At 42.8% G+C, this 288358-nt stretch overlaps 1 protein-coding gene and 2 long non-coding RNA genes across 8 annotated transcripts; 2 read left to right on the top strand and 1 right to left on the bottom strand.

Annotated features, from left to right (window-relative positions):
* Nucleotides 1-57967: 57967 nt before the first annotated feature.
* Nucleotides 57968-62455, top strand: LOC136285952 (uncharacterized). The gene is made up of 3 exons (XR_010719611.1): nt 57968-58088; nt 58577-58638; nt 62026-62455. It is a non-coding gene; the product is annotated as an uncharacterized lncRNA (long non-coding RNA).
* Nucleotides 62456-71403: 8948 nt separating this feature from the next.
* Nucleotides 71404-80626, top strand: LOC136285261 (uncharacterized). Its single transcript, XR_010719407.1, has 3 exons — nt 71404-71524; nt 75286-75417; nt 77673-80626. It is a non-coding gene; the product is annotated as an uncharacterized lncRNA (long non-coding RNA).
* An 8486-nt stretch (nt 80627-89112) lies between these two features.
* Nucleotides 89113-181560, bottom strand: TSC22D1 (TSC22 domain family member 1). 6 transcript variants are annotated; one of them, XM_066176204.1, is made up of 4 exons: nt 181026-181552; nt 177544-180404; nt 91515-91566; nt 89113-90524 (listed from the first exon to the last, which is right to left on the bottom strand). In XM_066176204.1, the coding sequence occupies exons 2-4, from the start codon at nt 180369-180371 to the stop codon at nt 90267-90269; spliced, it is 3138 nt and encodes a 1045-aa protein (XP_066032301.1). In that variant the 5' UTR covers nt 180372-180404; nt 181026-181552; the 3' UTR covers nt 89113-90266. The 6 variants fall into 6 exon arrangements, 4 of the variants coding, with proteins under 4 accessions (XP_066032301.1, XP_066032303.1, XP_066032304.1 ...); XR_010719405.1 differs by lacking the exons at nt 89113-90524; nt 91515-91566 and adding exons at nt 139584-141709; nt 142674-142931 and having other exon boundaries at nt 181026-181560; XR_010719406.1 differs by lacking the exons at nt 89113-90524; nt 91515-91566 and adding exons at nt 139584-141709; nt 142674-142863 and having other exon boundaries at nt 181026-181560.
* Between the last annotated feature and the right edge of the window lie 106798 nt (nt 181561-288358).

The following is a 288358-nucleotide window of genomic DNA, read 5'->3' as shown; positions in this document are numbered from 1 at the left end:
GAGCTAGTTAGAGCTATGCATAATTAGAATAAAAAAGCTTTATTCCAAAACAAATCAAAACCCCTCTTTGAAAGAATACTAATAAGCTTGGCAGAAGAGGCACACAAATGTTAGAAAACACTTATTCAAAATTATCTTTGACACCTTAATGCATCTCCCAAACATACAAGAATTATGCAGATATGGTTTGGATTGTCTGATCAGGCAGTGTTTTCCCACACAGCTCCTTTCTTCAGTGCACAAATTAGACCCACTTTGTGGCTGTGGCATCATCTCTGCCTCATGTTATTCGAAAAGCTGGAAGGGAATAAGGAACAGGACTGTGGGACACAGAAAGTACAAAGTTACATCCTTGGATATAATCCCTTGTTCCAGAGAGCTGGGAAATACTGTTCATCCAGCCTTCTCCTGGATGGGTTCTAATTGTGTCCTTTTAATTTCTAGGTGCCTGACTTCCAAGCCCAGTGGTTTGATGTGCAGAAATGCTGAGCTCCCAGTCTTAGCTGAGACAGGCAGAGAGATGCTTCAGTGATTCACACCCTCGTGTCATACAGCAAGTGCTCTGAGAAATCAAGTCCCGGTGGGTTCAGGCTTGGCAGCCGCTGTGCTGACTTAGATGCCCATTTGCCAAATGGCAGTATCATGATATCTCATCACAGAAAAGTTCTCCTAAAATGAACCAGCTAATGTCTGGGGAGCTCTTGTTCTGCAGTGGCAAGCACTACAGAAAATCCCATGAAGAAAACATTTCAGGATTCAAAGAGCATGGTATAGATCAGGAATATACTGGAAAACAACAGATTGAAATAGGTGCTTGCCAGCTGAGACATGTTTTTCTAGTGCACAGTTTGAGGCTGAAGGACTTTGAATACATGAAGAAACCCCAAGTACATGTGTGCAATTAAAGATAAAATTAAAGGGAGTTAAGTACTGTTGCATGACATCCACATGACTTATCAGCAGGGTAAACACCATGATGTTGAGATTTGCCAAGGCGGCTAAAAGACCACACCTGTGGGGTGAGAGCTGGCTCTTACAGCATGTGGGAGATAAAACATGCTGTCATCAGTTTCACACTGATGGCAGTGGACTGGTGAAATGCAGGAACCAGCCCAGTCCAGGCTATGGACCAGTGCCTTCTCTTGGTTGCAAAACTTTAAATGGTCACCCTGGTACCTTCTGCCTCATGCCCTAGGGCTTTCCCACTACAAACTTTCCCCAGTCTCAACAATTCAGTCCAGTTCTGTAAAGTCTGGTGTTTGTTTGGCCCATTCTCCTGGTTTTAATCATGATATACTATCTGTGTCAGTCCACCTCACCCAGACCCTCCATCCCTCTTCCACAGTAACCATCAATTTGAGTTGTGCCCATGGAGTCCAATTCCTTGTCTGCTCTGCTTTCCTTTCTCTCATACAATTATCTTTTCATTCACAGAGCACTGGAGAGTTTCAAAGGGTAAGCCATATCATTTTTTTACAAACCAATCTTTTCCCTCAATCTAAGTCTTGGCCATGAGGAACAACTACACTAAGTTTTCTTCTCCACCCTATCTGAAGTAATTCTGCCTCAGGCAAACACCTGGACTGGAAAACTTTACTCCCAGTGGTCAAATTTTGGCAACAATGTAAATGACTGGTAAATGAGAAATCTTAATAAAATGCAAAACTGTCAGAGTCACCTGTAAAAACCTTCAACTCTAGACAGAACTGAACTACTTTAGTGTCCCCAGCCTCAGATGTCTGTCCGGGCCACGTGTTGTGTATTTTCAGCTCAGAGCTGGGTATGCACCAGCCACCCATTTAGCTCTGTCACCCTTGTTTCCATCAAAAGGAAAGCTACAGTGTGACCTGGATGACTGTAGGGTCAGGATCTCCTCAGTTCTGTTCTCTGAGTTGGGTAGATATGAACCCCAAGAGACGCTTCTGAACCCTTGAGAGACCTACTGATGTGTCCCAGTGAAGACAGTGGTGGCGCCATGGACTCCTCGTCCCCAGAAGGAGGCAGGAGATGGTACCTCAAGCCCCAGGGACCTGCTACCCTGACAGGTCCCCAGGGGTACATGGTGGTGACCAACATGCTCAGCAGGGTCGTGCTGTAGGACGTGAAACCAGTGCCCATCCATTTCTGACAATGTGAACACCCAGTAGTGTCCTGCCTTCAGCACACCATGTTACATGCTAATGTAATATTAAACATTAACTGGAAATAAGTTAAGGTCTCCAGCTCTTTCTTCTTACTGTGGATCTACTCTTTGGCCTTGAGCAGAATGTTAAATTTTTCTGGGAACCAATTTCCTCAGTTAATAAAGTCTGTGGTCGCATGCAATGAAGATCAATTTATTAATGTTTGTGTAGCAAGGGAACGTCCTTGAGGGGAACACTCAGGGGAGAACAGCATTGTTACTCTTATCTCCTCCAAGTTAGTATCTAACACATCTGCTCAGGGTGATTCAGTCCCACATCTAGCCTTTTGCTTACTAGAAAGTATAGCAGAGTTTCTATAGCACAATGAAGCATTGGAAATAAACCGAGACAGGGATTTATAGCTGCGCTTTCTTGCAGTGTGTTATAATAGCCAGCATTATTTAATCACAGAAACATGATCTGGCCACAGCTAACTAGCTTTGCTCAGGTGCGCTTGTAAATTTAATTTGAGTTCTTCTACCTTGTGCAGAAGTTGAATGCAGGCTAATGTGTGTGCTGAAAAAATAACAAATTGTATTATGGTATAGAACAGGAAACCTTTCAGTTTCACAATAAAATAATACAACTCAATGCATGCAGTATTTATATAGCACTATTCAGAAACATATTTAAAATCTTTATACAAACCACTTGCATGCTATGCCACAGCCAACATGTCAAATCCTATTAAAGAGAAAAAAGCCATTGTAAAAATAAGTCCTCAATATACATTTAAACAAAGCATTCATTGGAAGAGGAGCCCACCAACAACTGGACCTATATAGCTATTATTAATACAGGTCCTGATACGAAACTGAATCCATGGCATAAAATATTTATCCATTATGTTCTCCACATAAACACTGGTATAATGTGTTCTATTTTAAAAACAGTGTCCTGAAGGACAGAATGGATGGGTCTGGATGTTCTTTTCCACTTGCATTATCCCAGGAAATGAAAAATAAAAAAAAAAGGAGGGAAAAGAAGGTGGAACAGAGACAAAATGTGTGACAAACACAAATCCTCTATCCTGGTCTACCGCCTGTGTTTTCTCCATGGTATCTGTCCAGTGCCTGCAATGCTTGGCGCTTGCTCCATTTTGTTCCCTCAACCACCTCCTGACACATTTCCACTGATCGCCCTCAAAGGTTTAAGCATTTCTACCCTCCCTGCACTGAAAGCTTTTTCAAGGCAGCTGAGGTACCAACCATGGTAATAGGTCATGTGGCAGGAGGAAGCAGGTTTTGGGCCATGCACTTTCCTCTGCATCAGCTCTGGGGTCTGAAAGACCCCTCACAGCCCACTAGGGTGGCAGAGGTCCCTGCTCCTGGATCAGAGGGGTGAATGCTCTTATGGGGCTCTGGCTTAGAGAGGCACAGGCTACTTGGCTGCTGCATAGTGTAGCTTCTACACTTCTGCCTTGGCAATGCACCTGTGTTAGGAAACATGGGAGAAAGGCCAGAAAGAAACCACTATACTGGGAATGTGCTGTTTGGTAGTACAAACAGCTGTGAGGAGAAGAGAGGACAAAAAACTGCCCTTGAAGTCTCATCCTGACTTGGTTGTAGGCAGTCTTGCTGCTGCCTTCAGAAATACTTTTACAGTCCAAAAGGACCAGAGAGTATCCGCGTCAGATTTATCAAAAAATCAAAACAGCATGTGCCAAAATAGTACGTCTAGCCCTGGAAACAGAAACAACCTAGTTTTTCATCAACTAAGAAGCTGAAGAATAGTACACAAATATTAAGTATTACTGACTTCTTTTCAGATGTGCCTTATGAATAAAACTGGATGCTGGTTCACTTGGGTTCCTGGAAAACCTTATCTCTAAATTGTAATGTCAAATTAATACAGTAAATGAATTTATAACTTGTGTTTCTCAGAGGTTGTTTAACAGCTTGATAGCGTGCCAGCAATGCTTTGTCATTCACAACTTCCCACTGGCATTATCTTAAAACTAATACCAACAGCCAGTTGTTCCAGAGAGCTTAACTGAAATGTGCAATACTGGGAGACACAGCCAACACACCAGTTCCCACTTCATGTGCATTTGTAATTGCACAAGAAGTGGTGCTTATTGTACAGTCAGCTCTGGTGCTCTCTGAGGTGATTCACCTTCTCTCACTCTGCTACGCCATGCTAACTTTTACATTTATCGTCTGTCAGCATGGATATCCAGACTCATCCTCTCTGAGCTTTTTAGTTGGGATCCCTTAATTACAGCCTGTCTTTGCTCTAGGCTCTTCCTATAGCCAGAGCAGGAAAACATGAGCCTCATGGAGGCGGTTCTGCTCCTTGGTGGGCTGAATCATTGCCGGAAGGCTGCACCCCCTCCCCGTTGCTCCATTGACTGGGGAAGGAGCCCCAGGCAGGGCTGGCAAGCGTGCTGTGTTCCTGCCCCAACCAGCCCTCCCTGCTGCTGCCGGTGGGCTGAGAGGAGACCTTGGAAGGTGTGAAAGCCTTACTGACGCTTGTCGGGGGTGACTCAACTGCTGGCTTGGGCAATTCAGTTAAATAAATAAATTTACACAACCAAGCCCAAGATGACTTAGGTGGCAGCCCCGCTCTGAGTTGGAGAGGTGCCCCACCAAGCCCCAGAAGCTGCAGTCAGGCTTTCCCACCCTGCAGTGGCTGAACTTGCACAGTCAGTGCAAGTCACACAGCCCCTGACCCCATACAGGGCTCTCCCCAGGCTGTTTCCAGAGCTAGTCCTCATTTCACCTCTCCTTCCATCACAGCACTTTGCCTTTGCTTGTTTCCAGGGTTCATTCCCAAGTGCTTACCACCTCCCTGCTGCCTGTTTCCTCAGCTGCTGCCTCACACATGCTTCCTCCAGTGTTCTCTGGGTACACACTCTCCCTCGAGCATTTCTCTCTTGCATTGCTGCTGCTCTTTCCCACCAAGCACAATTTCACCCCTGAGTTTCAGACAGCACTCCAGACTTTCACCAGACTCCAATTCTTTGGGGTCATGTCCTGGAGAAAGCATCCACTGTCTCCAGGGACCTTAAGTCCCTTCCTCAGTCATGGGGAAGATGAGAATAAATCATAGAGCTGCAGCAGTGGCTTTTGGCTCCAGCCACAAACATGTCTATGGTAGGAGAAAGAGACTAGAGCAGCCCAAGGATGTTACAGATATTTTCAAGAGTAATGGCTCCCCAGTACTTTGACACATGGAGTTACCTTGTCTAAGCCTGCTAAACATCTGATCTGCACTGTTCCCCTAACCTGTGTCTTTTGGGTGTGAGGTAGAAATCATTTTCCATAACTTTAAATGTCTCTAAAATGAAATAACTTGTAGGCTGGAAGTCTCTGCTTGTTACTGTAAAGTTACAGACAGGGACTAAGGGGTTTCCTGTGTAGGTGTGCATGCTTAGGCTTAGGATCGTATGCTTAAAGCATATGATTGTATGCTAAAATGACAGCCGGTTTGTGCAGCGACATGGTAAGTGTGCTTTCACACAGGGTGTAGGATACACTAGGCATGTGGCAGTCCAGTCCCCTCAGCCTGGGATGCAACAGGTCCTTTCCACAGCAACAATAAACCAAACTATGTACTTTCCACCTCAATCTTTACTCCTCGTGTCTGCCATCAAGCCTAGAACAACTCAGATACTCCATAGGCAATCTCCTGTCTACATTAGGGTTAAGTTTATGGTTCCAGAACTATTTTCCCCTTCTGGTCTGGGCAAAAAATGAAGAGCAGGATTTCTGCCTCTAGTCTGAAGAGACTAGAGCCAGACTTTTCATCCTTCCTGAAGAGTCCAGTACTGTAACTATACACCACAAGGGGGTTATTGAATTTACAGAGAAGGAACTCAAGGCTCAGTGTTTGAGGAGCATTGCTCTTAGAACTACAAAGAGCTCTGCAGGGCCTAATAATAGATTTGGTCATGGCCCAGTGCAGCTGTACGCCCACTGAGCAGGACAGCATGTTCTAATGGTGTTTAGTTGGCTCATTAAAACATCAACTCTTTTTTTTTACCTCCATGTTACTACTTCATTTCCCTCCCGCTGTTTCATGTTGCTGATTGATCCAGAGCTGTGGGTAGAGGAAAGAAATGTATTTATATTACAGCACAACTAGTCTATACTGCCAAGTTAAAGGTGTGTAATCGAGCAGGGCTGCAAACAGAGGGCAGGTGTATTTCGCAGCAGCTTAATCTCTGTTGTTTTGCTCTGATGAGGAGCAAAGCAGTGTTTGTGGGTGGGTTGGGGAGTGGGAAGGAGCAGGTCAAAGCACTGTCTGTGTGACATACCAATGACAGCCAGTCGACTCTTGCACCTGCATGTCAGCCTCGGGCTGTCAGAAGCACCATAGCCTGGAAAAAAAAAAAAAAAAAAAACCAAAAAAAGGTAACAATTTCTGCTCTAGTAGGGCATGCATGTGCAAACACCAGCAACACCTCAGCAGAGAAAAAGTTCCTCTCTGATCATAGATGAAACTGGACCGGTGTGGTTACTAGTCCAAAATACAGTCCAACATAGAAGATCCTCATTATCCTGATTTGTCAGAAATATATATGCTGTCCTCCCTCACCTCCAAACCAGCTTTCCAGGCTTGGAAGGTCTCTCTATGCCTGCAAAGATCAGCCTTTCCCAGCCCCTGCAGAGTTGAAAACCCCAGTGTCACCAGGCTGAGGCTGTGGAGATCAGGCTGAGGTGGCTTGGTTGTTGGTGATAAAAACAGAGGGTAAATCCAGTCTTGTGAGCAGTGTTGGGCACACAATTCACTGGCAAGGTAGGCCACTGTAGGCCAACGGTTTGTGCTTTTTTGGGTCCACTTCCTGCATGGGCAGGGAGCCAAGAAATCAAAATCACAGAATCACAGAATAGCCTGAGTTGGAAGGGACCCAAAAGGATCATTGAGTCAAACTCTTAAGGGAATGGTGCATACAGAGATCTAATACCCTGAACTGAGAATATGTCCCAGTTCAGAGGAGTACCCAGGGTCACAGAGAGTGATGCTCTGTGAGCTGTGTCTGGCTCATGTTTGGCGGTGCAGGCTCTGTGACTTTCTTTGGTGCGTCAGAACCCTTTTGCAAGAACCTCTGACTCAGCTATGAACCTTACTGTCAAAATCCTTGCACGGCACGTTATCCTTAGGAAAACAGAGGTTTAGTTTGGTCCCAAAATGGATATGTTTGAATCCATACACCTGGAGTCTTCTGACAGCAGCACCCATAGTGCAAAAAGCTGCAGAGCTGCAAGATCCAGTAGTTACCTTCTTAACAACATCTTACATGCATTGAATAGCATCACAGCATCAGGTTAAGGTGACATTTTGAGGAACAGCTCCAAGGTCCTTTTGCCTTTTCAGAGCTGAAGGAGTAGTTAGAGCAAGAGAGTCACGGAAGGCACAGCAGCAGCAGGAATGGCTGGTGCTGCTGAGGTCCTGCAGCAGCAGAAGCACCAAGTGTCACAGCAAGCATCTGGCCCTGGCATGCCACCATTAACAAAGCAAGAAGGCACAGAGTAGAGCTCTGTGGCAAGTTCCTGGCTGGGGAGCCAGGATGTGGCAACACCGTGAGTTAGCCCTGCTCTGATAACTCCAGAGATGCATGTTCCTCTAAGATAAACGTAAGTTTGTCAGTGCACATGGGATAAGCTGCCTCACATTTTCCATGGAGTAAGATTTCAGAGACCAGGCAATCATGCTGGGAGCTGCTGCTGTTCTAGAAGGTCACACCCAAGTTTGCCACAAGGTCACTTTTTCACATTGCCAAGCCTACACAGGGGAGAGTAGCCAACCCAAATCAACAGAAGAATGCAAACAGAGTGTCTCAGCCTGGGCGCCCTCGTAGTCACCTCAGCACAACCCCGTGGGTGAAGAGTGGATGAGAAATGAAAAGAGAAAGGCAGAGAGAGAGAAAGTTCTGTGAAGTAGAAAGGGGAAGACTTTTGGGCTTTTTTCAGTTGTTGCATGGGGCATTCTTTTTAAGATAATTATTTTTAAAATACTGCTCTGCAGCATGAGATAAATGTCCTGTTGTTCCTGTGGGATATTTAAAAGTGACTCATTAAATATTTCAACAGCAATGTATTGTTCCAGAGATGGAAGGCTTGACAGTGAAAGAGAGACTTCACTAAAATTCAGAAGCAGGGGCAGTGTGTCTGAAAATTCTGCTCTACAGCCCAGTAGGCATCTTGAAATTTAGCTGTATATCTGTTTTTAAAAGTTTGGCTTTATATACTGGTATAAGTTGGCAGTGGCCTCTTGATTTCCACTGAAGTAGACTGGTTGATACTGGAAGAAAGAATGAATTTCATTATGTGTTAAAAAGAAAAAAAAAAAAAAAAAAAAAAAAAAAAAAAAAAAAAAGAAAAAAAAAAAAAAAAGAAAGAAAGAAAAAAAAACCCTGGAGGTTTTGATGTGGAAAATGTCTTCTCCCTGATGTTAAGAAATACTGTAACACTGCCCCTCCCTGTAATTCCTGTACCAAGACCACACTTTGTATTTCAGGTATAGCATGATGTCTGGAGAGATGAAGTTCAGAGACTTCAAGAAGTGACGAATTCGTCATACTCCCTCAGGACTTATTTCAATGCTTAATTAATTGCTGTTAAGATGTGCACCTTATTGCTAGCTGAAACGTAGCTATCTTCAGCCTCCAGCCATGGGATCTTGTTATGTGTTGCCTGGTAGATTAAAGAGTCTCTGCAATAAAAATCTATGCAAAAAAATCACTTGTTACAGAATGAAAATTGGGTGAGGCATATCAAATTGCATGTTTATAGGTCACAGGAAGGTTTTTGGATAATTTTGTTCTCATTGCTTGTAACAAATGCTGACACCACATTTAGAAAAGAATGATAGCTCTTCTCAGTAATTAGGGAAGCCTGAAGGACCTGAATATGAGTACAGTTTCAGATGGACTGGAAGCCTTAAAATTGGAGGATAGTTTCCAACTATATTTTTCTTGAATGGTTCTTCTGGGTTTCTTATCTTCTTTGCCAGGTGAGTCACTTCCAGTGAAAAGTACAATTGTTACAAAGAGCTCAAGAAGGATAAACAAAAGACATGGGATTGTTCTCCTCTCCCTAAAGTCAGCTAAAATCTGACTTCGCCTGGTCAGGGTTCAGACACATTTGGAACATATTCACTCCTCACGCTCTGCATTCTTCTCGCAAATAATACATAATTACGGAGACATAGCCCCAAGTGGAAAAGGCTGTTTACACAGGCACACACAGCATACAGAAAATAATACTTTTTACATACCTGCTTCAGAGATATTTAACAAGCTAATTTCTTTTTATTTCACTTGAGGTCTGTCCTAGCATGCTAGTAGCTGGGCTCTAAATTGCTGCCTTACAGGGATTTCCAAGAACATTGTACTCCTTATTATTGTTTTCTGAATCTCCTCCAGTTTACTGATGTCTTTTTTGTACTGAGGCACCCCTTTGTCAAACTGCCATGTAAGGAAAATCAGTAACGAGGTAGTTTCTGTGCAGCATAACAGTTTTCAATTCCTGATGCAGGAAAAAGGAAAACCAAAGAATAGGATGTGTGACACTGAGAACTGTGAAGCCTCAGAAAACATCGTACAATAATAGAATGGTTTGGATTGGAAGGGACCTTAAAGACCATCTGGCTCCAATCCCCCTGCCATGAGCAGGGACATCTTCCACTGGACCAGGTTGCTCAGGCCCCCTTTCAGCCTGGCCTGGAACACTTCCCGGGATGAGGCATCCACAACTTTTCTGTGCAGCCTATTTCAATGTCTCACCATGCTCACAGTAAAGAATTGCTTCCTAATATATAATGTAAACCAGCCCTCTTTTCGGTTTAAGGCCCTTCCCCCTTGTCCTATCAGTACAAACCATGGTAAAAAGCCCTTTTCCTGGAGCCCCCTTTAGGTACTGGAAGGTGCCATAAGGTGTCCTGGTGCCTTCACTTCTTCTGGTTGAACAACCCTGATCATCTCAGCCTATCTTCACAGGGGAAGTCCTCCAGCCCACTGATCATATTCACAGCCCTCCTCTGGACTCACTCCACCAGATCGACAGCCAGTTAGGCCCCCCAGAGCTGGATGCAGCACTCCAGGTGGCATTTCACAAGAACAGAGCAGAGGGGCAGACTCCCATCCCTCACACTGCTTTGGATGCAGCCCAGGACACTGTTGGCCTTCCGGGCTGCAAATGCACACTGCCAGGTCATGCCCAGACTTTCAGCCCCCAAGACTTTCTCCTTGAGGTTGCTCTCAAAGAAGAGGTACCTCATAGCAAACCTGTCTCCTTCAAACAGGGCATGCAATGAGCTCTGCCCCCCATGTGGAAGAAACTGGGTGCTGGTCCCCCATCATCTCAGGAGCATCTCCACAGTCTTCAGCACAATCCTAAGCACCACAGTCTGAATTTGGGGCTGATGTCTTTCTGACATGCTCACTGAGCTCCATGCAAAAAGGCAAGGCTCACAGAACTGCCAAGAGAGACAGCAGACAAGCCAGGAAGTGACAGTGCCATAGGAGGGGAGTCCCTGCCCTGGGAAAAGAGGAGTGCCTGGGCCGACTCATACATGTTGCATCATTAGGTAAAACAAATAAATGGTGTTTAAAGTAAGGAGGGGAGTTAGTTGGACTCAAGCACTGGCACGCTGCCTCAGGTTTTGTGGATACACTGCAGGGCATTTTTGAACCTGAGTCCGTTCTTACCCTTAAAATGGGGACAAGGTACTTTTCTTATATGTAGCGAAACAAGGCTCAAGTGGGAATACTTCCACTAAGTGCATGTGGCCCCGGAAGTGCCTACAAGACATTCCCAGTGGCAAGAAATCAAACAAAAGGGGGAGGAGACCTGAATGGATGAACAAGGAACTGCTGTCAAAACCCAGACATATGAAGGAGATATGTGAGGTGGAAGCAGGGACCACTCACCTGGGATGATGATCAGGATGTTGTTAAGAGTATGCAGAAATGGAAGTAGGAAGCCCAAGGCTCATTTGGAATTGAATCTTCCTAAGCATGCCAGGATAAGAAGGTCTTCTTCAAATACATAAATAACAAGAGGAATTCTAAGGAAAATGTGTGTTGTCTGCTGAAAGGAACAGGGACCCTTGAAACATAGGTTGCAGAGAAGGCTGAGATATGGCAGGTCTTTTTTCTTCAGTCTTCACTGCCAAGGCGACCCCTCAGGAATCTCTGACCCAGTGGACCAGAGAGAAAGTCTGGTCCCTTCCATCCTTTTCTTTTCCATGAGTCTGCTGAACTTCTGGCATTTGCTCAGGCAGGATGAGCTATTCTGCCCAGAAAAATCATTCCAGGTGACCACTATAAGATGTGCTCTATAACTGGCGAATGACCAGGCGACATTTCTGGTAGTCATATCCTCAGATACCTTATAGGTGATGTACTCTTGAAAAGAAAATTTAATTAAATGTTAAAACCACCTGTTGGGTCTTTTGGCCTAGCAAAATTATCTCTTTGCTGCATAGTGATTTTCTGCTGGAAGACAGAAGAGCAAGGAAAAGAGAAGGCAATCCTGTGAGGGTCAGCGTGAGAAGAAGTTGATGGATGGACTAACCTGACATGACTAACTTTGAGAAAACACTGTAATTTACATAGAATATATTTTTCAAGCTGCTCTCAATACTATGGACACCATCTGTAACATTTAAGGTCCACATCACACACAACAAGACTCTGAAGACTACACTGCTGTTATCTTTTCTCTATATTTTATTTTCTCAGAATTCATGTGTTAGCACACGTTCAGATTTCCATGACTGTACTCCTCAACACAGAGGAAAGAGGACATGGTAACATACAATTTAAACTGAGTGCCGTTGTTAATGAGATTTTTGAAATCTGCATTGGGTTATGAAGGAACATCGAGTTCCCTCTGATGGGGTCACTGCTTACTCAGAGTTGTTCAGGTTCATCCTCACCTGTCTTTAAACCCGGTTCAGGAGCTCTGAATCTCCTGAGTTTGTGAAGCCAAGGCTGCAAATCCCAGGAGAATGGTCATTGCTAGTTTCCAAGCCATCAGAGACTGCACAGGAATTGCAGCTTCTTGTGGTGCAGGTTAAACATACATTCATCAGGGGCTTTGAGATCACCCATTGATAATGTCATGCAAGGTGACAGAAACCTGCAACCCCTCTCTTCCTCCCTTCCTCTTCCCATTCAATGTGCATGTCTTTATTTGAAACTGAAAACACAGCAGATACATGAGAAGGAGAATTCTTCTTTTCTGAACATCGCCACAGGTATGACACTTGCCAGCCTCTTATATGAAAAAAAAATCTTGGCCAGGATGGGAAACCCTCCTCATGCATGCCATTTTTAATGAAGACACAGGGATTGGTACTCCATACCTTTGCAGGAAAAAAAAAAAAAAAAAAAAAAAAAAAGGGAAAAAAAAAACCCACCAGAAAATATGTTATTATCTGAGCCCTTTGCAGCCAGCCAGATTTGGGAAGAAGAATGTATCAGCAGAGTGGGGACTCTGAAATAGTGCCATGCCTATTCTGTTGCATGGTCCATAATGTGCACACCTAACCAGGCAGTGTTAGCGTTTGGGCAGTGGACATACAAGGGAGGTGATGTTAACCCTTTCAGTCTCTCCCATATGCACAGATGCTTATTAGCTCTGCCTCTGTTTCAAAAAAGAAGGCTCAATAAATGCAGAAATAGACAAATTGCTGCTGAAGAAAAACATGGAGAGACACCAGCAAGGGGCACGTAAAACATCTGAAGAATTACTCCCTCGGGAGAAGAAAACTTGTAATGACGCACTACTCAAGACTCCAGTCCAGGCTGTTTTTTAAGGCTTTTGAATTCCTTGCTCCCTTCCTGACCTTTTATGAACAGATGAGGGCCTTCTTTGCAAGTGCCATGGGAGGATGCTGTGTCCTCCTTGGCTTTCTGCTTGCAACTTTTAACAGCAAGCTTCTCACACTTGTGCTAAGTAGGATTTAATGATATGTCAACAAGTGTGCCCGATTAAAGGAGAAGATAACCCATTAAGTGGTGTTGTTTCAGAACAGATAACCTGCAATTTGGAAGCAATATGCCGTTTTAAAAACAGGGTAGTTTGTTTACAAGTCATGTAAGGCAAACAAGGTTCTTGTCTCCTAGAAGACCAGGACATCCACAACAAACCTTACCTGGCTTTTCTAATTTCTTTGCTATTGTGTTTGTGTAATTAGGCAGAGAAACAATCATGCTACAGGAAGGCATCCTGACTCATCTAACATCACATATTCCCTTTTTTTTTTTTTAACCCTGAGAGTCTGTAGGATTTTGAAAGGCACAGCAGAGCTTGAATTGAATCACTGTCATTCGTTTTCAGTGCTCAGGTCAGTTCACGATCTCCGTCAAAAACTCCTAATGGATGGGATTGCCTGCTCTGTGTTTGGTTTTCAGAGAAAAGGGGCAAGATGGGATTATGACACACCACTTCTCACGTGTAAGAGAGAGAGCTCATTTTTTTCCCAGCAGTGAATAAGGGGCCACCAGTATATTTTCAGAGGAAATGTGCACTCCTGTTTGTTCCCTGCTTGTACAGAGTTGATCATCCTATACTATGTCCTGCCAGTTGAGAGAGGTGTAACCTGAAGGGAATGCTGATGGCATCCCTCTAGGTATGTGATAACCCAGGGTTATTAGCAAGCTTAAGATAACTGGAGCTCGCTGAAGCACTAAGGAAAGCTTACTCATGACTCAATATGGAAAGTGGAAGCATAAGCTCTCCCTTAACAGTCACACGATCAGAGCCACTGTCAGCAGAATGAAAACTAATTGTTTAGGGCAACATACTACACCAAAAGAGGGGGACAAATGCGGTGCAGGCAGAGACTGAACCACCCCGACATTCTTCTCCCCTTCTTATTCATCTGGGCGTGTGCTCACGTAGCCACAGGGCGGTGCGGGTGTGGCCGCGGCGGGGAAAGTTGACACGCTGTTTATGGGATGGTGATCCTAGGTCCACAACGTAAATGCTGCTCTGCTCCCTGTGACGTTTCCACTGACCCAGACGTCGCTGCTTCCACCACGTCCCCTGGGAGCTGCCCTTGCAGCCTGCTAGCATTACAAAGGCTATTCAGTTTATGTTTTGCTTTGTTCAATTTAATCTAATTGCCCTTAGCCATGAAAGTCCTTTAACCACACTAAACAATTCCTCTTCCTCACTGGAGTTTACACCCATCAAATACTTGTAGATAGTTATCGTGCTTCCTTTAGTCATTGTTTAGCCAAGAAATACAAGTCTAATCCAACTTCTGCTGGTGTAACGCTGAACATGGGAGGAATAAAGCCTGCCTAATGGAGAACATAAGGCAGGCTGCTTCAGCAGAAAGCTTTTTAAGAACTTCCCTCTGGCAGATAATTCACAGCTGGCCTCAAAAGAGGCATTACTAGCCAGGAGGAGGGCAAGTCAAGAGGAGCTAAAAGATGATCTGATTTAGGGCTTTGTCAGTCAAGTTTTAGTGGCTGGGATGATACAGGACAGATTCAAGTATTTCTCAAAGCTGAGTCCTCTCTAGCCCAGACCAGTGTTGGGAGTGGTTAACCATCTGCACACCATGGTGATGCATTGCCTGGAAGAATGTAAGCTGGACTGTGTCCACAATTGAATGGACACCGTATGAATTAATGGAATACACTGTCCAGGCTCATGCCCTGACATTTTGACTTTACCAGTACACACACAGTCTCTGCCTGGTGTAAGCCCTGCCTGAGTGGAGGGCTCATAGAAGACCTGTGGTGGACACCATATTCAGTCCCTGCTCTTGGGCACACTTGCCCCTGCAGGCTCTGGGGACTGGAGTCTTTTTCTCACCTCACCTCACCTCATCTCTCTCTCTCTCTTTTTTTTTTTTTGTGTGTGTGTGTGTGTGTGTGTGTGTATGTGGTTATTTCCAGCTTCTGCATTGCTCCTAATGCATTTTAAATGATCACTTTATGAATATTCAGGATTAATTTTTGCAATACTAGGAACAGCACAAAACTGCAGAAACAGGAGAGACACTATTAACTGCTTCCAGCACTGTCTGGATCAATGTAGAAGAATCTGTTTCACCAGTCTACAGCAACCCTTTGGCCATGTGCATCAATGCTCTGGCATTTCTTGCTAGGAAAAATTAAGTCTAACTGGAATGGTCATATTTGAACTTCCCCACCCACTGAGGTACATGGTCATTGGGACACTCAAAGTAAACACCTGCTCCCTTCCTACACAGCATACCTTTCTTCCTCTGCCAGGCTACAGTGGGGACCAGCGTGGTCCTGTTTTGCATAACACACTCTCTGGATGGGTGCAGCAGTCAGCCCTGCACCAGTCCTGGGCCATCTGTTCTGCCAGCAGCAAACAGATTTCTCCTCTGGTCTTCTGGACAGCACCATGAAAAGCAATGCTTCCAGCAGCAAACTAGATTGTGAATATGCCAAATTACTTCCTTGCAGTCTTCCTTGGCCACAGCTGAGATGCCTTATGGACATAATGTCACATTTCAAGATGCACAGAGTGCTGGTTTAGTGCTGGAGGGCTTAGCCAGGCTTGGTTGCTCATCTTAGTGCCTACTAGGAGCAAAGCCCGGAGTGAACTATGCTCATAGCGAAGTTTATTTCAAAGGAAACAAACTTGCTTTTCAAAGACGACCCCAGCTGAACTGTTAGTAGTGCAAAGTGAATGACTGGACAGACCCTGAGCAAGAGTGGTACTGAAGACACAGCTTTCCCCAAACAAGTACATGTTTCCCTTGAGAAGCACCTGAAAACAAGAAAGTTTTCACACACTGAGATCTGTGGCATGCTACTGTGCTTCTTATCCCCTTTTCAGATTGTACTTCAATATTCAAGCTAAACATAGTGAGTTTCTCCAAGTAAAAAGACATTCGTAGTGCCCAAGGTAGCCATTCCTGTAGGTTCCAGCTTTTATTTCTCCTGGAGAGGTCAGTCTTCCATGTACATACATGTTGTGGTGAGTCTGGAGAGCTGCTGCTTGGACTCTTGCACAAAGAGACCTTAACCTCAACCAAGCTCATCAAAGATGGATCCCCTGATCACACAGAAGTCCTCTCTCATATGCCTCTTGTACAGCCAGAGAGGAAGATAGTCGGACAGAGATGAAGTGAAATGACCAATTCTCCTCTATACCCCACTCCTCTCCAGCTACTGGCTTAAGCCACTGGTATCAGGTAGGCTTGGAAAGGCACAGGTGTGGCTCTAGATTTGTCCTGAGTGGTCTTTGTGTCTCTCTCTGTGGGCCTGGCCTCTTCTATCCACCACATTCCTTCCTTGGCTTGCTAGGGCAGCTCAGCCTCAAAAAGCCATCACTTGCATTTGGCTTGCTTTAGTCCCTATAAATTCAAGCTGTTTATTACACATGACTTCATGTTTGTCTCAAATGGCTCCATATTTGTCTGGATATGCTTTTCCCTTCGTGCTCCTTAATAGCTTCCCCAAACATTTTCCTGACTTGTATTTTTTTGGGGCATGGCTGTGTTATGAATAGGAAGAAAAAGGAGTAGTTTGTTCTGACTACAGATGTACTGGCTTATCCAGAACTAATTTTGGTAGGAGTCTGCCAACACAAGGTGTTTGAGCCAGCACTTTTCATGGTGTCTGCTGATTTTTCTCCAGAGAGTCATTTTTCTAGGCAGTGTGCTGGAAGTGTTTCCCCTACCCAGAGGGCAGACACAGGTTTGCAGTATAAAGGGGAGACAGAAGGTGCCTACACTGCACCAATCCTCTTCCTGCAGAGCCAAGCCACTTTTTTCTTGCTTTTATTCAGACAAATGTTCCTGGAAACTTCGGAGGCATTTGTCTTGGTCATAAACACATTGTACACACTGGAGAGCTCCTAATAATGTAAATCCATTAGGCTTAAATGATAAAAGCAGAAAAAAACATTGTAAGACAGAAATGAAAAAGAGATTGGCTATTATGGGTTAGATCTATATTTAGCGCCTTGGACTCAAAAGCACTGTAGAATCATGGAAATTAAAAACAGACCAGAGCATCCACGCCATGCAAATGCAAGAGGTATGGGAGAAGGCAGAACAAACTGTTCTTGCTTTCTCCAGAATCTCTCAAACACAAAGGTAACCAGGGGTGGGGGCAAAGGGAATGGTAAGCAGTAAGTCCAAACTGAAGAGAGATCTTGGGAGGCAAAGAGAGATCAAAGATGATCCACTCAGTTGTGAGTGCAGGGAGGGACACCTAGGACATAGCAGCCCTGCTCACTGCTCTGTCTCCTAGGCATATGGTGAGTAAACAACATGTTATTAATAACTCACAATAACCAGTCTGTTATCATCTATTCGTATCAAACAATGCTGAGGAAGGAACTGTACAAATTAAAAGCACAATATTCTTTAATTACAATAATAATAATAATGTGAGGCCACTCTGCCTCCCTTACATAATATAACAGCCAAGGTAATACAAGGAACTCAGCCTGGTCAGTCCTTTGCATGTCATAACCTCCAGATGCCTGTACATTAAAGGTTATATGTCAGAAACCTGCCTCCTCTTGCAGCATGGTAACACCTACAGCACCCCAGTCATGCCCTCAGAACAGACCCAGGGGTTCTGACAAGCCATCTCTGAAGCAGCAGGAGCAGGCTCTTTGTGGTGTAGGTGGGGCTTCAGGGACACACTGTCATTCTTGCCCACAAAGACAAGCTTTCCCTCTGTACCTGCTCAGCAACTGGTGAGCTGGAGAAATTGGATTCCAACAGGGACTAGGAGGTTTCTCACTGCATGAGTCCTCGATGCATGTCCAGGTTTCCCTCTCCACTCTGCTCAAAGGGCAACAGCTGGAGGCTCTTGCACAGGATGCTGTTCTCACCTTGCCACAAGTGTCTTAGCTCTCCACTGACCAGAAGCAATGAGGTGATATCTTTGTAGAGGAATTATGTCCAGGATAATCAGAGAAGACAAAACTATTTTAAATGAATATTTTTAAAGGGTTTGAAATCACGAGAGTCATGAATGACTAAATGAGACTTGGACAAAATGCAGAGAAGAGTCCAAGGCTGAGATAAAGCCCGAAGCTGTATTTTTGCTAGATTCTCTAAGTAGGATAAGTTCCTCCAATTAATTGGTAGCCTTCTATTTCTCTGTCTGACTTTAATGATGCTCCCTTTGCTTAAGACAAGCAAAACCCGCTCCCTCCTCACTCTCCTTCTAGAAGTTATCCCAACAACTACCATCACAGCGCAATGAAGCTATGCCTACAGAAAGGTAAACATCTGAACTTCAACAAGAAATCTTAGTTACCAGAAGTTCTTAAAGCCTGCACAAATGGAGAAAGAAAGGAAAAACAAAAGAAATCTTGTGGGTGGCAGTGCTGGATTCCCACAGTCCCATGCTTAAACTCAAGGGTCATCATTCAGTTTGGCTGTGCATTGTACTTTGCAAAGTTCTTCCACTGTTTCCCACTGGTTAATTAGAAAATTTTAAGTCTCAAGCAATTTGGGCTGCTCTATATTTAAGTCCAAAAATGACAAGGAAGTAAATATGCTTCTGGGATGACCTATTACTATTTAAAACAGGGGTGGGGATGGAAAGTGAAGTTTACACACCCTTGGGATACAGACAAACACTGAGGGCAATAACAATGGCATCTGCTGATGGTTTGGGGTCATGGGCTGTAAACTGCTTATCTGTACAGAGAGAATTCTAAGGGGAAAGGATTCATGTGCAGCTCAGGGTAGATTTCTTGGCAGAGAACTTGTGAAAAGGGTGGTTGTGGCCTCATTTGGCGTGCCCTGTATTAATACATACATATATACATAAAATTATGTACCCAAGCAACTCCCCATCAGCTGATGCACCTGTGACTCTGCCTGACAGCACAACAGAACCTGCATTGGTCACCCTTCTCTGAATGGCTTGCACTTTCTTCATCACACAGATGCATCCTCTAAAAAGGTGGGTGTTTAGATGGTTCCCACTGGTTTTCTCTTTTAAAATACTGTTTCTTCCAACACTTCCTTCATTCTTTCCTGAGCACTCACCACATTCTCCTTACCACTGCCTGACATCCCCCCAGTAGTCATGGCCTGACAGAGATTCTCCTGAGATCAATTCTGCTGAAGCAGAGACTCCATAAAGTTTGGGGTGACCTCTCCCAGTGTGGTGTCTGACAGCAGGCAGCTCATGGGACAGAGACCACAGCAACAGGATGAGATGAAGATTTTTCTTACTCTCTCACCTTTTCACCCCTCATCCTCCAGGGTTTTTTTTCCCTGTCAGCTTTAACACAAGCCCTAACACCAGAACCAGACTGGAGAATTGATACAGATTAAAAAACAGGATGAGGGGGAAGGGTTTTGGCAGATGTTCCTTAAGCCAGATCAGTTCCTCAGTTCAATTCAGTGTTGTGCAAAGTGTGCTAGGGAGCTGGGGGTCTGCAGTGCCACACATGGGGACAGGGGCGAGGACAGGTATTATGTGTCAGGAACACCTTGGGTCAGCAGGGATACTGGAGACTTTATCTCATGAAGTGGCATTATGTATTTAAGCACCAGGAAGGAGAAGTGACAGTGATTGCTTAGACATGCCTTTGGCTCCCATAAATTAGATTTAAACAATGTGGTTTGAAACAGGTAATTTAAAGCCATCTTGAAGAAAAACTAAAAGTCCTGGAAGAGATTTGAGAAATACCAGCTGCATTGCAGGTATGCTGAGGTAGCAGGCTGCAGTTGCTTTCTCCAGCCTTGTTTCTTTAAGGGCAAAAGTTTTCCAACAGTACTTCTAGGAAAATAACCTATAGAAAGGTCTGTGTTGGTTTTGGATGGGATGGAGTTAGTTTTCTTCTAGTAGCTGCTGTGAGGCTGTGGTTTGGATTTGTGACCAAAACAATATTGATAACACTGAGATGTTTCTGTTACAGGTGAGCAGTGCTGACATTGAGTCAGGGTTTTGCTACCTCCCACCCCACCACACAAACAAGAGGGCTGGGAGTGCACAGGAAGCTGTGAGAGGGCACAGAGAGGGCAGCTGACCCCAACTGACCAAAGGAATATCCTAGACCATATGGCATCATGCTCAGCATATATAGCGGGGGAAGTAGAGAGGGAGGGACATTTGGACTAATGGTGTTTGTCTTCCCAAGTCACCATTACACATGGTGGAACCCTGCTTTCCTGGGAATTGCTGAACACCTGCCTGATTATGAGAAGTGGTGAATAGATTCCTTGTTCCTCTTTGCTTGTGTGTGGCTTTTGCTTTGCCTGTTAAACTGTCTTTATTTCAACACTCAACCTTCCTCACTTTGGCTTTTCTGATTCCCTTCCCTATCCCACTGGGGAGAGAGTGAATGACTGGCTGTGTGGGGGCTCAGTTTCCAACTAGAGTTAAACCACAATGAGATCCTAGCAAGTACTGAGTGAGAAAAAGTAAATATAAGAAAGTTTTGCTTTGTCCTATCAACTATCTTTGATGGCACTTTTAGCTTTTTTTTTCTACCTGAAATGTAGTTTAAGCTGTGTCCTCAGCTGGCCTGCTTGTGTACCAATAATAAGGCACAATTCCAGTCATCCAATGCCATGGCTCCAACTCAAATGAATTTTCATATCCATTCATCATCCTGAAGAACATCTCAAGCCATGAGGTTTCTGGTTTTCATTATGTAGGCCATATTTTTTTTCGTATTGTGCAACGAAGAAGGCAAAATTCAAAATCTGTAGGCAAGAAAAGGTCACATTTTCATGGAAAAGGAAGGAGGATGATGTATGTATTTTATACAGTTTATTAACACCAGAGATCCAAAGAAACTGTTGAGCATAAAAATATTCCATGTCTATGAATAAACAATAGAAATGATTTAGAAATTCTCCCATCGCAGTCTTCATGTCCCACTACTGCCCAAGGCACCATTCATGCCCAGGACTTTGCTTGTGTGGGGGAGATCCCAGCTGGGTCAGCTTTTCCAGGAGCCTGATGAACAGCTTTCTGCACAAAGCTGAATCACAGCTTTCCGTATTAAACCTGAAAGCAAAGGATAAAATCTCATCCAGTTTTTGAGGCAGCCGTTTGATAACAGAATGGGCTCTGCCCTGATGCAGACAGAGCTCAGCAGCTCCACCGAAGGCACTGGCCAACAGTGCTGTCCCTCATTAAGTCTTGCTAATTATATTAGCAGCCTCTCAGCTGTTGCGTGGGCAGTAGCCAGAAAAGGGATAGTGACAGAAGCAATTCCTGAGGAGGACTCTCTAAATGCACTGACACATGTTAATCCTGCCTTGCCAAGGGGAACGAACCAAGTGGCCTTTGGGGTCCTTTTCTCACATTTTGCAGCCCTGGCCAGACTCCCTGAGCCACCTAATGGACATTGCAGCAGAAGTTGCTGCCAATTCCAGACGGCAAAAGCCACCTTGCTGAGCTGTCAGCAGCCGACAGCAGGAGCCTGCCTGTGCTGAGCCAGAGCCACGCTGCCCTGGGAGCACTTGGTACAGATATCCCCAGAGGTACCCAGAGCATCCTTCTGCTTAGTGCCATTGTAAGCCACAGCTGTCTTTGCATTTGACCTGCTGGGGTTTGCTGGCAAGGCTGAGTCTGGGCAGAGCAATGTGTGATTATTCTGAAGCTGGCCTGCTGACACAGGATGCACTACACAGCAACAGAGGCCAGGTGACCAGGGCTTCCTCTGGGCCAGCAGAAACCCCAACCCTCCAGGGAACCCATGTGTGCCGGCTCAGTCACCCTGGCAGGCAACCAGCCAGAGCCATGGTGTGATTCCTTGTACGAGTGCTTGGCATCAGGCTGCAGTGTCCCTGCCTCTCCCCATGCCTGCAGAAAATGAAGCAGCTAATGGCAGGAGAGAGAAAAAAAGCCCCACGTCAAAGACATCCTGGTAACAGAGGACCTGACACCCTCTCCCAGGATGTGGTACCAAGTTCCTGCCATCACTGAGCCAGAGAAGGTCCTCCGCATCCCAGGAGGAGCCCCCTAAAAAGGAGGTGAGACACGAGTTGACCAGTCTGAGAAGAACTATGGTCTGGGCTCAGGCTTAGCAGCAGAGGCTGCTGCTTGAGCAGCAATGGGTGTCCAGACCTTTTCTCTGTCTGCTTGGAAGAGTCAGCAAAATGCCCCCAAGAGAGCATGACCACTGGAGTCTCAGCTCGACATTATGGCAGGGAGAAATTTATTGGTGCACAAAGAGGGACTAACTACTACACTAATTGATAATGACTTTAGGAGAATAAAGGTCAGCAGAGCATAATCTATTCTGCAGTTTGGCCAGAATACACTGTTGGTACCTTGGCCACAAACGCTGCCAGGAGAGGTTCATGGATTGTGCATAGGTAAAATAGAAGATTGTGTTGCATGCTGAAAACACAGGAGCAGTGCTAGCAGCCAGAGTTAATAGTCAGAGCCAGATGCTCACCCACCTCCCACTCCTCCCCAGAAGACAGGATGCTTTTCTTGTCTGCTACTCGCTGTTCCCAGCACCAGCTGATGAGGCATCTCCCTCTCCCCCGGCTGGTACAAAATAGGCATCCATCTTCCAGGAAAGGCACAAATCTTCTTTGACAAGCGGTGATATTAACAGGGATTAGGGAGTGCAAGAGCCACTGCCAGAACTGAACAAAGGATGCAGCCCAGGCTGCCTGGCCCTGGAAGCTTTTTAATCAAGATTAAAGGTTACATTGAACATGGGGCTGTATTTTCAACCCACTGTGAAACTATCCATTCACCCATTCAGAGCAAGGATTTCTGAGCAACTGGCAGCCTGTGATATGGGGGGCTCACACCAGCGTGGATCCTAATCTCAGGAATGGGGTGCAGTGATGGAAAGGGAGCATTGTGGCTGACAAGGCAGCTAGTGAAGGCATCACCCCTGCTGGCATGTATTGCTTCCCAAGTTTAGATGGCATCACAGCACAAGGTATTCTCCTATCAGAGCTCCCTTGGTGTGTGGATGACAGGAAACCTTGCCCTCAAACCCCACGGAACTCTCTTTGTCAGGCAAAGGTTTTCCATTCTCTCATAAGCAGTGGGTTTGGTAACTTGCAAATAACATCCATCCCTACCCCTCATCTCCACTCATGTCCTCTTGCAGCAAGTCCCCACTGTACCCAAAGCAAGGTCTGGACCTGCACAGGCAGTAAACAAAAGCACCTGCAAATAATAAAATCCCATGTTAGTGGAATTTGTGGTTTCCAGTGTTTTACCAATATTATTTTCTAGACGAGTTCCATTTTCTTTTCTTATATCTGATCTCTTTTACTTTTAAAAGACCCTCAGGAACATTTGCCATTTGTTTGTGGATTGAGAAGTGATAGATTGAACTCTTTAGCCACAGCTGCTGTCTGAGTACCATGATCACACGTGGGGCTTGGACATACATTTGTGACACTTGATACTGAAATTTCAATGTCTTGAAGTCATGTGTGCATTAACATAGTCACAAGATGATATTCAAAGATTTGGAAAAAGCAAATTCTTTAGTTTTTGCAAGGAGTAGAACAATCGCTCTGACTGACACCTAGCTCAGACAAACTCTTTAAAATAGCCAGTTTCCATACCCATTTCACCTGTGGCAAAGTGGGTCTCGGCACAGGGAGCTGAGAGAACATTCAGGCTGAGCTTTCTTCACCACAGCAGGGCTGCTGCTGGCACCACAGCCAAACTGGGTGCAGTGTAAAGTATGTGTACACCGAGGGGTGTGCATGTGTGTGCACACATTACTGCATGTGTGGCAGCAATCCTCTGTGTGTTTTAAAATGCCACCCCATCCATGTGATATGCTGAACGGTGAAAACAGTAACACATGAAGTTACATGCTGATTCTTGTCCGGATTTGAAGCTGGTTACACCCAGCCTTTGGTTTCATGCGGTTTTAAATGAAGGTTTTCTTCCTCATCCTTAGAAGCGCCTCTATAGTCAAACAGGAAAGAGGAGAGGGAAAGAAAACAGACGAAGCCAGGGATGATTCAAGGCACCCACCAAACACAGCTGTCTCTGGTTACAAGGTGTCTGTTATCCTGTATCAGTCATATGTGGACAGCCATTAAATACATGTGTAAATAATCACAACTGCTGAGCCCCTTATGGGTTTTAGCAAGAAAAATTGCCTTTGTGAAATTGCCACAGGATGTGCCTTATTCTCTGGTCTGTATTCATTATTCTCTTGTATAAAAATTTCATTTACGTAGTCAGAAACAATGCCATGCGATCTAGGCCAGCAACCGCACACCCTAACTAACCAGGAAGTAAAGCCAAAGCAAATATTCCCGGGCTCTGCAATACACAGTACACACTGGATAATTACCCACCCAAAATATTCCGAGGATAACAAATACAGTATTAAAAAGAAATAATGTCAGGACTGGTCCATGAGCCAGTCAGCGGCCAAATGCTGCAGTAACAAATTACAATTTTGAATCAGTCGCTGATGGGGGTCTGCTCAGTGCCGTGGGGCTGAGGGTCCTCCCCCACTGCTGGTGCCACAGGGCTGGGGGGTGCCAGAGCAGAACGCCCTGCCAGCTCTGAATAACCACCCTGCCCATTTCAGCACAGCCTGCAAGGCAAAGAGTTCTCAAAAGCCAGCGCTGAGGACAGCAGCTGCCTTGAGAACCCCAAGCTGTCACCCTGCACAACAGCACCTGGGCTTGTGCCAGCCACGTAGTGCTGGATCCACTCCCATATGTGTGTGGACTGACTTCCTTCAATGCAGTACATTTGGTCCCTCGTCAGGATGCTGAAATAAATAAGGTCACTTGCACAAACACACCCTGTTTATCTTCCTTGCTGCCACCAGCTCTCACCCTCTTCAAATGGTTGCTGTGTCCCCACTCACGTACCCTGCTCTGACACCCCTACTCTCCTCTTCCTCCTGGCTGAACAATGCTGGTTTTGCATTGCAATCAAAATGAATCTCAAGAAGTGGTCCTGCAGTTGGTAAGAAATGAAATGTTATGATGACTTAAAGGCTTAGGAGAGGGCAAGGGTCAAGTGGATTATCCTCCTCATATAGCTCACAGGTTTTCTATTAGGAAAATCCCTCTCCAGTTGTCAAGAAGGCAAATTACAGAGATCACTAATGCAGTTTCTTCTCAAGACAGCACCTTCCACCTCCTCCCTCTGTCCCCATCTCCCACTGACCTCCACCAGTTAAAACCTTTGGGTGGTTTACTTCAAAGCAGGTTGCAATTTCTAACTCCACTGCTCTTCCACAGACATAACCATGGGTACTGGTTATGGTCTGAATGAAGAAATCATGTAAGCAACAGAGTTATTGCTGGATTACTTTTGAGAAAAGAGAGGTGCAAAGGTATTTCCCCAAGATAAACACTAAAGTGAATGGAAAAGACAGGATCTAGACTACAAACAAAGCTACAAACAAACAAAATCCAGCAAACACAAACAAACAACCCCCCCACCCCAAACCCAAATCATAGATCTTATTCCTCCAATGCATCTCAGCACTGATATCGCAGCAACCCAATACAAAATTTTCACCGCCTGTCCTTCCATTTTCAAATCATATTTCCTCCAACTTTGTGGCAAAATTTTCCTGAATTCTGCCATGAAATCATGGATAGCTGTGCCAAAGCCACTGCCATTGAATGGAAGTTGCCAGTGGATAGATGTGAGCTTATTTTTTGGTCTCTGAAACACGTGATCAGACCAATGTAGAGAAGCGTATCCAATAGAGCACTGTGATGATTTGTATTTAACACTCCAGAATAGCCCATCAGGCAACCTATGGGCACCAGGCAAAGAGAAAGGAGAATAAAAACAGACATGACAACAAAAGATAATTTTTCTCCTGACGCAGGCATGAATCTAATATTGTACATCAATCAGGGGCTACTAGCTGGCCAGATCTGCACTCAGAATGTTTGCACTGATATAACTGAAGAAGTCTTCCAGCTCAGCTTACTCTTATAATAGACCTGGCATGTGCAGCTTTTGTTTACCTACAAACTTTCTGGTGAGAAATATGTTGGGAAGAGGCTTTGTTGGCTGTGGTTTGCTTTTGCAGTGCTCTGCTGGTATCTGTTTTGCTAGTATACAGAGGAAAACTTCCTTGCAATCTGGCATGGACCCATTTCTCAGTTTTCCTCTTCCAGCAGAAATTTTGAACTCAGCCAGTTCATGGTTTTTACTGATTTTCCCAGCTTACCATGTTATTGCTCAGGGCTGCAGCTTGGCCCTAGTCTCTGAGAGAAACTCGTGCCTTGAAATAGGAATGTGGGCTAGGATTCATCTATCTCCACCAAGGATGATCTCTGGAGGAAAAAAAGCAGGGTTAAGTTATAAGACTTCATCAAGAACCACCTTACTGAGACAGTTTCACTGCAGGTGAAATACCTCTGAAATGGGTGGAATTGCACGTTCAAAACTGGAATAATACACCTGGCTACCAATCTCCCAGTAACACAGCTGAGGGCTGTCCATGCACACTCACCTTTGGATACCCACACAGGGGATGACAGATCACAGTGCTGCAACTTGCATCAATAGGAGAAAACAACAGATCAAAGGTGGCTTCTTAATCTGTTTTGATCTGTGCTCCCCCATCTCAGTTCATGAGGCAGTACTTTGTGTGCATGGCTGGAGGGGACCATCCAGCATTTGTGCTTTTATTGTCTAGGAGTCTTACTCTCCAGACTGAGTGAAGTCCAGCACACATTTTACCATCTGCTCTATTTCCTATGTGCGTATGAGATCATTTTTCTACACGTGAAATTATAACATGAAGATTCACATATGCTTACACAGCTTATATCTATTATTATTTGTTAAACACTGAGAAGTTCCTTGGCACAATACAGGGCCCAGCATGAAGACATATCATGCCCTGAAGCCATACTTCATGCAAAGTACACCCAAAATGGCTATTCTGGCTGAAACAGCAGTGTTAGGAATTTCAAACCACTTCCCTTCCTTGGAGTTCTGAGCAGATTCATGACATTTCTGGCAATGCAGCTTTAAGAACAATTCACAGAAATTTGTGCTGCAGTCATCACAAAAGCTTTCTTTTTTTCCACTCATGCAAAATCTGTTTTTCAGTGCAAAATATACATTTCAGCAAGTTTAAGATAGCCCATAAAGATTTTGGAATGCAATTTTAGATCAAAATTATAATAATAAAATGTCACTGTTCCTTTTTCAGTTGATCATTATAATAATGTTGGCTGTTCGTGAAGAAGCTCCCATCTTAGTAAAACTTGTAACACACATTTTCCTATTTCTAATTCATTGTGTTATTCTCCTCAGCCTACATCTCTCATATTCCTTGCAGGAGCATTTAATGAGAGCTGAAACAACATGGCTGAAATGAAGCTCTCCATTCCTTTTCCTCTCTGTTCCTTTTTTGGTTTCCATCCTCTCTCATTCTGGTTCCTACTGAAGACAAGGGCAGAGGGTGACTGGATGCTGTCCCAGATTCACAGGGTGCCATGTGGCCATCCATGTCCTCTCTCACAGTCCCACTCCATGTGCAAAGGAGGATTTGTCTCACCTCCCCTGACGTGTCTAAAATACAGATGTCTGTATCTAGGCTATGTGCCTGAAGCTCTCTCAGTTTCTTCTTTCAGGAAGAAATAGGCATGAATAAAGTGAAATTTATCTCATCCTAGGTAGGGTAGTGCCCAAAATAGGTCAGATGAATCATGGCTTCAAAGTGCCATGCTCTGCTGACCACAAAGAGAGCCTAGATGACTAAATATTTAGTGTTAGCTGAGACAAAGCCTGTCCTCAAGCATCTTTCGTTTATGTTATTAGTCTGGCTATTCCCCTGTTGCTCCCAGCAAGTTACCCTCCTGAACTGTCCATCTGGCTTTCCCTCTTGTGAGTGGCAATGTCCAAAGAAATAGTAACTTTCCTCCAGCTGCTGGTCTGAAGCAATTTCCCAGCCTGGGCTTTCTCAGAAATCTCAATGATGTAGTATTTCATGGAGTGCCTTGCAAAAATCATTTGCAAAAGCTCCTAGCTTATATTTCACATCTCATTTCAGAACTCACCTCTACCACGATGTACACGCTAGAGATTGCCTATTACTAGCAGCTTAGTAGGTGGTCTGTTGGGAATCATTAACATTCTTCCTCTTGTGCATTAACCTCTCCAAAAAAATCTTTTAAGAGTGAAACCTGCTATTATCCTATCACAAATATTCTAGGGCTGGCAGAGCCATGGTCTCAAGCCCCTCAAGTCTGCAGGGTGAGTTTATACAAGGGTTTACAATAGCTTTCTGACACTGTGTGAATGGCAGCATAAGTTACAATGCAGAAATAGATTAACAAGATGAAGTGGTTTTACTTCTTCTTCAAATAGCCCTCACAGGCACCAGAGTTCCTCTACAGATTTAAAGGAGTCTTTTCTTCTTACTCCTCCACCTTCCTCATTTTAAGCAGGTAGCCATGAATGGAGTACGCATTTTGAAATGTCACTGCCTCTTCATCAGGTTACAGCACTAGAGAAAAAAAAAGAAAATCCAAATGAAAATCACTTCTCTTTCCAGTCTCACTCTACCTCAGGGGTCCCCCTAATAGCTGAAAGGGATTAAGATCTTAAATAACTTGTTGACAAAACCACTGTACAATAGAACCAATTGGTAACATTGGGAGGAGATGTTCAGCTTTGTTTTTCTTCATGCTCATAGAGGGTCTGACTAAAATCAACTATTCTTCTAGCCCATAAATAAATGCAAAGCCTGATCCAGTTGCAGGAACTCCCAGCACAGGGTTGAGGCTTCTAAGAGAATGATTTCTGGAAGCAGTTCTTCCCATGTGGGCACAGTGGGTGCCAGCAAATATCTGCCTTGGCAGGAACAGAGCTTGTTAATCTGAAGTGTCAAATGCCCACACTTCTCACGGAAATCCATGAGATCCCAAATTTCAAGAAAATGGGAGATGGGAAAGATCTTTGCCTTTGGGACTAAGCCCATTAACAGCATGCTCCTGAAGAGGCTGAGAGCTCACAGAGAAGTCGCTTTCATCTTCTGCAAAATGTAAAAAAAAAATGTCCAGTACTATGAGCGTCATCCTATCGCTGCAGCACCTACACATCCCAGCTGGCATTAGGACATGGTTGTAGCAGCTGGCAGGGATCCCAGATCAGAGTGAGCATGCAGGCGCAAGCATGAAGCTGAAATAGTGCTGAAACTAATAGCGAAGGAGGCAGGACAGCAAAAGCACAGAGATCTGTACTGCTGCCCTTGTATTCTAACGTTGTGCAGACTCAAACAGAAGCAAGCCAACTCAATTCTGTATACAACAGAGGAAGCAAGTAGGAGAGGGATTAAGCATCTGCCTACCAGTCTTCAAGAGTAAAAAATACCTGTACAAGGCACCCAGAATATCCCTTAACATCAGCAGTTTTTACTTAGCACAACCTGGTGTAAAGTAATAATGAAAAATCACTGAGTTGCTGCCAGTTGCATTTCTGCTACAGTTTGGAAAGCCAAGACCAGCTCCATGGCAGGATCAACAGAACAAGCCAAGGACCAGCATCCATTGCTCCTATTTGTAGCTCAGATTGATGGTCTCCTTTGTACATGGGTGGTAGGAACCATCTGGTCCCACTTAGACATTTATAAGAAACATGTCCAGGTCAGAGCAAGTCGTTTTCAGGATATTTTTCTAATTGAGAAGGGGAAAGAGGTAGCCCCATAGAGAAAGCCAGCACATCCTAAGGTAAGCTCAGCTAAATGAACCTTGCTTTCCACAGATGGTAAGGAGAACCCCAGACTCATTGGATTGCCAGTGAGTGGCACAATGAATCCTACACATTGTACCTAAGCCTTCCACACCTTTGCAACACCACTGCTGAGCCTTTTAACTGCAATTGTGGTTTGGAAACTACAACCCAAATAGACAAGATTCCCAACATCAGCATCTTCCACGTATTACCAGCTTCACACGACTATGCTCAGGTCTATTTCATTACAAAATCCTTATTTCTGCCTCAGCTTTGGAGGTCTGACTCCTCTGTATGGCTATCCTGGTGCATGTGTTGTCCTAGATAAAGAGGCCCAACCCTGGCATTGAAGAGGAATGGTGTCCACACGAGTGTTGCCTTCAGCCTGTACCTTCCTATCCTTTCCTCTCCACTCTGACAGTCTGGTGGCTCCTATAGAGACAGCAATCCTAAGGATCACTTTTCAGGTTCCACCTGGCACAGTTGGTGTGTGCCTTCAACCCTCACCTAGAGCTCAAGATATGGCCTTCAAAATGCATTTCAAACACACATCATCTGAGACTTCAGGCTGTTCTGGCTTGTGCCTCATTAAGCTGCACAGTGATAACAGCCAGTGATAAAAACTGTGAAGTCCATGTCTGAAGCCAATTAGTTCTTGTGAGATGTACTTTTGCCACTGGCCTTATGCTGCCTGCAAAGAAACACTAGGTTAGAACAAACAGAAGAAAGCATCATTACCAGGCAGGCACTGAGCAGAGAGTGCCTTTTCCCTGCGGTAATTTACTCTATAGTTTTCAGATTTGCTAGTGTGTTTCGGGTCATGTTGTTTCAATGTCTTTCCCCCAAGAATAAATACAGCATGAAAAGTTTCCTAATGGACCCCTGTAGACAGACTCTAACTCCAGGTCATAGAAGCAGCTGGCAAACATACTCACAAGCTATAATATCCACATGACAAACCTCAATATTCACTCATGCCCCATTAGCTCCACCATCAGCATGAGCCCTGTGCTTCCAACAGCATGGGTGAGGGACTCTGGGGAGCCAGGTGGAGATGTCCCAGCTGTGTGCCTGGGTACACCCAGCAGTGGGGACCAGGACTGGGCAGCAACATTCAAATGATGGTACTTCCCAGCTCTGTACAGAGGCTAAATCCAGCAATGGATATTTAGAGTCATAGAATCATTTAGGTTGGAAAGTACCATCAAGCTCAACCATTAACCTAACACTCTCAAGGCCACCAATAACCATGTCCCTAAGTGCCACATCCTACATACCCTTTAAATACATCCAGGGATGGGGACTCTACCACTTCCTTGCACAGCTTTTCGAACATTTGATAATCCTTTCATTGAATCCTTTTTCCTAATATCCAATCTAAATCTTGCCTGACACATCTGTTACTTGAAGGAAGAGACCAAATCCCTCATTTTCTACAACTTCAGATAGTCATAGAGAGTGATAAGGTCCCTATAACCATCCTTTTCTCCAAGCTAAACAATCCAGCTCCCTCAACTGATGCCTTAAGCCTTCTAGGCAACACCACTACTTCTCATAAGACATGCTCCAACCCTTCTCTGGATTCACGCCAGCACCTCAGTGTCTTTCTTGTAGTGAAGGGCCCAGAACTGCACAGAGTATTTGAGATGTGGCCTCACCAGTTCCAGCTACTGGGGGCAATCAGTGCCCTGGTCCTGCTGGCCACACTACTGCTGATCCAGGCCAGGATGCCATTGGTCCTCTTGGCCCCCTGGGCACAGCTGGCTCATGTTCAGCTGCTGTTGACCAGCACCCCCAGGTCCTTTTCCACAGGCCAGGTTTACAGCCACTCTGCCCCAGCCTGTAGCGCTGCCTGGGGTTGTTGTGACGCAAGGGCAGGACCCAGCACTTGGCCTTGCTGTATTTCATACAACTAGCCTTGGCACATACTTCCAGCTCACCCAGATTCTCTGCAGAGCCTTCCTACTCTCCAGCAGATAAACACACTCACACAACTTGGTGTCCTGAGCAAATTAACTGAGGGTGCACTCAATCCTCTCACCCAGATTGTTGATAAAGAAATTAAACAGGACTGGCTCTAAAACTGAGCCCTGGGCACACCACTTGTGACCAGCCACCTGCTGGATTTAACTCTATCCACCACTCTCTGAGTCCAGTCATCCAATCAGTTTTTACCCAACAAACAGTGTACCCATCCAAGCTATGAGCCATCCTTCATGAGGATGGAGATTCTCCTTAGCCCTCCTTGTGTTGCTGATGAATTGATAGAAACATTTTTACTGTTTTTGTCAGTAGCCTGATTAAGTTCTAGCTTGGCTTTAGCCCTTTTAATTTTCTCCCTGCATAACCTCACAACAGCCTTGTACTCCTTCTGAGCTGCCTGCCCCTTCTTCCAAAGGTCATAACCTCCCTATTTTTTCCTCAGTTTCAGCCAAAGCTCTCTGTTCATCCACACTTCTTCTTCTCCACTGACTCATCTTTCAGCATACGCGGACAACCTGCTCCTGCACTTGTAACATTTCCTTCTTGACGAATGTCCAGCCTTCTGGGACCCCTTTTCCCTTCAGGACTGCCTCCCAAGGGACTCTCTCAACCAGTGTCCTAAACAGGCCAAACTCAGCCCTCCAGAAGTCCAGGGTTGCAGTTCTGCTTACCACCTTCCTTACTTTCCTTACAAGAACCAAAACCTATGTCATTTCATGGTCACTGTTTCCAAGGCTGCCTCACAGTGACCATCACATCACCTGCCAGCCCTTCTCTGTTCACAATGAGCAGGTTCAGTGGGACACCTCTCCTTGCTGGCTCCCTCACCAGTTCTGTCACCAAGTTATCTTCTATATACTCCAGGAACCTCCTGGACTGTTTTCTGTCTGCTGTGTTGTATTTCTAGCAGATGTCTGATAAGCTGAAGTCCTCCACAAGAACAAAGGCCAGAGATTGTGAGACTTCTCCCCCCTGCTTACAGAATATTTCACCTGCCTCTTCACCCTTGTCAGGTGAAGAGACTGTAAGAGACTCCTACCAGGACACCTGTCTTGTTGGCATTCTCCCCTGATTCTTACTCATGGGCACTCAACTCTCTCATCACCATCTTTAGACAGAGACAGAAGACAGGCAGATCCTGGGACTGATGCTGGTACAGTAAACTGCAGGAATAGGTCAAGCTGTCAGCTGTTATTAACCTTAGCAAAACCCATGTCTTCTAGTTCAGCCTCAATTAATTCATAGAGTGTTTGAGAGCCTTCCTGTTACACTGTGAAATTACTGGCCCTATCCCCAGCCTAGCTAACCTGCCTGTCTCTCCTACTGCACTATTTAAATGTCAGTTGTATTTTTCTGGTTGAGTGGTTAGTGAAAGGATGAATGAATAAGTGTTTGTGCTAACTGATCTATACGAAGATGCCTCATTAAGCAGAAATAGACATGGTTTGATATGATTTTGATGTGGTCTTGGCTTACTTTCAGAAATTTCTTTTCTGCTAGAGAAGTATTGAGAAACATGAGATGTTAAATTTGATCCTGTTTTCCTCCTTTTGAGCACCTTGCTCAAAGTATATCAAAAAATGAAGCATTTCTAGAAGTCAGTTATGGTACATTCAAAACAAAAACAATGGTCTGATTTCCTTTACTTAAGGTGATCAGCATGGTGCAAGCAAGTTGTTCCATCTCATTACTAAATGGCATCATATTCCTGATATAAAATCTATCCTCCTACTTTTTCAAGGGAAAGAGGACCCCAGAATGCAGACGGGTGTAGAATTAACTAGCATAGTACCAAGGTGAGACACCAAGAAACAAGCTCCCATGTCCATTCTAGCACTGCAATCCCCTGCTCTTCCTCATCCCGCTGCTGCCTAGAGAATTCTCAGTCTTCAGAGCAGAAAACAGGCGACCCCCATACAAGGTCTGAGGGGACCTGAGCATGCCAGGTACATTCCTTGCCCTTCCATGGACTAGGAAAGAGCAGAATCTCATGGAGAAGGTCCTGGAATCCAGCAATACTCAGCTCCTAGCTCTGCTTCAGTCACTTCAACCAATTCTCTCCAAACCAAAACTACTATCCTGGGGAACAGCACTGAACAATAGGGCTCCAAGCCAGCCTGTCACCTGGGAGGCCAGGTTCAAGTCCTGACTGAGAAACATAGAGACAGTCATCAATGCAGCTGGTTGGACTGAAACCACAAGGCTAGACCAAGAAAAGATCTTCCTTTGCTTGGGACCCTGCAAAGAGTGTGGGAGAAGTCCAGGCTCAAACTTTTGAGTTGAGTCAGAGCAGAGGCTTGACATGTCTCTGAAGTCTCCATTGGTCATTACAGAGCTGTGTGCTGTAATGTGGTTGGGGAGAATGGCTCCAAATCTCTCATTTTGAAGTTGTTTGATTTTACATATATGATTAAATAGTCATTGAACCAAAGAGGAAGATTGATCAACTGATCAAATATTAAGGAAACATTAATGAGAGATGGGGCTGGTTTGCACTGGTGAAATATGAATCAAGATGTGCATTTAGACCCTAACCCCATCCTAAACAGGAAAAATTTCTAGCAGTAACCTGTCCTTTTCCCTGCCAATCTTAAAAGGAAAACCTGGGTCTTCAGGCCAGAGAGCTGTCACTGCAGACTTGGGCCAGAGTTCTCTTGATGACAAATGGATTATCAGAATTTGGATGGATAATCGTTTAGATCCACAAGTCAGCATAGGAATTTCAGAAACAACTGTCTCAGTAGCAGTCCAGTGCCAACAGGCACTGAGAGGACTCCTTTCTCTTCTCTCATTGTTTTGAGGTGTATGTCTCACATACCCTCTGAAAACAGGCCCAAACAGATGACTTTTGCAGCCCACACAAGTGACCATATTTCAGTTCTTTCAGGCCATGAAACTAAGAAAGTTTGCAGGGTTTGGAACTTCCCTTCAAAAGGAAAATAAGATATCTCCAATACTTCTGAAAAAAAAAAAAATACCCACTTCCATCCAGGCAAAGCACATGTTAACTTGCATGAGAAGGAATGAGAATAGCCTTCAGGAAATAGCTAACAGTTTCCAAGTCTTTCATTTTCACAGACTCTGGCTTTCTTTAGGGGAAAAAGTGTCCTTTTTAAATGTGCCTGACCTTGGGCTCTGTTCCTATAAACATTGATTCAAGGAGGTACTTTGTTGTTATTTATTCTCAGCTAATGACTGAACTGGCACAGTTCTGAAGAAAGGGTATATCAAAAGCCCAGTGTCCGCAGGCTTGTTCCTGTTCCGTGCCTGAATTCTTCCTTCCCTTGGCTAATGCTGAATTGCCACATACCTCCATTTTGGCTTAGCTGGGGCAAAAGCAGCCCCAACATCTCTTCTTTCCATGTACTCCGAGGCAGCATGTACAAGTTTGCTCCCTTCATACACCAACTGGAACCCACACAGATTTGTAAGGCATTACCTCGCTGTGTATTCCTGGGAAGCATGGCTGCTCATGTTTATATATATATACATGGAGCCCTTTCTTCATCTGAGTGCACCTACCACTTCCTAGAACACTGGACATGCCTGTGCACGTTGTCTGACACCAAAGCCATCCTGCACAGAAGGGCCTGTAGCACCTTCCTAAAGGCTCGCATGTCTCGGCACTGTTGGGGAGGGCAGTAATTCATGCAGCCTCCACCACTCCCTGGACCAGTCCAAGAGTTTTGCAAAATAGACAGTCACGCTCCAAGGTTCAAAACAGTCCCAGGCTTTGTTTCATCTGCCAGTCTAAGGACAGCCTGCAAGATCCAAGTCACAACTGACTCCTAACTGAATTCAATCCAAAGCTCAACATAGCTGAAGGAGCCAAGGAAACTTTTCTCAAGAGACTGATGCCATTTGCTAGAGTGGGAAATGTGGATCCTCAGCTTTTTTGGATGATTGGGCTCAGTGCAGCCTGCAGCAGAGCCTTATAGTTTTCATACTTGCAGCTCAACATGTGGTTGCCCATGTTTGTGGCTAAAAATGTGCTTTCTCCATAATGAAACTGGAATCAATAACCAATCAAGGCAGTATGTGCTTCTGTGGAACAGCTTAAAATAGGCTTGCTTGCTTACTTGCTTAGCAACTGCTCGCAGTGAGCCCAACCGTTCATTTCTTCCACAGAGCCGAAAAGAGCTCTGCAATCACATCATCGCAGCACAAGGCAGTCACAAATATTCCACATCTTTGAAAGCCAGAGAAGCACAGGGAACTGAAAGGCAGCAAAACACTCTATACAATAGAAAAAAACCCCACTCTCGTGGCCATAGAGCAGAAGCAGAATTATCAAGTTGAGCACTCCAGAAGAAAGGCATGTGTAAATTAAGGCTGCTGGTGTAATATCACTTCACTCCCCCACCTCCCTCTCTACATTTGCATCCTGAAACAGCCTTTAATTGTAAGAATTGCCTGCTAGGTTTTACTGCTGTACCTCTCTCACTCTGTTCCCAGCACTTGATTAATGGGCAGCTATTCAATATCTTGTTTTCTTCTCCAACACATGGTCTCGTGCTTCATCTTTACTGCTCAACCCCTGCTCTGGAGTCAGAAGTCTCCATGAATCATGTAGGGGTGGATTTTTTTAATAGATATTTATTGCTTGGCCAAATTTGGGTAGCTTATGCAAAGAAGGGGAAGAGGTCAGGCGTATGACACAAGCTCTCTGAATCCAGTTCCCTGTTCCAGATTGTAATGGCACGAGCACTCCTCAGGAAAAGACAGCAGTGGTTTTCCCTGAGGACAACACAACTTACTTTCCTTTTAAGATGTGTGTGAGATCATCCCAAGGGAGTCTTCTGGGAGGACCTGACCCTGATGGGTCAGGTAGAAATGCTGGATCTGAAATGGAACCCTGGGGTTTGCTCCCTGCTCTGGCTGAACGTGCCATCAGCTGGTAAGATCACATCTAACTCCCACTGGGAAATGTGGTACAGGTGTGCTCACGACTGTTCTTCTTGGAAAACTGCCACACAGTCCTGCCTGCAGATGCAGGTTATAACACTCTCAATAGAGGAGGCAGTGACATTTAAAAGAGAAAGAAAAATATGTATTGAAATACAAATATGTTTAACAGCACTGGCTATTTTTAAAACTACCAAAAAAAATTGCTTTCATTCCACTCAGGATGAAGGGCCTGTTTAGAACTAGTTCCCTTCATTAAACCTTTGCTTTATAATATATGACTGTGTCAAATACCAACATTCAATAACATTTTTTGTGAAAAGGGAGAAAAAAAAAACAGTTATACTGATTGGATGGACCATCAAATACCCACTTGATGGATGAAAAGGAGAAATGGAAATGCCATCTGCATTTCCAGGACTCCCCAACTGATCAGCCCACTGGGAAATAACAAGGGAGGAGGATTCAACATTCTCTATGTGTCTGCAAATCACTATTACACACCAAATTTTGCAGGAGATCAATACCCCTTTAACAATTCTGCCACAGATGCCAGAACTCATTAGTAGGATGTGAATAACTATGGAGGTTGAAAATCCTATTTTACTTGTCTGTCTGAAGGATTTTTGTTTCTTACTAGCTTAGCTGGGGATTTTATTACCAGATTTTACACTCTATGTTGAGCTCTTACTCAGGTAAAATTTCCTTATCTAAAAGTGGAGTTTTGCCTCAGCTGACTCAGTGGAGCCTCAGAGTCTGTTCTTCATTAGTTATTACCATTCCACTTGAATGCAATGCACAGGAGAGCACATGAACCTGACCAGAGCTACTGGTGGTACCATTCTGATCTGAGAACTGCTGCTTTCAATCATCCAGGATTTCTCATTATTCTTCAAAGGCCTATTCTCCTTAAAAAAAAAAAGAAAAAAAGGAAAAAAAAAAAAAAAAAAAAATACAAAACATAGTCACTTAAAAAAAATTAAAATTAAGGAGTGAAACCAAATTCTACTTCTGCATTCTTGCCTTGTTGAACATTGAAAAAACAATGTTTTTTTCTTTTTTTGATTATACACATTTCCCCGTTCTGCCTCTTGCAAATGCAGATTTCACAGAAATCATGTCATCCTGACTTGCATCCTTGATTCAGCTTTCAAGACAAAATATGTTTCAGAAGCAATTATGGTCCCAGAAGAGCTATGAATAGGATTTTTCTCAAATCTGATAGTAAAATATGATACTTCCCCTTTCATTACAGGGCTCATCTGTCCTTTAGCTCTGGGTTTTGAAAGAGCTTTGAGAGGAATGCACAGGACACTCCATTTGATTAGACCAATGAGTCAGTGCTGGTCAGCTCACTGCATCCAGGCTGCTCAGACAGGATCCTGCAGGAAGCTGAGCTTCCTGCAGCATTTCTCAAGCCAGACAGGGACACGGGACTTCAACAAAACTACCCAGGTCCCCAGATCTTCCTTGGTGCTGAAATGCTGTGCCCGGGGAGCAAAGCCAGGCTGGCAAGAGCTGCTGTGGAGCCATGGTGCACAAAGGGCCGGAACATCAACCCAGCTGAGGGACCTGCATAGGGCTGCAGCCATGCCATGGTTAATCCATTCCAGAGTATTGTTTAATCCCATTGCAGTGTTCCCAGTGCAACAGCTTGCAACAGGGGTGACTGGAGGATATTACTGACATGTACCCTCATTTTGCAATGCCTGGGAGCATTCACTCTTGCTGCCTGTGTTGCTCCCAGAGGAAGGGCCTTTCCCCATCACTGATTTTTGGAGCCTTTATGCATTTACAGGAGTTTTGCACAATGGAGTGGGGCTTCATTTTCCATGTCTGCAATGTTTTTCTGTCCCTGTAAATAACTGGTCTTTCCAGGCTCGTCCCTGGAAAACAGAGCACTCGGGATTTTGAAATGATGGGAAAATTGCCTACTGTTAGTTTCTCCAGAAATTCACAACGTGCATGCATTTCTGGTCTGCAAACACACTTAACATGAATGGAAAGCATTTCCATGCAAAAATGGGTGGGAAGGGAAGGGAAGGGAAGGGAAGGGAAGGGAAGGGAAGGGAAGGGAAGGGAAGGGAAGGGAAGGGAAGGGAAGGGAAGGGAAGGGAAGGGAAGGGAAGGGAAGGGAAGGGAAGGGAAGGGAAGGGAAGGGAAGGGAAGGGAAGGGAAGGGAAGGGAAGGGAAGGGAAGGGAAGGGAAGGGAAGGGAAGGGAAGGGAAGGGAAGGGAAGGGAAGGGAAGGGAAGGGAAGGGAAGGGAAGGGAAGGGAAGGGAAGGGAAGGGAAGGGAAGGGAAGGGAAGGGAAGGGAAGGGAAGGGAAGGGAAGGGAAGGGAAGGGAAGGGAAGGGAAGGGAAGGGAAGGGATTGAGAGACCTTTGATAAATTCATCCATACACATAACCAGAATGATCCAAAACATATATTTTAGACAGTAAGCTATGCAAAACCTTCACTCAAACATAAATATTTGCTTTATGTGAATGGGATGTTTTAATCATGGAGGCCAGCAGACAATCTGAAATTACATGGTTTTTTGCTGTTTGTATTAAAGGGAATGAGAAGGCAGGTATTGTAGGGTAGATTTTCAAAGATATATTGGCATTATTTGTGTAATTACTTTGAAATTTTCATCTAGATGCCTTTTAAAATACTTCTGAATCCTGGCACAGACTCTGCAAGTCCTGTGACTTAAACTTTCTTCAGAATCCAAATTTCACTTTCCCAGTTTCATAAATTTAATCTTTTTAATTTGGCCAGGGAGTTTTCAAATGCTTCTGGAGGATCTAAGAGCACAAGTTCTAAGGAAAATCAAGAGGCTGTGTTAACCTAAAAATCTTACATTTTTAAACCTTTCCCAGGTAATCTATTGCACATGCCTAGAGGGTTTTGCCCACACCAGTATGAATCTGCTCTTCTTGGAGCTCAAAACCCTCAGGAGAATTTTATTTTATAATAGACTTCTGAAATTTGGTATAAACTTGTCTAAAGTCCTGAAGAAGCGTGCTTTTACAAGTCCTGCGAGTGAAGAAGTGTTTTGGCAGAAGTACTCCTGTCTCTGAGGCTGGGATTAATTTAATTTAATGAAGTTAGTTAGGTTGGCAGTCTCAGCTAATCACCAGGGCTCCCTTGTCTGGCTTCACTGGTTAGAAACAGGCACCTACTGCAGACATAGGATCAATTCCTTTCAGATATTCCTACCTGCCTCTTTTTCTTACTTTATTAACAGGAAGAGTCCAACTGACTAACTTAACTGGATGCTCAGCTTTCAAGCAGCCAATGTTAAGGCAGATCATCCCAGCATATGTTGTTATTTGTAAGGCATTAAGCACTATGCTGTGACTGGGCATCACTGAGATTTTTGAATAGGTCAGAAGTCCCCAGAAGTGCTCCCATGAACAAAACTTTAGGTCAACGCCCACCATTTGAATTTGTTGTCCACTCTGCAAAAAAGAGTATCAACACCATCTTTTCAAGAACACTGTGCCTATAGCTCCCAACTCATAAGGAGTATTTTGTTCTCCATATAAGCTGTTTCAGGAAGAAAATTGTCTGAACCAAAATCTAGGCTCCACACAACATCTGCAGAAACGTGAAGCTTAGTCTGGAGCAAATTCTCGCTCCATCAGCAAGTGTGCTCATCTGAACACCAAATGTGTATTTGAAAATCTGAGAAACAGGCAAGTTCTGCAATGACAGGTGTGTATTTGAGAGTCTAATACATTTAGTCAGATTCATCCAGGAGTAAATTTTTCATTGTTGGGGCAGGACCAAACTGACTAGGAGTTTTATCATATGTTCACCACATCTTTTATTTTCATCAGCTGCAATTCGGCTTGCCACAAGTTAATGTGCTTATGCATTAGGTCAGGTTTCTTCTATTCAGACTGTTTTAGCACCATCCAAAAAACCGAGGGTAAAAATAATTTTGGGAAGGAGAAAATCAATATAAAACCTGTATTTATATTTGCGCTGGTGCAGTACATTCGAATCTCTCAGAAAAATCTTCAACTGCCAAAACTGCGAAGAAAGATGCGTGACCTTCTGTTACATTTCCCATGTTTTTTGTCTTAATTAAACTTGTCATGAGTCATGTTTACAACACCCAACTTACTGCAGTCCTAAACAAACAAAGGCATTCAGCCTCTGATGTGCGTGTCCAAACTCACCAGGGATTACTGCTGCGTTTTCATCACTTCCTGTACGTGGAAAATGCAAAGGCCAAATTTAGAAACGGATCACAAGTCTCTGGACAGGTTGTTTCCAAGAAGGCCGATGAAATCTGCTTTCTTATTTAGCTTAAACCTGTCTCCTCAAGTATTATCTTCCTAGAGACTTTCAGACATGTTTCCATCCCCTAAGCTGTTAACTCCTGCAGTATTAGGACAAAAAGAAAAAACTAACCTTTCTGAAGGGCCAAAAGACAGATGGGGGATCAGAGCTGCCATTTTTTAGCTCAAAACCTATGGGTGTGAAACCCAAGAGGGCTTCCTTTGTGTACTTAAATCTAGGAAAATTACATAAAGCAAGATATGCTTATTATCATAATAATATTGAGTTTGAAAGACACATCATGCTTTAATTTGTCCATCTTCCGTACTTAGTATCTTCAAACTTAAAATCATTAATATGACTATTTTGGGTCAAAGAGTTGGGTTGGTTTTTTTTTTTTAAGACTGTAATTTTTTCTATTTGGTCAAAAGACCATGCAGCTTCATTTGAGTTATCCAACAGTCAATCCACACACATTTCAGATTACAAGGGCAGCTACTTTTTAAAGACAGGCTTAACACCACTCTATGTGAAGCAAACAAATGGGATGAAGTGCAAAAGGAGCAGTCAAAAAATTTCAGCTATTATAGAGGAGCAAGAACTGTCATTAGCTTGGGTATTAGCAGAGCCTGGAGATGCTCTCTAAGTGCACAAGACAGAAGGTAAAACCAGCCGCTATCATGAAGAACATCATTCTCTGCATGAAGAAAAGAAGGAATAAAAAATTTGGGGAGATTAATTCTTATTACTTTATTTGTGGTGTTAAATCCTACTTTTAAGTCTTATTAGCTTATTGTAACGGTTATTTTATATTTATATTTATATATATATATATATATATAATTTTTTTTAAATTAATGTGTCTCCATCTTATTTTTAACTCCAGCTGTTGCTATCTTCTGGAAGAGGGTTTGGTGTTCAGGCATTGTCATGCCCAACCAAGCCGAGATACCTGGTGGGCCCAAACCAGGACAGGGGGAGGGAGCACCCCATCCTGGCAGCCAGTCCCCCAGAGGACCTTGTTATGGTTTTGCGTCACCAGCTGCATCTCGCAGGGATGCGTGTAAGCTGCAGGGCTTGGAGCCAGGCAGAGCCATACCCCGAGAATCCCCCGGGCATCTCCAGACCACGTCCACAGCCAACATAGGAAATTCCGGCGAGATCGGACCCTCCCTCACTTCCTCTGGGGGCCTGGCGCCGGTCAGCAGCAAATCCTCTCACTTCTCAGGATCTTTATGTCAGGCTGCAGCTCCTATTTTTGGACTGACGTTCCCCGGGTTTAATCCACTTAGCCTGTGACCACCTTCATCAGCTTCCCGCAGGCACAGCACAAGGCGAGGCTGCGGGATCCTGCCTGCCGCCCTCGCCGTCCTCCCCTGCTGCCCACCGCCCCCCTCGGGAACGTGTATTTATAAAGAGGTGGATTAGGAACATTACCAGGCAGGTCACAGGGTGTCAAGCTGCTCTTTCAGGGCTTAAAATCGGAGGCTCACTCAAGAGGGAGCGCTTGGTTCCTGTGGAAGCGGCAGGGATGATTGCTGCGATGTCCTTGCAATTTACTCTATTAGCAGCCCCGGTGCTTCAGCCTGGAGCATTTAGAGACACAGTTCATGTAAACAAAGCAATCAGGATGTGCAAAAATGCTTTGCTTTAATTTTTCTTTTTCTTTTTTTTTTTTTTTTTTTTTTTTTTTTTTTTCTTTTTTTCACGTGGGGAAAATAAAAGGAGTCTTTTTAAGTGCAATGAATGAAATTCCTCACTGGTGCAAATCCACCTTGCAGTCAATGAGCACTGAGTGATTTGTACCTGCCAAGGAACCTGGACTGTCATCCCCTGGGAGTCGGGCACCCCGAGAGCAATTATGTCAGTTCTCACCGGGCTGGGGCAGAGAAGAGAGCTGCCCACAGAGCTGCCACCTGGCAGGTCACAGGGGAAAGCAGAGCCCAATACCCACCGGCTCCACAACGACATCCCAACGCCTGAGACCCCGCACAACATGTTAGACACCGTCAAAAAACATGTCAGGCCAAGCTGTGCCTACAGACTGTGGAGAAAACACTGCACCTCAGTGCAACGTTCTTGCAAATCAGAAGCAGCCGTTTCCCTGTGGTGTGCTGCAGGCATCTGCACGAAGGCGAATCCCAAGTGCTTCGTCATTCTGCTGAGCTCTAATCCCATCAGCATCTCTGGCCACTCCGTCAATCGGCTTAGAGTGAGGCTGAAAGTCATCACACGGCCGGGCCCCCGTGGGCAGGTGCAGCCAGGGCCGCTCAGCCAGGCCAGCGCCCGAGGCCTGCACCAGCGCGGAGATTTGGGGTGGCCAGGGCTGCAGACAGCGCAGCCCATGGTCAGCACCACCACAGAGGGGTAGGGGCTGTGTCTCCAGCCCCCTCCTGCCCCTCCAGAGCCTCCGTGCTGTGAATGGATGGAGTAACTGTAGCACGGCTGTCAGAGCCTTTCGTGTTCTTGCCGACAGTTAGCCAGAAATGTTCCGGCAGAAAATATTTTCCATGAGAAAATGCTGCTTTAACAGAATCTAACCCTCCTGGTGGAAACCTGTCAACTGCTGTGTCCTGTGGTAGAAACCAGATGGGTGTGTAAATAAGGATCCTGCCTTCATCCTGGGACCACTTGCAGCAAAAATAAAGATCCATTCAAGGTCTCTCTCTTACTTTCTCTGCTTTTTCTCAACTACAAAATTTTTTTTTTTTTTTAATTTTTCTGTCCCATTTTGGCAAGTTTTAATTCCTTCTGCCACCCTAAGAAAAGCACAGCATATGTGGGAACTGGGTTCTGCTTCCAGCAGCTCATTTCATGGTCCAGATGGGCACATCCTTTTCATCTCAGAGAGGAACAAGGTATATGACCTCATACCAGCTTCACCAGCATGGCTCAGATGAGGACTGATGGGCTGGATTTGGCCCTAAAGCCAGTTCCAAGTGGCCAACTGCTTTTGCCTGGCTTGGGAACATTTACCTCATCATATCCAAACACATAAAACAGCAGGTCCCCAGGGCTGCCACATTGTATGATGCACAAAGAAAGGCTTGATACCAGACTCAAGCCCCATCATCTCAGCACGAACACCACCATGAGCACCTCTACTTTAACTTTTCCTGAGGGTTTGGAACATCATCAGGGGTCAAAACTGATCTCCCATCCATGAATACAAAAACTGAGACCACCCCTATTTTATCTGCTCCCAAGGGACACCACATGGAAACCTGTCAGCTCTCAGAAGCTCCAAGGATCCCCACAGCAAGATCCTGTCTGCCTTAAAAAGTTATCTTGAGACTTCATCTTTTCTGAGGGCACTTAGTGACAAGCAGGGTTGATCTTCATGGTGTTCACGGGGAACAGTCCTTGCTTTTGCACAAAAGCACATAAAGACAAGATTAGACAAACTACCACCTCTTAACGGCTTACAGAAACCCTTACTCTTTCTATTTATAAAATCACACTGTCTTGGCAATAGGAAAGAAAGAGTTGGCATCATTTTTATATTTTCTAGATCTGTCTAAATTCAGCCTTACTGTTTTTTCCACTGTACTTTTCTCCAGAAATCAGCCCACACTTCCCACTCACCTATAGATTTTTCTTTCATTAATTTTCCCAGTAGGCAATTGCTCACAGAAGCTATAGGAAATAAAATGTCATGTGAGCCATAGCTTTCTCCAAAAATGCCCAGACTCTACCAACCTGCATTCACTCATCACCTCCATACAAAGATAACAGGACTCTAGTGCCTTGAGGACTGGGCTGTCTGCGCGGTATGTAGGTGACACCCTGGGCAGTTTGGGAAAATCAGATACATCCTTCTTTTCCTACTTTTTAAAATGGCAATATAGAGAATTAGAGGGTGTAACTGAAATTAGAGTTTTCCATAAACCTGTGAAAAAGCCTGCATAATTCACTTGCAGGGACATAAATTCTACATGAATTTATTCCACTAGGTTTATTCAAAAGTTATATTAAAGAGATGATCAAAGTTATGAAATCTATCCAGATTCCAGATATCATATTCTTCATTATCTCTAATATGTCTGGAGTTTCCCCACCACTTCCTCTCTCATTTAAGAGACCTTTTGCTGTGTAAAACACTCCTTTCCAGCTCTGCCCTGTAGGTAGAGGCGGTGATCCCCAATGCAGAGCGACAGGCCTTGCAGCTGACCTGGCAAGCTCCCTGCCTAAGGTCTGACACTCTACCCCCCTATGCAGCAGCCACCCAGTGTCTTGTATATCGGGGAGAACCAGCACAAATGTGTTTGATTTGTAACTTTACAAGGACTTTCACACTGAGGTTTAAGTTTCTTTTATTAGTAGACCTAAAAGAAGGGTACCATTAACACATAACAAAGGAAGCAGAACTAAACTATTACCATTACAGTAGTGTTTTAAAAACCCCACTACTTAGAGGTTTATAAGGTTCCTTGGAAAGGTTATTGCAGGAGCCACAAAATGGAAACAGAGGAGAGAGTTTCTCAGCTGCATCGTGCCTTCCCACTGCTTTTAGCCCTACACAGAGGGACTTGCCTGGTTAAAACACAACTGAAGCTTCTCTTAAGCAACTTGCTCATCTTGGGGCCACCCAGGAGTTTTCCCTGCACCAGGAGGATCCCCTGTCAAGATTTAAGACCCCACTCTTCCATTACTCCAGGAGAGCCTTAGCAGAAAAACTGAAGGGATAATGTAGCAGCTGAGACAACCAGTGATCCTTTCCCAACAACCTTCTATCAAACAAGACCCTCTGCTCAACCCTTTTTTTTCTGCTATACTTTTCAAGTTTTACTTTCTAGGTATTTTGAATGAAGGGTATCCAGGCCCTGAAAATTCACCAAACAAAACATCACAGTGTTTCAGCATCTCTAAATGAAATGATCTTATCTTTTCTAACACTTTCATATTTGTTTAATACCCTCCATCAGAAAAAGTGTTCCCAACACTGTTTATCCAGTTGAAGGTCAACACACTCTTAGGCTGTCATAAAATAAAGACATCAACAAAAGCTGTATTATTTCAAGACATTTCCTTTTAAAGCAATGACACTGTGTATTAGCAGCCTTTATTCTCTGCAAATCCCTGTCTCAGCTGCAGAGGAAGGAAAGGGCTGGCTGATCCGGGAGAAGGGACCTGGCTGAGCCTCTGCTAGCTCGTGCCAAAGCACATCCCCATGCCTGCACAGCCAGCACAGTGCCATCCTCACTGGGGCTTTACTCCCTCTCCTCCACTGGCCAGACAAATCTGGCACTGCCCTTGGGGCACTGAGCCAGAGTCCCCTCCCTGGCTGGCCCAGCTGGTGCTGGAGATCATGGGGGGGACAGGAATTGGAGGTTGGAAAGGATGAGTAACCATCAAGCAGGCAGCAGCTGCCTTTCTTCTTCCCAGGAAGAGTCATTGCTCTGAGGTGGCATCCCTGCAGGCAAGCCAGATTTCCAGTCTATTAAACTGACTACTTCCTTCATCACCTGTATTTTCCCTAAGTTTTTTTAAGAGTTGCCTTAGCCTTTGTGCAGCATGACTTAATCCACCACTTCTGATGATCTAATAGATTCCAATCCTCAGACCTCTCTCTGTGATTTCACTGCTCTGCTGTCTCCTCTTTGCCTGATCTCCATCTGATCCAGAAAACATCCCTTTCTCAGCCCTTCCTCACCCTTGCCTTGTCTCCTGACCACCCCATGTCCCCAGACCTGTTCGACAGAAATCCCACCACGCGCTCCTTGCATATGTGGAGCCTTACCCCTCCTGGCCCCCCAGAACAGGGGAGGACCACAGGACCACAGCCTACACCTTCTGGCTGGCGAGGAGGCTGTCTGGAACGTGAGCTCATGTTTTCCTAAAATAAGCAGGAGCCGTGCACTTAAACTCAACACCTGGGGCGAGGCGGGAGTGGCTGTTAGCGCTGTGCAGCATCCAAAGCGTTCCTCGCACGTGGCGTGGCGTGGCACGGCGCGAGCCAGAGGCACGCAGCAGCCAGCAGCCTTCCAAGGGTGACTAATGCCTTGCTGCTAAAAACAGCTTCCAGGGGTTTTCCATGAGCAAATCCCACTACAGGTTGAGTTTGGCTTTTCACCTGCTAAAATACAAGAACTTCACTGTAATGTCCACACTGATGGATTTTATTTTTTTTTTAACCGGTGCATAGTACAACTGGCAAAGGAAACGCAGCTCTTTCCTAAGTGATGGCAGCATTTGATCCTTGTTAACACTGCTCTTAAAAGCCAAAAATACCACCCTTTAAATAGATTGTGTGAGAGTGTAGAAACAAGGATGTGTGGTAGACATGCAAGAGAAGACTGGAACATAAAGTATATTGCACGCATGGACGCAAGTGTACAAGGGCCAAAGAGAAGGTATGGAAAATAACATCCTGATATGCCTTCCCAGAGGAGCACAGTGTTACATCAAATAGGTCACCTTGTCAAAAACACACTTAGCTACTTCACAAAGAGATCAAGCAAAATTCTTCAGAGCCCTGTTTCAGAAAGAAACTGACAAGAACTGTCATCAGTCCTTTGGACTTACCACGGTCTGTGTCCCTTCTGACCTGCAGGGCTTTGCTGCTCCTCTCTCAGGCTGCTGGGTTATTTCAGTGCTTCTGTATGAATCAAAGCCACATCTCCAAGAAAAACTGAATGAACACATGGCTCTGCTCACTGTGGGGACAGATATATATACAGTGTGAATTTCTGGACTTATTCAATTAATGTCTTGCCTAAACAGGCTCCAGAGCTGTGTTTTCCTGCATATTTGAGGGTTTTAGTCAAGCAGCTGAATCGTGTAATCCACCATCTCAGACATGACATATTACTTGCCAGTTCTCACTGTCTCTGACAAGTCAGTTCATCTTATAAATCATTTGGGGCTTCCAAATGAAATATAGATTGATTTTATTTTGCTTACTTCATTTTAGAAGCAAGCGGCCCAGAGGTGGGTGTGTCAGAGTTCCTTCGCAATACTGCTCCTAGGAACAATAAAGCCCTCGCGCAAACATGAGTGGAAAGTAAAAGGCGAGTAGTGCAATTGCAATTGAAATCAGACTGCCTTGAGAAGTTTTCAAAGTATCTGTGAATACGTCACCCCCATTAGCAATGTTATACCAGCTGCTGAATTTTGTGGGAAACACATATACCTATCTCCTTCCAGTTTGGAGGACCCATTTTCCCATCTTAGAACTTCCTATTGTGACTTTTGTTCAATGTTAAACACCACCAGGGCCAATGTGAGCGTGATGGCAAGGACCACAGATCTTCTCCTAGGAGGCTTAATTTAGCTCATGCTGATGTTAAGGTGATGAAGAAGAGGTACAAGAAGTGGTATTTGACAGTGCAAGGGGCACTGCAAGATTAGCATGGGGCAGCTCACTGTGGCCCAGGTCTTTGAGAAGATGACCAAGCTTTGAAGACACTTTGTCTTCATCCTGGGGACTCCACAGATTTCCAGTGTGAAAGGGATCAATGTCATGGAGGGGCCTTGTCCTGGTCTGAGTAGAGAGAGAACATAAATTTTCTAGCAGGGTTTTGACTCCACAGACGGGTCAACCAGCCCAGGGTGGCAGAGACAAGGTTTCAACACCTTGAAGCAATTAATTGTAGCATTCCCAAGGGGACAGAAGACTGCCATCAACTTACTTCTAATTAATTTACAAATTAGACTGCTGGCCCATAAAGAGCATCATGCACTAATTAAGCCCAGCTGCTTTATGGGAAGAGCTACAAGGAAATCTGTAGATTTCAGGTACCTAAAGGAAATATCGTATCTGCCGTTTATTCACCTAGCACTCGTTGCTCCTGGAGGTTGTAAAAGCTGAGAACACGTTCAGACACAAAGAGTTAAACATTTATATTAAATCCTGGGGATATCCACAGGTATAATCAAAGGAGAAAAAGATAGCACCATTAGTGCCAGTGGCTGCCTAGGATTTGCATATCATGTTGATGGAGAGCCATGATTGAAGCTTTTCCCACAGACAGAACATTTATAAGATGCTCTCCTGTGTGCTTTTTCCGGTTTCTAATGAGGTGTAAGCTCACCTTGAGCTGGCATGATTACCTGTCTCTGCTCACTAGGGAGCAGCTTATATTCATGAAACCTGTAGGAAATTAACTGTTTGTGAGACCTGCTCCTCTCTACTCCATGTGGCAGAATTCGGACGTGTGCAGAGGTTGCTAGAGACAGGGGAGTAGACAGAGAGGGAGGGAGACAGAGATTTGCACAGCCAGGCAGCACACTGGTTGCATAAGCCCTGTGTCTGTGGGAAATCAGACTAAAACCTTTTCAGAAGCAATACAAACATGTAGCCTTTTAGGACTAAAGTCATTTATGCAGAAATTTCCCCTATGGTCAGACTATTTCATAATTATTCACACTGGGATGTCTTGCATTTTGCTTTGAAGCATCTGGTTCTCGGCATGTCACCCTTAGTTTGATCTAGCAGTTCCTATCCTTATATAATAGCAAACCACTTCATGGCTATTTCACACAAAATGTCTCTTTTTGCCCACTAAATGACCTGGAACTAGAGCACAAGCATTCTGTTTGCACAGTTTTACATAACATTCACCAGAGTTTTCACACAACACTATTAAAGACTAATTTGTTTCTGTTCCCAGGCTGATGGAAAGCAGTTCTTTTGGTAGCTTGATTGCGTCAGTGTTCTTTGAAAATGTAAATAAAGATACTGAGATAAGACCTGTCCAGCTGCAGAGCTCTTTTTCTCTTTATGTTTACCAGATACTTCAAGCTAAATAAAATTACTCTTTGCACTTATTCTGCCTAAAAACATCCTCAACAACTAGGTAATCAAATTTTCTTGGCTCTCACAAGCCCAACGTAATTGTGGTCACAAGCAGCATCTAAGAGGATCTACAATGACACATTTCAAAAAGGCATTCTGAGAAATGGATTGGGGTCCCAAATACACCATTTTGAGAAGCAACTTGACTCCCAAGGAATGAGATTTTCAGGGAGATTTAGATTCTTGAGCACTTCATGGCCAGCTTAGAAAGAGGAGCTTCTGCTTCACAGCATGTGTAAAGTGTCACCTTGCCAACTCCTATTGATCTTGACAGAAATGCACTACTGGTTGGCATCTGACAATGTCACTGAGCCCCCACCCTCATTTCCATTGGTACAAAACACCCCTGCAAAGTGACTGAAAGATGCTTTTCTAACTATCTTCAAATACTATTTGCTGGGCAAAGGGCAGAAATATTTTCTCTGCCTGGTTTCTTTAGGTGTAGTGACTTGGAGATCCATTTCCTTGGCAAGACTTTGTGAACTGCCTGAATTGTCAATATAGACACATGATTTTGGAACAATATCTTACAAAACTGACCTCAGTCTATTTAAAAAATATGTCGATCTGTCCCACCCACAATGTGAACCCCTCTCTAGAGATGCCCAATTTTGAAAGACATGGAAAATCAATCAGTTGCATGTTTACTTCTAATGCTCCAAGTACAGGATAAATGCAGCCCTAGACCTCAGACATGTAACCTCAAAATATGAAAATAAGCCTAACAGGACAGATTCATCAAATCAGCTCATCATATGTTGGGATCATGAAGCAGGTGTGCTAAAAGGAAAAAGATACTGGCTTTCTGTGTCTTCATCTGTGTCCCTGCCTTCTTTGCCAGCTTCATCCCTCCTGGACTTTATTTCACCAGATGCTCTACATGGATATTCTGGTCTCAGAAGCAGGGAAATCACCTCCTATTAGAATAACGAGATGATTTGACATTCATTTTACCAGAGTTAATTGTAAACAACTGCTACAGGTTAAAGTCTTTTATGTAACATCCCCAAGAAAAAGCAATGCCAAGAATATCTTAGGGCAAAATTAAGTGAGAAGAAAAATAAAAAATTCAGGAGGCAGAAAACTATTCAGATCACATTTTAATTTTTTTTAATAATGGCTGAACAGAAGGCATGAACCAGACAGTTGCAGGAGAGAATTAGAAGGGTTCAGGTGCCCTTCAGAAGGGCACATGAGCTATCTGCTCTTTATGGTATGATATAAAACTGCAAGCCCACATTGCAAAGGGAATATTATATAGAGCAATAGAACTTTACTTGCCCAGTCAGTCCTTCTTCTGACATTTCTTGGGATTATTTTTGCCTGTGTATTTTGATAAGTCAAAAGAAATGTTGTCTATTTGCAATTGCTACCTTACATCACACCCCAAGAATTATTATTTTTTAAAAAGGTCAGTCAGAAAAGAAAGATTATTAGTCACTGATATTAGTCATTGATAGAGGAACAAGGTCATTTTAAAGGTCAGAATATTTCAGTACCTACAGGAATTCTGCCTAAACTATTCAGCATCCCATCCAACCGTGCATGACAAGAGGTTCTGGAGGCAGAATGGCCCAAAGAAGCATTTTGCTGCCACCAGGTTTATGATGCTTGAAGCAACACAGAGCTTGATGCTATTCCATGGCATCAGCTGTTGATGGAAATGTGTTTAGAGGAGCTGAGAGCCCACCAAAGCTTTCCCAGAGTACCACCACTTCAGTATGCAAAAAACCCCCAAGCTCTTAAAAACATTTTGATGCAAAACTGCCTCTGAAATCAGTGGCCTTTATGAAGAGCTCAACATTGCCCAAGGCACGCAAAGAGCTGCTCTGCCCTCCTCCTGCTTGGGAGAGGGAAAACCCACATGTCCCGTAGAGGCATGGATAGCTCAAGGAGGCAACAAAGGCTGTTCCTTTTCCACCTGTTTCCCTCCTGGAGCAGCCTGGAAATTGCACCAAAGATCCAGAAGCAGAAGTTCTGTCGTTCTGTCGTGCCTTAGAAATCCTCACAACTTTTCCTCTTCTTTTCCTGCAAAGCAGCAGGAGGGAGCTGAGCCAGGATATTTCCACCACCCTCTGGGTCTCAGGCACCTTTTCCTGAGCACTTCTGCAGGCATCATTCCTCTTGCTGGGAAGGAAAGCAGAGCACCAGGGTCTGAAGCCTCTCCTGCTGGCACAGTGCCCCAGGCAGGCTGCATCGGCAAGCGACAGTCCCCACCACAGCCAGCTCAGCTTTATCTCCATACTGAATAAACAACCAAACATCTGCTTTAGGATATCAGCTGGAACAAAAGCACTGGACATTTTGAATGCAATTTAACAATGTCTGTGACCTCAGACAATTTGTTGTTTCTTTAGCGTGTGCGGAGCCTGACCCCATTCACATCCTCTAAACCCTTTTGCTGTCTTCTTCTTTTCCTGCCCTCAAAAAGGCCACAGGATGAAAACAAAGGAAAAAACCCACGGGGAACTAGTATTAAATTTTAAGTAGCAACAACCAAGCACTTCTTCAGCGTGAACATGGTATATATAAATCTTTATCACCAACAATTTTTTTTTATATCTGGAATCCACTATTCTGCAAATTAGTCCCATTTGTCCACTCAGTGCTAATGCCATTAAAATCGACCTCATTTGTCAAAGCAAATGAATCCAGAAATCCGTAGACTTGTTAATTTCTCAGTTTGAAAACGTAATCTTGATTCATAAACTAAATTTTATGGAGACAAATCTCGTTGCATTTGGAAACTACACCCTTGTCACTCCAAGGAGGATGAAGCACAGACCACCCTTTGTTTGGGTTGGCACTGGAGGACTCTTTAACACCTGTGTTTTTTCTTATAGCCCAAGAGCAGCTCCTCATTCCTTTCCAATCCAACCCAGTATTTTTTACCTCTGTCTCTAGCTGTGGCCACCACAGAAATTTCAGAATGTTTGAGGTGAGGTGACAACAATATATGTGATTTATCGCAGCTTCCCAGAGACTATTCTGAAAAAATGGGATCCTTTTCTTTTTCACAGAAGGGTATCTTTGGGTGTGGGCAAAGTATTTTGAAAACTTACCAATACTTGGGCAAAAAAACAAAAACACAAAAAAACCCCCACAAAAAAACCACCACCACAACAACCAAGTGTTTTTGTGAAGCTCATTGTTTTTATTACTTATTATTTTCATTCCGTATTTCCTTACTAATTCCACCTCCTCTTAATGCAACTGGTTCTTTCACAATGAAATCTAACTTCTAGTTTCATTTTCCCTTTCTGAAGTAACTCATCAAAATTGGTCTTAGCTGATTATAACTGCTAAAATGTTCAGCTCTTCACCAATGGGCTGCTACAGGAAGAGATGAATATGAATCATGAAGAGATAATGTGAGTGGGTATCGGTGGTAGTGCATAAGTGTGGGTGTATATTTGTGAAACAATGAAACCAAAATAGAGAATCATAGACTCATTCACTTTGGAAAATGTCTCCAAGATCATCGAGTCCAACAATTAACCCGGCATTGCCAGTTCCACCACTAAACCATGTCCCTAACCACATCCTTCAGCTTTACACACTGGAACTAAAGGAAAGACAAGACAAGGATAAAACAAACCAAAATAATGCACCAATTTCACATCTACTCTGCACCCTGTTTGGTGAAGAAAACTCTGCAGTGTCATGCAAGAAGCCTTCAAATGGGTACTGATGACAGGTGCAGTATAGCCAAAAGACAGAGCTTTGATAACAAAGTATTTCACAGCCCACTGTTGCATTTAAAGAGGGTGTGCAGCCCTCACAGTTTGCTGAGGATGCAGCCAGGTGGGTGAGATGCATACAGTGCATGAGAACAGGCACAGATAGTGCAGGCAAGAAAACAACTCTTGACAAACAAGCTCTTTTTCCTAGGGGCTTTGGCAAGAACCAGGAAAAAGGGTTAAGGCCCCACTGACCTCGGTCGGTAAGCCCGTATTTTCTTCCCTCTTTTGGGCATCTCTTAAAAAGTGACTTAGGTTTATGCAGTCACCAGCACTGTCCTGAAGTAGGTTCATACTGTAAACAGCACTGTCCTCCTACAGCTTCAAGCTAAATGCCTGCAAAAATATTTGGCATCCCACTGAAGTGCTATTTGTCTTGATCAGAAATAAATTTTGACTTGCTGCTCAGAGACGACCAGGTGCTGTGGAAGACGGGAGGAAGACCCCAAGGACCATAGCTCACAGCCACGGCTCCAGAAATCTGCCCTCCAGTGCTGCATAGGTGGCACATCACCCGTCTCCACTGCAGGCAGCTCCCCATCCCACCAAAACCTGAGCCTCAGCATCGCTCCCATTCCGCCTCCCACCCACAGTGCCTTTGTGGGCAGCACAGCATGGAGAGCAGCTGGCAGACAGACAGGGCAGGAGGCTTCAAAGGGGCTGCCAGCCACTTCCTGGGTACAGCAGCACAGCCACAGCCCACCACAAGTGTCAAAAAATGATGGCTTTCCTGACCTCATCAGCACGTCCTCCTCCAGGTCCACTTCTCTTCCTGCTCCCCACCAGGGCAAATAGGAAGAAGAGCCCCCACCAGGGCTCATTCTTCTGGGCAGTGTCATGCAAAATACAGGACAGCAGAAGAACCAGCTGGCCCCAGACTGGGGCATGGTGGTGGGATGCAGAAGGAAGGCATCCTCCTATGTGCAATCGCTCTTTGATGCACACAGACTGGGGAGCATGGAAATGAGGGCAGGACTGTGGGGATGTGAAGAGGAGAGAGCCATGTCCCACGTGAAAGCAGTCTGTTGGAACTGGAGAGATGTCCTTACTTATGTCCAAGCAAGATGGAGGAGAGTTGCCCATCTGGGGAGCAAAACATGATGGATGGATGAAGGCTCAGCATGATCCCATCCCCCTGTTGTGATCCAGGAGCTGTGATTCAAGGCAGCCTGAACCAGGCATCATTGCTGCTTCTCCCCATAAAAACCCCGGTCCATGTACTGCTCAGCCCACCCACAAGCAGCTCCCATGCTGCTGAGCCCCTGCCAACCAGGTCAGCAGGGCTGAGAGTCTCTGGGACAGCCTTCACCTGGCTGCTGCACTCAGCCCCTGTGTCTGCTGCCCCGAAGCCGCCTGCTTCACATCACATTTCCCTGCTGTGCTCCAAGGGCCATGTCTTTGGGAAGTATTTTTGCAGCAATAAAGCAGCATTTTCACTGGGCAAAGCTGCATTTTAATAGTAAGAGGAGAGGACTGTTAAAGGCTGCAGCAGGCCCCGTTTGGCGCCAGTCACTGCTTTTTTTTCTCTCCTCCATATGTACCCCATATGCAAGTACAGCTGAGAAGCTGACATGGAAATTTTTTAAAAAGGAGAGAAATATCTGAAACTACCCTGAGAAGGAGGTTCAGAGCTTCTTAGCTCTGCTTTTCCAAGAGCTGTGAAGGCCCCAGAGATCTCTTACTTCTGTATTTTTTAATTCCCTCCTTGCAGGTAATTATTAACACCGGTGACTGTGATGTGGGTGTAGGGGTGAGAAGTTTCTACTCTTTGTCCTCTCCACAGGCAGCCGCTATTCAATGTTTTGGTCCTGTGCCGTGAGAACTCATCTACAGCTGACAGGGCACAGGCAGGGGCTGTCTTAGTAATAATAACCCACTACTTTGTCCACGTTTGGATGGCTGTGATGGGTCTCAGATAGCAGAGGTAGGTCTGTGATGGGTGTCCTACCTCAGCCTCTCCTACAGGCTCTCCTACATTGTCACGAGTCTAGGGTATCCAGCACTGCCTAATGCATCAATCTGCTTTTGCCTCAAGAGTTCCTCCTGGCGTAGACACCCAGGTCAACCAGAACCAAACCCCTCTCCAGACTGTGTTTTCTGCTGCAGAAGAAGCATGGCAGTACCCTGCTGTCAACAAGGAATACATGCTCACAAGCGCCTTCTTAGTTTCAGCTGAGAAATTCACTGCCCATAGATTTATGTGGATGGGTTTGTCTGTGTCCTTTTCTCCCGGTGTGAGAGACAACTGTTAAGGGATAATGACTCAAAATATTCCCCCTTTTGTGGAGATGCCTGGGGTGCTTTGTTGGAAGAGGAGGTGAGTTTTGGGTGTGTAATGGCCAACCTCTGCTCTGGTATTTCAAAGGGTGATTGATGGGCCGTGAGTGAAACGGGAAGCAGATCCTGTGGAGAGGTCGTGGTGCCTCTCCTCACGTTGAGTTGCCCTCCCTCGCACAAACCTCGGGGTAGTGGGGCTTCCCCTCCTCCACTGGGAACATACCATGGCCTGAAGGTTGGGTTTTAATCTCTGCTGATGGGCCATAATGGGACATAATGGACTCAACTGCTGGTGTGATGAGCAGCTGTCTTGATTTAGAAGGTGTCAAGAACCCCCGAAATGTCCCATGATCCACAACAGTACATCATCATTGTGTGAATGCCTGAAGCTCCCACCCCAGGGGAGGTATGTGGGCCTTCCCACCTGAACCTGAGTGAATGGAAACCAAATAGATGTGGTGTTCTATGGGTTTTCCGAAGGCTTTCCCCCCACCACTCTTCTGGATATCCCCCAGCACCTGGTGGATCAGGTCTGCGACCACCACTTCAATCAAGTCTGGGCGGCAACCCAGTCTCATCACAGGGTGGTGAGATCTTCACACTCTTATCCTTTCTCTTCAGTCCTGCATGTCCTTGGGTGATGTTGTTGCACATTCACGTGGCAATGATTTCATGGTTTTATATTGCTATAGACAATAATAACCAAGATGGCTACATACCTGTTCTCTTTTGCAACCAAAGTGTTCTGTAATAACCCCCACATGTGTGTATTTACTAACACTGATCATCCAGTGTTGTTTCACTCTAATCCACCCCAAGGAATCTATTAACAAGAACCTGGTTACCCTTGTCTTCTGCAGTGTGTCGTAACACCCTACTGCTCACTGCAACACTAAGTAGCTGCCCTTTTTCACATATACATGTGAAACATATATTGAAATTTTTAAAAAATGACATAATCTCTCCACTAAAACAAACATTCCTTGGACTTCTTCCTTTCAGACTTTGAAGCACTCCTAGGATTCACTTTGGTTTCTGGACAAAAATATGATCTTTAATCAGGTAGCATGAGAAATACATAGATCTGGGGGGGAATAAAACCTACATCATTACATTTCTTTGTTGTGCTTTTCTCATCATCCTGGAGAACTCTTTGGCATTAGGTGAGAGTCCCTGCAAGTATCCAGAATTCTACTTTGGAAACATCTGGCTTGTTCATAGCATCTCCAAATCTGACTCAGCCTAAAACATCCTCATACTTGCTGTGAAAGGGGTTCCTCTCTTCATGCCTCCTCTCTCATCATTTCCTAAATTTCATTGTGCATCCTCCACTGAGCAGACACATCATCGTCATGTGCTGGCTTGCCATGGACTCAAGGACCTTTTGCTCCCCAAAGGCTGCCCTGTGTTGAGGCTTCTGATCCTGGAGAGGAGATTGGTTCTTGCATGCATTTGAAGAAATGGAGATTACATTCCCAAAACTAAATATACAAGCTTGCCAGGAGCATTTAACATGTGGACAAATTCTATGATGCCATCAAATTTTTTTTAAAGTATTTGTCAAATGTATGTTAGCATAGAGGTCTGCAACTAAGGCAGTCACAGACTTTCCCTGCCCCATGCCCTAGACCCAGATTCCCACCCTTGTTTGCTGCATTCTTGAGCTTCTACAACTCCTCTGGGAAGTTATTTGGTACTGCTTGTGTTTTAGTTATTATGTTCAGCGCTATCATCGTGCCAGACACTGTCAAACTAGACAAATCAGATAAAGCAAGGGCCGATATAAAATCTACCTCCCATTTATTCCTAGGTCAAGAGAAATTATGGGGAGATCTTAGCACGCCACTTAAAAGGACCCAAACTGCAGCATGAAAAGTTCTTTGTATGCGGCTCAGGCTCCTGGGTGGCCGCAGTGCCAGTGTTTCGCCCAGCAAACATTTGCTTTTTTGAAGTTTTGGTCCTTGTTCCCCCATGGACCACAGGGTTTGCGGCCCTTTCAACACCATGCACATCAAGAAGCAGGCATCCCCAGACTCCCTGCCACCCCTCTCAGCTGGTCCCTAAGCAGAAAGGATGCCTGCTACCCCAGTCTCCCATCTCCCAGTGCTCTGTGTCAGCAGCAGCCTGCTCCCAGCAACATCCTTGATGGGGCCACCTGTAAAAGGGTTGCTTCACCTTCCCTTCCTCACAAAAGCCATGCAGAACAACAAACACCTGCTGCCTCCTCTCTTCGGCAGTGTATTTTAAAACATCCCTTTTCATGGCCCGTCAGGTCCCCTAAATCCCTCCCTGCTTTTTAAACTGTACCAGGAGGATGGAGATGAAGATGTGAGTTCTCTTGGCTTGTTTCTCAGCTAAGAGAAATGGGGCAGCCTGTGCTCCTCTGCCCATGGGAAGAGGAGAAGGCCTACCAGGGACAGACAAGAAGACCTTTTCTAGGACCAGCTCCCTGAGTAGCATCACCCTCTCTATGCAGTAAGATGGCAAGGAGAAGCAGACAAGAAAGGAATATGCATGGCAGGGAGTCAAGCTGGCTAGTGGCAGACTTGGGAAGTGGACTGTGGCAGGGAAAGGTACTTATTACAGGTTTCAGTATTACCTCCTGCAATATTGCCTACTGAAAAAGATCATTTTGATCCTACTTTAGCTAGGTTTTGCACTTTAGTAGAGCAGACAATGGTGCAGTATATGATTTTCTTCTGAAGACTGAGTTTTCTGCACTGTAATAAACACTACATAGATCATACCCGGGTCACTTTTCTATGGGGAAAATCAGGAAAAATATTCAAAAACCTATGACGGTATCTTTTCTGTAGCTTTGGGGACTCGGCCTCGAACAGAGACACAATTCGCTGGAATATCCTATAGAGTAGAAAAGGTAAGAATTGTTATTTTCCATTAAAATCTTTAGGGTATTCTCTGTAATAACTCTATAAAGCTATTAGTCTTTGGGAGATATGAATGACTCTGAGTTTTGTTCTACCACTTGAAGTGTTGTTTTAGAACTACTTCAGCCCTTTAAATGTGTGTCCGCCAGACAATACAGCTGAGAAGAATTTGCCATTAATTGGAGAGTGGGGCATGTACCAGCCTAAGGGATTTACTTTCAAAGTGCTGTTATTATGGTTGTAGACTGCATTTGGTTGCTTAGAAACCACCCTTATCGATGATTCAGGTTCTCTCCTGATAGTGTGGTGAACAGATAGCACCTTTCTTTTTCCCTCAGCAGTCATCAGGAGGAACTATTTTGTAAAACCTTCTGCCAAAGGCAGTATCCCTCTATGGACCAGCAGTACCATAGCTGGCATGTTGGTTTTGGCCAATTTGATCCTTATTCCAGAGGATCAAATAAGATTTTTGAAAACAGCATTTGGCAACAAAAAGCTTAGAGACCAATTGTTCAGGTGGGGGAAGAGGGAGAAAAAAACTTGCTCATCAAGATTTATCTGACAAACAGCATATCTAACCAGCAAAAGATACTGAGATAAAGGTCTTTGTAATGTTTCATTAAAACCACAGACACATTACCAATGTGGACTTTTAAGCTGGAACTCATTAGTAAATTAATTCTATCTGAGACAGCCTTGTCAAACCCAAGCTTTACTGATTACATTTGGCTTTCAGGCAGTAATCCCCAGGGAAAATTATTTATTTCAGCACTTGATGGGTTACTTCATCGAAGGCAGTGATAATGACATTATCTTGACTTAGGTTAGCATTTATAGGCCTCTTGGAAGGACTGAGTGTTCAAGGGGGATTTGAATGAAGACAGGTGGGAAGTCAAGCATGAAGGTGCACGGTTAGAAATGTTTGGAAAGTGCAGCCCATCTGTAATAGCAGAGGGGTTCACCAAACTGGGCTGAAGCAGGGAATGCTAAGAGGAAATGACCCCCAGATTAGGCAGCAAGGCCACACTGGTGAAGGACTTCAGGCTGCCTGCCTCCCTCATGCTGCTCAGTGCCCTGCTCGTGTACATGGGCTGAGCAATGCTGGCTTTGACTCCTGTCATCTCACAGCAAAATCTGGAGCTGCAGTAGGGAATGGAACCCCTCTGACAGCAAAGGCTTCCCAGGTGTAATGAGAAAATGAAGCTGAATGGGTGATGACCAGAGGGGAATGATGTGCAAAATCAGAGAGCTGACAGACACAGGCAGAGCTGAGTTGGGGGGCCATGAGGAAAAGAAACAGGCTGTTAATGGATCAGGCCAATATCAAAGTGCTTTCTTAGCAGTCAAAGAAGAGAGAAAGAGAAGAGGGATAGATCAGAGCAGCAGCATCTCTGACTCCTCTTTAGACAATCCTTTTTCCCTTCCACTGTTCTTGGGTTAACAGAGACACATTGGGATCCTTAAGATCAAGGGAATACCTCCTTGAACTCCAGGCATTAATGCTACCAAAGGAACTAAGTTTTACCTTTGCACATGTGCCGTGGCAATTCATACAATACAGATCTAATGGCCCAAAATACCTGTCTTAACTGGCCAGACATGGAACAGGAGCTCCAGGAGAAATCCGAGCTACCTTTGAGATATGTCTGATACAGGTGCCACAGGTGAGATTGCACCACAAGATCCCAGACTTTGCCAGTTTGAGCTATGAAGATTTTTTTCTGAAATGCAGGGACAAAACCTGAGCCCAGGAACCAAAGCTGTCCCAGCAACAGCTGTTTGGAAACCCCTTACTTTGGAAATTTTTTTTCAGTTTAGAGGAAATCAAACAGGGATCTGCAGAGGCTTGACAGCCCTTTAGCATATTCAAACGGTGCCTATTAAGGTTTCTGTTGTCATCCAGGTGGCCTAGTAAGACTCCTTCTCTATGAGGAAATGCATAGCAAACCACCCTGGGTGTGCCAGGGACATGAAATCAAAGTAGTAACACATTTGAGAACTGATGAAATCATAACCCCTATGAGAACATCACATCACCATTCTCCTGATGTGTTTGTAAGGAAACTTAATTCTGTGGCAGGAGCATCTGCAGGGCTTGTGCAAATTCAGGAGAAGATTTTATGTCTGCTGAAATTGTTCTGTCAATTTTCACTGGAGAATGTGTCTCTCAAAGTGCAATGAGCATGTACCAAGTCATACTGATCCAGTATCACCCCAGCTGTAACAATGAAAGAAAGAGCAGCTTATCTTTCCCAGTAATTAACTCTACTCTGAGAAGACATAGGTGAGTAATTGCAAGAATAAACGCTATTACATCTCCAAGAAATGAAATTTGATCTGCTTTTTATTTCAGCTTCAGCTGGACCACAAAGTTGCTTCTGTTGCAAATCAGACGTGTGATATGATTAAACATCAAATCTACTACTACTGCTTTTAAGGCAGTACTAACTTTTGATATCCTAAGCAAGTAAGCTTGAGATAGAAGCTGCAAAATTCAATTACAATTTCTGGAACAGAGTCTAAGCCATAGGGAGCAAATGGCTTGACTTTAGGAAAACTTACTTTCTTATTTAGGAGAAAAGGGGCTGGCTGTTAGGCTAGTACATAGTCCTGGGATACTGCTTCAAACCAAAAAATCTGCGTATTTAGTCTTTCACTCAGTATCATACATATTGTCAAAGGAAAGGAGTGGACTTCAATTTGCTAAATGACCATGGTTATTGTAAATTGCAATGAAGCCTTCTCTAAGGGACTTTGTCAGTAGAGGGATTCTGTAGAGACTGCAGGAGGAGAAGAAAAAGTGAAGAGATGTTTCCTCCAGCACACCTGGTTCTAACTGGTATTGAGGGCACTCTGTGAGCAAAACCCTGAGGGGCACCACCTCCTAAATTCCCAGGAACACAGTCTAGAGAACAGCTGAGCTTATAAAGCATTTGGAAGTGCTGTGTACATTTTAAAATAAAAACTATAAGGCTAAATGAAGTGAATTGTTTAGCCATAAGCCTAATTAACAAATAATGTAGAGGATAATACTTTTCACCATGTAGCCATATTAATTTCTATACACAACAGTGTATTTTGAAAGCAACATGGTTCAGAGCCACCAACAATACGTGGCTGCTGTGCTATTTCAAATGGCCTGTCTGTGCTGAGGACAATGCAAAATATGATTTTATTAATCTTTCATTCTAATTTCATGGCACTCAGCAGTGTTTGTGCACAATGGCAGGCACCAATCCAGAGCCTGTACTGGCACAGGCTGGGTTTGTTCCATTGACCCCAGCAGCGCCATGCTGATGTACACCAGCTGAAATCTGGCCCATGATTTCTGCCTCGGAAGGATTAAACTTAATTAGTTCTTTATGTTTGACCCACAGCGTGGGGATATCCCACCATCACAGACCCGAGGCTGTCCATCTCTGCCCTCAGCTGCAGCAAACGTCCCCATTCCAGCCAACCCCATGACAGCTGCCTGGCAAGAAGCAGAAACTCTGCTGGGACACCAGGGCCCACTGACTGGTGGGGATGCCCATGAGGGGTCACACAACAGGTTTTTTGGAGGTGGGAGGGCTCCGTGGGGGTCCCAATTCCTGCTCTGACAGAGGCAGCTTTCAAGTACAGCCCTACAGGACAGCAGTCCCTGAAAACCGGCTCCTCAGACCTTCTCCACAAGGAAGAGGGGTTTGACCCTTCCAAGGGATCCTCCTCATGCTTGGTCTGGATGTGCTCTTGGTCTGGTGGTGCTGGAGAAAGGCAAGTGTGGGGTCTTTGTCTGCCTCACACTGCGGCACATGTGTTCTGTCACTCCATCACATCACCCTCCCGCTGGCTGACTCTGCCTCCTTGTTTTTCTACTGCTAAATTACCCTTCTTGAAAGCTAACAAGGAGTGGGCAGACTCACACAACTGCTAGCTTTGCAGAATGCTCTGAAAGTTTCCAAATCTCTGACCAAAAGGGAAGCAGAGAACACTTTGCAGGGGACAATTTAACACCCAGGTCCTGCCACCCAGACAGTGCCCCTGCTGCTTTGACCAAGACACTCAACACAGACCTTCTGAGGATATCAGAAGCCAAATAATGTGGGATTTTAGAAGTTAAAACACAAGCACCTTAGCTTGCCTTGCTGTGCCAGAGCCCAGCAGCAGTCTGCCTGGTTGCCAGCATGATCCATCTCCCGTGGGAACCACTGCTGAATGAGGACACATTGCCACACTGTCCTGTGCTCACTGCAGTTTGACAAATGCTTATAAGGAGCAACTTACATAGAACCCATTGTAATGGTCATGCCTTGGGGCTGTGTCCTTTCTTTCCAAGCAGAAGGAGCTGAAAGCATGCATGGAAACTATTTCTCACTGGGCACACTGGTGCAGAGAAATCCAAAGGCCTTTTTTCCCTGTGCTTCTCAGCCTGTACACCCTCACTCACACTCCTCTCAGCCTTCTGTTTTATGAATCACAGAATCATTAAGGCTGGAGAAGATGTCTGAGGTCATCAAATCCAACCATTAACCAGCACCACTGTGCTCAATATGCAACTATTATCCATAAGACATCTTAGGGCACCTGCTGCTGAGCAATTTGCAATTGAGGGATTATTTTCTGGTCTTCGGGTCTTCGGTTGAACAGGCTCCTTGGTGGTGGGGCTACAAAGTGAACAGGAAGATAACTGCAAAACTCGTGGCATTCACCCCGTGCAACCCAAGATGAGGCAGCACACGAGGGAAATCCTAACTTTGACAAAGTCAATGGTCACCTGCTCCTACTGCATTAGGATTTTGCCTTTTTTTTTTTTTTTTCTCCCCTGCATGGAACTGAGCAATCTGTTATGCGAGGAATGGTGGCTGGGTTTGTTTTACAAAACACAGATAGGAAATTCACAATACCTGCCTTCCATGTAGGCACAAAGGGCTTCAGTAGAATCATGTAAAAGTCTCCTGCTGCTAAGCTGTACCTATATGGAGTTGATTTCACTTGAAGACTTGCTGAAATGCAGCTGTTAACCCTAAGGTATATCTCCTTACAGAGCTGAAGAGTATACACTGCTTCAGTAATTTTGTCATTTCATCTGGGAAAGATCAAGTCTGGAAACATTTTTATTTTTTTTCCTCTGTTCTCTTTAACTTGGTAATTACACTGTCTGTGAGAAAACAGAGCAGAAAGGAAATTGCATCTAAAGGACATGGTAATAAACGTGTCACGTATATCACTTAGCTGGGTTGTGTTTATTATTAACTGAGAATGGAAGAAGACTTGAGCCGCGGGAGCATGATGGACTGGTTCTCCCGAGAGCGCAATTCCAGACTGCAGTGATTATCCCACATTTGCACCAAGGGGACCCAGCCCATGCCGTGCACCTCATTAGCTGAGCAGGGGACCTGGGAATCCTGTTTCTGCATTCATTTCTCCACAGTTCAGCAGCAGAGAATTCCCTAACATTTCCCTCTTTGATAATTTCCACTGACTGAGGATACGGCTCATTTTAATTAAACCAACATGTACTGAGGATAACTCCTCTGACTTCACACTAATGCCAGCCAACAGAGATGAAATTCTTCTGTGGGGATTGTGGGGAGTTGTGGGGACTCCTCCTTGGGAGTTGTCAGCTTGATGAACTTCAGCTGTGAGGTTCAGCCATAGAGATGAACCTAAAGATGTTGGCTTGATGGTGAATCTCAGACAGGACTCACAGAGTAGTGAATGCAAACGCTCATAAATTTCACTGTAACCAGGACTGCCCCTTTATGTCTTAAAAATGTATGTATTCAGGATAGGTATGCTATGCTACTGCTTTAGATCAATCCCAAACTGTAAAATAGAGATAAATGTGTTAACACATTTATTATTATTAGTTAGCTACTTTACTTGTGTTTCCCGCTACTTTGCATAAATGAAATGGCAAAAAGCAGCTTGGATGTGTAGTTGAATCTGGCCAAAGGTTGCCCAGAATTTTCTGTTGGAATATATATGTTCCTATATAGACAGACCGTGGATGGGCAACAAAGTAGCTGGACTTTTGGCTAACACTGGAGCTAGAGAATTATATTGTGGATATCCTTAGTTTTTAGCAACATGTGAAGTAATCCTGCTCAGAGGTGTGAAAGTCAGGCAACTGCACCAGGGCGTGCAGAGCAGATATTCCTGGGCTCTGAAAATGGGGGAACCATCCCAAGACACTGAAATATCACTCAGATTTAGGAAGGACTTTGAGGTCAGCTGGGTTTGGGTCACTTCAGGGGGTGAGTGCAGGACAAATGCCAGGGGAGGAAACATGCTGTGACAGAGGCTGGGTCACAGTGACAGTCAGATCAAACAGGGCCAGTTTAGTCTCTGTGGCCAGTGATGGGGCACATACTAGACACCACCAAAAAAAGAAAAACAGACACATATACCTATAACTCCTCCCTGGTCACATGAAGCACATCTCTCAGGGCACATATTTTGAAAGCTGTATATTGGTCTTTTTCCCCCCCCCCCCCCCCCCAGGAAATTACAAAGGTGGCATCCATTCACAAAATCTCTTTCTGCCTGATTTAAGTTAATAAGCTCCACCAAGACAACAATTATCGTTGCTGTTTGGCTGCTGCCTGTATCCATTATGTGTGTGTATATTATTGTTATTTATCAGCAATCTCCTTGGAGCTGTACAGAGACACAGGATTATGACATTCGCTGCTCCCAGAGCTTGCTACGCCAATTACAAACAAATGATCAGCAACAACTAGAACTACAGAGCCTCTGATACAAGCCAGCCAGCTTCTGAGCTGTGACTGGGGATTCAAAGAATCAAACTGTGGCTTGTCAGATTATCAGGGCCTTGAGTTTTTATATGATGCATCAGAAAAAGCCAGTATTTTGGCTAGAGCACATTTGATGCACATTCCTTTGAGGATGGCAGGACTTGTTCCTTGTTTGGTTGGGTGTTTTTCCCCACACATGGCACTGGTTTTAAAGCATTTATGTGGTGATTATCCCTTATTTTCCTACTTTACTGGCAGCAGTGAATTGTGGGGATAAACAAAATATATGTAATGGTTAAAAAAAAATAAAAGCACATTTCTGAGCTAAGAAAATGAACTGTGGAGCAAAGACCACAGCGCAATTACACAAGCTTATTCACTGATAGAAGTAAGTGCTGTGGCAGGCAATTATTTCCAGATTCTACCATGCAAGAAAGGCAAACTGTTTGCTGGAGAGCATTCATGAGGGTCAGATGATGGAGGGAAAGGCCAAGAAGACAAGAAGGAAAGCTTTCACATCCCTTTTTCAAGCTGTCACATGAAAGAAATGCCTGTAGTAACATTCAGTGAATGTGAACAGGGGGCTGTTTGCAAACTGCCAAAACATCCCTCAGTGGGGCAGAGAAAGAAGGGAGAAAAAAATTATCATGAAATGAAGCAATAGGAGAATTGTCACCATTTTGTGTTATTTTTGTCATCCAGAGCTGTGGGAAGAGAAACAATCTGTGCCTACAGCTACTGCACAGATTCCTCAGGTGCTGCTGGTGAAGGACATCCCAATGTGACTGCTGGTAATAAACCCTGAGTGCTTGATGGCAACAAGGAGAAATGGAGAGAGCAGAGTTAACAAAGGTCTTAGACCTGACTCACCACCACAGGAGATAAACAAGAGTGTTAAAAACATGTGCCCGGAGCCCCGTCCCAGCTGCAAAATCACCTGGGCTTGTTCAGAAACCACACTGGTCCTGGTAGCACGTGTGCAGACACCAAATTAGCTACATGTTCTTACAGACCTCTGCTGAGCTGAGACTGTTGCTATTTGCTGTTCAGCCCTGAGTTAGTGGCTGCAGGGCCTCCAGATGATGGCATCTGCCCTGGATGATGGGCAGAGACCAGCCCCTTGGAGGGTCTGGAGTTGTTGCCCTGCACTGACTGTAGGGGGGACCCAAAACACATACTTTTCTACCAAAGACGCTGGGGTGGTGGGGTGGCTCTGGACCTGCTGGCACAGATACCACCATCCCAAGGCTCAGGCAAGCTGGGACCACTGCACCACTCCTGTGGGCACAACAGCTCCATTAGCCCAGGAAGCTGCTTGGGATTAAATGAGGCTGCAGAGAAAGCTCCTCAGGAAATGCAGCCACTCAGGCATAAGAAAGCGGGCCCTGCTATCTACAAATAATGGGCTGAAAAACAGGAAGCGGAGGTCAGGAGAAGACATCCAGTTCTCATATGGCAGCATGATAGCAGTGACCTTCCATCGGGGTCTGGGTCTGTGCAGTGACCTCGGCTGCTCAGCCCTTCGTAAATGGCCTGGAAAAGGGGTGAGGAGGGAGGGGAGAGGGTTGGCCACTGATAAGGAGCTGTCTGAGGACAAGGAGAGGCTGTGAGAACTGCAGACGGAGAGGGGTCAAAGGGCAGATAAATTCAACGCATGCAAACTGCAAAACTAGATATTTTGAGGGGGATAAAAGAGTCCTGGGCTCCCATGGGCCCAGCACAGACCACTGCTGGTCCAGAGCTGGGTCCTATGTTTAGTGTTCACCAAAGCATGCGGTCAGCCCTCGGCAGCAGTCAAGAAAGCAGGTCAAGCACTAGGAATCTGCAGGAAGTGAACAAAGGTCTCAGACCCTGGCAGGGGAAGCATTACAAACCCTATTCTCCCTCCTCCCAAAAGAGTTGGCCACATCTGGAGAGGGATGCTGGGCTGGATGTGAAACCAGTCTAACCCACACAACCTGGCCTTCTCCATCAGCCACGCTGTCACCTCAGTGTGCAGCCAGGGTGGGAGGTCTCTGCACCACACAGTGTCACAGACACAGCCTTTCTCTCTCCACACCCAGTGAAATGAGAAGGCATGCAAATAATATGAAAAGGAGGCCCTTACACCTTTATACAAAGATAGCTCTGTCCCAATCAAAACCTGATTTTTTTTCCCAGCCCTTAACAATGGGATATGAAATGTCAATAACCAAAGCAAACACCAGAATACCAGCCTTGGGATGGTCCATCACATTCCTTGTTTGCCAGCCAAAAGTTGGCTTAAAAAGCATGTAGCAATAGGTTTATTTCTTTTTGGTTGTCAATAACAATCTCCATTAGTTACAGTAGAAGTCACCTGGTCATGGAGCCATGCCATGGGGCACCCTCTCTCTCCTGCCATCTTTAGTCATACATTCACAATACAGATCTTGTTGCAGGGCTACTGCAAGCAGCTGGACAGTTTGCCATGTGTTTTCTCGCTACAGCTTGAAATAATTCCTGGGGACGTGTTATATCCTGAAAGCTGAGACAGTCCCAGACCAAAGCAGCCAGTGAGCCGGCTGCACTCTCATTTCAGGAACCAGTTTGTGTGTCACAAGCAGGCAATTTACACCAAAACACTCAAGATTGTGCTCACATGGGCTTGAAATAAGTATGACTTGCCACAAGAGGAAAGGGGGGGTTTTGCTTTCATCTTAGATGGAACCTTGCCCCTTCTCCCAAAATCAGAAAGTGACACCTCAGGGTTTGATAGCACATTGTACCAAGCTGTCAGCAGACTCTACTGCCCAGGGACCGTAAGGAATGGGGCAGCTGGGAGAGCTGGTGGGGAGCACACAAGGAGGGTGCAAGGGACAGGCATGCATCCATAGTGGGACAAGCACTGGGGACCGCTGGGGGCATGCAGGGGGTTTGGTGGGATGTGTGAAGGGTGTGGGAAACATGCGTGACACACAGAGACAAGAAGGTGCAAAGGGACAGGTGGGATACAGGGGAGGTGCATGTGGGGGTACAGGAGACCCATGGGCATGTGGTGGGGCACATGGGAGCATGGCAGGACATGTAGGAAAACATGGAAGGACAGGTGCGGGAGGACAGCAGGACACACATGGAGAAGTAATGAGAGATGGGGGCACAGGGGAGAGCATGTGGAAACAAGAGGGAGATGCAGGGGTTTGGGGGCCAGGCATGACACAGCTGGTAGGAGGACTGGGGGTCACAGAGTGGGAACACACTGGGGATGGAGGAGACTCACAAGGCTTCTCTAGGCAAGTGTCCTCACCTCCCATGGGGCCCCCCATGTGTCCCACTGCCACAGCCTGTGGTGGGCAAGGGGACTCAGGGGGATGTGCACACTTTGAGGGCCAGAGGAACAAGCACCAGCAGCCCCTTCTGCACCAGCCCTCCATAGAAAAGGTGAGTGTGATAGAATTATACCCAAAAACATAGATAACACATATTTATGTAATTATTTGTGTATAATACTTACAATTAAATAATATACATGAAATAAGAAAGCAATGATGGCCAAACAGTGGATCTGGAAGGCAAGTGCAAAGCACAGGGAACCCCCCCCCCACCCACCAGAGAGGAAAGATAGCCCAGCCCTGGTGGTGCTGAGATGGTGTGGGGGGTGGTGGGGGCATTAGGGAGGCTCTCCGAGGGTCACTCAAGTATGCTCCCCTGCAGCCTGGAGAAGGCAGGGCTTCTTTTTCCCAGACATCCTCTTCAAAAGGGAGGAAAGCCTCCTGCCTGTTCATTGCAAAGTGTATCTCTGACCCAGTGAAACCAGTAAAGGAAGCATCAAACCACACCCTGCAAAAAAAACAAACCCCTGTGAACGTGTGCATCTGTATCTATAGACAGATGGCTCAGGGGAATGGAGGCTTTGTGGCTGAAGAGATCCAAAATCTCCCCTGTGGCTGTGGTGGTTGTGCCCAGGCCCAGGCTCTGGCCCTGCTCCCTGGGCTGAGAGCCTACCCAGGCACAAAGGCCCCCCAGCTCACCAGCACTTGGGCTGTCAAAGCTGGCAATAGCCAAAAACTGGCTTATGAAGGAGGGCTTTTAATTCCAGCCTAGTGTGCCTTGACTCAGAACTCACAGTTCTTCTTTGGTCCAAATCCACCAAGGAGACAGGTGGAAAGTGGATGGATGTACTCCTTTTCCTTCCCTCCATCCCAGCAGTGAAGTTTTCCCCAGGAAGGGAGGAAAGGAGATTTTCTGGTGTCCCAAGGGGGTGGAGGGAGACCCACAGCCAGAATTTTTGTGTGGCCAGGCAGAATGACCCACTACACCATAGAAAGTGTGACTCTTCCTCAGATGTGTTTGGCCACAATCCAGCTTTACTGTTGGATCATCCTCACATCTCTGAAGATAAACTGTAAAAGAAGTATATTGCAGCTCTCGGCATTTTCCAGTCCTTAGGAAAAACTTGTTGATTTGCTTTACTTACCACAAAAAAAAAAAAAAAAAAAAAAAAAAAAAAAAAAAAAAAAGCGAAAAAGCAACTCAAAATCATCTGTTACAAGCTAATTTAACCCACAGCATTCCTACAGCCTGGTACCTTTCTGATAAAACGGCGTGAGGGTTAGGGTGGATTTGTTTTTCTCATGTTTACTTTAAATCAAGTCAGTCTGTTTTTCTCTTTCGCTTCTGCTGCCTGTTGATGTGTGAGGCAGCGTTTTTGCTCGAAGTGCCCATGACTCACAGCAGGAGCTACCACTTACAGCATAAACAACCTGGGATTGTCCACTGCTGCCCCCACATCTCCTCTGCCCACAGCCCCTGGCAGCTCCGGGTCTCACCCCTTGGGGTTAAGGTGATTTTCCTGCTGAGTTGCCTTGTCCTGGTTAGTGGGACTTTGCACTCCCTGCACCAAAATTGTGTTTGAAGCTCAATTCCCATGCTTGGCATCAAGCAGACACATTGTCCTCGGTGGGAGGGGGACCAAAGTGGGTGACACCTCTCAGGCTGATTGCTCTGAACCTCCTTCCCTGCTCAGCAGCTGCCTTGGGGAGTGGGTGGTTTTGGCAGCTGCCAGCAGGGACCTGCCCCCGTGGAGTGGGTACCCATGGCAGGGGGAGAGGAAACAGAGGCTCTTCGAAGGCACCAATGAGGCTGAAATTAAAAATGGCAAGGAAAAGGAAGAAGAAACTGAAGCCGAAATAGAAATTCAGATACTTTCTGTAGCTGGGGTAAGGAGTCAGTCTGTTACTCAGCCTTTACTCTGCTGCTGTTAAGCTCTGCCCACTGAACGAGTCCAATTAGTAATTATCAGTATATGCCAGCTGTTATTTCAGTCCTGGCAACATCTGCATTTAGAGAACATCTGTTTTTTCTGTGAAGCTGCAAGTGCTATAGTTAACATATTGGTATTTAATGTTTTTGGTTTGTTGGTTGGTTGGTTTTTTTTTTAATCTTCAACCTGTTCTGTAGTGCCATGCTAGCGGTACACATGAAAATGAAGCTTAGCAGTTCAAAGTTACTATAAATTATTGAACTTTCTCCTTTCCACGTTTTTCCCCAGCCTCAGAGCCCTGCCTTATGCTGCTTCATTGTACTCACTCAAAATAAACCCAATAGAAGTTGCAACATCTTAGCACATTTCACATTAGGCTATTCCAGGCACATGCTGAAAAGCATCTATTTTAATGGGACTTGAGGGGGGGTGAGTAAACCATTTAGCTGGTTGCTGGGAGGAGGTTCCTGTATCAGTAGCAACTGAAGCATCTCTGCAAGAGAAAAAAAAAGAGGAAACCTCCTGAGAGAGAGATGCTCTTGAGTTTTTGAGGCTTTCAGATCTCAGGGCACCTTCTATTTTATTTATAGCACCTCTGTGACTAAATATTAGTTTTCAATTACTATATTATGATTTTTTCAGTTGAGCTTCTTATCCTTTCTTCGAAGCAATGTGACCACATAGTAAACTGTTTTTGAGGAGTGTTTGCTGTTTGAGGTTATAAGATGAAACCACAGAGTTCCTTATCTTGTCTTTCTGCATCTGTTTTTACATGACCTAGCAGAGCAAAAGAGCAAAGCAGTAACAACCGAAAACTCCTGTTTCCCCTCTCCCCACCCATATTTTTGAAGCCACGAGAGAAGTTCCCTGTCGGATCTAGCTGCTGGCTCTCTTTGGTTTTTTTGTCTGCAGACCAAGGTATGAACATGCTTCCAAAGGGTGGGCAGCGAGGGAAAGCAGGAAGGTGGAAAGCAGTCACCAGCTGGCATGGTTTCCCCTGAAACTTGAGTTTGTGCCTTAGGAAACAGCTCTGGAAATAGCAATAAAAGTTTGTTTTGCTACCTTTCCTCCCCAAACTTTCAGCGTTCAGTATTTAATGGCAACTAAGTCTTGACAGAAAACATGTCCAGACATGAAAGGTAGTGGGAGTTTTGCCCAGTACTTGGGATCCTGGGCAGCAGTGCAGGGGTTTGGTGGGCTGTTCTCCTGCAGGTTGTTATCTGGTGTGGGGAGGGCAGCCACTGTCACTGCTGCAATCTGGAATAGCTTTAATCACTCTCAAGGGAAGACTTTTGCGTGAGCCCCGGTGACAAAATCTGCTCCTGTATTTATAGTTTTAGGTTACAAGCTCCTTAGAGACTTCTAACAGGGATGAACTGGGCCACCTTTTCAGGCAGGAATGTGGGGTTCAGGTGTCTGGAGCATCTGGTCCCTGGGCTGTGCTGTAGTCTGCTGGTACCTAAAGGCCTTTCCAATCCACTCAAGCTTCCACAAACCTTGATTTGCTTTCAAAGGCATGTTTTACACGTTCCAGTGATCACACTGGATGTATCCCAACACAACATTCCTAAGAAGTGTGCTGGTACTGTGTAAGGCTATGTCCTTGCAAGGGTTCAGCAAAGTCTGACCAAGCTGGGATTGGTGCTTAGTCCTGAGCTTTAAGAACAGCCATACTTGGACTGCTGTGGCTTTTTTTGATCCTGTGATGTGTAACTAAGAGGGAAACTATTTTAAAAAACCATGATAAACAGCTTCTTAGACATGTCCTAAGTTATCATTATCTCCGGACTATTTCTCCGTGTCACAATGAGGTGCCCAGCCACTTCAAGGATCCTTCGGCAGACAGCACAAAGCAGCCTCCTGTGCTCTCTCCCTGCATGTTCATCACACTGAACAGCCCTGTAGGAAAACAAAGTCTGCCCCAGAGCACCTGGAGCGCTGGGATGCCAAGAAGGAGGAGGAGGCAGTGGAGGAAGCAGTGAGCACAGGAGCTCAAGAGTGTTCTGACTGAGACCAAATCAACAGTGCACATCTGACTAGGTAACCTCCTCTCCTAAGCTCATGGCTGGATTTGGGAGACAACACAATTTTTCGAGCAGTAAATGACCTCCTCAATCAACAGATTGATTTCTGAGCAAAAACATTTGTAGTATCGAACTCTGAGGGACATTCATTATTTGTGCACAGCCTCCAGCAAAGCACAGGGAAATTTTGCTTGACAAACAGAATTAGTGTCATTATCTAGAGACCCATCTTGAAAACACAGCACTGATAATGACATAGGTTTAGCACTGTCTCTTGGAAACTCCAGCTTTCTTCTTGAATAAGATGGCTGGGGGAGCTGGGTTTAGACAAACATTTCCTGCTGGCAGAAGCCATTTCTGAATCACTTGTCAAGCTCCATGTGAGTCCAGGAGGCTTCACCCCAGTGGGTGACTTCTCACTTATAAGCAACTTACTTGGCGCGTATCTCAAAGTCAAACCTTAGCCCTGCTCTTCCTTCAGCTTCAAGCCATTGCTCCTAACCTGCCACCTTCAAGAGTAGAGCAGCAGCTTGCTTTTGTTTCTGTTGGTATATGTCACTGAAAGCTATTTCCCATCCTCTTCCTATTCACTTCTTCCCAGGGAGGACCCTAAGTGATCCCAGAGGTTATCTGCACAGGCCTGTATCTTTTATGTATTAGAGCGGGTTCTTACAGGCCTTTTCTAAATACCAAAGGTGAAAACCACACACTGCATCTCAGGTTGACTGCTAGAGATTCATGAACTTTATGGCTTTTACCCATAAACCCTTTTTCATAGAATGATAGCATGGTTTGTATTGTAAGGGGCTTTTAAAGATCACCTCATTCCAACCTCCCTGCCATGGGCAGGGACACTTTTCACTAGATCAGGCTGTTCAGAGCCCCATCCAACCTGGCCTTGAACACTTCCAGGGATGGGGTATCCACAGTTTCTCTGAGCACTCTGTGCCAGTGCCACATCACCCTCATTTAAAATAATTTCTTCCTAATACCTAAAATAAATGCACCCTCTTTCAGGTTAAAGCCTTCACCCCTTGTCCTATCACTACGTATCCTTCTAAAAAAATCCTCTCTAACATTCTTGTAGCTTTCTTTTCCTATAGGACTAGCCATCAGTTCTCTTCCCAGTGCTTTTTCCACACCACCATAGCATTTCACCTAACATCGTCTTCGCTGGCAACTGGTCCCCATCCCATCCCCCTGGAGCTGGGTTCTCAGCCCCAGGGTCCCATCAGGCAGGGGTTTGTTACACCCAGCCCCAAAAGGTGAGGGTAACCCACATTTTTGTTCTCTTAGGGTGGATTAGAGTGAAAGGACATTGGATCTTGATCCACTGATCAGATCAACAGTCTTGATCTGTTGGTGGTGGGGGAAAAAGCCCGTAAACCACAAAGTCCAATGGGTTCAAATACACTCAGACTCGGTGGGAACGCCCAGGTACCTCCCCTGGTGGAGAGCTTTCAGTCCTCTGGGGGAAGGCCTCAGAAATGAGTCTGAGGGCACTTTGGGGATCTTTGATGGTTGTGACATCTTCTAAGACATGACAGCTGCCTCTCACATTAGCACAGTTGAGCCAGGAATGCCCCATCAGGTGGGATGAAAACCCTCAGGACCTTTCCAAGGAGAAGGTGTGTGGGGAGTTTTACCATTGAGTGACTTATGTAAGGGAGGGCAATTGGCATGATGAAAAGCACCATCCCACCTCACAGGATCTGCCTCTTATCGGCCTCAAGGCCCGGCTTGTAGCCTCTGTTTTATGCAGACTAGAGGTTTGCCATTAACACACTCAAAACCTCCCCTCCTTCCCCTCGGGGGGTGCAAAGCACCCTGCCGCCTCCACAAATGGGCCATTGTTCTGAGTCATTAACCATGAACATTTCAGTCTCTGAAGGGCTGGGTGATGGCAGGACCTGATGGAATTGCCTTCCCACCAGACATGAGTGGTAACCTTCCCCCGTGGACACTCCTGACGCACCCTGTCACACCTGAAAGGCATCTTCTTCATAACTACTTCACCTCCTACACTGAGTGGCTTCTCTCTTTACATTTGTGTGTGTGTGTTCCTCCTGATTCACCTGTTGTGTGAAGAGAGGGATTGACAGGTCTTGCAGGGGGCAGACCAAGCTCACTCTTCTCCCTGCTTCACCCTGAGTGCTTGGGGGCAGAGCTGAGAGAATTGCTTTTGCCAGTCCCAGGGGACGTCTCCCCACCTGGCCCCATCCACATCCCTGCTGTACCTCTCCAAGGGCACCCCAAATCCGGTGCTGGTCAAAGGCCCACGTGCAGAGGTGAGCTCAGTGCTCTGGCCTTGCCAGAGGTAGAAAGCATCCCTCCACCCTCCACGTGTCCTTTTTGCCTTGACCCATTTCACTCCTTTTCTCTACTTTACTTCCTGTGACAAATTTGCTGTGCCGTGTCTGTGGAAAGCAGCTGGAAGAGTTTCATGCCAGCACTGTTTTTCTCCTTTATACCACTCAGCAGGCTTGGATCCATTCAAATCTCCCTTTCTTTACTTTTTTTTTTTTTTCATCTTTTCAGTGCAGCTTCCTACAATTTCAGCTTTTTGGCTGACTCAAGGCTTGAAATCTGTCTTTCCTCTTCCCTGTGCTTCCTCCTGCAGTAACCTTTCATGTGCTGTGGCCTTGCTTTCCACAGGCATGTGGAGATCTGGTGTGAATACCAGAGTGGAAAGCTGCTGACACCCAACAGAGCCACATAAAAGCAATCTCACGGTGGAAAGTTTTCAGGACACATGGCAAGGCTTTGCTGGCTCCATCCTGCAGACAGGTAAGGCAGGTAGATGCCCAGCACCTTAGCACACAGGAGGACTGCAGGCTCAGGCAGGCCCTCGGGGACAGTCAGGAAGCAGAACCATTCCATGTCACAGCTGCCTCTCCTGACACCAGGGCTGTCCCTCGGGCTTGGATGCGCCCAGTTTTTCATGGCACAAATGCAAACACATTTCTGGCCATCTCGTGTCTTCTGAGGACTTGCCACAGTCTGATGCAGGAAGGCCAGCAGTCAGCTGCTCTTCCATTTGGCAGATGCCTGTGCAGCTGGAAGCCTGTGGTAGGACACCAGTGGGATGTCCCACCAGCAGCCAGCCATGCTGCTGGCAGCTGCAAGCGCAGCTGTTGCTCTACAGTCGGACTAGATGATCTTATCCAACCTAAACGATCCTACGACAAGCAGTGATGTTCACATTACTGGATAACAGTTAAAGCAGGGCAAGATGAGTTATCAGAGGGGAATGGGAACCCTCACTGGACTTCTACCAACCTCCCTAACCAAGGACCTGCAACACAAAAGGACATTTTTGTTTTCTACTGATTTTAATCATATTGATAAGCCAGCCTGAAGCTGATATGATTTTACTCTGTCTTGCCAGGGAGCATTTGTGTGATGACTGTGTGTGTTTATTTCTGTATGCTGTTCACTGTGTGCACACTATCATATGATTCTGTTTGATGCTGGAGGAATAAGAATAATAAATAACAACATCAACAACTACAACAACAACAATAATAATATTAATAATAGTGGATATTGTTATATGCTTACATGTATGGTGTGATTCTGGCACCCAGTTCCCAAAGAACTGGAGTCAGATGTGGAGCTCAGCACACTGTTTCCTGGAACAGATTCCCAAGTACCACAGACAACTGTCTCAAGTTTATGATCCAGATCAGGCAGCTCCTTTGGGTTTTATTTTTGTTTAAGAAACACATTTGCCAAGAATAGGCATATTTGCTGATCTGGATTTTTTTCTTGTACATTAAAGAAGCCAATGGCAACAATGCAGCAGCCATCCTTGTCACATGGGTCAACCTCATCTCACTTTTTAAACAAGTGAGGCATCTCCAGCCTCACAGCCCTGCCAGCTTCATTCCCCCATCCCAGCAGCAGAGTGCAGGGCAGACTCAGTGCCTGGCAAACTCAGCCTAGTCAAAAGCAAATGACAAAGGAAAATACCTTTACCAAAAAAAAAGGTCACTTTCTCTTAAGAAATGCTCTTTCCTGCTTTTTATCTGTGGTTAAGATTTTTTTTTTCAGATGATTTTGTGGCATTTCATTTGTCCTGCATATTGTATAGGCAAACCTTATTATTTTTTTTTATTCTGTTTCATTTTAAAACTATTAAAACCATCTGCCACTTAGTAAACACTAACATACTTTCTTTTCTAGATCAAAGTGTCTCCTGTCTGTGTTGTAATGGAAGTTTGACATTATTTTTTTTTACAAGAGAGGCAGGAGAGACTTTGATCAGGTGCCAAACTGTTTCACTACAACAAACAGGCAACACTCTGAGCTAGAAATGATAAGATGTTATTATGCGCCATGATGATTTCATGACATGTCAGCCATGATGTTAAAAATCGCTACAGAACATATAACTTTTAAAAATATCACTGTGAAATTCCAGTTTTTTTCAAAATGAACAACTTATGAATTGAAAACATTCCTGTCACATTTTTCTTCTACAGATTTATGACCATTTTGTAGCATTTTTGGTGCTTTTTTTGTAATTATTTTGATTTTGATCAGTATCTTCTGTCAAAAACACTTCATTGAAAAAATTCTGATGGATTCAACTTAAAAAAGCTTTTTTATAGAAAGATATTATTGTCCCTGTCAGAGAACAAAGGAATCACCTGCCAGCTCTTTCATCATTCCTAAATAAATTAATTGCTTGAGGATTATTTTATCCTGTTCTCAAATGCACTGATCCAACCAGCCCCCCCATACATGTTTGCCTTTTATCCTGGGATAGAGGATGATTCCACAGAGAGCCCATGGCATTCCAATAACATAAATACTGCAGCTACACACTGTGGAAAAACTAACAAACAAAACACATTGTAATTTCTGCCTTTATTTGCATTCTGAAATGAAGATGAGCTCTTCCATAGTCACCTATGCCAAGCACATGGACACCACAGACAAGTTGGGTCCCTGAACACAGGAGCTGCAGGTGGAGCAGGTAAAGTCAACCAGCCTCTCTTTTCCTCTTCCTAACGGCAGGTTTTTTTCTGCTTTGTCAGGAGAGGCTATTCCAGCTTTCCATGTGGACAGTCAGAGCTGAGGAAGGGCTGGTTATCTCTGATGGACACGGCAGCTGGAGGAGGTGTCTGCAACCCAGGATAACTGGTAATAGAAGGGAAGCAGTATGCACAAGGTCTCACCGGTGGGACAAGATGGGCACTCCTCCTCATCTGCAACTTGAAATTATTTCACCCCAAATGAGGTGAGAAACTTCATGGGCCAAGACAAAAGTTTCATCAGAGAAAAGTCTGATTGGGTATTAGGAAAAAAAACCCAAACAACATTGGAAGAGTGTCCCAAGAAGGGCTGTGGGTTTTTTGCCCTTGGAGATTTCCAAAACTCAAGTGGACACAGTCCTGAGTGATCCAGCCCTCATGCTGAAATTAGCCCTGCTTTGAGTGAGAAGTTGGAGCACCTGGCCTTCCCAGGTCTCTTAAAGGTTCACTTATTCTACATCTATGCTACTATGTCCCTGCAATCATGTGATGAATCCCAGGCCAGGAGATAACAAGTCTCAGGTTTGCCCAAGTGTGATCTTGTATCCTTACCTACAGCAGCAATGGCATTTGCTGTGCTGGTGGTGCAGGTCATCATCTCCCATTCCAGGCATGTGCCATCAGAGGCACAGCACTCAACCCTTCTAGAAGGTCCTTGGCTTCCCAAATAACTGCACTTCAAGCCTGCATTTGAACCAGTCTGGGGTTGAAGGACTCATATCACACCACCCAAGGTCAGGCAGAGACCCAAGGCAGCACCAGTCTGGGGGCATTTTGGCACAGCAAGTTGTTTGTCCAACACAACCACATGCTGGTGCGGCGTCAACACACAGAGCATGTCTGAGCACAGTCCAGGCACCGCAGACAGGGGTTCTGTGTCAGTATGTGCAGCACAAACAGACACCGAGCACAGGTCACTTCATGTTTGGGTCTGCTTTCATCCCCTGATGCTTCAGGTCAGCAGGTGTCACAGCCTGGGAAATGACTTTCCAGCATCAGTGGAACAAGGGCTGCTCAAGAAACAATTAAGCCTAAGATCAGCCTCTCATCTTTTAAAAGCAATTTGTTTTAAGCCAAAAGCCATAGGATTGTGTACATTTGTCATTTCAACCCAGCAGTAAATGTTTTAATGTGCAATAAATCATTTTTCACATAAATCACAGAATATGCTGAGTTGGAAGGCACCCCCAAGGATCACTGAGTCCAACTCCTGGCCCTGCACAGCACCATCCCCAAAAATCACACCATGTGCCTGAGAGCATTGTCCAAAAATGAGCATGCCTAAAGCTTCTTGAGCTCTGTCAGGCTGGTGCTGTGACCACTTCCCTGGGGAGGCTGTTCCAGTGCCCAACCACCCTCTGGGTGAACAACCTTTTCCTTATATCCAACCTGAACCTTCCCTGACAGAGCTTCAGGCCGTTCCCTGGGGTCCTGTCACTGGGCACCACAGAGAAGAGATCAGTGCCTGCTCCTCCTCTTCCCCTCATGAGGAACTTGAAGACTGCATGGTCACCCCACAGTCTCCTCCAGGTAGAACAGACCAAGTGACTTCAGCTGCTCCTCATAGGGCTTCTTCCCCAGGCCCTTAAATCCAGAGCCTGGGAGGCTAGAGGTTTTCAGTCTCGTAGACTTAGCCAGCAGTTTCTGGAAAAAGAAAAGTCAGTGCTTTCTCTTGACCCTTCAAAACACCACCTAAGCTTTAGGAAACCTGTTGTTGGAGAGTTCTGGATCCACAAACCTGCCCCCACTGTTTGGGCCACTAAGAAAGCACCGCTGGCTGTAGGGTGGCCGTGCCCCTGGGCACTGAAGGGCATTAGCCCTGCCAGAGATCCAGGGGGACAATCTTCGACAAAGCAGTTGGTGCCAAACACTGCCCAGGTTGTAGAGCTATGATAAAAGCCCTTCAGATTCTTTTGGGGTGAGTGAATGAACACCACTGTCTCTGAACTAAATGCTACTTTGAAAAGGCTCAGTAGAGCTGTAGCATTCTATAACCCCAATCTGAACACAGTTTCTCCTCACCCATCTGCACAGCTCAAAGAGAGTGGCCCCTAGGCTTCCCTGTTTTTGTAAACAAGGCTGCAACCTTTATTCCTGCCTTGAGGAACAGACTGAATTGCTTTTGATGATCCAGAACAATGTCATCCTTTATTCCCTCTTCAAAAGCAATTAGTATTTCAGCTTGATTATTTGCAGATAATATGAGTCACCAGATAAAACACACTGAATACAAAATGCTCCTTGGGAGGGAAAGAGATAAATGGTATTTAAGGTTAAAAATCCAGCATATGCTTAAATATCATGAAACTGTCACACATCAAAGAAAAAAAAGTCAGTGCCGCTATGTGAAGCAAAGATTGATCCTGTGTTTGTTTAACCCCAAACCGTTTCTTAATTAATTTGTTGCAGGATCAGGGTACCATGACACCAAAGGCAGATTGTGTCACTGTCACAGCACAAGAACAAGTTTGGTCCAACACGATTTCAGAGTTGTTAAACTATCCAAAATTTCAGGCCAAAAATGTCATTTAATCTTAAAAAACAATTTTGGATTTTTTTTTTCTCTTATTTCTTTTCTGATTTCTAGTTTGGTGTATTGCAGCTCGTTGATATTTTCAGCCCTTTTACCCAGAAACCCAAGGCTAGAAGCTGACTCATTCTTAATAGAAGGTACAAGCCTCACAGGAGCAGAATTATTTCAGGAACTCACATTTAATGGGAACATCAAATCTATTTGGCATTACGATAAGGTCATCAGAAATTAGCAATACTGAAGGTTTATGCTGGGTTAGCTTCTAACATAGATGATAGGTGATATATCCTTTCTGTGTACTGATGTTTGCCAAGTTAGCTTCACTGGCAAACTTTGAAGTATACATAGAAATGGAGTTTTGTGAAAATTTAGACAAAAATAAAGTTTGCTTTTCTTTTCTCTTTTTCTGAAACCAAAATTAAAGTCTGAGAGTTTTCATATACAACATCTCAAAAGGGTGTAAGTGTTTTCATTTCAACCTTTCCCTAGATTGGTTGGTCTTCCAGGAGCTGGAACAGCCATGAACTGCCAGGCTTTTCTGGAAGGATTCTTTCTTTCCCCTGGGATGTACATCCCTGTCTGTAGAACTGCTGTAGCCTTCTACAGAGTGTTTTATATTTACTAGTTTTATATTTATTAGTTTTTTAGCATTGATGCAAGATTTTTTTCCTCTCTAAATTACTAACTCATACCTGTAACTTTCACATCCCCAAAAGGAAACTTTTTTAAATCAAGTGGTGCTTGCCACTGAAGCAGTGTGGTGAAATGCAAAGAGAATTGTGGTACAAGTTAATTTTACCTCTAGATTGCCTATGAGCAACCACGCTGAGATGAAATTAGAAAATCCATGGAAAGTGGAAGTGTTTTCCCCTGGGCTACAGGGTGCAGAGCCTCACCAATGGCTGGGGGCATAACCCTCAGGAGGAGCTCCTTGAGGGAAGGGTGGGTGGGCACTGGCCAGCTGAAAGCTCCTATGTCACCTGTCTTATAGGCCTTCCACCTCCTGATCCAACAGGCTTAGCATGGATGGCCTGGGGGGGTCTAGGCATGTGCATGTGTTCTGCCAAAATCCAGATTGTCCAGGAGCAAGTTAAAACACCGCAGGCTTTGAGGATGCTCCAGTAGAAAAGCAGCCCCAAACCTCCTCACTGTCAACTCTTTAAAACAGAAAGGGACCCCTGCTTGACTAATTCCTTCGCGTGTAAGATTTCACTTGATTTATCAAAAATAAACTAAGCGCAATATTGTAAAAGGCAGTTGGAGAAAGCCCATGGCTGCAGGTTTCTCACCAAGACTTTGCTAAACCCTATACTCAGGGGGACAGACAGGTACAGCACTCTGATCAATCTGCTACCCTCAGCTGCATTGTTCTGTTCCTCATTCAGTTTTCTCCCATCCCAGTTAAATATTCAGTTTTCCCCTCTATCAAATGGGGGCCACTTCCCCCTGAAGGCAGGGGAGCTTGCAGTGAGCTGCAAACCAAATCCACTCTTCATGCTCACCTTCACTTTTCATTTCTCCTCAAATCTCTGGTTTTCATCAACTATATCTTTTCTACAAAGAAGCCCTCCTGGCTTTTTTCACTTGTGATTTTACAAGTCTTTGTAATCAGTTCTTACAAATGCTTCAAGCAAGACCACTGAAGCACTCTGTAACATCCTTCTGGAGCATTTATAAACAAGGCTGTGGTTCGTGTCAGGGACTAGCCTGACATCACTTAGAGACCAACATCTACCTCTAGGGTCATGGAAGTATTTCCAAAGAGCTGTTCCTTGCAGGAGTTCAGATGTCTGGCCTGCCCAGATGTTTGGTTTTCACCTCAGTCACCTCATAGGGTCACTGCAAGCAGGAATGGTGGCCCTGGAGCAGCTGGCACCAGGGAAACATGCCACTTACAGCACCAGAGACTGAATTAAGTCGGTGAAAAAGTCCAACTTCTTTTGGTACGGACATTCCTATTAAATTCATGACGCTTTCACGTCTATGCAAAAGATGCAGTAAGCTACCTCTGGAGCATCTTTGTAACTCCTTAATATCCTATCTGGCATGGCAGAAAGAGTCTACTGTGCAGCAACCACCTTCGCTACATTATAAAGCAGGTTTCATAGCTCCTCAGTGGTGCCAAGTTCCCAGCCTCTCTCCGGCTTTGCAAGGAAGAGGAAATTAGGACCTACAAGCCTCCTGTGGGGAATGAGTCCTCATTTCAAGCACCCGTAAGGGGGGCCAGCAGGGCAGGAGGGGGATGAAGTGCAAAGCACCGCAGGCTGCAGCCCCAGTGAGCCCATGGAGGGCACTCTGTTCTAGCAGCAGCTGGTTTCACAGAGATCATGAGTTTAAGCACAGATCTAATTGAATTGCAGATGTCTTTTCTGATGGCTATCTGCTAGCAAATCTTCAATTAAAGCAGGAGCAAAGAGGCAGAACGGTGAAGTTCTCAGCAATAAAACTAATGGAAGGAAGAGTGGCCATTTACAGCAGCCTCCACAGAGAGCATAATACAGGTAGATTCTTTTAACAAGATTTTTTTGGGGGGTATGGGGGGAGAGATCTGAAACCTCAACACAGACACCCAGCTTCCAAATCCTAGAGATCCTGAGTGTATGTTGGATTTACTAGCCGCTAACAGTAATTTAAATAATACACAAATAAGCTCATCTCTATTGCTTCCAGTACTCCCTGATGAACAACTTCATCTGCTTTCCATTCTGAAGGCCATTGAGGTTTGTTCTTCTTCACTTTGGTTTTAAAGGCTGCTAAGTTTTATCCACTGCTGTTTTGTTACTTCCAAGATTAAGGTGGATTTGTCCTGAGCTTGCACTTGCCAGATCAAAACCTGTCATCATTTTACAGTGCCTTTAGAGATCCAAAGAGGGAGAACTTTAACAGAGCTCTCAGTAAACACAAACTACAAGACTATCAATTGGAGTGTTATGACCTTTATTTTTATTTTTGCCTGTAGCTACTTTCTCATGATGACTTGAACCACATTCAGTGTGTATTACCACATACACATTGCTGAAAACCCACCCCCACCCAACACAGCTGAAGAATCGAAATTAAGCTTCAAGATGGCCTGAGAATCTGGTTTAAGCTCAGGAAAAAGGTTTTTGAGAACTGTTTTCCCTTTCCTCAGCCGATTGTTACGCTGTACCCAAATTCCTGTTGTGCAACCGTTTGGAGGCCTCTTGGCCATGTCCTACCCAAACCCTCTTGCTTCTTGGCGCAGCACAACTCTCCTGGGGGCATCTCAATGGACAATCACCCCCTGGGATTCAGGTTCAAGGAAAATAATCAGGGTTTTGCTCATTTTCCCTTTTGAACTGCTGCCCTTTTCCGATATATTTACAATGTAAGGAAGTCAGTTTATTCATGGTTTGGCTTTTAACTTCGTTGTTGAGCTTGGCTTTGCTCCTGTTGGAAACTGGACTCCATTTGAGGAGGGCAGTTGCCAGTGTCTGCTGGAAACTCCTTGCCTAGGATTTTCAAGCAGGCCCTTTGTTGACCTAGCTCAGCACATACTAAATAAATGCAGTCAGAAGAGTCTGCTTACTCATCGCAGGAAAAGGACTGGCCCAGGGTAGGAGATTTTCAGAATATCCCCAAACATTTCAAATGCATAAGTTCACTCCAGACTTCTCAGGAGGTCCCTCCAGCAACCATCCTCCATTTAATTTTATACATCTGAAGTAACACTGAACAGCAAAGGTTGGAATTGGGCTGATTTCCTTGAATTTCTAACTTCTTTCAGGTTTACTCCAGCAGAAAATTTACAAGGAAGTTAAAAAACATAATCCTAAAGAGAGAGGAGAAAAGTGAGAAATAGTGCATCATCTGTAAGATGTGACCTGTTACAAACGTGCTCAGGATGCTTAATGAGAGGTTTTGCAAATGGCACATATTAAATAAACAAGCACTCAGCCAGCAAGCTGCTATTTCTCCCTGCAAGGAAAAAGTAATAATTAAAATTCTTTGTATTGAGATTTGTAGCTACAAAAAATCATGAGTGGTAATTCCCAAATAGTCTTGTGGGGCTCTTTCTGCAGCTGAACCACAGGAAACTGCCTCCCAGGCATCGACTTATTCCATAAGAATTAGGGAGAGGCATCTTGAAGGCACTGCATTTACTCCCCTGCTGCTGGGAGGTTTTGTCTGGGTGCTCTCTAGACGGTTTCCAGGCATGTTATTGAAGAGTATTTCTCTTTCTTTCCACAACAGTCACTTGCTCACTCCCCCCCACTGGGATGGGGTGGAGATTTGGAGAAGGGAAAAGACTTACAGTTGTTATCAAGACAGTTTAACAGGTGAAGCAAATGGTGTGCCCACAAGCAAAGCACAACAGGGAATCCATTCATCACTTCGCATGGGCAGGCAGGTGTTCAGCCATCCCCACGAAAGCAGGGCTCCATCACATGTAATGGTGACTTGGGAAGATGAATTCCATACTTCTGAACATCCCTTCCTTCTTCTTCCCCCAACTTTATATGCTGAGTATGATGCCAAATGGTCTCGGATATCCCTTTGGGGTCAGCTGTTCCAGCTGTGTCCCCTCCCAGCTCCTTACGCACTCCCAGCCCTCTCATTGTTGGGGTGGGGTGAGAGGCAGAAAAGGCCCTGCTCAGCGTGTCAGCCCTGCTCAGCTGTAGCACAAACACATCCCTGTGTTACCAACACTGTTCTCCGCACAAAACCAAACTATAGCCCCACACTAGCTCCTATGATGAATCCTAGCTCTATCCCAGCCCAAACCAGGATATTCTCTATTCCTGATTCCATACCATTTACATCATGCTCGGGTCCCACACTATGCAGTACATCCTCATTATCCACCCCCATTGTCACCATCCTTTGATACATACACAGGTATCATTTCCTCAGTGTATGGATCACCCCTGTGAAATGTCTGTCAAGCATCCACAAACATCCACAAAATGTCCTCTGAGTTCATTTAGTCCATGACTTTGGTCAGGACAGGAGACCTGGTGTGCTGTGATCAGTTACTGGGCACCAAAGGCAGGTCAGGTCAGGCCACTGCTGCACTTGCACTGCTTCCTATAAGGCTTGTCCTCCACTGGTTTGGGTCATTCCTGCTGTAGTAATTCCTGTAACACACAACTCAAATTCCACCTAACCATTTCAAGATGTTTCCATTACAATCTCCACCTCTGGTTCATTTGGAGCAGACCATGGGGTTTAAAATTGCAGTTAACTCTTCTGCTTGCCCTGCTCTGACTTGGACCTTTCCAGACCGCAGCCCCTTAGGAGTGTACCTGCTCCAAGTGAAGCCTTATCTACAAACCACAGACCCTTCAGGGGTCTACCTGCTGTGGCATGGACTTACCCACAGCCACAGGTGCTTTAAGGAAGACCAATTTCAGCATGGGCTTTTCCATGGGCCACAATGCCTTCAGAGATGTTCCTGCTCCAGCACGGCCTCACCCACAGCCAGTCCCTTTAAAAGTAAACCTGCTCCAGCATGGCTTTACCCATGACTGCAGTTCCTCCAGGGGTGTATTTGCTCTCTCCTGGGCTTATCAACAGCCACACGCTTTGGGGTACTCTTGCATGACCTCAAGCACAGCCACTGGTGTTTCAAGGTGTGCCTTCTCCAGCATGGACTTACCCTTGGGCCACAATCCCTTCAGAGGTCCAGCTGCTGTGGCACGGACATAACCACAGGCACAGATGCTGTGAGATGTACCTGCTCTGGCATGGCCTTATCCAGGGCCACAGATGCCTTAGGGTGTCCAGCTCCCACATGGACTCACCCACAGATCACAGAGCCTTCCACTCGAGTTCACGCTGGAGTTCCAGCCTGCCCAGAACAGCAGCACAGGAGCAGCAGCAGCTCTGGCCATCTGCCAGCCCGACACATTGCCATGGCTGTTATCAAAATGTTCCCAGGCACCACAGAGTAAGGTGATAAGCAGCACAGCAGTGCAGTGAGCAGCCGCTAATGAGCGCTAGACTCAGGCAAGCAAGCCCTGTGGCAAACAGGAGCTTGTCAATTAATAGCAAAACAGCAATAATAGCTATAAAATCGATCGAGCACATTCCAATCACATCTGGTGGTACTTCGAGCCCCACAGCAGACGACAAAAAGGACTGTTGTTGTTTAACCAGGCAGCTGCTAAGTGCCACAATAGCCACTTGCTCTTACTTCTCTTTCCTTCCACAACAGTCACTTCCTTACACCCTCACAGTGGGATAGGGGAGAGAACCAGAAAAGTGAGAAAACTCGTGTGTTGAGATAAAGACAGTTTAACAGAGAAGCAAAACAAGGAATCCATTAACCACTCCCCGTGGGCAGACAAGTGTTCAGCCATCTCCAGGAAAGCAGGGCTCCACCACATGTAGCAGTGACTGGGGAAGACAAACACCATCATTCTGAACTTCCTCCCCTTCCTACCCCAGCTCTATACACTGAGCACAACACCGTATACTATAGGATACCCCTAGGGTCAGTTGGGGTCAGCTGTCCAGGCTGTGTCCCCTCCCAGCTCCTTGTGCACTCCCAGCCCTCTCTGGTGGAGCGGGGTGAGAGGAAGAAAGGGCCCTGACTCAGTGTCAGCCCTGCTCAGCTGTAACAAACACATCCCTGTGTTACCAACACTGTTTTGGTCACAAATTCAACCCACGACCAGCTACTCTAAGGAAAATTAGTTCTACCCCAGTTACAGCCAGCACTCTCAAGCTTAGAGAGACCTCAGAATCTGAACTGCCTAGACTTGCCTCAGAATTATATGTCAAAAAAGAATTGGAAAAAAAAAAAAAAAAAAGAAAAAAGAAAAAAAAAATTAAAAAAAGCTGTAAGAAGAAAAAAGACCAGCAACCTGGTCTTGGTGATAATCTGCTTTGATCAGTTTATCATATTGCTGTTAAAATGAAAGCCAGTATGCAGCTAATTGATAACAAGAAATTAAATTACAAACGGCTTGAATATAGCCTGAAGAATTACTGTATTTGAGATATGCAGAAAATAAAAAACTTGACATATAAAAGATAGGTTACATTTAATATGACTTTCAGTGTGGATGAAAACATGAGCATCTCAGACTTTGTAAAAAGAAAAGTTTTGGTGGAAAGAGACAACACTCTTGACCACCGATAATACTTGATTAAAGTTCTCTGAAAAATTATTTGTTCTAGAACGAAAGCAAAAATCAAAACAATTCATTCCAGAAGTATTACAACATAACTGACAACCATCTATTCTTTGTCTGGATTTCATGCACAATTTTAATCAAATTGAATCTGTTTCATGAAAAGGCTGCAGCTTTGACAGAGCTATTGCTAAAATCATCTCAGCAACAAAACATTGCTTGGCCTCATTTTAGCAATTAATAAACAGCTCCAAGAACCAGCTCCACAGTTTAGAACTAATCAGTACATAAACGATCAGATTTGCCAGCATTGATTTACCACTGTTTAGTACAGTGTACTAAAATTATTAATGCATTACCTAACCAAAATCCTGAAGCCTTTGAAATCCTTTATTAAAGAACAGTCTAAAAAGCCCCAAATTTGAATTTCGAATATGTTGATGCTGTTCTTCAAAGAAATAAACCCAGAGGTCCATTTCATTTTTAAACAAAAAAATCCCCCCAAATTCTTCGCTAATTTTGATAACCATAGTGGATGAAAAAGCTGACCTGTGTAAGTAAATAAAAAAGTCAATTTTCTCAATGTTATGGCCTGGAAGTGCTAGAGACAGTCAGAATATAAATGCAACTGGAGACAATTAAGCCCTTTAAAAAGCACCAAAATTAGCATTCCTTTTGTCGGATCCAAATAATTCAAGTGTTGTTCTGCCACAAAGGGCATCAACAATCTCTAATTTTAGCGTAACCCATTAAAAAGAAAACCCCTGCATTTTCCTCTGGTGTTTCCTTATTAAGAACATTCCTAAACTGTACACTGAAATCTCAAGACCACCAGCTATGAATTCAAGCTCACACTCCCATGAAGACACTCACGCAAGCACTTCAATATGGCAATCACAATAAAGGCAATTCAACTACCTGTGATGCAGCTAAGCAGTGCCTGAACTGCTACATGGTAAGTATCCACCAAAAGCAAAAATTTAGCTATGAATTACACAAGAGTGACCCGTCCTACCTTTGAACCCTCAGCTTTCTAGCTTCCTCTGCTACACTTGATTACTCTCAGTAACAAGAAGCTCCACAAAAATAGTATCTCCCGATTTTCATTACACGGAGTAAACAGTCATATGACCCTATAAAAAACCCATGTATTTAAAGTCAAATTTCCTGTATTCACATTTTAAGTCACTGCTGTAAAACAGCAAATTCCTTTGCTCCCCTGGTTGCAGTGTATCAATCACACCTTCACTACTCATTCCCCTAGAAATTCATAAGCTTAAACTCAGTTTTAAGCAGTATCACTAAAGAAGCATTTTTTCCAAACTTACACACACAAAAGTGGAAATTATTCTCAACATTTTTCAGAAGGCAGAATTAATACTGTAATACAGGCTGACCTGGTGGGATGGCTGAAGTGCTTACTGCCTTTGTCACCCTGTCTTAAGGGTGGGAACTGTGCCAGCATGGGATGACCAGTGCACAGGTAAGGGTACAGTTTGCCACTACAAACAACTTACATATTCACATACAACAGATATCCGTGGCCTTATAGTCCTGACCATATAGGACTGGACTAAACGCAGTATTTTGTATAGTCAGGCACCCTACTCCCTTCTTTAACTTCAGTATCTGCCTGTTTTAAAGAGCTGTGGAAAGCAGGAGCTGCATTTTTAGCTGAAACTAAAGATCTAAAGCCAACAGGCAACATCTTGCACCAAGACTTAGGCTTCCTGACCTCACCACCCATGTAGAACTGCACTGCAACATCCTAAAAGTGACTGTGGTTAACACCAGTACAATATACAAACAGTGATTTATCAACATTGTATGCTTTATTGAAAGTTGACAAGTGCAACAGTTAAATACATTGACGTGTTACAACTGTAGAGAACATGCACAAAAACATATGCATACTACTATACAGATCATATGCAAAAAATCCATACTGGGAAATCCATTTTTTTTTTCTTTAATTCTTTGCTAGCAGGGCTTGATAATTTTTGGAGTGGTTTTTCCCATCTTGAACCAAACTACAATGAACAATGATTTACTTCAAGATAATCAGCAGCCAGGGAACTTCAGAAGTTACACAAACAGCATTAATTTGCCAAATTCTGAACAGTTGCGTAGGTGCATTCTTATTTATGTAGCATAAAAAAAAACTTCTCAAACTTCTTCAGATCAGCCAATGAAACAACTAAACTTCAATCTGTACAACCTAAATAGTTACAGTTTTCTATTTTACAAAGTAATTACACTAAATACACAAATATACAGTAGGCAAATAACCTTCATTGTAATTATCCTATGAGCCAACAACTGCATTGTCACCTACCTGTTTTCTATATATAATACAGCTTTATGCACCTGTCCACTGCTTCAGAAAACGGTGCAAATATTTGCACTTAAGGTTTCAGGTGACAATTAAGTGTTAAACACTGAGATTACCTTTCTCCCTCTTCCTCTTAGATCCTATGCACCAGTCCACACTTTGGAACCCCAATGCACTACAGGGGGTTGAGCCATCACTTTTTACTCCCGTCTATTTCTTCACATTTCCAAGCTTGAAAAGCACTTGTATCAGCTGTAGCACTGGATGAGTGGAAGATCTAAAAACAAACCAAAAAAATTCAGGCACGCAGCTTCGATCCTCAGCCATTTGCAGAAGCTGCTCAAGTCCCCAGTGTACTTGTGCTAATGCTCTGGAAGAAGTTTATTTTATTCAACCAGCCTAAGAACATAGACTCCTTCAAGCCAAAAGGGTAAGGGAGGTAAGAGAGAGACAGATGAGTGTGTAATACAAGGGGGAAAAGACTCTCCTGATGTGTGCAAGGCATGGAGTCCTCAGTCTGGGTTGCAGTGTGCACTGAAATGGATGAAGGGTGGCTGTGGCGGATTTCCGCTAGTCCTCCTCACTCTGGGCAGTCCAGAAGCCAGCAATCACGATGGCAATGACATCTTGAGCTATGCTGAAGGCCCTGAGCCCTGTGATGCCGGCTGAGCAGGCTGCTGTGTTGTCCCTTGTGACTGGGAAGAGGAAGGCGGAGAACCAGTCTGCAGCTGTGCTTGGAATTGGGCAAGCTGCTCTGGGCTGGCAAGTGTTTTAAGCAGAGTGTTTTCTTGCTCCAGCTGCGAGTTCTTCTCTATCAGCTCTTTGATTTGCTCTTTGAGGACCTCCACTTCCTCCCTTACTGCATACATCAAGTGACTCTTTACCAGATCCTGAAAGGCAGAAGAGAGTGCGCGCGTTAGGGAAGCAGCGCAGCGCCCGGCGGGGGCTGCCAGGCTCTCCCCGGCTCCGCAGAGCCCCGGTGCGGCCCCGGCCAGCGCAGTCCCGGGTGCGCCCGGCCGCGCCGGGCTGGGCTGTCACGGCCGCCGCTCACGTGCGGACCGGGCTGCCCGCGGCCCCGCCCCTCGCCAGGCCCCGCCCCCGCGCGCGCCGGCTGCAGCCAGTTCTGGGCGCAGGTTGCCGCATTTCCCTCCCTCCCGCCGTCCGCGCGCGGCCGCGGGTGACGTCAGAGCGCGGCGCGGCCAATGGGCGGCCGAGTTATTTATAGCCGTGAGTTAAAGGCTCGGAGTTTGCCTAGCAACAGCCGGAGAGGCTCCCGGGAGAGCGGCTCCAGGCACCGCTCCAGTAACAAAGGGCGGCCGGGCCCCCGGCTCCGCGCCGGGCCAGCGGCCGCGGCGGCCCCCGAGGTGAAGCCGCCGGCTCCGGGCACCGCGGCGCCCGCAGGGAGAAAGGGCGCAGCGGCGAGACATGCCCCGGCTGCAGCCCGCGGGGGATGCGCTCTCTAGGCTTGCGCTCGCCTGCGCTTGGTGGAGAGTTAAAAAAATCAAATGCAAAGTACCCCCAAAACGCCCCCTCTATGGGACTGTAAAACCCCACAAACACGCTCCGCTTTCTGCCCAGCAGCGCCCCTCCGCCGCCGCATGGAGCCGGGATCAATCGTTTGGGGAGGCAGGAGCCAAGAGCAATGCCGTCATTCCCTCCCCGGCATCAATACACAAACGTGCGCATTCCTCCCCGCGGGAAGCCTTTGATCAATTAAAAATAAATAAAAAAAGCTCCCGAAACCGACCCCCGTGCCTCCCCTTCCGTCCCCGGCTCCGCTAGCGAAACGCGTCCCCGCACGGGTTAACCATCGCCGCCGCATCCCCATATTGTTTACTGCTTCAAACACGAACAAGGATTTATGCCCCATCGGTACGTACCATCGCTTGCTCGATTTTGTTGTCGATAGCTACTACGCTTGCACCAGAGGAGCTGCGAGAGGAAAAGAAAGAGAAGAAAAAAACATACATTAGCGGCGGCTGAATTATTTAAGAGACAAGAAACGCGAGCATTGGTAGCCAGTTGGCTGAGAAAGTCATCCTCACGCTGCCCTGCCGCCGCCTCACCAGGATGCTCTAATGCAGCAAAGCAACCTGTAAAGCCGCACCGAGCCCCCCGCCCGCAGCCTGACTAAATATCCCCACATTTTGCCCCCCGACGGACCACAAAGATGGAGCTCAATCGTAGGCTGCGGCAGAAGCCCTGGGCGCCGGGGAGGGCAGCACCTCCGGGGGGAGAGGCGGGCGCCGGTGCCGCCGCTGCGGCTCCCCCGGACAAAGGAGCCAGCCCGGCGCTCACCTGCCCCGCTACCGCCGCGCCAGCAGAGCCGCTCGGACACAACACTTATTTACCTACTGTCGAGCCTCAGAGACGAGTTGTCGGTGCCCAGCAAGGACGATAAGAACGAAATCGAGAAGTGTCTTAGTTGATAAACTCCTAGATCCATTGCCACCGGTCTACAACATTGGGCATTCATGCAACCGCGGCCAGAAACGCTCCCCGGAAAAAAAATAAAAATCAGGTCTCGCTCCTCCCGGAGGCGTGCGTGCGTGCGGGGCCGCTCCGCCGGGCGAGGCGGGGCCGGGACCCTGCGGGACCCTACGGGGCTGCGCTCGGCCGGCTCCGAGCGGGGAGAGCGCTCCGCCGCGCAGCACAAAACCCGGGCATCCCGGCCCCCCCCATCATTTATGCGCCGGCGCCGCCTCCCATTGGCTGCACTGCCCGGGCCCCGCCCCGCGGCGCGCATCTCATTAGCGCGCTCCCCCCCCGCCGCCGCGCGCGGCCGGGGCCGGCGGCGCCCACGCGGGACGGTCCCGCACGCGCGGGGAAGGGGGGGAGGCTCGGTCCCGCCGCGCCCGCGAGCCCCGGCACGCGCGGTGCCGCAGCGCCACTCGCGCTGCCGGCCCGCACCCCCGAGAACGGAGGGCGATTAAAAAGAAAAAGAAAAAAAAAAAGAGAGAGAGAGAGAGAGAAAATAAAAATAATAATTAGCGGGCCCGAGGAGCGGCGGGGAAACCCCGCACGGCCCGGCGGGAGCGCGGGACGCGCCGAGGGGCTGCCCGTGGCCGCGCCGACACCGCCACCTATCGGCGCGCGGCAGCGGGAAAGTCCCGGAGCCGGCTCCCACGGCTTCTCCAGCGAGCCTCACCCTCCGTCTCGGCCCAAAATCCGCACATTTCAGCCCCGCAGAGCGCAGCCCGTACCCGGCAGCTCTGCTCGCTTCGCCCCTGCCAAGCAGGAAAAGTAGGATACCCACAGACTGCAGATTAAACTCTTTCAGACACCTACGATCCCCCTTTATCTCTTACACACACCTTTACAAGCCTATAAAGCCATTTATGAAAAAAATATTCAGCCACCGATCGCCTACAAAAGCACATATGGCACAAACCTGTGGATTTCTAGCAACCCAGCTGATACTATTCTACAGTGACAGGGAAAATGCCTATTCACTTCTTTTTAGGTTGTTCCATAAGGCACTTAGTCTTAAAAGTTGCAGCACATGCATTAATAATTTAGGAAAAGATCCTTCTCCCGCCTAACTGTGGTGTTTTTCTAAGCAAATGTTATGTGTCATGGAACACAGCAACTACATTCAGTGCCCGTCCAAGTGATCTTCTTTACCAGTAACAGCTTTGAAAGAGAGCCGAGGCTGAACTAGACCACCACGAGAGAGTCACAAGAAACAGCCAGCCTCTACAACCACTCTTCTCTAGATCTGCACTTTCGGCAGGCATTACATTACTTAAAGGTGCAAAAAATAAAGTCAAAAACCTCTTCCATCATCTATAGAAAGCTTCTCCAAGAGCTACAAGTCACATACATCACAGGTGCTCCTCCCAGAGAAACAGGAAAGCCAGCAGGCACTGAATAATCATCTTAAAGCTAAATTTAGCATTTGCGTATCTGCATCATCCTTCTTAGTTTATTTATATTGTCCTAGACTACTATTCTTTCATTCAATAATGCCAGCAGAGTAGTACAAACTAATCCTGTTCACAGGGAGGTCACATTTGAGAATAAGAATTCCTCACAGCCACTTTCCCGTTACCAGAGAGGGTTCACATCCCACAACGGCACAGCTCGCATCCCACCCTTTGGATATGTGGGGAATTTCCACGGGATATCACCTAACAGGCTGAAAATTAAAGGAAGTGTGTTAGAAAAACCCTTTCCTGTACTTGCAAACTTGTGACAGCAAGTAAACTGAAGCAACGCACTGAGGCTGCCGCTTCCCCTCTCCTGGGGGACAAGCCCCGGGAACCACGTGCTGTCCGTACACTTCCCACTGCGCTCTCTCTGCAGAGGTTACTCCCTGCACACGCTGCTGCTCATCGCCTTCAGTGATCAAGTGAGCCCTCTAATAGACAGTGCCAGCAGCACATCAGCTCTACTGGCATCTGTATCAACTCCCGTCCTTGACTTAATTAATGTTTTATGACAGGTTGGGCTTCAAATCTGTAATGTCTCAAATGACTTCTCCCCATGGCAGTTACTCAGCACAATTAACAAAACTGCAGTTGAACAAAAGCTCTGGGACAAACTCTGTCCCTTGTAGTCCTGTATCAGAAAAAGGGCGGAGCAGGAGTAAAAACAGGTAAATCCTATCACTGCTAATCAGGCTCGTGTAAAAGAACTTGAAGATAGCAAACTCGCTGGCCTGGACAGACATATCCCCACAACTCCTGCTTTGCTGTTGCAGGACAGACAGCAGACAACTGTATATAGTTTCATTCATACACGCAGAAATAAAGTAATGGATAAATTCCAAGATGGTTATTGGTTCTGCAGTAACGACTGATAATTATTAAATGCCATTATTCCATTTACAACAGAAAAATGATACCATTCTCAAACTAAATTAACAACACTGCCATCTTTAATCTATATTAATCTTCACAAAGAAGAGAACACATATGATCCTAAATCAAATTCCCACTAAACTCATTAACCATCTTCCATTAACTTCAGTGGGCTTTTAACAAAATCTATCATTTATTTTTAGATGCTTACAAGCAGAGTTGTGATTCAACAGAAAGCTGTCAGCTGCGTAAGTAGGACTGCATATTAACATGCATGTTCTGCTTTGCCCACTCTATAAAAAAAGCAAACATAAGTGTCCCTTTATGGCTGAGAAAGCGAATCACTTAGGAAATAAAAAATATATATATATATATCTAAATTACTTTAATCTCCAAAATTGGGGTGAATTTTTTTGGGAGGTGAGGACAGCACCGTATCTCCGATGTTCTCATTTCAACACCCCATCATCTGCCTGACGAGGATAGACAGTGAGCTCTAAGGACTGGGGTTTTGCTGTTGCTTTTAACAAATATCTCATTTATGAAATAATAATTTAAAAAAAAAGTACATGGAAGATTTAAGGAAGATAGTTCTCCAAACTCAGTTTTCCTCTACTACTCAAAACCTTATAACCACCTATTTTAACACCTCATGAACAGATAAAACAAGAAATTTGGCTCCTGAAAAAGCTTACATTCCTGGGAGTAGAGGTGAGAAGGGCTGCAGAATTCCCCAGTTTGGTTAAGGCACTCTAGATCTGCACTCTAGGTTGGACAAATTCATCATGCCCCTGTTAGCACACGCTTTGGAAGCCTGGGTATCTACAGAGTACCTCAGGCGTTCACAAACTGCATAAAGTAAGTGAAAAAGACTCGAGATATGTTCCTGAGAAATCTGCAGGGCGGAGTACAATACAGCAAACAAGTAGCTCACCAGCATCTTTGATCCTCCAATAAACTGACTTCTTAAATTGAACATATATAACAGTAGTCAAAGACTTTTTAGCACGTGTCACCTTTTGTAATATTTCAGCTTTAAAACACTGTTCCTCCCACTAAATTATTTCCTCTTGTCTCAATTTATTCATGCTAAGCACTTGAAGAAAGTGCTTTTCATCTTAAGCACATAATGAGGTAAACTACAGCACAGAGTAATTTTGTCTCTATGCAAGTCTGGTTCGGCATATTTCTCCATGTGTGCTAAAAACTTAACTTAAAACATTTACCTTTTAAATACCTTGTCAGTGTATCTCCCTTCAGATGTCAACATTAAAAGCTCTCTATAAGCACCTTCTGAACATAAAATAAATCTTATCTTTTGATGGTATTACAAAGATACCACATCAGAAAAAAACACATTAGAAAAACAGCAATTACTGTCACAGCACACTTTCATCTTACACTCAGACAGGCTCAGATCTTGTGAACTTCAACTACGGTTTTGAACTGCAGAATGCAAGTACTGAAGAGGTTAAAAAAAAATCTGCTATTTACTGAAGAAAAGGCTACAGTAATTAGATTCTACCTGACATCTGACTGTGCATTCCACTTGGCATCTAAAAATGGTGAATAAATGGCAGAGTACTATTCTGACTTAAAATTCATAGATTGAAAATCCTTTGTGTACTGACAGCAACCCCCCCAGCATCCAACTCCTGCAAAATTTCACCAAGCTAATACCTGAGAGAGAAAACTCTGGCTGTAGTTGACATCAAGGACTAAAGGTTTATTTATTTCAATGGGCCATGATTTTTTTTCTTCATCTCAGTAAAGGTACATAACTGGAGAAGCTGTCCAATGAACTTTCTTTCCCACAGTAAATCAAATATTTTTAGCAGGCTAAGGACCAAAAAACCAAACAAAATAAACCCACCCACACAAGCCCCATCTTCAGATAGCCTAAATAAAGATCTCAAAATCTCAGCCAACTTCCTTTTCCAGCTCCAAACCTTTAGCTAAGATCTTGGTTTAAAGAAACCAAGCCACTACGAACTTACTGCTCAGCTCCAAAAGACATATATTTTATTTCTAGATTGAATTCTGCTATTTCAATCTATGTACTTCTGCTAAATTGAAAAAGCTCTTTCTACAAGACAGTATTCTCTCAGTTTTCCTAAATGTGAGCTTCTCCTCCACCACAGTAATGTTATGTGCATTTATAATTTAGTTTATTAGTTTGCTAGAAATTGGGGGTTGGTCCATGAAAAACAGATAAAAGGGAAAGCTATGCAATATGCTACTGAAATGAAGTGCTGTATTTGTATTTTTTTTTTTTTCCAGATGTGCAAGCATAACTAAATAAATATTTAGTGGAAAGAATATGCACACCCCACTGGGGCTCTGAAAATAACCAGCATCTCTGATCACAGTGCATACACAGAAATATCATGCTGTGAGCTCTGCACAAGAGACAGAAGGCTGCATTTAAAGCAAGAAGATAACCATTAAGATCAAAAAGAAAAACAAGGAGAGGTTCTCACTGGTTCCTCTGAGGATATCCTCTTTCTCTTTGACAGCAACTAATTGCCAAGTCAACCTCAGTTATTTTAATGAGAACTATAATGATTTTACCAATTTTAATGCTGACAAAACAAAATATACTGTCTATAATCAAGTACCTGCATATATCCAAACAGAGAGATGACCCACTTGTTACCCATCAGAGAAAACTCTGCAGGAAAATATGAGCCATCTTAAAGCAATTCTGATGCTTGGAGAGGGATGTATGGCATCCCCTTTCCCGAGATCATCCATAGATAACCACCTAGCAATGCAGTTGAGATGAAGGTCTGTGTTCTGTACATATCCAATGAGTTTCAAAGTCCCCTCACAGAGCCAACTGAGTTCCATCAGCTCAAAACCTGAAATTACATCCAGATGCTTCTCCACTTTAAAGAAGTTACACACTTGCAGTAAATGCAGCTTGGGAAACACAGGCTCTCCTGATTTCTGAAACCTTTAAAGGAGTAGTTGTGAAATATTTAACTTTACTACAGGTGAAAGCCCTCCTCCTCAGCATCCCATAAAGTGCCCTTCACCAAGGACTGCAAAGGAAAGAATCCACAAACATGTTAGCATCCTGAAAGTTTTAAGTGAGACATCTGAGCCAGGAATTGATTTCCTTTCCTCCAGAAAGCTTCACAGAACATCACACTGCATACTGACACTGTCCCCAGGATGGATGTGGGAAAGAAGTTTAGTGTCCTAAAGCAGCATATATAGAAGAGTGATAAAATGTTACGACTCAAGTTTCACTACTCAAATTTATTTTTCCTTTATGTGAAATTTGGCTTAAATGATTTTAGATTTAATGCATAGAAAGAGTGTTCAATTCTCTGGTCTTCTGTGTACTTTTCTCAAAGGCAAGAACACCCTGAAGTAAAAAAACACACAAATATTTAATCCCACTTACTCTAACTGTACAACAGATTTTTCAACCACATACTCCAAAATTAAATGAAGAGGGAAAGAAAGAGTCACTGCAGCATTTTAAGTTACACTTAATATAACAAACATGGCAAGTGTAGGGAGTGTTTTGGCACACTGATGTGACAAGCATTTGGAAAGATGAAATTCTCTGTATTAAAAGGCATCTCTGACCCAGGGGACAAAGAGCTCAGGAGGGACAATGGCTGACACCCACTCGCCCCAGGTTACCTTCAATAGTACACAGTGGGTTTAGTAATCAAATTAAAAACCAGCCAAATTAACCTGTAACTAAGAAGGGTCATCCTCTATTATTTTTCAACTTGTACTATTTTCTGTTTCCTTAAGGCTGCAGTAAAGCCACAGCAGGTCTCATGAAATGGGAAAACTGTATCTTACTGAGTACTACTAATTGTGTATGGGGAAGATGGAAGATCTTAAGGCCCTTCACTTCCCGTCCTCAGCCCCTTGTAAAATTTACACCCATTATGCCTTTTTTTAAAACTTCTTAATCCATTCCTTCCTCTTTTCCCTTCCTTTTCCCCACCTTCTCCCTTGTTCCTAATTGTTACCCTTGAAACTATATTGAAAATCTTGGATCAGCCAATAATTTAGTCATGCTTATTAAAAAAAGTATTTATAGAGCATTAGCAGCTGGTCTACACTTCCCACTGAATATCATATGTCCTTTGATGGCCATTTTTTGGTGCAACACTTGAAATTAAGCCTGTATTTCCCACAGAAGTCTATCACAGTAGAACCCAACTCAGGGTTGCTAGGAACAAAGCCAAAGCCAAATTAACCAGAGTTGTGCTGTGGTCATCAGGAAGCTGGGAATGAAGTTCCCTACCCCAGCTTTTTCAGAAATTATTAAGAACAGCTGATGAAAAGTACAGAAACAAAATGCAAAATCCTCAGTGTGTGAAAGGAGCACCCGGGATGCGGAATCCGATCTGGTGTGAATGAGGATGAAAATCGGCCACTTCTCAGCTTTTGTGGCGGCAGATCCCTCGTTACCACCCTGCTGTGCAGAACCACCTTAAGGTCATTCTGTTAAATAATAATAAACTCCCAACACTGCAACTTGTTTACACGTATAGGAGAAGAAAGACAATAAAGCTCAGAGCTCAATGCCACTTTTCCTCCTCAGCAAGTATGTTAAGACAACAGACCTCTATCCGGCTGCCCATTTACACTCCCAGTTTCGGTCTGCAATCACTAACAAATAGCTTCCCATGTATCAGCAGTATCAATGGACAATTAGGTAAATGACTTTCAGATTAACTCCCCTGGCTCCAATGCACGCATATTACACAGATTTGAAATACCATATTCCCTTAGCTCTGAGTGGTCAAAATACTCTACTCCAGTAATGCCACAATCCACAGTTTATCATAATTTGGTGACTTCCTAAGAAAATATAGGGAAAATTAAAGACCTTCTGTACCATGCAAGAAGAATTGTACCTTAACAGGCTGAATTTGCTGTAGCCTATTTAAAGGTATTTTTCTACCTGAATGGAGACTTTCATTTATAGAAATCAAACCCCATGTACCTTCAACCAGTCAGGAAGCATAGGGAGAATTTCCACAAACAAGTAAGAATGTGACCTGATTTACTGCACAATGCAGTGTACCCCCAAATCTTACTTTCCATTAACAGCCACTGAGTTGGGCATTTGTGGGATAATTTCCTGCCTAACCTGTATCTCTCCCCCGTGACCTTGCCCCCATCTGTGAAAACAAGCACATGAGAGGAATCTGATGAATGCCCCTGCCTCAACTCAGTACAGCATTGACAAACAGGTACAGCTCAACTCTGGAGTGGGAAAGCACTCCCAGGCTTCTTAGTCCAGGCACAGCTTCAGTGACTTAAGAGACACAAATCCTGCTGACTCACAATCGCAGAAATCCCAACGGAGTATCTCCATTTACATCCTCCTTGCTGAAGGAATAAATTGTAAAGCAATACTGATTTGAAACAAGATACCCGGGAAAGTATGTAAGACTATGAAATGAGGTGTGCTTCAAAATTTAAAAATTACCTAAAGAACAGATTGATTGAAATTTTAATTTGACCTGACTGCCTTGTGGCTTTAGGGATGTATTACCTACTTTAGCACAACACTTCGTTCTTGAAACCCTGCCACACTGCAAACCAAAGAGAACAGAACACAGATGTGCTGGCTCAGCATATTTTGGGCATGTCCCGGGAGCATCTTCTGTGTCAGAGACTGCAAACAGCTGGCATGGGTCCAGGTCATCTACAAAAGGCTGTATATCCTGAAGTCCTGGTTCTCCTTCACATGGGATCCAGCCTTCCTCAGTACCCTACTGATCCTGTAAAGGAACCTCAGGCAGTAAGAAGCTCTAATTTTCCACAGGACAGCATCTTCTAGATTAAAAGCAGCAAGCACCTCGAGACTGTTAGATCCGTGGTACCGTGCAGGACACACCGCACTGACATTTAGCTGCCCTTGAGCCAGACATTCTGCAAACAGCAGAAGACGTTCTCTTTATCTTTTAATACACAATTTGCAAAGGAAAGATTACAGCATATCATTTCATACCTTATCAGTATCTGGGTAATCGTCTTTATGCAGTGATGGCTACATTTACAAGTGAAACCCTGTTTATGAAGCATTCCTGTCCTCTCCCTAAAACTGCTGATGCATGTTTTTTGGTAGATACCCACTTAAACCATTTAATTAGATGTCCAAGGGTCTTCTGTATATACAAGGTCCAAGGCTCGTGTATATACTATGTCAGGCACCTAACACATCTGAAAAACAATTACTTCATCCTCCAGAAACCACTATCATTATAATGACACCCTGAACCTCTGTGGCTTAAAACAATTCAAAACAAAACCCAATCCCCACAAAAACAAAACTGAGCAACGGCAGTATCAGAAGTCTGAGTAACCCGCTTAGTAATGCACAGGAGTCCAAAACAGCTCCCAGCAATGCTTCCTCATTCTTACACGGGGTGTTAGCCCAGAAGGTAGGCACTCTTCTACAGCATCAACACAATGAGCGGCCACACTGCTCTCAATATACAGGAGGGAGAGAAAATCCCTACTGCAACACAGAATTTAAATCCCCTCTTCCACCTCCATTGACAGAGCCAGGGAGCAACTGCTGTCCACCAAGCACAGAGGACGGAAGAATCTCTTCTAAATCTCACACTAGGCAACCTCCCATCCAGGGAGGCATGTCTCCTCCCACGCAAGTTACAGAACAGGGGAATTCCTCTCTGACTCTTCCCAGCTACTACTAATTGATAGAGGTCCCCACCAGGTGGACAGTAACATCAATCCGCAGCTCAGGTACAAGCAATCATGACAGCTATAAACAAAAATATTTGTAAGTGAATGTTTGAGTCACTGGGTAGCACTGCTGCTGCTCAGATAGGCTCCTGACTTGAATTAGTTTGACCAAACCTGTTTTTCAGCCCCATTTCTGAAGAACTCTGCATTTTAAAACAAACTGTCAATCAACTGAAGCAGGTAGAAGAAAAACATTAAACTGATTCCGAGGCTGGGGGAATTTACTTATACTGATTTACTGAAAAATGTCAAGGTACTTGAAAGGATCCTTTAAATCCTTGGGAGGAGTTAGAAGTCACTTGAGTGAAAATTTACCCTTAAATAGAGAAAATACTAGGTTTAACAGGCTATCAGACTTTCGTTTTATTTCCTTATATTAGAGGACAACTGCCTAATATTTGCATAATGATGAATTAAAGCCTCTTTTTAAAAAGAATAAGAACATTAGCTCATAAATACAGTGCGTTTTCTATTCCTTGATATCACACATTCACAGGATCATTTAGACTGGAAAAGACCTTTAAGATCATTGAGTCCAACTGTAAAACCTAACACTGCCAAGTCCACCTGTCAGAGACTAGATGCCCATCACTTAGGTATGCTTTAAATAAATTTAAATTACTGATGTTCTGATAAGGATGACCTACATATAACAGCAAGACAGATGTTTTCATGCCTGCCTTCAATATTCATGTATTTTAACCAACTACAGCCCACTTTACCCATCCGAAGAGCTAGCAGGTGTACCCAGTGCTCCCTCCTTCCAGTTTATGCCATAACCAAAGGCTGAAGTATCTTCTGACCTGTGTTTATTTACCCCCCACCCTCCCCACTCACATCTTCTGCACTTCCAACCAAGTTTCAGAAAGAAATTTGGAGGATGCCACACTGCCATTTATTGGGTATGAATATGGAAAGTTGGTGGTGTACATCCAAAGTGGACACAGTCACCTGTCTGCAGTCTGCACTACACAAGAGGCTGGAGCTCCTACACACCCATACAATCACCATTTCCAGCTGTCTAGTGCCAGACAGCTCCCCAACAGCATATAGACATTAGGGATTGTTTTTCCAAGACAACTTGGTGGAGCTCCAGAGCACAAACTCCAAATCATGGACTTCATTCTGGCAGCCAAACTTAAAATTAAAAATATGCATGAAGTATTTAATTTTATTAGGAGTACAAGTCCTTCTCAGTATGCAGAAAACTGCCCTTGAGCAAAGACTGTATCTAGGAAGGTTCACCAACTGCATCCATATCCTCTAAGTTTTAAATGAGATGCCTGACCCCAGAATTGCTTCTCTTCCCTCCAGAAAGCCACATGCAACTGCACTCACTCTCAAATTCTGCATCTACATCAGAAAAACCCAAATGCTTCTTTGTATTTGACCCACGTATCCAGCAGGGTCAGTTTTGGGGGGGGAAAAAAAAAAAAAAAAAACAAAAAAAACAAACCCACAAAAACACCACAAAAAAAAAAAAAAAAAAAAAAAAAAAACATTGTTTAACATGCAATATTAGCCAAAAAGGCTGCTATTTGCAATCACCTTTTACCATTTGCTATTTATGGTGACATGACAACCCGCCAACCTGAATTCACAGAACAACAACCAGGAGAAAACCAGCATCTCTGCAAGAGAAACTAGAGGAAATAGAGGCAAATTAAAATTAAATAGAAAGTAGCTTGAAGAGTAAGACTACAGGAGAAACTGTCCATGTTTTCTGTATAATGTTAACAGATGCAGACTGGTTTATGACTAGGGGTGCTCCTGTGTGTATCAGTAAAAGTCAGTCACAACAAAACCTTCTGTATTTGTAGATGGAGAAAGGTTAAAGAAAATTACATGTCTACTCCACCACACCTTTTTCATTACATATTCTGTGGAATGACTTGGTTGATGGAAGGAAACAACCTCCTCAAATACTACCACCCTTATTCAGTAATGTATGATACCAGTCACTGCTTTATACATGTGCTGCTCAGGCATAACATACCTATTGCCATTATATATCAATTGCTATTATAGAATATTTCCATTATACTTATCCTTAGGCAGTCAGATTAATTTACTACAATTTTACTGTTCATTTGAAAGTTCAACATGTTTTCAGAAACTGTCAATTATTGAAAAAAAAATTGAGCTTTTAAAAGAAAGTTTTCCCATGTATAATTTTATATTCTTTAAAGTGACACCATTCACAGAGGAAAGCTGTTCTCCACAGGCCATACCACAAACATAACACGACAAAAATCTGAAGTTAAATGTACTAGTTGATATATGTAAACATTTATATAAGATCAAGGGGTTTAGATTTTAAGGGTGTGGCATAACAAAAGCACCAGTTCAGAGATCAGAAGTTAGGAACAAATTCCATGCTCCCTCCCACAGATGAGTATTTTCCTTCTGCACACAGAAAAACAACTCTGCAACATGAAGAGTCAGGGCATTTTCCCTGTCATTTATTTTGAACTCAGTAAAATAATTCTTCCGCTTCACTAACTTACTTGGTATTTATTTTAGACACTAGAAAGAACCGCATCAAAAACATGCAGTTCATATTTCACTGTTAATATGGAAAAGGAGGTTGCAGAAGACTAAGCTGTATTTCAATGCTCTCCAAACATTTAAAAAGACTGATTAACTAAACTTTTCTTTAATCATGTGACAGTACAGAAGAAAGTGCGCATTATGTATGAAAAGTATTTTAATGAATACAAATTAATTTGATAATGAGTTTCAAATCCTGTTTTTTTACATTCTCTTTTTTGGTTAAATATTACATTACTTAAGATTTGTAATAACTGGAATAAAAATTTTTGAAAAGAAGAAATAAAAGCACTATAAGAGCAAAAGTTTTATAATACGGATTATTTAAAATACTGCAGTAAAGATATTTCAAGGCGTGTAGATTTTCACTGAATAAGTAATCAACTCTGCATGACAGTACTCTCAACCAGCTTGAAATAGTTTTAACAAGTGCCAAGCACCTTGATTTAGAAGTACTAAGTACTTGCTCAAACAAAATAAAGAAACCTCCCCCAAAAAGTAAAATAAATAAATCAAGCATCTACATATTAAAAAATCTACAAATACCTCTTCAGATGCTGTTCCAGTTCCAAGTATAACACTTTCATGATTATTTGGTCAGGCACTTGTTTCTGGAGAAGTGCCACTTTCATTGATGTATCTATACCTGCTGATTAGTTTCCCCCAGTTGGAGGGTCGGAAGAAATACCTCTCAGTCCTTGGTGGCTGTAAGATTAGCATTAGTATTCCAGTATCAACTACGGGTCCTGAATTCTTCAGCACTTTAAAGAATCACCAAGCCTTGCCCGTTAAAGATTATCTACTTGCTTCAATTCAAAGTTTGCTGAGTTTAATACTGGTTGGTCACGATCAAGAAAAACAAGAAGGGCGAACAGTGACACCACAGATCCTCAGGTCACATGGTGTTCTGTTACATAAAGCATCAAAAGAGATTAAAATCTTCATGATTACATTTTCAAATCTCAAACAAATGCATCTTCTCTCAGCAGTGCCAAATGTGCCAACTCTGAAGCTGATTCAGCCTGCTCCCACTTTTTGTGAAGCACGTGTTAATCACTACAGGTAGCTAATTCTGCTTAGAGAAAGGCAGTTCAAGTTGTACTGTTTCTCAAATCAAAGTTCTAAGGCTTAACAGCAATTCTAATTAGACACAAAAGTGATGACAGTAGCATGTTTGCCAGAAGATATTTTACACAGACAAATCCTGTCCGTCACTGCTACTTTAAAAAGAACCAGTGATGAGAGTTGGAGACATGTATCTAGTTAGTCAGATAAAGATAGCAATTCATCATGTATCAAGCCAAAATTCAATCAATCAAATACTGCATATTCTTCCTCACAGAACCACAGATTGCCATAAGGAGGTTCTGGTGCACTGTAGTAACTCTCTGCCATGTAACTATGACCCTATATGCATAGATACCATTATGCAACACTGCTTCAGCATAAGCAAAGTGTTCCTTCCTTGACCCTGCTGAATGCTTTTCAGTGGGAAGAGAAGATGACTGCCCACAGTACACTGCAGACAAGCAAAGAAGATTAATTTCCTTCCTCCACAGGCAAGCTGCAGAGTGAGAGAGAACCTCTGACCATGGAAACACCCAGCCACTTGCAGTATGTGTGCAGGAACTCCCACCACACCAGAAAGCATGGCCATTGATTACAACTGTTACAGCCTTCCATCAGAACAACACCACACAAATGCAGAGACAAAACCAGAAACCCAACCTAGCAAATGTTACTTGGGCTTACTGCTGACTGCTAACGTGATGTCAGATGTGTCTCCTAGATTTGCTTTGCAAGAATACATTGGAAAGAAACCAAATGGAAGGGTTGAACAAGTTCTTATAATCACGGAATGGTTTGGGTTGGAAGAGACTTTAAAGATCATCTGGTTCCAGTCCTCTGCCATGGGCAGGGGCACCTTCCACTAGACCAGGTTGCTCAAAGCCCCATCCAACCTGGCCTTGAACACTGCCAGGGATGGGGCATCCACAGCTTCTCTACACCTTCTGTGCCAGTGTCTCACCATTCTCACAGTAAAGAATTTCCTCCTGTTATTTAATCTAAACCTGCCCTCTGTCAGCTGGCTCAGAGCATGGCCATATATTATTTACCTGCACTTCTGTTGTGCCTTGCAAAGGAGGTGAAAAGGTGATTGATGGTAAGAGAAGTAGGTATTACACAATAAAAAAAGAAAGGGGTCTGGCTTAGGTGAGGAAGGGAGAGTTCAACCAACTCTACTTAGAACCAAGGACTCTACCATAACACACAAGGAAATTTTTCTTTAGGAGGTAGTGAGGAAGTGAAGAAAAGAAAAAATGCAAATTGTTTTCCCTTGGAAATGAGGGGTGCAGTGGAATTAGCTGCCCATTCCCAAAGCCTAGAGGGAATTCAGATAATTTAAATGGAGCTTCAGATGTACTGTGAAGGAGGACAGAATATTTCTAAACAGTCTTCCCATATCCTTCTACGCCTGTCTTACAAGGACAGAGCATAATGTTCCTTTTAAGGCACACCAAGGAGTTGAAGCTGACAAGTTACACTTTACAATAAATGTTTCTCTTGTTACATCAAGTGTCCATCTCTCTCAGCACAGCATGGGAATGGGTGAGAGTCAAGGCTGATTTCAGCACCCTACTGTCACTCCCACTGAAAAGGCACAGAGGTTGGACCACTCAGATGGTGGAGCAGTTGTATTCCTGGATCGTGGTCCTTGGAGAAGAGGCAGACTGATATAACAGCCCTAAAAAGAGGGATGTTTACTTGGAAAGCAGAGCTACTCTTGAAAGCTTCAAGTGGATACAACCACTTGTAAGAGGGAGGTGAATCAAAGTCAATAGATTTCAATGGAAAATAAACAAGGAACAACGGAAACAGCAATCACACCAATAAACAACTACTGAGAAAGTCTGACCCAGTATTATTGAGTAATTTCTGTATTCAAAATGAAATACTACTTATAGCATGGAATCTTTCTTACTTTAAAGTGCTGAAGCATCAAGCTGACTAGAAGAATGCTCAAAATCAATTCCAAAAAGTGATCCAAACCAGAAATTTGACTTTGTCATCTTTATATATCCTTCCAGAGTTGGAGACTTGGTACAGCAATAACTCCTAATGAATCCTGCTGGTTACACGATCTCATATATCAGGTAAGCTTCAACCTCAGCTGGACATTCTGCACAGCTAAGCCGTGGCAGTCAGGCTCAGGTAAGTCTGTGTCCCACAGAACTGCACCAAGAGAGCTGATAGATTTTAAGCTGCCATTCCCCTAACGATGTTTAACATACTTCTTGCCATCGCTGTTGCTTGTAAAGCTGCACAGTCAGTACCAGGTAGGAGAACAATCTTTCTCCATACCTACTGTGCATACAGTACCATGCACCGGTCCCAGGTGTTTTCCAGGATGCCTGAAACTGTGAATACACACTGACATTTGCTGGAGTGGGAAAAGGATGAAAGCAGTAACATTAACCTTTCCAGTCTTTACTTCCTCCTTTCCTATCCTGAACAGGAGCCAAATCACACTAGCAGCTGTGTCATGAGAGTTAAAAACAGGGTCCAGTAAGTTGTGCACATCTGACTAACACACTGCTCAGCTCCAAAGCTGTTCTGACTCAAATCTGGGTTTCCCATACAGCCAGAAAGATCACTAAATGTTGGATTACATGGGGGAAAAGTAATTTCTTAAGAGACACAAGTTTAAGCACTGAATAAAATTTATGAAAAATTAAAAACTGTACTAATCAACTCACATCCACTCACAAAGATACTGCAAATAGTTATCTTTGCAGCATCCTTCTCATGAATTTCTGCTAAAATTCTTGTAATTTGCTCTGCTTATTAGAAGCAGCCACATCAGAGTCAGTTTGAAAGTGAAAAGCAAATATATACACACCCAAGCATGTATGATGCGGGACTACATATATGCAGCTGCCTCATTCTGCAAAGCAGCAAGTTCACTGCTGGGCCCACAGAGAAAAGCCACAGGTAGCTCCATCTCTGGTAACACCCATCACCTTTCCTCACACTTCAGCCCCAGTTCTGCTGATGACTTTACAGTAAGACAACACCACAGACTTCATTTGATGCTACTTCTTTAGCTCCATCAAGGAAAATGGTTTCTACGCCACTGAATATAAAAACACCTGATCCAAATGAATCAACTTTTTATTTGGGGGGTGGTTGTGCCCTAGAGGATTCTTTATCAAGTCCACTTCTCACCTTCATGAAAGACAGCAAAGGATATGCTTTGTCAGTTACCAGACTGAAAACAAATTAAAGTGAAAACACAACTGCTTCAGAGGCAGGTGTTTTGACAACTACATCTTTTTCTCATAAGCATTTCCTATAAATTTGACAAAGTTGGCTCCAGTGCATTCACGTAATTAAAAACATTACTCAGATGTGCATAAGTCAACAACTTACAGGTAATAGAAACCACAAAGAAATTGTAAACCAACTAGATTAACTAAGAGATTAAATATTTTTATTGCTTCGAAAAATAGCCTCTAGCTGCAACTGAAAAATGCCTCAAGTGCCAGGATCTTCACTCTTCTCCTGTCACATTCAAGAATTCAGCATCAAGCTATGCTTTCCTTCCTTTGTCCTGAACTATCCTGGCTCTTATATAAAGTGACAGATTGTGCACAGATGAATTATCACTCTGGGTACACGAGAATGTCAGATACAGACAAATTTTAACATTCAATGAAACAAACAAAAAAAGATTTAATGCATGAGAGCATCAGGGTACCTAGGTTCTCTCCCACCCATGGCTCTTATGTCCAAAGGGGAGGAGGGAGTCTATTTCAAGATTCTAGATTTGTGATACTCCTAGGCAGTTTTGCTTTAAAAAAAAAAAGAAATTAAAAAATACATCAGCCCAAGTTTAAATCTAACCTGTAAGTGAGTGAATCTGGCATTCATGCAGCAGAATTTACTGTTAATGTCAATCTGAATGAAGTATAGCACTTCAGCCCAAACTCCTCAGCATGTCACACCTTGAGCTGCCATACCTTCATGGGGTAAACATTTTGTAGGTTCACTTTCCACATTCTATAGAGGACTTCGGACACTGTTTGAATAATGCAGACTTCACCATAAGACGAAGCAGAAGATAAAGCTGGCCTTTAGACTGCAGACATGAAGTGTCCTACAGTAACAAGCACCAATTTTGATGTGATGCAACAAACTAAAAATAAATATAAAATTCAGATGTGCCTATGAGTGCTTGATAAAGCACAAAATATACCAGGCATTCAAGCTCTTCTGGTAACTTTAAAGTTACAAACATGCAATCCTTAAGATATTTAGGGGTTAAAAAATACTTTACAAATACAGCAAAGAAACCTTTATATGAAGTTACAGCGCTTACTGTTACAGAAGGTATCCCATATACCATTTGCATCCTAATCTACAGGATTTTTTATGCCCTGTTACCTAGCACCTTCCTATTTTAAATCAATCTTTATGGAGTGCTTTGGCGCAGGGTTTTGCAAGGCTGCTAGTCAGCAACAGCAGCACACAAAAACTAAAACTGACTTCAGAAAATATTAGAACCCATCAGTAAAGCAACGCATGCCAGATTATCAAAGGAAATAGTTCTGATGACAAGCAAAGGTCAAAAAAACCCCAAAAAACAACCCTCTAAAAAGACACCTGCACTGTAGTGAAAACTAAAGCACTGAAGTGAAAGACAAGAACACAGACAACAAACTGGGAAGTATCTCATTCCCAAATGCTAGCAGCAAAAATCACTGCTGTACTTTTGCTATCTTCATATTTTGAATGACTATAATGAAGTGCAGTTAGATAAGATAGCTTTCAGTCCACCATTAAGCAATTAAAAAAACATCTTTAGCTATTAACATCCTAATTGAACATCTGAGGAATTTTCTTATGCATCCCTCATAGTCATCACCAAGCAATACCAAAGGTATGGCTTTCAGTTACACAGAGATAAGCAATACAATTGCCTGTTAGTTTACACTTAATTTTTATTTTCTTCTTGCTACCCCTACATATACTGCTGAAAAGCAAATCCTCCCTGAACAAGAAACACATAAGGGGAAGATCTCACTGGACTGAAACATCCATTTAGCCTGGGAGACACTTCCAGGCATGGCCAGAGGCAGGTATTTAGGTAAGAACCCAAAAAGGCAAGCAGACAAATGCAACTTTCCTACAGTATCCTCCAACCTGCCAGCAACCAGCAGCTTGAGCAGTTCCTGCACAAGAAGAAATAACTTAGTGTTTAATGATGCAAGAGAATTTTTCCAAGAACTGATCCATTTCTTTTCCTTTCAATAAATTACTAACATCACATAGTTCTGAAGTTATCATAAAATTCTGGCTGGTTAATTTGGAGTTAATTACCCAGGGAAGAGATATTTTTGAAATATCAAATATGAAGCATCAATCACCCTGGCTTCTAAAGAGATATGATTTTGAATCTCAAGAGCAGTCCTGATTTAAGAACACACATTAGAAACACCTGGAAGCCTGCACAAGCTTGAAGGAGGAACTGCAGCAGTCAGTCTTCTCCAAGAACCACAGTGAGCCATCTGCAAGTGAGGGCTTTACATTCCACTAACTGAAAGTTACTGAACTCCTGTCATTTAATCACACAGAAGAGCAAATGTCATCAAAGCATATTCAAATTGTGGAACTGTTAGCATTGATACTGAACACACACTGCCAGTTAGAATAGTTACTGGTTACTGCTTTTTGCCCTGTGGAGATGAATAAAATCAGATTAAGCCTACACTGGACAAGCCCAGTATCTCTTCCACTTGTACAAGTAAGACATCTCTCTACCCTGGCCATGTTTTGTTATCCTAGTCTAAAGTGAATGCTCCTTTCCTTTGCTGAATCTCTGATTAAAAAGAAGCCTGATGAATATGAACTGGCACAGCACCTAACAGCAGCTCAGCATTTTTTGCTGCAAGGGATTGACAATTTATTTTGCATGTTACATCAGTTGAATACAGTATTAAAAATTAAGGATTTGCAGACATTCAGCCAGACTGGAGGGGAAGGAACCCTGCCCCCCAAAACATGTCGGCATTCAACTTAAGCATACAAGAGAACTTGAGAATACTAGGAAGCTGTAGTTGCCAGTCGTACAAACCATGACATTGAGCCTCACAGTTTCAACAGACAAATGCACCATGAAGAAAGACTCAGAACTTCCTACTGAGAAGGGCAATCCAAAACCTTCACAGGAAAATAGCAGACTAAATCTCTGTCCTGCCCAAACCACCAAACTGAGACTCATTACTAGATGTGAGTTAACAGGAACCAGTTAAAGCTATGCTTATGATATTTTTCCTCAGTAATACTGGAGCTTTATGAAACTAAATTATAGCAGCCATTCCTTGAGCATTTGGTGACATGCATATTAAAGGAGTAAATTAAAGATTTAGAATAACGAAGTCCTAACCATTATCAAGATAGGAAAATCTGGGGGAAGACAGTTGTAGAGTTAAAGTCTTCCTTTATTTCAGATTTCAGAGAGCAGCCTGTACTCAAGCAGCAGTTCAGTCCCAATAAGCTTTGGGAGTCTTAAGGCTACCACCATCTTATTTTTAACAAGTCAGCCTGTTTAAAAAAGGAGGAGAGTAGAACATCACCTCTGAGACACTACAAGAGCACCAATTCATACAGAAGTAACCAAGCCCCTTTGGTATCATGAGCACAGCAGTTTCAACATGACCCTCACTGCTCTAAGCAAGCTGCAGAGACCAGACGGACTGGGGTTCTCTCTGCCATGCCAAGTATTTTCCCACTGAAGGAACAACGCTTAGTTATCCTGCCTCTCTTCTTCAATTAGGCCAGAAATTCTGCAAGGCAAGATCCAGCTAAAAAGTGATTCGCTGATGTTTAAACCAGAATAAAGCCCTCCATTAACACACTGCCTCCCAAGAGAAGGCCACTCCATCAGGCCCAAACATTTGGCTCATGGACCACCCCAGGACCTCTCCTGAGCAGCACAAGGCAAGTGCTGTGCATACAGAAGAAAGAAGGGTGTAGCTTGCTGCTGAAACTGAAACTTCAGGGTCTGACAAGTGTTCTGTGTGTTACCTGTTCTTGTGCAAAATACTTCCATCATGCTGTGAAACCTACTGAAATGCTGAAAGAGATTTGACAGGAAAACAGCATCAACGAAGGAACACCACAGGTGGCAAACTAAATACCTTGCCATTTTGAGACACTGAAACCACAGAGTTTCTTTTCCTGCAATGAATCCCATCAGTGGCCACCAGGAATGATTCAGCTACATTAGTTCAAGTGTCAACAACACCCTAATAATAAGCATTAGCTCCTTTAGCAGGCATTGGAAGACAGCACTAGTTCTATACTTCATTATTTTTACTGTGAACATTTAACTCTTAGCCTGTGTCTGTTTCAGTAAACTTCTAAACTGACTGCCTTTGCCAATTGCTTTTTTCAGAAAAGACTGAAAGTCATCACCTTCAATTTTCTTATCTGGCTATGTAACAACACCCAGCAATTCTGAAATTAGCTGCTTCTGACAAAGCATTTTCTTCAGAGACCTGACAATATTTTAATTTCTTCCCTTATCAGTCAGAAGCACAGTACGTAACAACAGTTCAAATGCGCTGAAATGCCCCTCAAGCCAGAAACTGGGACTTCAGATCCATAGCCAGTAATTATCAGTGATTTTCTTGAACTAAATTGCTGCAATCAGGTGAGCAAAAAGCTAGGAAGGTTATTTGGGAGGCCAAAATAAGCACTTGGAAGAGTATCACTGCATCTCAGAGGAAGAGAGATAATTTTTATACACACTACAATTGAGACTGAAAAATGTATTTATAATGAAATTAAATATTAAATAACAGAACCACAGGAAAACCATCGAACTACAGATTTGGAAACTAGAAAAATATGTCAGTGAACTAAAGAGAGATGTAACAGTAAGAAGCCAAGATTAGAAATAAAAAGGCAAGTGGAAGCAGGGAAGAAAGAGGGAGAAAAAGTAATCAGGGCAAGCCAAACAGGAGACCAAAGCATTAAAGAGAGAAGGGTGAGGAACTGCATGAGGGAGTGAAGAGGATAAAGGAATTATTGGCTAAAAACATCCAAAAGAAAGGTAACAGCAGATGTTATTTTTTTTTTTTGGTACATTTAATACAACATCTGAAAAATAGAAAGAGCATTTCTGGAAATGCCGTATTTTTCAAGGAAATAAAGAAAGAAATATAGGAAGAGAAGAATCAATAAACTAAACCTACAACAAGCAGCTGCCAAAGCCCTGCAGTTTCTCTTGGCACTTCTACTGATAAACCAATGCCATGGGATCACTGTCTTATGATGACAACTTTTAGAACAGAAGAAGAAAAAGGGAAAAAAAATTTAGAAGTTTCAGACACTCAAGCTCCCTTTTCCACGTACATGCGCAAAAACATCCAGACTGTAATGACTCTCTCCTTAGTTCATGCTCCAAATATAGTGTACTAGAGAAATACTTTAACCTAAAGTACCAGAAATAAACTAGTTACATTAGCCAAGACCCCTACATGGCTCACCTTACCCCTCTGGAAAGGGCTGAGGTGACAATGCTAGAGTAGCTCCTTCCAAAATTATGGATCCAGTCCTGATGATCCTGATGCTGCCTCCAGCACGCAGGATATCCTGCCAGGGGCACTGCAGCTCAGCCATGAACCAGCAGCCCCTAGTGTAGCCAGCACAGCAGCTGCCCTTCAGTGCACAGTGGTTAAACACCATTCAAAGCAAAAACCCAGCCTGCATCCATCTTTCCACAATCACAACTAATTTGGTCACCGCATGTATGCGGATTTATTTTAGGAGAGCAGCATTCCCATATGAGCTCTGAACAATATGCTATTTTCACTCTTCTTTGGAGCACACCCATTTTGAGTGGAAAGGACTGATGGATGGATGCAACACCAGTTTATTGACGTATGTGCATTTCAGCTGTAGTTAATAATGGCTAACACTTCATATTGTTTACTGTAAAATGCACCAGAAGTGGCAAGGATGATGGATTCTAAATGTATTCCAAAAACTCGCTGTACTTCTGGCTTCTAAATATCAATTTATCAAGTTAAAACAAGCACGAGGTTTTGTTTCCAAGGCAGCTGGGGGGAGGAAAAAAACCAAACCAATCGAAGTTTATTACTTCCCCCTTTGGTGAACAGTTCAATATCGCATTAAACCTTTGCAGTGATCCTTATCAGTACATCCATACTGAGCTAAGCCCAAAGATGTAAGTAACCTGCCCAGCATTCATGGCAACAGGCTTTCAATGGACAAAGGCTGAACTTCACGTGTTTTAACAAAAGGCACAAATGCAGCTAACAAGACAAGTTGAATAACATTCCTTTACTCTCACTCCATTACACATATTCCACTATTGTATTTCACAATGGGCTCCAGCTAACTGCCATGAAAGGTTCGCCTACTTCATCCTGCCCACATGTTTTTGCCTTCTCCTTTTCATTGGATTCGAAGGAAAACCAAAAATTACCACCTGCTACTCCATGTAAACAATATAAAAGTGAAGGCAGAAATGAGTGACTGGCAGAGTGGGAAGAGTGAGACTGTATAAACATTCTTTTTTCTAGGCTGCTTTCCCCCTCCTTACACACACGGCAACTCCATTTACGAGCATAAGGTCTCCCAGGAAACACCAGGCAGGATATACTACCACCAAAAAGCAAATATGGAATTTTGTTATTGTCTACCTGGATATTTTACTGTTGTTAAAGGTGGGGGGAGGAATAAGAAAGAGCAGATAAGGAAACAAATACTCCTGGCTAATTATCTTTTCTAGAGATGCACATTATGGCAGCATTTCCCTTTCCCAGTCTACAGCTGTGTGGCATGTCTGATTCAAGATTCATTGCACACTGCCAAGCAAACAGCATGCTCAGTAAATACAAACAGACTGGTATTTACCTGTGTCAGAAGTTTATCAGAACAATTGAAGAACCACATTCCAATGAAGATAAGCAGGCAGACAGAAATGACAGCAGAAAAGAGAGGAAAAAAAATATCTCAGTTACAATCCAAGTTATCATATTAACAGACACACAGGTACAATTAACATTGAAGCTGTTATTTCAGGGTCATTTAAGAAGTGACAATCACTTTTGCCTAGGAAGAGAGAGGTATTGACACAGATACAACATTATCCAATTATTTCATTCAAAAGTATTATTAGAGTCATGGATTTGTCACGTGTGACTCTGTGTGGACCATTCAAAGGCACCCTGCAAGATAATTGCACGGTTAAAAAAAGGTCTGCTCACAAGCTCAGTAAAAGTAATCACATATTGGATATCAAGTGGTATTTCTAAAGCTCACTTTAGCATAGACAAGGTTAGATGATTAGAGGATAGCACCCAGAGTCACTGCCTTTTCTCCACTAATTACAGAATCAGCAGAATGAATATCTTGAACTAAGGTAAGCATTTCTAAATATCCTTCCCTCCTATAAAGCAGACTTTTCAGTGGCCAGCACAAGCCAAAAGGAAAACTCATTAAAAAAAACAACAAAGCACAAGCACACAAAACCCCCAAAATCATAGAAGAACTCTGGTAGCTAAAATCTACTATGCACAGCAACTACTGGTACTATGACTTTACAAGGCTATTCAAACTGAGACCCTTACTGGAAAGGATTTTAAGAGCACCTTTTGTGTTCCTGTGCTTTGTGCTGGCTTCTGAGCCCATCCCTTTCTCCCTTCCCACCTCTCCTGTATTCTTTTCTCTATCCTTCCAGGTACTTTTCCCTTTGGTTTACCAAACTGGCACACAGTAAACCTTCCAGATGTTCTCCTTTCCCCTATTCCCAAAAGACGCAGTTGCCAATGAAGTTCCAAGCATGAGGAAAGAGAAAGAAGATGGGTAGAAGGTGAAGGCAATGGATACCAAGCATACATAATTAATCTGAGCTGCAGATGTCTCAGCAGAGAATGCAGAAAAAGTCTTGTAGCACCCCATACTGTAAGGAAAGCTGTGATCTACAGCACACACAAAAAGGTCAATCTGGCACCTTTAAGAAAGGCAGAGATAACAAGATTAGGAAAAAACAAAACAAAACACACCAAAGAAAAATCATTATATATTATCCTAAACTGCATAGACTAACCTTAAAATAATTGTAGCTTCAGGTATTTGTACATTTATATCAACAACTCAAAAAGAGTGATCAATATCTAGCAACTCCCATTGAAGTTGAAAAAAATTATGGTTTTTTTTAAGATTTGAACCTTTGCTCAATTACACAGCAAAAGGAACATTAAGAAACTGGAACTTATTGCTGGTTTAGCATTTATCCCAATTGTTTTCTTGCCACCCTGAATTAAGAGAAAATTAGACAATTTTCAGTCTCAAACTTCCACTTGTGCATAAAAGAAAGTTTTTACTAGTATTAAAAGGTATTCCAGATTCTGTTTTTAAAGCAAGTGGTTACCCAGGCTGATTTGAAACTCCCGTCACCAGTTAGGTGCCTACTTTGTTCTTCAAAGCCCCCACTGTGTAATAACTCAACTGCTTATTAAAACACTCATTTCCATACAACAAGTATAAAAGACAATCAATTTTTACAACAAACACTCCTGTTTTATTTTACTTTTGCACCAACTGAGAGCAAGATGAAACTGCCACTAATATCAGCATTGCAAATAGGTATCTAAAATACAAATGCAGATTCAGAAAAAAAAGGCAAAACAAAAAAAAACACCAAAAAACCAAACAAAAAACCCCAAAACAAACAAAAAAATCATAGAAAACCCAAACTAAATCCCCCAAAACGAGAAGCCATCTCGTGACCATGTGCATAATGTAACACTTAGAGAAAAGCAAAGAAGTCACATAGATTCTTAAACTTCCCATACAGCACACTGTGCCCAAAAAGAGGAATTAAAAGTGCATAATGCTTCCTTGCATAACCAGAATTTCCTCACTCACAGTGCAGAAAGGCTCAGTGTTATCACCACCAACCTTGTCCCCAGAGCGCTCCTTTTATGTGGAATTATCTGTAACAGTCATGCCAAGACAGAAAAGCCTCCCTTGTTTATTACTGGGAGCTCAAACAAGAAAGACAAAGTGTAAATACAGGTCTAGATGATTTACTATTTTTCTCACAAGCTTCATCCAATTTGGGAGTTATTCAACCACTGCAATAATTAAGGATACCTTGAGAACACCATACCTGAGCAAAATTTACTCAAATATACCACACTGCTGACACTGGAGACTCAGCTGAACACCACTCCACCCCAACTTTAAAGCTTTTTCTGTCTTTCCTTCCCTCGATGCTTCCCTCCCTTTGGGGTCCAGAAGCTTGTCTGGTCAGACACACAGTTAACTTGCAGAGGTCAGGCAAGCCCCTACTGACAACTTTGCCCCAGAAATCTAGCTCTAAACATCTTTTAAGTTAAAAGCTGAATCGAGGTGAAATTTAAATAGGAAATACCAGACCAGGTCTCTGCAGAATCAATCTGTAAGGAAGTAGAATAATCACCACGATACATAAATGCGAAAAGCAACTACTTCTGTCAACCCCGTCCTCCCAAGAAACCCATATATAAGATCAGTGGAAAGCTCTGCCTAGCTTACTGAGTGCCTTTCACAACTGTCACGTACAAACAGAATCTGCATTCTTGTGGGGCATCACTGCCCCTTAGCCGACCCACTCCCCACTAATCTTAACTACCGTCAGTTTGGCCAGGTGTGCATTTAGCTTCACTTCCGACTCGCAGACACGAGTCCTTTCCCCTGTGCACATTAACTGGACACAGCCTGGAGCAGCAGAGCCCGCTCCCCGCAGCTGCCCGCGCCGCTGGGACCGGTCATTCCAGGACACGGCTGCGGGCGCTGGGCAGGCATGGAGAGGAGGAGGCGGTGGCTCAGCCGCGCCACCTGCCGGCCGCGCCCGCGCCGCCGCTGCGAGCGGGACACGCCGCCGTACCCGCGCTGTCGCCGCCTATCTCCGCCGTGCCCTGCGGGCGGCCCTCCCGCTCGCTCCGCACAGGGACGGGGCCGGGGAGGGAAACATCCCATCCCTCCCGGAGCCGCGGGCAGAGCCCGCACGGCCGCCGGGAAGGCGGCACCGCCCCGCCGCGGCCGCCAGGGAGCGCTGCGGGCCCGGGCGCCGCCGCCGCCGCAGGGCCCCGGCCCAGGGCCCCTCCCCGTGCGGGCCCAGCCGGGCTCGGCGCCGCCCCGCACCTGCTGCGGATAAATTACCACGCACATAAACCGTGAGACGCACACAGAACGGCATGCAGCGGTCCAGGCTCCCCCTCCTTCCTCCCTACAGAAAACGGCTTTATCTCCCTGAAAACAGCCTGAGAACGGAGGCACAATGATTCAGCTATCTGGCCTTCACCCACAGCGATAACGGCTAAGCGCGCTGGCACAGCAGTATCTCGGGTTTACACAGAGACTGGGTATATAAATAAGAGCATCAGAGCAGACAAAACTCGACTGACAGTGAAAGGCGGTTGTGTGGATGCAGTGCAGCACAGCCGGATATGGGAAACTACGGCCTGCTGGGCACATCTGTCCCCAGCTACTGTGCATCACCCTAGGCCTGGGCTACACTCCTCCTCCCACCGGTTTATACGTCCCCACCCAGCAGCCTTCTGTTACTACAGTGCCACCGCTTACACAGACTGCTAAGGGAAAGCTCACAGGGACAGAGTCCTAGCAACATTCTGAGAAAGGGAACCTTTACCCTGGGACATGTTCCCACCAGCAACTCATTTCACTGACTGCCCTGAAAAAGGAGATGCCTCCAGGATGCCATACCTATCCCACTACCACTTTCAGCTTCTTTCCCCAGGGCATCCACCAGTCGCTCACTACACTTTGAGGTCTAAAAGTACCTTGGGGCCAAAACCTCTGTTGGTTTTTCCCTCTAACCAAATATTCAAGGCTGTGTGTATGAAGGAGAAGCCCAGAAAAATCTCCCTGGTGCTGTACATACAGGAAGCCAGCACAGCTTTGATTGCTGGAGCCTGCTAGTGAATGGAGAAAGGGACAGTGATCTGAATCAGACTGAGCACACCATGTTTTCCTTGGGAGAGTAACCCGCAGAACGCCACAGCAGACAGGCTGCAGTGCACCACGCTTGCCAATTCAAGTCAAGCTAAAGCAACGCACTCCCCTCCCCTCAGTCCTCATCAGCAAAAAAGCCACAGGCAAGGGTAGCAAGATACTGATGTCACACCAGAAAATCCACTCTTCAAGAGAAAGGGGAAAAAAGATACTTTCAATTTATGAAAGCATAATGTGTAAGGTACCTATTTTTTTTAAATTTCCTTTCCAAACACTGAATTGACAATACATTTAAGAAACCTTTTCCCCCACTGTAAAGCCATTGTCATTTCTCAGATTGAAGCAATCCTTCAATCAATTGGATTACCAGATTCCCTCTTACATTTTCCTTAAAACTCCCCTAAATGTAGTCCTTTCTATAGCTAGGAGGTCATTAGCCAGTCTACAACACATGCATGCCCACATTACAGCTTTACTGAGAGAGGATTCTTATCCTTTGGGCCAGCCTCACAGCATATGACAGGAATTAAAAACAACCCGAAGAGTTGTTTTAGCAGCAGCTGCCAAAGGCTCATCGCACTCTCACCTCCAACCCAGTCCAGCTTTGGTAGCTTTGATGGTTACCTGTGAGCAAATACTAAATCAGTGAGATGCTGTGCACTTAAATCCTGCCACTGTTCCCAGGGATACCACAAGAAACAAGCCCTTGCTGAACCTAGCTTCAGAAAATACACACAAGTGTGGGTAGGTACACAGCGCACACAAGTGAGGTTTTATATCAGAATACAGAGTTTAGAGTCTTACTGCTAGAATACACTTTTAAAAATTGGGGTTTATGTGTTTTTTTAGCACTTCTTTATGAGAACTGTGAAGCTTAAAGAGAGTGTACTCCCCTGTGCAACCATTTTCAGTGCTGGTGAACATGCGGCTTAGTGTTTTTCCTTTTTATGAATACACAAACACTTGAAGGTATTGTTGTTTGGTTTTTTCCTTCCTTGTTTTTTTTATGTTTGTTTGTTTTAACAGAGCATCAGCCAACATGGCACAGACTTGTTCTTCAACTGCCAAAAGCATCACTAGAATAAAAGTGATGTCAGCACTGTTTTGTTAGTAACACTGGCCTTCCCTCTGAACAGGCAGAACATACACATTGCCAGGTCAAGCATTAATGGAAACTATTGTTAAGTTTTCTTAGCCCAGCAGTGTGAAAGCTTGTAAGACAAAACATCATCAAAAAAGATCTAGATTCACCTCAATCACTCCAACTCACATGAAGATCCATATGTTCAGGAACTCAAGTGACTGAAGAAACAGCAAAGGTAATCACAAAAAAAATAAACGGGGATCAAGCCTTAAGGCTTTTGCCCTCCTTCACCTCACCTTCCCCCCTCACTGACTTACCTACATCTGGACCGGAACATAGTATTTTGCAGAAAAAGATGTGCCTGCAGGATTGTGAACTCAATGAAAAACAGGTACTTTATGCAACCTACTCTTCCAAATTTAGTATTGAATCAACTGTCATAACAGGATTTAATACAAGAGTCTGAATCCTTTGTTACTGTGCCAACCTGGAGTTTTGTCTACTATGGTAGTTTCAATACAGCACATAGACTCCACAAGTTATCTGATCAAATCCAAATGTATACTTTTAAATTATCAAAGCAATGCTTTATTCAATTATTTTCACTGAATCATCTTAGCTTTCCTGAAGTAGTCAAGTTCTTTCTACTCTCTACTTCACAAAAAAGTGAAGCAGGCAGTGCATTTCCTTCATGAGAAAAATCTCTGAGAATGGACCTTTGCCAGGATGCACAAGGAAGAATACCGATGGGCAATTCTTAATTGACCAAATGTCTCTTGCTATAGGTTTTACAAGTTAGAGAACTGAAAGTGTCTGTCTTCAACATATGGGAACAAATAACAACAGAGCAAGTCCAATAAAAGAGAAAAGGAATGAAAAGAAGTAGGTAAAATATATGACTTCAAAACCACTTAGTTAAGTATAATACAGGTGTTACAAAATAACAGAAAAAATTAGACTGGAAAGGTCCTTTGGCTTCCATCTAGTCCAGTCTCCTGCTGAAATGAAGGTGAGCTTAAAAATTATATGAGGCTGCCTTCTGAAGCAGTGGTACAAGATTAGACAGAGCCCAGACCTCATGAGCACTACTACCATGACAGACCACAACAAGTTGAAAGGTGCCATCCAAAAGACTCAGCTTTAGGAATGCTGAAGAGCAGTGAACAAAGACGGTGCAAACTTCATATGGACCTTGCGAAAGCCACACATCTGTGATCCCCCACCCTTAACTAAAACAGCACAAGTTGTTTTCTGGAACAGCAGAAAGGAAAACAGAATAGAGTATCCAAAGAACCAGCAATCAATTCCCTAAATATTACATCTCTGAGATATGACAACCAGGAAAAACTGTACGGCTCATCAAAAGTACAGTTCCAAAAGTACAGCAGGCAACTCATCAGAACATACCTTATATTAAGCTGTGTTTGAAAAATTACTTCAGCTATTTGGTTTCTGCACTCCTGGTTGGAGAGCAAACCAGAATCTCAGCTCTCCACAAGCAGTAGCCTTTAGTATGTCATATTCATTTTCCTGTGACAGTTTAAGGTAAGAGACCACGCTAGGCTGTAAAATAAAAAGTATTACTCTCCTCCCTCATGGATATTTTTAATAAGGAGGAAGGTCTCATGCCCTCAGATTTCTACTGGCAAAGGTGATCAAGGCAACAGCCAAAGACAGCAAGAAACTCAGTGCATGAAACCTTTTCATAAATGCCCAAATTGCATTTGAACTAGGGCAGGAGTGTTATCAAATGGAGAAATAACAGTGAAAACACCACTAAATACATCAGTCACACAGAAGGCAACAGGTTTTGTAGCACTCCCAGATGAAACCCTGCTCTCTTGCCTTGCAAATGTAAATAGGACTAGGTCCTAGCTCCGAAGCACCCTAAAACCTCAAGAATTCAACACAGTAACTGTATCAGGAGATTGTGCCAATTAGATCCAATTACATATTTAAAAACAACGGTCACAAACAATTACATTATAACTAGGTATGATATCACGATCTAAGGTGCAGACAGCATTGAAAGAAGGCCATACCCAAACTGACGAAGGATGCTATCTAAAAAAGAACACCAGACACTGATCCAAAACATTCATGCAAAGTAGAACACATTTTAAAAATGCAACATCTGTAATACATACATATACATAATATCACAAAAAAAACCTTAAAATGCAGGCAAGAATTAGATACTTTGGTCTTAAGTTAAAAACACACCTATGAATCTGCATAAGTTTTATATCCTTTGGTGCTATTCTGTAGTACTCAAATGACCACTTTCACAAAGCTCATCACCTGTGTAGCTTGGGACTGCTTTCTAATTTATCACTCTGAACCACTGTTTCAGTCCAAGTGTTTAGATGAATGCTGTCTGAATTAAACCACTATTAGCAGTTTCTTAAAGTTTAAAGATATTTAATTAGTAACTCAGTGGGCATAGCTCTGTACAGTCAAAAGTCAAAACCAAAATACAGCAGAAAAGGAGAAGAGAAACATTAGAGATGTAGAAATCAACATTGTTATTACTATAAGAGAAAAAAAAGCAAGCAGGTTACATGAAGACTGTAAGTGAACTGGAGATGTATCTTAACTTTACATCATCCCATTTAACATTATTCTCAAAACATCTGTTATTATGTAAGTACAATATTAAGTGTTCTGGAAGTCTATTAAGATCAGTTACTTTTTTCTGCACTCGCTGCCAATACTAAACACACCTTTCTATACCATAGCTTCTAACAGTTAAACACTGATATTTCTAATGTTCCAAAAACTTGATGGTCACAAAGTTATGATGGAATTTTCCTTTTTATTTTATTTTTTTTTTCAAGTTGTACTCTAGACTGAGCTCTAACAGCAAGGTTAGACATGCGGGAAATGTTTGCAATACATGTTTGCTGAGGTTAAGAATAGCCCAAAGATAAGCAGTTGCCTAAACTTGGCAGTTATGAACTGGGACTCTACACAGGCACAAAACATTCTTCTGATGCTCAGACTCATTTGTTCTCAAACAGTGACTGTCCTGGCTCCAAAGCCATACAAAAGTTTAATGAGGTGACAATCCCCTGCTGTCACAAAGTTTTGAGAGATTCAGGTCACAGAAAAAAAAAAAAAAAAAAAAGTACCATGGGTAATTTGACACAACAGGAACTCACTGAACAGAATTAGATAATAGGTGCTGGGACTTGGGTTTTTCCCATCATCAAGATAAAAATCTTATTTTCTTCCCAGCGCTAAATGAGAAGCTCACACTTGGTATCAGAAAATGTGTGTATATTTGATCTCAGAATCTTGGGTAGAATCTAAAGAAAACCTCTGATAAAACACATTCTTTTCAGGGGAGTCAGAGTCATTTCTTTCCCAAAGCTTTCAGAAACATCTTAAGGTAGACTTACATTTATATGCATCCATGTAAAACCAAACTTGAAGGAGTAGGCTAGTGCAGAAAGGAGAGTTTTAGCAAAGCATGTAATCTTACCCATGGCAATTACATCTCCCTTTCATCAGCAATCCTGCCATATTAAATCTGCCTTCATTAATAGCATAGAATTTCCTATATATGTCAGGAATTTTTGCAAATTTAGCATTATTTGATCTCACATGCATTCTGTACCATTTCTCCTGAAGCTGCTGTCTTACACTGAAAAAATAAAGTCATAGCAGCAATAATTCTCCCAGCCCCTAAAACACATCCATCTTGTCATCTTGTCTACAGTGAAACATGTTTTTTAGTTTTGGGGGGTTTTTTGTTGTTGTTGTTGTTCTAACATTCCACTTTTGAAAATAAAGAATACTGAATGCCTTGTTTTATACCAGTAGAGCCCATCAGACTGATTATTTCTATTTAAAATTTGATGAAATAACACTCACACACACCCTTAATTCAGACATCCTAACAGTAACCTAAGTAAGAGCAATTGTACCTGCCTGCTCTGGATTAATTTTATTTAACACCAGTTAGCATAACATGCAAGGGTCCACTAAGTTCAAATGATTCCCTATTAGGAAGCTGCACTGAATCATTTTTCAGCCAATTTTAACTGAACAAAACTTTTCCCTAGAACTGGTGATCAGCTTCTGAAAGCAGATAAGGCACAATTATAGACATTCTTCATCTAAATTAGTCAGACATTAAAATATTTCATATTCTTTCTTTTCATCATAGATTCTTACTAGGAAGTACCCAGGTTTCCATCCATTTTAAAAGCAAAACCAGAAACAATGGTATTTTGGTCTCTGAAAATGTAAGAGACTTCTACATTCAGTAAAACAGCACTGCTTCACAACAACATGCAGGACCATTGCAATGTCATTACATTTCACAATCATGAAGAAAGTGGAATTTCCAGATTAAAAGAAGGGCAGGGACAACAATCTGGATATTTCCTCATCACATGTAATGGACAAAAATTATACGATAACAATTTAGACTCAAACTTTACGTCAAAAACTGTCCCCTTGCCTGTGCACAGAAGACAGCTTCTCATTCTTTTCTAAAATAGCTTTGTCCCAGAATTAGCTTCCAATGGAATGTTCCCCTATCTATTAAAGGATACTACCGCTATAAATTATTACTGGAAATAAAGTGTTAAATAAATTGTAAAGGCTTAATGAAAGACTTGTTTTCTTCCTCGGATCGACTCTCAAACTAGCCATAATCAACAGTATGATCCTCAAATATTAGCTAATAAAAATGCTAACAGAAGCCATGAGAATTAAGAAAAAAACTTACTAATCAGAAAGGCAGAATAAATATTCAAAATATGCTAAAACACAGGAAAGCATCATAAACACAAAATAATCAAAATTTTATATATCGCTTGAAAGAATCTCAAAATATTTTTATTTCTTTCTTACCCTAAAGGACATGTAAAAAGAGAACTTCAGCTTCTCTCCCCTCCATAACATGGGAAAGAAGTTTTATGTTTTTATCTTCATAATTACTGCTTTTATCTTTTGTGAACTACAGTCACCTATTTCCAGCTGAAACCAATGCATTTATTATTAACTTAAGCAAGGAGGATTTGGACTTCAAGTCATTAAGGATTTCAGAAATATAGGTTGGATGATCTATAATTAGCATTCCTGATGATTTAAACATGGTTTGATGATTACTAAATTCATCATCTTTAAATAAACACTTCTGACTCAGCATCAGCAAAATAGAGACATTTTCATCAACTAATTTAGCCTAAGACTTTTTGGCAAACAAGAATAGGAAAGAACCAATGGCTTTATAAGATCAGTGAAGGCAGGAATAGACATGCAACTATGTTAACAAGTAGAAGGGAAAATATTATCATGAAACTGAATCCAGAATCACTGCAGACATTTGTTCCCATACCCCAGTGTTTTGCATTTTAAAGTGACTAATCAGAAAGCAGACACTACATAGACAAGAAAAAAGTCCTTATCTAAGTATTCAGGTGACCTACCCTTTTTTAATTATGATTAAATACTAACACACGTTAGAAGTCAAGCTGTATCTTGTAGAAGCTCACAGAATATAAAATGGAAAACATTTATTTCAGTACTTAGTGGTCAAAGAGGATGAAGCTAATGACTTCTGAATCAAAGTTTTAATCCTATAACGGAGGCATAGTATTCAGTTGCCAGTGATGAGCAGGAGACTTCTCAGGAAGTCACCTGCTAAGTGAGCCAGGAAACGAAACAAATTAAAAGCACCGTGTACCAATAGTGGAAGAATGCACAAAGGCTGAAAGAACATGTGCCCATTATGATCCTCAGCAAACAAACAGAAACCAAAATCAGGCACCACAATTATTGCATCAGTTCACTGTTGTCCAGAACTCAGACCCTCCCACAGCTCTCAAAGATCTGACCCATACTTAACAGCCAGAGCCAAAACATTACAGGTCATCTGAACTTCAAAACCTTGTTTCCAATACACTGGTATCACACGAGGCTGACTGTCAGTCTTTCTAGAACTCTCACGCAAGGATCTGTTCAAGGATAAATATAATCCTTTACATTAGATAACTGATAACACACGCACCACCAATAATTAATTGCATTAGAACATGAATCATTTTGCATATCAGGTCTTAAAACTTTGTTTTGCCTACAGACTCCTTAGAAACTTGGTTTGCATAACATGTTCTTTCCAGAGAATTCCTCTGCTGAAATTAGTATCTGTTTGTTTGGCTTTTTAACTTAAATATAAGTCACTTCTAGTTTTCAAAAACTCATCTAAATTCTTTTATTTTAAGTTCAGCAGAGGACCCTTCCTTCCATCTTCATGATGCAGGCATTCCAATCTACATACTTTGAATGAACACATTCTTTCCAGATTCAGTAACCCCCTGAGCTTTTACATATTGCACTAACTTATTCCACATTAAGATATCAGAGACCTTTAACTCTCTTTTCTACTGCGTTACATCAGTCTTCAGCCACTGGGCTACATATTGTTCCCCAAACAGCACAAGCCATTCTGATTTTTTATCAGTATGTACTTTGAACAAAGCAGACCACTCCTCATTTTCCCCCTACATCAGTTGCTTTAAAATAGATGAGACATTAGAATAATGCCAAATGTCTAATATGAGCTGCTTCAGAGGTCTGACCTCATTTTAAAAACAAAATAAATAAAAAAGGGGCCAGGTGTATCCATACTGGGTACAAGAATATGGCTGAATATACTAGTAACCTATTTACACAGTGCCTGTGACATTTTGAAACAGCCTTGCAGCACAGTATCTGAAGCTTCACAGAGCACAACAGCATCAAACATTTATTCACGATTGCTTCAAGTAGCTTTTCACTTTTCCTGGTTTTCTGTATTGACGTTGCTGAGATTTTTTTTTTGACTGATAGCTATTTCCTCCAGCCAAATAGGTGGCTGAGAGAATTCACCAAATATGTTTTAAAAAGTTGTCAACTTATGTAAGTTTAGACAATATTACAAAGTAACAGTTTAAGTATCTAGCAGGTCTTATGACTGATGGCTTTTCTTCAGATGAAGTTTCTTACATCATTCCAGAGAAACTTATTACAGACTTAATACGATTTGCAGCCTCTGCTAAATCAAAATAGAGAACTATCCCAGAAAATGGAGACACACTTAAATATATGCTGCTTGTATGGATTTTGCTTTAGGGTACACATGCATGAAAAAAAGGTTTTAAGGTCAGATCTAAGATCCTAAATTTGCCAAAGTTGCCTCAAAACGAAGTGCAAAAGTAATAAATGAATGACAATGTACTACCAAAAATACTTCACTAACAGTCTGAAAATGGACTTAGTAGAGGTCTAGCAGGGGAACAATGCTGTCCAACACCATATGCCGTACTTTAAAACTGTATTTTAAACCAGATTTTGTATTCTAAATTGTATATATGTTCTAAATTTGTTATAAATGGTGCATACTCAGACTTCTGACTTTCTTTAAGCCCCAGCATCTCTAAGTCTTTACACTGAAATTATTTCCCATTATACTACAATTTCTCTTACGTGTTTCCTCAGCGCAGTACATCTGAAAATGGAATCAGTATCTCCTGAAGTAAATTATCTCAGACGATCATTTTGAGTTTTGATAAGGAGAGATTTTTCCAAGAGCCTTGGCACCTTTTCTCAGACCCACAGCCCTTCAGCAGTAGCTGCTGAATCCAGCAGCCCAACAGAGGCGCCACAGCCCCAGCTCCCCACACCAAGGTCTGGCCTGGTAGCAAAGCCGAGCACAGTTCCCCAGAGGCACACACAAAACACGTGCACAGCACACACACATCTGGCAGTACAGGTCACTGCAAACTCAGCACTTCGGTAAATACAGCCGGCACCGACATCCTCTTCCCGCTCCTCGCTGCTCAGGGTGAAAGTCCATTAGGAGAGAAGGTACATATGCGCACAGGCGCTCACACCGAGCACAACTGGCCCTCTAAGTGCCCTTGGGCTTGCCCACGGTTTGCCCAGAGCTGGGGTCTGCCCAGCCAGCAGCACAGGGCACACCAGCCCCCGTGGCCCCACTCCAGGTGTTGGTACTCAGACCCCCTCACAAACATGCAACCATTACAGAACCCTCTGGGATGTGGCCTTGGACCCTCTACCCAGCAGCTGGTCTCCAGAGCCTCCCGTTACTCCATGCACAAATCTGCACACTAACAGGGGTCTCAGCCAGTCCCCAGAGTCTCTGCACACTTGGCCTGGACTCCCAGCTCCTCCAGCTGTATCATACAGATGCACACAGGTTTTTTTCTGGACTTCACGGCCACTCCCAAGTCTCTTTTCCTACTCCCTCTCCCGCTTCCCTGTCCTCAGTCATCACACTCCACGCACACCCCCTCACCTGACCCCGCCACGTGGGCCCATGTGACCCATGGTCAGACTTAACCTGGTGGCACTGAGACCCCTATAGGCACACACAGTATGGAGCCTCTTACACAATAAAACAATGAGAGTTTAATGAGACTGCACTGATGAGGCCAGGACATGGCTTTACATACTGATCATAATGGCTCACACACAAGCAGCTCCCCTTGCTCCTCTATTTTACCCATGATTCATTCCCCAGTGTCACCGATCCCTCCTTTCCCCAACATCCCATTCTGAGCTGTGTACAATTCCAAAATGTTCTTACCTGCATCTGCCCCCTTCCCAGTCTGCAAGCTGACCTCTGTTAACTCAAGTGTCTGTCACCCAGGTCCCCAAGGGCTGATAATCTCCAGTGACAGCCCTGGCAGGAGCCAGGTCATGGGGCTCATTCCTCTGACGAGGTTACTGGGTTCCCCTGCCTGCTGCTGTGCCTCAGGGCTTTGCTGTGAGCATGGAGACAAGCCTTTTAATCACATAACCTATCACCCTCAATATTTCCAGGCTGAACATCCAAAGCCATTACAAGAGTATTTACCAAAGCCATGAAAATAACATTTCAAAGTTCAAAGCTAGTGCATTTGGAAAATCATCATGTTCACCACTTGTTTCAAGTTGTGGGGGTTTAGATTAAAAAACACAAGCATATAACTTATCAGATTTACTTACTCAAGTTGTTGCTTTTAAGTGTCAGGTGCTGGCTCATGTGCAATCCTAATAAACGTTTTCCAACAGTTATCAGGACACTTAAGTAATACAAAAAGCACCACATACCTTGTTGACCATATCGTATTATATTTGCTTTATAAACACTCATGACTGTTAATGTTATTGCTAAGCAACTAGATGATCTACCATACAGTATTTGCATAGCACTGTCTATCAGCAAATAAATGACTTTGAACTCTTTTTTAGTTCACAATTCACAGGATTATACACCTAACACTGAACAGGTTTATAAAACTTTTCATAAATTATCCAAATCACTGGATGACAAAAACTCATTCACCACTAGTATTTAAGAAATTTGAACTGTAAAGAGATAAAAAATGTGGGAGGTTTGGGTTGTATAGGAGATAAGAAGAAAGCTGAAGTTTTAATCAGACAGCAACTCAGCAAGGCAGAACTAGAACTGCAGACATTATCTGGAATTCATGCAAAGCCATTTTATGCTTAGAAGGTGAGAGAACTCATCACTCCTTACCTAGTGGTTACAGTAGCTGCAAAACGCAAATCTGTTCATGTACAGAAAAAAAAGAGTTAGTCAGAAGAGAAAGATTTAATTAGAAAATGGAAGAGGAACAGACAAAGAGGAAGTAAGGCTGGGTTTTTATGTTATGAGTAAAAAGCTGTCCTCTTCCAGTGGCTCCTACATACTGCTTTCTCCAGTAAGTCTGTGCTCCCCTTCACCAGCGCATGGGGTGATAGTTCTTTCAAATCCTTCTTCCTTTCCATTTTCTCTGAAAAGCAGAGGTTTTATTTGAATCAAAACCTCACTATTTCCAAACTATTTGATCCCAATGACATAATGTACAACCTAGCAAAAGAGCTACTGTTCCTGAATTACTTTTAACAACTCCCTTCCCAAGTCTCACTGTTAAATGGCTCACTGTCTTGTGCAAAACATTCTATAGAAATTCATATTCTGAGGGAGCAATGAGCTTCGCTAGACAAGCTGAGGGAAGAAGCATGGCTGAGCAAGCCTGCTAAGGGCAAGCAAAACAGGCTTTTGTATGGAAGCAAGTTTGTAAAGGCCAAACTTCAGTGAGGAGCTCTGAATATCTGACTTAATAAACAAAATACACTCTCAAGACTGCAGTGATGACCTGAAACCCTATCTGTCACTGCTATGGAAAGGCCAAACATACAGCAGGAGTGAGCATATAGTTTTGAATGCCCCATCCTTCCATGTGAAAGCATCACCTCACTTCAGTGGTGTAAGCAGCCATACACCAGCTGAACAGCAGCAGGAGGAGCTCACATATTCCCATTTGTCAGGTCAAACCGGTGGGTAATTTTAGAACTACTCCACAAGAGACACATTAAAATAGACAGATGAATGACAGAAATTTGGAGCGGTGGGTGTGACTACAAAAATTCTGATTACCAAGTGTCTGGAATTGAATGTTCTACTAGCTAGAGAATCATCCAAATATTAGTTAGGCAGGTTTTCTAAACATGGAATTCCAAAAAGTCTATGGCCACCCACACAGCCATATGCTTAGGTTATACCAGACATTCCTAACAAACTGCCTTATTTTTTGGTTTGATCTTTCCCTCATGATTATTTATTTCCCACATGTACTATTACCAGGTAAGCTGTGGCATCACTGTTTGCAGCCTAAAGCTCAACACAGATGTAAGCACAAAAAACCTCACACAAGAGGATAAGATAATGGATTTAAACTGCTTTTGCAAAAACACTGACCTCTTAGCATAGTTTGGTAAAGTCCTAGGACAGAGAATCTCTTTTCTATATTAAACATGAGGGAGGAAGTTTCAGTTTGCTTGCCAAGTCAACATTATAACAGCTGGGGCAGAGGGAAGAAGAAGTGGCAAGAACAATGTCCTACCCACCAAGTGGAAGTGGGCGGCCGAAATAGAAGAATACTGCTACCCTTTTCTAAAAGGAAAAAAACTTCCAGGGCGATGCTCTTAAAATTTTGGCTATCAGCAGGAATCAGAGGTAGGAAGAGTAAAGCTGAAGAGAAAGGAGAACTCCCTACCTCTCCAGCCCTACAATGTCTAACGTGCACTGCGCATAAGCAAAAACACATTCCACACAGAATAATAGCTTCTTTAGGTTAAATAGCTTTATAAAACAATACACATTTAGTATGGATATAATGGCAGTACCTGGCATCATACAGGCCTAAACTATCTGTGGATAATATCCATCAATTCTGTCTCCAGGTTAAAATGTAAGATAATCTAGAGACTACATCTTTGAATTTTTCGAGGCAGAGTCAGAAGGAAGTGATACAAGACAGACAGAAGCTTTTAAATACATTATATATGCTTAATCAGATTAACAGTCATGGGTTTTAAATCCTATCATAAACCTACACTATATTTCAATATAACAATAAAAGAGAATGGAAACAAAGCTCCCACCATCAGTGTCAATGGAGAACTAATCACATAGTGATAGACCAGGATAACTTTAGCATTTGAATGTGATAGCATCAAATTTGTACCAGTTTAATGCCATTATCAAAATAACAAGTTGGGCCAAAATTAATGCAAAGTCCTGACAACATCCAATTATGCTAGAACTTGGATATCACCATTATAACATGAAGGCATAAAAAGAGGCCTTTCAAGAAATTATCTTTAGATGCATGCAGTAGTTATACATGGCCTAAAATCTTCAGAGGCAAATACTACTGAAAAAAGAGAATGCTATCAATTTCTGTGATGATGATGATGATCAGAGGAACACAAACTTTAAAATTCTCAGACTGCTGAGATTTCAACACTCAGATTACAAAGCAAATGACTGATCACCAAGAGTCTGTTATATCAACATTACTTTAATTGCTCTTTGTGTAGACTCTCCTTTCATGTAAAATCATGAGTGTGGTACTTGGTTCAAAGTACATGTATGATGGAAGGAAAAAAAGTCTTTATGGCTCAGAGACCATTTCCTATACTGACTTATACTTCCAATCCTACTTTAAAAGGCGGTGAGGAAGACAGCAGTGGATTTCTTCAGTAAACTGTGATTCCTTTGTTGTAACAACTAACCTGTTAAGAACCTTTAGCTGGTCTACATAACAGCAAAATAAGCTTTAGGAAGTGGACTGGTCAAACCCAAGAACTCCAACCCCAGATGTGTGCTAGCACAATCCAAAAGTTACAACCAAGCTGTGTAACATCCTCACATATCTGCATAAGCAGAAATCATTTATTTCTGCATGTGAAGCACCATCTGCATGCAATAAACGTCTCTATCTTATTCTGGCATCCAGAAACATGACTAATAGTCTTTCACATAAAAGATACACAGCTGGAGAGGGTGCCAAGATAAACCTGGAGTACTTGTGTTTATTGTACCAAGTCTTACACAACTGTTAAGAATTCCCAGGAACTCTTAGCCTCTCCTGAAGTCTGTGTCTTCCTTCTCTCTACACATGCCCCACCTACAACATGTATTCTAACATGCTGTAACAAATAGGTTTAGTATCATCCAAAACTTGTTAGTATGCCCCAGATCTCCAGGTGAGATTTTAGAACAGACCCAATTAACTGCATGAGCAGGACTGCTCAGCATAGCGTTTGGGGGAAAAGCATTTCCCTGTGCACTGTCATCCTTCCAAGCAACAGTGACTCTATTTAAGCACGTGTTTAGAGCCAGAAGGTACCCCATAATTTGCAAGACATACAACAGGCAACTATGTCAACCAGAAATGTCCTTCAAGGGCACGTCAACTTAAAACAGCATAAATCAAAACAAGGAGTCCTAAGAGGTCAAGATGCTACAAGTTGGTGACAGTGTTGGATAGTACCTATCCATCCAATGAATGTCTATCCATAAGCACCACCACATCTCCACAAAAATTCTGCAGCCACCACTCAAGGAGGCTGCCCTGCAGTAAAAGGTCCTCTGTTAAAGCCATACAGAATTCTTATGTCTTCCCCATGGAGCACTCAATGATCCTTGTGGGTCACTTTCAACTTGGAATATTCTACAATTTTATTTAGAAATAAAGAGTGGTATTCATGAATCCTCTTGAATTCTTAGATCTAAGACTTATTCTAATGATGTAAGATCTTTTTATGGAAAATCTTTTTACAGATGGCCTCAGGACAAAAAAGCACCTTCTCAAAACAGAAATCTTTAGTTCATGCTCTTCAGCATTTGAATCTACTTCTAAAGCATAAGGATATAAAATTATTTCCCTCTCCAGTGGGACTTTTGGTCTTAATCTTATACGCTGTTATGTTTGTAACTGAGAAATATTCAAAGTCCACCACATATCTGAAGTTTAGAAAGCATGGAAAAATTAGGTTGTAGGTCATGTTATTTCAGTACCATCTAGAGGACATGATTCCCACCTTCCTCACGGCCTAGCCCAGTTTATTTCAAGTTTCATTGAACTAGCACACAGGTACTAGGCCATAGGAGTGGCAAAGCCACCTCTTGTGCCTAGTAAGTCTAGCATTGTTTTATGAAACAGCAAAATCCCTTCTAAAAACCACATTTACAGAACAAAACTTACACACTCAAACTCATTAAAAACCTTCATCTTTAAGCAAGCTAGTAACATACCTGTTCATTACTGCCATAAGCAAGCAGATTCAGCAACTTAATTCCTGTGAACTCCACAGTTTAAGACTGAGGACTAAAACCACCAAAAAACTCCAAATGGTTTATTTAGAATGCTTACATAAGCCATCTCTAACTTGTAATGCACATCAGTGACCACCAAAACCACGTTAATACTTTATTTAAAAATGAAAGAATTAACTGACTTAATGCCTTGTTAATCAGTCTGTGCTCAGCATTTAAATCTCACCGCCCTTACAGGACAAGAGCATTCAGGTCAAGTCCAAAAAGCAGCACACAGGAGTAACAGATGGCAAAAAAAGCTTTGACAGCCCTATCAAGTGACAGAGGGACACCTCTGCTGCAGAGACTGATCACTGCTTCTTGTGGGGACAAACTCTTTCAATTATATATTAGTGCAGAATCATCAAGAACTAGATCACTGTAGTATAACAACACTGTTTTGAAAAGCTGGAGAAAGTTATTTTAAAGCCCTATGGAAGAAACCTAAGTTCTGAATTCCCAAAGCTGTTTACAAAAATTATACTCCACATCAACTTGCGCTATCTAGCTGTAGAAATAGACAGACCTAGTTATGGATCTGTTTATCTACAGATAAATAATTCCATTTCCACAGACAAAATAGATCCAATACTCCAACGTACTCTTAAAAGCAGCAGGAGCTTGGAGTTGACACAAATTCATTTTTTTAACTTTCTAAGCACTTAAAAAGATACCAAAAGTAATGGGTTTGAAGCTGAAAAAAACAATATCCTCTCTCACTGAATGACACTTTAAAAGTAGTCATCTGCATCCTTGACCCAACCTCCTTATGACCACTGGAACTGCTTCTCCCAGTATCCTCACAGAAGTCATCTTAGTCTGTTTTTTGCAGGCAGTCATGTTAGTCGCTTTACTATGCTATATAAATTATTTGGGGTTTAGCTTTCATTTTAAAAGTAAGTATGAGTGCCTAGTGCCATGAAACAGTTATTAAATAAGATATCTGTATTTAATTTACCACTTCTACATACAAGAGCCCTATGTTTATAAAAAACACTAAATATATACACCTAGTTCCCCACATCTGTAAGAATGGTTTCATTCACCAAAGGCTAACAAACTCACAGCTGAAGCTGTCACTAACAGCACAGTAAAAAACAACATATAAACATTCAAATATTTAAGAAAAAAAAATTTACTGTCTTTAGATGAAGAAGACACTACTACTACACAGTAAAAAAAATAAGGTCAGTGTGTTAAGTAACACAGGAACTAGGCAACAAGAGCAGAGGGCCTATTAAAAATTTGTGGTCTTCACTACCAAAGCTTCACACCATTCACAGGTACAAATTATTTTTTTCTAAAACACCTCAAGCTGTGAGGAAAAAAACCCAAGAGGGTACAATCTCCAGTCTCTGAAGGTAATTATTTTTGTGTCATGTTAAAAAGAGATGTTGTATCACATACTACACCATACTTTATACTACAGGTCCCAAAACTCTACCTTAGGGAGATTTCTGTCATAGCAAAATCCTTGCATGACAGACTACGCTTAAGTCAGAATTTTGAGGGAGCAATCATCAACTTTAGGTGCAAATGAGGAACTGACATTCATTTGGGGTGTAAATAAAATCCCTTGCCTTATAAAACAAATTAGTTACGTTTGTACTGAAACACCATCCAATCGTCTCATGTAATAAGCAAAGTCTCCTTCTTGGCATAGAGAGAAAAAGGTGAAAATAATTACATCCTGAATTTTACACAGACTAAGCTGAAGTTCAGATTTAAGGGGGGCACGTGGAAACAGCATTTATAGCACATTACAATCACTGTAATTTTAGGTGAAAGGTAAATTCCTATCTTTTGTTACAGGGTAAAGCTTTCTTGACATTAATGTACTTTGTAAATTAAGTAAGCGATCACATTGAAAGCAAGGAATTTTCCAGGCTTATCTAACCTGCATGGATTCTCCAAATGGTGGATGGAGATTGTTAAGTAAATAAACATCTTAATTGTATCAGAAATTAATGAGCAAACACAGGAGCAAAGAAGGGGGGAACAAATACAGGGCTTTAGCAGTTTTATTTTCTTTCAGGTAGTGTAAAAAAAAATTCCTTCAGGCAACAAGAACACCTGCCTCACAGAAAGCCAGTCACTACATCATTTATTCCGGTGAAGTCCACATAAAAACAAAGTTCCAAAAAAATAGCAACCTGAGAATAAGTGAATGTCACACATCAATCAAAGTGATGAGACTAGTCACTAAACCAAAGGATTAAACAATGTCGTTCTCAAACATCTGCAATCTAATTCTGCATTCTGTGCTGAGAACCAAATAGGAACAGCTAGTCAAGCCACCATATAAGTCTTGCATATACTTTGGTATTTACAGAAAGGAGAATTTCTTTAGAAAAAAGTAAACAGAATCAAAAAGCAAGCCAGATTTTGAAACAGCAGGCGCTTAAGGAGGGACACAAAACAGATGGCAGTTCAGGGTGACAAAACGTGGCAATACAAACCATTTACTGCTTAAGTGAAATGGCAAGTGAAGATCCGAGATTTATCTCATCCATTCATATGTGGTGCTAAAGCCTGAAGAAAAATGTTGAACTGGCAAATTTGTATAGAATGGGCAAGGAGCACAGATAGCCTTTTGTATCATTATTACATCAAATATTTGTCATCAAAATTACAGTTTTTAAAAAGTCTTTGAAGAAGGCAGAAAATTAATCTGAAACAGAAACTTGAGTTCAACTACAAGCAGGAATTCGGGTGTTAATGTTGCCTGAAGACACAAGCAAAATGTCCTGTAGCTTCAGTACTGCCACACTGGAAGCACTGGTTTGACTGCTAGCAGTGGAGATACAATCAGGTCTTCCAAGCAGCATGTATTTTTGGAGAACGATGTGAGAACTGACATGCGAACAGAAGTTTTTATTCTCCAAACAAATGTAGCATTACTGTTCATCGTTCTCATTTGTAAAGCTGCTTTATTAAAAAACTCAACAGTTCTGAGCTAGTTAAAAAGGAAGTATCAAAGACCTGACTAGTGTACTCATTCAAAAGGGATAAATGGGAAAAATCTCCAGAGCAGATGCAAGTAAAGGGAAGAATAGCTGAAACTTTTTGATAAAATTTAGCACTAATACAAGGGAACAGATGCTTGCAAGGTATAACTGGTACAAGTATAAAGAGAAAAAAAAATCAATACAAAAATCACTTCTTGGAACATCCTCAGATACATAACAGAAGAAAGCACCATTGTTCCCTAAACTCTAAGAAATTAGTTATTTTGCGTGCTTACAATACTGCTTACAAAGTTCAGAAACCAATTTAGCAATTTAGGAAAAACATTAGTTGTACTCTAGAATACTATAAGCAGAGATTAACACATGAAAAGCTAAAAAGTTTGATGAGAATGTGTTACAACAAATGTTTCAGCTCTTGATGTATAGCATATTCTCGTTTTTATCACCACTCAATTTATTAGGAAAGAAGCTAACTTAAGTTCTTTCTTTGAATATCCTTACTCCTATGTTATCAATTTTTTAACCTGTTTCTAATTTCAAACAGCTTCAAGTATTGCAGCTGCCAAAGATATACAAGGCCTTAAAAAGTCACATAAGAATAAATGTGCAAGTCCAGAAGCCCTTCTAACTTGTCCCTACTTTCTTCCCCTTAAAAAAAGCTGCAGTGTTAACTCAGGTTTTAGACACCACTAGGTGATAAACACTAGTGCCCAAGGCATAATAAAGTTTCAAATCAGCACTTATATTCTATTATACACCAGAGAACCTAACCACACAAGCTATAAATCTATGAGTCCAGACTTTTCTATCATTGCTTATAGGGGGGAAAAAAGGCTTAGCTGCTCCAAGTGATTTTCTGTCACGTCTACTGCCTGTTAAGGGAGAGTTCCTACATTAGCTGGCTGCTTGTTAGTCCAGTTCCTGTGCTGTTCCAGTATCCAACTAAGCTGCAATTTCACTGTAATCCTGAAGTCACCCAGGAACATTCCATCTGTACACAGCAGCTGTGCTGATGTCAGCTGTTCTTCATTTACTCTTACATACTTCAGTCTGATTTAATCTCTCCACTGTTTATATATGCACACAAAGATTTTGCAAATCAATTCTTCATGCTTTCTCATCTAATACAAAGTACAACCAGACACCAGGAAACCATTTTAAAAAATAGTTCACATTTTACTGTTCTGAAAAGTTCTAAGCACATCAGCAGCAGGTACGTGGAAATTCCTCTGAAACATTCAAATGGATAATGACGCTTTAATGTGAGCTCTAGAGTAATTCCATCCAATGAAGAAACCTCAGTTCAAGTGAGGACAAAGTTACAGTTTGGGAAAAATCTATATAAATCACATTTCCATCTTCAAAGGCCAATTATGATCTCATTAAATCCATTTATAACCATACAAGTTGTTATTTATTCAGAAGTTATTTTCTCCAGAATTACAGGTGATATCTTAAGCGGAATTTGGCAAGAGCAGGTCAGATACTGGTATGGTTACAAATGTTGAAGTAGTTATCCAGAAGAAAACCACCAAAAGCCATATGCCCCCTTAACTGTCCAACCTCCTACAACCCTCTCTCAAGATTAAATATTATCTTGCCCCCATAAAAGTGACACCCATTTGTGCAAGGTAGAATTTCTTCACTTAGCATTCTTTAACACCGAGCTAAAACCCACATTTTCCTGACCTCCACTTTTTCAGTACATGGGAAAAAGAAGAAACATCAGTTTCTACCAGGCAGCACGCAAAGCCACTCATGTGAGAGCAACCAAGAAAACGAAACAATACAATACAGAACAGGGCATGAGAACAGTGGATTTATATTCTTAAAAAATATTAGCAAGTGATCAGGGAAGTGTCACTGTCATCAGCAAAAGAATCACAAACATAACATGGTCTTTAAACTGACAACCCAACTTAAACAGCAAAACACAGCAATGCCTGCAGTAACCCACCAACTCACCTCATGTTGCAGACATCAACTTACGGACCTGTCCTAGGAGCCGTGCAGCCGCCAAGTCTTCGCAAAGTCCATGCAACAAACAAAACTGGAATGGTTCAACCACATTTGTCACCTCTGCTTTCAGAAAATGCCTTTTTCCAGCTTTCAATTAAAACCACTTTTTCTAAACTTACCCCTAAATCACATTCATTCTTTCAAGACTCAGGCATGCTTTCCTGTCTGATAAACCAAGGTATGAGCTGACTTTCCTCAATTAAAAAAAGATCTGAAAAAACATTTTTGATACCGTTACCTGCTTTATAATTCCCCTGTCCTGCAAACAGGACTGAAAGAATGAAATCCAACTTAAAGCACACCATTTGCTAATGGAACAAGTCTGGCTTTCAGAAAATCACAGAAAATTGTTCCTGTTTTGTTACCCACCCCCCCAGTGTAAAGCAAGGGGATACAAACACCCCAGAACCTATGCTGTTTAGTCTCACTTTCTTGTTTATAAAATCAAAATAATTTTCTGGTTTACAAAAATAACACTTTTTGATACATCTCCTTCCCTGGAACTAAACTGACAAAGCAGCTCTCACACAAATGACAAGTTTAGCTCTGGCTGAAGTAGCAACATCAGCAAGAATTTCCCCCAAATTTCCTGATCTTTACAGGGTATTTCCTCAAAGCATCCTGTAATAGAGAAAGAGCTGCAGCATAAGCCACAGAGGGTGGACAGAAGGTGAAAAGAAGAAAGCAAAATTTTCAAGTTGAACAAGATAGCTCTTCTGGGACAGGAAAAACAGTGTCAAAAGCCAGGATTGTATTGACCGGCTATGAAACAATTAGGAGGAGCTGGTATCTGGTCAAGAAGACATTAAGGATTACGTGAAGTGAGTTAGGTAGCTCAAATGCTCAAAGAAATCTTTAGGAGAATAGAAAGAGGAAAAATAGGAACATTATATGCCTGCTTTTCAAAATTCTGTTAGGACCAGGCATTCAAAACCTCTGAAACTGTACAGTGTTTTTCCATGTTTCCTGGCATTCTGGAGTTTGTCAGAAGAGTCACTCGATACATACACTTATGGCAAGTACAATATAAACAAGAAGAAAATAGTTTCAGATATCTTTATTATTTAATAACACAAAGGTAGGAGTTATTGTTCTAAGGATGTTTCAAGAACCCAGGATTCCAGCTGTAAAACTCAGAGCACAACAGAAACACACTAATGCAACTGTGATAGACAAGTATCAAAATACTGACTGTAGAATTGCAACAGGCTTTTTAGTTTGGTTTTGGCTTTTGTTTTGGTGGTTTTGTTTCTTAATTATGATGGGGAGGAATAAAGCCATTTTAGGAACTGAGACAGTAAGATAAACAGTTCTCAGTGCCTGTTTCGTAAGTATTTGACAGTCCTAAATTTACCTACTTCCGAAGAAAATTACCAAAAACTGTGGCTGAGGCAAGTGTAAGTATACCTATTAAGGCACAAAGGATATCAGACCTTAAATGGACTAGAAATCTGAAGAACAGGTATTTTCAACTAAAAGCACTGCTGGCACAAAACTCTAGTCACAGATGTTAGAATTCACTTCTGAGACCCACAGATCTTCAGATATTGATGTCTAGATTACTTCTGTTCAGTACACAATTCATATCTGTACCTGTAAGAACTAGTCAATTTGCAGTTCATCACATACATATTTCCACATATTATAATAGGTTGAATTTGATACATTAAACTGATTTCTTTTTAAACTTCAAAGTTAACAAGTGTTATTGTGCTTGCATAGTTTAACACAGGCATGTGACTATCAGTTCTCTAAAAATACCAGGTTATAAATTCAGCACTTTACTCAATAACCACAGAAGCGGCAAGGCAAACAAGTTTGATAATCACAGCAAAACAAGGTATTAAAAAGCCATCCAACAGAAAGCCAATTTCAGAAAGTCCAGCGAAAATGGCCCACTGCGTAAGTATGTACTTGAACAGCACCATCTGAACAATTATTTTTAGAATGTACTGGGACTGCAATGCATTCCAGAATAGTAAGAAGTCACAACTGCCATGAAGCAGTAGCCTCAGGGCTATGTTAAGACTGTTGAATAATTTAAATAAGCCGGTGATTTTAACAAAAGATCTAGGCATTAGTTAAAAAACAATGTTTTGTGGTAACTGATTTAAGAAATTAATTGGATTCAAGTACAAGCATCTGGCTACTTTACTTCAACTGCCAGAAGCAGAAAACAGATAAACCAAAGTGCTCTTCACCTACTGCCAGAGGGTCTGGTATACCCTCCTGCCTCCTATTCTCACACTCAGCTCCAGAACAAAACTTTCCCTTTTCCTAATCAGGACATTAGAAGTAATTCCCATTCTTCAAAACTAATTTCCTATAGTGAGAACAACACAAGTACACAGGCATGTGTGTGCTGTTCACTACCACCAAACATAAGGCTTTTATTTGAGATCTTGCAAGACATTTAATTAAGTTTGACTACAGAATCCCTTAGGGGGAAAACAATTAAAAGCTTTCTGTTTTCTAACAGACAACTTCTCACTCTTAAAGAAAAATCTAAGATTTCCACTTTTACAGCTCTCAAAAGTTCCAACAGACTTCTTTGTGACACAAAGCCACAGGAAACCTCAAAAGATGCAGTACTTCCCATATGGCCCATTATGACATTTTGGCTCAAATTTATTTTTAAGTAAACCCAGCAAGGTAGATGTCTAAACACCATTTTCACAAGAACCTTTATTAATATTATTTCTAATAATTTTTATATAAGTAGAAAAGGCTTTACAAATATAACAGACTGAACAACAGTAGAACCCTGTTTCACAGATTCATGTGGCATCTCCTATGCAAGGGACAGGAAGACCCAACCATATTATTAGACCTGTAAACTCATAATCTTGGATTTATTGACGTGATCTTCAGATAGGAAGATGCCAGGTTTAGATTTTATAAAGGATAATTATTTATCTATATGACATAGTTACAAAAGGACCATGGGAGGCCAAACACATTTCCTAAAGGACGGTGCATTAGAAGTAATTTTCTGCCTAGGCCTCCATTTCTAGGGTGGTTCTGTGTGATGGAAAAAGGAGTCATTTCTTTCCCAATCCCATTTTTTTGCCAGGAGATCCTGCTTAGGGAAGGCCAAGATCCAAAACCCAGTCATCTTCCAGCAACATAAGATCTTCTGCTGAAGGCTTGTGATGCAGTATAAAGGTTAGAAGGTGTCCTGAAGCAATTTGGAGGGAATGAAGAGGGAGAGAGAGTCACAAGATGCACCAAAGTAATAATGCACGTAACATAGTTCCAAATGACTTCAACTCAGCATGAAAGAGGAACTCGTAAAATCTCCTTAGAATTTCATTGTCAGTTTTCAAGTGATTTCTTTTGCTAAAAATCAAAAAGGAATTTAGAATAAACTCCCTGTGCCAGCAATGACATAGCTGGAAAAAGAAAGGTCTGACTGTGGGCTACCGATGTTTGCAAGGAAGAGACTGTTGCTCTGCACAGCATGAAGCGAGAAAGGCAGAATTTACCTGAGCTGATTCCCTTTCTCTGGGCCTGAGGGATTGCTGATCGTGTGGGTTAGCAGCACATCCCCTTAATCTGAGTATTCCAGTCTATTTCCTTCACATGGACAAAAGAACAGGACTTTACAAACCCAGCAGCCACAGGCTCCTCTAAAGGAAGAAATGCATTTACATGTTTAGAACTGGGGAACTTTTTCAGTGCTGGGAATCAAGTCAGATTTCAAACCCATTTGATGATCTCCACCTTACTGCACATTCAAACCTAGCACTAGTGTAAAGAGACAGGGAGGAGATGAAAACTGTGTGGCTATGGACCATACACAATCACTGGCCTTATCTTGGCTCCAGCCACCAGTTTCTGCTCGACTTAGTTTCCTGTCTAGAGAAGGGTTCACACCAAGAATGTCATTAGTGCTTCACAGAACTGAAGTACAGGTATGACCCATGGACAGGAAGCTTACACAGAGGCATTCTTTCCAAGTGCCCAGAACATTTTTCTCCTCTCTCTCTCCCCAACACTTTTTCTTTACAATGTTCACACTCTTTCCCTCTCTCAGCCTAGAGAAGTGGAAGACAACATCAACAAAAAAAAGTGCATAGAAAAACAGCATAAAGTCATCCTTCACACCTGAGCGCATGGCAGTTCAAAGGGGCCCTACCTACCTGCAACCCTGTTGTTTGCTTCAAGAACTGTTTGCCCAAGGAAAAAGAGACGAGCAAATCCTGGAAGCAGATCCTTCCCCAAAGGAAGTTTCTTTCTGAGTCTGCAACCTGGAGCTTTTGCTTGAGACTCAGTCCTCTGAGCGGATTCTTTCTTCAAACTCTCACACTGGTTCTTTACTTTTGTGGGCAGCTGGAAAAAGAATGAAGCCGTAGGCTGAGGCAGGGACTCCATACTTCCAGGATAGGGAGGCAGAAAGACTGGAGGGGAAGGAAAAGTGCTAGTTGGTAACTTCTTGAATAATGGTCTGTATTCCCTCATTTTCTGCCACACAGAGACATACACATAGTCACTGCAATAGGGGAGGATGACAAGAGATGAGTACTAGACATGCAGTTTTTTCATGCTCTGATGCCAAAAAAAACCAACCCCAAAGTGCTGAACTGTGAACTTTCAAGACTGTTAAGACATCTAGCAACAGATGAGATCAATCATAAGATGTTTTGTCCAGAAAGTTCTCTCAGTTTGTTACAAGTAGATGTAGGTAGGGAGGAATTTAGGCACTCATTTCTTGGAAAAATAATCCATATATGTCCTCTGTTCACTTTTTCTCAAGTGAATTAAAAATGGCATCTATTGCAATGCAGTGAACGTCTCCCCAGAATCTCTTTTAAGAAGAAAGGGTCATACTTACCTGAAGGTTTCCCTCACCAATGACTTCCTAACACCACTCCCAACTCCTCTTTAAAGGACTTAGTCCAATCTCAAGTCTTCTGCTTTATTTGCCAAAATCAAACAGACTGAATACTAACAGCAGTTTAATGCTGTTGTGACAACCCTTGATTTAACTTAGGCAGATTATGATTGCTGTGGAAGCTAAGAACCTACTCAAATTCCTGCATCAGGTTTCTGGATTTCTAAAATACTCCTCTTTTTATTCCTGAAAACCCAAATGCCCTGGGACTCGTCATTACACAAATAACAAACAAAAATAATGTGTAAGAGAGCCAAAATTTTCTTCTTCACAAATCCTGAAAGCTGTTTAAGACTCCTGTGAAATTTTATGAGTAGCATGACGCCCACATAAAACAAAACAGAACAAGAAGTCACTGGACTTCCAACAGCTACAGGGATAGCTGCTCACAGACACATTTACTGGCCAGTATCTACTGCAGTACCTTCTGCACAACAACAGTGTCAGGCATTTGCATGTGGGGCAGTCAATGTGCTGAGGCACACAAGGCACCATCATTTTACCAGGAGAGCTCTTCTTTGCTCTTAAGACATCAAGCAGAGCATGATCCAACAGGTAACTAAGAAGGTACATTACTCATTATGTTTGAAGAATTTCACTTAATTCCTTTTGGGGCAATTGGTGGTGTTTCTTCATCCTCTCCTCTAGAGCACATACCTAAACAAAATAGCTTCATATGGTTAGATACCTCACATGTTCTTCAATTACAAGCTTGCTTTCTTTAATTGTGCTCAAAATAATACAAGAAAATAGGGGGATGGGGAAGGTTTTGTCATTAAAACCACAGGAATTTTGCAGTTAGAGTAGCATACAGGAAACATTTTTGTTTTTTAAACAAGTGACAGATAAAGTCATCAAGGACAAACTTGGATACTCTAAAGTAATTAAAACAGAAAAATCAGCAAGTTCTTCCCAGAGAAACTGTAGGAGTATGCAGAAGGATACTCTGCTTCTTTGTTCCTGAATATGGTTACAGTATCTCAAGCCCAGGTAAGAGGTTGTAGTCTAAGTAGAAAGAGTAGTTCACAAAAAATTGGGTTATTTTTTATCGTAATTTCATGACTTTTCATCAACTTAAGATCAAGAAATGTTCCTATGTCTTTCAACTAGACAAAACATTGTCTTTCTCATTATTTCTGATCAACTTTCGAAGATTAGAGAGTGAGGCTCAGACTTTTCATCCCATATGCGTGTTCTTGTGAAAGGAGGCCTTCCTATTCAGAAAGAATAAGTGATCAACACAAATATAAATGCACTTAGCCAAGAGCTGTCTCAAGGCTGATGTTTGTACTCTTCTCTTCCAGGAAAGAAGACAGAAGAAAAATGAAATAAGATAAAATACAATAAAGAGAATGCATTCAATGCAAGTTACTAATGCTCTGTACCTGCTGGCTAAGAAAAATATTAAAGAAGGACAGTTGCAGTTGAAAGCATCATTTATTCTTAAAGACTCCCTTGTAAATAGAAGGTTCTTTTTAATCAGATAATTTGACAAGTTCCTGAGATTCAAGGCATTGCAAGTTGCTCTAATACTAGTTATCATTCATAACTACCATGCCATACACAGTACTGCAGGCTTCATTTCAGGTGATGCATTGAAGCCTAAAAACACTACTGACTTCCAAAGTCAATATTCTTTTCCAGCAACAGAAGGTATCCAGATATTCAAAACAACAGAAGGTGTCAGAGCAGATCAGCCCAGACAAAGCAGCATGACCTAGCTCATTGCAGGTTCCTTTCAAGCAGGAATCTGTCTAGGACCTCTGTAAGAAACATGTGAAAGACCTTATTCAATGGAAAAAACTCCAAATCACCTTCAATACATTAAACAGTCTGACATCACCTATCACAGCCTCAGGACCATAGGGGAGAGAAATACTTGGTCTTATTTGATTCACGTCACTTCTTCAGCAGAAGACACAAAGATCCAAAGTGAAATTTAAGGGGAAAACAAAAGGCATTATGAGGATTTTGTCCATTGGTGTTCTCACGGAAACAGCTGGACAGTTTCTGGAAGATGAATCTGAAACAAGCTGTTAGGAATGATTTGTTTTAAAATTCCTTTTCTTACATCAAGATCATGGTATCCCTCTCCTTTTACAACCAAGGTAGAACTCTCATTTTTATCCTTTCATACATGATTCTTCCCTTGAGCAGACTTGTCTTGAACTATAAAGAATAAATGAGGTTTGTAATTTTTGTGTTCTAGCTATCAAAAACCCTAGCCTGATTGATTCCTACACAGAGATGGGTATTTCAGGCAGAAATAATGAAATCTTTCTGCATTTTGAGATGAGAAATCTTAATGAATACTCCATTGCCCTTATGAAGAGTCAAAAGAATGAAAAAGAAGTCTAGAAAAGACAATACAAAGTAACTTAATCCCTCTTAGAGGAGTTTTGGGAAAAGTTCTTTTGTTGCCTCACATCCATCACCAGAAGTGATCTGTACTACCTAAATGGGATGTTAAGTCAGCTTAAGCAGCTGAATATCCAACAGCTCCTTCTCAGTCATTGTACTGTAGTTTGCTGATTTATCAGGCTCTGATGGGATCCTTTGGGCTGGAGCATAAAGAAATTATGGCCGTGATGACACAAGAAAAACACACTGGTGATCTACAGATACAGATGAAGTCAGTCTGGAAAGCACCAGTAGCTCTGCTTCTGAGCATATGGAAGATGGTAAAGGAATCCTATAATCAATACCCTCATCTTCTTTGGGCAAAGAGGAATCTCTGCAATGCCTTTCCATAGTGCCTTGTCTGTTCATGAATACACCAGGAGGAAAACTCCCTTTAGTGCTTTCGTCCTTCTCTATAGGGCATGTTCCACATCCAATTCATGAGTCAGTGAGGAGTGGTCTCCATTTTTCTGCATCAGTAAGCAGAAGCTCAATAGCCAAGAAATTGAAAATTTAAACAACTGTGAGTAAATTGTACAGGATACCATCTGCAAAATAAGGAAAAAATTGAATCTCCATATTTGGTTAATGGTATAGAATATAAGCAACAATACTTTTCATATTTCTAATACTGCAGCTCCAACAACTGCAGGATCCAAGTGCAAGAACATAGAAAACCGGACAAATTGCCATATCTGATTCCAGTTACCTGCAGTCAGGTCAAGCACTTCTCAACTCTCAAACTGAAAATTTAAAGCATGATGCAATTATTTTAGATGCAAGGTGCAACTACCCCTGCAGAGCATTTGCAGCTCCTATAGTTGTTGTCCTGCTGCCATTAACTACACATCTAGAAGTATGTGCTGGCTGAAAACCCACCATGGGATCTTCACATCAGCTCCAGTTGAACTGTTATTCAAAATAAACATTACAAGAACAGCAAATTTTAGTAAAACATTTCTTTCCATGAAAGTGGCACCAATGCGGCATGTCTGTTAAAGTATCAACAGGAGTGATATAAGCTGTTTAAATTCCAAGCTACCAAAAAAAATAGCTTCCAAAACCTTCTGGTTAAGGACTTTTTTGGGGGGAAACAGGAGGAGGAGACTTGATTGGAGAGAATGGTAGAAGTCATTGAATATTATAATAACACATCAGATTATGTTGTTTAGTCCCGAGATAGAGAGAAAAGGCAGCAAAAACCTTGTTCGAAGTGTTATTTTAAGATTATCATTCAACTAGTCATTAAAAGAGAAATATGCCAACAAATAGAATGGCAACAATCTTGACACTCTAAATTTCAGAGGGTGTTTTAAAAGCATTTGGCCTCTCTCCAGAAATGTTTTGTGCTCAACTTCTTTAAAGGCCTACTAAAACCCAGAGGGTCATAGCATTGTCTAGAATATCAGACAAGGCATCAGACAATACCTAAAGACTGGCATAGGCACCAATCCGTGAAACACCCTCCATATTCCCCTAGTTTGGGAGTGGCAAAAAGCCCTGGCTTTTCTGAACTCAACATGATACAGAATTCTGAAATTATATATAGCTATCACAACACCACACATTTGAGAAACAGAGCCAATATTTCTTGGCACATATAGAGCAACAGGAAAACACTAGAGGTAGAAAATTGAATGATTGGTTGATTATAGAAAATACTACCTTGTAAAAACAATTCCCATTAATAGATGCATCAATTTTATACAATTAAAAAATGGGTATTTGCTAAACAATGATACAATTATTTTTTCCTTTTTAAAACTGTTTACATTGCAAGAATATTTTTAAATGTCTTCATTAACATGCTTTTTATTTCTTGTCAGCTTTTATGCCAAGTACACTTGAGAGCAAACCTTTTTTGGCCTAACTAAACCACATTTTAATCAGATTAACAGACTTTATTGGCACTAACATACATTTCTGTCATAAAACCAGACCTTCTTTCAGTCTTAGGGAAATTCTATGCTTCTGGGCAGAGTGCAGGGCCAATATTAAAAAAAAAAAAAGAGCTGTTTTTTTAAGAGATCATATGATGACTATTTGCTTTTTTTCTGCCTAAGAAAGCCAACTACAGAAATAAAGGTTACATTATTTCTCCATACCTCAAACTTACTTGAAAAAATGACATAAAACCTGTAGTTTCTTAGTGTTAACAGTGGTTTTTGTACTTTGCTTTGCAGCTCTTGACACATGGCTTGCTTAAAATATTTTGATTCTATTTACATACAATTAGGTAACAAATTTCTTACACCATTTTTTTAAAGCATCATTTTTCTTACTGAATTTTCAATCTTCACATAATTCCTACACTTCTCTGGTCAGAGTCTTCTAGACTGGCTATCTGTAGAATCTGAAAGCTGAAATACCACACACAAGGAATGTTAGGAGGAGTGATTTCAGTGCTGTTCCAACAGCCATATCAGACTGGATGCTTTGAATTTGTAGGGGTTTGGGTGGGTTTTCTGGTGGGATTTTTGAAGGTAGGGTGAGGTCCTATCTGAATTTACAGACGAGAATACCTCAAGACTTTCCTCTGTAAATTTTGACACTTCATCACTTCTCTCTGGTATCTGGGATCTCTGGAGAACTCAAACATGGCAGAGAAATGTCCCTTTCATGCAATATTTACTCCAATATAAATATTTAATAGATTAATGTTAGGAAAGGGCAATATGGACACACTCATAAATAAAAGTGCAACAAGTTACCTGGGATTTTGTAACTCATCAGTTTCACAAAGTTTTATTGTGGAAAATACTTAAAACCTGTATTTCATATTTGAACACTTATATTACTTTCCATATCAAATCCTGATTTCTACAAAGAATTTCCTTTCTCTTAGAGTTTATAAATTTAGCATGCACTCAGAGCAATAGGCTTGATCCCTTCTTCATTTTCAAAAGCGGTAAGAACTCAACAGCCAAAACTGGACTGAATTTTCTAGTAGCTGTTACTGCTCAGACACAAAGTGATGTCAAATGCTATTGTAAGCTGTCTTAGTTCTTCAACATTAATAGGTCTGTGATGCAACAGGCTTATTATTGTCTAACATGAGTAGCTGACAGTGGAGACAAACTGATTCAGTCATGACTTGCAAATGATGTGCAAGCACACCATGATACCTCTGTAATACAGTCCCACTATCATGTTCAAGATACAAGTTTAAAAAGTCTCATGTGCAGTCAGTGATGTTTTAGATCAGAATTATAATTTTATATTTTTACCTAGTATGTGTTAGCAGTACATGAAAAAAGCATTCTAAATTGTCTTGTACTACTACCACCATAGAAAATATGGTGCCTTTAATTAGCTAATTAAATGTTTTATAAAGATTTGCTGACTTAACTTTCCTTATTGGACTAGTTCCTCAGTTCACCCACATTTCAGTACTAAATTAAAATTCCGTCACTTTTTCCAAATAACTTGGAATAAGACCATCAAAAGTTTTATTATAAAAATGTTTCAGTCAGCTGAGGTAAAGGCCATTTGAAATGTATAATTATGTTCTGCTTACGTAAAACTATTTGCATTGAGTTCTCCCCTTATCTTCTCTCCATGCAAGCACCTTCACACCTACCTGCTTTAATCAGCCAGAACTCCAAGCTTTTGCACTAGACACAATTAACTTTGGCAGTGCCTCTTCACAGGCATACCAGTGTGTAGTGTTTGACTGTCATTCTGTATCTGTTGAAATATTAGCACTTGGTTTAGGTTGTATACAAGAAAAAAAAACAATATCAAGTCACACACAAAAGAATACATACGAAAACCACTGAGATCTATTTCTAGGCTAGGCATACTGTCTTCACAGAAATTATTCAGAACAGGGAAAAAGACAGACATCAAATAACTGTACCAAAATAGCAACTTACCCCACTGACTGATCTGGGCTGTAGAGTGTTTAACCATACACTGAATCTCACAGGACCCTCTTTCCTTCATTTGAGTCGAGATTTCATTGATAAAAATAACCACAATCCAGGGCAGATAAAAAAGAGCTTCCCACGCACTCAGGCAAACACGCAAGACGGTATCACAGAATCATTACTGTTGGAAAACTTATGAACCCTCTTGAAAACAACACTGCCTTTTGAATCATTACCTAACATTTCTGTGTATGATTAATATCTACAACACACATAGTTTATTTTGAAGCAAGTCTGACAGTAACATACAACAAAGATGTTCTTGACATGACTATTTTAGCGTGAAGTTAGTTGACTGATCTCTGATTTCTGTACCAAATATATGTAAAGGTCAGTGTTTCCTCAGAAAAGAGTTGTTACATTTAATAAATATATCCTAAGAACAATTTTATGGAAGTTCAACATACCTTCTTCCCTTCCATTTTCTTTTGAAGGCAAGATTCTAAGATAGGTTTGCAGCAGGACTGAAAAGTAGTCTGCATTTAAAGTTACCAGGTTTTAGCTGCACTATATTCAAAGTATAGCAAATTCTACTCAATAGTCAACTCCATTTTCTAGTTTACCTATATGTACCAAAAGCAAAGCATAGTGCATGTGACAAAGCTCGGCACAGCCAACAAAGAAAACTGGAGATATCCCTAAGAACGGGGAGGTCCCTAACTCTTACATGTGTTCAAAAGCCATTCTCTAGAGGATGCAGTTAAGCATTACATCCTACAAAATGCAACCAAGAATAAGTCTGTATTTCTTAAGTGTAGTTATTCTCCCAAACAGTTATTTCCCCAAGTATCAAATTATTCTTAATTCATAGTTTCGTATCCGCATAACTGAAATCTCCACAAGCATTTAGTAAACTAGACCAGAATTTAATACTGCATAACTGCTTTTTTTCCTCCTTTTTTTGATGGCCAAGCATTATTACTTCACGCATTTTACATGTGAACATTGAGGAATTTCTATTCTTTTATTTCTTAACTGTTTTTATTGTAGACGTCAGTCCAACAGGAACCCAACTGCCAACTTCATACAAGATGCAACTTACTGTAACAGTCTAGCTGGCCCATCTTTGAATGGCCTTTTTCCAAGTTAGAGAATTTCTATTTACCAGCCAATTTCTTTCATTTTATTTTTAAAAAGAAAACATGTGTATATATATATCTACATATATATATATATATATATGTGTGTGTGTATATATATATATATATATATGTGTGTGTGTGTATATATATATATATATATATATATCTACATATATATATATATATATATATATATCAGCATCCTACCCAACAGAAGAACCATATATGCTACCCAAAAATATGCATTCTAACAGTACTTGCATAGGCAACTGCACAACTTTGTTAAAGAGAAGCTATAGGAAGTATTTGGGCGAGCTCCCAACATCACACTGCAATACAGCATTAAACTTCTTTCCCCAGATGAACTGAACGCAGATTTCAGAAATATGGCATATTCTTCCTATGCTAAAAGTCTGCTTTTCCAGCAATGTATCGTGATATCAGGACTCAATATTTTCATTATTTTCTCTCTTGTACGTGTAAAATACATAGACTGAAAAAAGGGCTGCCACAGAAAACCCAAAAAGCACTAAAATACCAAGTTGCTCACAACCACAATCAAGTAATAATTTGCTTTCATACTTACTAGTTCATTACAATAATGTGCAATAAAACATATTCTGCATTAAAAAAGTTACTTGGAAGATGCTTCCCATCTCCAAAGCTGGGACATAGTGCACTGGGGCAGGAGAGGACGCAAGGAAGGGTATAATTCCACAATTCCAGTGTAATCACTTGATCACCTGTTAGGAGCACATGGCAGAATGTTCTCGAAGAGCTAATAATTTCACCATGATGACCTTGGCCTTTAAGGAAATGAATCATTAACTGGATAACACAGATTTTTGAACTCCACTATATCTAGAGTTCTTTAACTGCAGCAAAACAATACTGAGTACAGAGTAAAAAAAACTACATGCAAATATATGACAGGCATTTGAACTATATCATCAAGGTCCCTTGCAACACAAACCAGTCTATGAATCTAACTGCAACTTAGTAACAGTGGTAAAAGACATTATTGACAAAGCTTAAATATTTTAAAGGGAAAGTTAAGAGGCAAAATGTAAGCATTAACATTCTTCTTACACACTACCAATCCATCTTTTTTCCCCGCTCCATTCCCCAGTATGTATTAACACATCTTCCTTTTCTTCATCACTTACATCTGAGCAAATGGTTATTCTGAGCAGTGTCCTAAATAATAATGCAAAAAAAAAATCTGTGCAGCAGCTGGCAATTAGAAAAGCCAGTATCATCTGAGTATCCTGTTCTCCAATTATCATAAGGCAGATTCAAACTACCACTAGACATTAATTTGCAGCATGAATATGTAGTGAATCAAAAGTTACTCTGATGTAAAAACATGATACTATGGACAAGGACATCGGTAATCCATCTCCCCATGGCCCAGGCAAAGTACACAATTCAAAGGGAGAAACCAGAGTTACCATGAGGAAGCCAAATTCAAACAAGCTTAACAATCTGTTTCAGAATTGGAGTTAGGATTAAACACAGAAATGTACAAGTTATAGGAAAAGGGCGCTCATAGCTAGTGTAACAACTAACTCATCTCTGTGTTTGATTAGAATCGTTAATTTTGTTCACAAATTGACAAAGTTAATAGAAATTTATGTAGTTTATACACACAGTTTGTAACTCCGTGGACTTGCAAATTTCTAGTAATTACATTTAAATAGTTTGCAATCATAAACCTCTCATACTCAACAAGATTACTGCCCACTACACACATCTCAATCACAGTTCTGATCGGGTCTTCAAAAGCAAAACAAACCCAAAATAACAAAAGAAAACAAGTATTTCTGCTGCACATTCCCACAAGATCTCTTTTGAAGCCACGGTTAATTCTATACCCAGTGTCTCACCTCGAAGAACAGAAGAATGGATAAATGGAGAGGATGAACACGGCCCTATTTTTGCCTCCACCAGTAGAAGGCGTGGAACATCAAGAGGCATCCCCAACATTACTGATTCTGGTGGACAACCACCAGCCATCCAGGCAGCACACCCCAAGTGGAGAGAGCAGCTGCAGCCCAGCCAGGGTTTCTTTTCAGACAGTCAGCAGGCAAAAAAACACAAAACATAAGGGAAACTACAATGGGGAACATAGGAAGAAGATACAAGAAGAACTGAAATACTGGGGGCAAAGAGAAGAGCAGCACAGCAATAGAAAAAGCATAACTGCAGTGCCACAGTCAACAGGACTTTCGACAGAAACCCCTCAAAGGCATGCACACTTTTTTTTTTTTTTTTTTTAAACTCCAGTACTCATGGATCTTTTTGTTTGTTTCTCAAATATTAAATAAAAATACCCAGGGGGGCTAACATATTTGAAAATAAAATCTTTCAAGGCTGGTTCTTACATCCTACACTAACCCTGTGGCAGAACCACTGATTGGACTGGACTCCACTGAATTCAATGCTCCTGAAGCATTAAATTCATTTATGAAGCCACTGGCAGATCTAGAGTCAGTGTTATGGGTATAATACTTAGGCTTCAACATTAGCCTGACTACTGCATCAGCCACGCTACTTTTAAGTACAGTTCAGCTTCTTTCATGATCTGATGCAAGTCTATATGGTTTTTGTTTTGTTTTTAAACACTGTTCCAATTCAAGTTGCTCAATGCCATTTTATTTGCCAAGAATTTAAGAACCATTCTAATATCACAACTATCTACTGCTGAGAATATTTATTAATAGGACCCCTATGCTTGACAAGAGAGCTAATATTAAAATCTATCCTTCTAAGTAACACAAAGCTGGCAAAACTTTTTTTATTACTTCCATGTTACTACATTAGGCTGAATGAAGGATAGTATAAAAACATCTGGCATCACTGTGCAAAAAAGTTAAAAAACATCACAGGTATCCTGCAACCAAAACTTTTCTAACAGGCACACAATAAAACATGTAAAAAAAGGCCCAAGAATTTACAGTGGGCACTTGAAAAAATCAGACTGTATCAAGGTTTAAACAAGCCAAGCAGGGGGATTCTCAAGAAGACAGCTTTCAGCCTTTAAAATTTCCAACCACTACATGTCTATTGGTATTGCATTTCAAAGAGCCTCATCAGTTGAATTTACAGCTCAAAATTTTAATGCATTTTTAATTCTGAATTTCTACACACACTTTTTTGGATGATCAACAAACATATTAGCACTTACCAGAGTCGGCAATCAAGTACTTGAAGAAATGAGGCCCTGTCAAGAATATTTTGCAACAGATACAATTGTTTTTTCCCACACTTGTTTTAATTGCTTACACTGGGAGAGAAGAACATTAAGTTCCCAGTTTTTATGTACCCAACATTTTAGAAATCTCTTCCTCCACCAACCAAAGTAGGGACAAATGTTTTGAATGTCTTCTTCAACTGCAAATGGTTTTGAGTGAAGAATCCATGTCCCAGTTTCAGACGCATTCTTCTTTTGAGACCACCAGTACAAGTGCACTTTAGAAAAATATTAAGTGAGACTAGTCTGTGTTAGAATAAGTACCATCCAAAAGACAGCATGAAATTGAGAATCAACTATAACTCAAGCAGTTTTATTAGAAAAATAAACCTGTAAAAAAAAAAAAGGAACGCAATAGTTAAGTCAAAAGTACAATGGAACTACACATGACCGTATTTTTGTTTCACCTAACACAAAAAGTTCAAAGTATTTCTAAAGAAGCAAAATCACACTTATGAAACATTTATGTTACCCCCTCAGAAAGAGCACAACATTTAAAAACGCTCACACAGAAGGCTAATTGAAAAGAAGAATTTGAGAATTCTCAATCTAAGACTGTAGCAGAAAGGCAACAGAATCCCTTAGTCAGTTTTGTTGAGCCTTCCCCAGTTCCTAGCTGTGTACCTAAGGAAGTATCTTCCTACAATTTTCAGATAGTTTACAACCTCACAAAACATTTTAGAGCCTCATTTGTCCGGTAATTTACTCAATTAGGAAGCCAGAATCATTGGTTTGTTTCTCATGCTGACTTGATCTTTAGATTTGCTTTCCTTTTCATCAAGGCACATTCAGGATCACATTTGCAACACTAGCACTTTGTCATCCACAACCCAAATGTCTTAAAAACACACCATGCGAAAATACGTTCAGCGTTTGTAAAATTACTGTTGTCATGATGAAATCCAGAACACAGAACCTGGCAAAGGGAAGACAGACTTCCAGATACCTCCCTCTCCTGTTTCTTTCAATTCTCCACAACCAAGCTTTTTGAAAAAGTTTCACAGAACTTAATGAAAAGATAATCAACAGGTTCACGGCAGGGTGTCTGAAGAGAGACATGCAGCTGCCAGTTCCTCCACCTTTGTTTCCCCTCAAGTTATCTACCAAAGCCATTTAGCAATTCAGCAAACAGGAAAAAGAATAGTTGGAATAAACCTGAACAATGGTTCAAAAGCATATTCCATTTCCTTGGCTCCAGGGCACTCACTCTGGTCTGCTTACTGGCCAAAGCAAACCCACACGAAGACCTAACAAGTTCTGAATTACTGGTCTAACAACAGTCTGAGCATGTTATTTTCACTCCATCGTGCACCCATACCACATTCTCTACCAGATCAGAAGACACAAAATGAAAAAGTGACAAACAGAAACTTTCCAGCTCTAGAATAGCCAGAAACAGTTAAGTCTGAAGTACCTCATTAGCCCTAGTGAACCCTTGAGAGTTCAAGATACATACAGCAAGTACATTGGATGTCTCTCCCCTTGTGTGACAATCCTGCCTATCCAGCTGCTGCTTCCTCTGAAAGTATTGGACCTGCACAGGTAGTCAGCTGTCCACAAACTTGTAGGCTGCTGCCCAAAGCAATGGGTTAACAGTGTACCACAAAAAGTGGAACTGCTGACAGACAGCAGCAAATTCGCTGCGATACTCTGTCAAACTTTACAATTCTTTACTCCAAGTTTCTGTTCCCTTCTACAAACACCAGTGGAAAGGAATTCAAACATGGGAACAAAACCAAGATTCTCATTCCTTAGGTATCTCCCTAAGAATACATGTAACAGAATTTAAAATCCTTCAATCCCAAAAGTTTGAGGTCCTTGCAGCTTTGCCCATAGCACTGTAGATTCCAAGCCAGTTGGAGCCAGAAAAGGGGACATGACACGGCTGTAACCAAAAAAAGGGTAAAACAGGCAAGCACTTGTTATAGATTGCAGAAGGAACAGTAAGTTTTTTTCATGGTCCTTCCAGAAACTTAAAAGAAAGCTAGATGTTCTCTCTCTAAAACTACAGTGTAGTAAATTAAATTCATTTAAAATGTATGTTCCCCATCGTAACAGTTTTTACATACTGATGGAAAATATTTATTTTTATGATTTGTGTTGTGTAAAACACAAAATTTTATCACTTCCTAAAACTTCCTACTTTTAAGTTAAACTTAGAATTGTATAATATATTAGAATAAACTAAACATGGATAATAACCAGTGCCACAACCATGGGCTTAAGAGAGACAAAATACTACAGTGAATTCACCACATGGTCTTTCCTTTCATCTTCCCAAAACAACCCATTTGAAGCCTTTAAATAAAACAAACCAACAGGTTGGGGAGAAAGGCAAAGCTACAGACAGCGAACAGAGAAAGGGAACGGGATCTTAGGAAGGAAGCAATCTCTTTGAAACAAGGAATTTACAGCGGTATCTATATAAAGTTTCATGAAAAATGTTCCTGGGGAAAAAAAAAACTAAAACAAAATACAGGTGTGCATGCCAGGAGTAAGTTAAAGGTGTTCTAGAGAACCGATAATTAACTGCAAGCTTAAGAGGATTAATAAAACTCTGGCTTGCAGTCCATACATCACCCTAAGATACTTAAGGTTTCTGGTTTCAGTTCTGTGATTGAGGAAGAACATTATCTGTTTTAGTGAAGCACCACCTTCAGTTCTGGTTTTACAATCATTGGTCCCAATTTCTATGTTCATTTCTTTTAAAAATATAAAATAGAATCACCAAACAAGCATCTTATCTCCTTGCTTTGCAAGTGATAAAGCTTAAAAGAAAAATTTATGGAAGTATACTGAATTTCTCACAGGATCACCAACTAGCTGAGGCTGGAAGGAATCTCTGGAGACCACCTTAGTCCAAACCCCACAGCAGGCTGAGCTAGCAGAAAGCAGTAATAACCTACAAAAGAACAATACATTGCAAGATGTCCCAGTGTGCCAACTTCTGGCATGCAGGAGCAAATGGGTAGCAACTAGCAGAACACCTTCCTCTCTTCCTGCCCATTTTTTAAGAGAGTGTGTAATAATGGTACTTCCTTTTAAGAAACAGAAGTTTCATATTAGAGTCCTGTGCATTACTTTTTGGAAAAATAGGCTTTTTCTTTAGAGGAACTATCAAATACTCAGTGATGCACAATGTGCCACCAGCCCACGAGGTAACTATACTTAACGCATCATTCTGACACCTGATTATCAAATCAGTAAACTTTCTTGTTTACATGTGTCACCATTTGGCATTTCCCAATTTAGGGGAAGCTTTTCTCTATTCGTCAACAATTTCTTCCAGGACATATACCATGCACTGTCAGGAACTGTCTATAATTGATTTGTTACTAAAGACTTAAATACAAGAGAATTAGGGTATCACGTACAAAGCTTGCCATCTTAAAGTCTTAATTTCAAGAGTGTAAAACATTTAGAGAAGATGTTCAATTCTTTTCCAACTGATATACTTCAATAACTATTTTTTATTTATAACTACTTGTTTTGAAACTGAAGAGCAAAGAGACAGCTACAGGAAATGTGTGAATTTTCTTCTATCCATCTGCAAGACCTAGGAAACACCAAAAGACATGAAAAAACGACATGTGATCAGACACAGAAGCTTCAAAGAGCAAGTTCCAAAAAGCACAAAGACAGCAAGTTATGTTCAGGGACACTATTTTGATTGACTCCAAGAGATTTTCATCAGGATGCTTTGGGACACACAGGTTTGAGGAGAGTACATGGCAAGACTACTAAATAAACCAAAAAAAGGAAGAAAGCAAGTAACATAACCACTCTGGAAGCATGAATATTAGCACAAGGGATCTTTTTGGTTGGTTGGATTTGTTATTGCAGCTTTTGAGTGCTGAGTTGTATTAAATCCGTAAGAAGAATTAAGGAGACAAAATTGCTCCTCCCTAGTTGTCCAGTAAACACTGACAGTTACTTGGGACCCACTAAAGACAACATTTTATTTAAACTGGACCAAAGACCAAAACTGTCATAGGCATTCCATATTACACTTCTATATTATGTATTATAAAATAAAGTTTTGAAGTTTTCATAAACTAATGGCCACATTAATGATAAAGAACACACTATACTGCAAACACACCAGGAGAGATATAACACAGCAATCCAAGTGACTTCAACAGAATCTCCTGAAGTACATACATGTTTTCAACTGAAGTTACAGTAATAAAAATCTTAAATATATAAATAGCTTCAAAAATTGGTCAAATGTCAAAGTTACGAGAAATAAAATCTTCAAGGAATGTACCCAGATTCCTATTTCTGACTTTCAGTGTTACAAGAGATAGATGAAGTTCAAACAACTAATATAATCAGCTCTGTGTCAATTCATATTTCCCTCTGTCTTGCTAATGTTCCTTAGATAGCCATTCTGGCAAAAAAGACAAAAAACCACAACCCCAACCCCCCCCCCCCCCCATACTGATAAGCAGTTGTAATACAAAATCTCAATGAATTTTTAGACAGCTATGACTGAATTCCAATAGCAAATTCTTCCCTGGATACATCACTCTTCCTCCAGGGAAAAATGGGCTCCAAATATCTAGAAATAATAGGCATTTGTCAAAGGCTTTAAAATTCATGCTGCCTAGATACAGCACGGAAATAACTAATCACATACAAATATCTTAAGAATGCTTTTCCTAGATCTATCTAGGACTGCAAGAATTATTAAGTTTTCAACTAAAAAGGTAAGGAAAGTATTTGTTCATCTTCCTTCAGCTGGACTTCCATGCATTAAACCTGTGGTTTAATGGGATTTTATTAATTTCTAAGTATGCTTTCCATTACACAGCTGATTATTTGAACTGATTACATTAACATTTAAAGGACAAAAACTATTAGTACAAATAAAATAATTTAACAGTTTTTTTGATGCTGGAATGCAATGTAAGGTTCATTTGTGCAACATCTGAAAACTTTAATTACATGGGGGATCATCCAAACCAGAATCAGCATTACACAAATATCTGAATCAGGTCCCACAGCCCTTACAACAGGTCACATATTCCATATGATTTTCAAACAATGCAAAAATATTTGGTTTTCAATCTCATATTCCAAATACACAAATAATACATTTATTGATAAACACAGTCACTGAATTTCTACATCTATTCTATTCCATCAGATAACTCCTCAAGCTGCTGGATTTTAGCAGTTTGTATATTTTTCAAAAGACATACTAGAATGAAAAACAAGCTTTACAGTCAAGACCTACATAACACAAGCTTTTCTATTCCCTTCTGCATTTTTTAAGGGCAATGACATCAGGGGTCACCAATTTCAAAGCAATTTACATAGCATAAATTATGCACTGAGCTGTTCTGGCTTATTTTTTTTCTCTGAGTTTTGTGTTCATCCTTACTCTACTTACATGATTTCTTTTTTTAGCTAAAAAAACTTCAGTACCATCTTGTTACACAGTTTTTAAAACTATTTAATCCACACCAATTAACCAAACCTAACTATCTAAACTTAGCAATACTAGAAACTCAGCAATCCCTTTCATCATTTTCTTCCATTAGCCTCAAACCCCTAATTACAGGAGCCTGAATGTTTCCAAAGCACCAATAGCAGTGACAATTCTTTTCAAAGGCAAAACAGAGTCACTACAATTCTTGGTTCTACATAATTAAAAGAAGAGTATCTGGAGCACCTTAGCTTAAAGTCCTCATCCAGCAGAAATAAAATTCCATCCATCTCCAAAGCCTATTAACCAATATTGCATACTTCAAACACTTACGTGAAATCCAAACTGACTGCGTAATAGAAGGTTTTGCAAAAGGCACCTAATAAAATTTCTGGCACTAAATTATTGGACTAATTAAATATATAAACTTATCCAACCCAGCAGCCACTGTTCTACAGAATTACATGGCTAGTTCAGAGCAGTTTAGTCTCTTACACTGTTGAACTGTTCGTCACAAGCATATCCTGTTGCATCCAGGCAGCAGCACATACACAGACACTTCTTACATGCACATCCTAAACATCATACAGTACCACAAACATGGAAGACAAAGACAAGATTGGCACTTGCAAGTTCAGCACAATGCTCTAGTCAATGACAGTATGGAAAATGTTTCTTAAATATGCTAGCCAGTCTTGGTTACACATACCTAAACATATTCAGAATAGCAGCTTAAAATAACAGGTTAAAACAGCACATACTGCTAGAGAGCAATATCTAGAGGAAGAGGATATACTTACAGCCTTGGCTTTGTCTTCCTACCTGCCCCTTCTCACCCACCAGTGTTTACAAACATTCCCCACATGAAGAATAAGCTCCTTTTAGCCTTTATTATCAGCACCCCTTCTTTATCCTGTGTGTTGGGGACTTAAACATCTTCAGAAGCACAGTCTTCCCCTGCAGTCAAGCCTCTACTCCTGAACTTCAAGAGGCCATGCACTGCTCAGTCATATACAAATTGCTGTCTCTCTTCTGCTACAGAACAAGTCCAAAAATCACAGATCAGTGAAGTCACAACTTCCTCAGACCCCTCCCTTTCTCTTAGGATGCTGTACAGAGATATCAAGAAAGCTATATTAGAGAGGATCGGGGACATTTTCTTAAGATTAAAGCTACACAAGTAGTTTACATATGTAATTGCACCACCCTCCTCAGTCTTTAGCAGTTTTTCTTCCAAGAATGTAAAATGCTCACATCTGTGCCTCTTCCAGTAGACATGAGCAAGATGTGGCACATGGTAAGACTAACACAGTAAGAATTTTGGTCATTATTCCTTTATGGGTATTTTATTCCACTTTCAGTAATTCTGCACCTATTTTCTGAAAAATTTAACATATTCAAAACCTACTGAACAAGTAATCCATCACCTTAGTGTTCCCAACAAACACAGCATATTACAGTATCACCCAAACAATCACCTGATGTAAATGACTACCCAACATGAGGAAGAAAAATTTCCTGAATAGTAGGTAAAGCATAAATAAAACACTTGGCTAATCCTATTTTGGAGATATATTATTTAGCATATTCTAATGCTTCACTAAAGCAATGGAAAGATACTATAGATAACTTACTACATAAAATAGGTTATAGACAGAAAAAAATGGATGAAGAATAGAAATTCATGACAAGACACTAACAGCAAAACTACATTTGCTAACTGGCCTCATACATTAGCTATATGCCCTGCAAAAACTTGAAGCATATTACACTGGGTTTTGAATTTTGTATTTTCAGAGTAATTCCCTCCAACGCTACCTCATGTGGCAGCAAACAATATTTGATGTAACATTTTCTGTAAGCTAAATACATGCTAGGGTTATTTATTGACTTTAATAACTGCAATTAATTTTTACAAAAAATCTTAAGTTTTGCCAAACTTTTTATACTTAAAACAAGACCAACAGGCTTCCTGCATTTCTAAATTTATTACTCTTTTTATTGTTAGCTTGCAACATCATGCATTATTTCTATGTAACCCACAGTACACTTCACTTTAAAACCTAATCAAACATCCTCTCCAAACACCAAGTATAACCCCTGGAAAGTCTGTAGACACCTCCACCCTCTGAAGTAGGGGTCTGGAACAGGTGGTGTAGATCAAACACAATACTAACATTCAGCCAGAGAGAAACAGCAGATCTGGTACCTGGGCCTTGCCTTAACCCAGGTTTTGACCCAAGTCCTTCCCACAATGGTACCTCCCTTTGGGGGATCATATTCAGGTCTTGTCTAAGCACAACACTCATTTCCACACACTGGACAAGATACAAACATCCTCCTCTGCTGTTGGGCAGATTAAAACAAAAATACAGCACAATGAAAAGAAAGCTATTTTCAATATATTTCAAACTAGAAGTTATAAATAAAGTCAGAAAAAAAACCCCAAACATCTAAGTAGATTACTTGTCCCCTTTAGGGTTTAGTGACCTCTGACGTGCTTCCTGATCTGCGGACAAACAGATAGGCCAGCAACTCTGAAGTCCTGGAAAACGTGCTCCAGTATTTATTACTAGCATAAAGCCAAATTTCTCCTCGATGTTAATTACTTAAAACATCTGAAAAAGGAGCACTGTGATGAGGGCATATTTTTAAAACTTATGCCAGATCTCAGAGCCCTGGTAACTAATTTTTAAAATGTAATTCCTAGTGTTCTGGTTGCAAACATGACCACTAAGAGATTATTCAACCTAAAATGTCTGATTCTCTTTTTTTGTGGTTTTGGTGGGGGGTTTGTTTGCTTGTTTGTTTGTTTTGGTTGGTTGGTTGGTTTGGGTTTTTTTACTGTGAAGACAGTTCACAGCAACTTTGGTAACAGCCTTTACCCAATACAACTGCACATGGAAGCACAGGAAGCTTTTACCATCTCTTATTCCAAGTCCTTTCCACGCAGCAGTAGAATTGAGAACCTAGTAATATTAAATGTTTGCTTTTTGCCTATTTATTCATTAGCACCAGCGAGGAGTTATCCACAGACACTCTAACACTCTACGAGGGGTTTTACGACAGGAAGCATCTCTCCTACCCTGAGGCAGGATGTAACTACCAAGAGCAGGGAAAAGCAGAGAAGGAGGCTGCTAAAGGCCACCTCTCCCTCTGGCACCAGCAGTGTCCTGCAGAAGGACAAACACACCTCAACTGCATCAGGTAACCACCAAAACTTCTAGTATATTTGGAGAGAAGAACTGACCTCGAAGGGCCTACACTGTAACCTGACATGCAACTAAGAATTTGAAAAATACACAAGCAGGGAGAATAGAAAAATCCAGCTACTGGAATTATTTATTTTTATCTCATTGGTACAGTGACCACTTGACTCTGTACAGTTTGAGTAATTCTTTGCAGCTACCTACCTACATGCACTCCCACAATCAATATAATTATTTTGTGCTGTAAATAAGAATTCTTGCTATCTATTGTGATTCCACAGGATTTTAAGCTCACTCTCAAATATCTGACTAAATAAGCATATAATTGGAAAATTTTAGAAAATTTAAACTTAAACAGAAATGAAAATTTAAATTAAATTTAAACAGAAGCTTTTAAGGTTTTAACACTTAAGGCATTTTCTTATTTTACAGGCCTCTTGAATGTTTGCCAATGAGGCTCTAATACCAGTGCTATAGCATCCAAAATGCTATTTTGAGCCATTGCTGCGCTGATCATTACATTTTTCAAGCACAAGAACAGCTTCCTGAAAAATAATAATTGTGAATAAGTGGCTTCGTTCGTAATGAAACCTCATGTATCTTGGTTCTACTCACACAGCCTCTTGATTTCTGGTCTATGCTTTGACAGAGTAGGGCAGCTGTTACACTTTTCCCTACTTTAAAGGTGCAACAACCTCTGAACCTTTTTTTTTTCCCCTCCATAGGTCTCCACAGGATCTTGGGGCAATGAGAACCACAGACAAAATCTTAATATTGGCCAAGGCAATTTTACCCGCGGTCTCTTGTGTTCCCAAATTATTTGAGGGCATACAGGCACATACAGTCTAGATCATGATCTAAACTTGTCCTCATTTATAATTTAAAGCTCAAAAAAGTGAATATGCTATCATAGCTTTAAGGCTCCTTATGAGTCAATGTCTCAATCAGAAGTCTGATGTAAGTTTATCATTCAGCTTTAGAGATTTACTTGTGGTTTAGGTATTACTTAGTTGTTTCATTTTGAATTCCTTCTAATCCCTGTAGATTATCTTTTGCCATTTAAGAAAAATACACCACAACTCAATTCTGAGATGTTGTAGGACAGGCCTCAGGAACAGCAGCTTTTTGCTTTCAAAGAACCAAGCTGAAGTACCTTCTTAATTTCCAAGATGGACATTCTGTGCTTTATATATGTCCACACCAAAATCAAATGACCCTTCCAGCACATTTGGCAAGAGATTCGAACTTTCAAACACATTCATTCACCATAGTAATAATGGGCAAGAGTGAAAAATCCTCAGAAAGGCAAAAAAAAGACAGGGGTGAGACACTCCATTTTACTTGGAGATATATGAGTGATGTAAGAGGAAAGGAAAACCAGTGACACTGACATCGGCTCCACTTCCTACAGACACCAAATGTTTGGAGCAAGCAAACATAGTCTACAAGGACAATACAAAGGCCTTCTGGTTCAGTAAGAATGACTTCCTGAGAATGCAAAGAAGGGAAAATAATAAAAATTGAAGTCTTCTCACAATCTGACAAGGAATTAGCAGCACACCAACTCTAGTTAATTGCTCATACCATTCTTTTCCTTACTCCCTTTTATTCCTTCTACTCTTCAGACCCACCAACAGAAGGGTGGCTTTCCTAAACCCAAGTATTTACCGTTCATCAGGAGTCCTCAAGAAAAGAACAGCACATGCTGAACCAAACTGGACAAATGGAAAAAGCACAGGAAACAAAGCAGAACAGGAAGCCGAACAACTCAAAGACATCACTCCAGGCTTAGAAACGGGATGCATTAGTTCATGCAGCATAACCTAGCTTGACAAGTGTTGCATTTTGCCAACGTTACCAGGAAAGAAGCAGAACAAAGTTCTGAAGCCTGTACTTCAGCATGTAAGCAGAGCAATATAATGGAGCCAAAATACAAACAGTTCACACCAAGCAAAGAAAATACACTATGAAATCTTGAAATGCAATTTGTACACACATAAAACATGCTAACCTAGGAAACCTACAATTAACATCAAACAGTTGCTTCTATTGCTTATAAATCTGGATGGTCTTGGCCTCAACAGTTTAGCATGGATTAAAACAGTCACTTTCAAGGACACATCCCACAACACTCAGTCATACCAGCCAGACACCACAAAATCCACTCCAGCAGGCCAAATGCTTCTCCACTAGCCACTTCTCCCTATGGCAGTGGGCTTCCAGCCCTGAACCATTAAGAAAATAAACTTCCATCCCCTCCCAAGAAATCATACTGAAGGTAACAGACATACATACATTACTAGATGATGAAAGATTTCCTTTCTTCTAGGAAATGGTTCTAGTAGGTAGAGGTCTGGAATCCATACAGCAAAGTGCTCCAAAATGCAAACCTCAATCCAGGACTTCCAAGTTCTTCACCTCATAAGGCTCTTACTGAGCCTTCTCTTCAGCATCTCTTTCTTCAATTACTCTTATCTGTCACTCAGTTAGGTGAATTAACTTGATCATCCTTCCAGAAAATCCATCTGCCACATCAACAGCAGCTGCACTGACATTTTAGGTGTTCATTGCCATGTTTCAAACACACCTTCTATTCAGTTTTAATTTTCAGAACAGCCAGAAGCAAAAAGTTCTAATTTTCATGCTTCTTATCTGTGCCATCTTTGTAAAATCCACCACATCAATACTTAGAGAAAAAATTGCTTACTTCACCAGAAAAAATTGCACATCTCTTTCAGACACATATTTCTAACCATTTCTTACCAGTTTGAGATTAAAAACAACCCTTGTTTATCACTTAAGAACAATCTCACAGAAACTAGTCACATTCACTGACAGACACTATAATTAAACAGTATACAGACATGGTTGGATCTTCTTTGATGAGGAAAAAGCCTACTTTTCCCAGCAATTATTTTTGGTACATTTTTCCTGTGGTCACATTAGGAAGATGAGACTACCAAAGATAGTTATTTCTTTTAACTCTTATTTCTGAAACAAAATGCAAATCTTTCCAGCAATCCCATGATTTTTGAAATGGCTTTGTTTCTAAATCTTGCCTCTTCATCAGAAGTACACAACAAATCAGTGGAGAAAAACATGCACCATATGAGGAAAAAAAAATTAAAAGAAGGGTTAACCATATGCTTGAACAATTCTGCAATGGAACAAAACATTTTAATACCATCATTTTAAATGCATACATTGGGTTAGAGTATATAATTTAGGATATAAAATGCCACAGAAAATATGTTTCATTTAACATGATTTTTCATAATATAATTAATTTTTTAAAGAATGGTATCCAAGAAAATTGAAATTTTTAGTAGAAAACACATTGTTTAAGAACTTCTAGCATATAATTTACAGAAACTCTACATAAACATATTACAATCTGCTACAGACAACCAAAACTTATACTTGACTAATTGTGAGCACAGATTCACACTGCCAAGCCACCTATGCCAAGCTGTGCAGAGCTACATGGCAGTATCATTTGATGAATACAACATGTGTGACTCTGTACGACTAGTGATCACAGCAACAAAAGCATGAGAAGGCTTGTCTGCATTCACAAAGGGTACAGACCTAATCCAGAGCAACCTGACAGCAACTTCCAGAAAGTATTTTTAAAGAGGACCTGTAAATTCACGAAATCATAGGATTTTAAAGCAAAACTAGAAGGATGGATGTCAGGGATTTAGGTAACTGCATGGCTCTTATATTGATCTGACTTATCTTCTGGGTAACATATTACATAAAAGTCATCATTTAACAAAAAGATACCCCAGGGCTTGAGTGCATTTTTGTTCTATATAGTTCTTCTCGCAATATTTGAACAATCAGAACATTTTAGATCGTTATAAAATGTACATGTCTCTGAAACATTAAGAATGGTTTATTCTATCATGTTCACAGGTTGGAATAGGAGGAAATATTTTAAAAATAAAATTTAAAAAAAAAACAACACCCAGAACAGGTTTCCCTTAAACATCTCCTCAGATAATAAGTATTAAGAGGGAAGATTACATGGCTTGTTTAAATACTTAAATATCTAAGTATCAAGACAAGCCTCTATTTGAAAATATGTATGGACACTTCATACAATGTCTTTTACAAGATTCTTTGGAGAACTTTTTCACAGAAAATATTTTTATTTAACAACTTCATAGAAATTTAAAAATAAAAACGGTTCTAAAGATTTTAAGAATCTGGACAGTAAACATACATAATAAAGATTCCATATTGGATTCTGCTGTTCAGACAAATGCAGAAACTGAAGAAAACTGCATCTGTCTGCTATAACATGCTAGTATTTCTTTTTTCCCCCTTCCACGGATCACACTGCTCTAGAAGCTAAAGGTATCTTGATGCAAATCATTATCTTCCATTTACATGTTAAATTCCAGTGAAATAACAGGACTGCTCAGTTTCTCCTCCACCTCCAGCACTACAGACCTACACCCCCCAGGGGCAGCCAGTGAGATCCTGAGGAGGCTGACCCGCGCCTTCCTGGCGACATGGCAGCTCCAACAATTTTCGCGGCAGTGCTGTTCAGGATATGATGCACTTCATTATTAACAGGGTACAACTCCACAAGAACACAGAAATTACTAAACCTGCTTTGCTGCTCTGTTTATCCCTAAACCACGAAACACATTTAGGATTTTGCCTGCTTTAAAGCATCACTGTCTTAAAATCACTTCAGAAGTTGTATGGGCATCAGACACCAAGCTCTTCAACATGATCTTCTCTGCTCTCTGTTATAAAGCAGCCAGGAAAACACAGCACCAATTCACAAAAAGGCCTTTTAGCTACTATCCCATAAATAGGAAGAGGCTGTATTGCCAACAACTGCATATACTTGACTGACACAGTGCATGCCTGAACAGTATTTCAAAAATTAAAATCCCTTTCCCCACCAGAAAGAACTAACGAACGAACAAAACCAGCATCATGAACATTTCTTTCACACCTTCTACCCTCCCTCCTCTCTCTCCAATCAAACACAGGCTCAGAAACTCCTCTTTTTCCACAAGCAATTACAGAACTGGAAGGAGTCTCATACACTTGGAAAGAAAAAAAATAACATGGAGGCACATGCACATCCTACACCAATCCCTGAACATTTATGAGCAATTCGACATTTCACCCAATTTGGGATATTAGGCCTACTAAAGAAACACTTGGCAGTGCGATATGTTGATCCATTCTTAACATAATAACCTCATTCAGCAGATTAAAGAGGTACATTTATACCTTGAATTCATTTGGGTGCTACAGTAAATTATTTAACAAGTACTTAAAGTACATAGTCATTAACTCATGGTTCCTTTTATTTTCACTTGGTCATTTTGTGAGACTCCAAGAAATGAGACTGGAAAAGCAGCAATTGCTCATTCTTTCACCAGTAGGTTTGTTTCAGGTTGTTTCATTAAAAAAAAAAAAAAAAAAAAAAAAAAAAAAAAAAAAAGCTTTCTATATTCTCGTATGTGTACATCCAGATAAGGAACATGAAGCATTTCAGATAAAAGGATTTCAAAAACAAATTAATCAAGACGTTCAGGAGACATTTCAAGTTAAGGCCAGGTCAAGGTTCTTCACTGAACAGCTCATAACATAAACCATAATGCTAAATAAGAATATTATGTATTATAAACTATATACTATAAACATTATTTATTACTATGAAATCCTTCCTTGACAGATTTGAGGGATGCTTATAGTCTGAGAATCCTCTACTGAGAGTGACATCAAGGGAGAATGACAATTAATACTATGCACAAATTGACACACACACAATAATTATGAAAAAATCTTAAGTTGTTCTCCTTTCTTATATGGCAGGCATTACAGCACGAACCCTCACGAAATCCTAAAGGGAAAGAAAAGCATTCCACTTCTGTCAGGCTCAATCTGGAAGTACAAATTAAAATACTGTTTATAGTCCACAGACAGACTTCCTCAGAAAAATATGGAATCTTTCATATGGTACAAAAACACATTATGATATTTCGACACACATACATCCAGTAAAATTATGAAGTTTAAAATAATCTTCCAGGAAATCTACAGAAGCCTTTTTTTCCCTTTGCTTATCCCAGCTCAGTGGCAATATATGCCAAACAAGTCACTCATTATTCAGATTCTCTCTGAGAAATTTTTGCTTGCTTTTCTTTAAAAAGGAAAGTATTTCAAAATTGCAGTCACAACAGACATCAAAGCAATCATACATGAATTACTGGGTTAATTTTTAATCACAATCTTCCTTAATAGCTATAAGAGCACTAAATACATAAAACCACAAAATTAGTATGGTTACATTCTGACTTTTTGATTTCTACAGTTTCTTATATGTAAGTTGACTGCCAGTCATCATGTCTCTGTCATCTATCATGACTGTGATAGAATTGGGTGAAATGAAGGTCAGAGGAAGCTTAAGAGGCATTTAAGTTTTCTCTCATCTTGACAGGGATTTCATCCCTCTACATTGCACAGAACTCAAAGTCAATGAAGAAACATTAAGAACTATTTCTATGGCTTGTATTTGTTTACAAGGATTTAAAGGAAAACACCATTTATAAACCAGCACAAGCAACACTTAAAGGATGCCAAATTCAGAACTTAACACTTTATGCAACTAAAAGGACTACTGACTAGATATGTAAGCACCAAAGACAATTAACACTCAGTTATCAATAATTAGGACCCACAAGACAACGGATTACAAATAAAAGACTGACAACATCTGGAAAAAGATGGTGTAACTTACATTTGACCCACACCTTGTGATCTTACGGGGCGGGATGAACGGAGTGTAACACTGAGGATAACGAATCAACCATACAGTAATAGCACTGCGTGCTGAAATTATGTTACCTGTGTAACTCATCATTAAGAGCTACACTGCAGTACCATAGGAAAAAAGAACCCTATTATTAAATGCATTAAGATGCTAAGACTATTGTTGAATGTGTATCCACATTTTCAGCAGTTTTCAGTACTATCCCTAGCACTTAGCACAGCACTTTGACACTGTTGCTTAAACAACTGCTGGAAAAGTTCAAAATTCAGTAACACACCAAGAAATCAGAGTCCTGAAAACTTCCTGCAGATATCCATGCTAATTAAAACAACCAAACACACAAGCAAAACCAAAACAAGACCAAAAAAAAAAAAAAAAAAAAAAAAAAAAAAAGAAAAAAGGAAAGACAAGACACACAAACAAGAGGGCTGGAAAAATACCTAAATCACACAGAAGCTCAAACAATATGCCTGGCCGAGTCATTTAACAAACTTAAGTAGAGGGTAATAAAACACTCCACAACCAACTTCCAGCTGCAATCAAATCTATACCTTACTAAAAGTACCACCTGTATTTTTAACAGACTGTGGTCCCATTCACCTAGTAGTAAGTTCATCTCCAAGTCTAAACTTGGAGAAGATCCTCTGCTGCCTGTTTTAGCAATTTTTAAAATGGTACTTCTCCGCTACACTCAAAAGAATGGATTATTCTAAAGTATGTAACCAGATGAACAAGATACCCCTTAAATTTAATTAAAACAACTACAAAGCCATTTTCTGAGAATCTTCTTGAGGAAAAAAAAAAGCATCAGTGGTAGGTGCAATTGTTGCTCTTTGAGGACAACAGTAAGCTCCAAAACTGTGTTAAATTTCCAAGCCATAATGATAAACAAAAAACAAAACCCCCCAACTACTTTACTTCTTACTCTGTTCTTCCAGTTTATCTTCAGAATTCTTACCCATTTCAGTCTGTACAATACCTACAAGCCCCAGAAAGGAAGGCTAATTATAAAGAGCAGTTTGCTTCCGTAGCCATTCTCTGTGGAACAAAGAAAAGTTACTTTTACTGTTCCAGACCATCACTAACCCCTGCACTGCAAGAAGAAACAGAAATTGGAACAAGAACTTCAAGCCTGAATGCCTGCGATTCTTAAATTTACATCATCATGTAAAACAAACATCTAACAAAATCCAGTGGAGAAGAGTAGAGAAAAAAAAAACTCAGGAGTCATTTCTGGTACACAATAATGCCAAAATAATTTAAAGGAAGCATAATCAAAGTAATTGTTTGCTCAAAGAGAACAGTGAAGAAGTCTACTGTGACTTTTTTAACAAAAGATGTTAAAGATCTTACTTTTGCAAGGATAAAAAATTTCATAAAATTGAACAAGTTCCCATTATTAAAGCATAGTAGTATGTTTGAACATGATGAGTATCATTCTTCATCCCTGCACAGCACCAAAATTAGAAGTCCTCCTTTAGTAGGAACTAGCAAGTCACTTAGTCCATAAGGTAACCAACAATGACAGAACACCTGAACTACCACAGGCTCTACCACCAGCATGTATGGCAGCTTTACAATCCTTGCCTGCCAAACGTTTATAACCTCTAAATATCTCTCTTGGAAAAGTCAATTCAGCTTCAGTGGAAGATGGAATTTTTTTGCATATAACTGCAACCACAAACCAAATCCTGCTTCCAACACTGACAATGCACAATAGGTGTTTGGAGGCTTGCACAAAATGAGCTGATAAGGATTTCTACACCACTGACTGTAGCACAATTACTATCTTTGTTAGCAAATTCCAAAGGCAGACAAAGAGTTAAAGTGTTCCCAGACATTAAAGCCAGAAGGATGATCAGGTGCTCCAATTTGATACCATAATTATCCTGCACTTCCATCATGCAATTCCTAAGTCTGAATGCTTTAGAACAGGCTAAAATAAATAAAGTGCCGTATCCCCAGTGACTCAGGAACTCTTTCCCTCTTGGTTTCCTGTACAACCATGCTGAGAATAAACTAGTTTCTTATTTGCAGTGATCATTACCATGAAATAATTTACTGAATAATCTTACCCTTAGTCCATCTTGATAGCACTGCATTTGGTGGCGTAAATGCAGTAAATTAAAGGTATAGGCCCACCTTAAGAAGTTTTCAGTTGTTTGTTAAAGTATAATATGTATTACACACAGTACATTTTAGTCTCATAAATTAATCAAAAGAATAGAAAAAGAACCAGTGCATTAAATCAAAGAGAACAAAGACACACTATTCTTTTCTAGTCATTTTTATGTTTCACCTACATCACACTGCAAACCCAGAACACAAATTATTCCCAAAAAGGTCATACCAAGAATACAGTTGCTATAATTGCACTGATATCCGGGCGTGTGCAGGTTTTTTGTTCAAAAGACCATACTAGCAATACTACTGTTTACAATCTGATGTACTTCCTAAGTTGTTAAGAGACAGCTCTGAAAAGGCTGATTTACTTTATTACCATCTGTAAGATAAATAGGTTATAGGGGGTCTTTTTGTAGCATAGGTGTGCTAACCATACACCTTTTTATTTATGCCTAAGCAAGACCCATTAACATACTGGGGGTTGCTAGGTTGGGCAGGGGTTGTTTGTTTGTTTAGGGTTTTTTGGAGGGGATGGCGGTGTTTGTTTTTTAATTATTTTCTCCTCCCACTCTGCTAACTTTGATACAGTCATTACTCCGTTCCCCATTATCTAGATCACAGTAACTTGTAAAGGCTGAAACACTTCGCTACTAATCCATTTGTCAGTAGGTTTAATTCCAATTTTCAGATTAGCCTGTAAAGAATGCAAATCCTGAGACAGTAACAAAGATTGCTTTTCAACATTAAATACTTCAAAATCTTGTTTGCTCATTTTCACATACACGTGCATAGATGATTTCATATTTATGCACTGCCCCAATGAGCAACCAAAACTGCAGTGCTAAGGAATCGTTTCTGGAAATCAGTTGAAAAGATGAATTTCTCAGCATCTGCCTTAAGTGCTAAATTACTGCATTTACAATCCCTTGGTATCTGTTGGTTCTCCCTGTCTTGAAAGACAATGCAATATCAAGCACTGTAGCAACCCTTAGTTCAAAGTGGATCATAGCATGCAAAAAATGCACCTATAAAAGACACCAGGAAAAGCTCCATCAAAAAAGATATTGCCACCTACAGCTGGACAGTAGACATACAAGGTGCAGACCCTAAATTCCTCGTTGTTCTTTACTTAGAGCAGAACTAACAAAGTCAATTCCACCGACAACACGTATTTTACTCCATCAGACAAGGTGAGAAACTGGACTTGTCAGCACAACACGACAGCAAGTACATTTTCTTCATGAAAGTTCTCTCCTTCTACTCACTTGACTTGCCATTAGTGAAGTTAGTAATTTTTTCACGTTCCTCTGAAAGCTTAATTGTAGACATGAACAGATTTTTTAACAGTTCATCTCCTAGAACTCAAATGACATGGTTTTCTAAATGGTGGCAAGACCATGAAACAACTTTAAAATCTGCAAGACAGAAAACAACGCCAGTGCCCCTAAGATGCAAATAAAAAAAAAAAAAATCACTATAAATCTACGCTAATCCACCAGAAATTCTTTGTTGCAGAGTATTTATTCCCCTTCTCACCAAATATACAGCCGCAAAACTTCCAGCAAGCAAAAAAGCCCAAACTCTAAAACCACTTACAAAATCAAAATAAGTATGCAAAATAGTGACTGCACCAAAAATACAACTGAAGCTTCCAGTTCTTCCTTACTTACTTCATTCACTACTGCTTACAAAAATCTTCAAAAAGTATTGAATTACATCTGTAAAAATCTCACTTGCACCTGGTCAACCTTTCCACTACACAGCTGCATACATCATGAACATTAACCCAGCTTCCTGACTGAACTTCACTTTACAATCTAGTACTAGTTACTACTGCTAGAGATTTCTCAAAGGATGCTCACAAGTATTTTGATTCTCGTGTTCAGCTTTAATCTTCCAGCCCCTCTACAAACTTAGCAACAAGCCAAAACACATACCCTATGCAAAAAAAAAAAATCTAAAGGGATCTTTTAGTAAAAAATTTCTCTTAAAAATAATGAGATTGTCAGGTAATAAAAAAAATATTTTAATTCTCTATACTGTTTTTGTTTTTACCATCATCTTTTCCTCCTTTCTCTTTAGCTTTGTTGGATAACATGCACAAACAGGTGAACACAACTTGCACCAGCCTAAAGAATGCGAACAATTCTACAGGAAATGTTTTCAAGGACACGGAGGCAGTTATAAGTTCTCTTATCCTTCATTCACAAAATCTGCTTTTGAGTAATGGCAAACAACATTTCAGATTAAGTTATTTTTAAAATCACTTATAGCAGCCTCTATAAATGCTGTAAAATACATTAACTTTTAAAGCCCTCACTTTACAGTGGGGTTTCTAAGTCTTCACTTAAAAATAACATAAGTCCATATAAAATCTTCCTGCAACCATGTACAGCAAAACATTGTCTATGAAGACATAAAACTGATTTTGCAACACTAAGTATAAATACACAAAAAGATTCACTGTGATATAAACATGCTTTCTTCCATGCTTAAATATCAAACACATGAAAACAAAAGCAATCCTGCTCTACAGTTCTAAAGATGAAATACTAAACTCAGAAGACCATGTCTAAAATTAGCAAGATTTAATAATTGTAGTGAATAAATCAAGGTAACCACTCCAAATCCAAGAAACTATGTAAGAACTATCCACTGAGTCCATACCATGGCTCAAGCTAAGGAGAAGGAAAAAAAGTATTTAACAATCAAAAAACTGGCCTGCATTTTTGTAGACCAAAAAATTAAGAGATGATGAATCTACCAAAACACAAACATCTATGGCACACCCAACACGCTTAAGAAAGACCAGTCAGAAGAACTACGGGTGTTTGCTGATTTTGTTGGGGTTTTGGGATTTTTGTTCAGCAGTTTGATTATAATTTTTTTAATACAGAAAGTACATGAGTATTATTTGTATCCTCTTTTTATTTATTAATATTCGCAAATTAGTTTTCCATACGGCATTCTGCCAAGCAGCTCATTTTTAATATCTAATCTTCACTATGACTTGAAATAAAAGTAATTCTTACCAGAGAACTAAAGGTTACGGTTCTCAAAGCAGACACACTCCACACTGTCTATATTTAAAAGGCCATGCCCTGATAACAGGCATAGAAAGAGCTGCAAAGGGTGTTCTAAAAACTGAACAGACTTAAAGATACTGGCAGGGCCTTAAATGCAGTTATTTACAGGTTTAAGGAAAGCTGGGAGTTAATCTATACAAGGTATTACATGGGTCAGATGTTTTTTCAAAGGCACGCTAAATGGAATTTTACAGCTTCTTCGCTGGCCCAATTATGTCATCACTCACTTCTTTTCTCCTACCTTTTCCTTTGCCAGGTTTAGAATCACTTGGGATGTATTGATAGAAATCTTCAGTGATATATGCGTGTGCAGATAAGACCGAGAGAAATGGGGATTTCAAATACTCATATTTACAATACACCTGCTTCTGAAAGGCTTACGGTCCTTTTACAACACACCACCCTTCGCCTCCTGTAGAAGTGGGGATAATCTAACAAGCCAGCAAAAAAACTAACTAGAGAGATTCCAGGGCCAGAAAAGTGGGGAGCCGAGAGAATGACAATGTATCTTGCACTGCCTTTAGTGAGTAACAAACTCTAAGCTCCAGCCCAAAATTCCAGTGAAGATGACAGTAGAAGTTCCACGCCCTGAGATCCCCTGGAAGCAGAAACAGAAGCAATCTCACTAGGTTTTTAACGTCACATACAAATATACAGGGAGACAGACACGTGCTGCTGTAAATTGTCTGACTGTACACAAAAGTGATGGCCACTACTGCCATACAAAAAAAACCCAATTATTTTTGGTCTCCATTTAATAGAGTCATATCCTGCTTTGTGTAAAGAATATAAATGGTTTTCCAACTGCAGCTGAACAAAAGTGTAGTCTACCTGGAGATGACAGATTGAACAAAGACGCAACGTGCATGGGAGAAGAAAGGATATGATCTCTGGCTAGCCAAACAACAGAGGAAGAAGGTATTTCTGGCTATTGTTACCCTGAGGGATTTAAACATTCTGGAAAAACTACCAATCATGTCAAACTGTTAACATATGCTCTTAAAATTAGGGTACAGACATATTCTAGATGTCATTTTCCAAAACACTGAGTATCAAAAAGCTTATGATTCTCCTACTTGGCAAGGATCCCCTGAAAGCTTAGGGGGATTTTTTGGTTGATAAAAGAAAACAAACCCAAAAAACAACAACCGCACAACAACAAAAACAGTTAACACACCAAACACCAGTGGGACGCGTGAAGAGAAGAATTAGTGTCTTGGTTTACAAAATTCAACTGACAGAAAACCCAAAAAACATTTCTGAAAAACTGCTAGTAGCATAATGGTGACACTGTTGGGTTTAACACTTCAGTCTGTCTTCTACCACCTTCATGCACTTATTGACTAAAAAAACATGATCAGAATGCAACAGTGTTGGAACTTGTCTTCTAGCACTCCTGGAAGACAAGCTGCTACTCATTACAGTTCTCTGGCATCTTAGAAAGATGTGATGAAAGCCACTATGGCAGTCAACACCTTATGATCAACATAATCAGAGACTGCTGATAGAGTTAGGATTTTCAATATTAAGGAAATAATCCAGCCTCTCCCAGCAACCCATTTTATTTAAAAAAAAAATAAAATAATAAAGTCTGGCCACTGGTACTACTCTTAAGTTATGGCACCAAGAAGGTATTTAAAAAGTGCTTCACCTACAGCATTTTTCCCACCTTGTGTTTAGTGCCTTATTTTGTGTCCTTAACCTAGTCTCAGTTTTTCTAGTGTTTTCTGTCCTGCTCCACATTCCCAAGGTAGGTTATTTATCTTAAAAGTTACTTCTCCCATTAATGTAACTTCTTAAACAGGAAGTTCTTTGGAAGAAGCACCAGTCTTCCTGGCCACTCGCAAACCTGTATCACAAGAGGCCCTCAACACATTGAGGACTTTTCACACCTAATATCAAACCATCACACTTAAAAATTGATGTTTCACTCCATTCAGCCTGCACACACAATGGTCTCAACTTCTCTGCACACACTGTCAAAGAAATGAGAATATTCACACGCATGTACTATTAAGACCAGGCAGTGGTCATTTGCTTGACAAGGGGAAGGTGAGAGAATAGATGTAGTTGGAACTGGTGAAAATGGGAAAAAAAATATGCAGCTTTCTTACTCTAACTGCACAGAATTGGCACACCAGATTCAAAGGTTGACCACCCTTTGGCAGGCCTGGGCAGATCTCACCATGCATTACTGCTTTGAAGGAAAGCCATCAAGCCCAAAGGTACCCCAGGTTCAATTCAAAGAGCCACAACAGTGTTGCTGAATATCCCTTATCCCACCATACTCATTCGCCTAAACCGCCTCTTGGCTGTCAAAGAGGATTTAAATACACCACAGAATCGCAACTGGTTCAACCTTAGTGAAGTCAATACTTTAAAAAGAGAATCTAAGGCAGGATGAAGTCTAAACTTGTGGAAAAAAGTATACCTAAGAATAAATATTAATTATTTCCATATAATAAATAGTCTAAACTGCAATCACCACTGGTATACCCACACTCTACAGTATTCTTGTCTTCCTCAACACAATGGGAATATACACACTGAACAGACTGTTAAGTACAATTTAACCACACAGTAGTTTCAAAGCATAATCAATACAACCCACCCCCTCAAGAGAAAAACAAGTTCTTTAATACAATATCTGCATGTGCTGAGACCTGAGAAATAGTATTTTAATTAGACAGAAAGATCACAGTGCTTCATTTCACAGAATGGCTGTAACAAGACCTGCAAGTTAGTGCAAATCGAACTATCAGAGAGTCCATCTTTTAATAAAGTTACAGGCAGTCTTACCTCTCATCCTCACCATCTACAAGAGGCGTTGTCAACGGCAGCACCTTCAGTGGGAAGAGGGAAGCCGAGGAAGGCATGTTGCTGCTGCCGCCATCTGAAGTGGCCGATGCTCCACCACCGCTCTCGACGCCGGCAGCCTGAGGTAAACCCACCAAGGAAGGTTCTGTAGGGCGTCTGCCGTCTTCCATTTGGCTTGCAATGGACTGAGCTAGTGATTGTGCAGGGAACTGGGTAGAACTTAGTGGCATCTGCTGTGGCACACTCTGTGCCACTGGCACACCTATACTTGTTGATATCAAGGGAGGTTGACTAACACTTTGAGCCAAATTGCCGTTCTGCACGGCCGAAGCCTGTGCTATATTCTGTGGCTGTCCCAAACCTACAGAAGCAGAAGGTATGCCAGGAGGCACAGCTGAACCAGCTTGACTTGGTGCAGGAACAGTACTAGCAGAGGGTATAGGGCTTACCGCAGGCAGCTGCTGGCCAGTCATCCCCTGGACTACAGATTCCACTCCTTGTGCCTGTGGCTGCACAGGTAACAAGGTGTTTTGCTGAGCAATGACCATTTGTTGGGGAAGGCCTGCAGCGCTAGCCTGTAATCCCTGCTGCATTATTCCTGTCTGCACAGGCTGCACTACTTGGGAAGATGGAGGAGCAGCGGTTGATGGCATAACTGGAGGTGGAATTTGGTTTGTAGCAGATGGTGGTTGCACCACAGCAGCTACGCTTCCTTGCTGCCCAACATTTAGCATTTGACCACTGGCAGGTACACCTGGTATTGCTGCTGGAGCATGTGCAACAGGCTGAGCTGGGGCAGCAGCTGGATGTGCTTGCACTGAAGGCTGCATGCCCTGTGCCTGGGCAACAGGAACCGGTTGCCCAGTTCCTACTCCTGTAGAGCTTGGCTGCATGGCAGGGGCTGGAGTCTGAAGGATCTGCTGATGTTGAATGTAGTCTGGCATAGCCCCTGTGACAGAGTTTTGGTTCACCGACTTAACGTGACCTGCGGCCATCTGCGTAGGAACCGGCTGCTGCTGCTGCTGCTGCTGTCCGTACTGCAACTGCTGCTGCTGCACCACTGGCAAAGTCTGCACAGGCTGTGCCGGCTGCGAATACGGCAGCTGCTGTTGAGCCATACTCTGAAGGGCAGGCTGCTGGTGGCCCAGAGACGGGGATACACCTAGTATATTAACTGGGGCTGGCTGAACCCCAGTAACAGTGGTTAGACTGGCCTGTGCAGGAGGTTGGACCCCTGGCTTCTGCTGTGGATAGTTTACTTCTTGAGAATGCAGCTGGACTTGTGCAAGCTGTGATTGAGAAACACTCTGTGGTATACTAGATGCTGGAATTGCTGGAGGAGCAGCACTGCTAAAATCCATCTGCTGCGGACCCACACCTTGAAATGCTTGCTGCTGTACCACAGTAGGTGCTCCCATTTCTCCACTTCCCACACTTTCTGTATAGTGACTCAGTGTGCTTACATTGCTGCTAACAGAACTCCCACTGGTGCTCTCCCTTTCAGAAGTCACTTCAAGCGGGTTTTGTTTTATCGTCTCTACCGCTTTGTTTACTGCTACTCCCTCCGAAACTGCAACAGTGTTTTCTTTATCATAGAATTCAGTGCATGTCCATCTACCTTTTTTGAAAGGTTCAGAACTAGAATCTAATTTTACAACCCTAAACCTTGACGTGCCAGATGCAGGCTGCTGCTGGCTTGATCCCACTGCCATTCCTGCAGTTGGATTAGTAACATTGTTAATGACACTAGAGGAAGCACTCGTACCATTGCCAACACCACTCAAGATATTCACATTAGCATTGCTGCTAGTTCCAGACAAAGCATTTACATTACCAGTACTCATGATGTTGCTTAAATTTATAGTACCAAGCACATTGCTTGCCACACTAGAACTACCACCACCAATATTATTTAAGGTACTAGTTCCGGCAGCAGGACTTATACCTAAATTGCCAGGAGTACTTGTAGTGCGGATATTAGACACAGCAGATGCCGGGGACCCAGTGGATGATGCAGCAGAAACTGGTGCAATTGATATAACATTGTCAGAGCTTCCAGTTGTTGATAGTTTTCTAAACGATGGACTGGGCGGTGGTCCTCCAGAAACTGGGGCACTACCCACCCCAGGGTGCGATGGATGATGGTGTCCATGATGGTGGTGGTGAAGATGGTGGTGATGATGAACATGATGGGGATGAACACTTCCATTGATCACAACACTCTGCTGTGGGTGATGAGGCAGAGGAGCATGCTGCTGAGGAAGATGAGGCTGGTTTGGAGAAACAGCCCCAGGAGTCTCTGCCTCTTGGAAGTTATTGAGAGTCTCTTCAGAAGAACTCCTCTCAGGTTCTCCCAAGTCAGTGGCTCTGGATAAAGACACATCCAAGATTTCTGAAGATGACAGGTCTTCAGTGTGAGATTCATCCAGGTCATCGTAGCTTTCCGTATCCTCAGCTATGCTGTTATTAGAGCTCATACTAGCTGATATTTGAGCAGGGGTCACACTGGTAATTTGAAAGCCACTTTTCTTTTTCATTTGAGCTCCAGTCTGTGCAAGGGGCTGTGGCTGGAGCTGAGACTGCGAGAGGAGGTTCAGGCTTTGTGGATGAGGGGGTGTCGGCTGTGGACCCGCGGTTGAAGCTGCTGCAGGAGATGGAGGCGGCGGCTGGACCAGCAAAGGCGGCTGATAATCCTCGGCAGAGAGGGCAGCGCTCCCAACGCCGGTACCTGGTGCAGTGGGAGCAGTAACGCAGCTGCTGCCGCTGCTACTGCTGCTGCCCCTTCTAGGAAACATCGCCGGGTGCGCCATCTTCCTAGCACTAATGTCTGCGGCTGAGTCAGGCTGGTGCATTGTATCGGGTGTATTTTAAGAGTGCAATCCCCCGGTATGGAAAGAGACAGACAGACACACACACACACACACACACGGTTAGCTGTGTGCTCAGGGCAGGGCAGACACCACCACGCACAACCCCCACCGACTCCCGCAGCGCACGGGCTGAGGCGGCTCGGCACCGCCGCTCACCACCAACCCCCTCCCCTCCCCTCCTCCTCCCCTCCGAGACAGGGAGGGGGCGAGCACCGGTCCTCCGCCGCCTCTGAATGTGACACTTTCAATCCTCCGCCATTCACTTTCTTTCTCCCTGCCACCCTCCCCCCCGCCTCCCTTTGATTTCTACCACCACCTCCCTGCTCGGCCGGCCCCCCCCTTCCCCAGCCCCCCGACTGCGCCTCTCCCGGGAGGGCAGCCAGCCGGCCGCCCCGGGGGCGAGCCCCTTCCTCCTCTCCGCCGAGGCTCCGCCGGGCGCCGCGGCTCGCCGGCAGCCGGCAGCACCGCCCTCCCTCCCTCCCCGCCTCGGCGAGGGCAGCCGGCGGGCCCGCAGGGCAGCCCGGCGACGCGGCCGGCGCCCCTCGCCATCACCGCTCTTAGTAGTAAGAGCAGGAGGAAGGCGCGGATACGTACAGGACTGGCGCACAGCAGGGCGGCAGCGGCAGGCTGAGCCGGGCAGGGACATCCCCGTCAGTGGCAGCCATGGAGCTGAATCATTTTGGGTATCAGAGAGACGGAATAAGGACGGAAGAAAAGCAGCTGCAGTAACCCGACAAGAGAGTCCATGAAAAGGAGAGAGGGAGGAAGGGAGGAAGGGAGGAAGGGGGAGCCAGCCAGGCAGCCTCTCTCTCCTCCCTGTGTCTGGCTGTCTCTGGAGGAGGCTCCGCTCCGCACGCTCTTCCTTCCCCCTCCGCCGCCTCCTCCCCCTTTATAACAGGCGGCACCCGCTCGTCCTCCGCAGAACCGCGCCTGGAATCCGTCCTCCTCCTCCCGCGTGTGCGTCCGCCCCGTCCTTTCTTCCCTCAGGGTCTACTCCCGGCTTCCCCGCCGCGGCGGGTCTCTCCCTCCCTGTGCCTGCCCCGTCTCCTCACGGAGCGCTGGAGGAGGCGCCGCGGGGGGGAGGAGGGGAGCGCTCGCCAAAGGGGAGGGCGGGCGAGAGACAACGTAAGATGGCGGCGGCTGCCGCGCACGCGCGCCTCGCCGGCAGACATAAAGCCCGTCTGGCCGGGGCCGGCGGAAATAAGGCTCGGCTCGCGTGGCGGAAATGGCCGAGCGGCTCCGAGCCTGCGGCGGGCGGGGGCGTCCCGGTTTGGGGAGGGGGCGAGGCTACGGCCATGGCGGGCCGTCGCCCCCCTTCCCGGCCGCGTCGTGCACCCGCCAGGTGCCCCCTCTGTGCCCGCAGCATGACTGTGCCTCACATGACCTGCCGCCGCCGCCTCCCTCCCCCTCTCCTCAGCTCCGCTGCAGATTTATTCAAGTTATTCATCACCTTCTCTCTTTCCTCCCCTCCCTCGGTCCAGAATATTCCTGCCCGCTCCTTCCCCCGCGCACAGGGAGGAAAGCGGAGTGTGCGCGCACCCCCCTTGCTCGGGGCCGCCTTTCCCTTTGTGCCCGCGGCGGGCGGCTCGCCCCGGTGCCCCGCACCGTCCATCCCCGGCGGGGGTCGCCGCCCTCCCCGCAGGCGCCCTCAGCGCCGCCGGTGCCGGGCCAGCGGTGCCCGGAGGTCAGGTGGAATCGTTCATCTGCATCCACATGCGGCGTGTGTGTCTGTGTGTGTGGAGGAGCTTCTCATGAAAGCTCCAGACGAACCGTACCGAAACATCGGTAGATTATAAATAAATAATTTTTTTAAAAAAAATCCCACCACACCTTACTACACGGGATCGAGGTGAAATCAACGGACTGTTCCAGTGCCAGCATCCTCAGACCCAGGCGGTGAAGCTCAACACGCCCACCGCAGTGAGGTTATTCCCATCCCGTTTGATCCCATCCCAAACGGAGCTGGCTTCTCCCCTTCGGTGAGCAGCAACCACCTGATCTCCAGAGACACCCAATGCACACATATCTGCCAGGCACTTTTCCTTCGCATCCTTGTGCCTGTTGGGTTGCACAGAGATGCCTGGAAGGTATCTCATGGCCCCACCATGATCAATGGATCCAGCCAATGGATCCCCACCACTGGCATTGCTCCACCTCTCCTGGCAGCAGAATCTGTTCCACCTGGACTTTCTGAGCTCGAGAGGTGGGATGTCCTGCATTCCTACAGAGAAGGGGACAGGTTCACACCCTCTGCCCTGTTTCTCCAGCAGCCTGGCAGTACGTAGGGTGTGCAACATGCCTGGAGAGCTGCTTGTATTCCCAACTCCTGGCAGCATGGCCTTGTCTCCAAACAGAGGCATCCATGAGCAGGCAGGTGTCTCAAATCACTGCTTTGAAATTGGTCTGGCTTGCCTGGAATGGAGAGCTGTTTGTAGGACTTGAAGGGCTCAGGCTAATGTTGTAACCTGACTGTGGAGCCCACTGGTCAGGACAAACAACAGGGCATAGAGAAAAAGCAGGCCTTGGCTCTTGCCGCGGTGAGTATTTAAACATATAAGGAAGAGTAGTAGAGCTTTAATGGGAAAAAAAAGTTGTGAGAGTCCAAGGTATTATATCATATAGCTGAGTCATTAGAGAGTCCTTATGGGAGATGTAAATGTTAGTTCCTTCAGGCAGAGAGGAGATTTGAGTCTCCCATGTTTAGTGTGTGGCATTTAATCACCGAGGAACTAAAATCCTGCTTTTCTTGCTCCATTTTGTGAAAAGGACAAGGATTCAAGGTCACACACAGTGAGAGCTTTTGCTGCCTGTTCCTGGATTTCACCTTCCATCTTGCCTCTCCCTGCTAACCTGGCTTATCTAACTCTCCTATGGTGTGGGGATAGGAGTGGCTTTTGAGAAAACCCTGCCTTTTGCAGTTTAATTCCTTTCATCTGGAATGCAGGCATTCAGCTCAGGTCTCCAGGTACCTGAAAGGTAGACTTGCAACCCTTGCTCCTTCCATGGCTGTACTGCCTTTATACAGACACCAAAGAACAATTGACACATACTTAAATAAGATTCTTCTTTTCCTGAGGTCAAGACAATATTATTCTTTTTTAACTGATAATCAGATAAAAGCCCATACTTAAAGACCTTACTACCTGAAAGTGAGCTGCCTCCATGTAACCTTCGCAGATTTCCGGACAGCATCACAAAGCTGCCCACGATCTGTCTACATCTTGACCTTTGGTGCGACACTGAAATCTTAGATGGTCTTTAATGAGATACTCAGATCTCATTTTTTGAGAAGAGTGCTCAACACTGAGAGTCAACTGCTGTTAAAAATCCCTGTTCTGTCTGCTTATAACTTTCCCAGAACAATTACCTTTGCAGACTTGAGTCTTCTAGGATGAGTCGCAGCTCCAAGATGATTTTTTGAATGTTTGTGCGAAGTCCAACTACTTTTAAAGTACATAGGCTATGGATACAGATGAGTAGATTTCTAGACTTAAAAAATAGTGCAAAAACAGCTTAAAAAGGATTGAACTATAAAGTTTGTATGCACTTAATATCAGTGAGGCTGAAAAAGAATTAGAAGAGCAGTACTATTATTGATTAAATGTTTGCTTTGCCAATGCTCATTAACCTATATTCATTTTGAGTAGGTGGGCTGCTTCATAGTACAGTGTGTGAAATGGGGATTTTTTTTAATTGGGTCCATATAGTTCTCTTCTTACGAAGAGAAACTGAAGAAAAAAATGAAATTTAGATAACAGTGTTAACTTATCTGCATAATGTGGTCACTGATCTGTCTGTTAACAATCAAAATAATGGTCTAGACTAGACTAAACATATCAGAAGTGGCATGTTTGAAATTATTTTTTAATGCTGTTTGTGAATATGAACATTTTCATGTTACACCCTTTTTCTTTCCTTATCTTTTTTTTTCAGGTATTAGTTTATTTCTCTTTCTTTCATTTTTTTTGTAAGCATTAGTCTAAGCATAAAAATGGGATTCTCAGATTAGCAATTTTAATTGCTTTTCATATCCATTAGACTATATGAAATTAAAATTAAACCACTGAAATTTATAAGTGTTTTGGATTGTGTTCTTCAAGGTGGGACAAGAAAGTTCATCATATACCTAATTTACAAAACATCAGATATTTAAAAACTCAGCCACCAAGGAACTAACCATATGTAGAAAGTAAGTGAAATTAGCCAGTAGTTTTTCCAAGCAGGTCTACCTGCTATTTTTTAATTAACTGTATTGATCAGTCAGCTGGAACCAGAGTTACTTGTGTCATCACTGGATGGACTCAGCATCTTGTTGACCATGGTCACTGCTCATGACTGCAGGGCAGACAGTCCTGCAGTCCCATCATTGCCTCAGCTGCAGACCGAAGACTGCTGGTGGGTTGCCAGGATAGAGGAATCCCTTTGGATTGCGTCTCCCACATACCATGCTTCCCAAATGAAGAAGCACAGATTAGCTTGATGCAGTCCTCGCTGCCAGGCAGGGAGAATGAGTGTCTGCAATAACCCTTATTTCAACTTTTAAAATCTTCTGATTCAGGCTAGTGCAGAAGAACAAGGTCTTCACAGTGTAAATATTTAGAGATCTGTCTCCCGTATATGTAATGTTTCTTCAGACAGGAAACAACAAGCCTTGTTACCACCACAGATTCTCCAAGGATACCAAAAGAAGCAGTATTTTAATATTTTCTTCCTTTGGCTCCTTTGCTGTTTGACACAGTTGTGTGCATTCATCCTAGCATATGCAGTAGTTTATGTCTTTGTACCAAGTAATTATAAAGCCAACAAGCAGGAATACTGCGGGGGTTTTATTCAAAACAGTCAGAATCATGACAAATCAGTCTGATGCATGCTTTAAATCCTGTGTGACTGCTTCATAAATAATTTTTTTAAAAATTTAATGAAAAGAATTTTTTTTCTCATGAAGCTGCCATTGTTGGTTTAGACAGAAAACTTTTCTCTGTTCATTAATGTTGCTGACTGTACTCCCTAAGTTGATTTGCAAAGATGTGTGCAATTTTTTCTTCCTTCTAAGAGAAATAGTCATAAGAAAATTCTCACCTTTGAGCCCTGAAAAAAGTGGTAATTCTGCTTCTGCATTTTCTTAGAAAGTTCAAGTCAAGTCTTGATCTTCCCTTCTTGTTTTGTTTTCAGTTGGCTGGTTAGTTGGTTTATTGAGTTTACTGATTCCAAAACGCCTACTGAGACATTTTTCATCCCTTATTTTAATTCTCATTAAATAGTGCTGAACATTTGGGAAAGGGAAGTTTTCTCGCAAGTTTTTATTAAATAAATGCTTGCAGAAATCCACAATTCTAGCAGTCTTGGAAAAAAAAGTCAGTTCTCTTTAGACTAGTAAGGTATATTTCAATGCCAATATACACAAAATCATATCTTTCTAGATCACCTGGAAAAGTTGTTTTAAAATATTCATTATACTTGCACTTGGGGAATGTGTCCAAGTAGGTAGTCTGTTTTTAATGGGGATTGCATTCAAATTCAGATTTAATGAAAGATGTTTAGGAGCTTTATCATCACTTTAAACTTCATAGGTGTGTAGACTACATACAGGACTATATAGATTGTGTTGTGGGAGCAAGGGTTAAAAGTAAATCCTCCACCAGACTGATGAATTAACAGCCAAAAGATCATCATGATTTTATCACTTTATTCATCTTGCTCTCCTTTATTCCTCCATTTTCTCTTGAATTTGTAGTCAACTGATGAACTTGCAAGTTATGGAAAGTATTTCCCAGATACCTCAATGTGCAACTGTAATGAATGCAGTACCACTGTAGTGTGAGATCATTTATTTAATTGTTTGTAGACTACAGGCCTTAGATTTCTAACTGTTTAATCTTTGATTAGTCAGCCAAATGGTATATATAATTAAGCTGAAGATTAAATAAAATAGATGATCAAATCAATGGAAAATGGTCCAACAGTTAAATAGAGCTCTCCTCCCCTGCCCCCTCCCCTCCCCCCCTTCTTTTTTTTTTTTTTTTTTTTTTTTTTTTTTTTTTTTTTTTTTTTTGGTCTGGTAAATCAATGAGCAAGCTAGCAAGTCAACCATGTTTTTTAGATTAGTTTTCGTTTTTATGAATTAATCATGAACATTTGCATAGGACTGCTTAAAAATGCTGAAAATGTGAGCTCTTAGTTTGTAGTTCTCCTTTGCAAAGATTGTGTGGAATTGTTTTCTTTTGACTGATCCTAACCCTGATAGAGGAAAGCACTTAGGAAAATGCTTTGTTTAGGAACGTACTTTGTGTTCCCTCACTACACTGGGAATTTTGTGATGTCTAAAAGTTTTGTGATTTATGTGTGGTTTTCTTGAATGACCAGGAGTGAATGTGTCTGTTGTGATAAGGCACAAATCTTTAAAATCTCAGCCTAGAATTAAATTTTGTTTTTCCCCTGAAGAGATGAGTTTCTTCGATGCTGAATTCTTTGAAAAAGTAGACTGTATAGTTGGTTAGTATTTAGTATAGCCACACAATTTTTTCATATTATCACACACTAACTGGAGGCAGATAGGATGTCCTGATTGTGGAGGGTACAGAGAAATTCTTCTTGAACTTAATTAACTGTCTGAAGCTTGTGTATCTAATTTTCATTTTCCTTTTGGCTGTGTCGACAGTATTTCTGGCCATTTAAAACATATTCTGTGGAAGCAAGTATTTGTTTGCAGAAATCCAGAATTTTCTATGGGACAATACTTGAGCAAACTTCAGCATTTTTTTTAATATGCATTAGTTGTAGTGTAACTGAACTGCTTACTGAAAGCCAGCACAGAGTGGTCATGAGCACAGCAGAAGTAAACACAATTTTTATCAGTAGTAATTTGCTATGTTTCCTGTTAACTCCAATAATAAAAGTTATATACACTACACTATTTCTCTGCTAAAGGATTTACAAACTCATTCACAGTAACAGTAAATTTAATTCTTCTACATTTGTGAGGTCTTTGGTTTGTTTCCCTACGCTATGGTTTTTCAGGCGTCTTGTCTCCGATTATCTCTGCATTTTAAATACTGTATGTGTCACTTTTGCTTCTGCACACATACACTGACAAGCCTTGAAAGTCATATTAAAAATGCCCTTGTGACAAAATTCAGTGGGAAACAGGTTTAGGATTTCCAACTCAAGCACAAGAAAAAATTTGCCTTTATCACTTTCAGTAGAACAAAAGATATGCAAAGTTCTGGCAGTTCAAACACATAGTCAGAGGCTTAACTTCAGTCATGTGAATAGTCCCTTTGACTATTAACTTTTGGTCACCAAACCCCTAAAAACTTAACATTAAATGTGTAAATATTTGTAGGCTCAGAAGACAAAAAGATGAGGTATGTGCTAAGGTGTGGCCTTATGGAGACTTAGGATTTTGTTTACCTTTAGTTGGTAACACTGTTGAGTCCTTACCAAGAAGAAGGTTACTCCTTATGCTGCCAATATTTTTTTGAAAGATGCTGACATTATGTCTGATGGAGCTTTCTGTCTTAACTTAAAAGCCAGCCCTGCAATATTTCATGGCTTTAGGATCAAGCCACATTTCCAGTTTTACCTGTTCTTAAGACATTTTAACTGTTGTTCATAAGAAATTAGAAAATTCCCTATTTTAAATAGGTCATCAAACAAAAATGCATGCTGCTATTGATTGGAAAGGGCTTTATTCCTGCTCAGTCTTAATACCTTTATTAGTAGTTTCAGCATGGAAGCACTGATGAGAGTTTAAAACCCACTGGGGTTACTTGGCACATCTCACTGCTGAATGAATTCTTAGATAACACATGAGGAAAGGCAGAAATGGTGTCAAAACACACCTCAGACTGTGCTGATGGAGCCCATCCTACTTAAATAAAGGGCAGTATGTCAGTGTGTCTGTCCTCTGAGACAAAATATGGTGGCATTGTGAGGGAATTGCTTCCTGCAGCAAACACCCCCTGCCCAGTGTCTCCCACTTGTCTCTTTTAAACCATCTGTGGGAAGCAAGAGACAAATCCTGGTCAGCACACATGCTAAATTGAGCTCAGTAACATGCAGAACACTTGCTCTCAAATTGACAGGTGCCTCCTCAGCAGCCTAGTGGGGATGGTCAAAGGGGAATCCTTGGTGAGAGGACTTCTAACAACTCCCTCTTGGCGTGGGCTGCAGGATATGGTACTTTTTTCTTGGTGCATAAAGGAGGAAGTTAATGGGATACAAATGAAATTCATAGACGTGAAGATGAGAGGTGGTGTGTTAATCACACAGGTCCAGGAAATAACATGCAGGCTTAGTATTTTCAGAAGTATGTTTGCTTAGTTCACATGCTTAGCAAACATCTAAAAAAATTAGATCTGATTTTGGAATATAAAATGGATGCAAAGTAACATTTTTAATGTTTGGTGACATTTGTGAAGATGGTGTTGCTGGTATGCCCTGTGACTTGTAATAATTTTAGAACATTGTGGTACTGGAAGTATATTGGAGAACAGGAAATAGCCCAGAAAAATGCAGCAAAAAAGTGATGTTGGAAAAAGCAGGAGTTTCACTTATAATGTGTGTTTGTTTGTGAGTGTCCTCAGGTTGAGGCATTAAATCACAAGATAATCATCTGTGACTATTTAAAGGGGAGGAGTAGTATTTCAAAATCCAAATTCAGCTCACCCCCAGTGAGGTACCTGAATTAGAAGTGCTGCTGTAACATTGCTCATACAGAGCAGGAACATTCACCTACAAACTCTGCATCCTCTGGAGCTGTCTCCACTAACTGCTAGGAGAATCCAGGGTAATTAGATGTCTGGCATGTGTCTATCAGTAGGGACCTTGGGTAAGGTATGTGAGCCCATGGCATCAGAAAAAGAATATTTAGAATATTTAGACTGAACATCAAAACAAACAGTTTGGAGGGTACCCTGGGCACTAACAGTGAAAGGCCATGAGAAAAGGGTAGAAAATCAATTACAGTGACACTCAAATTTAGCCAAGATAAATTACTAAAGAATTGCCTGTACAGAGTAATCCTATGCTTACCAAGAGAGGGTTCATATAATCTGTAAGATTATTCCTACCAATAATATATGCAATACTCTTATCTGGCAAAGGATATCAATCAATAATTGAAGGCTCTTACCTGATACCAGGATTAAAGTGACAAGTGATTATCCAGAGCAGGAAAGAATGTGATTTTATTCTTTAATGTTATGCTGGAGAATAAAATCACATTCTTTATATAGATAAATCTATGCATGTATATAAATGTGAATACATATGTTAATATTTTTATCTGTGGTTTTATATGTGAAAATATAGGTTGTATTATTTTATATGTATAGTCTTAATATATGTTTCCTAACTGGAGCTTGGTGATGCTCTCATTGTCTGCTAATTGACACTTGTGCCTCCTCCTGCTGTCACGTGCTATTAGCCAAGGGTGCTCTGGGCTTGGTTTGGCCAGGCCTGTGCAGCTGGGGGCTTCTTCCCATGTTTCTTGTTTTCCTTCTTCCCAAACTGGACATCTCTCTACAGTTTACGTGAACATGACCTCCCAAACCTAACACTGGCAGCTAGAAGAAAGCAGATTTGTGGGTTCAACCCTGGCTTCATGTTACTGATGTCATTTTGTCTCTGCTCTGGCATCTACTGCTTTTGGAGGCAGTGATGCTTCATGGTGATTTAAAAAGTGTTTGAGAACACCAAACCTGTATTGTACAAATTTCTTCACTGTACAGCTTCTAACAACTATCCGAACATACTTTTAACCTGTCCTTTAAATTATATACCATATTCCTTAGCACATTTAAATTCTGGGGTGCTGATTCTGGGGTTTTTTCTTCATTTGTCTTCTATCCTACTTTTCACTTACTTTCTGTGACTATTTCCTTTCTGATGCTTAGAGTATTTTCATTCTCTGCAAAACTTCCCCTTACTTTTAGTCCTAGAACAGCTACACATAGCTGCCACCACTTTCAAAATACTGCTTTCAGTCTTCCAGTTAGACCAGCTTCTTCTCGGGTAGGGTCACACAGAGGTTATGCTGCTTCTCAACTAATCCTCTGAGGCCTAGAAACAGGTTTTTCAAGCAGAATAAATAACTCTGCTGAGCCATTACACCTATTGCAAAGTGTTAAATAGCTGATTTCAGTGTTTTTGTAGACAATGATGAGTGAATACTGCATTTTGTTTCTTTTTTTAGCCTGCTTTCCTAAGGAAACAAAGCTTACACAACTGTTCTGCCTGACTGTCTGTCTGCTTGTCTGTCATCCCCTCTTTAATAACTCTGAACCTGTTCGTTGATTTCAGACTGGAATAGAGATCCCAAAGGTATGCTAATACTGAAGGTCCTTCACTTCTACAGCCTAGGAAAAGATGAGGTCCTAGCACAGGCTCCAGGGAACAACAGGTGACCCCACTGCCATTTGGGGTGGCAGTGGACAGAGCACTGTGGTTCAGTGGTAAGGTCTGGCCATGACACAGCCCTCTCTGGGGGCAAAAAAAGCTTGAAGAGGGGCAGTGTTGTGGTGAGGAGAAAAATGTTGATGTATGGGGAAGTATGGAGGTCTGCTCTGTAGCACAGCAAAAGTCTGTAGGGAAGCAAGTATTGTTATTGCTGTTATTCATGGAACAAGTGCATTTATGACAAAGAAAGATGCGTGAAAAAAGAGTTTCCTTCTCTGGAGTCTTTCCCTTCATGTGTATGCACATCACGGACTCATGGTGCATGTGTATTCATTTTTCAGTTGGTTGGCTTAGTCTTGGATTTGGGTCACTAGGTGCCACTGAAATACAAACAGATGTTAATAATATTGCAGCAGGAATGTAAGATTTCATTCTCTTGTACCTAAGAGATGGAGCCTACAGCTTGCAATTTTCAGAGTCCTCATGGGCATTCAAGTTTCCTGCTCCTCCAAGTCTTAAATCTCAGCATTGCTTCAATTTCCAGCTGTTTATCCTTGCAGGAGACTGTTCCTCAGATACCCAGTGTGTAGCTAGATACTTGGTATTTGTCCTCTGTGTCTCTTTGTGCTTCAGAAGATGAGACTTTGCAGCTGCTGGTTAGCAGACTTCATACTCTAAGATTTTAACATCTTCATGCTTTAGACATGGAGGTCACGGTCTGAATTCTTAGTTGTCTCTACTGATAGCAAGTAAGATAAAACATCTGATTCACATGTTAAGCAATAAAGGTGCACATAATTACAGTGTCTTAAAAAAAAATCATGGTGGCAGCTACTACAAACAAACCAGAGAACAAAATCTGAGCAGCTAAATGAATACTAAAAAAGAACAATCATGCATCTGGCATCCAGGGCTGAGAGTTTCTGTGTCATATCTGAAATGGGTTGCTAGTGGGAGTGAATTCTAAATAAGGTGCCATCAGCTAAACAAGTCATTCTGTCAGAAACAGATTTAATGAGGACTATTTCCTGGAGGTTTGTACTTCATACTTGGATTCTCCCTTGTCTAATATGGTAGTGACCTTGATCCAAGCTTTTTGTGTGGATGGGACATTCTTAAACACTTCCCTTTCGAGTTTCTCTGCCAGTGGCTGTACTACATCAAACAATCCCAGGGAACAGTTCTGGCCACTCGAATTCAATGCTCTGTACTGTCAAATTACCCAGTCAATGCTTGGTGTGGTGTAGATCTGTGTCTGTAACAGTGTCCCAAATGGATCTGGAACACAGTGTGGGAGTGAGCTTTGGCCAACACCATTTCCATCAAGTAGCTGGCCACCCTGTTTTGCGGGGCAAGAGCATTTAGTAGTATGTGGTATGGGCTGTTCACAGCCTGCTGCCCTTAATAGCAGAAAATGGTCCTGGAAAATTAATGTAGGGATATAGACATATACTAAAGGGGTTACACCTTTTCCTTTGGACTACTGATTTATGACCAGAGCTTTTATCCGTTAACCAACTGCCTATTTATACAGACACACAGAAAATAAGCATGTTAGAAATCTTTGCTCTGCTGTCAGAGCAAAGTGACTGAGAGCTCCAACATTACTAGTGGGTGATAGACAGTGATGGGAAGAGGAATTCATAGCCATGCAAATGTACACACATATTTATGCATGTATGTGCCCTTGCTTGAAGGCTGCAATCACAAACCTTTCCTAAGGAAACCAGGCTAGAAATGTCATGGCCAAACACAAACTGGTCAATCTGGTGGAGTGTGCTCTTTCACCAATCTTGGCAGTTTCAGTGGAGCTTAGCTAAAGTAAGCTGTAACCTGTGAAACTGCGCTTTTGGAGCTCTACATTTGCTCAGGCCCCTGAAATTACTTCAGTTGAACTGAATTTTGTGTGGAAAAAGGCTGCTGAGAATTGACACACACTTTGTGAACACATTTGACTACATTGCTTAGCAAGCAGTCTATGGCTGTGGGTGTGCAGAGATGTGCATAAGCTACCATTAAGCCATCTTGGAGTCTCCATCAGCATAGCAATCCGAAGCTTGACACAAGTGATAGAAGCCACTTGAGGAATAGGGCGTATTCTTGGCTGGTGAGCTTGCCCTGAGCTAGTGCACATCTTAGTGGCTCATACAAGGTTGGGTCAAGGACAGTGCAGTGTGTCAGAATGGACTGCCCAGACAGTGCCAGCACTTGGCACAGTCTAGAACTTGTGTGGTGTTGCTGTTAATTTCCAGTCTGAAGTACCCTCCTGCCCTTTGAAGTTGCAAAGAAAACTTTGAAAAGCATGATCTGCTATAAACTTGGGTAGCAAATCCCCCTGAGTCTACAAGCAGCTGAACCAAAGGTTGCAAGTGGGAAGAAAATAGCTTGTACTTTCTGTAGCATGCCATCTTCAAGTGAAGGGTTTAAGGGGTCAACGTTAGCAGGTTACATCTCGTCTTTTCCACAGGTATAGTTTACATTCACAGCCCGAACCTGCTGCTCACGCTTCCCTTGATATACTATACCTCCCTTCTTCTTGCTTCCCCCAAAGCCAGAATGTGGAATTGTTGATACTCAACCAGTTGGGGGTGGTTTATTTATCCTGCACAAGGGAAAGACATTTGCACGTTGTTTTTTCACCCGCTTTCTGAGGAATTTCCAAACAATCTGTGCTGAAAAAGAAAAATTTCTTCATGGACTTCCACGATAACTCACAAAAATCCAGGTTCTTCATGATTTGGATGGTGATTATTAATTTTTTATCTCTTATCAGCAATCAACAGATCAAAATGACAGCCTTAAAGACAGGGTGGTATAGCTAGCTAAGGTACAAGACATTACAGGCTGTCAAGATGGTATTGTTCATGGCTCTCAAAATTAAAGGCAATTTATGCACTGTAAGGGCAAGCTAAAATCAAGGCCTTATGACTGCAGAAGAACCTAAACATTGTAGTAGTTTAGCTTCTAGAAATATTTCATTGACTGAATGTTAATGTGTCTGTGGGATTTTCAGGAGTGCGCATTGAGGGCAGCAGAAAATGGAATGGAGTTTAATCTGGAAAGAGACAAGAAAATGATGTCTTTCCCTGTTAGAATCAAAGCCAAAGAGAATTTGGACACTTTCCATTACTTAGAACTGACTAAGCCTCTCTTTTGAATTTAGTGTAGTGTCTATTGCAGAGATGCCAGCAAAGCTATCCATCAAAAGCTGGGAGGGAAAAAACACAGGTGCTCCCCTGACCCAGCTATTTATAGGAAAGGCTGGCAATTGCATGTGATACAAATGCTCTGGTTGTGTTTTCACGTTTCAGAGCTTTAAATCCAGCCCTTTGGCTGAAAACACAGCTCAAAAATGATAACCAGCTACCAGTTGTTGCTGTTTAGCAAAGTTGAAAACACAGGAATTAAATTTAGCTACCAAAGACTAGGGAAGGAAAAGAAAATTTGGGAATCTTTGTAGAAAACATTCTGGTTTGAGACAAAGATGTAAGGGTACCAAATAATTTGCATGGTATATTAGTGTAAGTATAGTAACATTTTATCGAAACCCTGTGCATGCAGTCATGTGCATATTTAGGATGCAGAAAGTGCTATGGCTTCTAGATACAGGCCAGGAGTTGAATTGGCAGATATTTCACTAAACTTCTCAGAAATTTTCTATTTGTTCTCCAGGTATCTGAGGAAATCCCAGGTAAACTATTTTTTCTAAGATGATGATTGTTGCCATAGGTTTCTAAAAGTTCTCATAATTTGTTAATTCTTAAGGCTAAAAATTATAATAAATTTGAGAAACGTCTGGGACTAGATCAGAAATGTTTGGAGCCTACTGAAGGAATCATTTAGAGCTTTGCATAATGATACAAGCATGTTGCTTCCTTTCTCAACATGACTGCTATTGTCTCCGTTACCATAAAAATTGTTTCACTATATTTTTAACCACTTTTTAAAGTAAGTCTTAGCAGATTGCAAAGCCAGCAACAAATAAAGCAGTTTCAGATTTTTACCTCTCTCAGGAATCTTCCAGCAGTTCTGCTAAAACTGATGTGCGAACACATTTGACCTACTTTGGCAGAGATTTCCACAAGTCTTACAGGACTTAGAGTTCTCTGCTCTATTATTATTTCTTTCTGTATGCTTTAAGCAAGGGATTTGTTAGAAAGTCACATAATCAGCAGCATAAATTGCTACTGGACAAAAAGAGAAGTGCATATTTATGAAATAAATAAATTTCAAAAACCCCAAACCAGCTCCTATTCTGTATTGTGGAAGGGATTCTGCTTGTTCAAAGGCAGCAGACTCTATGCAGACTACCTGCTCACCTGATAAGTTAGTGGAAAAGACAGCATTAGCAATGGGTGTGGACAACAAATCCAAGGATACTCAGTTTTGTGGAAATGCCAGAAGTTTTAGAGTATCTGCCTCAGCTAATCTAAAGAAACAGGAAGAGATTAAATGAAAGGGGTGTAGATTTGGATTAGATATTGGAAGAATTTCTTCACTGTGAGAGTGGTGAGATACTGGCACAGGTTGCCCAGAGAAGCTGTGGATGCCCCATCCCTGGAAGTGTTCAAGGCCAGATAACATGAGGCTTTGAACAACCTGTTCTAGTGGAAGGTGTCCCTGCCCATGGTAGCAGGGTTCGAACAAGGTGATCTTAAAGGTTCCTTCCGACCCAAACCATTCTATGGTTCTGTAAAATCGTATCTCAGCAGTACTCCATTCTGCCTTGTGCAAACCCCCATCTTTCATAAAAGCACTTGAATACATTCAGGGATCTAAAAAGGTGACTATAACTATACCCAGATTTTGATGACAATATGCCATGGAGAGCATTTGAGCCTGTGCCTCTGGTTTCTGGTGTGCCCAATATCTAGAAACATTACTGTAGGGCAGTGATGGTGACTGGCATCGTACTCATGAAAGGCTTTTTCTACAGAGCAGAAGGGCCCCTGCCAGCAGAATGTCCAAGAGCACTGCCCTAGCACCATTTCTAGAAATAATACACTGTGACCATTTTATTCATCGTGTTGAGCAGCATGGTAGAAAGTGAAAGCCCTACATCTCATGTAGTATTTTTTAACCTACATTCCAAAGGATTTGAAATATCTGTGAGTGCATATTTTTCCCATTTTTTTTCTCCAAACTCCAGCAATTACACATATTTCCAAACAAGATGGGAATTTTAGGGTATTTGATAAAAAGATAGAGGTCCCAAATGCCTTTAGTTTGTGCAGCCTTAATGAAGTAGAGGAGAAAGGCTGTAGTTTAACTTTTACTCTGGATATGACATGAGGATAGAGAGAAGTGTGTAGGAAAGAGAGGGAAGCTCTAGTGCACAGAAGACATTGCATAAAAGTCCTATAGCCATAGCTCTCCTGAGTTTCACAGACACAGAGCTGCAGGGAGCCAGTCTCTCCTAGCCCTGCTGCAGACCAGCTTGCCACCCTGAGCCACAGCAGCTGCAGAGGGAGGTTCTGTAGCCGTTACTAATGCAATAGCATATGTGATGATGATTTTATAATACTGACGTAAGGTAGGTGGGGAGGTGACACACCAAGCCCCACACCTGCCCCGACACCGTAACATCCCTGTGGAAAGCCACTGCTAGTCACTCAGAACCCCAGAGGCTGTCAAAACGCTCTGAATGTAATTCTGTGTGATAAGCAATGTGTACATTGCTATGACACTATCGAAAGTTCCCTGTGCAAGTCATGCCACCTGGGAAGGGCAGTCTCATTCTGGGAGGAAAGCCTGGCGCTGGCTGTAGATCCCACATCCAGACTATTTTTAAGGTATGCTTGCAAAAATAGTTCAGGGTTCCTTAGTAGCTTAGTAGAAGAAAGAGTCCTGTGAACTCTATAGTTTGTTGGCACACAGTGAAACTCTGATACTGTGGGGTGCAATAGCAATCTGGGAAGATCAGGGTACCAAACAGAACAGCATCTCAGAAACCAGCTGCTCACCAGTTCTGGCCTGGACTCCTGGGATTAACATCATGCTTCAAAGAAACTTTAAGTGACAGCTTGGGCATAGGCAGCTATCAAGTCCACTTAAAGTTCCTGGGTGAGTTTTTGTTGTTTTGTTTTGTTTTGTTTTTTGGTTTTTGGGGTTTTTTTAATGTTTTACTTCCATAGCAATGTTTCCAATTCATAATCAAAGGTGAAAACCTTTCCTCAGCAATAGAAAAACTGCTTTTATTTGGAGAGTGTCCAAAGCATCTAAAACGGATGTGAGTGAATCTGTTGGGGTGTGGCACCTTTTTTTTTTTTTTTCCTCTGGTGGAACCAAGCCAATCAAAGAGTTATTTTTAGGCAGAGCCTGTGGCTACCTTCAAGCCGTGAGCAGTTTATCAATCTCAAGATCCATCTTTAATCAGAAAAGTCAATTTAAGAGCTGGTCTTATTTTACACTGGGGAGAGGTACATGGAAGCCTTTTTTCTGTTTTATCTAGTGTGCCTCTGTGAGGGGCAAGCAATAAAATGACATCCTACAACGCTGAGAAATATATAGTATGCACTTAATGTTCACTGTGTTTATGATGAATTACTTGAAATACACAGACCAAGAAATGCAGGATTTGAAAAAACCGAAAACTAATATTGGTTTCTTAGAGTGCTGAAATAGCAGAAGATAAGCTTATCAAATGAAAGTCTAGCTCCACTGAAATCAGTAGGAGTTTTGTTTGGGCTTTCAAAAAAATGATAACTGCACTGTGAGCTAGTTTACAGCTTTCACTAGGTAGGAACTACAAAGTGAAAGTTTATCCTTATACAGTAGACAGGTATTTGCCAATCATGTTTGGGTTCGGATTAGGAAGAAACAAAATTTGCTCTGTTCTTTCTTTTTGGTCTTCTAATTAATTTCTGCTTAGTTCTGCACTGCCTTCTTCTGCTGCAAAGAGCAGACATTGAATTGGGATTGTGTGTGTTGACAGTCCTGGCTTGAGCCTTGCCGCGGGTTGGCTGAGATTTCCCAATACATTTTTTCCCATGGTGTTTTCTGTCACATATTTTTTTAAACAAACACTATTCTGTCAGCTATAGAGGGCACAAAGGAAAGATGTGCTGTAGAACACCAAGCAAAAGGCAATTTCAGCTTTAGCATTTGCAAGATTATATAATGGTATTAGCAACTCTCTTTTTCTGTAATCTCTTTATAAAATGTATATTCTATTTATTAAACACGCTATTCAAAGGAATAAAGGCAATTAAGGAACATTCATTAAAAAGAATGACGCAATTTACCTTTGTCCATAGAAGCATAAGCTCTACTGACATTACAGAGTCACTGCCAACAGATCTGGACTTTGGCTTCAATCTAGAGGAAACAGACACCTGAAAATGAGCCCGGCTGAGCATCTACTTGCTGCCACATTAGCTGTGAAAACCATGGCAGACATGTGGATCCACATGAAGTCATATGGCAAATATTTGGTGCCATTACATGTACTGTGGTTCTTCCTGTTCAGGTAATTTTTCCAAGAGAATAGCCTTATGATGCAGTTGGTATTGACACCATTGATATGAGCTTGTCCCCTTTCAGATCACTGATAAAATTTCTGTTGTCTTGGACAGAAGCAGTATGGGGCCAGGAAGCCATAGAGATAAAACACCACACACAACTTTGAAAGTTAAGGAAGCATTAAAGTCAGAATAATAACTTTCATTAAGTATGACAAAAATCAATGCCATTTGCACTGTCCAGCTATTCAACTTTGTACATGCAGATTATCTGCATCTGGTTATCACACTTCATAATCCCAGCCTGGCACTGATTGAAAAAATGCTTTATAAAACATACAGCCCAGGGCAGAAGACTCCATAAAGTCAATGTTTTTACTGCTTTTCTTACTGGTGTAACAACCCTCTTGTCATGGTGTGCTTTTTTTTTTTTTTTTTTTTGGAGAGGGAAAAGTAGATGAGATAAGATGATAGCATAAAATTGATCGAAAATTTGGAACACAGCCAAGAAAACTGCTGAGAAGACAGATCCTTGATATCATATGCTGAAGGTCAGCATGGGACCCATTGCAGAGCTTGTCTGTGGACTCTGGCTCCATCTCTGTAGGCACCAGTGTCTCCCTGTATAAGAACCACTATATTAGACACCAGGAATCAGTACTGTCAGCTCTTTAGGTGGGAGAAAGGTACTTGCAATTAAAAACTGCAGAGAGGTATGTGTTAAAAAATAAAAAAGGGATGGAAGAACCATCCAGAAAGAAATACTAGTATTTCTGCCACCCCAAAGACCTCCTGTAACAAACAAAAAAATCGAGAATAGGAACAGAGCTGAATCAAGTTCTACTCCAACAGGGAGTGTTGTGGTGGTAGCAGTGCATCTCTTGCTGGTCCATTAGCTGGCATGCTGCTGTGGTTACTGATGGCATCAACATTTATTTTGGGATGATGTGCATGCAGGGAGAAGGGAGGGGTCATTTTGCTCACGGCAGCTTGCCCAGACACTGCAGGTCTTGATATTCCTGTACTACAATTCATTATATCCAGAAGAAACATTGGACAGTCATTTGCTCTTGGGCTTGCAGGTTGAAGAGGGATTGCAGGTCCCTTCTCCTTGGCCTGTTTGTTAAAAAGAAAGTGGCACAGTGCCTGCTGTAGGCTGGCCACACGTGCTGCAGTGATGCATCTGCCACTGGGTTGAAGAGGACAGACTGGCCAGGATGGAGCTGGCCCCCCCCAGCAGCAGCAGCAGCTGTCCCTGCAGCTCCCATTGCTGTTTGCATGGCAGCAAACACAATCTCACCTCATCTTTCTCCTTCCCACCTGCAGCATCCCAGACTTGACCCCCAGGGCTGATGAGGAGGATGTGAAGGCTTGCTAAGGATGAGGGGGGAGAGGGACAAGCAGCTCCAGATATGGATTGCAGAGGAAGAGGGTGCATTGGAGTGTGGGGACCAACAATCCCAAATCTCAGGTCCAACTGTTGGCTTCTGAAGTCAGACTCTTTCCTAATCAGGAAGGCCACCAATGCACAGCATTGTTCAAACTACAGTGTCAGAAACCTAGTTAAACAGAAGTGATGAGAAAAGACTGGTGGAACGAGGCCAGAAGGAGGAACAAACTCCTTGAACTTATTGGGAAAAACCTGACTAGCAGCTTCCCTGCTTGGCCCAGGGAAAATGGAAAAAGTGCAGTATGTACATCTAAACTCTCCTTCCAGGGGTCACACACTGAAATAGTCTTTTGAAAGGATTTACACAAGCTGAATAGCCATATTTTACCTCTCTAATAATACCAGTATTTGTAACCAACTGCCACAGAACCTGTAGTATAAAATACTGTGGCACATCACTCGAGGTTCCTCACAGCAATGAGTGTCCACACGAGCTGGTTGCATTTTTATGTGCCAGGAACCCCCTTGCTGTAGGAGGCATTAAGTTGCAGTGAGCATAATGAAATGCTGTAATGTATGAGCCTGGATGGATGGGGCATTTCCAAGCAGACATCCCATCAGCAGCAAGGTTCAGGCTGCTAAGAGGCACTATGTCACAGGGCTCTCCTGAGCTTTTGGGTAAAGTAGCTTTTTAATTGCTTCTTCCCCAGGCACAGCAGAAAGTCCTTAGTGGTTATGTCTCTTAGCTGAATTAAGTTGGTGCCTGGCCAACTTCGGTCACAGAATTTTTTTTAAAGAAACCTCGTGCTGTTGGCTGCAATAAGTGCTTCCTAAGTGGGTGATCACTGCTGACATGCATTAGATAATAGAGGAGCTGTCGTTCAAATCCTGTGCTCAATAAATTTGACTAAACTGGCATGGCTACAACATTGGCCAAAGTATAAAAACCTATCTCTTGCAAGTTTCTCTTTTTCTAGTGTCATAAAATATGAGATTGAGTGTAACATTAATTTTAGAGACCAGAAGAAAGATAGTTTAAATAGTATTCTTCTTTTTTTTTTTTAAGGTTCTAATTCTTTTAAAAAAACAAAACTAAAACGAATTTGTTATTTATTACAGCATTACATACTGTCTGACCATGCAGCACAGCTTGCCTGTGATGGCTGGGTTCTAAGAAGGCTTTCTTAGGAGATGGAAAATCCCTTTGGACCACAAACTAGAGGAGTCCAAACCCACAGTGTCCGCATCCCAGGAGAGAACAAAGTTTCACAGGTAGGTCAGTCTCTGTTCTTGCTGAGTATAAACCTCCCCAGAAGACAGGTTTGTGGAAACAAGATGGTAGAACTAGCTGAGAGCAACTTTAAAGGCTCAGGATTTAGGAACATAGAACGTTAGGACTCTTTTTTTTGCTTTACTCAAAATTATATGGAAATGCTGTCCTGGGTTCAAGGACCTGAACCTCAGGCTCTCCTTTCCTTTGCAAGTTCTTTGCTTACTGGTGTTATTGAGAAGATAACTCCATGCGTTATGCCTTATGCCATTTCTTATGTAATCAGCAGAAACAGACTGTCTTTTCAAGGTCATTAATTGCAGTCAAGCTCAAATACTCAATGTTTTTTGGGGGGCGTGCTTATGTAATCTGGAAGTATTATTTATTGAATTACACCTCTCCTATTTGTGACTCCTAGAAAGTGAACATTCATTTCTGAATTTGAGGAAATCAACAGCTTGGTATCCTAACTACAAGCCAAAGTTCTATCCATAGTGTTGACCAGGGTATTTTCCATTGGTGTTGGCATAAGCCCAGAACTGCTCAGTTAAGATGAAGTGAGCTACGATACAGGTTGCTTTACACAATTTTAACCAATATCCATCTCCATTCCAGTATTCCACACTTCTGAACAAATGTAGCTGAAACAGTTCTGCAGGAGACTGAATATTTTCCCTTCCAGCTGAAGGTCCAGCCCACCACTCACTGCAGTCTCTAGGAAGTTTTCCATGGCTTCAGGATGCACTGGAGCTGGCTCGGAGTCTGTTCCTTTAAAGCAGCAAACTGGTTTAGCTAGCACAACCAGCACTTTGCAGACAACTCAGCAATTACAGGATCATGTAACTACAGTAAGAGGCTGAGCTGCAAATTACTGTAATTACGAATATTTCTGTTGCAAGGCAAATTTGCAGCCAGATATGTCACATCAAAATTATTTTATTTTATGGGTATTTCTGATTTTGCAATACATTTCTAGAACTTCATTTTCCTGTTAAACAGCATTTTAATTTAAAGAGTCTACTACAGCGGTTGTGGTGGATTATTTTAGAATTCAGAGGCAGATTCTGAAATGCGAGCATGCTAAATCCTGATCTGAGACAGAATAACACAGTTGAGAATGGCGATTAATATCATTTTAAAGGTATTGGACAGTTTCTCAGAAGAGGCTGAGTTGTCTCCAGTGCCTCCCATGTACCCAGATGAGGCTCCATCTGCCATAAAAGGGAAGACACAAGCACCTCCAGAGAGCTCAGCTTCTGAGGGTATTAATCTCAGAAAAGCGAAGGAATGTGGGGCAAGACTGCTCTCATGAGTACCTCGTTTGAATACCAGGCAGCAGGTCTTTAGTATGACCTTGACTAGGTCACTTTATTTCCCAGTGCCTGTTTTTATTTAGTTCTTCACTTATACAGAGGTAAATACAGAGAGGATTGAGGAGGATATATTCACCAATGGCATTTAGGTTTCCAGAAACTTTGGTAAAATTGTTCAGGTCATTAATAAGTTGACAATTTCCCAATCATTTTTTTATTACAACATAATATCAGGTAATCTGCATCACTGCTATCACCTCTGACCCTGGCTCCAGGATTCTGAGAGCAGTACAGACTGCAAAGTGGTGTTTTCAACGGACCATCATTGTGGAACATACCCAGATTCCATCTATAGTACTATTTTTTAGATAGACCTCTATGTTTCTAAAACACCAGCCTCCTTAAGGAGGCTTAAGGCCTCCAAAGCTTAAGGCACAGCTCAAATGTTACTGAAGGTGATGTGCAGCACAGCACAGCCAGTCTTCTGGCTGTTCATGTTCTCAACATGAACGGGTTCATGGCCTTTCCCCGCCCCATCCCTGATTGACATTGGGCAAGTGCAGCAGCTTCACCCAGCTCCCTGCTCGGCACAAGGCTGTGACCCGGTGCCAGGGGATAGAGCTGTGACCTGGGGCCGCCAAAAGCAGGAATGCCCTGCTCACTTTTGTCTTCATATTTAGTTACATTAGGCTCCCTCTCAGGAGGAAGCCAAAAAAACAATCACCTCTCTTGCCTGCCTGTTCATTAGCACTCAATGGAACAGGCTTGACCCGGCTTCCCCCGCAGCTGCCCCGCTGTTGATTGCAGGGGGCTTGAGGCATGCACGGCATGCAGGGCCAGGCTGGGGGTATGCTCTTGTCCAATCCCAGGTGGAACTAATGACCTGGGCTGGTTTTTTCAAGGAACAGCTGCAGGCTGGGGCTGGAGCTGGGACTTGACTGCAGCAGCACGGTGTGTTCCACGGGCTTGCACTGCTGAGATGTGAGCAAGGGGTGCTCACATCTTTCAGCCCCCTGATATGGTGATTGAGGGTACTTTTGCTCTGTGTCCCTAAAAGGTCTCAGCAGTCATCACTGTGATACTCAGGAGCTTTCAGGTCCAATAACCTGTCCCAAAGATATGAAAGCTTTGTTATGTCTCCTCTTCCTGTTGCAGAGATAGCTGATAAAGATGTGGGGTGGATTTACTTCCACCTGAGTTTGTTTTTCTGCTGTCTCCAGTGTCTGGCATAACCTCCTAAATTTTTGGTGCATGCAGACAGATGCAGAGAATGGGGGTGTAGAATCAGACCAAGATATGCAGCCATGTCATAGGGATGCCTCACTCACTGCCTTCCCGGTTCACAGCTATTCCCTGCAGTTTTTGTTGTACTCCCTGATTATTTTCATATCCCTCATCTTGACTAACTCGATGGCAAGGCACTGACTCTGACCAAATGGTTTGCAATGGGATTTTCTCTTGGTGAAGTGTTTGTCCCCAGGCCAATACAAATGAAGCCTCTGGTTACAGGCTTTCCTGCTGATGGCTGTACAGCCAGTTTTCCTACCCTAAGTCCTGTCCTTATGTACAAACTGGTGGGTGACACTGAACCATCCTGTTTCTGAGGTGCCATTGGCAGGATCCTGACCCTGAGCCTTTGTTTTAAAAAATAATTTTAGTATTTTCATTCCCAAATGCAGAAACATCCAAGAAGCTTTGCAGTGGGAATAGCCTGTGCAGTGTCTCTCTTGCCTACACGCTTTTTAGAGAGCTGTTTTGTTCTAGCAGGAATGTCATGCCACCCTTGTGACCAGGCTGCTGGGGTCAGAGGGCTCCAACAGCTGCAGTAGTGACTGGGAAGAAATTACTTTTCAGACACTGGAAGGGTTTAATGAAGAGCAGGGAGTAAAATGGTATAACAAAATACTGACATGTCATTAACTTCTGCATTATGTCACATCCAAATTGCTTATCAACGGTACTGCCTATGGTCTGGCCTTGCAAACATCCCCTCCAATGAGGCTAATTCCCATCAGTTTGACGGCTGAGACGTGATAGTCCCCCTGGTGAGGTATCAATTATTTATTCTGTGCACTCCAAAAGTCAGTGGGTCCCTTTGATATGCAATATGACTGTTAAATTAGCTGCTGAAGGACTGCCGCTGCTTTTCAAGCTTCAGCCTCAGCGAGAGACATTTCCAGCTCATTGCTCCTTATCTCGCTCATTTCCTCATGCAGCAAAGCCCATTTAAACGATTACGGCCCCGGGTGCGCCTTCCCACCTCCACCCTGCAATTCACTGTCCCGCACTTGTGCCGGTGGAGTTGTTTTGTGTGGGCAAGAAGTAAACCAGGCCTCTGAGGTATTAGTGCTCCTCCTTGGGATGCTGTCAATTATTTCATCCGGGAGCTGACTCTCACAACATTTCCTTCTGGTGTTCCTCTGCACAGGCAACTTTTTAGAGGTGTCCTTCCACAACCAAGGAGGTCCACTTGAACCACCAGGCAGGACACGCCTCCTGCGTAACTGTTGTCCTTCTGTCTCATACATGGCAAACTCGATTAAATTCCTCATGAAATTCACTAGCAGTTTAACTCAGAATTAATGTAAATAGCCAATTTAAAATATGCCCAAGAGGAGATATTTAAATACACATTTACTGATCATTTATATTCTATTACATTACAATAGGCTGGAATATCCATCTGTTATTTAGCTTGCCCAAGACTTTTCATTAAATAAAATTGTAACAGTTGTTATAGTACAGAATTTGTTACTGCCGGTTAATAGCCAAATATTTCATTAACTTTAAGAGTAAAGATAGAAAAAAAAGTGCGTGATCTCTTGTGAAAGAAATATTACCTCTATTATTTTCAAGAATGTGAGGTGAAAACCTATACATTTTTTGAATTTTTGAAGTGAAAACCTATATATTTTTTGAACATTAAATGAGGTCAGTCATCTTGGTTTTGTCTCAGACCTCACATTTTCAAAGTAGTGCACTACTTTGAACAAGCTGAAGGATAGGCATCGTGGCAGCTATTTCAGCTGTATAAAAATTATTAATCTAAGGATGTATCTACAACAGAGTTTTCACTGGGAAGTATTTCTGAAATGCATCCTCTAGGCACCTCCACTGTCCTTGCTAGGGTTCACATCACTGAGTAGTCTCAGAGACACCAGCTGGATCCCTTGCTGATAAAACTCAATGAAAAAGTGTTCCCTAGAGACACATCTGGTGTGATAATGGGATGAGACTAGAATGAGACCAGTAGATATCGTGTAAATGTCAAGTTTCCAGAATCTGATCCTGTTGCACTGAACTATTTGCTTAATTGTCCATGGCCTATGTCAATGCCAATCCTCAAAGCTCACCTTCAATTGTGGAGTTGTCTGGATACATCCTAGGTAACAAACTTAGGAAACTCAGTCCTTTGCAGTTCAGTTTGGAGAAGATGACTCCACCTCAGGCTTGCATCTATCTACAGTTTCATCAAACTACCTACCAGTTAGGACCGTGCCTGTGGAGGCAGCTTGACCTGCTTTCAGGCTCCAAAAAGTGCTTTTGTAAAACATGTATGTGCAAGTAAGAATCTCTGCTCTCTAAATTGGACAGCTCGCAAGTGCTGTCCCTCTTACATCTTGGGAATACCCAGAAACCTGAGTCCTGGCATGGCGTGGCATGGTGTGTTGGCACAAAAAGTAGCTAGGACCCAGGACTTGAGCAGAAACACCTCCTAATGATACTGTGTGCACCAGAAAGTAATTTCTGGAACCCAGACTATGTAAGTAATGTAATGTCTTCTACTGACCTCTCTCTCCCTTCTCAGCTCCCAACCTTATAAATAACTCTTACTTCCACCTTAAGGATTTTTCCAGAGCCCTGCTGAGGCTTTTGGTCGTCCTATTTTTAGCTTTGTATTTATTGACAGTGGTTTCCTTCTTCTCTGCCTATTCAGACTGCAACCTAGAAAACACAAAGGTTATTTGATTCCCAAATTGGCTTTCTGTGGAGAGATCTGTAAAATTTCTGAAGACAAGAAGAGAGGTCATTGTCTCTTTCCATCACAACTGGCATATACAACCTTTGCAAGTCACCAGGGGAGCCATATGCTGTCTGCTTTCGCAAACTTCCTGAGACCCAGGAGCACACTCTCTGATATCCAGATGCAATCAATCATCCTGTGGAAGCCAGGAGTGAAGTCTGTCATGCACGTTACTAGGAGCAGAAGGGCAAGATGCAGTTCAGACAACTCCAGCCAAAAAAACATTGTCCCTAAATGCATAGGAAAACTTCTAGATTTTAATAATACAGGTAATTTTTCCCATTTTTCAGCAGGCATTATTAAATCACTAGTCTTGATCTGTGCATGTGTAGTGGTTTCGGTATATACTAGAACCAGATATAAACTAGATATAAAATCGTTATTTGGACAAATTTCTTGCCATGTGTTTGGGTGTAGTGCATGGTAGGCTTCGTGGGATCATGCCAGTTTAGGGTGTTTGTGATTTGCAAACAGACTTTTGAAGCTGAATGGTGTGCCCATACAATTTATGGAGTTTAAGGGAAGACATAGGAGTAAATACATCCTGTCAAATGTGTCTTTTTCTGATGTCCTGTTTTATTCTCATTAACCAAAAAGAGAAAAAACCCTCAGACTGTAAGTAGTTTTAGGGGCAGATTTTTATACTTTAAAGGGGTAGTCCTTTCCTGTGGGGTAATAATCCAGAAAAAAATGGAATACGGTGATAGTATCACTTTAAGCCATAGGAAAATAACTGTTTAAGAACTTGTATGTTTCCTTGATGTTCTGCTTCAAGCATGGAATTTCAGACAAATCCAGCAAGAGACCTCAAATGACAGAAAAAGCCACAAATTGCGACAAAAATTGATTTTTCAGAGGTATGTGACTTAAGACCTGATTTTCAGAGACGTGCTTAAAGCGGGACACATGATTAAAGAACTTGCTGAATCAGAGATTTTGTGTACAAAAGACCAGTTATGCAGCGAACGGGCTGTGCAAATAGACTGTGTGGTGTCCTCGTGCAGTTGTAGCTACGTTCGGAGGAACTGTGCCTTACATGAACGCTACCTGGGAAAATACAACTCGCAGTATGGTGGCAGCTCCAAAGATTTTCAACTGTGAATTGAATTTTGACTTCTACCTTGCCTCCACAGGTAAGATCTGCCTTGGAAAGCCAGCAGCTTAGATGTGGTCTGTGGTAGATTGATCCCCTGGGACTTGAAGTGACTCAGACACTTGATCTGAGGGAGTAATTGATAGTAGCGATAGGTTGCCATCCAATCTTTGGACCAGTGAGAAGATGAGGGTGATAACACAGTTTGTGGGTGAGTTTCAAGGCTGTTTCTTGCCAATGGAGGAGTGCCAGGGTGGCTTTTGTCCAAGACCATGGTGGAAAACATGCTCCAGCCTCTCCCAGCCTCTGCTGTTTCTTTTCTCATCCATGCCTCCTTCTCCTGGCCTCCTAACCATTCCAACCCTAACAATTTGCCAGCCTTAGAGCTGTTTAACCTTCACCCAACCTTCTCTCCTAGTCCTTGGTTCAGTCTCTGCAGCACCACAGGGCACAGAGCCAGTGGCCTTACTTCAGTCATAGTCTTTGTTCCTCTTTCCCTTGCTCACCTTGCAAGGCTCCTAGTTCTCAGAAGTTTTCACCATGACCTCCCATATTTGTGCTGCTGCTTGTCTTCTCTGCCACTGAGGTGGGAACCTCCTTCTCCAGGCATCCTGGACATCAGGCAGGGGAATATCAAAAATCCAGGAGACACAGGCACCATGCCCTCAATTTGTGCACTGAGAGCGACACTGGCCACCAACAGGAAAAAGGTTTGGTATGAGAGATGAAGCATACTCAAAGCAGGTGAGACCCCAGGAGAATATAACAACCACAGTCAGGCAAGATGAAGACATAACCACCATCTTCCCCACAAAAGAGTCTGTGAGAATAAATTGATTAATAACCGCATCGCAGTGATGAGTGACACAAAAGGGACCATGAGGAAAGGAACAAATCTGCCTCTGAGAAAGGCTTGGATAGTGTGTGGTCAGTGGGCCATGCACTGGATAATGGGAAACAAAACACAGAACAGCTGTTCACCTGGTGGACACCATCCTCTCTGTGCCACTCCTCGCAGTGACTGGAGGATGTCACAGTAATCTGACTTGAAGGCAATTTAGAGGAAGAGGTTAAGAAATTTGGTTGGTGGGGATGGGTTGTGTCCATGTAGCCTAAGATAGGAAGTGTAAACTCCTTTACCCTATATTTAATGAAGTCCAGAAGCTTCTTGCAAAGCTTCCAAACTAGAAATTTTGCCTCACTTTGCAGGCTAGTGTTCCTTTAGCATAGCTCTGTCTGCATGCACAGAATTGTATAGATTCAAAGCAGCACCTCCCACCACACCCTGAAATGAATAGCTGGGGCAGACGACAAGGCAGATGTGTTAGACATTTGTGGTATGAAATGCAACTGAATAAGCAAGCAGCTGTATACTTATCTAGCTTCTTTTCCCAGATGGTCGCAGCCAGCAGCATCCTGCAGGGAGCATTATAATGGTCAAGTCCTGAGCTGACAAAGGCTGAGTAAGTGTAATAATATCTGCGACTTGAAAGAAAGGATTGTGCAATTCTTGCCAAGAACAGATGGCAAGATAGTGTTCTTAGCCACAACTGATACCGACCTACTAGCAGGAACCACAGATCTTTATTGCAAATATATCTTATAACAATTGATGCAATCCCTTAATCAAAGAGCATTGACTGTTCCTCTAGTTAATTCCCCCATCCAGTCGGCATTACCATGCAGTGTCTGGTATAAGGCTTAGCCACATAAGCCGCTCCTAGATTCCTATCTCGTGAAGATGCTGGCTCCTATCATGCATTACATCAGCTCAGTCAGATTAGATAGAGAAAGGGGCTTTATTCAGACTGCCTATCAGCAGTGCCTCACGTAGATTCTGTGACTCTTAAAGGATCAAAGGACTGATGAGTGATCCAAAACCCCGACGTCATGGCATCAAGAGATGTACTTGTGGCACAAAACTTAGGCAGATCTTCTGCTGAAAATGCCAACCAAGGCCACAGCAACTACTCATTTTGTACATCTTAGCATAAACTTTGACACAGATTTTGCACAAGGGTCCCCTTTGGGAAATTATGTGAATTTGGTGTTGTGATGAGTTCAGAGTAGATACGCAACCAGTACTGCAGGTCAGCTGATGAGGGAAACTCAGTCAGCTACTATAACTGCTTGCAGTCATGGACCTGTGACCTTAATCTAGACAAGGGAAACTATTTTAGTACAGATTAGCCAGCTAGAGCAAAGTTATCTCCTCAGTAGCCTTCATTTCAGTCAGAGCTGTACCTTCAAGTATGTGATAATATAAGCGTAATATAAATATAAAATAAAATGAAATATATTCTTTAATATTAATATTAAGAGGTAGCAGTGAGAACACACTAGCTAATGGATTTTACAATAATTCCTTTTGTCCTAAACTAAGCAAATACTTTACCTGCCACAAGGAAATCACCTCCGGTGTTTTATTTGTCATTCATCCTAGCTTTCCTTTTTGCTACAGATGCATTCTGCCTTCCTTTCCCATGAGAACTTGCATATTTAGACTTGCTTCAGAAAGCTGTTGCTCTCCAGCCTACCATACGTAATACCAAGACTGTGAAATTGGGTTTGCCCTTGACCATTCACTTTGATGCCAGTAAAGAAAGTGATATGAAAGGTAAAGAGAGAAGAAAAGAAGTATTTTTAAAAGAGATACACCAGTGCTGTTTTAAAATCCACCCTTTACATGCTGTTTGGAATGGTTAGGGGAATGGTGAGGACATGAAGATGCACCCTGAAATGGAGTTGGGAAAAATGGCCCTCTCGAAAGGGAAAAGAGGATTCCCATACAGAGGGAATGGCAGACACAGGCTGTTTCAGTGGGCAATTCCTTGAGGTGTGGACAGACAAGGTGATTGTGGAGCAGTTTGAACCAGTACTCTATAAATATGCCTCAGCCAATTTCCATGCTTCCCCACTAAATCCCAGCACATGTTAGAAAAGTTCTGGTGACCTCAGGGAGAGCCCAGGGCTCATGTTTGGTTTAAAGGTCAGCTGTGGTGCCCGGAGCGATGCCAGGTTGAACATATACCTCCTTTGGGAAGGGCTTGTTCCTCACTCAGCTCCTCCACACACCACCAAACCTGCCCACTCAGCACAAGTCATCTCTTGTTACATCAACCAAAGTGCATTCTTCTCAAAAACCCACAGATTAAAAGCAAAAGCAGCCTCTGAAATGCCAATTGTATCTCACAGGGATGCTTTTTCTTCTTCTATCTGTATTGCTTTTCGTCTTTACTGATGCACATTTACACGAACCATCAGGGCTGGCGGCTGTACTGTCGTTGCTATTTTCTTTTCAAACAGATGAAAAACTGTATCTTTGCAGATTAGGTGTAAACTCAAATGCTCTCTGTGCCACCAGAGTCTGAACCCACCTTTGTGTCTGTGGGCGGAGTGTTTGCCTTCCCTTTTCCTTAGCTCAGAGGTTCCTAGGAGCCCAAGTAGTTGTGTTTGAAACTCTGGTTTATTAAGATTCCCAGACATTATGTTGCAAACACCAGTGGGGATAGATGGAGTCTTAACATACCAGCTGAAAAATAACAAAGTGACAGTCACTGAGAAAATGAAACATAATAATCCCATCTAGGGGGTGACCAGATTAAAGGCAGATGTTCAAGCGAATGAGAAACCTAGAAAGACAGAACTTTGGAGGTGATCTGGGACTGGCAGAATGCGAAGAATGAGCTTTGCAGGGACACATGAAAGGAAATGCTGGGGATGATTTTGACCCAATGTTACATGACCCCTGGGCAGACAGTCCAGTATCAGTGGAACGTGCTGGAGCTGGCTGCCCAGTCACTCACACAAGGTGCCAGACCATACAGCTGAAAGCACAGCAGGGTGAGGCATCCCCACCAGGCTGTAATTTGCCCTCCCCTGAAGCTTTTCAGCATTACACACCTACTCTCCAGAAGTCCAAGTAATCCTGTCTTCACACGGGTGTCTTCCCACCTGCCCATCACTGGCAGCTCTCCCGGCTCTGACAGCAGCAGAAGTTCAACCAGACGAGTCCTCAGACTGGCCAGATCCACAGAGGCTCCTTTGTGCCTTCTGTTGCAACAAGAGAAATTCACTCAAGCAATAAACAGGAGGTGCAATTTCTAAATGTTGGTGGGCTGCAACACAGTTTCAGGCATCAAAAGAAATTTGCCTATATATGCAGCTGCAGATGGAAGGGCTATAGATCCAAGAGTAAGACTTATATAGCTCACAGTGCCATTATTTTAGGTTAACCTTTTGCTATCTCCCTTGTGCTTCTTGAAAGCGTTGGAAAGTACACTTCAAAGGGGCATTGATTTCAGTGGGACTCAAAGTAAAGCATGTACTCAGGGGGTGGGCTGAGGCAGGACCCGTAACTTCTTTGAACAGTAGGTCTGGCATGTTGTATTTCAAGTGAACATTGAATGCCAACATATTTACCATTCCTTAGGATCTGCTCTGTGCAGGGACACATTTCCTCCAGCCTTCTCAAATGCTGGTCAAAATCACCTAGGGAAGTGTTGGCCTCATGCAAGCTGACATCTTCCTATGTCACCTCCTTCTCTTTCCTACACAACAAAGAAACACAAACTGTGTGCATGAGGTCAGCAGAGAGGCTCTTACACACTCCTTTTTCATAATCTAGCCCACTGGAATCTTTCAGTGAAATCAGGCCACTGATGAACCACTGTGACACCTGCAGAAGTTAGAAAACTCCAGTGAATCCTAGCCTCAAGGAGTTGTTGGCAGGTTCACTTTGCTTCCATCACTACATCTGGGCTCCACATTGAAAGTACCCTCATTTACCAGGCTTATCGTAGCCCATTAAATAAGAGCATTTTTGTGACATGTGAGGAACTAAAAAGGAAAAAGCATACTAAAAGCTAAGTCCCATGCATATTCCATCCCTCTCACACACCCAAAACATAATATAAACTGAATAAGAGGTTTTAGATTAGGATCCTTTTCATTTCTCTTTTCCAGAAGCTCAGGATAATTCTCCTTCTGCTTGGTCTGTCCTTATTGATTCCTTCTATTCATAGCTGAGGTTCTCATGTGACACAAGCAACTCCCTGTGTCCAGATGTCTGGACGTCTTCCTCAACATCTTTAACTTGCAAGGACTTTACAACAGCTTCCCTTACAGCCCTGAATCTACATCTGAACCTCTTTCTGTGCGTTTTCTCATCCTCATGTTGGTATTCCTAAAGCTGCATTGCTCATTTTGAAGAAGTTTTTGAATCATTTCCAATGCTAATCTACTTTCAAAAGCAGAACACATGGAAGATGTTATGTATAAACATGGTTCAAGGCAGTTGGTGCATCTACCTTTGATCTTATCTTTTTTCATACTTTCCTAGAGGAGTCTGGATAAGGATGTCTTTCTGGTGGATGTTTTCTGAGGTCTTTAAAATTTTTCTTATATGATTTTATTTTCCAGATAAAGATGGAATACATTATTTTTTTTCAAATTATTTTGATTTGCAGGCATCTATCCTGTAACTCTGAAATAAAGAGTTCAAGTCTACTAAAGGCTCATTATTCTTCACTGCTTTTTATTAACTCCTTCGCTGATATCCAGGAAAGCCTTGGGCTGAACCATGTTTTGGAAAAATCTGAAGATGATTCTGTGTTGATAAACATTCAGTCCCAAGATGTTTGAAGGAACAATGTTCTCTTTCTTATTCCCACCATGGTTAGCATTCTGTCTGGCTGTGCGGGGGTCTGAACATCCCCATGGCCCAGATTCCTTTCCTGACTTGCAATTGTTCTGCTGCGTGACCTATCTTTGTCATCAGCCCCCACAGCCTTTATTGCTGTCACACTCCAGTCCTGGGAAAGGCACTTAACCTCTGTGAGATTCAGCTCTGACCTCTGCAAAAGAAGGAGTGCTCTGGAAACTGGAAATGAGCTGGTTTCACTCATTAATGGGAGCTCAAAGGAGTTAAAATGCAGGAGTTAAAATGGCCTGTGGTCCCAATAATTCTTCCTGTTTTCTGAATCATTCTAAACTACCAAGGAGTGGTGTCTGCTACCTGACTTGCATCTTTTCTGGCCCCTAATGAAGAATCTGATGGAGCCACACATTTCCCTGCCACAGCAGGCAGCTGCTCACAAGGCATTTCAGCTTTTTGTCCTGTGTTGTCCAACATCCAAGTGTTGATGGGGAAAATATTAAACATTTTCATATGTTTTCCTTTGTCCTGAGACATTGCTGGACAAGTTCAGTTCTTCCCACTGTTCTGATGGAACAGCATCTTCTGGTGTGCTGTTTTATAACATGGATTAAACCCCAATGGCCTACTCTTAAAATTTCAGAATTCCTGCATGAAACCCTGCCAACCATAGAAGACATTATCTCTTCTGTTTGAGGACCATAACACATTGATGTAGGTTTCATGTTAAAATGTCTCTTTCCTCCTCAAAACCCTTCACATTCTCTGACACTCATCTCTTCATCCAGGCAAACAAGGCGGATTTACTCATCACAGATTTGAGCATATGGTTAATAACAACTCATTCATCTCCAAGGAGCAGACTGAATGCAAGCAGCAATTACTGTAAAATCATTTGCTATCAATAGTCTCAGTTTCTGTGTTTTACTGTGTCATGTTCAGAAGTGCTTCTGTTTCCCCATTGAAGACTGAGGTGAATCAGCTGAGGGAGGGGAAACATATGTTTAATTTTAACTCCTAAGTATATTTTGAAATGAGACACAAATACTTCTATTGTGACTTCTTGATACAGAGTATGATTAATTCATTGTGCAGGGGGTCTTCCACAATGTAAGTATATGGTGATCCCTGACATGGACAGAATATTTCTAGAAAATTTTTTACACTGTCACACCCTTTTAACATCCTCTTTTTAAAGAATTTATAAATTATGCCATCAAGAAACTCATAATTTCTTCTTAATGACCACTTACAGTAAAAAGATGTTGCTTTCTATTTTGCTGGATGCCAAAATAAATATAGAGAATAATTTAGCTTTCCTTGCATCCCTTCTGTGTGAATTGTAATTGAAAGAGGTCACTGAATCTGTGAGAATGCCGGAATATTTTTGCTGTTCAAGCAAAAGGAAAAAAGAACAATAATTATTTTAAGTGTCCACGGAGCCACAACACATCAAAATGAGAGTGAAATCTCAAACAGAGAAGCAGTTTTGAGGGAACATAATGATGATGCTGCTAGAAAATTAACTGCCACATATATGCAGAATTTTCTATTTCTATTGTCCTTCTCTTATTCTTCACTACTTTATTATCCAACTTCAAGTGAATATCAAGGAAGCAGTCAGCTCATCATGAAGGCTAATATTGTATTAGACGAAAGGTACCCACAAAGATGCAACAACCAGGGGAAAAAAAAACACTATGAAAAATAAAATCCCACAACAAATAGATTTTCTTCCCACTTGAAATACAATGAGAGTGTTGCATTAGTAAATAATCCAGTGGCTTATAAAGATGTGCCTGTTATAATTAAGAGGTAGAAAAAAAACCTGTATAAACCAGCTTGAGGTCAATAAAGTATTACTTTACAGCTGGATGAAATTAAATCTCAGGATCATAGGTTCTATATTATGGAGCTTCTAATAAAAGTTACTGGGTTTTTTAAAATTATACTGCCTATTATATTCCTAAGAAGGGAAGACTCAACTTTTAGAGCATCTCATTTCAGCTTGCAATCTGTATATTCTGTGCTTTTCCATTTTCCTCCTGATTTTGGATAGTGTCTTTGAAAATATAATTGAAATGTATGAATTAGCTGAGGGTGAGCATTATGACCAGTGAGCTCACCAAGAGGAAGATATTTAAACCCACAAGATGGATGAGAAGTGGTATGTACACATGATAGCATTATTATTCGTTCCATTAGGCCATTTAGTGCTCTTGATCCCTGACAGAGCTCCCACGGATGTCAAATGAAGTTGTATGCATTGATCCAGAGGGAAGAAAATGCTCTTGTAGGATTTTTCTCACTCCCTGTGTGACAAAGAATTGATCCAATGATAAATGCTTTAGCTGAGGAGTTTGGCAAAATCAAGTCCTGATTGCAAAGGGGCACTCAGGAACCTCCTGGGCAGGAGATGTGATACGCAACACTTGAGTGGCCACCTACCATCTATCTCTGATGGCCCAAGTTAGCCTTACCCACAGCATGTTTAGGCATGGTTTCAGTGCCTACAGCTATGCTGATGAGCCCAGGGAACAGCCTTGGGATTTTTCACAGGTAGAGGGAGGTAAGGTGAAAGAGTTCAGGCAGAAGGATGGAAACTGCATGTGCCATCAGTTTTCAGCAGCTCCTCCTTCCTGCCAGTACAAATGGCGCCCGCTGATGCACAGGCCATGGTCCTGCACCTGGTGGGGCTAAAAGAGCTCTCCAAAAGACTCCTGACCTTCTGGTGGTGACACTGTCAGTGGTGGGAGCCAACAGCCAAGGGAAAGCTCACTCTCCAGGGTGTGGGCATTCAAGTCACAGTTCCTCAGGAGAGGAAATCTCTATAATTCTCCTCTGCAAACTGGGCCACTAATGGAAAGGGAGATGTAGGATATGGGGGGCCAGAAGGGAAGAGAGATGAAATTTAGAGGTATTCAGGAGGTCCCTATTCTCAGGGGTCTCTCTGTATTTAACCTCCACCATCCCTTACTTGTCTCAGTGTGAAGAAATTTGGACACCACAACAGTGGTGGACTGAAGCCACTGAGGTTGGGACAGGAGTCCTCACGGTCTGCATGGGGCCCTCAGGAGGCTTCAAGGATGGGAGATCTCTCAGGAGGTTCTGTAGCAGCTGTTGTCTGGAAGGAAAAGCTCCCCCCGCATTGGGGTTTGGGATGCAGCAGTGAGGAGCACAGACCACATGACAAAAAAAAAAAAAATCATCAGATTTCCTGACCCCTTTAAAGACCAGCCCTGAAAACTTGCTTGAACTCTAAGCCTGGCACTGTGTAGAACTGGACGTGGCCAAGCCAGTGAGGGGAAGCAGAGTGCAGCAGCACAGCCACACCCCCTCACAGTGCAGCTTGGGCTCCAGAGATTTTCAGGCACAGCAAACTCTATTAAACCCCTTTGCCCTTTGAGTCATCTCTGATTTATACTCATCCCCCGCATGTAAAACATTTGTTTATTTCTGTAATATATTAAAATACAGTAACATTCCATACTTGGGGGGAAGCTTAGAGGGAGGGTAATGACTTACATATGTACTGTGCTACACTGGATTTTTTCCAGTATCATAAATAAGAGGGAAAGCAAGATTTTACAGCTCAGCCATTAGTAAGAACAGTCCACTATCACATATGGAAAACACTTTAGTCAGTAAAAGCTGACACAACACTGATGGCATTTAGCTGTCCAGTATGAGTCATCATCATAGAATAAATTCCAAGAGAAAATATTATATCATTAGTTTACTTGCAACCTTATTGCAGGCAGCTGCAAATAAATATTTGCTTTGGTCTGCTGTAAAACAGGATAGCACAGTTCCAGAAATAAATTAATTAAACTGTGGATAAAGGACAAACGCATTCTTTCAAGGGTTAAACCTTGCAGGCATTCCTTTATATTATCTACAGGTAACTCTTTTTGTGTTTTTTTTCCTCCTCTCCATGCTAGGAGGTTTGAAGAAAGGAAAACTGAATACATGACACATGGGAGCCAGTGCTCTTTTAAGAAATGGGCATAAGCTTCTTCACAGCATAAAAATCCCCAGCATCCTTGGGAAGACTCAAACACTGGAATGGAATAGTCTGAAAGGCAGAAATTAAGGTTCAACAACCGTCCAGCTCCCAGGTTTGGGTTGGAAATCATAGAACAGTTACACCAATGTCTCTATTCCCCACTTCTGGAAGGTAAAGCACCGTCTTTCTTTCATGTTTCTGCTGCTAACAGAAGTGCTCTTCAATCTCTCACACAAAGCTCCTCTCTGGGCTTGTTTATGGACTGTACCTGTTATCTTCCTTTGCAGTCTTATGAAGCACCAAAGCTGCATTTGCTGCCCCCAGGCACCTGTGGCAGCGCAGCTGGGAGCCCATTTGAAGTAGGTTTCCTGCATGGAGATGTGTGGCTCTGAGAGGTGGCCCAAGTCTGAATCACCCCCGAAAACACTGATTTTTTTCTTGCTGACTTGGGTGGCTAAGCTCCATGAACATTTACAGCATGTATGGTGTTAGGTGGGGAGGGTCTGGCTGTCAGCACCTATGTGGGATGTAAGAACCTAAACACAAGTATGGATCCCAGCCCTTTCGCCTTCCCCAAAAAGATAGCTGAGCTTGGTACCTGCCTGTGTGTGCAGCGCTGTCAATAAAATCAGAGCTCAGAGCCATCGACACCTTCTGTAGCTCACCATTAACACTGCTTGCATGCACTTAGCCATGGCTTGGGAGAATCAAAGGACAAGTTTTGCATAAACATATTAGCAGAACCATCATCAGTAAGCAGCTGATTTTGTTAGCACTCAGTGCTTGCCTTTAAACATCCTCCAGTTTGTGCCACTCCGAGACAGCACTCTCACTTGAGTGCAGTAGCTTGCACCACCAGAAGTGTACGCAAAGTCTTAGTCTGAGGTAAGACAACACCTGGGGTTCAATCTTTTCTCACTGATTTATTCTTATAAATAAGGGTATTTCCTCTTCTTAAACTAATCAAGAGGGGGAAAAAAAATCATGTTTTAGGAAGCTGCATGCTGTTAAATGCATGTACTGGTAAATAGCAAGTAGCTTTTAAAAGCTGATAGACCTGAAATCTTCTCTGAGCTTCCAGAAAGAGCTGTTCACACACACATCTTCAGCCTGCAGCAAGCAGCAGAGCAGGCAATATGCTCATCATCCCTGTTACGTGCGTTTTGGTGATACCTCGGGACACCAGGCCCAGATCTTTCGTTCCATTGAGCTTGAAGAATGAGTGAATTCAACTGTCCATGACCCAGGGTAACAAGGGAGTTGGGTTTGCCAAACAAAAACAAAAAACAAAAAAACAAAACAAAACAAAACAAAACAAAACTATAAGAAAATAAGGGTAGAGCGAGAGATTCTGCTGGGGGGTTTGAGCTTTATGTAGCACAAAAGCAATTCTCAGATATGAGGTGACCTTGACAGTCATTCAGCTCATGTTCACATCAGCTAATTAGCCTAACTGGCTCCTGCATGGGAAGGAGCTCGTGCCTCTGTGTGTCTAACCTGCACCTTGGATAAAACAACAGGAAATACTAGCTCTGTTCCCAAGATCTAGATGTGTGGGGAGTGATACAGTACAAACTCATCTGAACCCAAGCCGAGGGACTTCTGTCTGGCAAACCTGATTTATCAGTGGTGAGCGTCATAATCTCAGCCACTGCCCCCAAAAAAAGAGTAAAAAAAAAAAAATCCCAAATAGCTGGTTTTGATAAATAAGAGGGTTATAGTGCCCTCCTAACCCTACCACACTAGCACTGAGAATTTCATCTGCACAGACACTGGAGAATATTTTGGGCTTTTGAAGCCTCTCTGTTCCTTTTAAGTTCCCAGCTTTGCTCTGCAATAGTCTAACTAAGAAGTATGTAGCAATACCTTTGCTTGGATACAAAATTACATTCTGACAAGGTTTCCATATAAGGGCATATTATTGATTATATTAACAAAATCATTTTTCTCTACAGTCATGTCTATATGTTATGCCAGACCTCATATTTATTTTGAATACTGCCAGCAGGAAACTTTAATGAAATAGAAAAGGAAATTGTATAAATTCTTAGATTGCACTAAAGAAAAGAATCCTGAGATTTGCATCCAAATCATACTGGACTTTTGAGAGATTTCAGCACTTAACATCTCTTTGTTCCTTATCAACATATAGTAAGTAGAAAGGAACAAATTATCTTCCCAGAAATTGCCTGATGGTTCTAATACCACTGACGCCAGAGGAAATGTCAAGCAAATCAGTCACCATATTCCAGAGGAATTACTGCCTGTGAAGCAGGCTATTAGACACTCAGCCTTCCTGCACTCCACTTTGCAAGAATATAGGGGCTGGCGATTGATGGGAATACATCAGTTTTTCACCCAGACATTTTCCTCACAAACATTTCCTAGCTAATTCATGGGGTAATTCCTTCCCCTCCCTAACTCACTCAATTTGTTAGGTGCCTGAATGCTCTTCTTCTTTGATTAAGAGTGCAAACTTTCAGCGACAAAAACAATATTCCCTTTGTCTTTGTGCAGCACCACACACAAGAATAGGCCTTGATAGGTAATTAGAATAATGACCGTAATGGCTTAGCAAACAGAATGAACTCTTGACTGCAGTTGCAGAGGATCTCTCGCCTTAGCTATTAAGAGGGTGCTATGGAATGGAGGTTGTTGTCTCTGCAGGTGATCAGCAATTTAACAACAGTGCATTGCACATGGTTTTCATCTCGGAGACAGCCAAGCATGCAGTATATTCTTTATGAATCTAATTGGAACAAATACAAATCTCTCTTTCAGATCATTCAGATAAACTGAGGTGTCTGAGTGTATCAGGAATATTGTCTTTCCTCTGGCCAAGTAATAAGTGAGGTGATACCAAGGATTGGTTCAGGGCCTTTGATCTGTAATTCATTAAATAAAATTTATTCCTCCTCACTAGTGAGAAGTATTGTTACAGAGCCAAATAGATTGTTCCTGTGATGTTTGTGATGACATTTGCTGTTTCTCATGGGATCAGCAGTTTGAATCATTTTGCATGTCTAGATAGCAGTGGAGAAGAGGGATGACTCTCTTTCAAACAGGGATAGCTACATTCAAAAGGAAAAGCTGATACATTTTCAATTCCTAACCATGGTGGCTTCATCTGTAAAGTTAATGCTTGATAGGGCATGCCCTAATTATTGTGATTTGGATATAAGGTGAATGGAAAGTTGGCTGTATTGCCAGAGTGGTGAGCAGTGGTTCAGAGTCCAGCTGGAGGAGTTTGTCAGGTTTTGATTCATTTGATGAGGACAGCTTGCCTCATCAGTGAGGTCACCAGTGGTACTAAGTCATGCACAGGGATATAAGGAGGCTGGAGAAGTGGTCCAACAGGAATATTATGAAGTCAAGCAGGAGAGATGCGATGCCCTGCCCCTAGGGGAATAACCCTGTGCACCAGTGGAGGCTAGGAGCAGCCAGGTGGAAAGGAGATCTGCAAAGAAAGATCTGGCTGTCCTGGTGGCCAACAAGGTGACCGTGAGCCAGCTGCACCTTATGGCAGCAGAGGAAGTGAGCCTCACCCTGGGCTGCATGAGCAGGAGCATAGCTAGCCCTCTTTTGCTCCTTGTGCTCAATGTAGGATTAGTAGCCCTGCTATCCACTGCTGGTCTGCATACCCAAGCGTGTTGCATATTTACACAATCCAGGAGATGCTGCCCTGTGCGTGGCAATTGCCTTTCAGTTTCAGCAGGTGCAGTTGCTGCTCGGGTTGCAATTCTCCTCAGCTCATCCCAGGGGGTGACGAGGAGAGAGAGCTGTGCAGCAGGCTGTACTCACTCAGCCTGCAGATTCCTTTTCCAGGAGCTAAGTTTGGGCACAGAGCTCTTAAATAAGCTCTTGAACTTTCCATTCCCTTTTTGGGCTAGATTATCCCAGAGACTAAGGCAAATAACTACCTGGCTCTTCTCATCAGCGGGGGATGTTCAGCATCTTGCAGACTCAGTCCTTCACATACACAATCACAGAATCACAGAGTGGGTCGGGTTGGAAGGGACGACAGTGGGTCGTCTTCTCCAAGCTCCCTGCTTAAGCAGGGTCATCCCAGAGCACGCGGCACAGGACTGTGCCCAGACAGTTCTTGAATATCTTCAGTGAGGGAGACTTCACAACCTCTCTGGGCAATCTGTTCCACAGATTACACATCTCTGGTGTGGAGAGCAGGCCTGGTTTTGGTTGACATGGGAATTTGTGCTTATCGCTCATGTGTGAGACAGGAAAAACTCTCTATTCATTTCTGCTGCCAATGGGATGTCACAAGGAATATCAGACTAATGAGGCACTTTATAACAAAACCCAGTTGAGACTTTTGTTGTGGCCAAATCAGTCTCAATGTTAACAATTCCCTGTGGCTTGTACATGCTCATGATTATCGTGGGTATGAGTGTGGTCACTGACTCCAAACACTGCTGTCTGCCTGCATCCCCCAGCTTGGAGGCATTCAGTCATAACCCCGGATCTGCTGAGAATCTGCAAATGGGAGTGTGAGAGTGCTCACGTGCAAAAGCAGGGAAGTGGAAAGCATTCAAACCCGCTTGGGTATGCTTGCATAAACCTTTTATGGCACACACTAACAGTTTGCAATTAAGCGAAAAGAGGAGAATCTAGACTGGCCCCATGATTCAATAGCAATGGCATTTTATGGAGTAAAGGGGGTCTTCAAAACTGACCTCAAGAGGTGGGTGAGAAAGTAATTCACTTTTGTACACACACCAGAGCACACTTGGTAAGATCCAGTCTGGCCAATTTAAGCATTTAGTTTGTATCTAGATGTAAGATGCACAGTTTCATCTGTTCAAATGCACACTGTGACTGCCTATGTCTGACAATACCTGGACTGATAGAGAAGAGCAATGATCTTATTTTAAGGTATGGCTGCTCTTTACTAAGAGAGTTGTGTTAAACAGGTCACGAGAATGGCTTCCTAAACGTGCCTGTCCCTGCCCTTTAACTAAGAAGTGTGACTAGGTCTGACCAGACAACCCACCCAGAAACAGATTTTATTAGAAGAGGAGGAGAGACAAATCATACCATAGTCCTTTGAGCATCCTGTAGTGTCAGTCCTTAAAGGGTTCCAGCAGGAGAGCCCGTGTCCCAGCACAGTGGCCTACACTCAGGTGAGATGTCTCTCTGGCTTGTGCTTGCTGTGAGTTGTCTTCTGTTGACTTTGGAGGGCTGCTTCAGTGAGTGCCAGCAGTATCAGCACCAGCTAAGGGTCTGAAGGAGGCAGGCTGCTTCCCAGCCATTGCCAGTGAAAAATCAAGCTAAAAGGAGAGTTTTATCAGCCCTTCAGAGTCATAATTGTATAAGGCATATGATCCAGCAAGACAAATTAAAAACCATAACAAGTCAGAATTATCACTGGAGTTATTGGAAAAACCCTCTGTCCACTGATAACCCAGTCCTTTAGAGCTTTTGCCACATATGCAGCCCCTTATTCAAGGGGTTAAGTGGTTTCTTTGACTGTGCACACAGGACAGGGTTAGCTGGATTGCATCTCTTCTTGTAGAAAGGCTGTGCTCAGCAGTTTGTTATGGCATCCTCTTGAGTGCAAGTCATACAGTAAAAGTTGCAAAAGTAGCTTCTATTATAAAGCCTCGCTTTTACGGCACGCCAAAAATGTTGCCTTTTCAGATTGGGCGTTCCAAGGTTGATTGCAATCCAAAGGTCACTGTTGAAAAGTCAGAGCAAAAGGATTTGCTTAGTTGTAAGCTGTGATTGGCCCTGTACGTGCAAGGAGCTCACTCATTTTCAACATCCTCTACTGTCCTTTGAAGCACATACCACAGACCAGTGTGATAGAGCCCTGATATGGGATAACATGAACCACCAGGATGAGCTGATGGATCGATCGTTATGTTCTCAGAACCCTGTCACATTTATAAGCATTGTTCTGAACCTGGAACCAAACCTGAAATGCCAGGGAAATTAAAGTCTAGACATTTTTCAAATCTTTCCTGATAAGGGTGCATATGAGAGACCAGCTTGCCTGACAGCATGAACTTTAATGCGACATCATGTACAAAGTGTCTTTCAAAATTGCATGGAATCAACAGTCATTCTAAAAAGACTTAAAAATGGCTTAAATGCTTTAAGCACCTAGAAGACTTAATAAGGATTTAAGTTGGCTCTAATGCTTACATTGTACTACCTTAAAGATTTAAGGCAGCTTAAATGCTTATGTGCCTTAAGAAGTTAGAGTAACAATCACTTTGTCTTCACAAAGCCCAAATAATCGGGATTTATTTGGTGAAACACTTCAGGGAGGTCTTCAAATCACCTCTTTTCTGAGGCTAATAGAGACATCTTCAGAAAGGGTGACCTGGCACCACCTGCTTAGAGTTTTGCCTGTCTACCTAAATATCTACTTTTACCTGGCACCAGTACCTCACTACTTAAGGTTTCTCCCATCCTAGCATGTACTATGCTGTGGGCCTGAGCAAAGCTCTTAACTGCTTCTTGTTCCTGTGGGAAACTGAGGCACTGTTAGGCAGGATTTGCCCAAGATGGCATAGGGAAGCCTGATGCAATGAAGAAACTCGAACCTGGCTCTCCCACCCACCAGGTCCCTGGGTGTTGGGTCTCCCTCTAACCATAACATCCGTACTGTCTTCCCAACACCGGTTTGTTTTCTTTTAAAGCACTGCTCTTAACTCAACTCCATAGGCAAGAATGAAACTGCACTGATGGGGAGTTTGGACTATTATTGTTCTAACTTGGGGCAGCCCCTTTCTCTGGTATCCATCTATTTCTTCATGGCCAAAACCCATTTCCACTTAAACCCCAGTCTCCCCCCAAACTTTCTGCTTTATCCTACAGAAGCCATGAAGGCATCTTTTGCCATCCGAACAGAGGATCTTCTGAGAATTTCTCTTCTTTGCTCTGAGAAGCCAGCTCGCCTCAGGAACTTTTCCTGCTGCTGGAGTTTGGGACTGCAGTCTGGACATGGACCTGGGCAACCAGCCCTGTTTCAGCAGGGGGCTTGAACTAGTTGATCCCCAGAGATCCTGCCCAACCACAACCATCCTGTTATGCTGTGGTGTGTCCCACATGCCTCAACATCTGGTCCTCTGAGTATTCTGCAGTAATTATAGAGGAAGCTCATTCCTAGGGCCTAGTTTTACTAGTTGACAGTGAAATTCCACACTATCTGTTGGATAGTGATTGCAGTCAGCCTGGAGAGAAGAACAAACATCACAGGATGGGAATGTGGTGGGTTCAGGAGGCACAACTCTGGGAGTAATCACTGGCAGTCATCCCTGTTTGCATGCACTTATTTGGAGTTACAAAGTCATTTCTCCCCCTTCTCTGACACATTCTCTGGCTTGCTCTTCTCAGAATTATCTTTTATAAGAAACAATAAATGCAGCCCCGCAGAGCAAGGCCAGCTAAAGGCACAGATGAAGTGGATAGATATCCGCAGGGGAGGGCTGTCTTGAAGCAGGGTGGAGGAAAGGGACTAGCTCAAGGTCTGGGACCCTGCTCTTCATTTAGGCTGTGTCAGAGCCCTGGAAACCAAAGACACTGCTACTGATGTTGGTGGAGGAGGGGTTGGGATGTAGCAATGTGCAAGGGTGCAGCCTCCCACAGCAGCAGGATTTTCTGTGCTCAGCACTCATGCTCTACAGGCAGATGTAACACTCTCAGCTCTCCATCTAGATTCCTTATTGATTTTTTAACCCTTGTCGCTGCATTCAACCTTGGCCTGGCCTCTGTCCCTGATCCTTGGAGTAACAACATTCAACTTTGCATGTAGTGCTGCACAGTTTAGCCTGCTACTGCCTCAGACTGAAATTACAGGGCCAAATTCAGCTCTGGTGCTTGAGTGCTTTGCTTCTCGCATCGTTCCCTGCAGTATTTCTACCCGAGGCCAGCGGAGCTGTGCCACTCCAGCCAGGGGCACATTCAGTGCACTCAAGTCCATTCATTAAAAGTTTGTTCTTCATCCTTGCCTGTTCAAAGGCAGGGGGACGGGGAAACGCTTGGGTCTGCACAACCGATTTGCTGTTGCCTGGCTGGCTGCTGAAACAGCACAGTGCAGAAAGCTTCCCATGGGATTAGCCATGCATTCAGCGTGCCGGGAGTTCTCACAGTTTGAGGATGGGGAAAGCATCCTTACAGGCAGCAGGACATTTGCAGAGCCCAGCCAGAGTGCCCCAGCAAGGACTTGACTTGCTCTCCGTGGACAGCACAAGCAAGGATTTGTCAACATTGCTCGGGCCAGATTTCATTTGTGCTGAATTTGTTTTGCAAATGTTGCTTTGAATATGCTACCAATAAATAGCGCTTTTCTGGCTTTTCTCCAGTGCCTGGGACACATCCCGTTCCCCAAGCAGGCCACGAATGGAGAATTACGTGGAAAGCATTGGCACCATGAATAGCCACAGCACAAATTCCTTGTGTCAGGTCTTCTGTAACTTATGTCCCCTTCGTGCCAAATGGCACTGGGAGCTACTTTTCTTCTGATGGGAGGCTTCAAGCATAAGACAACCACTTGGGTATGTAAATAGGGTGTTTACAAACTTTCCAGATTTAATTTTAGTTAATATTTAATAATAACCAGTAACCATAATAAGATATCTTCATCTTTACTGTTAGTGCTTCACTTGAAAGTTACCTACCACTCTGATATGACTTTTTCTGTCCATTTTTTTTTTTTTTTTTAAATAAACAGCTTTGAAGGAGCAAGAAAATGGTGAGCACAGATGTTTATCATAATGGCCTTATTTTCTGTGTTGGAACATACAGGAGAGATATCCACTGTGTGGGCTGGGGAACAGGTGATACACATTCAAGTAAGTATATACACACTGAAGAGGAATGTGGAAACTCTTCTAGGGTTTATTTAACATGGTACAGAGCTATGAGGGTACTACCCACCCAGAAAAACTAGAGAAACTAGCTCCAATCCTTTAGAAAAGAGAAGATGAATGGGGCTTTGAGTGTTTAAAAAAATAATGGTGAGAAGCAAGGGCTCTAAACAACTTATCACCTTCAAATGTTGCTGCTAAGCTGCATGGGTTGGGAACCAGTTTCATTTTGAATAGTGCCTTTCATGCAAATCACATTTCTGTATGCTTCAAGGCTCTAATTAGAGTGTTATGACCAAAAGAAAAAGAGAAATCGGAGATATGAGCAACTGTGGGTTTAGATAAGCTTTGAGTAAGATGGGAGAGGCAGTGAAGCGGAGAGCTAATGTCATCTCCCAGTAGGGGTCAAGAATTTAAGCTCAGGGTATGCAGGATGGGTGGGCCCAAAAGGAATGCCAAGTGATTTAAAACAGCAGAAGGAGCTAATGTACAGGATGAGCTGCCATGGGGGAGGACACAAGCAGCTGGTAGAACAAGATTTTTTGCCATCTTTTTTTCAAATGAGTTGCAAAAAGCAGGGAAAAATACTCAGGGGCGAATGCAGAGGGGACAGATTCATGCAGACTTCTTAATGTGGTTGTTAGATGGGCTGTCTTCTGGAGCACACTGCTGTGTGATTAGTTCTTGAATTAATTAGAAAAATAACAAGTGGCCCATCCTCTCTGTGGTCAGTGCTCTGAACCTCATTAGCACCAGTGCACAGCCCATTAGCAGAGGACCTGCAACATCAAACCTCCAAAGGCTTGCTGCAGAGCAAGATGAGATCTGGAAGCCCTTAGCTAGCTCAAGAGCCACGGGCATCCCAGGGGATAAACACTTAGGCCTGTGAAGATCAGACAGTATGGCATACAGGTAGGAATTCATGGACTATCTAGGCCAGTCGACAATCCCAACAAATTTCAGCAAACTTGCTTTTTCAATCACACTGAAGAGCATTGGCATTGCTTAGAACTGCCTGGTGCTCGTAGTCTCGGGATGTGCTGTTTCCCAAGGGCCAACAAGAGGAAACTTGTAGACTGCTGATAGCCAGGCAAAAAAAAAAAAAAAAAAAAAAAAAAAAAAAAAAAAAAAAGCATGCAGTAATGTTTGGCTTTGCAGCTTATTTTCTTATGAAGGTGGTTTGGGGTTATATTTTCCCCTCGAATTTTCACACATAACTACATTAATGTAATGAGTCATGTCTGTGAATTTACAAAGAAACAGATCCCAAAGGAGTTTACAGATTTTTCATCCCAGTGCTGAATCTCTGAGAACGATCCTTCCAGATCATAATGAGATACTGTATCCGCTCATGGAGACAAAGCTTGTTCAGCTTTTCCAAAGGAGTGAATAAGAGTCATGTGTACGTAACCCTTCTGCAGGACTTGATGGGCAGTAGCCAGGGCTGCGTTCAAGTGTGAGGGCGTCACTACAAACACTCCAGCTTGAGCTCAGAACCAGCAGCCTGGGAAATACTAGGTTATGCTGCCTGAGGGACAGTCACTCTTGAAACCTTCCCGAATGGGAGTCAGGTGGGTAACAAACAATGCACTCGTTAAAGGGCAAAAGAGGAAATTTGAGTGAGGTAGGTGAAGAGAACTGTAAGAACAGATGTCTAAACTGTGATACTTTCACTTTCCCTTACTTTGGGATATAACTGCTTGGCAGCTTTCCCACTCATTTGTAACCTTCCCTGGTGGTTTCAGAGTTAGTCTTGCAGGGTAGCAAGGACTTACTCAGCTGGGAGTCTGTGCTGTGCCCTGTGGCTGTGGCTGCTCTGTCAAAGGTGCTGCATTGTCCTCCCTTTGCAGCTCAGATGCTGAAAGCAGTGGGGTTGGGCTGGGTTGAGGGACCCAACTCTGCCACTCTGTACACTGGGTTTCTCGTTTCTCCCCAGGGAAACAGAGCTCCACTGGGTTTGGGTCTGTTGGCCTGTGGGAATCTTTGGGAAGGCTTTCACTGGGGTCTCGTCCATCAGGTTTGCATGTATTTTCACTGTCCTAAGAGAAGCCATATGAAATGGGATTTCATTTCACTTCCTGTAGCATGTGCACTGCATTCCACCTGACTGCAGAGGTTGCTAAGGACATAGGTCCCAGCCTGCTAATTAACTCAGTTGATGTATTTGCTTCCAGAAAAGTTTGGTGCTAAAAGAAAGTGAAGGGATCTTAGAATCAGGTCCATTTGGAGTACAAAATTCATGGGATTTATTTTCCTGCTAATCTTAGGCAATTATTGGTTGTATCACACCTCAAAGTAGGGTGCCTTTTAGAGCATTTTTTCTCTTGACATACCTGCTGAGCCTATTAGTCATGTAAATGCAAGCTGTTCCTGGAATTCAGATGAATTTTCTCTTTTAATACTACCTTAGGAAGACCATTCCCATGCATGAAGCATTTTCTGTTAGGGTTGTGAGAGAAAAATGAAGTCACACACCTATGGGCATTGCCCTGTACTTAGGCAGAATGAAAAAAGTCCACCTGTTTAGTTATGGCAGCGAAGGTGCATGATCTGAAAAACAGTGTTTCTTTTTTGGATGTTTATACCCGTCATCTTTCATTTTCATCTGATGTCACTTTTCTCTTGTGTTAAATAAAAGGAAATACCGTGTTCAGCTGAAATTCTCTGTGTTACTTCAGCTGACATATTCTATATTATCTCGAGTCATTCTGTCAGGTTCCTTCATATCTACCATCACTCTCACCTGAGCCTTTTCATCTTTCAGTCTCTTCCGCTCCTCAGACCTTTTTATTGCTCTTTCTAGGCTTCCTCAGACTACTTTGACCTCATCTCTGAAGTGCCTCCCAGGTTTTTCTAGTTTCAATTAACCTGGACAAATTGATGTCTTCAGCATATTTCCTTTTCTATTCCCCTCCTCCTGCTTTACCCATCAGGACAACCAAAGGTAGCCATGTGCTGCCTTTGCCACATTGCAAGTGAACTCCAGCTTTACGCTCTCACTGGCAATTTTTATCCATGACTGAATTTTACCCACGTGCTGGTCTAGTTTTCTGAGGACCATTTTTAAAATGCTACTAAGAATGTAAGTCTGGTTTTGAATCAGTTCTTCTCTTTAGTGCAGGGGAGCTAGTAGATGATGGGAGAGGCACAGCCCACCCTCGCCGAAGCCTTGCTGGCCTGCTGTATTCACCAGGTTGTTTTAAAATGCTGTCCCGGTTATCAGTTCAGCCAGTGCTTCCTGTTCCTGATTCAAGACTTCAGATCCACAGCTTTTATTTTCCAGACTGGTGCAATTACTGTGCTTTGCAGGGCCTTAGCAATCCAGAAAAAATTATCCCAGGTTCCTTTAGGACCTAGTGGGGATGTTTTTACTGGCGACTCAGTATTGTATTGGTTCCAGTCCTTGGTTCTCTGATATTTGGTGCAGGAAGGAGGAAAGAAGAGGCCTGATCCTCCAAAGTGTTTGAGTTTTCAGGCTAGAAAGTTCTGTCTGTGATCCTGCCTCACAAGTCATCCCCAGGGAGCTTGGGGTTGTCATGGAGAGTGCTTCTGGAGGAAGAAGCAGCTGCCCAGAGGGCTCCTGGTGATCAGAATGCTTGGCTCCACCGGGGACCAGTGAGGACATGGGCCGACACAGAGGTGAGAAAAGGACTGGCAGGTGTCACCAGGCTTAGCTGCAAAGATGAGCCCCATTTGCTTCACCCAATGCATCCCATCCCCCATGGTGAATGACAAACTCTTATCAATTCTTCTTGTACTGCTTTTATCAGCCTGCCAGTTTTATCTGTTTCTCCTGACTATTCCGAACATATTGCACTGGGTAGGGGATATACCAGAAACAGTGGAAAACTCATGGCTGGAAAAACCCTGCATCATGGTTTCTCAGTGGATGCACACAAAGAGCACAACTTCACAAGGAGGGGGGCTCTTCAATGTGGTTTGTGGCTGTGTACATGGGAACAAGAGGCACAAGCCAGAGAACAAGCTAGAACTTCTGTATGGTAGCTGGGATTTACCAGCCAGAGATTCTCATGCAGGGCAGTTGATCCTGTGAAAATAGAACACAGCAGAAGCCATCCAAGGACATTCCTGCTCTAATTTTATCATTTCTGTTAATACAAAAGTCAGACACAGAGCGTTGAAATAATCCCTTCACAGTGAGATTGCCCATGGGTGTATGCAGGTGGCATGACTGCCCTTGCCCTGGGATAGTGATGGACAATTTAGCTCTCATTTGTGTGCTGTTACTAAAACCCAGCCCCACGGACACCTCCTGGTTATGTGGTGGTTGGAGTACAGGATTGTTTTTCACTGTAAGAAGGAAATTTAATTCTCCCTGTCTAGTCGACAGTTCCTACAGAGGACTGGGACAATGCATGCAAACTCCTCGCTGTAGTATCCAAAGGTTTTGGCTTTGCTACATGTCAATAAATAATTAAAATGTCCCATCAGTCCAGAGGGAGAACAATGTATGACCAGATAATTAAATGTCTTCTCTTTAAACAAGAAACAGAGTAATTTTCAATAGACGCTGCTAGACCAAGAGCCCTTGCTCTTCTGACATGATTTTGGGGCTGCGCTTGATATTCTGTGGCGAGTGATTGTGTGGGGATTTTGCTGGATGTAAACGGTGAAAAAATGTTGTTCATTCTACTGTTCTGGCTTACTCATCCCAGATATGACTTCTTCAGTCCTGTTGAGACCTCAGAGGCCTCAGAGCCCTGCCCTAGGTCAGCATGAAGAAGAAAAACCACACAAGCAGCTCCTTGGAGGCAGAGGTATTTATGTCTTTGTGTCCCACAATGGAGGGAAGGAGAGGAACCATTCTCTGCGTCTTCTAGGCAAAAAAATGCTGTAGGCCACAGAGAAGCACCGCTCCACATGACCACTCTGAATTGCTCAAGAACAGCCTCCAGGAACAAATGCAGGAATTTGAGAATGAACTACACACAAAAATCAAATTTCTTCAAGTGGCCTTTTACATTATGACCTACATGGTATGAGGCATTTTATTTTATTTTATTTTATTTTATTTTATTTTATTTTATTTTATTTTATTTTATTTTATTTTATTTTCTTTATTTCATTTTTATTTATGCTGTGCAGGAAAATTGGCCAAACCACTAACTTAAGTAATTAACCTCAGGAAGATAAACAGGATACATAAAGAAGAGAAAAGAGCCAACTGCAAAGGACAGTTGTGTCTTGCTAATCTACTATAATTCTTTGCATGTCTCAACAAATAAAAGCAGACGCATCATTTTGGCTTGGATATTTGTAAATGAAGAGTACAAAACACAAACTCCATGGAAGGGTTAAATAGTGAGATAACAAAAATTGCTAATTATGCTTTACTTCCAGATGAGTGAAGGCTGTAGGGAATTATGCGGGGACTTAACAACTCATGGTCACCAGGGCAGCATAATGCCATATGAAGTCCCCAGATGCCAAAGGCAGCCTGATGCCTGCTGAGAGGAATGCCAGGAATACTCAGACCTATCTCACACAGGGTTTGACGTGCATCAAGCCCAGTCTGAAAACAAAAGCAAAAGAAATCTCCTATTTCTCTTTCATGCTGCCTCAAAGCTTCCCATCAGCCCCACAGCTGCCTCCTAGAAACTGCTCCTGAAAATGTCTTTTGATTAACACAATTTTTTTCAAAGCTGGCAGAGAATAGCCTGCTCGCACTGCTCTCTTTTGTGGTCCTGTGTCTGACTCTGCTTGTTTTATACCGTGAGCTGGTGAGTTTGCTCTATACAACTGCAAAACCTGGCTGCATCCAGTCCTGCTCCACTGGCCATGACTCCAGGCCAGCAGAGTGATTATGAATAAAGTTGCATGAAATTGAAGCACAACAACTTGAAATGAGATTTGAGGAATTTTTAAAAATATATTACAGAATTACCAGATCATCCTGCATCACCATGCCCATAAGAAATCACTGAGAAAGACGGCTCTTAATAAGAATAAGAGGTTCAGAAATTAAAATCTGATATCCTTTCTTTCTTACAAAGTAAACTTTTATCTCATTTTTCCATTGTCACAAACCAATTGCGAAGAGGAAGGTAAGGGAGCATCACCTGAATTGTCCCTTTAAAAGTTTCTCGCATTTGCCTTTGAAGTATTTGTCTCCAGTTACACTCAGCAGTTGGACAGGAGAGTAGATGGATTCTGGCTCCACGTGGGACGACAATTCCCCTTATTCCCAGCAAAACCCGTTTGGCTGCATTCGCTGCTTACATCGGATACTTTATGATCCCCCTAAATTCCAAATTATTGAGCTGTTTTCCAGGTATTTGGGGCTGTTACACTGTGGCGTTGCCAGCGAAATGCGGGGTTCCGAGCATAGCCACACCTGGGGCCGTCCAGCTGCCGTGGCTGGGAGTTCGCTTCTGAGCTCCCATCTTCTTTCCAGCCCCTCGGCAGCCTGATAAGCTGAGGGGGAAAAGAATCTGCGCTGGGATGCCGGGCTCTCTGTCGTGCTGCCAGGCGTAATCCAGCGCCCGCCGCGGTCCCAGATCGGAGATCGCGTGCGATCCCCGGCAGCCTCAGCATGTCCCGCCAGCTGCCTGCACGGGCAGAAGTGAGAATGTTAATAAACACCCGAATGAAAGGAAGTTGTTGGGTTGTAATTAACATATGCCATTAGTATCTGTCGCTTCGGCCGGCCGCAGCAGACAGGCTGAACCCGTACATACAAATGAGTGTCTGCCCGAACTGCGAGCAGGGGAGGGAGAGATGATTTCATTGTGAGCGTCTGGTGCTGTCAGCAGCTTTAAATCACACGGGTACTTACCAACACAAACAGTAACGGCCATTGTGTCCCGGGACAATAATACGGATTTTAAAGCCTTGTTTTATTCAATAAACAGCTCTAAATGTTTGCTCGCCCTCTTCTTTTCGCCGGAGTTGCTTCATTTAAAAGATATTCCAAGGGGGGAAAATGGAGGTCTGGCCCACCAAAGGTGTTTCTGACGCGGTTGATCTGCACCTCTGGCCCTTTCGCCACGCTCCCTGGCGCTGCTGCCAGCGGGACAGGTGATGGCGGCAGTCCCGTGGGAATCACATCTACCCACTCCTGATGAACGCCACCAAGGGTTTCTGGAAGGTCGATAACGAGCCCAGAGCCTCCCACGCTGGCTGGGATGGTTTCGCTGAAGCGGTGGTTGTGCTCTTCTGTTTTTATTACCAATAATTACCTTTGCTGGGCTGTGCCTACCTCACCAATTCTTCTCTCTTAGGGGGCTCAAAGATTAAAATGCAGAGAAAAGCCCCTGTCCATCGGCACTGCCAAAGACCTCCCTGTTAATTGCTATCGTGCTCTACTAGCTCCAAAGAGATGTGTCAGGAACTGAAGGCTTAGCAGGTTTTATCCTCTCTAAAAATAAAGCCTCTGTGAATTCAATAAAGAATGATAATTTCTAACCCCCACGTACCTTGCTGGAAGTTGATAGTAATCACTTCTTTTTTTTTTCTGCAACTGTCTTAGTCTTCCTCGTCTATGTTTTAAAATGTTTATTTACACAAGCAGTTAATTCAAGGACCACCACTACCAAAACCAGTAGATCTAGGACTGCAAATGTGATTCTGCTGAATTGCTAAACTGCAGCGAAAAACAACAAAGTCAGAAGCATCTGGGCTGTGCTCCAAGACATGGGATTTATATGATCACACTCTGCATCTTGGTTCAGTCTGACAGAATATTTTCCTAGTTTCTGTGCTAAAAGAGCTTTAAAGGTCTCTGCAGGAGTTTCTCTTTGGAGGCATTTGAGATGGCAGATGATAATTAAATAGTTCTATAGTGCAGAAATTATTTACTTTTCATTTCCCAGTTTGCAGGCAGAGCTGTGGTCAGCAACCCTGTGTGACTCAGCCTCTCATCTTCCCGCTTTTAAAACCCCACAGTTCTCTCATTTATTGACATATTTTAAGAAAAAGTTTTACTGCCTCTGAAAAAATCCTGTTCTGTTGTTCTTGCTTCCAGCTTTCTGCAGCAAAGCTACTGCTGTCTCCAGTGGAATTTGTGTCCAAGCAGGCACTGCAAAGGATCCATAGAATTCATCCCTGGTCAACAGGTCCAATGGGGTGCAGCTGATGCTCTCTGAAATGGCCTGGGAAAAGCTGTAGGACCATCCCTTTCAGCTAGCTCTGTTCCAGGGAAGAAGACAAAGTCTGGATAGATGAGAGAGCTGGCAAAGGAATTGTTCCATTTGGTGGTTTTCCTGATCTTCATTGTGAAATCCTTAGATGTGGTTGTGGCAATACATCCTCCCTTGCATACAGGGATGGACCAACCAGCTTCAATGTGCCCAGCATCACAGTGGAGCTCCAAAGTGGGGTCTTTCCCAGCCTTTAGACCTTCCATTTTATCCCTGCATGTAATTCCCCTGTTTTCCCTCTGCTTTACATCATGTGGGCAAGAGGCCAGAGCAGCCACCCTGCATCACTGGGACCATGGCATTGTCGTCCTTGCACCCTTTACCCCACCTTCATCAGTAGGTGCCATCTACTGGAAACCAGAGCCAGGCTTGACTTCTTCAAGGACTCATCACTAGCTCTGGCCCTGCCTGGGGCTAGAGAGAAGTGTGGGGGTGGCACCACACCTCAGAGGGGAGCAGAGGGCTGCAGCCTGTATGGACAGTCTTGCTTTCGTGACCCTGCACCACCACACTGCTGGATAGCACCAGGATGGATGTCTTCAGATAGGGACCTCAATATGCTGTCAGATTCTGAGGTGGGAAAATATCTATGCAGCACCACATCTTGAAGCTGCTGCCTTTTGTCAGAAGGCTTCAACTGAATTTTATTTTACATCTGAAAGCAGGTTGGGAGGAAAGTGCTGGATTTGGCCCCTGCAGCTAAAGCCCAATTCTGAAGTCTTCAGCCAGACTGAGAATAAAATTCAAAAGCATTTTGTAACATTAAGGAAAAGGAGATAGTCTTGTTCTGTGGCTATTTTCCCCTCCATAAAGCCCCCCACTTGTAACAGGATTCCCAGAGAGAAAATAAGATATAAACAGGAGATACATGAGCTGAAAGCAGGTACAGGCCACCTGGGAAGATTATAGGAATAATGTCAGAGTATGCAGAAAATCTGGCTAAAGTTGTCAAGGATAATGAGAAGGGTTTCTTCAAACACATCAACAACAAAATTATTAGTAGGGAAAATGTAGGCCCACTACTGAATGGAAAAGGGAGTATTGCGACATAGGTTGTAGAAAAGGCTGAGATATTGCATGTCTCCTTGCTTCAATCTTCACTGCCTCAGGAATCTCTGACCCAGGAGACCAGGGAGAAGGTCTGGACAAAGGAAGATTTCCCCTTGGTTGAGAAGGATTGGATTAGAGACCATTTAGTCAAACTCAATATCCCCAAGTCCGTGGGTCCTGATATGATGCATCCATGAATGCTGAGGTAGCTGGCAGATGCCATTGCTAGGCCACTCTCAGTCACCCTTGGAAGGTCATGGCAATCAAGAGAAGTGCTGGGCACTGGAGGAAAGCAAACATCACTCCAGAATTCAAAAAGGTCAAGAAGGAAAACCTAGGGAACTACTGGCCTGTCAGACTCACATCAGTTCCTGGAAAGGTGATGTAACAACTCATCCTGGACTCTGGATAAATGGATGGATGAATAGATGGACGGATGGATGGACGGATGGATGGACCAACTAAGGATGTTCTATGAAGGTGTCCATGAGCCAGTATTGTGCCATTTGAGTCAGGAAGATGAGTGGTATCCTGGAATACATTAGGAAGAGCACTGCCAGCTGGTGGAGGGAGGTGATCCTGCTCCTCTACTCAGCCCCGCTGAGGCCACATCTGGAGTGCTGTGTCCAGTTCTGGGCTCCTCAGTACAAGAGAAACAGGGAGCTCCTGGAGCAGGTCCAGTGGAGAGCTACGGAGATGATTATGGGTCTGGAGCATCTCTCCCATGAAGAAAGGCTGAGGGAGCTGGGCCTGTTCAGCTTCAAGAAGAGATGACTGAGAGGGACCTCATCAGTATCTCTAAGTGTCTGAAGGGAGGTTGCCAAGAGGATGGAGCCAGGCTCTTCTCAGTGGTGCTGAGCAATAGGATGAGAAGTAATGGGCAGTAACTGGAACACAGGAATTTCCACCTGAACACGAACAAGAACTTCTTTACTGTGAGGGTGTCTGAGCACTGGAGCAGATTGCCCAGAGAGGTGGTGGAATCTTTTCTGGCAATACTCAAAGGCCAGCTAGACACAGTCCTGAATCATGTGCTCTAGGGGACCCTGCTGATCAGGGAGTTTGGATCAGATGACCTCCAGTGGTCCCTTCCAACCATACCATACAGTGGTTCTGTTCATCCATTTTAAACCAATTTCTCAGACCAAGAGTTAAATCTGAGGGAGCCTTATTGTTTCATTGGTTTTACCCATACGAAAAAACCCCTCAAAACATTTTCTGGACATTGTGAATTTTCCTCAATCTTTTGATGTCGTTATTTTGACTTGGGAAGCTGTTTTCACCCAGCAGCAGTTGTTCAGATACATGGAGTTCAAAGGCCCAGTAAGAAATGGTTGCCAGTGAAAAGTTCCATTAGGAAGTAGATTTAATCTTAAAATATGTATATTCATCATTGCTTAATGTATTTAGTGCAGTGCCCAGAGCAACCCATTATGTAGGTGAGGATACAGCTCCAGCCCCATCAATTTTGCCTTCTGCTGCGTGAAACTTCTATCAGTTTGAGCCAAGGCTGCCTCAGTCCTGCTTCCCCCTCCATCCCCTGGCTCCCATCTCCTCCACGGGCCAGCACCAGTGTGTGCCTGGGCCTGTGGTGTGCACCTTCAGCCCTTCAACCACCAAGGAACATCTCTGCAAGTGATGAGTAGTGGCTTTCTGCCAGTCTGGTTCAGCGGTTCAGGGGCTCGTCCCACTCCCTCACTGCCAATGGAGTACAGACCAAAGAGCCACGGAGCCACACCCTGGGCTTTGCATGGAACTCCTGTGTGATGCCCTTGACTCCTGTAGGTTTCTCTTATGCTCTAAGTTAAGCAATCTGGAATGTGAGATTTGTAGAATCAGTCCCTGTATTCCCACCCTGTGGTTTCCCCATAATCTGTTTTTTCAGGTTTTTGAGGAGCAGTTTGACCACGCTGAATGCAGTACCAGGGAGAAAGCAGCTCTGTTCACTTCAGAAAGAGTTCAGTGTTTACTTTTCCTTTATTTTGCATATTTTAGAGTATCTCAATGCATTTCTCCATCCAAATTTTTGGCACAGCTGAACATATACATTTATAATTCTAAAGGTAATGAATGATAAACTGTAACAGACTGGAAACTAAAACAATCACACTTTTTCCCTTAATACCAACCATCTGCTAGAACCAGATGACAAGAAGGCATGTATCAATTCCCTTGAACTGATGCACCTTCACAACAAAATGCACAGAGAGGCCCATTTGCTAATCTGGAGATAAAAGTTTCATATCCTGTGTTTGGCACCTTTGCAATCCTGAAAATCCCAGCCTCTCTGCTTTGGGGCGCTGCCCCCCGGAGCCTTGCTGAACACCCTTTCATGGGCAGTGTTGACACCCCAACTCTGGAAATGTCAAGGTGTCAGCACCTTCCTTTACTGTCCCAACAAAAGCTGTTGATATGGCAGGCAGAGCTCAAAACAAGGTCAAACCTTTTGTCACAAGGAACTGATTTTGTAGTTGTTTTGAAGTTTTTTACACAGTGAAAGGGGACTTCAGGAAGGAAGATAAAAAGGTGCCCCTTATGCTTTTTCATTTCATTGGGGGAAGCTAAAAGGCTACAGAGCCTGGTATAAGAAGCAAAGCAAGAAAAAATACAGCATTTTAAGTATTAACATCTTTTCTTTATTAAGTTCTTCATTGCTGTGAAGAAAAATGAGGATCTTTGTGATTTGTTTGCATTTCTGTAACATAATCATGTATCCAGTTTCCAGTCTCTAAGGCTCACAAATTAAGAGCAAGTATTGCTTGATGGATCCCATAAGGCAACATTGTGTGGAATCACTGGATTGCACGAAAGTATTACATTTGGTTTTTTTAATAAAAAAATAAATTTAAAAAATTACTTTAAAATTTAGTTTTCCTTCTAATGCTGAGGCTCCTATATATACAAAGTGAAAACTAAGTTCTCAATAGGTTTGGGGTCTTTTTTCTTGAGAAAATGGGTACTTTCTAAAGTTCATTTCCTAATTTTGAAGGGACATGACTCATGCTTTCTTGCATGCTTGGGTGTGACAATACTGCATGGTAGCACAGAGACACAACTGTGGCAGCTTGAAAACTCCAGTTCATGTAAGAGAAAATCAGTTCTAACAGATGTTTTTTTTCTCTGTGTCGTGGCCAGCTGCTCTGTGAGGTAGCTGCACATGTGTGAGGTATGTGAGTGTGTATTTTTAAAGGTGGCACAAACTTCTTCTCCCAATTAATCAATCTCTGCACATACAATGGCCCTACAGCTCAAGTAGGTCCCATATTTCTCCAATGGAATATGTGTTATGAGTAATTCCTTTCAAAGGAAAAGGTGAATTCTGTACTCAGTCTGAACTTTATTCCAGTTTTTTTGTTGGAAAGCCTTCATTTCTGGCTGCCACGCTGAAGAAATTTCAGATTACTTGGCTTCTTCCACAGCTTTCTTGTTGCTTTCAAAAATGTCCCTGTCCCTTTTCGGATGTCCCTGGACAAGTGATGGAAATTGCTGGCCACCTTTGAAAACGTGGCTCTTCTGCATTGTCTGTGTGTGGGGATGACCAGGAAGGCAGCAAGCTGAGGCCCTGCCCTGGGTGGCTGAAGAAAGGAGGTTCATGGTAGTTGCAGGGCTCCTGTGCTGCTGGAAGTCCTTCCTCAGTTGAGTCTTCCTGGGAAAGCAAAGGAAATTGAAATTTCTAGTGTAGCAAAACAAGCAGGGAATCAAAAACAAGTCTACTTTTGAAGACCCTTTTTATACCTCATTAAAAAACTGGAAGAGACCCAAGTGAGGTCCCACTGCTCAGTCCCTCTAATCTCCTTAACGCTGTTGTGAGTTTGTTTGGGTTTTTTCCCCCAGCTTCTGACAGTGATAAGTCCTGACAGCCATGAGACAACATTTCTGAGTCCCTGGCTTCGCAATCAGCAATAAGGGCTGAAGAGCAGGAGGTTCTCCTTCCTCCAGGTTTCCCTGGTAGGAGGCTGACTTTCTGCTCTGTGCAGTTACCTCTTTATTTAGACAAATTTGTTATTTTTCCATGTGATCTGCAGTATGGCCTGAGATCTCCATCTCAAGTGGCTGCTGTCTCTGAGGCATCATTTCTCAACAGGAACAGACAAGTTCCTGGTGGCCAAACAGGAGAAGAGCTATAAATGTCATAGGTTGGCCACAATAATATTAAGGAGCCATGGTCTCCCACAACCTTTTGAAGTATATATCATTCAAAATTTATTTGAGCTTTCTGGCCGATTTTTTTTTGTATGTAGATCCTGTTTGACAGTAGCTGTTCTCTCACATTTTTGAATGCCTCGACACCGCAAAAGTGCATTTCTACTCAGAGACCAGATGTGTCTTCCCAATTACAATTACATAGCACAGAGGAAAAAACCTATTGTTTAGCCCAGTAAATCAAACTGTTTAGCCAAAGAAGCCAGGTTGTTATTTCTTTGCTGCACATTTATAATGCTTTGTTTGACTTCCAATCTGTTCATGCGTATATACATGCAGAGACAAATGCATGGGTGTCAATGCTTCCAGCACTGTGTGCACTTGCTCCACAAGCAAAGTGGAGCCCCCATGTTGAGGAGAGGCTGCAGATCCATCAGAAAAGTGTCCTCTGAGCATGCCAGTCCCAGGGCTGACCCTTGCTAAGCTGGGATCCTCGGGGGTGCGAGCTGGAGCCCTGGCAGCACCTCCCCATCTCCCTGGCAGGAGCAGCACTTCCCCTGCCATGTGCCACAGCTCAGGGGACACTTGTGCTGCTGCTCCAAAAGTAGGGAAAATGTGGGTGTTGCACAGTAGGAGAGAAATTCAAGGGGTGTCCTGGCCCTCAGCCAAGACAGCTGGAAGGGTGGATGACCAGCTGTCACTGGACTTGGAGGGAAGCTTGGAGCAGTCAAAAAACCAATTCACAAACAAGAAATGTTTATTAGCAGCCAGATTTGGTTTCCCACTAAAGGTGTCAACCAGACAAGAGATGTAAAGCTTCTTTTCTGATGATCCTCACAATGACCTATTCCTCCTTCCCCAAAGCATGGTGGTAACCACTGAGAACATTCCTCTCCCTTACCTGAGGTGCCCCCACTGTGTCCAGCATGCAGCTCCCCCAGGCACTCTCCCCAGTCCCACAGCTTTGAGATGGGTTGGGTGAGCAGGGAAACATGGGTGCTACCAACTCACCCAGGCCTCCTCGTGCTCCTGCAAAATCCTCTGTTTCATAGCGTGCCTGTGGAAGAACCCCCTGCCACTCACTCCCATATGAGAAAGTCTATCATTCCCATTAAATGCATTTCTATAGGATTACCTCTCTCTGGGATGCTCCTGGATGGACAGCGCTTCTTCTTATAGGCTTCCAGCAACAATTTAGCTCAGCTGATCCTTTCCCTGTGTCAATAGACTGTTGGAAGATAAAATATGCAGGCTGTGTCCTGCCAATAAATCCTGGTTTCTGCTCTGAATACTCACCTAACCCTTCAGCAATTCATCTTCCAGCCGTGCTTTCGCAGAACAGCCTTTATTCCCACCTCAAACCTGCCTGTTGCAATTTTATACAACTCTGTGGGAATTGGATATATCTAGTTCTTCCTCTGGGACCCAGAAGTGTGGAAAGCTTTTTCTCTCTGCTTTCTGACTCCCTTTAATGCTACCTGACAGTAGGCAAGTAGCATTTGATGTGCCATTCCTTGTCTGTGCCGGACTATTGAAATTCTCATTTTCATTCACTATAATCTTTTTTCTGGAGTGAGCTGCACAGGTGAACTCACATCAGGCTCAGACAACCTGCACTGAAAATAATGAAGGCTTTGGGTACATAGTTTTTTACCAAAAGTTAGTTCAGGCCATTTCACTACCAAAACTTCAGGCCTAAAAGTCATTGCAGTTTCTGCACTGCAGCCAGCTGCATTAAGTCATATAAAAAATTTGATGAGCCCTTCCAAGATGCAGCCACCAAAGCTTCCTTCTGCGTCAGCTTGGCTGTCCTCTGCCCTGGAGATAGGCAGTCCCAGAGACCAAAAACTGTGTTAGGTTACTGCCAAAAAGGAGAGAGCACTAAGAGTCAAGAGATTCAGGCTTGTTTCCCAGGTTGTAAACAGTTGTCCTTTATGGCCTTGTGCAAAAACACTTTCTCTGCTTCCTCTGGGTCCTTATCAGGAAAGCTGGAACAGCATTTCCTTACTCCCAACCTGTTCTGGCCACCGGAGGGTAAAGTTTCACAGTGAAGGAGCCGAGTCTTCCTTCAAATGGATACAGCACAACCAGGTCCTGCCCCGGCAGGAGTGGGGGATGGCAGGATCATTTTCTGAATGCAGAGAGGCATAACCCAGCTGGATGTTTCTTTAAACTCCCTGATACACCATCAGAGGTTAGGAACAGCTACAGTTTCCTCAAGATCAACAGGGATCATATTCCCCACTGAAAAGCCTCCCTGGGGTCACCAGAAGTTTACAGCCCTCCAACCTTAAGATGCTTTGCCTTCTCTGGTGAGCCCATGATTTTATGGGAATAGAGTGTGTTTTGGGAGAAGGATGGCTTTCACCTGGCAAGGCTTACACAGTTTTCACACACAATTTTGCACAATCTGTTTTGCTTGTCAGTACTACAGCTTTCAAACCCTTGAGGGGAACCTCTTTCGTTTCCCAAATAATTCTGCTTTCTGCAATGCCTTTCAAGAAATTACAAGTGTAAATTCCACCAGGTGATTTTCTTGCACGTTGCCTTCTGAGGTTTCAGCACCTGAATGAGTTTGGCTTCATCCTGGGAAATGTGAAGTTCTTACAAGAGGTCGCACACCGAGCAGAAGCACTGCCATGGGATGAAGAGGTTTTCTTTTTACCAAGGCAATAATTTCAAGGGAACCTTCCTTAAACCAGGTGTTGACTGGAGATTTTTGGAGGAAGTGACTGACTTACAAACTGCCAGCCTGTGCTGGCATTTCACTCCAAAATCATCCACCTCTGTATGTCCAACGTCTCCACTACCAGTGAGCTGCAAGGTGCAAACTTCTGCTAGGACCCAGCAGAGCAATAACACAAACTGCCCGGAAAAGCAACACTTTAATTACAAGGAGCCCCTTGGATGACAGTGTTTTGCATACCCCCAGTGAGAGACAAAACCATTCATGCTGATGTGCCAGTCAGGGCTGCAGCCAAGTGGACTGGAGAGCAGGAACAGCTGGATTTCAGTGGACTATTAAAGTGCTGCAGCCGAAAGCCATCATTGTGGACCTGCTCACATACCACAGACCTCTGGAGAGGATCATCTGCATAATTACAAGGATCACAGATCTTGCACTTCCCCTGTCAATGAACATTTTCCTTTTGGGTACAGTACGTTCCTGCAGATTCCAATGATAAACTGCTCTAATGGTCTTTGCAGTCATCTGATTTAGCAACAGAAAAAACGTCCTAGAGCTGAGCTGGAAATACAGCTCCCTGCCGCATGAATCTGCATGGGAACAGGGTGTGTGCAGCACGTTCCATCCACAGACAAGCTAATCCTTTCTGCAGATAAAAACTGCCTGTAAAACGTAGCCTGAAAAAGTAGTTACTGAGGTTGTTTATTTTTTTTTTAAGGGATGGATAAAATTTCCAAGAGATAAAATAATTTTCTTGAAATACTTTTCATTCAAATTATTTGCTTCCTTTTGAAAGGCGTAATTTTTCCTTCGCTGAACATTTTTTTAATTTTTTTTAATTTTTTTTTTTTTTAAGCTCCTAAGTGGTATGAGCAGCTACAAGACTGTGTTTTGTGATGGGGGAACACGTGCCTTGCCAGCTGGAGCTAACGTGCATGGAGGGGGGACGGCTCACACTCCACGGCCCCTCCAGTAAATGTCGCATTGTGCTGGTAAATGTCTCATTGTGCTAACTCGCGGGAGTCCTGCAGACAACGACAATGAAAATTGTTGTGTAATGCCACGGCTCAGGCTGCGTCCCTGGCTTGGTTCGTGTAGTGGGGGCTACACCTTGCAGGGATGGAGCCGGTGAGAGGCGCAGGCGGGGCTCCGTGTGCGTGCTGTGGCCAGCTCAAAGCTTCAGACTCAGGGGTGGTGCTGGGGATTTATTCTACAGCGAGGGATGAGCTTCTCTGATTAAGCACATGGAAGTTCAGGCAACGCACCAAACAGCACAAGATTTTCTATAAAGCCACTGAAAAGTTGGCAGCGCTGGAGAACTGCTGAAAAATGAATTGTTTTTACGAAGTCACATAATTACTTTAGTAAGGTTGGGTGCCAAAGCCTGGAAAACTCTACAGAGCAAAAAATCAAAGCCACTGGGAAGAAAAAAAGGTCACATCTCTGGCTTAAGTGCTACCCTAGACTTCGTAGGGCATTCTCTGCCCCTCACTGTGCAGTGCAAGCTGTCTTCTGGAAAGCAGATTTGCAAACAGGAGGATTTACTCCAATGGCTGTGGAAACCAGTGCAATGCCATGGGATCCAGCAGGGAGTCCAGCACTGGTGGGCTTGTGCCTGCCTGTGATCTGAGTGCACAGTGCTCTGAGGCTGTCCTGCTACTGACCCAGTGGAGAACAATAAAGGGAAGCACAAAATGTTACTCATAAAATAGGTCAAAAGAGAGAGAAATGGGTGAACCTTCAGCCTGGGCTGCCTGACGCACGCTGCTGCCTGCAGCAAGTGAGGACATGGCATCCAGGTGTCTTTGGCCATCAGACTTCTCACAGATAATTTGATGTGTTGTGCCTTTCAGAGGGCACTTTAACTGACCCCTCTGCAGAGGGGCAGAAAAAGTGTTCATCTCCTAAACAACAGCCAAGTAGGAACAATTATTCATCACCTTTGCTCTAAAAGGGTTTTGCAGGTTTACCTGGCAAAATATTTCTGTGAATGGGAGTTTATATCAAAGCCTGGCATAGATTTAACGGGACAAAAAGAGAAAGAGGGGTTTAATGCCTTCTCTGCCCCTCCCTGTTAGACACCAGATATCAACACCTGTCCCTGCTTCTCTCTCAAGTAAAAGAAACGGACATGTTATATATTCCTTCCCAGCCCTTTCAGACGAGCTGAAGCTGCTTATATCTATTTTTGGGTTATCTGCTAGCTCATTTCCTGGTACTCCCAGGGCACCCTACAAGCAGAGCACTATACAGATCTATAAGATGAAAAGACGTGAAAAATAGCTGAGGAAGCTGAATTACAGCAAAAGTAACTTAACAGGATTTGGTGAAGCTGCCATCAGATTAATTTTCCACCAGTGTAATTCCAGTGATGCAAAGAGCAACTAACTCACATAGGAAAAGATGCTAATTGAAGCTGAGTCCGTTGAAGGTGGTGGAAGGAGGGCACTTCCAGAAGCTAGGCAATTTGCATGTTTCCTGGAGAAAACTTCAATACAGAAGGAGAGGCAAACAAACCGGATCTAAAGTAAATAGAAACACAAACGTATCTGGGCAGGGACTGATCTGAGACCAAATGAGAAAATCAAAGTGCACCACCTGGGGCTCCCGGAGGGCCTGGTGAGAGGCACTTATCCTGTATCCCACAGAGGGGACGGCAAGGTAATTCCTGAAAAACAGGGCTTTTCCTTGGAGTAACTGTGTTCTTGCAGCTTGGATGCTCTAAGGATGTAAATGAGGAAAAGCCTGTGGGGAGAGATAATACCTGTCAGTAAATCAGCTAAATATCATTGAGGGAAAGCAGCACATAAGCCTCCTGTGGGTACCTTCTCCATCAAGCACTCACTGTGTAATATGAATTGGCTTAATATAAATTATATTAGGAGAAATTAGTGTAAGTGCCTGACAGGATGATGGCAGACAATTGGCTCTGTGTAGAGGCAACAGCAGCGAATTGGTTGTAGCACTGGAGGTCTAAAGACGTGAGCCAGGCAAGGGTACAGGGAGAGGTAATATTGTGCAATCTATATATATAACTCCACTGTGGAGCCAGAGACAGGGTTTCTGGTCTGTGTTCTCCTGGGACAAAACCATGTAAAGGTTTGTTTCTGTTCCAAGACCTTTTAGAATAAATTGCTCTAGAAATGAAAAATGAAATCGATAAAAATACAAATGTGTGGCTATGGTTTATGTGATTCCTATCTCAGTTTTTCATATCTGGTCACCTTTTAACAAAATTCAGCATCAACTGTTCCAAGCACACTAAAATAGGTACTGATCAATTTCCTGAACACTCCAGAAGAACAAAGTAAGTTTCCTCATGTGTTTTAGCAGATGAAAAACACTAAACCAAAAGGTGGTAAGGTTTGTCCAGAGGCTCAGAGCAAGATTGTGGCAGAGCCCAAAACTACACCTTTGACTTCTTAATATCCCACCTGCTATTTTGCGGCCCCTCTCTCTCCTCCAATGACACTAGCATAGGAGCTAGCGTTCAAGGCTTTCAGAGCACTTATAATTTGCAAAATTGTTTTCCTATATAAAAACACAAGTGAAAACTCTCCGTCCAGATTTCTGAAACTTGGAGCTCTGCAACTGAGAGACAATTAAACTAGTCCAGGACGTGGGAAATCTCTCTTCTCTGGCTTCTGATGTGATCTGAGTGAGTTTAAGTCTTAGTCTTGTTAACTTCAGCTTCCCACCACTAAATCACTATAAAACCAAGAAAGGTGAATGTCATTAGAAAAAATCCAATGGTTTATACTTCATATACATACATAATGTATCTACAATGAATAGACTTTATGTGATATTTTACCTCAGCAGATAATGAGGAGATCCTTACCACCAAAACCCAACAAAAAGGGGGAAACTCTCCTTATCAGGTTTTTGTAATTTGGGGGGTATTTGTTGTGTGTGTCACCATCATCTCATTCGGTTTGTTTTTTCTCTTGCTTTCTTTTCCCAGTGTTTGCCTTCCACCAGCTCAGCTTGTTTGCCTGTCTGCCATTAGCTGCACTATTTGCACATCAGTAGCTGCCTTAGGATTTTCTACTTGCTTCATTAATGTGGAGAAAAATGCAACTTTGTGGCCTGTAACGACAGAAAAAACAAAAAAAAAAAAAAAAACAAAACAAAAAAAAAAAAACCAAAAAAAAAAAACCAAAAACAAACAAACAAAAAAAAAAACCACCCAGAAGCCTCTGGATTTAATAAAAAAGCCCACAAAAAGCCTTCCCAGAACTCAAGGCATTTTCTTCTGATGGAGACTTAAAAAACAACAACAACAACAACAACACCAAAAAACCCCCTCACAACACCACCGCGCCCCCCCCCCCAAAAAAAAAAAAACAACAAAACAACAAGCAGCTCCCACACCTGCTGTAGAGCAGATTAGCAGATTCTCTGCTCACAAAGCTAGAAACCAGAATTCCTACTTGGTCATTCCAGTTACAGCTGTGTGGAAGTGCTGCTGCAGAGCAGGGTCACAGCCCTCTCAGTTTCCAGCTCACCTATGTAGGTGACAGCTTGAGAAAAAGGGTTGGCTTCAGGGGAAGAGCTGACTGCCCTCCAGAACAACAGTATTAGGTACTTCTGACATGAAATGTTTGATGTTTTTTTGTCACTGGGGCTGAATTTTTTCTCTTCTCACAAGCCAATTTTTTCTCTTCTCACAGTCCAACACGAGCCAGAGATGACAGCACAGTTGAGGAACCCACCTGTAAGAGCTGCTGCAGTCTTTAAGCAAAGGGCCAGAGCTCAACTCACCAAATAGTTCTCACCTGCTGCCTGTGTGTGAGACGTGTCTTGTTTGAGCTCTTAGAGGGCTAATGAGCCTTTTTCCCTCAGGTAAAGCAAAGTAAAGGCAGGAAGAAAATGGTAAACACAATGCTGAATTAGTTAATCTACTCTGGGCAGTGGCCAGTGTCCTCTGTTTGGCAGAGGATAGAGAATGCTCTGTCTCAGCAAAGGACTCAGCAAGTGTACAAGGCAGGCCTTGTCACCAGTGCAGGACTAAAAGTGCTTCCCACTGCACTGGAAGTTCAGGGACCTGAAGGAGGAAAGTTGAGACAACATCATACCAAGTGTTAGCTGAAAAGTGGGAGGCCAGGACAGTCCTTGCAGGGCAGACTATCCAAACCTTTGTCACGTTTAGAGCTCTTTTGAGACAACATGCTGATTTTTCTATCTGTTTCTACACCATTCTCAGTCAGACTGGATCAAAGAACTTGAATTCATGACTGAGTGGCCAGGGTGGCTTCTGGAAAACTACATGAGCAGGATTTCAAAGCTGGATACAGCTGCTGAGGGGCAGCTGCAGAGCTTCACATGTCATCCTGTGACACCACCCATGTGCTGGATGGTGTTAATGGAGAGGAATGACAAAGGCTCACTTAATCCCCACCAGTAAATCTGCTCCTGTAATGCTGCCAAGCCAAGGTCTCAGGCCAAATGTTGGCTGCAGCAGTTCTGCCTTGTGCAGAAATACCCTCAGTGGGGTCACAGCCAGATTGGGCTGCCTGCCCATTTCTCTGCAGCATCTCCAGAGAGGTGGGAAAGGGGTGCTCACCTTGCTGTGCAGTGGCCATCCCCAGGCTCAACGGAGATGTGAAAACCACCAGCACCAGCAAGCCAGCTATTCCCTTCCAGAGGCCCCTCCCCGGAAGTTTTTTGCCTGCCATCAGCAGAAGCATGGCAAAGCTTGCAGACATCCACCGCTGTAGCAAGCCAACTCCACACACTAAGCACATTTGACATGGTAAGTTAAAAAAACCCGAACACTTAAACAAGTGATGTTCTGAACTCTAATGAGCCTCAAAGCCCCACTCAGTAACCTGTTGTCTGTGACAGAAAAAAAAAGGTATTGCTCTGTAAGGCATTCAGAAAACATTTTGTGGTGTAGGCAGCAAAGAGCGAAGAAACACTGGTTATGAAAGAAGTAAAAGTAAAATATGGTGTTCACCAAAAGGATTTAGGAATTGACAGCCCTAATGGAACAACTGACACATTTGAAAATCTATAGATGAGTGGTAATATATTATCAAGACAAACAATTAATTTTGAGCAGCACCTGCTGCACAAAAAACACTCACAGCACTTGAAGCAACATCGGGAGCTGAAGATGCTTAAATAAAAAAGAGATGACCACTCTGGTTGAAGGTAAGAACAGCTATAAATAACACCAGCAGCAAGAGAGCCATTTCAAACAGGATTTTGATTGTGCAAAGAGCAACAGCAGTCAGTTGAACAGCTGAAAGACAAAGAGGGCCAAAGACTGATGCTCAGTGACAGGGACTCTCTGGGGAAGCAAGGCGACGAGTTTGGGGATTTAAACAACCTGCCGTCTGTGCCGCGCTGGTTTCCTGTGTGACCTTGGAGAAGTCACCCAGCATGTTTCAGTGCACTGACACAGAATAGTTTTTATGAGGGTATATCTGGGAAGGTCTGTAGAACACTTTGTGATACCCAGATAGAAAGAGGCACTTGCTTGTTGGGACTGAGTGTTGGTTGGCATCTGAGGGCACTTATGACCATCTGTATTTATAACCATCCTCGAGAAAGGAAAGCTGCAGCTTTCAGAACTCAGTCTGTGGTGGAACAATGCTGGGAGCAGTGTGGCTCTCTCTTGTTACTTTCCCACCTTAGAAGCCAAACTAAAATTCAGTTTTAAAGGAACACAGCAATAACCCTCATACCAAGCCTGCAACAAAGCTCCTGCAACAGTTGCCAACATGCACAGGCAGCTGAGAAGTTTATCCTTGAGTCTCGTCTTTCTCAATGCTTCTTGTGTCTAAGTGTCTGATCCCTTATCTGAAAAACCTCGAGGGATCTCTCCAGAGCTGTGCAGCCAAAACACTTTGCCCCTTTGTCTCTGATCCTGCATGGTTTAGTGGAGATGTGAACTGCCTGTGTGCAGATAATTTTAAGTACCTGCAGAGGTCCTTAGAGACTCTTCAGCCACCATCAGAAGCCACCATCCTGTGTTGTAGGGCATGGACAATCCCACCTCCACTCCTTGTCACCAAGAGCAAATCCTCTCAGGGAAGAGATGAATGGGTTCTTTTGATTCCCTGAGACAGCCCAAAAGTGAGGCACAGACCAGTCCCCCAGCAGCCTAAATGCTTTTGTCTGGAAAGAACCAAAGGTGAGCCAAAGGTTTGAGCTTGAGCCTTCCTCTTTTTTTGTGCTGCCTTTGCACACCTATTTCTCACCACATCCGAGACATGCCTGCTCTTGGTGTAACCCCATTTTCTAATTGATCTGGATCCCAGCTGCAGATATTCCCATTTTTAGTTAATCCTATTTGTTTATAGCCAGTGATAGGCAGTTGGAATAAACAGCACTGGATTTCCTCCTGTGTGTAATGCCCTCACAGGGGTGGTGGCATCCCCTGCCAGAGGAATCTCAAGCCAGGACATTACAGTAATCTAATCAGAAGAAGATAAGGGACTGGATGAGCTTTGCAGTGTCTGATATGGATAAACACCAGACCAAAGTTTGTCAGCATTCACGAGAGAATAAGCTAAAGCGTTTGGATAGCAGCAAAAAATGATCTTTCAAATGATAAGAACAATTAAAATGAGGTGTAATTGGTGCCTGACGTTTTGAAAGCAAACCCAAGCTCATTTCATCCATATGTCTGTATTTGCCCAGTTCCTTTGGCAAGAGAAAAAAAGCTTGAGTTCGGTTAGCTGACTTGACTGCACACAACTCTGAGCTGAGAGAACACTTCTCAGGGACTAATTTGTTCCACAAATATATTATTTTTCTGCTCACAAAATACCCACAAACACATTGCAGTTTCCGTACATATTTTTCTTTGAAATTTTTGGCACATTTTCATGAATTGTTTGTGAGTTCACTGTTTGCAGTGTTTAATGCCTGGAATCCAAGTGGTTGGTCAGGGGCAGTTGGTCACGTACATCACATGTTATTATTTCTGCTGGTCTCTGGCAGAGACAGTCCTTCATGGGGTCCAATTCAATGTCCTTTGATGTCAGTGAGAATCCCTCTCTGACTTCAGTGCACTTGGGTGCAGCCCTTTGTTAGACAACTCAAAGAAGCCACTGGGCTTTCAGTCTCTCAAGCTGGGCTCAAATTTATTTAGGAACTCACCAAGCATTCATCCCTTCCCACACAGGCCTTTCTCAGTTCCAGTGTTAAGAAAAACTTAAGTTTTCAAACATCTGTTGGAGCCAATATTTTCTTTCCTTGCAACTTGCATGGTTGTTCAGACCAGTGGAAAAAAGGTCATAAAATGGTGCCCTGCTGAACTTCACACTCCACACTGTGGCAATAGGCAAATATCAGATTAGTGAAGGATGAAGGTCATTGCCCGAACCCAGCGTTTGCCAATTTAACTTCAGTTTTGTAAAATGAAAGTCCTGTGTCACCCCAGGAAGTTCACAATTTAAAAGTTTAGAACCCTTCCTTCTCACTAGGAGACACAGTCCCCCGTCCTCCCTACATTTCTACCTGGCCATCTTCCTGGGATTACTGGCTCCTGCCTTCAGGCACCTCCAAACCCTTGTCTCAAAAACGGCAGGCAATGACCTGCCCCAGGAGGACTGCTGAGAGGACCTGACAAGCCTGTGTATCTTGAGATGACTGTTTTGATCTCTAGCAGTCATGGTGCTGAGAGGCAGCAGAAGAACCAGAAGGACTGACAGAGATTTTTCTTCTCCTACTCCTCCAGGGCAGTGCTGTACTGGCAGCTCATTTAATTTTAAGACTGTCTGCATATAAAAATATAAATTGTCTTCCCTTCAAAATCTCGTTTAAAAATAGCACTATTTGAGGAGTACATAAATAAATAATCATTTGGAACATAATATTAGAGCTCCCCTCTTTAATTAAATGGTTGCTTGATGCATTTCAAAGCTCTGTTCTGACTCAGTCTTCCTCCATCTCTGTACTTTTCCTGTTATGAACAAACCTCAGCTAACTGCACCATGAATTTTAAAGCAAACTGGATGGCTCGGAGTAATGGGACTATTAATATCCTAATTGCTGAGTTGTGTTTGGGACTAGCCCATTCTCAGGCAGACAAAGGAAGAAACAACATCTCAGACACACTGTTAAGCAGGAATGGCTTCAGTGGCCATCACTATTTCCTTTTAACATCTGCCTCACAAGAGAACACAGAGGAAATACTTCAGTGAGAGCGCACACACACACACACATACACACACACACACACACACACACACACACATATATATATACATATATATATATATATATATATATATATATATACACTTTTTTTTTCCCCTCTCAATCTATGTCGCATTTGCTAGACACAGAGAGGAATGTAATCCTGACTATTCAGACCAAGCCCTCTTCTGGTCCCAAATGCCACTGGAGGGTGAGTAGAAAGGCCATGCATTTCCCTTTGTTGGAGCACATTCTTTGTGTAATCCCTGGATCGGGTCAGATTTTTTTTTAGTATCCCAGAAGTGGGGAATGGAAAACACACATGACGTGAGGCCAACAGTTCACCCTATCCCCAAGCAAGATTATTGACTCTGCTTTATTTATTAACTCTGCTTTATCTTCATGGTTTTTTTCTTACCCAGTTTTAAATTTTTGAAGTCACACAGCTTTTGCTCTTCTCCCAGGGTGCTACTAGGAAGTACAGTCTAATAAAAGCTCCCTGATTTCTGGGTCTATATCTTCCCTTTCTTAATTCCACCCAACTACCCATACTGTCTACTTAAAGGATAACAAATGCTCTCCTTGCCATTTTAGGGGACCATTGGTGACTGTTTAGCTCTTCTGTACATATTCAGCAGTTCTTTTTTTGCTTGCAGGTCCTTGTCATGCTGGGAATCAGATTTCCCCAGCACATCGCTCTTTACTTCTCATGTAAGCTTGTGAGCAGCTGCCAAACAACCAGAAGCAGTACGGTTTTGTGGGTTTTTTTTGTTTGTTTTTTTTTTTTTTTTTTTTTTTTGGGGGGGGGTGGTTGGGGGGGAGGATTGGGGGTGTTTGTTTGTTTGTTTGTTTGTTTGTTTGTTTGTTTTTGGTGGGTTTTTTTGGTTTTTTTCCCTGAATGACATGAGGGAAAGGACAGGAGGTCCTAGCTAGAAGAACACAAGGAAAATCACAGCCATTGCCTCTGGCTGGCTTGCTTAGACACTTGCTTTTTGGGAGGGAGAAAAAGAAAATAAATTATGTCTCAAGATGACCATTTTTCATCTGACATGAATGCTTCTAAAAATTCCCTGCAGTATTTCCCCCAGAGGGCAACTCACACTGTGTGTGACATGGTATGGGGTCCACACAATGGTTTTAAAGGCCTGTTTGATGTCTAAAGCAGCCCTGGGAGGCCATAGTACATGATGAAGCTGGGAAGGAGATGGGGCATCTTCATGGGAACTCTCTCAGTGCAATGTCTAACTTGCCAGGGTGTTGTACACAGGGCAGCACAACCTCATAAGCCCTTTGCTGCCTCTCACCCTTCATCACTCCAGCTTAACTGAGTAAATGTTCTCTCCCACCTGAGATCAGTGCCCGCCACCCAGACAGGGGCTGCTACAGCTCTAAACCAGGAGCCACCACCTCAGCCTGAGGGATGGACTGGTGCTTGCCCTGCACATTCATCCTTGAGGCTTCCACAGCAGTGTTTGGTCAGAGCCCATGTGGGACCAGCCCTACTCAGACTGCGTTGCACACATGACCCTGACACAATCCTGCAAGGGGCTCTGCAGCTGGGTGCTTAGGAACTGCTGAAAATTGTAGTTAGTAAGGTTTGTGTTAAGATCTGTTCAGATATCCCACAGAGATGAGCTGCTTTTAAATCCCAAGTTCAAATCCTCTTTGGATTTACAGAGGACAGTTTTGAGTCACCAGGCACCTTCTTTTCACCCTCTAAGATACAACCTCTGCCTTAGGAGGACACTCACACATTGCAGAAGTGTGCCACTCCTTTTCACGTGTTTTCTTTTGAATTCCTTCTGAATATGCAGTGATACTAAACAGAGGAGTTGGTGTTCAGAGTGAAATATGTGGACATTTCTAAATACACCTCGTAAAACCATCTTGAGTTTTTCATGACCTCAACCGATTTGCTTGACTGCTTTTGTTGTTACAAACATGAATCAGCCTGGATGCCAGGTTCAGGTCATGAACAAGTATTGGATGGAAAGCTGCTGTGGGAGGGAGAGCAAGGCTGCTTTTGCATTTTCTCCTGCTCTTCTGAGCTTGGGAGGGTAGGAGTGACTGATCAGACAGGAGTGATGTAGCATCAAAGCACATCATGGGTCTGTGACAGAGCTGGGAAGGAGCTCAGGCACATAAGAGATGCCTGGATGAAAGGACATTTTCAGAAGAAAAATAAGGTGAATTCAACCAAAAGCTTTTTTTTCTTAAAAAAAAAAAAAAAAAAAAAAAAAAGGAGGAAGGAGAGATACTGCTTCACTCACTTTGGTGCTTATTTTTAAGCATTTGAAATATAGTAACATCATAGGAATATTTTCAACATCCAGAAGTGGCTCCTCTCGATTACACAGGATCTGTTAAGTTGCTTGAGGCTTGTGTGGTAATGACATTATTCAAAATAAGAGTGGTCAGTCTTTTATCAGTTAGGAGAACAATGGCAGAATCGTCTTTCACTAATCCCTAATCCTCTCCACAACTGCTTGGGATCCCCATTCACAGGATCTTTGTTTTATTTACATGTTTGTTGAGATGGCAGCTGTGGGATTGAATCAAATAACTTTCAGATTCTGGGACATTTTGAGCCTCACAATGAGAGGCTTCAAGAAGAAACATTTAGGGAACAGTACAAGAAAAGTTCTGTTTAAACTTAGACATTTTTAAATGGTACTAGTTATGAGATAAAACATAAGTGGGGTACCAGCCATGCTTCCCATGTGTGTGACTATAAGGACTTTATGAGATTTATGCTTCTGTCCAAAATGGACAACAGGAGTTTTGTCGTTGCCACCTCAGGTTTCCAGACTGGGTGTAAGGACTTAGTTGTCTGACAGGAAAGCACAATCATGCAAGCATTGAAATCTATGGGCACTTCTAATCACAGAAGTGATTAGAGCCGTTTGCCAAATTTCAGTTTCTCTCTGGTTGCAGGTTGTAGTCCCCTTCGTGCAATGTCACACTAAAGTGCTATCCAGAATTCTGTGTGGTCACTGTCCCCAGGATTGATGATCATTGTTGCACAGAGACCAAAGAATGATGGGCAAAGACATCCCCTGAGTGCAATTTAGGACAGTCCTCTTCCTTTACTGGACATAACCAATTCTGCAGGTTGGATGGTTTGGAAACAAAGTCATCAAAGATGATCTTAGCATTGTCTCAGCAGCATTTCAAGAGTTCACTCAGAAAGGCTGAGATATTAATTTTCAGATATTCATTTACACCCTGACTATTTTTCCAGGCAGATTCCTACTGAGCCGATATGGTTACACAATAAACACCACTAGAAGCAGGCCAACATATGGTTGTTATTTAGATACAGAGCAGTCCCAGCACCATTGTAAAGGTGTTTCAGTATCTCTGGTTCCTTTTCTAAGCCAAATCAGCCCATTTAAACTCAAAATTAGGGGGAGCAGGGGGACAAGGTGTTAAAGAAATTTTTATGACCCACGAAAGGTGTTTTCATCTGATACCATGCCTCATGCCTTCAAGAGAAAGAGACCTGAGGTCAGGAGGAGAACAGTGCCCAAAAAGCAGTTGGCTCTGTAGTCATCTGATTGTTCTGCTACAGGCTAGATCAGTGAGATGTCAAATAAAAATAGCTTTGAAGTCTTTACAATTAGACTTCTATACAACCTTACCCAGCTCTGCTGACCTGACCTAAGAAATGTGAGCCACTGCAGATACAAACAAATTCAGCAAATGCGAGCCACTGGGATCTAATGGAAAACCACTGGTCCCGCTGTCACTGCTTCTTAGTGTTGCAAGCAGCAGCTGAAAGTGCAATTGCAGGCAATGCAGCTGGAATCAGATGTGTAAGGGAAGGAAATTCTGGTTTTCAGCAAAAGTGAACTAACTGGGAACTTGTCAAGGCATCCTGTCTGCCTGCAGGAGTGGAGCAGTGTAAAGTTGCTGAAGACCCCATAGGGAATCCAGATGTTTGGCAGAGGAAATTGATGAAAGCTTCCAGGCCTCCCAAAAAATGCAAGGAGGCTCCAGTGGTGAGGATCATCTGGGTTAGTGGCAGCAAAAGAAGTGTGAGGAGACTGCCCATACCAGCATGGGGTGGCAGGGCAGGAGCTGTGGCTGTGTGAAGGGCAGGGGGTGGGTTTTATTTTGTCTTTTGAGGAGCATTGTTGTTAGGCAACCCTCTATAAACCTACTCTCTTCCTACCAAGTCGCTTTTACTCAGCGTAAGGCACCAGAAGCCTCAAGCTACCTGCAAACCTCTAGTGAGCTCCTGGCAAAGAGGGGCTCTGAGCCATGGGGAAGTTTGAGGGGGAAGGTCTGGTCCTCTGGGTCAGATGGGAACCTGAAGTGCCTGCTCTCAGGCTGATGTTCCTACGCAGAGGGGCCCCAGGGCCCTGGTGACATGGGAAGGGAATCACAGGCATTATGGTTTGGGTTTGGTTCCAGCTGAAGCCTTAAAGAAGGTACAGACTGCAGCAGCTGCGTCTCCTCTCAGCAGTGGGATACAAAGCCAAGGTAAGGCTTTTGGCCTCATTCATTGACAGCAGCAGATACTGCCCCTCACCAAAATGAGTATGTGGGAAATGTGTAATAATACACAAGAGTTACACCACACCACACAGAAAGAACATCCCTAACCTACACAGAAAAAAGAATTGAAAGGTTGTTCTTTCCCTGTAGTGGTTCAGATGAGCACTGGCGAGAGGAAAATCCTTTCGAAATTTTTTTTGAGATCATTTTCCTTCAATAGGAAATTTAAAGGTATTCAAAGAGCTCAGAGTCTCACTCTCAGCAGTGAGCTGTTCACATTTGCCCCAGCACAGGCTTGCTGAGCTATCACACACCAGATTTTCAGTTGTTGCCAAATAAAGATATAGAATATATCTATATTTGGATCATAAATGAGGCACCTCACACCTACTAAGCAGTACAAACTCCTCTTTCCTGCAAATTAAGTCATTTGTCTGCTTTAGGAGCATCAGCTTCCAACATCCATGGTTAAACTGCGGGGCTTCTAAGGTTTGTTAGACATCCTTACACAGGGAGGCCAGCACAGCAAAATTCAGCAGGCCACCTCCTCTGTAACAAGATCACTAATGACAATGTGTTACCTTGCATTTCTCCTAATCATTTATTATCTTGCTCTTTTTTGGGTCCATAACTTGAAGCAATTTGAAGTAGTTTCTGTATTCCAAAGATAAGTGCTCAACACCTTAAAAAAAAATCAAACTTATTTTAAAAGGACCTTGTTTTGGACAACCAAAACTGGTTATCATAAGGGAATGACCTTGTTCATTTTCTCACTGGAGTGCCCTTGCAGTGACTCAGTCCTCAGCAATGAGATGCTGGCAGTAAGTACATATAAGAGAGACGATTTCAAGTGAGATAGAAATATTGTAGGTTGACCTGCTACTGAGATGTTTACTATGCAGGTGTTTTCTTAAAAAAACTTTGACACCTAAAGACAAAGATCAGCTCTTGAAGGCTTTTAAGAGATCACATGAAGACTGGAAACTGCAGCCCATACCCACATCACCTGAAGGGCTATTGGTGGAGATCCAGATCAAGCGCAAAAACAGCTGCTGTGGACTTGTTGGGGAAGAAACAAAAGGACTCCAGCAGCTCAGTGAGGTGCATGAAGATAGTCCTGTTGGAGGCATCTTCAGGAGGGTGCCACAGACAGTGAGGCCCAGTTTTGACAACTTTTCTTTCTCTAAAAGCCCAGTTTATGCAGCAGCGGAAAAAAGGCTGACATTGTCACTTTGTTCGTTGGTACGCAGATTCGAAAAAAGGAAGGAAGGGCAGGTAGCAAAGCAGAGGGGAGACATAGCCCAGGGCTAGAAAAAAAAAAAGAAAAAACAAAACAAAACTAATTTTAAACAAGCAGCTCTATTTCTGTGTTGCACAAGAGCTGCACAAGTCATGCTGAGCCTTCTATGATTGGTATGCGTATGTTTAGACTAGTGTTTCAGGAGAGGGCAAGAGAGAGTCCCAGGACTGTGGGAGACTTTCTACTTATAGTAATGAATTAATTCTAATTAGCCCTGGAAATGGGTCTCTCCGGCTCTTTGTTCTCTGAAATTGTGCTTTTCAGATGCGCGCTTCTCAATTAGCAGCTAATTATGATGGTCCTGCTTCCTTGAGGCTAGACGGGGTGTAAAAAACCACACACACCCCTGACAGCTGTTGGAGCCTTCAGCTTGAGCAGCAGAATTATTGATACCAATTTCAAGGGTCTTTCACTCTTGTCCAAAATCCCTCAGAGAGCTGAAACATTGCTATTTGTGACACTACTGAGAATTATTTGATGCTGTGGAAAATACATCACATCTCCAACTCTCATCAAAAGCAGTGAAACCAAAATAGGCAATGTGTGTGTCCAAAAGGCTGTCCCTCTCTCCTTTCCTGGAGCAAAGGACATGAGGAATCCAGATGCAAACCTCAGCATGTTTTGAGGAATAACTAGGTGTTCCTAGGCTGTTTTGCTATCACCAGCCTTCCTCTAGAACTGTTGTTGGACAAGGGTGGTTAGTATCTAACCTGGATACAGATCTAATTTCCCTTATGCCAAGGACCCCAATTATTCATTTCCCCATAAGCTAGTTCCAGTTTTGTAGAACAATGCAAGCCCAGCAAGGAGCCTCTTTACCCTTGTGATAGTGGGTTTGGCTCTGGAGTCACGGGCAGGGCAGGTAGGACGGGAAGGAGAGGCATATGAGTCTCAAACTCATGCTGCTGAAGCAAGATGGATGGCCCACCTCACCCCACATCCTGCCTCTGTTGATGGTGGCAAGACATGCTGCATAGGGACTTGAGTGAGTACGACCCTGCTTTTTCCCATTATGGACCTGTTGCCCATGAATTTATCCAATGGCTTCTTGAGCTAGCTGGTAGTACCAGTACACACCGCCCTCTGGATTAATAAATCCCAGACATCCATGGCTCATTGTGTAAGAAATAGACTTTCTTTCATCTGTTTTAAGATGACCTCCAAGTTCAATCATTTTTCCAGCGACACCCCTCATTTTAAGCAGCATATATTTTCTTCTACAAACAGGGGAGAAAATGTTTCACTTGTTCTTTTATCTCTCTCTTTGTACAAGGGTCTGTGCAAAATGTATCTGCTGAAGGACGTGACAGGATCATAGAAGCATCACAATTTTCAGCTACTTGTGGATGCACAGTTGTTCTCAGATAACAGGAAATACAGTCTGCTCAGCAGTTGTCACGTTCTTCTTGCATGATGATTTCACTTCAGATCTCCATGAATAGTTATGGTCTGATATTCCCTTGGTAATACCAAGGGGGATTAGCGGTACTGAAGGGGCTCTGCAAAAGTAATGTTTTAAGATAAAATTTCTTTGCAGCAAAACTAGAGATAAGACAAACCCTGGCTTGAATCAGTCACAGGCTTTCCACATCTGGGTAAGAACTTCATGCAGATGCTGATTATTTCTGTGCTACAGTAGACAGGCTCCCCAGACCTGGATTCAGTTTCAGCTCCAACCAAATCGCAGGACCTCATCTGGGAAAGGAAGAAAGCCTTACACCAAATAGCTACATAATATCCCTCCTTAAGCACATACAAAACACAGCTATGAAAAATTGTTTCCTTGTTGCGGGCATTAAGGAAATGCACTGTATGCATTGCTATTGTAATACCTCTTGGCCGTAGTTTTTCTCTCAATGCAAAAATCTGTCTCCTGAAGGGAAAACAATCATCTTTAGATTAAATTATATTACAGAACAGTTATGTTATCAAATAATCTCTATGAAGATTTCTAGCATTTCTCTTTCCTACAGAAAATTGAAAGAATCACAGCAGCAAATGAATGTAGTTTGGCTGGTTGAGGCTTAATTGTGTGTTAACTTGTCCTCAGCTATGTATTTTGGATCAGATGGAGTGGTCAAATGCAGGAAAGTACAGAGAAAGCTTGTCCGGGGAGCTGAGAGTTTGCAGCAATGCAGGATTTTAAAAACAAGTTAAGCAAATGTAGTGGTTTTCCATTCACGTGCCAAAACATCAGCGAAAAAGGGCAGGGATGTATTTGATCCTGCCCTAAACACAGAAAGGAACCAGATAATTTCCTCAAGTCCCCTTCTGGGTGAATTTGTGCGATGACACAAAATAGCAACAAACTAACAAAGTAGAAGTCTCTGCTTCCTTTTCAGGTAGCACTTGTCAAGAGTGTCTTGGCTGCGAAGCAAACTTGCCAAGTCTGCTGCCTGCCTAGATGGCATGCTGGAAGCAAAAGGAGAAGTTGCTTCAATGGGACAGCACAGACAGGAGCACTGCTGTGAGCAAAAAAAAACTTCACAACGATTGCAACATAAAAATGTTGATCCTCAGCCACTTAATTCAAACTGTGATAACAATGGAAAAGTAACCTGAAAGGAGAAAAAAAGAGGAAAGGAGGGAGGAAGGTGGCAAGGAAGGCAGGGAAAGCAGGAACATGGAGCACACCCCACACTTAGCAGAACCAGGAAGGCTCCGCTCCAAGAGCAACTACTTATCAGAGTAAGAGGAAGAAGGTATCTCATTGAACGCAAAAACTACAACAGCCATTACTGATGGCAAAGAGCAACAATTGGAGAGGACTGTGTGGATGTGAGCCAAAAAGAATAATTTACTGTAAAACGCTAAAAAAAAGAGATACTCTCAAAGCAAGTGTGTGTGCTGTTGTAAGAGAAATGTGTGCAGTGTTCTATAGAGTTCTTAATGCTATATTTTTTAAGTCACCATATTACAAGCCTTCCCAAACAAAAATCCACTGAGACCTTTTATAAAATTCAGTGTTAGTACATTTCCAATACAATTGTATAGAGCCTTTTTCTATTGACAGAAGCCTGTGAACATATTTATGCATTTAGGTCTGTTTTCTGACCCCTCCTCCCTTGTCAGCCTCATTTTATTATTCCCTGATATAACAGTGCCAGCGTTATTGTTGAGCACTAAAGAACATGTTTCCATCCCCTAGAAGTCACCCCTCCATCAGCTGAGCTGTAACCATTGACCCTACAGAAGCATTTGGGATGCCTCCTGCAAAATAAAACCCAAGTATCTGAGTGGAGCCATTTCATCTGGCAATTGAGGCAGGCTGAGCACACACATGGTTAATTAGTATGGTTCAGCCAGCAGGCAATAACTCATTAAGCTACAGTAACTCAACTGTGTTTGATCATGTGCTTTGTGCCCCAAGGCACTTCATAAGTAAAGCAGTAAAGTCAACTTATCTACCATCTCAATTTCTCTCTCCCTCTCTCTTTTTTTTCTAACCACAGAAAACCGTGGTTAAACCACAGAGGATAATTTCTGGACACAGAATAGCTCACCACCTTCCTCTTTTTGGCAGACTGTCTGCTCCTGAAGACGGTTACTGTGTCTCCTTTCAGCTTTGCTTACCCTAGGCTATAAACAAAGCCTTTCACTCCTCTCTGGAGCCTTGCTCTCCTTGGGACTTGCACTCAGGCCTTTCCCAAGGTGTAATGCCAGAAACCAGTCCCAGTGATCCAGCTGAAAGGCTTATTCCCCATGTGTAGCGTGCAACATCCCCATCTGTCCAACCCAGCCCAGTGTTCCTTCCTTCCACAGCTGAGTCATTGCACCATCAGAACCTCCTTTGCAGCAGAGCTTTATCTGGCTACTCTCTCCCACCGTGTGCCTGTGGAGCTGATTATTTCAACATAGGTGCAGATTTGTGCTTGTCTTCAATAAATTGCATCCTGTTTCTTTCCAGACCATTCCTCTAATTGCTGAGATCTCCTGAGCACTAATCCTCTCCTCCCTGGTGTCTCTCACTCTAAGCTGAAACTCTGACAAAAGGGCTCTCTACCCCTTCATCCAAATTATTAATGCTAATACTGAATAGGCCTGAACCCAGGCCTGTTTCCAGGGATATCCCACAGGATTCAGCTCAGTAAATCTTTCCCATTTGACAATGTTCACCAAGTAACTTCTCTCTGAGTACTCTCAGTCATTTCATCTATACCTTTTCTCTTTGATTTTTGTATAAGAATGTTGCATTTCTAAAAGCAAGATATTGTAGCTACAATTTCTGCCTATTATATGGGCAGTGAGAAAAATTTTATTTTTAATGGTTAATGCTAAGAAAACACGCAGAAGGGAAATGAACATCCACATGTCAGAGCTGATTCATCTGGCTGCTGGAGGATTAGGATGTGACCAAAGGTCCCAGCCTGCCAGTTGCAAACCCATCCCAGCATTCACCAAAAGCATCTGCTGGTGATTTCCTCTGCACTAAATAGGATGATGGACTAAATGGATTTAGGAATAATTTAGTCTAACAGTTGCTAAACCATGGGCTTCCTAATTTCCGTGAGATTTGGATCAGGCCTGTATGAGTCCAAATTCACTTTCCAGAATCAAGTATAAGGGATTCCACCCAACAATCTCCATTCCCACAGAGGTAAAAATTGCTGAGCTTCAAACTCCACATCAGAGTGGAATGTTTCTTTTATACGAGGGAGAAGGAAGTTGCCTAATTCATTCCCTTGTGCTCTAGTAGTTTTGTGATTTGCATAATGAAACCTAGGAAGATATGGTAACAAATCCAGTTATACAAAGAACTTCTTGGTTTTGCTTTTCACTTCCTACTGGAGAACAGAAGCATGCAAGAAGGCAAAATAAAACACCTATAACACTGTATGGCATGGTAATAAATATATTGCTCACTAAAGCAAGAGCCTTTGAACTGCTTATTAGAGAAGCCCTTCCCTCTCCACTGGTTTTTAGAGGCAGCCTAGGGAGATTATGTCCTTAAGTTAGTCATTTAAATTTAGATACCCAGAACAAACATTGTAGACTCCCCTCCTCCCCTCCCAGAGCAAACTCTTCACAATGACACAAGAACCATTCTCTTTTCAAAAAGGAACTGGTACCACAACAAAAAAGTTGATGAGAAAAGAAGGAGTATTTAACTCGCTCTTCAATGTGGAGGTTGTTTGTTTGTTCTTCTCATGTCAATTGTGCCTAATAACTGGACGGGAACCGATGCAAATTAAGCACGGGCATTTCTGATCACTGGCTGGGCATTCACTTAGTGCGAACAAGAAACAACTGTAAAATCAAGTCAAAATATTTTTTTCTGTCATTCCCAGTGGAAGTCAAAGCTAACACACATTTGTACTTCCGCTTGCTCCACAGGCGCCTTGGCCCCCCTTTCAGTGACATTGAGTCCTGCCAGAAAAACCCATCAGGTCTTTCAGGTTCCCACTGGCAGGAAAAGTGCCCCTCTCATTGCACCAACATTTGGAAAACAGAGAATGTGCTGAGTCTCAATGTCCTTCAAGCCTCCATAAATCACTCATAGAAAAGAACGGAGATTAGTTGGGCAGCAATTTGTATGCCCAAAAACCAGAGCTGAAGTAGGACCTCCAGAGTCGCTATAGAGGGATTTCATCACGAGGGAGAGAGGCTGAGCAAACAGCAAGGATGCCTTGTCACAACAACATCCTGTCCTTGCAAAAAGGAGAAAGCCTTTTGAGGGAATGACAGAGCTTTGGATCTCAGCTCCCCGAGGCAAGTTCAGGCAAGTTCAGACTCATTACTTTCATGCAATGGATGGTTTGGGTTTATTATTAGATCGAACGCAAAAGAGCCTTGCCAAGTTTGAAAGTTCATGATGTTTCAAGCAAAGAAAGGAAATGTCTTTACCTCGTAGAGAGGCTAGTCTCTCCATTATGGAAAGGGCCAGGAGTTACTTAGCTCTCATTCCAAAAGATGAATGGAAGATGACTGAAGAATAGTCTGCTGAAACCCAGAGGCAATTCTGCCCTTCAAAGCATGTGAGTGAGGGCACTGCGGCGTTCTGACTCCGACTGAAATTCCCATTTCCCAGGTTTGCGTTTTCTGCTGCGAATGAGATAAACATTGATATAGTGCAGAGCAAACAGAGTCTGTTGTAAGGCTCATCAAGGGATTACTGACTACTCAAATAGAAGAAGATAGGGTGGGAATTAAATGTGTAACTTCAAGTCTTGCCCCCTTGCTTACAGTTCTTTCTCACCCTCCTCAAAATCCATCTTCAGGACAGCGGAGCATTTGCTTCTTTCTGGAGGCTGAGGCTCTCCCAGGACCTCACTGCTCTCAAGCTGGAGACATCCTCTCATTTCCAGCCTTAGCTAACAGCAGACACCTCAGACACATCTGCTTTTGTGTTGACTATCTACCCAGCTTAAAAAAATTTGTACCCTTCCTGTGGGATTACCTACATTATTTCAATAGACAGCTACCGTAACTATTCACAGGCCCAGTTTTTTATTTACCTTACATCAATTAGGTAATTTTGCTCCCATTAGCCCAGTTTTATATCCTTATGTGCACTTGATTTCAGTAAATATCTCTCCTGCAAGTGAGTTGTGTAAGTCAAGGCTCCCCAGCACCTTTGTTAGGGCTCATTATGTCCTTCCTCCATGCTAGCTTTTGTGCCTATTAGGTCTGCTTTGCATTTTCACAGCCACCTTGCATTTGTTCTCCGTAGTCAAGTCCAATGCTCAGGTCTCTCCAGTCCAGATGCCTTTCAATGGACAAATTTCTCAGAGCATAGCACAAAATTTCCTTTGTGCATCACTTTGCAGTTCTGTCTTACCCTATCCCATCCTGCGTTTACTAACCAGCTCTGCACACTCAGACAGTTCTTCGCCAAAACTGCCCTGATCCTGCTCTGTCATGACAGTACAATAAAGGAGGGTTCACCAGGGTGCTCCCAGCTGTCTCTGACAAAAGCAGTCCTGTAAGTACTTCAGAAAAGCAAATCCAGGACCAATGTGTAAGGAATGCCACTGGCAGGTTCCCTCCGGCTTGATGCTCCCCTAAAACACAAAAGCTGTTTCTCAGTGTGAGCCATACCTTTACTTATCTCATCATTCCTACACTAATGCCCATCTTCTTTAGCTTTCCTGATAACTTTCCAGGCATCTACACAGCAAAATAATCTCTTGAAATTCAGCTGTATTGGATCTATTTAACCTCTCCTGTGTAGAAAATTAATTATCTATCAATTATCTCCCCATCTATTGTTTAGCATTGAGACTAGTCTGGCTTGAGCTACCCCTGCTAAACCTAGTCTGAATTTCATGGGTGGAGGGTTTTTTTCACCCTGAACACACTCTTAATTTTTATTTGCCCTTCAAATTTTGTTCTGAGCCTTTCCTAATATCCAGGCCACAGTAGCCAACTAGCTAGGAATAATTTCCCATTTGCTAAATCTGGGTAAACAACTCTGACTGAGTAGGTTTAAAGAAAAAGTTGCTAACGTTTGATTGAATATTTCATGCAAACTAGTGAATGAGGCTTTCGGGGTTCTGGCAGGGACCTGATCATACCTTTGTGGTGAGGTGCACTGACTGGCTTTGTTTTTACCCTTGGTGTCACCTCTTGAATTTTCAGACCCTAATTCCTAAGAGCTTCCCTGGTTTCACCCCAAGTATTTAGCATCTACTTATAGTAAATGAATGATGTTGGGTTCTTAACTTGATGCACTCTCTGAACATCTCCTGCCTCTTTCCTCACTGCCTCATTGCTCACCTCTTGTCTGCTTTCTCTTTATACCACAGAGAGAAGTTCTTGCCACAGCTATACCACAGCTTCTTGCTGTGCTTGCAGGGTCTAACTCCACTCGATTTACAGCAACTTCCCTTTTAAATCAACCCATGGAGACTCCTTTGCTTTTCCCAATTTGTTTTTGGTCTTTCTTCACCAGTGTCCCTCTGTTGCTTGTCCAGGTAGGTCTGAAGTCTTCCCTTGCAAAGTCCATTCCAGTTGAAAACTGGAATGTGTGACACGCAGCTTTTAGCATGTCTTCTTTTACTAAAAGCAGTGACAACATCAACGCCAGACCAGGTGTGGAGGGAGGGTCCAAGAGGCTGAGCATATAGCCTCTCCCCAGATGGGGAGGTGCCACCTCCTCCTGAACAGCTCGGTGACACCTGTCCTTACATGGGAACAGCCTGCACCCCTGTGCTCCCTCAAATTTCTGGCTTTTCTGGCTCTCCAGCGTCACTGGCTCATCTGAACCACAGAGCAGCGCCGGAGCAGGCCTTAAAGTGTAGAATGTATCTCCCTACTCAACTCTTCCAGGTTTACTTGCTCAACAAGGTGCAGCCTTCAGTGGAATGGCTCTTTGTTGCCACAGCTCCCAGACTTGGCTGAAGAAAAAGGGAGCAGGTGTGTGTGTCCACAGTACAGGGAAGTGAAAGTTGCTTTTCCTTGTTGTTTTGACAGCACTTACCAGTGGCAGTATAACTCCAAGGGAGGTGGCTTGGAACAAGGGTCAGCTAGAGAAGACCGAAGAAGTTGAATCCTCCTGTTGCAAATTGGATTGCTCAGAACAGCCAACAGAACCTGACACAAGGCTGTACCATACATTTTGGTAGATTTTTCTCATCTTCTGTGTATAGGAAGCTCAGATCCAAAACACCTACCAGATGAATGAGGCCTGACTTAAATAACGCAAGATTTTACATAGAAAAGCTTGTGCCATTGCCATTAGCCCTCTGCTATCTCAGCTGCAGCTGTCCCTCCCTTTTTTTCAGTGTCTGCTCCTGCAGTTTGCAAAGTTTTTGGTGGCTTTTTGTTGTTGTTGTTGTTGGGGTTTTTTGGTTGTTTTTTGGTTTTTTTTGGGGGGGGGGTTGTGTGTGTGGGGGGATGTTGTTTGTTTTTTTGTTGTTTTGTTTTTTGTTTTTTTGTTTTTTGTTTTTTTTTTTTCTGAGGACCCCTTTGCATCTGCTGCACTGGATCTGTGGAGTTTTCCTGCTTGGAGCATCCTTCCCTGTCCCACAATGGTGTCCTGTTCTGGGGGGGCTGAGCAGCAACTGGGTCTCTGCTGGTTTCTCCTTTCCGGCATGCTGACTCTGAATAACGATGTGGCAATAGCGCTGATGTTACATGCCAGACCAAATGAATGGGAAAGAAATATTTTCATTATTTTGAAATGCAAGATTGATTTCACATCCAGCTGGCACTACTTATATATCCTCCTTCCTCCCTACCTCTTTTTTTTTTTTTTTTTTTTTTTTTTTTTTTTTTTTTTTTTTTTTTTTTTTTTTTAAATACTGCCCTGATTTCCCAGGCAGTGATTGTTTCTGCAGCCCCTTCTCAGGCCAGAGCTTTTGAGAGAAAAAAGAAAACAAACATACTTTGGGTTTTTTCCTACGCTGACATCATTAGCTGCCCATCACTTTCACAATGAATGTACTAGTGCTGTCATGAGGCATATGCTGTCACTGGGGTTTTCTTCCCACCCCTGCTCTTTAAACACAGAAGAAGTTCCCTTTTTTCTGTTATGAGAAGCTGAAAGAAAAAACAGCCAGGACTGGCACCAGCACAGGCACCAGATGCATCCCCACTCGATAAGAAGGGAGCAAGCAGGCTCAGATAAGCTCATACCCTTGGAAATCAGACACTGGCTGTCCTTATTTGGTGCATCCGCCTGTCCCATGTCCAAAACAGGGCTGATTTTGGGTTTATTAGGTGGTTATCTTGGCCCTGGTTCCTTCCTGTGAAATGCAGTTGGAGCCCTGCCAGCCTCCTGCCCGTGTGTCCCCTGGGAACAGGAGAGGCTGAAGGCAAAGCAGAAGTGCTGGGAAGGGAAGCAGATCACCGGACACCAGGCTGGGGCCCTCAGACCCTCACTTTCCTCCCGTGCCACCCTGCTGCCAACCCTGTACTTCAGGAGAGTTTATCTCATCTTGCCTTGAAGGCATCTCCTGTTTGAATCATAATTACCTCCCTAGGCAGAGTGCTCTGTTATCTGATGTCCTTCTGGTGGGCATTTGTCCCATGCAATGTGAAGTCAGTTGGGCTTCAGTTATTTATTCCTCTTTCTGCTTGTGGTATCCAGCATTAGAAGTCGCCTTTTTCTTCCACTCAAGTGTTGCCCACCCAGTAGCTGGTATGATCCAGCCCAGTGTATCTAAGTGGGGGTGAAGACTGAATTTGTGAATTGTGTTTTACAGGCTTTTGCATGTCTTTTATTCACACAAGAAACTTCCAAATTTCAAAACTGTAGAAAGGACTGCATATGAGAATGGAGTTCATACTTTCAAATCTGTGAAGGCGGATCTTGGCTATGTGGACAACAGCCTTTAAAATAAAGTGCATCAACATACTTTCAGAAACTATTCAACACCCATCTCAAAGTTACACAAGCTGAAATGTCAGAAAAAAATGACTAGAGGAAAACAGAGTAGAACAAGAACATGAAATATATCTTCTCTCTCATTTAACTTCTGAGGTTTCAAGATAATGCTGTTAGAGCCCTCAAAAGTAAGCAGGAATGCCCTAAAATTAATAGGAAATTTTATAACCAACCAATGAAGAGATTTCAAAGCCAAAGTAATCTGATTAAACTATCTGAATCCAGCTGGCATCCTCCCATCTCACTCTGTATCAGCTGCAATTTTTTAACAGCATAAGCTATGAGGTACAAAAATAATTCACCACAATGGCATACAGTTCTCTGAAATACAATTAAACTTTCATTAGCCAAACTATCTCATAAGAATAATAACTTTTGGATGAACCCAGTCATATTCCTTAGTGTTTTTTTAAAGTCTGATCTAAAATATCTCACATGGTTAAAAAAAAATAGAGAGAGAGAGTAAGAAAACCCCCAAATACAGTGGTTATGAAAATCAGACTTTACTTGAGGATGTGAGAAGGGGAAGGGAAATTACCTATAAAGAGTGTTTGGAAATTACCTATGTGTTTGGAAATTCAGCACCTTGGCTTCAGATTGAGTGGTTTAAACAATCATAGAAGCAAAATTGTGGCTCACTGCCACTCTTTTTTTTTCCCTTTTTCCTTTTTTCTTTATTAATTTTTTAATTTTGATAAAAACCTGCTCTGTTTAAAGGGAATGAGCTCTCCTACATGCTGGAGTACTGGAGCCTCTGAGGTGAGAAAAGGACTGTTTTCATAGTTGAGGCATGATCTCTCCACATCCCTAGGATCCTAACCAGAAGGCATTTGCTGGGGACCTTGCCTGGCTTGTCAGAACCTGGCATTTGGCACAGCAGAAACCAGATCTTCCTCTGAAATCACCTGCCACAGCGTTCTCACTGCAGGAGGCAGTTTCCCTTGTGCTCATGTGGGAAGGGCAGAGCTCAGTGCATCCTGCCACAAGATAGCAGCCAGGGTTTCAGTCCCAGCCAGCCTGCTCCTCTTTCATGGCTTTAATAAATCCCAATAAACTAGATTTGCCCTGGAACTTCGAAGTTTGACTTATTTTTGGATGACTTACGTAGTTTCAGCAGTAGCTGAAGGCACCTGTCATGGCTGGATTGAACAGGCTCTTTCATGGTATTGATGCAGTGATCCTCTGAGAAAAATATATAGGAACAAACACACCATGTTATAAAATGAAATTTTAAAAAAAGTAAGGGTGTCTAGGCTTGGTGTGGGAAAACATCAAGAACAAAAAGCTGAACCACACGGGATGTTTGTGAGTGCTGTAGAAGGAGCAACATGCTCATCGGAGCCGGGAAGGAATTAACTCATCCAGGGTATTTCCTGCCATGTTTAAGGACCTGAAACACATTCTTCGGTCAGCAATAAGGGAAATAGTAGGAGATATTACTTATGGGAGGACAATTCTTTTTCCAGGCCAAGCTGTTGGGGCAAAGTTGGGATGCCCCTCAGGGCATCCAGCTGTGCTGGAGGCAGCCTTGTCTACACACCAGAAACAACTCATGGATCCTCCATTTTCAATAATTATTCAGACATGAATGGGTTTTTTCTCTCTCAATGCCCAAATCTGCCCTCCTTTTTTGTGAACAGCTGCAGTCCCTTAGGAGTACATGACAATTGTGTGCAACGTAGGCAAGAAAAGGTCTGAGCCTGACCCCAGTCCCGTGGCCCTGGACCCCCAGAATCCATCAGACTGAACAAAAACTTCCAGTTGCTATCTAACCCCCAGAGCACCCAACATGTCTCTGTTTGCCTTCCGATAAGCCTGGCATCTTACTCCTCTTGCATGTGACTCCAGGGAGCCCCACTGTGAGCAAGTTAGGGCTTAGTTCCACCTAAGCAGGAGGTGAGTTCAGCTTTGCCACAGCTTCCAGGGCTGCTCTAGCATTTCCTATTGAACACTCCTATTCTGCCTGCAGAATACTTACGGCACATTTCTGCATGGATAGGAAAGATGCTTTAAGTAAATATCAAAGATCCTATTATTTTGCAATGCACAGAAAATTCAAACTATCCAGGACCTAAAACACATCTTTGCCCATAGTATCCCTGGCAGAGGCAGGGTACCATGGACTTCAGGACTCCAGCATTTACTCCAGTAGCTAACAACTGCTCAATGCCACTTCCATAAAATCTCCTGGAACAAATCACACACAATTTTGTAACTGCTTGGGAGAAAACAAGTTTATTAACAGCCAGCATGCATCAAACAGAGCTAATTGTATCGAGTTCTGTCAGACCAATCTAAATGTGTTTTTCATGACAAGTTAGTGGGAGGATCAGTAAATGTCACATATCTTAACTTTTGACATTTGGGGAAGTATTGTGTAGATTAAATCATTGGGATGGTTGCAAAAGTGCCTGGGAAATCGTAGCTGGAGAGCAGTTCTCAGTGCCATGGTCTCATCTCACTGGCTGTAAGGATACTCAGGCAGTGGTCTGTGGTCTGTGCCAAGTCTGATGGCACTTCGCATTTTCAGTAACAATCTGGGAAACAGGGAAGAAGGGACTTTTGCTAGTGACATGTGAAGCTAGAAGAGGTTGCACATAGATTAATGCATAGACTAAGAATTTAAAAATAATAACAATTTAAGTAGTATCCTGACTCACATTTGACTGGTCAAACACAAAATTCTGCATTGCAGAGCAAAAAAACACCTTTGCACAATCACTCCAGGGAATTATCAGGTTAGCAGGGGTTTTGGGGAAGTGGACTACAGGCTGAACACAACTCAAGAATATCTTGTTGCTGTAAAAAACTTAAGTCTTGTACTGGATGTATGAACATGCGTCCCAGTACGGAAAGACAAGGTAATTCTGCACTGTTCCACTTGATGATCTTCTCTCAAAGCCATCAGTGGGGCTGAACTGCACAATGTGAGCAAGAGTACTGCAAAGACAAGCTGTAAGATGGATGGGCCAAAAGGGCAGTCAGAGGAGGGTAGTCAGGTCTACTAGGAAATTATTTAATAGTAAAAGTGAGAAATTAGACCAAAGGGAATGGAAGGCTTTTAGAGATGAATATAAGGGAACACTGGAGAAGACCAGGGAAGCTGTGGTTTCTCCATCACTGAAAGTCCCCACTGATGACAGGGGGGCAGACACCTGTCAGGAATGATGTTGCCCTTGTGCAGAAGATTAACCAGAGACCCTTCCCCTCCAGAGCAGGTGCATGTCCTGGGAAAGGGAGTATTTCAGGGAGGTCACTGCATGAAGCCACAGTCTGGGTTCAAGGGAACCAGAATGCCAGTCTTAGAAATGTGGTAGAATCACACTCTCCACAGAAGCACTCCATCCCTTCCTTCAGATGTGCTGCAGATGCAGCTTGCTGCAGCTGCATGCTCGATAGAGAGCAGATGGACTACCTCCAGAAGATAACTGCTGATGGAGAGGAAGGGCTCCTAGGAGGACAAAGAAAAGCAGTGGGAAATCTCCAGGGAAGCAGAAAATTGGTTCACCTCTCTTGGAATGTAAAGCTGAGGGGGATTGTAATGTCACGTAGAGCTGTGGCAACAATGAGTCTGAAGTTCTTGCCCGGCAGCACAAAGGCTGGCTGATTCAGCTACAGACCAGATTCACCAAGAGTTTGGTGATGTCAAATCTGACAGAGAACTGAGGCTCCCCTGGCAGAGATAAAACTAGGGTTGATGTCTCTCCAACTCAGCTGTAGACGTTTTGGGCAATGATTTTTGCCATTACAAGTTTTTATTGTGCAACTAATCACTGCATTTCACCATTTCTCAATACACATCCAGGGGCAATGTCTGCAGGCCTGTGAAGATGGGATTGGCTCTACATCTAGATTGGGGATGGTCATCTGCAACCACCCCTGTGATCAGACAACATGGCCCTTGTCTCAGAGTCCATCCACCTCCATCCCTCTTGTAAGGCAGATACATTTTTTTGACTCAGGTTTCAGGTCCCTTGTTCCAAAACAGTCTTTGTGGATCACTTGTCACACGAGGTGGTGGCGGCCTGGTAGAGCTCCTGCCCTTGCAGGGAGGTCTGGTGAAACTTCCTAAAAATAACGTGCAGCACTGTGGTCTTTGCAATTCAAGCTGCAACAAGTGCAGAGAACACAGGTGGGCAGAGATGGACAGAAACATTTTTTTAGCCTTCTTTAGCAAACACATTATAAAAGATCCAGAGAAACTCACATGCCAGCATCCAAACATATTTTTCATCCCAAAGGAAAAAAATTGAGCTGGTTCCACTTTGAAAGGTGAAAACCATGTGGTAGCTAGTTGAAGAGCACATGTGATTAATAATTTACCCCAGCTATTTAGGAACTGAAGCCTTTACACAGGTGATAGCAGGAAGGAGTGAAAGGGAGCCATGCAAGCTGCACTGGGACCCACCAATAATGCCTTGCCTAGGTCAGAGGGGGAAATGATTTACAGCTGTTTAAAACTGGAACACCAAGTTTGGAAGGAGTGTCAAACCTTGGTAACTACCATCATTCATCTTTCCTGCCTCTTGCCTTAGTCTCTAATTTTAAAAGTCAGTTTGTTTTAAGAGCTACCATTAGCTTTTCAATCTCCAAACCTTTCAGTTTCTCTGGAGAAACAAAGAAAGAAACCCCAACTTTTCAGAGCTCATGAGGAAATGATGGGTTTAATGTGATCATTTCCTTCTAGGACGTGGGTTGCTAAAGGATTTCCAAGAACAGACTCAAACCTGTGTGTGCTTTGTGTTCAGCAGTATTGCTGAGGAATTTACACACCTGTCACCCAATTGCCACTTCCTTTGTAAAACAGAAATTACAAGCTCAAGTCATTTACTTTTACTGTAGGGTTGTTTGTTTTTTTTCTTCGTAGGGAAGTGCTTGACACCCTTTTGAAAAGAAACAGCAGATTTCCTCTGTGCTTTGGAGGAAAACTGCAGCACAGGTTGCAGTTTTCAAGACCTAAGTAGAGTGAGTTTCCTTTGGTATCAGACAGTGCAATGTATTATTAAAATCCAATTTAAACTTCCTAGTCTCAGGTGCCAGATGGCCAAACTATGTTTGCAGTCCTGAAGGAAAGCTAGGATGGGCCTCTCACATGCCTCTGCCATTGTCACATCTATCTAAACAGAAATTTCTAATGTTACTTTGGCTTTTAAGTTGTTGGAAGCCTGTTGGTCATTTCAGCTTTAGCACATACAAATGCTTTATGGGTCTCCATCACAATGCACAAACATTCATGAGATTGCAGAGGTCCTGCTTACTTCTTGCAAAACTGAGGTTGTCCTTAGCCGAATGGAGGCACCATTAATATTTCTATATTAATATTCATTTGTATATTGCACTGGACCTTAATATTTGTATCTTATTCCACTGCAAAGCCATGAGAAACAAACAGAGACGCAACATACAAAAAGAGATTACATTTCCAAGTTCTGAGCAGCTTGAGACCAAACATGAAGGTGGGGACTGCTCTTTAAACAATAAAAAGAGAGAGAAGTCAAGGAGAGAAATTTCCTATGCCTCCAGGGTTCATAAAGGTTTCTCCCAGGAAAGTTTTCTTATTTTTCAATCTGAATATATTTCTCACTGATATTTTCCATGCTCCATTACATTTTTCATTGCTTTATAATTGAGGTTTTTAGAAGATGGGACAACATTTGAGCTGGCAGGGTAACAAGGACTAGCTAAATGTATAAGACACGGCTTAGATGGAATTTAGTCCAATGACATCCTGGCTGCATTACAACCCCTTAAAAAAAAAACCAAAATAAAAAGGCATCCTCTCTGGAGAACTGTCCTGTGGCTGTCCTGGGACAAATGGTGTGGGGCAGCTGCAGCTGCAGCGTGATTATAGGGGAGGTGGGCATGGACTCTCAGTCCAACGGCTGCAGGTCCTTGGCTGTGCTCAGCTGTACTCCTGCCTCCTCTGGGGAGGGGGGCTCTACTGCTTTGAGCCCATAAAGAGCACACAGGCTCTTCACCACTGAAGGCTCCGTTGCCTCTGAGTAGTGTCTACATCTTCCCCAGAGAAAGGGGCAAAAAAATTCTGCCCCATGAGGATGTTTCATGAAGCCTCCTGCAGGTTTGCTCCATGCATGTCCTTCAGAAAAAAAGCCCACAGTTCAAACTGGATTTCTCCTCTGTAGTTGGGGGAAAGGCAATCCCCCATGGGAGGGGAAAATAAGGAGAACTGCAATCTTACAAAGGGATCATCGTATGAGGATTGGGAAGCACTCAAACTGTTTGGAGGCACAATCTGCCCCCTCTCACAGCTAGCTCAGTGTGTTCAGTAGCACAACATGACCGAGTCAGCCCTCTTGAAGCTAATACCACATGGGGGGATTAACTGCGAGCAAGCAAGCAAAAATAATGGGCTCATTGAAATTCAAGGAGAGCACCCCTTGAACCACACTGAAATACTCCTTCTCCATTTGGAGCTTCTCTGCTTGCTGCAGGAGTGGTGCCCTGCCTGTGTGGCACAGACCAGTGCCCCTGTTATGTGCCAGTTGTCACCTGCATCGTGCCTGCACGGCACGCTGCCACACAAGAGGAGTCACAGAGTGATGTGAGACAGTGGGAAAATGGCAGGGGAGTCCCCAAACCATCATAAAGTTGGGGCAGGAAAAGGAGAGCGGGGAGAAAGTGTGAAACTGGCAGCAGGTGGCAAACCGGGATGCAATTCCCAGCAGAGAACAGTCTGAGGGACACAGTGTGGAGAGGGGATTTATCCCCTCCTCCTCATCCCTGCAGGCCCCAGAATAAGTTAAACAAGGCGTCAGACGTTTCTATTTTAAGAATAACCAGGAAGGCTGGCAACTACAAAAGGAAAAGGAGGGGAGGGCAGAAGTTGTCTAGTAAAATTAGCAACACATTTTCCTGCCTGCCTTCCAGAGAGCATGCCCCCTTCCAGCAAGCCAGGGTCTGCACAGCATAAATTATTGCTGTCTAAATTTGAGCCTGGGCTGTTGTTTCTGCCAAGTGTTTACTCCTGTATGCTATATTTTTTCAGCCACAGATGACACTGGGTGACATGTGTCATCACCATACATGCCCCTGAAAAATAGGCACTGCGAAATTGCTCTGACATTCTCCAAGACAGGCTGCTCACATGTGCAGAGACAGGAGTCAGGTCTTGGTGAAGAGAAGAGTCTGTCCCACTCTGGCAAAACTGGACAGTGGGCTGGGCAAGATTGCTGCTGCACGTGGCACCGAGTTCATGGGTCATCACTGAACTCTACTTGTACCGATAAGACTTCTGGGCACCTTCTGCTTCAGACAGCTCTGTACTGCTGCTTCCCCCATGCATGAGACCTGTCCTCCTCATGGCGGTGAGTAAAGCCACAGCTTCATCATCTGTCACAGGCTGCATAATAACCAAAAGCTGCATCAGGCACAGCACAGTGATTGTGCACCACTAGCAGTGGCTGCAAGGATGAAAGAGATGCTGGATAAATGTTTGACAGCTATTTTCATTCTCTCATAACCACGTTACCATTAATTCTTTTTGGCCACGTGTCACCTACCAGCAGCAAGTCCAGAGCTCTTCGAACAGATCAGATGATGCCTTTTAGGTCGTATTCAGACTGCTGAAAGCTCAGATCTGTGCAGTGTGGTTGACAAACCAAACCAGTGGAATAGTCTGTTTTAGTTGTGTCAGGCTTTTTTGTCTGTGGATGAGGTGGCTGTATTCTGCCATTGAAACAAAGAGCTCTGGGCTTGGCATGCTCACCGCTCCTAATCAGCTTTGGCCTTCACGTACTCACAGGTTTCTGTTCAACCTAAAGCACACAGATTAAAATAAACTACACATTTAAAGAGCAGGCTTTATAACCCCAGTTAGGGAAAAATGTTTTATGTTGGTATCTTAAGCCCTGGCATGTCAAGGTTAGAAATGTTCCTGTTTCATTGCTCTGACAACATATGGCCAAAGTCAACAAGAGGCTGATGTGAGTATTTGATATATGGCAGCCCAGCATGATCTCATCCTTGGCAGGTCATGGGACCAGAGCATAAAACAGTCAGATACGATCAACGTTAGGTACTATATCTGTGTGAAGATGTACGAGCCTGTCACTGTGACTATGGATAGGAAGCCAAAGCGGGATGAAGGTCAGGCTGCTTGGAGAGCCAAAACCTATGACATCCTACCCTCTGTGGTGCCACTGGTAGAGGAAAGCCATTTGTCCCGAAATGCCTCACACTGCCATCAGCATCACTGTGCTTCGCAGCTCAGGTTCACCCAGCACACCTGTCTGCTCTGAGAGCACACAGCAAATGGAGCAGGACATCTGTGCCAGGGAATTGGCTTCTGCCATCTCCTGCTATTTTTACATGGTGACTGTGAAAGCTTCCAAAATGAGACACATTCCACAATTAAACTGAACGCGTTTAATAGCAAACTCCATCGCAAATTGCAGAGTGAAGCCACTTCATATTTCCATTGGGTTTGCTAGAAAAATAGCTCCAATTAATGAGGCACATTGTAGACTTGTTTATATTCAGCTGACTCTGTTCAAGCACCAAATTATCTGTGTGTGATAATGAGGCCAAATTCACCCTGTAATTTTTCATTTAACATTATTTTACTGCCTGGCCTATTCTGCTGAGCTGAGGAGTTACTCATGGAGCAAAACTCCCCTGTCCTCACTCCCAAGCTTCAGGGGACTTTACAGGTGTTGCACGAAGTCACAGCCTCCTGTAAATAGCCACCACTTGGTAGTATCATCTTCCAGGCTCAGAGATAGCAGGCAGAGGGCCGTGTCACCCTTCTGGCTTGATTAGCTTCTCCGTGAACTCCGTAACCAGAAACTAAGCAGTGAGGATATTCTGGAGTCAGCTTGGATTGGTAAAATTAATTTCACAAGCATGAACCAGCTCCAGGCAGAATCTGGGCTTTGACATTTGGAGGGAAAGGGCCTAATTTTCTTTATGACCTGCCCCCTGGTATTCATGGTGCAGCACATTCCCAGTATGCCCAGGCCATCCAGGTCCCAGTGCTGGAAGTGAAACCACCATGTCACAAAAAGCAGTAGAGACTACATTTCACCCCTATTCTGGCAGTTTTGCTTACAGCAACAAGTAGCATTCCCAGTGAGAGAGGCACAGGCAAATTTTTGTGTGCTCTTTGTGCAGCCATGTGGGAGGAGCCCTGGGCAGAAGCTTGTCCAGTCTTGAGTGTTTTGGGGCAATTCAGGCCTTGTGATGATGTTTCACTGCACATTTAAAACAGGCCATGTCTTAGCTCACTCATTGCCATGGGCACACTGGGATTTCTGTGCAAGCCATGATGGAGCAAGGATGAAGAGACAGAATAGCCCTGTATTGCAATTCCAAATTAGGACAAATGTCTCCTGCCCTGATATATTGCCTTGACTTGTGCCACACAAGCAGCACCAACCTCAAAGCATCAAGCTTCTCTTTTCCCTCCTCTGAACTGCTGAAAGGCAGAGCCCAGCAGCAAAGCCCTCCATAAGAGCACCAGCAGCCAGTGCATACCACAGGTCCCAAGCACAGGGACAGGGGCCCCCTCATTTCCACAGTCACAATTGCACAGGCTATATATTAACAGCATCCCACAAATGCTCTGACGAGGAAAAGATCACATAAAAGTGCCAACCACAGGCTGCATCCGTGTGATTCCACTTGTTGCTTGGATGCCTTTTATTTTTGGTGCCTGTCCTAGCAAGCAATCTCCCCCTATCCTATTTCTACCCCAACCCTACGGCACAAACTGTGAGGACAGAGTCAGGCCACGAGTACAAACAAACCTGTACTTATAATCTGAGTTGTGAGTGAGGCCAGATCACTGGAGAGGCTATATTTGCCTGAAATACTGAAAGATACTTCATGGTCCCTGGGACAATCAGGAATTGCCATTTCAGTCCTGCAGGGCTGGGTCTGCAGGTTTGCACCTCACAGAAGGGCTGCGTGGGGAGACACGTGGCCTCACTGCCACTGGGCACACCTCACCTCCTCTCAGGCAAGCCTGGGCCTCTCAGCAGGGCTCAACAGGGGACAGGCAACACTGCCTAGTGCTAAATTCAGGTCAGGTCTCTAGTCTTTGCTGTTCTGTCAGTTTTGATTTTAGTGGAAATACCCCCATTTTGTTGCACTGGTAAAATCATGTCAGATAACATTCATCATTGTTACTTCACAGGGTTAAAACACGGGTACTTTCTGTTATTTAAGATATTTCCTTATCTTACAATCCGTATAGTTTATCCATTTCTCTTCAGCAATAAATAAAACACAGGCAGACATTAGCAAGACATACCAGGAGCAAATTTATTCAGCAGCATTTCTGCAGGCAAAGCACACCCAAGTGCCTCCTTTGTTTTTAAGTAAATGTATCTTAGAGACATTTTATTGTAGGGAAAAAATCCACCTCTTAACCTCTTAGGTTCCACAGGTTCTGTCAATTTTTCACTTGGAGCCATAATCCTTTCCAGTGGCAACTAGTTGGTTTGTTACAAATAAAGGATTATACCTTCAGGTGAGGCAGAGCTTCTTATGAGCTTACTGCTTAGCTATTATAGATCCTGTTCTCATGCAGAAATTAGACACACATAAGGATGTGTGCATTATTTAGGATGGAGCAGCAAGACTGCAGATGGATGGCTCTTCTACCTCAGGAAATTCTGATTATTGCTCCTCCTGTGAAGCCATCCAGTGCTGCAGTGGGGGAAATGATGCATGGAGCATCAGATGGTCTCACAGACACACTTCTAAAACACACTGTTCAGCAGGGAAGTAGAAGTTATTACCAGGATATGTCTCTCATAGTCGAGTGACCAGTGCTGGATTTAGGTTGATGTTTTGACAGGTTGCAGCTGTTAACCCCACAGTCAGGTTATTCCATTTGGATATTTCTGGCATGCTGCAAGATTTCAAGAAGAAAGTGCACTTACATTTTTAATGTGCATCCTGCTGACACCCCACCTTTCCCTGTGGGAGAAGCAGTGCTTGAGGAGGGAAGACTAAGAAAGAAGGTAAGTAATTCCTCTCAGTTGGGTAACTCATTGATTTCATGTACATAAGGTTAAAAAAAAATAAATTGAAGTCCTTGTTGTAATGTGTTTATTATTTCAACGAGTAGCAAAATATCCTTCTAAAAATAATATCAATTTACCATGGGAAGCCACATCATTTTTATCAGGATAATTGATAAATCAGACCTCTATCTAATTGTGCCCTTCATAGAAAATGATAGCCTTGGAGAAGAACATTTATTGCAGATAAAGTACACACTGAAGAGCTGACAGCCCAGGCTGGAGACAGAAATCACTTTTCACGGACAGAACAATGTTTTACCAGCACTAAACTGATTTGAACTGCATGAAAATCAAAGTAACAACTTCAACAGAGCTCAATCTGCCCTACAACCCAAGAGTTACAAGAAGATTGCCCTTTTACCACACTTATCACTGAAACATGTAATATATATATAAAAACGTTAACTTAGAGAGAGTCTCCAATAATCCCTCGTTTTCCATCCTCTCTCTCCTGGATAAGAAGGATCTGTCACTCTGACACCAGATGAAGCCATTCCTGGCTCTTGTTTCCTTGCATCACCTGGGCAGAAAGCCCACTGCGGCTGGTCTGCAACCGCTTCCGACAGCCTCGGTCATGGCTCCTGTTTTCCATTTCCTCCCTCCAAAAGGGAAGACAGGCAGCTGTTTAGGGAGCCTTGAAAAAAATCCTGTGCAAGAATTTAAAAGAAGAAGGACACAGTGTGAGAGTGTGAGAGTGTGTGGGGGGGGGGGGGGGGGGGGGGGGGGGGTGTATGCAGGTGTTGGCCCATCTCCAGCTAGCTGACAGTGTGGTGCTCGTATTCTTCTTTGTTTCCAAGATGCAACAACAACCAGAAAAACCCCAAAACCTAAATAATCCATTAATGGCTTGATTAATTTAACTTTTGTTCATGTATCCAGTATGTGTGCAGCCCTGGAGATGTTATTCTAAATAAAGAAGTTCTGTAATTGTGGATGAGGACAGAAGCCCTCGTGTGAGTTCACCACAGCAAATAACACTCTGCTCTTCTACACCTACAGCTCGTAAAAAAATATAGAGACATATCATTTCAGGAGAATTAAGTGTTCTCTGATTTTTTTTTTCCTGAGTGCCTGAGAGCAAAATAAAATGCATTTCCAGGAACACCTGAGAAAATGGGTATATGCTGCCTTGGATTCCCAAGCAGACTCCTGTTTCTTCACAGCCCTGGATGCTGCACAGTAGAAGAAGAGATTGATTTGTACTGTTCCTGTTGGTCTTAGGATGGTCATTCTGAAGGCCAGGACAGCTTTTGAGAAACTATTTTCTGAAGAAGCAAGTCCCAAGGAAGGCAGTAGGGAGTAGTTTCTGTTTTGCTTCATTGCTTAGCTGAATTCTGGTTAATATTTAAAAAGATCAATCCAGAATCACTCAAAATTAATATCACTGCTCAGCTCTTTGTAAGGCAGCATGAATCTTGTATCTTGTCCTTGACCTACCACTTTGTGAATTCCCCATAAATTTACAAAACTAAACTGAATTTGATTCAGTTGCGGTCTTAGCTCTGTGTCCAGCAGAACACGTACAGCCATGCACACGGCATTCTCAGAGGCACAAGAAGCCACTACTACAACTGTGATAGGCACCACAGGCAAATATCTTTCAATGATGCTTTTATTTCTTCTCCTTGCACAGGATCACTTCTCATGGTGCATTCCCCAAATCTTACTCATATCCTGTCACCAAGCTGCAAGAAGTCATCTGTCTTATTTCAGAAGAAGTCTGCAAAGAAAGACAGACAACCTAAACCCTGACCCTGGTCCTCCCACAGAGAGTGGCTATGTTAAAGAAGCGTGGTTTGACATAGCCTACCATCCAGTTGTATTTTTTGTTTTGCTAGCCTTATTGGTAGTGAAATGTCCATGCAAAGGTAAAACACCCTCCCAAGGACTTTATTTGCTTTGCTGTGAGTTTTTTATTCTGCAGAAAACCAAATGTAGAGCAATGCTAGATAAGCTACTCAGTCTTTCTCAAGACATATTCCTAGCACTTCCACTTTCAGAGTCTGCAAGAGCAGCATGATGCCCTTGCCTTTTAATTAGTTTAAGCCAGAAGCAGCTAAGATCTGAGGTCTGGGGCTATACCAGAGAGAATGAGAGCTGAAGAGCTGAGGCAGAACTGCTGCCGCCCGCCATAACCCTCCTTCACCATCAAGTCCCCATCAGTATGAAAATCAATGTGTTTACTTCCCATCAGTGTGTGAATCAGAACCCTCATGTAATTTCTATCAACAACTGCTTGATCACCCTATTTTTGTGCAGGTCTAGTGATTGTAGTGCTGTCAGGGGATGGGTGAGAGGTTGGAAGGGATCAACCTATTGCTTAAAAACAGAGTGCAACAGCTAGAACAGCTGCATTTTTGCAGAATTTTTTTTTATTCACAGACTAAAATTGTTTCACATTAAACAAGCTAGGCTGATAGATGTGGCAAATTAAATGCTAAGTCAAGCCTGCCCTGACCCACCACTGCAGCTGTGAATCTGATTTTTGCAGCCACCAGCTTGCTGGGCAGTATGAACAGTTTGCTGGATGCTCTCATGGCTGGTGGTGCAATGTAAGCACAACACTTGGAATACAATCCACCAGTGTCTCCACGCCAGATCCCAAAACCTACTTCCTAGGCCTTCTGCCAGTGTTGTGCTATGAGTCACGGACAGAAACAAACACAAGGAATGTCAAATTAAATAGGACGCTATGCTTTCGCAGGATTTAAAAGCGGAGCAGTTGTGCTGTGGAGTACAAACCTCCCTGGACTCCTCTTGGACTGCTTCTCATCTTGGTAATAAGAAACATCCCTTTAATTAGTTCCATCTAATGAAATTCATAAGTCAGGGAGTGGGAGTTTTGCTCCTGGGTAGAAACCGAAAACTTCTCTTCACTTGATCTGCCTATTTTCTGCAGCAGTCATTAGCAAATTTTATCAAATCTCTGCATTAAACAGTAACAACTATTGTTCACTCAGAACACAAGTCCATTTATGAGCTGCAATATGACACATCTTGGAAACCCCAGACCGAAAGGCACTTCTGGAAAAAAAAAAAAAAAAAAAAAAGATTAGGACTGGCAAGAAAAAGTAGTTTCAAATTGTCAAGAAGGAACAATGGAAAAACTTCTACCTGATCTTTCTGGCTGCTGAGATCAGAGAAGTTCCTTTACCTTTCTGGGTTTGGGTAAAATAATTTACAAAATTTATTTGTCTTTCCTCACTTTTGAGGGGTACCCATTACCTCTCCAGCTGAATCTCTGGGTGCTTCATTCTCCTTGCTTTGGGGACAAGTAAAATAATACCGGGAAGCCTCAAGCTGTTCATTTGCTCCTGTGGAAATACTGACCCACAAACATCTGTTTAAATTCATTTTGGTTATGTGTCTCTAAAGACAAAGCAATATCCATGACAACAAAAAATTTCACTGCAGAAGAGGGAGCACATCCAGAAGGAGTGTGTAATCGGCCTGTTTATTGATGACAAAGTTTGGGATCTCAGGCACAACACCAGTACTCTGCAGCAGGCCTGGGCCTTTATCAGGACACTTTTGCAAATGTCTGTCATAGAGGACAGAGGGAAACTGAAGCCTTGCTTGCTGTCTCATTTTCCAATCTTTTTTGCAAAGAGACATGGCTCACTGTGCAGTTGTTGTTGCAATTGCCCTGTGAGAAGTTTACAGAGGAGAATGGAACAGAGGGAGGTGATGCTCTCCTACATTAGGAGACAACAAAAGCAAAAATCACCACCAAGACAAACTGTTCAGACAGTCTGGATTTTGCTACAAGCTGTTTTCAGCACCTATGGGGGCCCCTTGGTACATCTTCATGCTTTCCTCCAAGTGGCTGCTGACCAATACATTCATCCTGTTACTCCACACTGGGCCCCATAATTACAGAGCTGATTTGCAGGGTTGGTTATAGCTGCTGTTACGGGAGGGTACAACGTTGGACACAACTGCAGTGCTGATGTGGGAAGGAAGGAGGAAGGTGGCACGTGGCAGCTCTTGCATGAATGCTTGCTGCACTGGAAAGTGTCGGCAGAGGAAAAGGAGGAGGAAGCCACGTCCCTCCTAGGGTCTTTCCAAGAATCCTTCCCACTTATAAAGCAATCTTTGATTTGGGATGCATGGAGTAATTTTCTAGTTTAACACTCAGGGGTAATTGCTTAAACCACTTCTGCTCTCAGGGCCTCCTAGAGAAAGGTGTCAGTGCAGAGTGCACCTTGCTATGGCCCTGCAGGAGCTAATGGACTGCTTTGCAGGCTCGGTGCGTTCTAAGCCAGGAGTGTCTTTCACCGCCCAAATCCCTTCCCCTCCAAACCTGGCTGCCTGATTGCATTCTCTGTTCTCTAATCTCCCCTACCTTGAGACAAAAACCTCCCTCCAGCATTGATCAAGGCCTTCAAGACGATCTCCCAAGCTTTTGGGATCCTGCTCCCTGCAAAGCAGACCCAGCACTCAGTTTTATCCTTAAACATCTGTGGAGGGTGATATGAGTGTGCTTGACAGACACTGCTGTGGAGAAACCCAGAAAGAGACCCAAGGATAAATTTTTCAAGAAATGTCTCAGTGCCATAACCCATGTAAATGCTACACAGCCACTTGCAAATGATGTGATTGATTACAAATTACATCAACACCATCCCATCAGACCTTCTTGCCTATAGTGGTGCTGACAGAGCACTCAGCAGCTTAATTTCTGAAAACCCATAAATGCAAGAGCTCTAAGGTCGTAACACTCACAGGCAAAAGAAGGAACCCTTGTTTTGAGAGCCAAAGTAGCTCTACTAGGAATTCAAGGTCAAGGTACTCAAAGGGGCACACACTGTTCCCTGAAGGTCTATCTGAGTTGAGCATACCTCCCATGGAAAACACAAAGCGTGACACTTGCCTTGTCAGGGAGAAAGGACCAGGCTAATGGTTTCTTTCAGGGAGCTAGCTTCTTACACTGGGGCTTTCTGTCCCAAAAAGAAGCAGGTCCTACTTCTGGAGTCCAAACCTCATTCACTGAGGGCAGAAAATTATTTGAGGTTCAATACTGAATTTAGTGTCTCTAGTTGAGATCAGGAGGTGATTTTAGGGATTAGCTTCACCTGAGTGAAAAAATTGCAGAGACACTGCCTCCCCCACCCATGCACTTGCAGGTACCTACAACTCACCCTCCCTTATCTACCTCTCCCCCCCCACCATCCCTGCAGGGGTTTCCATTTCATCTGCAATAGAGGGTGGCCTCTCTCTCTGCAGCAGCGGTGATGTATTACCCACCCAGGTACTGACCAGGCTCCACGCATCAGCTTATCTGCCAAGGTCTGCTTCCATGACCCTTTGTTCCTGTTTGCCTGCTGAATTTATGCTCCTCCTCTGATGTACTGCTACATGTAGCTGAAGTAATGATGAAGGGGGTGCAGCTAAAACCATGGAGAAAAAAGAAAAACTGTCTCACTTTACCAAGATCAGGTGGGATGCAACCTTACTCTGTTTTTTGGAATGCAGCAAATATCAGTTGATCAAAATGGCTTCAGGCACAGAATTTTAAATACAAATTTGAAAAAGCTATAAGAGAACATCCACACTGTCTCGGGAGGATGCTGGTCTGAATTTAAAGGGACCTCCAAGTGAAATGTACTCAACTACATTGGCCAGAGTGAAACTCTCTCCTTCAGTGACTCTCAGTGGAAAGATACAGTGCCAAGCTAGGGTTTTATTATAGTTAACCCTTTTGATGCTTACTGCTGGAGCTACGGATTCTGATGCATATTTAGATGCTGCTGTGTAAACAGGATCTTCTTGAGTCCAGAAACTGATGGCTGGTCGCACAACTGCCTCTTGGGTCTTTTCTCCCAAGATGTAGTGGGTGTTTATAAGTCATGGCTCTCTCATTCACTTGCCCTTAATAGGGCAACACATTCCCAAAGCCATCTATCAGAGCTGGGCTGGCTCTGAAGACTGTGCCATCTCCTTATCTTCCCTCCCCTCCTCTTCCACATCATGCCCTATAATGCTTCTGTTAGTGGTGGCCAAGATGCTGCTGAAGGTGACCGAATTTCAGGCTACTCAGCAATCCCAGCTCCCAGGGGAGCACGAGATGCAGGCTGGAGAAGCCTTTTCTGTCATTATTTCCCGGAGCTGTTAACAGTCAAGGAGTGTTTTTGCTGGATCTCATCTCCTCTCCAGTTACATCCCCACCACCCGTGACCCTAAGCAGAAATCCCAAGCTTATAAAATTAAACAGGCCTTTCCCATGAGTCACCCTGGGACTCCATGCTTGGATGGGATCAGGGAAAAGAGCAGAGACACATCTGCTCTGGGAGCAGTGCAGAAAAGGCAGTGTACAAATACAGACTCCAAGACTCCCCAGTCCCAGTTTTTCTCATAGCTGCAAGTTAAACCGGACACAGTAACCTATTGAACCAGATCTTGTTAGCTAACTACAGAGAAGTCTAGCAGACCATTAAAATTAAACTAAATATAGGCACACATCAAAAAAACAGTGACTCTAAAGCTCTGTGCCTAATTCATCAGGGAGCAGAAAATCCCAACACGTGGGATGTTCTTCAGACGATGCCACTGCAGCTCTAGTGAGACAGGAAGCTTTAACCAGATCTCCCCAGAACCACAGGGAGGATGCTGTGCCTCTGCTTTGCTGCCAAGAAGACCCAGCTTCCTGCACGCCTGGTTATTTTCCACACTCAAACATGTGCAAGTTCACAGAGCATCCTAGGGATGTGCTACCCTTTCCACCCTCTGAAGTCTCACTCCTGCTTTCATGGGTGGCTTGGTAGCCCAAAGGACAGAACAGTTCATTCCCCTCAAGACCAGGTGTGTTGGTGTCAGTCAGTGATGAGCAGGACAGGCAGCCAGGGACAGCTTTTGAACGGCTGATGTCACCAGGACAACCTGCTGGTATAACCTTGTGAAGCCACTGATGTCACTCCTGCTTTTGGCTCTCACTGAGACAGTAAGGACACCTGACTAACAGTGCAAAGAAGGCATCTTTTGACTGAGAGTGTTGTGCAGTGGTCTAAGCACAGGGCTTGGCAGCAAGAGCTGTCCCCACCTACAGCCTTCAGCTTTTATCAGGCTCTCATGGGGGCGGAATGAAGGAAGGAGACTGAGGAGAGACTCTACCAGAAATAAAATGGAACCTTCACAGTGGTCCCACGAGGTTAAATTAGTTTGTGTGAAGACTTTGGAATCACAATCCCCTGGTTCAAACCCCCAACATTACACAAGACGCCGTGCTTAGTCAAAGGCTGAATTACTCCAGGAAACTTCAAAGTCATCAAAGAACTTGTGCTTGGTGACATTTGTGTGCAGTGCTTTGAGTGAGTTTTCTCTGCTTTCCCCAATCACCGTGCAACAGTCAATTAAAAGCGCTGCTCTCTTTGTAGCCTCCACTGCAGCACCAGGTTTATTGTCCTATTTATCACCATTGAACTGCCTTGGGCTGAATTATTTATAGCACTGGAGAAGATGAATTAAGTGGTAAATCCAAAGTGGGTCAGAGGGATGTTGACTTGGCCTTGAGACACAGACGGGTCACTGGGCTGATGTCTTGGCCTGCTTTGCTTAATGGGATGGAGCATCATCATCTGCACTCCCACCAAAACCTTGAGCTGCCTGCATGCAGACAGTGCTCCCGTCCCCTTGAACCAGAGGGGCTGGAGGCAGATACCAGTAGCCTGTATTTTCCTCCACAGATGACTTCCCCTCACTTTTTTTATCTGTGCATGCTGTGGTACTTCAATTAAGAACACCGTTCCAGCACCCTCATCAAGAAACTCCAACACAGAGCTGCATTTTTAGCACTTGATGTGGCATGTCAGTACATCACACTGCCATTGGTGTGATGCAGGGTGAGCCAACACACCCCAAAAATTCAGAAAGTGGCCCACTAGCCTGAGGGGTTTAGTTTTTAGTGTAGCAACAAAACAGCTACTCAAGCACAGGGCTTTTTAAAGGAAATCCTGCATGTATTTCCGTCCCTAAATCCCAACAGAATCTTGTAATCCTCCACCAAGAACAGCCTGTGCTCCACATTGCCTCTAGCCTTAATGATGACAATGAATCAGTTGTTTCCCAAAGAGGAGACTCGCTTTTCACATTACTGCTGCTTTTATGCCACATCTGACTGCACGGCAGAGGCTCCAGCAAGATGCTTATATGCCAGGGTTCCCCCAATATTTTCCATGATGAAAAGTGAGGAGCACTCCCACAGACAAAGAGGATGGGGATTCCTGCCTGGCATGGCCCTGGAACCACCAATATGAGGATATTAATCTCACAAATAAGGCAAATTCACATTATTTTACCAATATCTCTGTTCAAATACAATACCTAAATGCTATTTGTATCCAATAAAAAAAGGTACAGGAAGAAAAATGCTGCTCCTTCCACACACCCTTGTTCTTGGAGAACACCAGACATTGATTCTGGTCATCTTGGGGTTTTCTCAAGGGGTGTCAGAGAAGCTCAGACACCAACTCTGAGCTCTCATGTGCAGATGGAAGTCATGGGCTCACAGACACCAAGTTCTCTGAAAGAGTCATCTGAAACTGAGATGGAAACGCTGCTCCTGGCCATGAAACCAAAGGGCAATAAAAGAAGACACTCTTTCCTGTATTATTTTTTCTCCACGGTGCAGGGGCAGACAAATTTCATTCTCTCTTGTAAGAAAATATCTAACAGTATCACCTAATAACACACAAGACCAGACAGGCACCTAAATTCAGAATGAATTTTAGAAGAGTGGGGAGAACAGCTCTACTTTTTGAAGTCTGCATTAAGATTTTTCCACTATATGATGCAATCAGCTTCCCTCCAATGTTGCCTGGTACAATACTGACATCTTGCCCTTGAAAGTCAAAATCTCTTTGCTAAGGGACCAAAAGAAAATAAAGAGGGTTTAGTTTTAAGCACAGCAGAATTAAGAGTGTTACAAACCGCAAACTTGCTGAGGAATGTGGTTTTAAGTAATCCCACTGATATTTTCCAATTCAGGTTGCGTTTACTTAGTAGCTCCAGCAAATGAGAGAGATTGTGGACTACACTCTCCATCCCTGGCAGAAGAGGAGCAGGAGGAGGAGGAGGAGGAGGATGTGAAGGAAGCAGACAGCTTTGATTAACAAGAAAATTAACAAAAGTACTTGCCTGGGAGATAGGCATATCAATGACATGAAGCGTTCATGTGTCCCTGACCAGGAATACTCCAACCATCACCTTGCCCTTCTCCAGAATCCTCTGGCTATGGTTTTGTGAAATTCCATTCTGCAGAGTAGCCTCCTGGGAGAGAGATGCATCCCCTCAGCAAAGCAGCCTGGTTCTCTCTCCATCAGGAGACAAACATTCTGGGCCAAGTGGAGCCACAGAGAGGCAGAAGATGGGATCAGCCAGCCCTGCATGCTCCAAGAAGGATGCTCCAAGCAGCCCTCTCTTGGGAGCCTGAGAGTGGGGAGTCACCTTCTCCCATGCTGAGGAGGATCTGCTCTGGTTTCCTCATTTCTGTCTAAACAGAAACAAAATGCTTTTGTCCCAAGTGAAATGAAAGGTTTCACCAACCTAAAACCAATGTTCCACAAAGGTTATATTCTGGACAAACATAACAAAGAAATCTCTTTTGAAATCATTACAAACAGGTATACTTTGGCACATTTCAGGCTATTTCTGGAACTGAAAAAATACCCCTTTTGCCCAGATCCATCCATAAGCCAACCCAGTGGGAAATCTGTTATTTCACTGCAACAGTTTGCCGAGGAAACAGAGTTCAAAAGGCACACAGCTCTGAACAGATATCCACTAGTCAAGGGTGCATGGATCAGTATAGACAAATATTGGTGCAATTTTCTTTCAACTTTCCCAAAGCCTATGATAAACTTCCACCATTCAAGCACCTCAGCCCGTGTTTAGAAAGCAAGATGGTGATACTGGAGTGGGGGAAGCAGGTTTAACAACTCAGTACGTGGCTTCCTGTGACAAATAGAAAAACTTGAAAGTCAACCTGAAAGAAAGTTATATCCACACTGGATTTCCCCTCACCCTAAACAGCTGCTCCTATGACCATTTAGGGCTTTCAATGTGTCAGATACTCTTCAGCACAAGTTTTATTTTACTGAGCTGGTATTGCTTTCATTGAAGAGCT

The sequence above is a fragment of the Chamaea fasciata genome, unplaced genomic scaffold (genome assembly GCF_029207755.1).
Source record: "Chamaea fasciata isolate MVZ Bird 193981 ecotype frontalis unplaced genomic scaffold, bChaFas1.0.hap1 SCAF_2, whole genome shotgun sequence".
Taxonomy (NCBI): Eukaryota; Metazoa; Chordata; class Aves; order Passeriformes; family Sylviidae; genus Chamaea; species Chamaea fasciata.
Note: the sequence above shows the minus strand (reverse complement) of the source record. Positions and strands in the feature narration are given on the sequence as shown.

Excerpts from the sequence above, each read along its gene's own strand:
- TSC22D1 (XM_066176204.1), bottom strand. The coding sequence starts at position 180,371 with ATGGCGCACCCGGCGATGTTTCCTAGAAGGGGCAGCAGCAGTAGCAGC. Across the intron at positions 91,567-177,543 it reads GTAGATGGTGAGGATGAGAG|CTCCTCTGGTGCAAGCGTAG; the intron begins GTAAGACTGCCT and ends TTCCTCTCGCAG. Across the intron at positions 90,525-91,514 it reads ACAAAATCGAGCAAGCGATG|GATCTGGTAAAGAGTCACTT; the intron begins GTACGTACCGAT and ends TCTGCCTTTCAG.